Source organism: Eriocheir sinensis, chromosome 51 (assembly GCF_024679095.1).
Source record: "Eriocheir sinensis breed Jianghai 21 chromosome 51, ASM2467909v1, whole genome shotgun sequence".
NCBI classification, from domain to species: domain Eukaryota; kingdom Metazoa; phylum Arthropoda; class Malacostraca; order Decapoda; family Varunidae; genus Eriocheir; species Eriocheir sinensis.
Genome location: NC_066559.1, coordinates 8,844,201 through 9,091,700, shown reverse-complemented (window position 1 = coordinate 9,091,700; position 247,500 = coordinate 8,844,201). Strand labels below are relative to the sequence as shown.

Sequence of the window (247,500 nt, the reverse complement as noted above, 5' to 3'; positions counted from 1 at the left end):
AGAGACTCGAAAGAAAGAAGGAAAGAAAGGAGAGGAGGGAGAGAAAGAAAAAGACGAAGAAGGAAAGGAAGATGGAAAGAGAGAAAAGGAAAGGGAGACTCGGAAGAAAGAAGGAAAGAAAGGAGAGGAGGGAGAGAAAGAAAAAGACGAAGAAGAAAAGGAAGATGGAAAGGAGGGAAAGAATAGATAATCAGTGGTAACAAAATCACTAAAAAACAACGAAGAATAGAGATAATAATAATAATAATAATAATAATAATAATAATAATAATAGGGAGGGAGGTGGTAATATGGACCTCATATCTCAGAAACCAAGTGCTGCTGTTTATTGGTAACTGCGTTCAAACATGACGCTATATAGTTCCCCACAGGACACCAAATTGCTTCGTTAGTCACTCACTTGAGGTGCGTCGCTCTGAGGGGCAATTATTTAATTCTTGCTCAGTGAAACTTTTTTTTTTAGTTAAGATTCCAAACCTGTTTTCCTATATAAATTAATAAATCCTGAAATTGACCTCTCTTTCGGCCACCTCTTTAGTTTTTTTTTTTTTTTTTTTTGTAGGAGCAGCGAGTAGCGGTCTTTTTTTATTATTGTTTCCTTTTTTTGTGTGCCCTTGAGCTGTCTCCTTTGTTGTAAAAAGAAAATATATATATGGACTCTGATAATAGTGTGTTGATTAGTCATAAGACCACTTGTTAAAACGACATAATTAGTTTATTGGAAAAACAAATTAGTTTAGAATTTCTGCTAACTAATTATGAAAACGTCGTGGGTTGGCAATATGGACCAGCATGTTCCATATAACCATCATTCCATACCTCCAGGGCTTACCTCCCACACGTCATGTCTCCTGTTCCTGAGGCTATTAAGGTGTCAATTAGAGGTCGCAAGGCTTTGAAACCATCTCTATTGACGTCCTCTGCATACAAGGAGGCTTTAAAGACCTCATATGAAAAAAAAATCACACTCCAGATAAGAACTACGGGTCAGTGTGTGGCGTGCCGGGGACGGGCTCGGTGTTTTGTGTAGCCTAGAAGCTGTGAAACTGATTTTTCCATTTGTGATTTCTGTTCATAAACTTCCCTTTTCTTTCTTTTTTTTTCTTTTTTTTTTACGGCTAAGGAGACAGTTCAAGGGCGTAAAAAAAAGCCCGCTACTCACTGCTCCTGTAAAAGTTTTATTTATGCATTCACAAAAAGGAATATATTATTTTGTTATATTCTAAACTGTTTCACATTACCACACCACTTTCTACGACCCACTTTTTTGGATCTTCTTGAATAAAAAGTTGTAGCATTTGAATGGTTTAGTTTCTCTCATTAAAACTCTGAATGTGTTAAGAGGATAAAATTTGCCAATACTTATGACGGTTGTTGATGCAATTTTTCCCTTTAAAATCGGTGTTTTTTCCAGAAATAAAAAAGTGGTCCATATTACCACCTCCTCCCATAATAATAATAATAATAATAATAATAATAATAATAATAATAATAATAATAAAGAAAAGGAGGAAGAAAATAGCATGGAGAAAAGAACGAGTGAAGTGATACAAAGAGAGAGAAGAAGAAAAAATAAAATAAAAATATAAGGAAGAAAACAGAAAAGGAAAATAAAAAGAAATCATATTAATAAAAAGAAAGAATAATAATAATCAAATAAAGAAAAGAGAAAACAAACAATACGGTAAAGAGGAAAACAGGAAACATCAACAAAATCCCCCAAAAAGAAAAGAATGAAAAGGAAAACTAAAAAAAATGAAAAAAAGAAAATAAGAAAAATATAACATCCTTAAAATAGCTAAATACCTCCTCCTCCTCCTCCGCCTCCTCCTCCTCCTCTTCCTTCTTCTACTCCTCCTCCTCCACCACTACCATCAACGTCTATAATTTCTCCACCTCGTTATCCTCCACCTCCTCCTCCTCCTCCTCCTCCTCTAGCTCCTCCTCCTTCTCCTCCTTCTCCTCCCTCTACTCCTCCTCCACCACTACCATCAACGTCTATAATTTCTCCACCTCGTTATCCTCCACCTCCTCCTCCTCCTCCTCCTCCTCCTCTGCAAGCTAACCCGAGAACAATAAACAACGGTAAAACAATTCAGGCGAAGCGATGCAGTACAGATATCGGAGCGGCCTTCCTGCAGCTCTAAGTCGTCAGTGTGGAGACAATCAACTCCTTTAAGCATCGCATTGATCGTCCCTTTACTGCGTCGGGAGTGAACTGAATGTATCCACGAGTACATACATGCAGTAGTGCTTTAATTCCTTCCCCTGGTTACTCTTGTGACTGACGGATTGATTGAGTGACTGCAAGCAAGCAACCTCGTAATGACCCGATATAGACTTTCTGCTGCCTGCTCGTCCATGTTTCCTCCACCACCATCACCACCATCATCACCCTTCCCTGTCCTTCACCTCCCTATACCCTCTCTCCTCCCTCCTCCTCTTCATATAAAAACTCATCATCATCATCATCAAATATCTGAATAAAATTAATAACGTCAACCACTACAAGCTTATGCTCATTTTTTATACATTTATTTATTTGTTTATCTCGTTATTTATTATCATTAACCTTTTTTTTTATGTAACCTAACCCAGCAACGAATAAAAAACGGCTCCCCTATACAATCGAGGCGAGTGGAGAGGCGACTCCCTAGACACATATTGACGGATACCCTTTTAGTACTAGTAGGCGATGGGGAAAACTGATACTTCGGTCCGCTCTTCCGTGTTTCCATGCTTCCGTGTTTCCATGCTTCCGTGTTTCCATGCTTCCGTGTTTCCATGCTTCCGTGTTTCCATGCTTCCGTGTTTCCATGCTTCCGTGTTTCCCTGCTTCCGTGTTTCCCTGCTTCCGTGTTTCCCTGCTTCCGTGTTTCCATGCTTCCGTGTTTCCATGCTTCCGTGTTTCCCTGCTTCCGTGTTTCCCTGCTTCCGTGTTTCCCTGCTTCCGTGTTTCCCTGCTTCCGTGTTTCCATGCTTCCGTGTTTCCCTGCTTCCGTGTTTCCATGCTTCCGTGTTTCCATGCTTCCGTGTTTCCATGCTTCCGTGTTTCCATGCTTCCGTGTTTCCATGCTTCCGTGTTTCCATGCTTCCGTGTTTCCCTGCTTCCGTGTTTCCATGCTTCCGTGTTTCCATGCTTCCGTGTTTCCCTGCTTCCGTGTTTCCCTGCTTCCGTGTTTCCATGCTTCCGTGTTTCCATGCTTCCGTGTTTCCATGCTTCCGTGTTTCCATGCTTCCGTGTTTCCATGCTGCCGTGTTTCCATGCTTCCGTGTTTCCATGCTTCCGTGTTTCCATGCTTCCGTGTTTCCATGCTTCCGTGTTTCCATGCTTCCGTGTTTCCCTGCTTCCGTGTTTCCATGCTTCCGTGTTTCCCTGCTTCCGTGTTTCCATGCTTCCGTGTTTCCCTGCTTCCGTGTTTCCATGCTTCCGTGTTTCCATGCTTCGGTGTTTCCAGAGCACTTTAACCTTCTCATCTTTCTGTTTCTTCATCATCTCTCATTTTTTCTTCCCCCTTCTCCTCCTCCTCCTCCTCTTTCTCTTTCTTTCTTTCGCTTCTTCTCCTCCTCCTCCTATCATCCCTTCTTCTCACCTTCATCTTATTCCTCTTTCTCATTCTGCCATTCTTCCTCCTTCTCCTTTTCCTCTTCTTCCTCTATTCTTTCTTTCTCTTCCTCTTTTTTTCGCTACTCCTTCTCTTCTTCCTCTGATTCCTCCTTCTTCTCTTTCTCTTCTTACTTCTTCTCTTTCTCCTCCTTTTTTTCGTTCCTCCTTCTCTTCCTCTCATTTCTCCTCCACCACCTCCTATCCTTTCTCCTTCTCTTTCTCTCATTCATCATCCTTCTCCTCTCATCACTTCTTTTTTTCCTCCTCCTCCTCCTCCTCCTCCCCCTCCCAATCCTCCCACCCCATTCCCCCCTTACCTGTGACCCCCGCCAAGGAGAGGAGGAGCGGGGAGATGATGGTTGCCCCGGGGTTGGAGGCCACCAGGGTGCAGTTGTCGCCCCCTTTGCACACATCCTCGGGGGGTAAGATGGGGGGCGTATCGTTGTCACAGGGGGGGGCGAGCAGGGCTGCGATGTCACTCATGGGGTCTTCGAGGGCTGGGGGGCGACGATGAGGAGGAGAAGGAGGTGGTTGGGGTGGTGTTGAGGAAGAGCATGGGGGTGGTGAGGGGGGGAGAGGGGGAGGGGAGGGAGGGAGAGGTGGTGAAGGGAGGTTTGAGGGTGATGAAAGGAATAGGAGGGGTGGTAGGAGGGAGAGATGGGAGGGGTGGGGAAGGGAGGGAGTTATGGGGTTACTGGCAGGAGAAAGAGGAGGGGGAGATGGGGGTTGTAGTGGGGAGGAAGGGAATGGGTGAGAAAGGGAGGGGAGAATGAGGGGAGGGATTGATGGGGAGGGGAAGGGGAGGGAGTTAGAGGGGAAGAATGGGAAGAGAAAGAGGAGGGGAGAGGTGTGCAAGGAGGATGGGGTGGGTTGCAGTAGGGGTGAATGAATGGGGAGGGGAGGAGGAAGGGGGTCTTAGGGGAAGGGTGGGAAGAGGAGGAGGAGGAGGAGCGGTGTGGGAGGGGGAGGGGGGAGGGGAGATACTTTGCGGGGGTGTAGGATGAAGGGGAGAATGGGTGGGGAGGAAGAAGGGAGGGGAGATAGAATGTGTGTGGGGGAGAGGGTATAGGATGTGCAAAGGTGGGGTGGGGATGGGTGAGGGTGGGGTGGGGGGATGGGGGTGATGGGTGTTGTGGGTGTGGTGGGTGTGGTGGGTGTGGTGGGTGTGGTTCTAACCTTTCGACACCTATTTCATGGAACCTGGAAAGAAAAAGAAAAACAATAATAATAATAATAAGAATAAGAATAAGAATAAGAAGAAGAAGAAGAGGAAGAGGAAGAGCAAGACCAACAGTAATAATAATAAGAAAAATAGAAATAAGAGGAAAAATATTAGTAAGAAGAAAATAAAAAAAAAGAATGTCATGTTTGAAAGGAATAAAAAAAATAAGAACAAAAATAACGAAAACAAAAATAAAATACACAGTAAAATAAAAATAAATAAATAAATGAAAAATAAAACATCTTAATCTAGCATGCACAGAAAATTTATCATTATTATTATTATTATTATTATTATTATTATTATTATTATTATTATTATTATTACACCTTTCCACACACCCTGAACCAATTAATTAGTCTGCAATGAGGTGAGAAGCCCCCCCCCCCTTTCCCTCCCCTCCCCCCCTTCTTCCTCCTCCTCCTCCTCCTCCTCCTTCCTTCCCTCAATCACATTATATACCACCCATCCCCCTCCTTCCCTTCTCCACCTCCTCCCTTTCCCATCTTTTCCTCCCTTCTTTTTTCTTTCTCACTATACCCATCCCCCTCCTTCCATTCCCCCTTATTCCCTCGTTTCATCTCTCCCTCCCTCCTCCCTCTTTCTCCCCTTCCCTCCTTCCTCTTCCTCCTCCCTTCCCTCCCTTCCTTCCCTTCGTCCTTCCATCACCCTGATATTGTGTTGACGGAGGACCTGTAACTCTTCGTCTTCATCACCATTACCACCACCATCACCACCACCACCATCATCACCACCACGACCAACAACAACAACAACAACAATATTAATGAAACCACCACCACAGACAGCTTAATTCTCACAACTACCATCACTACCACCATCACCACCACCATCACCATCACCACCATCACCACCACCATCACCATCACCACCATCACCACCACCATCACCACTCACGTATTCTGTGCTACTGATGTACTCAAGGTGAATGGGTGAAAGAGAGAGAGAGAGATGGGAGAACGGGAGGGAGGAGGAGGAGGGGGAGGAAGGTGGAGGGACGGAGGAAGTAGGAGAAGAACAGAAGAGAGAGAGAGAGAGAGAGAGAGAGAGAGAGAGAGAGAGAGAGAGAGAGAGAGAGAGAGAGAGAGAGAGAGAGAGAGAGAGAGAGAGAGAGAGAGAAGATGGAGGAGAGTAAAGAAGGAAGGAAAAGAGTGAGAAAAGGAGAGAAGAGAGGAAGAAAGAAAAGGGAGAGTTAGGAAGAAGGCTGAAGAAAGAGTTATTGAGGGAGGGACAAGGAAGGGAGAGAAAAGGCAGATGGAGGGAGAATGGAGAAAGAACGGAGAGTTTGTTTTGGGAAGGGAGAGAAATAGTACGCAGTAGAGAGGGAGGGAGAAGGATGGAGAGGAAGGGAGAGAGAGGGAGGGAGAGAAGGGAGGAGGAGAGGGAGAGAGGGAGTCGTTTGTCCTGTTTTTTGCTTCTGAGTGTAAAATTCTCCCTCCCTCCCTCTCTCTCCCTTCCCTCTTACCCCCCTCTTCTCCCTCCTTCCCTCTCCCTCCCCTCCCCTCCCTCTGGTACTGTAAATTTCCCCTCCCTCCTCCTCCTCCTCCTCCTCCTCCTCCTCCTCCTCCTCCTCCTCTCCTGTTACCAAGTCTTCCTGGGTTCATATCTGCCTCCTCCTCTTATTTTTTCTCCTCCTCTTCCTCAAATTTCCTTCCTTCCTTCTTCCCTTCCTTTCTTCTTTCCTTCCTTTCTTTCTTCCTTCTTACTCTTCCTTCTCCTCCTCTTCTCTGTATCCTGCTTCTCTTTCAAATCCTCCTCCTCCTCCTCCTCCTTCTTCATTGAATTCCTTATTCCTCCCACCATCGTTTTCTTCTTCTTCTTCTTCTCCTGTTCCTCCACCTGCATGTTCTCCACCTCTCCCAATATCCTTCCTTCCTTCCTCCTCCACCTCCCCCTCCTCCTCCTCCTCCTCCTCCTCCTCCTCTACCCTCACATTCCAAAGCACACTATCAGTATATCTCTAAAATCCTTCTCTCTCTCTCTCTCTCTCTCTCTCTCTCTCTCTTCCTGGTTATCTCCTTTCCTCCTTTTTTTCCGCCACGAATTTCCTTTTCTTTTTATTCATCTTTGTCTTTTCCTTCCCCTGTATCACTTCCTCCTCCTCCTCCTCCTCTTCCTCCTTTCCTCGTAATTTCCTTGTCTTCTTATTCATCTTTATCTCTCCCTTCCCTTGTATCACTTCCTCCTCCTCCTTTCCTCGTAATACTGTTCTTCGAATTTATTGTTTTGATAATTTTTACTTTTCCTATTTTCTTTTTCTTCCTACTATACTTCTTCTTCCCCTCCTCCTCCTCCTCCTCCTCCTCCTCCTCCTCCTCCTCTTCCTCCTTTCCTTGTCACAAAGCTCCTTCATTCCCCTCCTCCCCCTCTCCACAAATTCTTTCTTTCCCCTCCTCCTCCTCCTCTTTGCCCTCCTCCTCTCCCCTCAGCAGTCTCATATCCTCCCCCTTGTGTTTATCTTCCCTCCTCCTCCTCCTCTTCCTCCTCCTCCTGCTCCTCCTCCTCCTCCTCCTCCTCTCTCATTAGTTTTGTGTCAGCCTCAAACAACTTCCCTTATTACATCACGAGGAGGAAGAGGATGATGATGATGAGGAGGAGGGGGAGGAGGAGGAGGAGGAGGAGGAGGACTCTGGTGGTCTGGCAAGAATTAAAGTTTTTAAAAGACTTTTAAAGGTCCTTATTGTGTGTGTGTGTGTGTGTGTGTGTGTGTGTGTGTGTTGGTGGGTAGGTGGGTGGGTGAATGACTGTGTGGGTGAGAGAGAGAGAGAGAGAGAGAGAGAGAGAGAGAGAGAGAGAGAGAGAGAGAGAGAGAGAGAGAGAGAGAGAGAGAGAGAGAGAGAGAGAGAGAGAGATAATATAACAAACAAATGCTTACGGTTTTTGTGAATGTTGAGAAAAAAACAAACTCGGGGAAAAAAAAAATAATGATGATCGTAAGAAGAGGAAGAAGAGGAAGAAGAACAGGAACAAGAAAAAAAAAGAACAAGAACAGGAAGATTTTTATTATTATCATTATCAGTATTCTGCTTCTTCATTCAAGCAAAAAAAAAAAAAATGGAACGAGTAGAAACAAACAAAAATCTAACTCCCTCCCCCCAAAAAATTGTTATAACATCTAACATCGAGAGAGAGAGAGAGAGAGAGAGAGAGAGAGAGAGAGAGAGAGAGAGAGAGAGAGAGAGAGAGAGAGAGAGAGAGAGAGAGAGAGAGAGAGAGAGAGAGAGAGAGAGAGAGAGAGAGAGAGAGAGAGAGAGAGAGAGAGATAAAAAACAACAACAAATTAATGCTTATAAATTTTGTGATTAATAAGAAACTAAACTAAACTCGGGGGACAGAGAAAACAATAACAGTGAGAAGCAGAAGAAGAAGAAGAAGAGGAGGAGGAGGAGGAGGAGGAGGAGGAGGAAGAAGACCATTTTTATCATTAACATTATCATTCAAGCAAACAAAACAGGGAAGATTAAAAAAAATCTCCCAACATAAGCATCGCCTGTAATAACATTCTAACATCTCTTCGCCGGATAATAATTGCGCGTCACAACATCTGCAGAGGCGTCGGCAATGGGACCTCTGTGTGTGTGTGTGTGTGTGTGTGTGTGTGTGTGTGTGTGTGTGTGTGTGTGAACTGATCTAAGCCTGTGTTCACTGCGCCTGGGTGATGAGCGGAGGAGTGAACAGACAGACAGACAGAGAGGCAGAGACAGACAGACAGACAGACAGACAGATACAGAGAAACAGACAGGCGCAAACGAAGAATACTTTATCGCCCTTATCGCTACACTTAGGCGGGAGATAATCATTGAGTAAAAGGAAATTTGTCGACGTAGTTCTTGTAGTAAAACGAAATCAAGGTTATAAAAAAATGAATGCGGTTACTTTACGATGTTTGTTTTACTCACACACACACACACACACACACACACACACACACACACACACACACACCAGTCTTCTCCCCCTCCCCCTCTACTTGTTGGGTTGCTAAAGAGGCGTGGTGCTGGCTTGAGGCGCGTCTTGCCGGAGATGTGTGTTTATATATCCTTGCAGTTCCTTCCTAAAGCTGTATGTGTGGGTATGCTTGCTTCACTAAATATAACTCTGACTTCGTATACAGGCTATCCTTTCCTGCCCTTTTTTTTTTCTTCTCCCTCTTATCCCTCCTCCCTTCCTGTCCCTTACTCCCTCCCTCATATTCCTCTTCATCTCCCTCCTCCACTGCATCTTCGTCCTCTCTTCTCCCTTTCTTGCCCTTTCTCACCCTTCTCTTACTAGTATAATTTTAGCTTCGGAAATGCGGGTTCAATCCCCAGCTGTTCATCCTCCTGTTTGAGATGGACGATAAATTAGTATACCTGGGGACACCTGGGGAAGGTAAACCGTGGTAACGCGAATGTCACACTACCCCTGTATCGCGTAGTAGAATGTTCTAACGCCTCTACAGTCTTAAGGGCCAGTGAGACGATGAGCACTGAGGTTGGGCGTATGTAAGTGTATGTCCCAAACTCTACCTTTAACTTTACCATCTCAAACCATGAACGTGGCAGTGTGAGCGAACCCGACCCCCAGGAGGACGCAGGGTACGAGTGCTTGCAATGGCGATTCTAAATACCTCGGCAGCTCGGGGTATAAAAAAAAAATAAAATAAAAAAAGGAAAAAAAAAAAAGCATGGGGCTATTTTGACTCCTCTCTCCCAAGACGAAATTAATTGTAGTTATCTTGCGTATACATATTTACTAGCGCACGTTTATTTAAGTATATTTATTCATCTATTTATTCACGTATATTCAATTATTTGTGTATATTCATTTATTTACGTCTATCTGTCCTTGAGATGCTTCCCTCACAACGAAAAAAAATCTGTTTACGCAAATTTACATATCTATTTAATTACGTTATTTTCATTTATTTATTTGCGTATATTTTTATGTGAATCAAGCACTAAATTCTTCGTTTCTGGTTCAGGTGTTAACGAGGGTTTCGTAGGAGTGTTATTACTGCGGACCGTGTTGTGTTCAGTGTTAAGGGGGAGGTTTTAGTAAGGGTTTTAATAAGAGTTTTAGTGCCGGTTTTAACGAGGGTTCCGTAGGTGTGTTATTACTGCGGACCGTGTTGTGTTCAGTGTTAAGGGGAGGTTTTAATAAGGGTTTTAATAAGAGTTTTAGTGCAGGTTTTAATGAGGGTTCCGTAGGTGTGTTCTTACTGCGGACCATGTTGTGTTCAGTGTTAAGGGGGGAGGTTTTAATAAGGGTTTTAATAAGAGTTTTAGTGCAGGTGTTAATGAGGGTTCCGTAGGTGTTCAGTCTTAAGGGTACAGGTTTTAATGAGGGTTCTGATAAGGGTTTTAACGCAGTGAATATTGTACTTTTAGCGAGGGCTCCGCAGCTACGTCGCTGCTATGGTCTGTTGTGTTTAGTCAACCTGGGCCCCTCGCACCTCATACCCGTCCGGTCACTACGCCGCCACCTGCCTGAGCCTGACTAACTACAAAAGAAAATAGTGTTCGCAGCTTCAAATCGTGATGGTGATATGACATTCTGGCCCCCTTTACACATCCCGTCAGTACGCCGCTACCTGCCTAACACTGACGGAGACAATAGAAAAATCGTGTTCGCTGCTACAAACCTCGATACTGATGTGACATTCTGGGTCCCTTTACGCCTGTCACTACGCCGCTACCTACCTGAGCCTGACGGTGACTAAAGAAAAATCGTGTTCCCTGCTACAAACCTCGATACTGATATGACATCCTGGGCCCCTTTACGCCTGTCACTACGCCGCTACCTACCTAAGCCTGACGGTGACTAAAGAAAAACTCGTGTTCCCTGCTACAAACCTTAATATCGCTGTGACATCCTGGTCCCCTGTATGCATCCCGTCACCTACCTGAGCCTACCTGTAACTAGCTTCCCTATAACCTAGTCGTGTTAGCTGTTACAAACCTTAATATCGATATGACATTCTGGTCCCCTGTATGCATCCCGTCACCTACCTGAGCCTACCTGTAACTAGCTTCCCTCTAACCTCGTCATGTTCGCTGCTACAAACCTGAATATCGATATGACATCCTGGTCCCCTGTATGCATCCCGTCACCTACCTGAGCCTACCTGTAACTAGCTTCCCTCTAACCTCGTCGTGTTCGCTGCTACAAACCTGAATATCGATATGACATCCTGGTCCCCTGTATGCATCCCGTCACCTACCTGAGCCTACCTGTAACTAGCTTCCCTATAACCTCGTCGCGTTAGCTGCTACAAACCTGAATATCGATATGACATCCTGGTCCCCTGTATGCATCCCGTCACCTACCTCAGCCTACCTGTAACTAGCTTCCCTCTAACCTCGTCATGTTCGCTGCTACAAACCTGAATATCGATATGACATCCTGGTCCCCTGTATGCATCCCGTCACCTACCTCAGCCTACCTGTAACTAGCTTCCCTATAACCTCGTCGTGTTCGCTGCTACAAACCTTAATATCGCTGTGACATCCTGGTCCCCTGTATGCATCCCGTCACCTACCTGAGCCTACCTGTAACTAGCTTCCCTATAACCTCGTCATGTTCGCTGCTACAAACTTGATATTGAGATGACATTCCGTCCCGTCACTATACGTCACTACCTACCCAAGCCTGACGGTGACTATTTTTTTAAGGCCTCCCTAATCTCGCGTTCCCTGCCACAAGACTTGATATTTTTTTTCCCTCCCCGAGCCGAGCCACGACTTCGCTTTCAGGTTTTGTGGGTTCGTTCACTCGCGCCAAGGAGGACAACATAACTCTGGCATTCGTCCTCCAGCCTCACTCCTATTAGACATCTTGCCCGCGTCCTCACTACGCAAAAACTCATATCCTCTAACAATTCGGGGCACACACCCACATTTGGTAAGGCTTTGGAAGAGGTTGTGGATACTATTTCCTTGGGTAGTTTTATGAGCCTAATAGTTGTTTGATAAGGTTTCTGCACCATGAATGTATATAAAAACTCTGGAAAGTCTCAGAGGGCCAAATTCTCAAACGCTTCGGGGCTTACACACCCACGCTTGATAAGGCTTTGGAAGAGGTTGTGGATACTATTTCCTTGGGTAGTTTTATGAGCCTAATAGTTGTTTGATAAGGTTTCTGCACCATGAAGGTAAATGAAAACACTGGAAAGTCTCAGAGTCACAAATTCTCAAGCGTTTCGGGGCTTACACACAAACGTTTGGTAAGGCTTTGGAAGAGGTTGTGGATACTATTTCCTTGGGTAGTTTTATGAGCCTAATAGTTGTCTGATAAGGTTTCTGCACCATGAAGGTAAATGAAAACACTGGAAAGTCTCAGAGTCACAAATTCTCAAGCGTTTCGGGGCTTACACACAAACGTTTGGTAAGGCTTTGGGAGAGGTTGTGCATACTATTTCCTTGGGTAGTTTTATGAGCCTAGTGATAGTTTGACAAAGATTCTTCGGCAATGTAACGGGCTTTTTTTTCTTCACTCTTTTTGTTGCCCTTGAACCGTCTCCTTTGTTGTAAAAAAAAAAAAAAAAACGTGATTGTGATAAAAACCCTTTCGAGAATCCGACTCATCTCCTTTGCGACCTTTGGAAATACTTGTGAGAGCCGAAACAGTCTTAGGGCCAGTTTCACAGTTCCCCATGATGGGTTAGTAAGCTCCCAAACCAATACCAGAGCCTTCGAAATTTCCTTGTATAGTGTCTGGTGTTTATATATAAGTTCACAAATTTGACGAAACTATGCAGGAAAAGTCTTGTGTATTTAGTGTGGCATCGAAGACTTCACCGTTTTGGATTGTACGGGATTCTATAGTTTGGTTCGGGCTGTTACGAAGACACTGTGTTGGACTGTGAAACCGGCTTTAAGAATGCGAGCCTAAATAAACTTGAAAATCCACTCCACACAAGTCATCCAGAACCCACCCTTCGCCCAGGCCTCTGTGTGCTTAGCCAACTTAGGCCCAAGAAGTATAAAAGGGCATGAATCAGGCGACCTCTTAAGTCAGACACCTTTTAGCTATTTAAATCACGTCTTTGATAAACCATAGTTATTCAGAACCCACCAAAGTGATTTTTATTATGATTTTTTTGTCTGTTTGTGTCTCTTTTTTTTCTCTCTCTCTCTCTTTCTCTTGGACAGCTTCCCCTGCATAAGTCTGTAATCGGCAAAAAAAATAATAGTCACATAGTATATCTGGAAATTCAGCTCCATACAACCAGAAATCGCTTTATGCCACTCTTACGCCCAGGCTTTTGTGTACTTAGCCAACGTAGGCCCAAGAATGATGAGGGCATAAAAGTTATTCAGAACCCACCAAAGTGATTTTTATCATGTATTTTTTGTCTATTTGTGTCTCTTTTTTTCTCTCTCTCTTGGACAACTTCCCCTGCATAAGTCTGTAATCGGCAAAAAAATAATAAACACATAGTGGAAATTCAGCTCCATACAACCAGAAATCGCTTTATGCCACTCTTACACCAAGGCTTTTGTGTACTTCGCCAGCGTAGGCCCAAGAATGATGAGGGCATAAATCTGGAGTTCTCGTTTGGCCCTGACACGTATATTACTTTTGCCTTACTCGTGTGCTCGCTGCGTCAAACCCCAATTAAGATTCTGCTCCACGCGGCCCCAAACTGCACCGAGTCTCGTTCCACCAAAGTCTTCCTCGCCGCCAAAAGCAGCATAAGGTCTCCCGGATGCTGCGTTGTGGCCTTGCTGGGGGCGGTGGTGGTGAAAGACTCTAGAAGGGAAAGACTAATCCTGCCTCTTCCTCTAGACGCATTGGTGTTAGTTGTAGCCTTGGGGACAGCCATGCAGAAATACTAGTAGATGAGTAGGTTCAGCTATCAAAACCTACCAGAAATGTTGCTTAAACTATCATCAGTTCTCCAGTCAGTTTGAGGATTAAAACGGGACATTCACGTCTCCATAATGCGCCTTCAGATAAGTGTTTTGTCGCAACGAAATCGTATAGTTGCTGAAAAAGTTGTCTCCGCCACATCCGATCCGTCACAGAATTGGTTGGTTGATGTGTCGGTTTGAGGAGTAAGACGGAACACTCAAGTCCCTCTCCATAATGCGCCTGCAGATAAGTGTTTTGTCGCAACGAAATCGTATAGTTGCTGAAAAAGTTGTCTCCGCCACATCCGATCCGTCACAGAATTGGTTGGTTGATGTGTCGGTTTGAGGAGTAAGACGGAACACTCAAGTCCCTCTCCATAATGCGCCTGCAGATAAGTGTTTTGTCGCAACGAAATCGTATAGTTTCTGAAAAGGTTGCCTCCGCCACATCCGCTCCGTCACAGAATTGGTTGGTTGATGATGTGTTAGTTTGAGGAGTAAGACGGAACACTCAAGTCCCTCTCCATAATGCGCCTTCAGATAAGTGTTTTGTCGCAACGAAATCGTATAGTTGCTGAAAAGTTGTCATCCGATCCGTCACAGAATTGGTTGGTTGATGTGTCGGTTTGAGGAGTAAGACGGAACACTCAAGTCCCTCTCCATAATGCGCCTGCAGATAAGTGTTTTGTTGTAGCGAAATCGTATAGTTTCTGAAAAGGTTGCCTCCGCCACATCCGCTCCGTCACAGAATTGGTTGGTTGATGTGTCGGTTTGAGGAGTAAGACGGAACACTCAAGTCCGTCTCCATAATGCGCCTGAAGCTAAGTGTTTTGGCGCAACGAAATTGGATAATGACTCCTAAAAGTTGTTTGTCCGCCACAGTTGTTTAGTTAGCTGCGTCAGTTTACGGAGCAGGACGAGTCACTAAAGTCGGCTTCAGTAGTGCGCCTGGAGACAGTGTTTTGTTGCAGCGAAATCGGAAGCTTGATGAGAAAAAGAATTGCTTCCCCTTTCACCAGTAATGTTTTCGTTGCGGTGTCAGCCTGTGCGTGGTAGCCCAGCATGCAAGGTGACACGCTCAACAAAGTCCATTGCTACGAAAGAATAACGTTGCAAGCTGACCATATTAGCTGACTTTCTTTTCGACCATATTAGCTGACTTTCTTTTTGACCATATTAGCAGACTTTCTTTTCAACCATATTAGCTGACTTTCTTTTCGACCATATTAGCAGACTTTCCTTTCCCCACTGTTGCTGTCCCGTCCGTGGGTAGAATTTCGTAGACACCCAAGTTGTAAGTCTCCAAAATGCATCCTCAGGTAGTGTTAGGTTACGACGAAATGGAAAACAATGAAAACTGCAAGATAAGAGACTTCCCACATCCGCTGTCGAATTAGCATGTGCTATAATCGCACGAAGAGACACACGCTAAACTGCACCTCGAGATGATAGTGTTAGATTACAAGGGATTGAAAGAATTGGGAACTTAAATGGAACTACAAGGCTTTTCTCGTCGCTAGTGGTGCTGAGTCCAATAATAATCAGCTGTCAAGTTAGTTTGTCTCAGATGCATATTCTCAAACATTTCAAGGCTAACACACCCACGTTTGATAAGGCTTTCGTAGAGGTTGTATTGTTAATTCCATGGGTAGTTCTATGAATCTAGTGAGAGTCTGACCAGGCTTCTACGCCGTGAAAGTGGGAAAAAAACACCCATGAGAACCCGCGACTCATCTCCTCTGTGGCTTTTGAACGTTTGTTGTGAGAGGCGAAAACGTTTGAGAATATGATCCCCAAACACACACAAGGATTTCGCAGGAGTTTTGGACAGAGGTGGGTTTAGTTAGACGCATCTGCCTCTCACATTAATTATTTGCAAAGGCCGAAAAGGATATCAATCGTGTTCTAATGGGTGTTCTTCTAAGTTCATGGTACAGAAGAATGGTCAGACTACCACCAGAGCCATAAAACTACCCCTGCAAATGTCCTTAGCTCCTACGAATGCCTTGACAAATATGTGTGCATGCTTTGGCGCCGAAATCTTTAATTATAAGACCCAGAGAGCAGCTACAAACACCAGCAACAAAGGGTCTCATCACCAATACCCTCCGCCACCACCATCAGCGCCGCCCAAGTCTTAGAACGTGTTGGTCGAGGCGTATTGGATCCCCCCCCACCTCACTGAGACAACAAGGTAAAGTGTTTGATCCTCCGTGGTATTCTGCCGGTCATTCTTGGCGGGGGAAGGACAATGGATGACGTAGTAGAAAATCGAGAAGAGAAAAGAAAAAGACATGACAGCAACAAGGGAGAGACGAAGAAAAAAGGAAGAGGACTGATATAATAAAAACAACAAGATGAATATAAAGAAGTGGAGAAAGAAGGGGAACAAGAAATATTATAAGAACAAGGAGAGAAGAATGGAGTACAAGGGCAAGACGAAGGAGAACAAGGAAAACAAGACAAGACAAAGAAGAAAAGGAGAACAAGAAGACGAAGAAAAAAATATGAAGGAAAACAAGAACAGAAAATACGAGAACAAGAAGATGATGAAGAACAAGAAAGTGAAGAACAAAAAGAGTAAGAAGAATAAGAAGACGAAGAAGAAGGAGAAAATCAAGAAGAAGAACAAGAAATAAGAGAACAAGAACAAAAAATACGAGAACAAGAAGATGATGAAGAACAAGAAGGAGAAGAACAAAAAGACTAAGAAGAATAAGAAGACGAAGAAGAAGAAGAAGGAGAAAATCAAGAAGATGAACAAGAAATAAGAGAACAAGAACAAAAAATACGAGAACAAAAAGATGACGAAGAACAAGAAGGTGAAGAACAAAAAGAGTAAGAAGAATAAGAAGACGAAGAAGAAGAAGAAGGAGAAAATCAAGAAGAAGAACAAGAAATAAGAGAGAGCAAGAAGACATAAAACAAAAACAAGAAAAACAAGAATAGGAAAAAACAAGAACAAAAAACAAAAAGAAAAATAGATAATCGAATAAGGACTCATCAATATTCACGGTTCGAAGAAGGGGCGTGGAGCGACGGATAAAAACAAATAAAAACACTCACTAATAAAATTTTAGTGATCGTAAACTAACCACACACACTCCTTTAACACACACTCTCTCTCTCTCTCTCTCTCTCTCTCTCTCTCTCTCTCTCTCTCTCTCTCTCTCTTCTCCTTTTTCGCAATATTTCTCGTACCTCCTCCTCCTCCTCCTCCTCCTCCTCCTCCTCCTCCTCCTTCTTCCTTCCCGCCTGCGTTGCCTCACTACTACAAAGAGTCGTTATTTACACACACACACACACACACACACACACACACACACACACACACACACACACACACACACACACACATATACACACACATTTTCTGCATCAAAACCGGATGTAAACAAAGATCAGCTGATTCGAGTCCACGTGTCGCCAAAACGTAAACAAACGATAGCACGTGTGTGAATGTGTGTGTGTGTGTGTGTGTGTGTGTGTGTGTATAAAATGGTAGCTAAAGATGCTGCTTATCTTCTTCCTTCTCTCTCTCTCTCTCTCTCTCTCTCTCTCTCTCTTCATCCTGTCTCTACAATATCCTTATCTCTCTTCTCTCTTTTTTTCTTCTTCATTGCACCCAATACCCTCTCTCTCTCTCTCTCTCTCTCTCTCTCTCTCTCTCTCTCTCTCTGAGTGCGATCTAGAGAGAGAGAGAGAGAGAGAGAGAGAGAGAGAGAGAGAGAGAGAGAGCGAGAGAGACTAATTGCTACTTTCATGACCTTCGACCGCTTACCCTCCTCCTCCTCCTCCTTCACCTCCTCCTCCTCCTCTCCCTCCTCCTCCAAAACTTTCCCTCCATATCTCCCTCCATCTGAAGGGTAAATCTTTATGCCTGCCTTCCTTCTTCCTTTCCTCCCTTCCCTCCTTCCCTCCTCCCTCCACCCTTCTCTCCCTTCATTTTCTCCCTAGGCTTATCCCTCCGTTTCCTCATTTCTTTCCTCCTTATCTCTCCTTCCTCATCTCCCTCTTTTTTTTACCTTCTTCTTCTTCGTGTTAAAAAAGGAAAAAAAATTATGCTTCACATTTTTTTTTTCTTCCTACAGATAAGTGAAGAAATAGGTTTGTGAGTGAATATATAATTTCTCTCTCTCTCTCTCTCTCTCTCTCTCTCTCTCTCTCTCTCTCTCTCTCTCTCTCTCTCTCTCTCTCTCTCTCCACTTGAGTCAAGGTTTAGTGCAGTTAAAAAGAAGTTAGTGTTAGTTATGATAAGAGTATTAGTGTCTCCGTCCTCCTCTCTCTCTCTCTCTCTCTCTCTCTCTCTCTCTCTCTCTCTCTCTCTCTCTCTCTCTCTCTCTCTCTCTCTCTTCACGCACGGAAACACACACACACACACACACACACACACACACACACACACACACACACACACCTTGACACACAGGTGCAAAGGGAACACCTCTTTAAAAGCCCTCTTCCCCCTACTCCCCCCCTTCCCCTCCTCCTCCCCTCCTCCCCTTTACCCATTACAACACAATACCATATCCATAGCCAATCCCATCTCTCTCTCTCTCTCTCTCTCTCTCTCTCTCTCTCTCTCTCTCTCTCTCTCTTTTGCAGACGACACAAAGATTGGTAACTCGGTTCTCACTGACGAAGACAGGCAAAGCCACCAAGAGGATTTGCACAAAATTTCAGCTTGGTCGGATAGATGGGAGATGCCCTTTAACGTAGACAAGTGCCAGGTCCTTCAAGTTGGAACGAGGAATAAGAAGTTCGAATACGAAATGCGCGGCGTTAAACTCAAAAGCGTTCAATGCGTCAAGGACTTGGGGGTCAAAATCGCGTCAAACCTCAAATTGTCACAGCAATGTATCGATGCAGCAAATAAAGCGAACAGAATGTTGGGCTTCATTAAAAGAAACTTTGTATTTAAGAATAAAGATGTAATACTCCCGCTCTACAACAGTTTAGTCAGACCCCACTTGGAATATGCGGTACAGTTTTGGTCTCCCCACCATGCAAAGGATATTGCTAAATTAGAAGGTGTTCAGCGTCGGGCAACGAAAATGATCCCTTCCTTGCGCAACAAATCCTACGAAGAAAGGCTTTCTACCCTTAACATGTTCTCTCTTGAGAAACGTCGCCTCCGAGTAAAACTGATCGAATGTTTTAAAATACTTAATGGTTTCACGAATGTAGACAGATCAACATTGTTTATGATCGATGACACTTTGCGCACGAGGAACAAAGGCGTAAAACTCAGATGTAGACAAGTAAATTCAGACTGCACCAAATTTTTCTTCACCAACGTTGTAGTGCGAGAATGGAATAAGCTTCCACCATCAGTGGTCCAGTGTAACACGATTGACTCCTTCAAAAATAAGCTCGACCGTCACTTCCTTCAACTTAATATCAACTAGAGTAGAAATGCAACGTTTTGGAGTCTTCTGATTAATGTAAAATCACTTAGGTTTAAGGACAGACCACCAAGTCTGGACCATGGGGTCTGTGTGGTCTGATTTTCTATGTAAATCTATGTAAATCTCTCTCTCTCTCTCTCTCTCTCTCTCTCTCTCTCTCTCTCTCTCTCTCTCTCTCTCTCTCTCTCTTGCTCCTCCCCCCTCTCTCTCTCTCTCTTCCTCTACCCCATCCTCCTCCTCCTTTATCCTTCTCCTCCTCCTCCTACAGAAAATCATCGTCGAAAAAAGAAAAATGTATAAGAAATACAAACTGTCACACAGTTCACAGGATTATACTAATTATATCAACATCAAGAGAGAGTGCGAAAGGAAAATCAGAAAACAGAAACGCGAGTATGAGATGAAAATATCACTTGAGGCAAAGGAAAATCTCAGGTTATTTTTCAGTTACATAAGAAACAAAAATAAAACTGTTCAAAATGACATCGGCCCACTTTTAGACAATGGCGACATAGTTAGCGATGATAAAGGCATGGCGTCGGTCCTAAATTCAACCTTTAGTAGCGTATTCACAAAAGAGAACATGACATCGATCCCCGCCCAGAAGTATATTTTCCAAGGCCCTGAAGAACATGAGCTTGCGTTGACCGAAATCAATATCAGTGATGTGCGTGCGTACCTGCAAAAAATAGATCCAAATAAATCTCCGGGTCCCGACAATTTATCTCCTCGGGTGTTAAGAGAATGCAGTCAACAGCCAGACTTACTCATAACGTTGATGTTCAACAAGTCATTAGCACAGGCAAGGATGCCCCTTGGGTGGAAAAAAAGCCAAATAGATTCGAAAACATTGACCCAGAGAGTCTGTTTCAGAGAGACGCCAACTCAATAACACGCAGCAACGGTATGAAGTTAAAGGGAAACCGATGTAACACATTGGGCCGCAGAAGTTATTTCAATAATAGAGTCGTCGATCACTGGAATAGACTCCCATCGTCAGTAGTTAGCGCACATAGTATCAATAGCTTCAAGTCTTCATTGGATAAGTACTTCAGGGATATAGGATTTTATTGACCCTTTTTCAGACACACTGCAGTACGGCTACAACCTGAAGACTTTGTTAATGATTTCCCACAGCTTAGGTCACCAGTAGCGAACGTTAAGGGTAGTACTTTCCTCTTATTTCTCTCTTTACTCTAAAATTTCCATGTCCCTTTCTTCCTTAAAGGTTCATGGTGTTCTCTTCTACTATTTCCTGCCGGCACGTTGCCGGAGGGAGAGGTGGGTGGGGAGGAGCCTTCATCTATTCTGTCCTGTCCTACCACACGTAGATTACTAGTAGTAGCGGTAGTAAACAGACACCCTCGTCATAGACCGACAGGTCTTTTGGTGTCTGTTCTTCCTATGTATTCCTCCTCCTCCTCCTCCTCCTCCTCCTCCTCCTCCTCCTCCTCCTTCTCCTCCTCCTCCTCCTCCTCCTCCTCCCTTCCATCACCACCATCACTTACACACCATTGGCCCAATAGCCACGATCGGCTGATGGCTAAAAATAATGATAATAAAAAAAAAATTACACACCCTCATACACCCTTATCTATATGCCCGTATCTCACCACTCCCTCACCTCCCCCCTCACCCTCTTCCTCCCCGGCGATATTAATTTACCCCCCCCCTTACCTCCCTCCCTTCCCTCACTCCTTCCCTCCTTTTTTTATTTGTTTCCACGATATTTCCATTTTTTTCCTTTGTCTTTTAGTTTGTTTGTTGTCTCCCTTTTGTTTCCCTTCCTCTCTTCACCCTTCCGCTGCCTTCACCTTTCCTTCCCTTCTTCCCCCCCTTGTAATACCTCCTCCCTTCCTCTCCCTTGTTCCTTCCCTCCTTCACATCCCTCTTCTTCTCCCTCCTCAACTGCATCCTCGTTCTTCTCTTCTCCCTTATTCTCTCACATCCTCACCCTTCTCTTCATTCCCCTTATACCTCCTCCCTTCCTCTCCCTTGCTCCCTCCCTCCTTCACATTCCTCTTCTTCTCCCTCCTCCACTGCATCCTCGTTCTTCTCTTCTCCCTTTTTCTTCTACTCCCTTATTCTTTCACACCACCACCCTTCTCCTCCTCCCTTCCTTCCTCCCTCCCTCCTTCACATTCCTCTTACTCTCCCTCCTCCACTGCATCCTCGTTCTTCTCTTCTCCCTTTCTCTCCTCCCTTATTCACCCCCCCACCCTTCTCCTCATTCCCCCTCACCCCTTCTCCCTTTTCTCCCCTTTCACTTATCCTGTCACCCATACTCCAAAACCCCCTACAAGATTGATCCCCCCTTCCTTTTCTTTCCTCCCTTTCCTTCTTCTCTCCCTCCTCCTTCTTTATTCATCTTCCCTATTATTACCCTTTTCTTCTCCTATTTCTCTTTTGCTCGCCTCCTTTTAATTATTCTTCCCCATCCCTTTTTTTTTCCTTGTATCCCCCCCGTTTTTTTTCCTTTTTTTTCTTGTATCCCTCCTTTTTTTCCTTCGTTTTCCCTCTGTTTCCTCCTTATCCTCCTCTTTTCCTTCCTTTCGTCCTTTCTTCACTCCGGCATTTTCTTTTACTTCCTATCTTTTTCTTTCTATTCCATATTTCCCCTTTTCCTTGTTTTTTATCTTCCTATTCTCTTCCTATTTTTTTTCTACCTGTTTCACATTTGTCTTCCTCTCCTGTCTTTTTCCTCCCTTTTCCCTTTTTTTTCTTCCTAATCTCCTTTATTTCCGCCTTCCCATCATCACAATATCCCCCTTCTCCATCATCACCATCACCACCACCACCACCACCACTTTCCCTTCACCACCCCTTCCCCACCACCACCACCACCGAGACCTCCCCTTCATCACCACCCCTTCCCCCATCACCCACCACCACCAAATTCCGTTTTTCTTTATATTTTCGATTTTTATTTCCCCCATTACTGTTAATTTATTTTCAATGGTGTCTCGTTAAGCTTCAATGGACCTTAATTTATCGTTCTTTGGGCCGGTGATGACATTTTATTGATTTTATTGAAGAGTATTTACAGAGGAAGCGAAATACAGGTGGAAGGGAATGGGGGAGAGAGGGAGAGAGAGGAAGAAGGGAGAAGTGAAGATAGGGAAAGAGAACGAGAAGGAGAGAGAGAGAGAGAGAGAGAGAGAGAGAGAGAGAGAGAGAGAGAGAGAGAGAGAGAGAGAGAGAGAGAGAGAGAGAGAGAGAGAGAGAGAGAGAGAGAGAGAGAGAGAGAGAGAGAGAGAGAGAGAGAGAGAGAGAGAGAGAGAGAGAGAGAGAGAGAGAGAGAGAGAGAGAGAGAGAGAGAGAGAGAGAGAGAGAGAGAGAGAGAGAGAGAGAGAGAGAGAGAGAGAGAGCATGAAGGACGGAGGGAAGGGAACTAAAACAAACAAAAATTAGCATATTCCTCTACAGCAGGTGTGTGTGTGTGTGTGTGTGTGTGTGTGTGTGTGTGTGTGTGTGTGTGTGTGTGTGTTTACATAGAAAATAAATACACATGACGTACCAAAAGATAAGAATAACAATGATGACTATGATGATGATGATGATGATGATGATGACCAAATGGAAGGTTTAAAAGGAGGAAAAGGAGAAGTAGGAAAGGAAACGCAGGAGAGCGAGAGATAAGGAGAGGGGGAAAAATTACATGAAGCAACATTAAGATTAAGAAGAGAAAGACGAGAGGAGGGAAAAAAAATAATGGAGAGAGAGGAAAGGAGAGAGATAAAATTAAGAAGGAGGAAAAGAGGAGCAGAAGTGAAAATAAGATAAAAGATAAAAAAAGATAAAAGAGATAATAGGGCAATGAAAAAATGTGAAGTATAATAATGAGAGAAATAAGAAAAAAAGGATAATGAGAAGGAAAAGAAGGAAAAGGAGAAGGAAAGGGAGAAAAAAGAGAATGAAAAGGAGAAGGAAATAAAGACAAAAAGAAGAAAAGGAAAGAAATAGAAAAGAGGGAAAAGAAAACGAAGAAAAGAGAGAAGGAAAGAAAGAAAAGAAAGCGAAGAAAAGGGAAACAAGAAAAAAAATAGCAGGAAAAGAACAAGAAAGGAAGAAAAAGAGAGGAAAGAAATAAAAAGAAGAAAACGATCAAAAGAAAAAGAAAAAAACAAGATAAAAAAAGAACATTGATGAACCATAAACATTCTAGTTCTGAAGTGACTTCTTAAAACTCATGAAGGAAGCCGCACACACCGACCTCAGACAAGACACTTCCTCCATCCCCCCTAAAGATTTGAATCATTTAACAGCGATCACTATTTTCCTCAAGTGACTCATCGCTTCAAGGTTCATAAGCCACTACGTGTTAATCAGGTATTCCTTTCATGCCCTCACTCTCATTAGGGAACCAGAACTGCACTGCATACACAGACAGGGGACGATTTATAGAGTTCGTTGTTGGGAATTGAAACTAAACCGTAAAGTCAAACAGAGGCCGGAGCATTACCACACATATCCTCCCTGTAGACGTGTAGAGTTTGGGAGTTGGGGAACCAGAACTACACTGTATACTCAAGGAGAGGACAAGCTATAGAGAGTTCTTTGGGGAGACCAGAAGTGCACCATGTAATAGAGGTGAGACAGAACGATTACCACACCCACGTCCTCCTTGTATAGTATAGGAATTGAGGACCTACACTGCACTGCTTACTCAAACAGAGGACGAGGTATAGAAGTTCATTCAGAGGACCAGAACTACTCTATCCAATGAGGAGGAAGAAAAAAGGCGATAAAACAAAAGAACAACAACAAGAAGAACGAGAACTCTCACCATACCCATTTCCTTGTATAGTAAGAAAATCGACAAACCAGAACTGCACTGCATACTCCAAGAGATGACAAGCTATAGAGGGTTCTTTGGGGAGACCAGAAATGCCCCGAATATTCCAGGAGAGAGAGAGAGAGAGAGAGAGAGAGAGAGAGAGAGAGAGAGAGAGAGAGAGAGAGAGAGAGAGAGAGAGAGAGAGAGAGAGAGAGAGAGAGAGAGAACGTTTAAGATTTCCGACGATAACATTGCTCCCTGGCGTATTTTTGTGCAAGTTAGTGTTTCGTAATATCCTGCAGACTGTATCGCACTCTTTTCACCAGTTTACACGTCATTTTCCTTATAACTGAGAGACTAAAACTACATACTATCACATCTTCAAGGAAAACGGGATCTCTCTATAATGTTTTGATACACGAGTTTGTTTTTATTTCTTAGAAGAAGAAGAGAATGAAGACGAGAAAGTAAGTGTTAGTCGTGATGGAGATTAGAATGATTAAAAAAGAACAGGAGGAGGAGGAAGAAGATGGAGTTTTGTGGACTAATCTACCCTCACGAAGCTTTTCCATATTCTCTTCTAGTTATAATGGACCCAAACTCTGTCCCGGATATAAAAGATGAGGATATTTGCCAAGATTCAGACCGATATCATGATCTCTGGCGTTTTGCATGAGTACTATAGTTTTGTAGCCTATTATACCCTCAGCACCTCTTTCATAATACTCTTCTAGTTATTATGAACCTAAACTGTGTACCGCATTTATGGATGAGGATAATTATTGAGATTCAAGGCGATGATATGGTCTCTGGCGCCTTGTTGCATGATTAATATAGTTTTGTAGCCTAATATACACTCAAGCACCTCTTTTATGTCCTTTTCTAGTTATTACGAACCTAAACTGTGTACCGCATTTATGGATGAGGATAATTATCAAGATTCAAGGCGATGATATGGTCTCTGGCGCCTTGTTGCATGATTAATATAGTTTTGTAGCCTAATATACCCTCAAGCACCTCTTTCATATCCCTTTCTGGTTATTATGAACCTAAACTGTGTACCGCATTTATGGATGAGGATAATTATCAAGATTCAAGGCGATGATATGGTCTCTGGCGCCTTGTTGCATGATTAATATAGTTTTGTGGTCTATATACACTCTTAGACAGCCCTTATAATCCCTGAAAGACCTGAGCCGGATATGAAAGACGAGGGTAGTTATTGGGTTTCAGAAGAAGAATATATGATCCCAGGTGACTTCTTGCATGAATAGCTATAGTCTTGTGGTTACTATACTCTGAGCAACACTTCCATGCCCGCCCTATATATATCACTGAAGGAACTAAACTGGGCACTGTATATTCAAGGGGAGGGCTAACGGTTGGGGTTGAAGGCGATAACACGATCTCCGGCGTTGTGTTACGAAGAGGTTAATGGCGATAAAACTTGAGCATATCCTATTGGCGTTTCTGCAGTAAGACTTGAGGCGATGTATCGAGTGTTTTAAGGTCGAGGGCGAGGAGGAGGGGGAGGAGGAGGAGGAATAATGGTAATAAGAATGTGATGGATGATCGAAAAAGAGAGAGAGTTAAGAGAAGAAAAAGAGGAAGCAAGAGAGGGAGAAAAGAAAAGGAAGACTATGAAGAACTATAGGAAGAAAAAATAAAATGAAGCCGGGAAATTAAGTGTTAGTCATTATAAAGATTAGAATGAAAAATAAAAAAGAAGAGAAGGAGGAGAAAGAGAAGGAGGAGGAAAAGGAAGGAAGAAAAGGAAGTAGAAGGGAATATGTAGTAATGAAGGAGGAGGAGGAGGAGGAGATTAAGAAGGAGGATTTAAATGACAACAACGAGAATGATTAAGATTAGTGGTTTTCCAGGATGAGGAGGAGGAGGAGGAGGAGGAGGAGGAGGAGGAGGAGGAGGATGTTAAATGTTAAAATAATGACTGTATAACAACAACAAAAACGGAGATAAAGAACGAAGATACGAACAAAGGAGGAGCGATAAGAATATGTTAGGGAGGAGGAGGAGGAGGAGGGGGAGGAGGAGAAAGAGGATGTCAACAAAGACGATACCGAGAAAAAAGAAAAGAAAAAAAAAACAATGACATGAGAGATGAAAATGATAAGATTATAAAGGAAACGGAAGATGGAGATTAGAAAGTCACGTGACGAAGAAGAAGAAGAAGAAGAAGAAGAAGGAGGAGAAGAAGAAGAAGAAGAAGGAGAAGAAGAAGAAGAAGAAGAAGAAGAAGAAGAAGAAGAAGACAGTAAAAATAAAGAAAGAAAGAGACGAAGAAAACAAGAAGAAAACAAAACAAAGAGGAAAACAAGACGAATTAGAAGAAGAAGAGGAAGAAGAAGAAGAAGAAGAAGAAGAGGACGAAGCATGAAGAAGAGGACAAGACGGACGTGAACGAGGTCGAGGAGGAGGAGGAGGAAGAGGAGGAGGAGGAGAGACACTTACAACGATTACAAGCACTGGAACCTCGACTGTCTCCTCCTCCTCCTCCTCCTCCTCCTCCTCCTCTTCCTCCTCCTGATATAATCTCTTAATCTCCTCATCAAACTATTACCCTCGCTATTACTTAACTCATTTACACCTTTATGGTAATACTTAGAAGAGAGAGAGAGAGAGAGAGAGAGAGAGAGAGAGAGAGCGATTGTGTTAATTGTAGTAGTATATCCGTGTTTGCGCGCGCGTGTGTGTGTGTGTGTGTGTGTGTGTGTGTGTGTGTTGCAAATAATGAGAAGCAAACAAGATAGACAATTATACACACACACACACACACACACACACACACACACACACACACACACACACATATGGAGTTCCGGTGACATTTGTGTATGTAAACTAAGCTGTGTGCGTAATGAGGACACACATATACGTACATACATGAGAACGCTTAGATCATACATAATAACTTCCTTGGTGCTAAAAGAGGAGGAGGAGGAGGAGGAAGAGGAGGAGGAGGAGGAGGATAAACTGGAGACTGGTACGTAACTTATGTTTAATTGCACATCACCACCTCCTCCTCCTCCTCCTCCTCCTCCTCTTCTTCTTCCTCTTCCTCTTCCTCCTCCTGTTCCTTTTCACCTTACAGCTACTTGAATACCAAATATGGAAGACAAATGTATGTGTGTGTGTGTGTGTGTGTGTGTGTGTGTGTGTGTGTGTGTGTGTGTGTGTCATGGGATCTGTTTATGTGCGTGTATTTGTTCATAAGTGCAACAACCACGCCCTCAGCCACGCCCTCATAACATACACACACACACACACACACACACACACACACACACACACACACACGACACCATAACACGAATTAACAAAAGTAGTTATTTTTAGCGACTGTGTGCGTGTTCGTGTGTGTGTGTGTGTGTGTGTGTGTGTCATCCGGTGTGTGCGTGGAATGGTTAGCGTCCTGTCACGTCTACTACTACTACTGGTACTACTACTACTACTACTACTACTACTACTACTACTACTACTACTACAACTACTACTACTACTACAATACGAAAGCAAATAAGCAAGAAAACCAAAAAAGAAAAAAGCTCAGAATCTTCTCCTTGAAAGAAAACACACACAAAAAAAATATCAATACACCATCTTCGATAAACCATAAGCTGCGAGGTGGTTCAAATAGGTAATGGGTTAAAGGGGTGTAGTAAGGGTGACGGTAACAATGGATGTGGACTGCAATGAGAGGGTAGAACACGTAGCAATGGTGTGTACCGTAAAGAGAGGTTAGGACACGAAGCAACGGGCGTAACTTGGTATACATTGACTCAAAACCAGAAAACCAGCAACACAAACATTAGCAACAACCTCAACGACAGGAATACAATCACACTAACAACAGCAGCTACAACAACAACTTCAACAATAGCTACAAAAGATCAACAGTAGGAATAGACAGTAAAGGAAAGTAAATGAATAATAGAAAGGGAGAGTGGAGGGTGGAAGCTAAAGGAAGGAGAAGGAAGGGGAGGTCAATGGGTGGGAGCGATCTCAAACGCTTTCGGCTTTCACAACAAGTATATCCAAAGGTCACAGAGGAGATTAGACGGGTTCTGATAAGTGTTTCCTCACGTTTATGATATAGCAGAAGCCTTCTTACACTATCACTAGACTCATACAACTACCCACCATGGAAATACTAACACAACCTCCACGAAAGCAACAACTATTTCCAAAGGTCACAGAGAAGATTAGTCGGGTTATCAAGGGTGTTTCTTCACGTTGATGGTACATAAGCCTTGTTACACTATCACTAGGCTCATACAACTACCCACCATGGAAATACTAACTCAATCTCCACGAAAGCAACAACTATTTCCAAAGGGTTCTGATGAGTGTTTCTTTACGTTCATGGTACAGAAGAAGCAGCCTTGTCAATCTATCACTAGGCTCATGAAACTACCCATGGAACCACTACCGCTGATCCTACGAAAGCCTTATCGAATGTGGATGTGTTAGCCCCGAAGTGTTTGATGATAGGGGGTATGGTTCAAGAGAGAGGTTGAAACTAGTTCAGGATTAGTGATAGTGGATGAGAGGAGCAGATCAAACAGGTATGTGTGTGTAGTTGAGATAAATATGGTTGGAAGGAAGGTTAGGTAGAGAGAGAGAGAGAGAGAGAGAGAGAGAGAGAGAGAGAGAGAGGTTAGTATATAAGTTGACGTAGTAAAAGGAGGAAAATTAATGAATAGATGAGTGTTAGAATCTGGCATATATTAACACATTGGTCTTTTGTATGTTATCCTTGTAAGTTACCCTATGCTACTACTACTACTACTACTACAACTACTACTACTATTGTTTCCACTTTACTACTACTACTACTACTACTACTATTGTTTCCACTTTACTACTACTACTACAACTACTACTACTATTGTTTCCACTTTACTACTACTACTACTACTACTACTATTGTTTCCACTTTACTACTACTACTACTACTACTACTACTATTGTTTCCACTTTACTACTACTACTACTACTACTATTGTTTCCACTTTACTACTACTACTACTACTACTACTACTACTATTACTACTACTACTACTACTATTACTACTGCTGCTGCTACTATTGTTTCCGTTGCTGGTCGTGCCTGTGATATATATTTTTCGATTACGTAGAAAAATTTCATAACTTTCTTTATGGTTGCGATAACTCTCTCTCTCTCTCTCTCTCTCTCTCTCTCTCTCTCTCCGAATCATAATAATCATCCTGAGGAGACATTCCCATGAGAGAGAGAGAGAGAGAGAGAGAGAGAGAGAGAGAGAGAGAGAGAGAGAGAGAGAGGAAGTTACGCACGAGGGCTGAGTCAAGATAGCGCTATAGGAAGCTTGTAGAGGACGGCCATGGTTCGTCTTATGGCCGCCAGGGGGCTAAATAAGGCTTAAGGCAGGAAACTGTGACCTTCAGAGAGAGAGAGAGAGAGAGAGAGAAAGTACGACCTTCAGGGTGTAATGCTCTCTCTCTCTCTCTCTCTCTCTCTCTCTCTCTCTCTCAGTGTGTGTGTGTGTGTGTGTGTGTAGGTATAAGTTTATTACCACCAACCTAGGAAGAGGAGGAGGAAAAGAAGGAGTTGGAGGAGGAGGAGGAGGAGGAGCGGAAGCAGTAAAAGGAGTAAAATGAATGTATGTAGTGGGAGAAAGGGAGGAGAAAGAGCCATAAAGTTGGGGAAGATGACGAATACGAATAGGAGGAGGAGGAGGAGGAGAATAAGTAAGGCGAGGACGAAGAGAAGTGGAAAGATGATAAGAAAGAATAACATAAGCTAAGTGAAGAAGCTCTGTGTGTGAGGAGGAGGAAGGGGAGGAGGAAGGTAAAAGAGAAGAAGAAAAAGAAGATGGAGATGAAAATGAAAATGAAGAAGAAGAAGAAGAAGAAGAAAAAGAAGAAGAAGAAGAAGAAGAAGAAGAAGAAGAAGAAAAAGAAGATGCAGATGAAAATTAAAATGAAGAAGAAGAAGAAGAAGAAGAATATGCAGATGAAAATTAAAATGAAGAAGAAGAAGAAGAAGAAGAAGAATATGCAGATGAAAATGAAAATAAAGAAGAAGAAAAAGAAGATGGAGATGAAAATGAAAATGAAGAAGAAGAAGAAGCAGAAGAGGCCGACGACAAAGGAGAATAAAGAGGAAAAAGGAGAAAAAAAGAAGAACCAGCAGAAGAACAAGAAAATAGGAAACAAGAACAAGAGCAAAAAAGACAAGAAGGAAAACAAAACAAAAAAAAACAATAATAAACATAAAAAGAAACAGAAGGAAAGAAAACAAGAAAATATCAAGTATAAGAGCATTCACAACAACAACAACAACAACAACAACCACCACCACCACCACAACCACCACCACTACACCCCCAAACCTATCAAGACCACAAGACTACAAGTATAGGTCACAGTACTACCACCACCATCACCACCACCACTACCACCACCTCCAACCTAAGTGGGCGATCATTTCACACACGCGTTCCATATCAGGTCTTAATGATTCATCTTACTTCGGCGGCCGAGTCAAGAGGCCCGCCGACGAAGAGGAAAGGGTGCAAACAGGAAGGAGTTGAACCCCTTTCCATATCGCCCATTCTCCACCTCTGACATGATAAGGAGGTGGAGGAGGAGGTGGAGGAAGAGGAGAGGAAAAGGATCGAACTGAAGGGGTTTTTACTGTTCTTTCCGCCTCTGCTTTACGACGAGAAGGAGGAGGTGGGAGAGGAAGAGGAGGAAGAGGAAGAGGAGGAAGAGAAGGAGGACAAGGACGAGGAGGAGGAGGAGGAAGAGGAGAGGAAAAGGATCGAACTGAAGGGATTTTTACTGTTCTTTCCGCCTCTACTTTACGACGAGAAGGAGGAGGTGGGAGAGGATGAGGAGGAAGAGGAAGAGGAAGAGGATGAGGAGGAGGAGGAGGAATCGAACAGGAGAGACTGACTTTTCTTTCCTCCCAACCGCCACCTTTAACACGAGAAGGAGCAAAAACAAGAAGAACAAAAAGAACAAGAACAACAACAACAAAAAGAACAAGACGAACCAAAACAAAAGCAAAAGGAAAAGAAAAAGATAACAACGAAAAAGAAGGAAAGAAAATAAGAATGAATGCAAGAAAACAAGAAGATAAATGGAGGAGGAGGAGGAGGAGGAGGAGGGTATAATTAACCTTGTATTTACAGCAAAATAAATGAAAAATAATTAGCATATATAAATAGAGAAATAATTAGTTTACGAAAATGGACACTTTGAAGACTCTACAGAGAAAGAGAGAAAGTTAATAAAAAATGAATTAATTGAAGAAAAAAAAGATAGATAGATATAGATAAGAAAAGGCGTAAGAAAGTGACAAATAAGTGATAAAGAGAGAAAGAATGAATTGAGGAAAGGGAAGATAGTTGGATAAATATAAATAGATAGAGAATGGACCATACAAAAAAGTTAGATATAGATAGATAAACAGATAGATAGATAGATAGATAGATAGATAGGTAGATAGATACATAGATAAACAGATAGATAGATAGATACATAGATAGATAAATAGATAGATAGATACATAGATACGTAGATAAACAGATAGATAGATAGATAGATAGATACAGACATAGACAAACAAACAGAACATGAAACAAGACTTTACCATAAGGAGTCTGCAAGGGCTCATTCAACCAACACGCGAGGCAGCTCCTGTAAATCTCATACCACTTATAATCCCTTCCTCGTCCTCGGCCTTATCTAACCTCTTCTTGAACGTGTCTCTCTGTCGTGTTGGTCCTCACCCCACGACTAACTGCCAGGCCTGTTCCACTCATCCACCACTCTATCAGTAAGCCATTTCCTGCATATATACATCTTTCTTATCCTATTTTCGGTAGATGTAACCCATTGCTATACGAGTCCTTCCTCACTCCCTGACTACCATAAAAAGTTAAAATGTCAAAATGGAAGAGATATATTTGGAGGGAAACGAAGCATGAAGCGATGGAGGAAGAGGGAAAGAGAACAGGGAGGAGGAAGCAGGGAAGAAAAAAACAGAAAGTGGAGAGGAAAGAAAAGAGTTACACAGAAGAGATATACATGCACAGAACGAATGGTAAAGAAGAAGGGAACAAAGAGAGAAAAGAAGAGAAGAGAGCCTTGAAAATGTTGAAAAGAGTGAAAATTTAAATGTGATCAAAAACGGACTCACTTTATTTGCTTAGAAACGTATCATCATCACCATCACCATCATCATCATCATCTATTCAACGTCAGGATTTTCCCATTATTACTTATGAGGCTAAACGGTCGATGCTAAGAGGCTATCACACTGAGCAAATTTTCCGTGGATCTTCAGTCAAACCATGATTTCCGCTGGCGTGGTTCTCCTATTTCCGTGGTTTTCTGGCGTGTCCACGATCTCCCAAAGCTACGGTAGATTTCACCTAAGGACGACGGTATTACTCACCATCATCATCAGCAGCAATAACAAGAAACAAATGAGAACCACGCTAGCGGAAATCGTGGTTTGACTGAAGATCCACGGAAAATTTGCCTAGTGTAACAGCCCCTTTATGCTTCCAACTAGTCATCTCCATTGCCTCAGCCTCTCCAGTGTCCACTTCTGCCAAATCCTCTTCGATATATAGCCTGTATTCTTGAGCGTATCGGCACCTCAGTTCGCCTATTTGAAACCCCTCTTGTGTAAGTTCCCGGGATTGTAATGGATTGTTTTGAGACTCAAGTGATAGATTTACACGACTTAGGGCCGGTTTCACAGTCATTTTGTTTGTTTTGATTGTTACCCATGGCGGCGATCGCAGCTATAGCATTTCCACGTAAAACTGGCCGATGGGGTAATGGCGGCTGCGGGGTTAGCCTAGCCTCGCACATTACCACACACTCTCAAAACCTCTCGCTTCCTCTGCAACCGCCGCTACCCCATAGGCCAGTTTCACGTGGAAAACTATAGCGTCTATCCCCGCCATTGGTAACGATCAAAACAAAGTTACTGTGAAAGCGGCCCTCATACACCGTGAACTGGAAAGGAACACAAGGAAACTCGGTTAATCTTCTTTGTGGTCATGGGAAAAAGTTGCCATGGGATCCCGATACGTTAAAAAAGATGGATGTTTGTCTTCTTTGGCCTGCCTGGTAACGCGGGACCTGGCATTTCCACCCCAACTGCTCTCCCTAATGCCTCCCCCTCTATCCTCGTGTGCCCGACCCACCTCAATCTCCGAACTCTCAGCCCTGCACTCAGCTCCAATCCACATCTTCTTGTCACGTTATCAGCATCACCCTTGTCTAAAGCCCTTCATCCACTTGTAAGCTTCAGACCAATATTCAACGCATCCTTAAGTTTTTTTTAGTTTTTTTTCAGGGAAGGTAAATCTAAGCGTCTATGCCTCTCCTTGTTGGGATAGTTCTCTAGTCCATGATTCATTTTTGTCATCCTCCTCAGTAGAGATTCTAAAACGTTAAGACCCACTCTATTAGAAAGACCAAGGCCCATAGTCTCATGAAGGAGGAGGAGGAGGAGGAGGAACAGGAAGATACATCGAAGGAAGAAGAGGAGGGAGGATGAAAAGTACATAAAGAATCAAAAGAAGAACCAGAAGAGGAAATGGAAAAAGAAGAAGAAATGGAACATGGAAGGGGGAATGGAAGAAGAAGAACCAGAAAAAGAACATGGAAGGGGGAATGGAAAAAGAAGAAGAAATGGAACATGGAAGGGGGACTGGAAAAAGAAGAACCAGAAAAAGAACATGGAAGGGGGACTGGAAAAAGAAGAACCAGAAAAAGAACATGGAAGGGGGAATGGAAAAAGAAGAAGAAAAAGAGAAGGCGTAGGAGGGAGAGAGGGGGAAGAGAGGAAGAAAACGAAGGCGCATAACTCAACAGGAAATTCTAATCTTTTGTAGTAGGCTATCGATTTCAAGTCTCTCACACCTACATTTGACAAGACTATCGTAGGGGATGTATTAGGACTTCCACGGGTAGTTTTATGAGCCTAGTGATAGTTTGACAAGGCATCTGCACCATGAACGAATAAAATCACTCATTGTATTGCTTATAATCCACCCCACTATATCTCCACACAAGAGAAATTAATCCAGACCAGAAAAGGGCTTCATCGGCGCCGGGGATCGAACTCACAACCAGCGAGATGGGAATGCCACTCCTTAACCAGTCTGCCAAAGAGGTACCCACCATGCGGAGTGAGTTATGGGAGGCGGGTCAGGCGGGTCAGGCACTACATCATGAGAGCTTGATTAACCCCCTTTGTGGAATTTGGAAATAATTCTTGTGAGTCTAAAATGTTTGATTATACGGGTCCAGAACTGCGAAGAAGGAGGAGGAGGAGGAGGAGAAGAAGAAGAAGAAGAAGAAGAGGAAGAAGAAGAAGAAGAAGAAGAAGAACTAGAAGAAAAACTAGAAGAAAAACAAGAAGAAAAAGAAAAAGGAGGAGAAAAAGAAGAAGAAGAAGAAGTAGAAGAAAAAGAAAAAGAAGAAGAAAAAGAAGAAGAAGAAGAAGAACTAGAAGAAAATGAAAGTAAGAACAAAACAAGAACAGGAACAAAAGCAAAACAAACACAAACAGACGTAGGAGAAATACAAGAAGCAGGAAGCAGAATAAGAAGAAGGAGGAGAAGAAAAACAGGAAAACAGGTAGAAGGAAGAAGAGGAGAAGTATAAAAGGAGAAAAAAAGATGAAGAAAACCAAAACAGATTCTAACATACCCACTCTATTTTATTACCTCTATATTTAAACCCACCATAACAGGGAGACGAGAACTCTATAGCACATTCGAGATCCTCCTCTGCATGGATTCTAACACAGATGGTAATTCCGTCTCTATAATAGGAAGACCAGAACTGTTTATCATAATCGAGATGCCGTTGAATCAAAGAGAAAAAACAACCATAGAAGATGCATTCGTATAGGAGGGAAACTTACCATTCGAGTAAGAAGAAAAAATAGAGCATAAGCAAGAGGAGGAGGAGGAGGAGGAGGAGGAGGAAAAGCAGGAAGATAAGTAGAGGAGAGAAGAGGAGGAGAATATGTACAAGGAGACACAGAAAGACAACAAGGAGGAGAAGGAGGAAAAACAGGAAGATAAGAAGAAGAAGAAGAAGGAAGAAGAGGAGGAGGAGGAGGAGGAGAAGTAGTACAAGGAGAAACAGAAGGACAACTAGGAGGAGGAGGAGGAGGAGGAGGATAAACAGGGAAGCAAATAGGAGGAAGAGGAAGAAGAAAAGGAGGAGGAAAAGAAGTAATGCACAGAGAAACAAGACAAGAAAGAGGAGGAGGAGGAGAAAAACAGGAAAACAAGTAGAAGAGGGAAAATGAGGAAGGGGAGAAGGAGAAGTAGAAGGAGAAGAAGTACAAGAAGCAGGAAGCAGGATAAGGATAAGGAGGAGGAGAAATAAAAAAGGAAGACAAATAAAATAAAGAGGAGGGAGGAGGAGGAGGAGGAGGAGGAGGAAATAGATTCGAAGAGGAGAAACAAGACAAAAAGGAGGAGGAGGAGGAGGAAGAAGAAAAACAGGAAGACAAATAGAAGGAGAAGGAAGAGGAGGAGAAGGAGGAGGAAAAGTACAAGAAGCAGAAGAAGAAGCAGAAAAAAAGAACGAGGAAGATGGAGTGGAAAAAAAAAGATAGGCCATAGAAGAAGGAGGAAGAGGGGGAAGATAAAGTACAAGAGTAGGCAGAAAAAAAGCGAGAAAAAGGGAATGGAAAAGAAAAAAAAGAGGAGGAGGAGGTGGAGGAAATTAAAGACACGTAACTCAACCGGAAATTAAACTTATCGGAAATTAGTATTGCGTAGTACGATACTGATGGTCACTTAAGAGAGGAACCATCAGCTGTATAAACTTTAGTTAAGACTCACGAAATTGTAGCTTCCCGATGACGTCACACACACACACACACACACACACACACACATTATACGCTTTACTCTCTCTCTCTCTCTCTCTCAATCATCTTAATTAATTCGTATGCCGCAGATGCCAAGCTGAAGAGGCGCAAATGATCTCTCTCTTTTAAACTCGTAAATGAAACGCGAAAAAAATTGGAAAAGCAAGAAGAAGAACAAGAAGAAAGAGAAGAAGGAAAAAGAAGAAAAAAAAGAAGAGAGGAGAAGAAGAAGAAGAAGAAGAAGAAGAAAAAGAAGGAAAAGAAGAAAAAGAAACAGAAGTAAGAGAAATAAGGAAAAGAAAGAAGGAAAAGAAAGAAAAAAGAAGACAGACGAAGTAAAAGAAAGAAGAAAGAAGAAAAACAAAAAAGAAAATGATGATGAAGATGGAAATGCATAAGAAGATGAAGATGAAGATGAAGAAGAAAAAGAGCAAGAAATATTTCCTATCCGTCATGTTGTTCAAGAGTTTCTGAGAGAGAGAGAGAGAGAGAGAGAGAGAGAGAGAGAGAGAGAGAGAGAGAGAGAGAGAGAGAGAGAGAGAGAGAGAGAGAGAGAGAGAGTACGAGTATGAGTGCTTGAGTGTGTGTGTGTGTGTGTGTGTGTGTATTTGCATTAATTAATTCCAGTCCTTTCCAGATCACTACCCCTATCATCATTACTTCTACTACTACTACTACTACTACTACTACTACTACTTCCATCACTATTACTATCATCATCATCATCATCATCGTCGTCATCATCATTACTTTAATAATACTTTCCCTTTCCTTCGCACCTTTTCCATACAAACACAAACACACTCAGGTGACCAATAATTTAAAGTCTTGGTGTGAAAATTTACGCTGCGTCTCCTCGGGGAATAAATCAGACAAGACATTAACCAAGGAAGGAATTAGAAAACAAGGCGAGGTGATATAACGAGAAACTATATTGCATCTCTATGTATAAGAGGTTGAATATATATAAATAACGAAAAAAAAATATCAAGCAATGTTTATATAATGTGTTTCATATTTTAGCCACAGAAGAATAAATAAATATATGTATGAAAAAGAAAAGTATATAAGAGAAAAAAAATGTTGAACTGAAAAATGAAGTTCGGAAAGAAATAAACAAGAAAGAAGTTAATTAAGAAATGCTCAACTTGTCTCATAATATTTAAAGGACTAAAACAGGAATTATATAAAAGGAAAAAAATATAAAAAAATGTTAGTAAAAAATGTAGAACTCTGAAAAGAAAATCGGAAAAAGACAATGAAAAATAGGTTAAAAAAAAAAGGGAGAGAGGAAAGTTTGAAGAGGAGAAATGGACGAAGAAGAGGAGAAATGGACGATGATAAAAGGGGTAAGAAGTGTATATAAAAAAACAGAGAAAGAAAAACGTAGAAGAAAGATTGAAAATGCGAGAAGAAAAGAAGAGAGGCGATTATAAAAGACTAATGAGGAGTGTAAGAAGAAGAAGAGGAGGAATGGAAGAGGAGACGAAGAAATGGACGATGATAATAGATAAAAAGCGTAAGAGAGAAGGGAAGGAAAAGCGAAGAAAAACGTTTGAAAATGAGGGAAGAAAAAGAGACAGACGCTAAAAAAAGACTAATGAGAAAAATAAGAGATAAGGGAAAGAAAAACGGAGAAGAAAGATTGTAAAGGAGGATAGAAAAGGAGAGATAGACGATGATAAAAGATTAATAGGAAAAATAAGAGAGAAGGGAAAGAAAAACGAGAAGAAAGATTGTAAAGGAGGATAGAAAAGGAGAGATAGACGATGATTAAAGACTAATGAGAAAGAAAAGAGAGAAGGAAAAGAAAAATAAAGAGGAAAGCAAGAGTTGAATATGAAGCAATAAAACGATAAAGAAAGAAAAAAACAATACATACAAAACAACAAAAAAACAGTAGAGAAAAGTAAGAGAGAAAGAAAAAAGAAATTAAACTGCAACGCGGGAAAAAAAGATAAGACCAGGAACAGAAAACAGAAAGAAGAAGAAAGAAGAAAAAAGTACAAAGAAAAAAAGAAATAGAAAAGGAAAAATATGAAAAGGCATAAAAAAAAGACAAATAAAAAAAAATATTGCACTATGAATAAGGCGTCCAGGAAAAAAATATATATTAAAGGTCCTAATGAGCCCACTAATTAAAAGATTAACGAAGAGATACGCCTGCTGGTTATAAAAGTTAATTGCCCATCGAAGAAATTGATTGCATATGCATGAGATAATAGAAAGATATATATTGATGATTGACCAATGGCTTCTGACCCTATTACTGACACCCCCACGCTAGAAATGAGCTCTTCACTCCACGCCCCAAAATTCCCTCTCAGATGTATAAAAAAAAAAAAAAAAATGGGATACTTAAATTGACAATGCAGAAGTTCATCAATGGATATGGATATGATCAATGGATGTTTAACCCCTTGAATACGGATTTCCTACAAGAAGACATCACCAAGCTACAGGAGTGGAACAAAAAGTGGCTGCTACAGTTTAGTGAAGAAAAATGTGAGGTCATGCATCTTGGGAGGGGAAATCCAGCACACCAGTACCACATGGGAAACACTCCACTTCCCACCACAGAGGCACAGAAAGACCTGGGAGCATATGTACTAGGCTACCAGTGAAGGCAAAATCCGTGCCAACCGCAGCGGACGGGTTAATAAAGTGACTATAGAGAGGTTCATCTATGGATAATGCTTCCTCCCAGATAATTGAAAGAAAAAATGGGAAGTTTAAGTTGACTATAGAGAAGGTTTTACGGTAAAGGAAGCAGCTCAAGGGCAAAAATAAATTAGAAAAAGACTTAAAAAATTTCTCTCTCTTCTCAATATTAGCCCACGGTCTTCTTTAGAGAGTAACGAATATAATTAGAGATATTACTGCTATTCCCTAGGGCTCCCTCCCCCCCCCCCCTTGAAATTACTAACGCCCCCCCCTTAGAGGACACGCCCCCCTCGGATAAGAACGACTGTGATAAATGATGATTCTCTCTCTCTCTCTCTCTCTCTCTCTCTCTCTCTCTCCACACACACAATTTTTCCTCCCTTCCCTTCCTTCATTCATTCTATAATCACCTGTAATCCTTCCCTTTCTTCTTCTCTCCTTTCCTCTCTTCTCCCTCTTCTCTCCTTCATCCCTTTTTCTTCTCTCCCCCTACCCCTACACCCCCTTTCCTCCCTTTCTTTACTCTTTTCACTAATTCAACATAATTCCATAACTTATACCCTCTCTCTCTGGTATTTATTTAAGTTATGCCTTCGCCTTATCACGCCTCTTCTAAAGCACTTGAAGACAATGAAACGCGAAGCGAGATTAAGATAGAAACGTCAAAAAAGAAAAAAAGAAAAAAGAAAATGAGAATCTAACCCTTGTAAAAATATATAGACGAAAAAAAGGGGAAAAAATCTAACCATTGTAAAAATTTATGGACGAAATAAAACAGGAATAAAAAAAAATCTATCCCTTGTAAAAATATATAGGAGAAAAAAATTGGAATAAAGAACGAATCTAACCCTTCTTAAAATATATAGACGAAAAAACAGTGGAAAAATCTAGCCCTTGTAAAAATATATAGACAAAAAATAAAACAGCGAATATGAAAAAAATCTAGCCCTTGTAAAAATATAAAGACAGCAAAAAAATAGGACAATAACAAGACAAAAAAAGATAAAAGGAATGTAAAAAGGAAGGGATGTGAATGAAGAAAAATAGGAAGAAAACGAAAAATAAGGAAAATAAGAAACCGACCCTTTAAAAATATAGATAACAAAGAAAAAATAGGAGAAAAAAAGGCAAACTAACCTAGACAAACAATAACAAGGCAACGAATAGTATATGAATGTAAAGGAAAGGAAGTGAATAAGGAAATACCAAGAGGAAGGCAAGCAAAGAGAAAGATAGGAAGAAACACAAAAAATAATAAATGAAGAAGGAGAAGGAGAGAACGATCGTAAGAAGAGAAGATGAACTGTGAGATATAAACAATAAAGAAGAGGAGGAGAGGAGGAGGAGGAGAAAAGGATACGTAATAAATATGAGATGAAGTTTGAATGAGAATAATAAGAAAGATACGTAGAGAGGGTATGATAGTAGAAGTAGTAGTAGTAGTAGTAGTAGTAGTAGTAGTAGTAGTAGTAGTAGTAATATAAGTAGCAAGAAAACTTTCCACTCTCACATTAATTGAATATGTAGTAGGCCTGTTTTTTTTTTTTTTTTTTTTTTTTTGTGTGTGTGTGTGTGTGTGTGTGTGTGTGTGTCAGCATCAAAAGTAAAGCAAACATCACACAGTAACTGCATTTTTTACAGGTAAGGCTACGCTGATTTGGGTTTATCACGAGTATTATGTCGACAAATTTAGCCTAGCAGGGAGGGCGATAAATATTTCCTCGGTTATGTTTGTCTGTTCGTCTGTCTGTCTGTTTGCTGATTAGTCTGTCCGTTAACAAATTATCTCAAACACGAACTGACACACAGCCACCAATTATATACATACGAGAATATCCGTAGGTGAATATCTTAAGCTTATTAACTGTTCTGAACACCCCGATAAAAAAAAAACACTGAATAATGACAAATAAATAAAAAAAAGACTGACTGAATGACTTAAGGTTGACCATATTATCATCATTATTGAGATCCATAAAAGGGCATTAAGGAAAAAAAGTGATGTAGACCCAAACAGAGTCATTTGGTAAATAAAAATATAAAAAAATAAAATAAAAAGCGTGAAAGTAGAATAAAAAGAAAAAAAGGAAAGTGGAGGAGGCAAAAACAATACACAAATGGGCTAACAGATGGATCATGACTATTGTTGTAGAAATGGAAATACCCGCCCTTGATTTGCTTTGAAGGGAGCCCACGAGTGCTTTCAAAGGCCCCCCCCCCCTCCCCCCCGAAGAGGTTCAGAGGAAGAGAGCCAGCCATGACCTACTTAGATAGCCTTGTCCCTGACCACGAAGGCTTCAAGAACAGTATTTCCGTGAGTGACGCATACTGGCTTCAAGGAGGGCGCCTGGGTCATGTTCTTATAATGATTGTGGTATCTTTTTTTTTCATATTGTAGACAGTTCGGAGATATGCACCGAGGCCACGCGCAGCTATGACGTATGCTCACAACTTTACCTTACCTTACCTCCATTCATAGAGTTTTTACTAATCAGATTTCCTTATCCCCGCGGTCATATATTTTAACCCGGTAGTTGCGAGGACCTTGTTTCTTAAAGGTCCCTCTATAAGCAAGAAAAATGAGAAACAATCATCACTCACGCAAACCATTTCATAATATGTATCAACGTATTTGTGATCAGTTTATGCATCATCTATTTTGGGGTGGTCTTTATCATGGCGCAAATTTGGCCCGTCGCTGGTACACGGTAAAGCCACAAATTTGGCCCGTCGCTGGTACACGGTAAAGCCACAAATTTGGCCCGTCGCTGGTACACGGTAAAGCCGCAAATTTGGCCCGTCGCTGGTACACGGTAAAGCCGCAAATTTGGCCCGTCGCTGGTACACGGTAAAGCCACAAATTTGGCCCGTCGCTGGTACACGGTAAAGCCACAAATTTGGCCCGTCGCTGCTAACGGGTTAAGAGCTGTGTATCCGTGACTGCCGCATGGTGACTTAAAGGGATAACTGAAGGGATATTGAGAGGTGTTCCAGGCCAGACCATGAGAGTGTTTCCAGTTTCTTGTTTCCCGGAACCTTTACGATAAAACTCAATAGAGAAAACGAGCCAACACAGCGGGCGATACGTACGTGTTGACTTACACTTCCATTGTATAATTTTTCGCTTTCCTATTGACAATATTAGTCTGGTTTTATCGCAAGCATATAGTAGACACGAATAGTGTTACTTATCGGTTGCATCCGTTCTTTTCTAATTTATAAGTACTGACTTAATAAATTCACTTTTTCCTTCTAAATAATCAGTATACGTTACTTTCTCCTTTTACACACATTTAGGAGTTTCTAAGGAAAATGAACACACGACAAGAGAAGATATTACAAATTTAGGAGTTTCTGAACTAACAGACTCGAATAATTTTCATAATATTAATTTAAAAGCTTTCAACTAATAATACAAATTCAAGAGGTTTATAACTTCAGAATACAAATTTAGGAGCTTCTTAACTATCATAATACGAATTTAGGATATAGAATATGAGTTTAGGATAAAATCTGAAAGCTTTTTAACCAACAGAATACGCATTTAGGAACTTTTTAATTCACGCAACACAAATTTAGAGGCGACTTAAGAAACGGCAATACTAATTTAGGAGCATTTCAACTTCAAGAACACGAATTTAGGAGGTTCTTCACTGACAGAATACGCCTTTAAGAGCATCTTCACTAACAGTATACGCATTGAGGAACTTTTTAAACTCCCTTCACACAAACTGAGAACCTTTTAAACTCACGCCAAACGAAATACTAAGCGTCGGAAAAGTAACACCCTCACTTACCCTTATTAGGTCGCAATCATAGTTAGTCTCGACTCGCCCGACCTTGAGGCGCTCGGAGTTAATTAAAAGAGGATCGTCAGCGAGTGCGTGAGGCATGCAGCGGCGTCAAGCGAGCGTCCAATGTAAACAAGGAGCAGGCAATTGAACTTCCTTGCTAAGAGTGGCGTGTGAGGGGCGTTGCGTTGCTTCATTTTACGAGGGAGAGACAGATACTCGTAGATAGAGAAAGGAATAGAGAGACAGACAGATAGATAGATAGATAGTTAGTTATAGGTGTTGTATATATATATTAAAGTGAGAAATAGCACATAGGAAAGATGATACATATGACAAAGAACGCAAGCAAGAAAGAAAGAGAAAGAAAAAGAAAGAAAAAACAACAAACAAGCGAACAAACGGAGAAAGAAACAAAAAAAAGAGAAAAAAGAGAAAGGAAGAAAGACAAGAAAGAAAAAGAGAAAGATAGATGAAAAGAGAGACAAAGAAAGAAAGAAAGCGACAAAGAAAGAAAGAAACAAAGCAGGATATAAAAAAAAAATAGAGATAACAGAGGGGAAAAAAATACAAATTTCTCAGTAAAAAAGATAAGGGCAATAGAGATACGAATGAGAGAGAGAGAGAGAGAGAGAGAGAGAGAGAGAGAGAGAGAGAGAGAGAGAGAGAGAGAGAGATCATTTCCACCTCCTATGATACCACTATTAGCACTGGTGTCGGTGGAAGGTTAAGAGAAGAGGAGGAGGAGGAGGAGGAGGAGAAGGCGAAGAAGAGGGAGGAAATGGGTGTCTGACAGGAGGTGTTGATCTCTCTCTCTCTCTTATTCGTATCCATTCCCTTAACTTTCTTATTTCTCGTTTTTCTTTTTTTCCCTCTATTATCTCTATTTTTATCTATTTCTTCCTTTCTTTCTTTCTTTCTTTCTTTCTTTGTCTCTCCTCCTTTCCTTCTTTTCTTTCCTTTTTTTCTTTTCTTTCTGTCTTTGTTACTCTCTCTCTCTCTCTCTCTCTCTCTCTCTCTCTCTCTCTCTCTCTCTAAATTACTTCTCCTTTCCGTTAATCGCTCCCTCCATTCCTCCTCCATTTCATTATTTTTTTTCCTCCCTTCCTCCCTCCCTTACCTTGAGAAGAAGAATTATCACCTCCTCCTCCTCCTCCTCCTCCTCCTCTTCACTCCTTCTTACTTTATTTTACGTACTTTATAATCCGAAAATAATGTTCTCCTCCTCCTCCTCCTCCTCCTCCTCTTCCTCCTCCTCCTCCTTCTCATCATCATCCTCTTATCCTCTTCTTTCTTACAGTTTAAACTTTCTTTCTGGAATTTGTATGCCAATATTTTTTTCTTGATCTCTTTATTTGGCATATGAATGAGAAAAAGAGTAAATAGATAGATAGATAGACAGATAGATAGATAGATAGATAGGCAGATAGATAGATATATAGATAGATAGACAGATAGATAGACTAACATATGTGACAGACAGACGACTAAACCAATACGCACGTAAATATAACCTTCATAATCTTGCATACAAATAAAGTACAAAAATAAAATGAGCGAAATTTCACGTGCAAATAAAATTAAAAACTGAAAAAAATAATAATAAAAAGAAAAATAATGGAAGAATTAGTAATATGAGAGAGAGAGAGAGAGAGAGAGAGAGAGAGAGAGAGAGAGAGAGGATAAAAGTAGGATTATATGAACTCGAAATAAACAAACAAAAAAAAATCTTGTTAGTATTCTCTCTCTCTCTCTCTCTCTCTCTCTCTCTCTCTCTCTCTCTCTCTCTCTCTCTCTCTGTGTGTGTGTGTGTGTGTGTGTGTGTGTGTGTGTTTCAGGATCAATCATAATAATTTCGCATTACAAGATTTATTTCCTCAAGCAGGGAGTAAATGGACCAACACAGTAATAGTAGTAGTAGTAGTAATAGTAGTAGTAGTAGTAGTGGTAGTAGTAGGTTTAAAAGTCACCCCTCGTCTAAACTATACTTCTCGTCCTGTCCTTCACACTTATCGTAGTCATTACAATTTGTCACACTTATCACGGCAACAGTCACTCACACTTGCCCAGTTATTTTTGACCCCTCCAGTTAGTTCAAGGAGAAGATTGCATGGTTCTCTTAGTCTACAAGGAGTTTACAAGGAAGGAGTTTACGAGGAGTTTACAAGGAGTTTACGAGGGGTTTACAAGGAGCTAAGATTGAGCTTACAAAGAATTTACGAGGAGTTTACAAGGAGTTTACGAGGAGTTTACAAGGAGTTTACGAGGGGTTTACAAGGAGCTAAGATTGAGCTTACAAAGAGTTGACGAGGAGTTTACAAGGAGTTTACAAGGAGTTTACGAGGAGTTTACAAGGAGTTTACGAGGAGTTTACAAGGAGCTAAGATTGAGCTTACAAAGAGTTGACGAGGAGTTTACAATGAGTTTACAAGGAGTTTATAAGGAGTTTACAATGAGTTTACAAGGAGTTTACGAGGAGTTTGCGAGGAGTTTATAAGGAGTTTACGAGGAGTTTACAAGGAGTTTACGAGGAGTTTACAAGGAGTTTACGAGGAGTTTACAAGGAGTTTACAAGGAGTTTACGAGGAGTTTGCGAGGAGTTTACAAGGAGTTTACGAGGAGTTTACAAGGAGTTTACAAGGAGTTTGCAATGAGTTTACAAAGAGTTTACGACGAGTTTACAAGGAGGAGTTTACGAGGAAATTGCAAGAAATATAAAAATTCAGTGAGATTACAAAGAGACTATCATAAAATTGCCACTTATCTCAGCCGGCTCCTTCACACACACACACACACACACACACACACACACACACACACACACACACACACACACACATAACTTTTCCCCCTTACACTTTCAGTCATAACTATAATTGGTTTCGTTTCCAGCCTGCTTAACGCCCTCCCCCTCCCCCTTCCCTCCCTCCTCGCCTCTGCTATATAGGAATGTGGAAAATGTTACGTCCCAAAGAAAGAGGGGAAGGTTAGGTTGCCTGCTTGACCCGACTCACCCCCCCCACCCCCCACCCCACGACCCCCCCCCCACCCCACGACCCCCCCCACTACCACGAAAAGAAAGAAAAACTAGGAAAAAAAGAAGAAAAATAAGAAGAAAAAAAGAAGTGGGGAGGAGGAATAGAAAAAAAATATGATAAAAAAAGAAAAAAGAAACAAAACATGAACGAATTACAAAAATAAATAACTAATGCACGAGAAGAGCAGTAAATTAACAACAACAACAAGAGCAACAAAAAAAAGAAGGGCAAAAACAAAAACAACAAAAACAAGAATACAGAATGCGAAGTGATATCAAAATGAGCAGAATTTCAACATTTTTTTTTTTCGTGGGGTTAAAGGAGGAAGGGACCTGAAAACTCCCCCTCAACCCCCCTCAACCACCATCCCCCCTACCCCCCCAGACCTTTCCCCCCAGTACGTATAGATTCAACAGCTCACCAGTCAGAGGGGAGAGGGGGGAAAGTAAGGCGGGGGGTGGGGGGGGGGGGGGAGTTCTCAGTAATTTGGAAACCCCTATTACTCAGTGGGTGGGTGGGGACGGATGTGAGTGACCCCCTGTGATAGCGATGACAATGATGATGATGATGATTGTAGTAGTATTTTTCCTTCCTTCAGATTTACATCCCATCCACCTCCCCTTCCCTCCAGCACACACATAAAAGAAGAAGAAGAGGATGGAGATGAAGATGAAGAAGAAGAAAAGAAGAAGAGGAAGGAAGGAAAAATGACAAAAAGAAGAAAAAGAAGGAGGAAAACGAAAAGCATAAGGAAAAAGAAAAAGAAAATGCAACAGAAGAAGGAAAAGATGCTGATGAAGATGATGAAGCAGAAGAAGAAGAAACAGAAAAAGAAGAAGAAGAAGAAGAAGAAGAAGAAGAAGAAGAAGAAGAAGAAGAAGACAGAACATATAACAAGTGCACAGAACAAGAACATGGAACAAAAACAGGAGAAAAGAAAATCAAAAACAAGGAAGAGAAAGAGAAAAAGTAAAAGAAAAAGACAGAAAAGAAAAGAAGAAAAGAAAAAGGAGAAATATGAGGACGAAAACGAAGACGAGGATTAAGAGGAGGAGGAAGATGCGAAAGAGGAAGAAAAGAGGATAAAAACAAAAGAAGGAAGAAGAAGTAGAAGATACTCACATCATTAGCATTATAACAACAACAACAACAACAATAACAACAACAAATACAACAACAAATACAAGGACTACGAATCAAGAAGTAGTAGTAGTAGTAGAAGTAGTAGTAGTAGTAGTAGTAGTAGCATATATACACACACACACACACACACACACACACATACACACACACAGTTTTTTTTCGATTTACTATTAACATACTCTCTCTCTCTCTCTCTCTCTCTAATGTATGTACTTAGATCTATTCAAATACTGTACATAATTACATTCTTCCGCATCTGTACACAGTAAACGTTTTTCACTGGGTTCAATAAATATTTGATACGTTCTCATTTTTTATACACACATCGCCTATGACAGAGAGAGAGAGAGAGAGAGAGAGAGAGAGAGAGAGAGAGAGAGAGAGAGAGAGAGAGAGAGAGAGAGAGAGAGAGAGAGCATCTTATCCCCCGGGAAGTACTAGAAGAAGTAGTCGAAGTAGTATTTGTAGTAGCAGTGGTAGTAGTAGTAGTAATAGTAGTTGTTGTTGTTGTAGTAGTAGTAGTAGTTATAGTAGTAGTAGTAGTAGTTGTAGCAGTAATAGTAGTTCCAGGAAGAATTAAAAGATGATAATGAAGAAAAGAAGAAGAAGAAGAAGAAGAAGACAAATAGGTGATATGCCTACATAAACAAAAATAACATCATGGTAGAAAGCGACACTAGAAAGAACATAAATAGGAAAAAAAAAAGAGGAGAAGGAGCAGAAGTAGGAGGAAAAACATAAAAACTTAATAAATAAAAATAACTATGAAAAATACACATAGGGCAACACGAGAAGAAGAAGAAGAAGAAAAAGAAGAAGAAGAAGAAGAAGAAGAAGAAGAAGAAGAAGAAGAACATGATGATGGTGATGGTGATAAAAAAAAAAAAGGCCAGGAACCAAAAATACAGACGGAATTGATTAGTGCGAAAAAAAAAAACACAATGGAACACTAGCATTAAAAAAAACGTCACACACACAAAAAAAATAACATAGAGTTAGACAAATAAACAAACAAATAACAAAAACAAACAGAAATAATAGATGAGTAGAAAAAAACGGGAAAAGAGGAAAGAGGAAAAACCAGAGATATAAAAAAAGAAACAATTCACAGACGAAAGAAGAAGTAAATAGAAAGATGATGACAGAACTGTGAAGAAGAAGAAGAAGAAGAAGAAGAAGAAGAAGAAGAAGAAGAAGAAGAAAGAAGAAGAAATAAAGACAATGACAAAAAAAAAGGCGAAAGCAGAATAGAACAATGTAGAAGAATAAACAAAGAACAACAACTACAATAAACGCGATAACAGAAATGAGAGGAAAATAAAAACAAAGAACAAAAAACTTAAATAACAGCAATAAAATAAAAATAAATTATGATAAACGAAGGATTGATTGATTGATAGTTTATTGTGGCAAGTAAACAACAAAGGAGAAGGGAGAAGCATGCCATCCCAACCCCAGGCAGTACAGAGTGTGATTATGCAACGAAGATATATACGAAGGAAAAAAGAAAAGAAAATAAAGGTGATAACAGAACGAGGTAAAGATGGAAAACAAAATAAAAACTATGCAAAGAAACACAACTTAATAACCACACGAGAGGAGGAAGATAGAGATGATGATATTAAAAAAAAAAAAAGATCGGAATCCAGAAATACAAGAGGGAAAATGTATTAGTGTAATTTTCTTTTTAAATGACGTTAAAAAAAACTAGTATTCACAAATAAAACAAAAAGGAAAACAACACATTCCCACACACACAAAAATATAACGCAAACAAAAAAAAACGAAACAGTAACTAAATAAATAAATGAAAATAAAAACACCAGAAAAAATGAAAAAAAAGAGATAAGAGAAGAAAGGAGAAAACGGGAAACAAAAGATAAAAGAAAAACTCCGATTCATAAGCAAAAGAATAACAAAAAGAGGCGACAGAACCAAAAAGAAGAAGAAAAATAAACAAAACAAAGGCAATGACAAACTACGTAAAGGCGATAAGAAAACAAAACAATGAAGAGGAAGAACCAAACAAAAAGAAGTAAAATAAAAAAGACAGAACAGAGAACACAATTAACAACAAACAACAACAATAACAATAATAACAACAACCCTCCCTTAAGGAATAGTGTGTGCGTATATTATGTGCGTGCGTGTGTACGTGAATGAGTAAGACGAATAATGATAAAAAAAAACAAAAAAAAAACGTTAACAACAAAAACAATATGAACAGTAACCTTCCATGACAATTAGTACATGTGTGTGTGTGTGTGTGTGTGTGTGTGTGTGTGTGTGTGTGTGTGTGTGTGTACATAGACAAATATAAATGATAAAAAAAAAGAAGAGAATCATGAAAACAACAACCTTCCATAACAATAATTAGTACATAAATGTGTGTGCGTGCGTGTGTACGTGGACAGGTAAGAGGAATAACTCACCAGTAACACCTGTCAGCCCTTTAGTTAGCCGCCTCCCAAGGTCAGCTCCGGGGGGCGGTGGTATGATGGGGAGGGTGTAGCCTCCGAGGGGCGGCGTGTATCCTTCCCCTCCGACTGCTGAACACCTACTGAAGAGAGAGACGAGTGTGAGACCAAGACTGAGGCGGTGTGTGTGTGTGTGTGTGTGTGTGTGTGTGTGTGTGTGTGTGTGTGTGTGTGTGTGTGTGTCTCTCTCTCTCTCTCTCTCTCTCTATATATATATATATATATATATATATATATATATATATATATTCCGGGCACGCGAGCGATTTATCACATTATCAACAGGTCCCAGGAGAGAGAGAGAGAGAGAGAGAGAGAGAGAGAGAGAGAGAGAGAGAATTTTTTATTAAATTTAGAAAAATTGAAATATGGGTGAAGGGAAAATGGAAATATGGTATAAGAGAGAGAGAGAGAGAGAGAGAGAGAGAGAGAGAGAGAGAGAGAGAGAGAGAGAGTCACATTTTTACAACACACGTATCTTCATAAGAATGAAAAAGTTACTCACATGTGCCTCCTCCTCCTCCTCCTCCTCCTCTTTTATATTCTCCTCTGTTTTATTTGAATATTTTTAGTTTTATCACCCATGGATATTCTCTCTTTATTAATGTCTTCCTTATACTTCTCATTTTTAACGATGAGGAGGAGGAGGACAAGGAGAGAGAGAGAGAGAGAGAGAGAGAGAGAGAGAGAGAGAGAGAGAGAGAGAGTGTGTACATTGTATTTTCCATAACTATCGGAAAAAAAACATCAACAACTAACGGTTTTAACATTAATTTAATACTATCGTTATTTCTGCGGGTACGACACTTTTTGATGAGAAACTACAATACTAACTAATACAAAACTAACTACAATATTCTGAGTACGATAATCTGGTAATGGTGCTCTGTGTGTGTGTGGGTGTGTGGGTGGGTGGCTGTGTGTGGATGTGGGTGGGTGTGGGTGTAATGACGTTGAGCAGGTGGTCAGGGCATGTGGAAGGAATGCAAAGTAACGAGTGGGTCAGCTGATGTAGAGAGAGAGAGAGAGAGAGAGAGAGAGAGAGAGAGAGAGAGAGAGAGAGAGAACGCAAGCATTATATGACTCCTTATCTTTGCCTTCGTGACCCTGTTAACAGAAAATTAATGATGAGGGAGTATCAACAGGTCGTCAAATTAATAAATAAAAGGACCCATGGCTATAAAATAATGTAAACAGGCAAATAGGCAAACATTGATTGATTGATTGAACATACAGATGGACAAAATGAACGGAAGTAGCTAGATTTTGATAAATAGAGATAGAAAGAGTTGATAGACAGATGCACACCAAAAAATGGAAATAGAGATGGGCTAATAGATAGATACACAGCAAAGATGGAGATAGACAGATAGGCACATATATAGACAGAGATGGAAACAGACAGATAGGCAGAAATAAATACAGCAAAGATGGAGATAAATAGATAGGTGAATTAATAGATACACAAAGAATGGTTAGCGTGCCGGCCCCGCATCTTGCTGTGTAATAATAATAAGTACAATGAAAACTTTAAGCTTACATTCAAATCCCCTCTAACGAGCATGATGCTACTCGATCCTCTTATAACAGGATTCAATAGTTTATCCTGCATACGTAAATAAGACTTTATAGAAAATAGATTTCTTTAAAGGTACACTTGCCTATATCTACTTAATAACATTCCTTTATAGAAAAAAAATACATAAGAAAATAAGGAATCTGCAAGAGGCCAGTTGACCTACTCGTGGTAATTCCTGTAAAACTATAAACTCTAAAATCTATATCCATCCATAAATATACCGAGTGGCCCGACCCTTCGTATATTTTCCGCATGTGGCCCTCTGTTGATAAAAGTCTGGACACCCTTGACCTAGACAGACCAAAGTGCTTTCTCTAGAGCGTTAAATAGCCTACTTAGAGACTTGCAGCCAGATACTGAACAACTTCAAGGCATTGTGATTTGACAAGAACAAGCAACCCAAACGCTGAGGCATAAACCATAGCTGAGCCCACCAACCGTCCGCCTGATGACATGCGCCAGTTGGTTTAAAATTTGACTCGCTTTCCGGTCGACCCTTTGAACCTGGCGCTGAGTGAGGACGGCCCCGGCGCGTGCTGCCCCCCCGTGGCCAGTCTCGTGCTCAGACAGAACATTTTTACGATTTCAGACTCAAATCTGCCGTATCCACACAAATAACGATAGTCAATTAAAGTTAGTCTTGAAATAGTAAATTATAAATATTTTCTTGCCATAGTTATGGGCCAGAATCCGGAAAATACAATGTGATGAGTACGATATAGACTCAAGTAACGTTGGGTGAGTCAAGAAGATAATAAAAAGAATATCGATAATAGGGATAATACCAATAATAATAATGATGATGATAACATAATAACTAATAATAGCTCCGTATCCCTTCCCTCCTTCTCTTGCCGCCAAAACCCAGCGAGGCGTGGCGTGGCGTCCTTCAGTTTTCAGCCATTTCCTCGTGTCCCAAGCCTCCCACGCGGAGCCAAGACTCTGAAGAAGGAGAAATCTACCCAGAGGTGATGGCGGCGTCGCTGAAGACCCTCGAGCTGGAGGATTTCAAGACGTTTTACGGAAAACATTTGATCGGCCCTTTGCAGCCCTTCACCGCCATCGTAGGGCCTAATGGGGCTGGTGAGTGTGGTTGTTTATTTACTTTATTCTGTCTTTACCTGTCTTTTATTCTGTTAAAGGCATGATATACAGAGTCTGAGCATCAGTCTGGAAGTCTTCCCAAGGGTTTATGGTCATATGGCACCACTGCCTAAATACACTAACCCTTGGTCTGAATGCACCACGTATAAGGTTCCAAATTTCCAATGCACCACGGGCCTGGTCCTAATGCACCACTCCCAGTCTGAATGCACCACCCTTTATGGTTCCAATGCAAAACTTAAGGCCAGTTACTATTTTACATTTTCGCTCCTATAACTACTTGTTGACTGATAGATTAGGAACTGTTTATAAAGAACAGCTCGGTTTTTTTATTTTTATAGTGTGTTTACCAGTAGTTTAGGAGAACTTTCGACAGTATCAACACAATGCCTTCAGTCAGTAACAATTCTGGGAGTACAAAGAAGACATATCCAAGCCTTCAAGACATTTATAGTGAATACCACAAGACTTAAGGACTGGATTCGGAGGGGACTAATGACAGGTGTGTGGAAGGTACAGAGGGTCATGACAGGTGTGTGGAAGGTACAGAGGGTCATGACAGGTGTGTGGAAGGTACAGAGGGTCATGACAGGTGTGTGGAAGGTACAGAGGGTCATGACAGGTGTGTGGAAGGTACAGAAGGTCATGACAGGTGTGTGGAAGGTACAGAGGGTCATGACAGGTGTGTGGAAGGTACAGAGGGTCATGACAGGTGTGTGGAAGGTACAGAGGGTCGTGACGGGTGTGTGGAAGGTACAGAGGGTCATGACAGGTGTGTGGAAGGTACAGAGGGTCATGACAGGTGTGTGGAAGGTACAGAGGGTCGTGACAGGTGTGTGGAAGGTACAGAGGGTCATGACAGGTGTGTGGAAGGTACAGAGGGTCATGACAGGTGTGTGGAAGGTACAGAGGGTCGTGACAGGTGTGGAAGGTACAGAGGGTCATGACAGGTGTGTGGAAGGTACAGAGGGTCGTGACAGGTGTGTGGAAGGTACAGAGGGTCATGACAGGTGTGTGGAAGGTACAGAGGGTCATGACAGGTGTGTGGAAGGTACAGAGGGTCATGACAGGTGTGTGGAAGGTGTTTTACCCCCCTTGACTACCTACTAATAAATATACTTAATGACGAGACAAAGTTGCTCCCTCTACAAGTAAGGCTGATCAAACAAAAAAATATGAAGGATCCAGAATAAGAAAACCAACTGTAAGCAACAAAAGCTTCAGCAACTGTGGACAGATTATGATAACCCTGACATTATTACTTCCAAGTACCTGAGGAAATGCAGCAAATTAGCAGACCATGCAGAAGATTAAGTATCCTACTGTGCTCCAGTAACTTTTGTAATTTTCATTGTTCCTCAAGAACCTCACTTGACTGACAGTATTCAAACTTGGATATGATGGTTGTACTTTTAAACCGAAACAGGGCAGTGCAGTGTTTTAAAATACAGGGCCATAGTAATAAAGAATAATAATATAATAGACTTGCTGTGTAATGTTTCTATTTATTTATTGCTACATTCTGGTAACTTACATTTTATTTGAACTTTTTATCAATGATCTTCCAGACACCATAACAGCTGGTGAACAATAACTGATAGTGTATGACGATCATACTTTTTAATTGTGTAACAGGGCAGTACAACATTTTAAAATTTTAATGAAGAATAATAAAGACTTGCTGTATGATGCTTGTATTAATTTACTGTTACACTCTTGGTAACTAACACTGGTGAACGAGACTTCCATTTATTGCTACATTCGGACTAGAAAGTTTGGTGCATTCAGACTAGGCAGGTGGTGCATTCAGACTAAGCAGTTGGTGCATTCAGACTAGGCTGGGGGTGCATCCGGTCTGGTGCATTCAGGAGATGGTGCATTACATCCAACTACCTTGCCAAGTAGTCCCCATCTTTAAGAAAGGTGTGCGTTCTTCCCCTCTTAATTACAGACCAATATGTCTCACTTCAGTATCCTGCAAGTGTCTCGAGCGTATTATTATGAACAATCTGACGGAGTGGGGAGAGGGAGGAGAGGAAATTTTTGAAGAGTGGAAGTTTCCAGTACAGAGACCGGGCATTCCAAAAGAGCAACAGAGACGTAGGTGGAGGGTTCAGAGTGAAGATGTAGCGAAGAAAGAGATAATTGAGGGAAGCGTTCTGGCAAAGCATTCTGAGATGGAGTGGCCAGCGGAGAGGATGATGGGTGCGAGGCTGGTGAGAAGGGCGGCTTAGGAAGAGTGGTTAGGGTCCAGTGCAGTGGCAGCAACAGTGGGTGGAGGTGTCTGGAGTGGGGCGTGGTGACTGGTGTGTGGTTGTGGAGGCACTGATGTTGAGGGAGGTGCTTGCAGGAGGCCAGGGGTGTTTGGGAGTGGTGTGGGTGGGATGGCGACAGTTTCTGGGAGAGGTGCTTGCAGGAGGCTACCGGTGTGAGGAAGTGGGGCAGGTAGGATGTTGGCGGTTTCTTGGAGAGGGTCAAGTGAGGGAGGTGGATGGAGTGCAGGGTTGTGGTGAATGGGAATTAGGCAGATAGGGTCGCTCCCTGTGAGGAGGTCCTGTTGGGGCCTCTCCTGGGTGGGGTGGGTAGTCCTGTTGGGTGTGTGGAGGTTGGGGCATTCAGAGGCCTTCTGAACTACCTTAGGCCTGGGGTGAGGTGACTGTGGGGAGTTACGGTGTTGAGGTGCGGTGCGGGCTGAGGCCTGGCGTGGTGAAGTATTGTACGGGGTGTGTGCAGTGGTGGAGCATTGGAGGTACGGGGTGCTAGGTGGGTGTTGTGGGGGGGCTGATGCCTGGGAGGAGGAGTGGAGTGCCGTGGAGGTAGCAATAAGGCGGGGTTGTGAGTGGGGCTGTTGACTTTTGAGGTGTTTGTGGAGGGGCCTGCTGTCATCCTCCTAGGGGCATGGTGGGTTGGTGGTTGAGGGGGAGTGTGGAAAGACTGCTGTGTGGGAGGGGGAAAGGAAGACAAAGGAGAAATCAATCAGTTCTCATCAGCATTTTGTGAGTGGATGACCTGACCCCACCTGACCCAGTAACCTCACCCTGATCATACCCGCAGGTAAATCAAACTTCATGGATGCCGTGGCCTTCGTGCTGGGCGAGCGGCTGAAGGACCTGCGGGTGAGCAAGTCCTCGCAGCTCATCAACCGTGATCGCATGCACAGCGGCAGCGAGAGTGAGTCCGACTCCCTGCCGCCCTCCACCTCCGTCACCGCTGTCTTTGCCTTGCCAGACGGGGCAGAGAGAGCCTTCAAGAGGATCATGTGTTCTCGAGGTTCGACGTTCTTGGTGGCAGGAAAGGTGTGTGCGTGTGTGTGTTTACCTAGTTGTAGTATACAGGGCCCAAGCTAAATTCATATGGTCTTGTCGGCTTATCGTTACTTGTCCAGCTTTTCCGTAAATTGCTACACACGTTTTGCCTCCACCACCTTTTCTTCTAACTCGTTCCAAGTATTAATATATTTCTATAGGGAAAACTGCACATTTTTTTGCCATGTTATTCACTCTCATGTCTTCTCTCATTCCCTCCCCCCCTGAGCAGGTGATTTGCACTTTTAATTTCTCATAAACATACAGTTTAACTCTAATATTGAGTGTTAGGCGCCATATGACCGCAGTAGTTGTGGAGCCGTGACTCTCTTTTTCTTCCTCTTATTCTTCTTGTTTAACATCCTCAGTTTCCCTTATTAGGTTGGACAGGCTATGAGTCTTCTACTCTCGACGACCATATACTCTCTCCTCCCTGACATTCACTCTTCTCATGCCATGACTACACACTCCAATAAATCTCCTCTCCCCCTGCCTCTCCCTCCTTCAGACTGTACCATGGGAGAAGTACCAGGAAGAGCTCAGGAAGGTGGGCATCAACGCTGCTTGCCGCAACTTCATGGTGTTCCAGGGTACTGTGGAGTCCATCGCCACACAGGGCGGCCACATGAAGTCTGAGCTGTTTGAGAAGATATCGGGGTGAGTGGGAAGGAGAGGGAGTGTGAGTGAAAGATGGGGTAAGAAAGAGTGTGTGTGTGTGTGCGTGTGTATGAGCGAGTAATGGTGTGTGAGTGAAAGATGGGGTAAGAAAAAGAGAGAGAGTGTGTGTGTGAGTGAAAGAGGATGTACAGTAAGATAGGGAGAGAGAGAGAAAGAGCATAGTATCATGATGTAAAGTATGGGAAACAAGAGTAAGATAAATTATACATATAGAAGCTTACAAACTTGAAGAAACTATACAGGAATTTTTGTTGTTGTATCCGGCGCCCAAAACAATAATATGAGACCTAACAAACACGAATGGTACAGTCTACGTAGTTTAGGCACACTTATAATGAGACTGCGATGGACTAGGCATGTAGTATTATTGTTTTATTTATTTATTTTGTATCAACGGAGCACGTACTATAGCTGCGTGTTGCCCCAGTGCTCATCTTTGTAACATTAACCCTTGAGCTTGTAGTGCGGTAGTCTGGTAACATATACTTCCAGGTCTTTCGCTGCCTCTATGGTGGATAGTGGAGTATTTCCCATGTGGTATTGGTATGCTAGATATCCCCTCCCAAGGTTCATGACTTTACATTTTTCTTCATTGAATTGTAGCAGCCACTTTTTGTTCCACTCCTGTAGCTTGGTGATGTCTTCTTGTAGGAAATCCACATCCAAGGGGTTAATCCTTGCATGCCAACACACACACAGGTCTGGAGCGCTGGCCAAGAAGTACACGCACTGCAAGAATGCAATGGAGAAGGTCGAGGAGAAATTGAGAGCTAACTTGGAGCAGCGGCGGATGGTGGTGGGGAACCTGCATGACTGCCGACTCGACCTTAAGAAGGAGAAGGAGTACAAGACCCTGGAGGAGGCGCGAGTGAGTGGCCTTGTGCTCTGATGACCTCTTTTGGTTACCTAGCGTTTGTGTCCCAGCTTGCGAATGTTGCCTGGGTCCAGCGCTGCGTCCACCTCATCCACCAGGAAGAATGGGGCCGGCTTGTAGCTTTGGGGTGAGGAGAGGGAAGAGGGTTAAGATGGTTGAGGGAGAGTGGCTGTGGGTATGTGGGTAGATGGGCATGAGGCTGGGTATGTAGTTCCTGGGTGTGGGTGTGTGGGGGTAAAATTTGTGAGAGTGTGTGTTTTGGCATGTGTAGATGGGTAAGAAAGCTTCCTGTTATCTGGATGCATGTGGCCCAGATTGTGTATGTGGCTGGGTTAATGACAACTTGAAACATACGAGTGTGTGTGTGTGTGTGTGTGTGTGTGTGTGTGTGTGTGTGTATTTACCTAGTTTACCTAGTTGTGAAATACAGGAAAAGAGCCGTACTAGGCTTATGCTGTCCCGTCTCCATAACGCTTATTATCCAGTTTGGCTTTAAATTCATGAATCGTTTTTGCACACACAGTCTCCTTGTCAAGTCCGTTCCATGTTGTTATGCTTCTGTATGGAAAACTGCATTTCTTGATGTCTCTCCTACAGTCACTCTTCTTCAATTTCTTACCATTGCTTCTTGTCACACCTCTGTCACGTTCCACTAGGTCTTCCCTGTCCAATTTCTCCAATCCCTCTTGTATCCTGTACAATGCTATTAGGTCCCCTCTCTCTCTCTTCTGCTCTCCAGTGTTGTTAGTCCAAATTTCTCCAGTCTTTCTTCATAAGTATGTTCTCAGAGTTTCCGGTAATTTAGTCGCTGCTTTTTGTATTCTTTCCAACTTTCTAATTTCTTTCTTCAATCTAGGTGACCACACTAATGCTGCATACTCCAGTCTTGGATGTATCATTGATGTTATTAGTTTCTTCACCATTTCTTCATCTAAATATGTAAATGCTGCTTTTATGTTTCTAAGAAGATTGTATGTTTCCCCAGTTATCCAGTCTATATGTTTGCCAAAGGATAACTTGTCTGTTATGATCACTCCCAGATCTTTTTCTTCAGTTTTTTTCATGATTCTTTCCTTACTCAGAGAGTAGTTCCCTGATATTCGTCTACTGCTCTTACCAAACTCCATCACGCTATACTTCTCTTTATTGAATGTCATTTCCCATTTGCGTGACCATTCGCTTATTCTATCGAGATCTTGGCTCAGGGCTACACAGTCATCTTCATTAGCCACCCTCCTCATTATTTTAGCATCATCAGCAAACATATTCATATAGCTTGTCACCCCTTCTGTCATGTCATTAATATAAGTTACAAACACAATCGGAGCCAGCACTGATCCTTGGGGGACTCCACTCATCATTTCCTTCCAGCTTGATTTATTATTCCTGATTACTGTTCTCATTTCTCTCTTCGTCAAAAAGTCCACAATCCAATCCAATATTGAACCACCCAGACCTCCAACATGATTAAGTTTCCATATTAATCGCTTGTGTGGTACTTTATCAAACACCTTCTTTAAGTCCAGATACACACAATCTGCCCAACTGCCTCTTTCCTGTATTATATCAATTACTCTTGAATAGAAGCTGATCAGATTAGTTACACAAGACCGTCCTCCTCTGAATCCGAATTGGCTGTTTATTAATATACTGTTTTCTTCTAAATACTCCACCCATCTGTTTTTTATAATTTTCTCACACATCTTTGCTACTACACTTGTTAATGACACTGGCCTATAGTTCAACGGGTCTTCCTTACTTCCTCCTTTATGTATTGGGACGATGTTAGCCCTCTTCCAGTCTCTCGGTACCTTCCCTTGTGCTAGTGAGACATTAATCAAGTTGCTCAACTTTTCAGCTATTTGCTGGTTACACTCTTTTAGCACCCAATTTGATACACCATCCAGTCCTGCTGATTTCCTCGCATCCAATTCTTCCAATAATTTTCTAACTTTATCTGCTTATGTTTGTATTCTCTCCAGACCCATGCACTCTATTCCCCGGCACTGCATCTACACCTTCAAACTCACTCTCCTTTGTGAACACTGTTTGGAAACAGTTATTCATCTCTTCTACTATTTCACTTATACTATCAAAAGTTTTCCATTAACTTTAACTTTTAGAATCTCATCTCTGTTTTTCAACTTTCCATTTATGAACTTTTTTCTTCTCTTCTTACTTTGACATAAGCATTCCTCTTCCTTTTGTACTCATTCCATAGATCCATCCTTCTATTTTTTCTCCATTTGTTCCATGCCTTCTCCTTTTCCTGCTTGGCATCTACACACCTTCTATTGTACCACTCTTCTCTTGATTTCTGGCCTTTCATCCTTGGTACCCACTTTTCCACTCCTTCGTTGTAAATCCGTAGAAAGATAGCCCATTTTTCCTCCACATTTTCAGCCTCAAAAAAGTATCCCATTATGCTTCCTCAAAACGTTTCCCAAGTTGTTCAAAATTTGCCTTATTAAAGTTAAACCATTCTTTCCTGTAGTCTTTATTCCTGATCATTTTACCTCCTTCTCGTAATATGTACTCGATAAGTACATGATCGCTCTTCCCTATAGGGCTCTTATAGTTCATCTCCTCTATGATATCTGGCTCCCTGGTGATTATCAAGTCCAATCTAGATGGCTCGTCTTCTCCTCTGAATCTTGTATTTTCCTCCACCCACTGTGTGAGGACGTTTTCTATAACCAATTCCAAAACTTTGTTCCCCCATGAAGCTTCACTTCCTTCTGTTGAACCAGTTTTCCCATGACACTTCCTTACAATTAAAATCCCCCATTATCAGAATCTTATCCTCCTCCAGCAATTTCCTTAGGCAATCCAATGTGTCTTCCAGCTTCTTGTACAATTCTTCTGTCCATGAATTGTTGTTTGGAGGGACATACACCACTACGATATTTCTGCATCCTCCCCTTTGCAGTCTTATTCCCACACTCAAGACCTCCGCTTCCCCTTCGCCATAGGTGACGCCCTCCACTGTCCATTCTTTTTTCAACAATAGCTTCACTCCTCCTCGTTTATTTTCTCTATTTCTCATCCATACATTATATTTACCATCCCCTATGTTAAATGCATCTATACTACCAGTCAATTTGGTTTTCACAATTCCCATAACATCTGTTTTTTCCTTACTCAGGTAATCTCCTATTTCTAACATTGACGATATTAACCCATTCACATTAATGTATGCCACCTTCAAGCTGTCACCCCTTCCCTTCTGTACCACTTCCTTAGGTCCATGTCTATCACTCTCCAGAAAAACTTCCTTTTATCCTCTTCTGATCTTCCTTCATTCTTTTCATTAGCTTGATTCTTCAATTCTCTTATCGTGTTCCTTTCCTCCACACTTCTGTCCTTTCTTACCCAGACTTTTTTGTAGGTCTCTGTTCTTGCTAACTTCCATGACTTTCCCACCACTTCTGCAGCCACTTGAGACCTAAATCTAATTTTAACTGGTGTGTGTGTGTGTGTGTGTGTGTGTGTGTGTGTGTGTGTGTGTGTGTGTGTGTGGCATTTAACCCTTAGACGGCGGCAGTATTTGAAGAGTAGCTCCCCCCCAAATGAATGGTCACTGCCGAGCTTAGAACTGTAGGATAAATATAGTTATGCTGCATAATAGAGGTTTTAACTATCGTCTATATATAGATTCTACCACAGTCTGAAAAATGTTATATTTCTGCCATATAAAACTGACTGACTGAATTTTGGACCATCTGTATATGTATATAGTTTCACCGCCATCTAAGGGTTAATATCCATCTAGTTTCATTAACACCTGATTCTTCCACACGTAGGACAAGACCAAGCTAAAACTGCAGCTGTTCCGCCTTTACTGCACCAAGAAAGAGAGCAAGAACATGGAGAAGGAGCTGCAGAAGGTGGAGCAGCACCTGGGGGAGGTGGAGGAGAGGATGAGGGAGCAGACTGTGGTGTTACAGAAGAAGGTGGAGAGGCAGGCTGTGGCTGTGAAGGACCTCGTCACCCAGGACGGCAGCTTTCTAGACGTGGTGAGTGGAGGGGGGAGAGAGAGAGAGAGAGAGAGAGAGAGAAATCCAGATAGACAGAGAGAGATGGACAGATAAATGTTGACAGACAGACAGGCAAATGAAGAAACAGATTGACTGGCAGACAGACAAATGCACAGACATAGAGAGACATTTAGACAGAGAAATTGACAGCTAGACATAGAGACAGGTAGACTGACAGACATAGGGAAAAACAGATAGACTGAGAGTCAGACAAACAGATAAGTAGAAACAGAGAGAGAAAGAGACTGCCTTTCAAAATATTTCATTTGTTTATTTATTTATTTTTCATTCCTCCTTCCTTCTCTCCCTCCCTTGCTCTTAATCTTCCATTCTTACTTGCCTAATTCTTCCTTCTCCTCCATCCATCCTTTATATTGAATTCGCCAATCCCAAATCTTGGTATCTTCACTCTTCTTTCTCTTCCTCTCCTCCTCCTTTCACTTCTCCTCTTATTCCTTCCATCCTGATTCATTTATCAATTTGAAATATCCTTTGTATTTATCTCCTCTTTCCATCTGTCCTCATTTACTTAATTTTTCATCTCATCATCATCATCCCTCCCTCCCCTCATAGGAGATCGAGTACAACAGGAAGCGCATGGAGATCATCACTGCCAAGGAGGTACTGGCGGATAGGCAACAGAAGGTGGAGTCGTGCCTCAAGCTGCTCGCCAAGGCCACAGAGGGGCGGGAGGCGCGGCTCAGGGAGTTGAAGAAGTTAGAAGAGGAACTGACGGAAGTGGAGGAGCTGGCAACCAAGTACGAGGAGGAGCTGTCCCAGGAGTCGATGAGGATGGGTGCGATTTATTTATTTATTTATTTATTTTTATGTATTTTTATTTGTTTATTTTCACTAATTTTACTTCTTATTTTTTTCTACTTTTCTTGGTTTTATTTGATTGTGATTTTATTTTGTTTTATTTATTTATTGATTTTTTCTTTTCATCTGTTTATTATGTTTTTCCTCATGTATTAATTGATTGGTTTCTTTTATCATTAGCTTTTTTCTTATACATGTACTTACTACTATCTAATTATTTATTGATTTTCTCTAATATTACTTATTTATATATATTAGTTTTCAGTTTTGTTTCGTCGTGTCTTGTTCATGTACTAGCTTTTTTCATCTAGATAAGACTAAAATCTGTTCATTTCTAACTTTACTCCAATATTTTTTTCATTTTGACGAACCCTTGCCGTCCACCCACCCAGGCACAGATATACAGCTAAAGGAGGAGCAACTGAAGGAGTACCACCGTCTGAAGCAGGAGGCCGCCCAGCGCTCTGTCACCTACCAGCAGAAGCTCGACAAGCTCTCCCGCCAGCACAAGACCCAGCTCGACAGCCTGGCCAATGAGGAGCGCAAGATGGAGGAGGGAAGGGCAGCGCTGCGGAGGAAGGATGACGAGGTGAAGGAGGCCATGTGTAGAGCAGAGGCCCTGAAGGAGAAGTTGAAAGTCTTTATCAAGGTAGCTGCAGATAAAAGTCTGACGCTGAAGGTTAGTCTGTTTGATTATTTGTTTAGTTTATTGTTTTATGGCAATGGAAGCGGATTTCTGTTCATTTTATTTTATTTATTTTTTATTTTTTTATTTATTTATTTATTTATTATTATTATTTTTTTTTTTTACAGTGAGGTTTAGAGTGCAAGCTAAGAAGTGCACAAAGAGGGACGGAGAGGAAAATGCTGAGTATAACACGGAACTATAAGAGGCAGCATCATGGGTTAGAGACTGATAATGATAATGCCGTTCTTCCACCCTTAGGAGTACAAGGAGAGAGTCACCACACAGAAGAAGGAGATTGAGTCCATGAATAACCAGCTGGAGGAGGTGACGAAGCAGCTGAGTGAGGCCGAGTGTGATGTGGACCAGGCCGAGCAGCAGCAGACTAAGGAGAAGCTGTTGCGAATCCTGAATATGCTCTTCAAGGGAGTGTACGATAGGCTGGGCAACCTCTGTGAGCCTATACATGAGAGGTAGGTGTGACTTCATGTTTTCCATTTATTTATAATTTTTTTTAACTTAATATTAACTCGGGATTTTCTGTCAGCTTATACATGAAAGGTAGGTATTGCTGTCCTTGTTTTCTAACTTAGTTTTTTTTACCTCATTGCATTCTACCTTACTGCATTACATGACTGCCAAGACTACCACCTACAAGCACAGCTCACCCCTACAAGACTAGCCCCACCTAACCTCACCAGCCACTTTTCTTGACTGTATCTATCATATTGGCACTCAACAAAGCTGCCTCCTCCTCCTACTTCTCCTTCTCTTTCTCCTCCTCCTCCTCCTCCTCCTTAGTGCCAAACCTATCATCTCCTGGCACAGCTCACCCCTACACCTGGCACCACTTAACTACCCATCACAACACCCCACCCCTACACCCCCTTCACCCCTTCACTCAGGTACAAGATTGCCATCACTCGAGTCCTCGGCAAACACCTGGACTCCATCGTGGTGGACACCGAACAGACAGCGCGCCGTTGTATCAAGTACCTGGCAGACAAACAAATCGGCCGTGAGACTTTCCTGCCTCTCGACTCCCTCAACCCGTCACCCATCAGGGAGAGCCTCCGAGACATCCAGAACCCACGGCATGTCAGGCTCGCCTTCGACCTGGTGAAGTTTGAGCACCCCTACATCAAGGTGAGGGAAAGTTGTTTTTTCACAGCAGTTTGTTTTGTGTGTGTTATTTGTCAAGTTTTTGCTCTAATATGTTTGTTTTTTTATGATTAGTTTTAGTTTTTTGTGTGGGTTTGTTTTTGTCAAGGTTTTTTTTCCAAGTTCCTGTGCTTTATTTTCCATTTCTTTATTTTTGTGTTTTTTGTCAAGTTTTTGTTATGCCTTTTCTTCCATTGTTTTTTTGTATTTTTTGTCATTTCTGTACTTTTTTTTTCAGTTCCTTTTTGTTTTCACCAACTTGTTATTTGTTCAATGTTTTTTTCTTGTCGGTTAATTTTAGTAGTTTTTGCAAAGTTTCTCGGCAATATACAGTAAACCCTCAGTTATCCGGGTGCACCATATCAGACCCCGCCTGTATCCGGTAGTATTCAGGTATGTGAATTGGGAGGCGCAGAGTTAATCTCCACAATTATCGTTTCGTATCTTATTTAAAGTATGATGTTGAGAGCAATAATAGAAATTGTGGTTCAGAGTAAGAGAGAGTGTGAGTGTATGACGTCGCTCGCTCGCTGACAATGTGGAAGGCAGCGCTGCCAGGATGGCTCACTTGTCCAGCTTGGTAACACTATAGCAGAAAATGTATAACTGGCAACTTTGACCGCCGAGTAGAAACTGTGCCCGAATTCCGTAGGAGTGCCCACTCCTGCCCATCAATATCTTGTTTAAGGTCAGAAAATGCTTATTTATGTGTTTATAATAGATTAATTTATGAACAAACAGAAAAGGACGGTCTGTATCTCCACTCTTACAGCACTCTTGGAGCACTCGCAGTTACTGCAGCAAGAATTTCTTTTTCACTATGATAGATGCAGCGAACACTGCTCTCATTCACGTGGTATGCTCTCCCTACCACAAAGTAACTCATCCCGAAATGTAACTTCTCTTAAATCTGAATTCTTCTGCAAGGTGCACACTTTCTTTGGGATGCTTTCAGCAGATGTTTTGGTAGAAAAGTGTTGCCACTCACACTATGGCTACTTGGTGCGACAAGCGGGAAATTTAAAAATCATAAAAAAATTCATCCATGATAATCCGTATAAAACCGAAACCGTACTATTGGAAACCGTACTATTTGAGGGACGACTCTGTATATATATATATATATATATATATATATATATATATATATATATATATATATATATATATATATATATATATATATATATATATATATATATAGGTCAGCAGGGTTTACAAGCATTAATTACCCCGATAGGAGCGAATCTTAACAGAACACCCGCGTCCTTGGGGCTATGGCGGGTGCTGACCAGCCCTGCAACGCCCCGACAATTTTTCTTAGGTACAGGAAATCCCCTATATACGAAAGGGTTAGGGACTGAAAAAACCTTTCGTTTATCGATTTTTCGTATATCTGTTAATAAATATAAATAATTAAAACAATTACCATTTCCTGTTCCTTTACTGTTATAGAAATGCATTATATATATTAGGACAATCCCTCTAACTTTCACTACAACTCATCCGCTGGCTGGGATGTGTTTGATTTTCGTCGGGCAAAGGGGTTTCAAAACTATGCAGCTAGTGAGTGATGGTGAAGTGTGGAGGACTGGATTGGACACACTGCCTAATCTATAGACATCGGATGCAGAAAACAGTGGGCAAAACTGTATTACTTTTAGTATAGTCTGAAGCATGTCTTTCGTGAACCGAATCTATATATATTTTTCACTTCGTATTATCGAATTTTTTCGATGCTTTCCTGTATAGTCACTACTTATCGTTTGCAAGAGACGTCACAACGCCCATGCTTGCATGCACTGGCATTAGCGTAGATAATATAATATTGCAGAAAACAAGGTAGAGCATTCTCGGGGCGGCGGAGCAAGGCGGGCAGTTGGATGTAACCCGTAACATTTTTTTGGTTTTAAGGCTATAATGCATCTTTCCTGCACTCGTTTCATATATAGACGTGTGCACAGGTTTAAAGGGGTGACGTGGGCATAAGGACATGAGCTTAAGTTGCTCCGTTTGTGAGATAATTAGGATATATATTCTCAGGGCGAGTGGGGCGGGGTGGCAGCGGCGCCGCGGCTGAAACGTAGCTTAACCCATAACATATTTTTCATTTTTACGGCTATAACATATCGTTCCTGCAGTCGTTTCATACACATATGTATGCGCTGGCATGGAAGGCTGTCGTGGGCTTACGGGCGTGATCTTAAGTAGCTTCGTTTGTGCCGATGATATATTTAATGCGGTAGGCGAAAGCTGGGTTATCGGGTCCGTAGACTTAACCTACACCATATCCGTGTTTTTCCCATATCCGGGTGCCCGCGTGGCTCTATTAACCCGGATACCAGAGGGATTACTGTATGTCGTTTGTTGTCTCTTTATTATTATTATTATTGTCTAGTAGTTGCTCTGTAAACGTATTTTTTGTCAGCCGTCTTTATTTGGTTCTGTCAAGTTTGTGTTCATGTCCTGTAACCCTCGTCATCTTTGTCAAAGGGAGGCAGCAGGGCAGGAGGTCAGGGTGCGGCAGTAAAACATCTTCTATTGACCTGTAACGCTTTGTATTGCTTCTTAGGTCCTCCTCCTCTCGGTCCTCTCTTCTGTTTATTCACACACTTGGCCCATCAATGGTACTGTATTACTTAACTTTCCTCACTGTAGACACCTCTCCTCCCGAAATTGACCTCTCTTTCGGCCACCTCTTTAGATTCTTTTTGTGAGCAGCGAGTAGCGGGCTTTTTTTATTTATTTTTATTTTTTTATTATTGTTTACTTTTTTGTGCCCTTGAGCTGCCTCCTCGTAAAAAATAAAAAAATACACTAGTGCGCTATAATTTTCAGTTTGTTACTTGAATCACTTATTTTCATTGCTTTTCCTTGCACTTATTCAGTCATTTGTGCCCTCTTCTCCCAGCACTGCATGAGGAACACTTCTGCTAGCTTTACAGTTTACGTTCATACTCTCCGTGTAGTTCTGTGTTCTGTCTCTTTGGTGTGCTGTGTGTAGGGGGAAGGTGGACCAACATGTGAGCCACCCCGTATTATTCTCCCATGCGGCCTGGTGATGTTTGAGCCACAGAGGCGTCTTTCAAGGTGAGGAAGGAAGGTACTTTTTTTTTTTATATAATTTATTGTGATTATTTATTTGATTTGATTTATTTATTTATAGGGATGTACTGATACCAAAATTTTGACTGATACCGATACTTGTGCATTAATTTTTTTATACAACAATTCCAGCAGCTAAAAGACAATATAAAATGTTAAGAAAAAAAAACGCTACTCGTTTTTCCACCATAGAAGGGAAGAAAAAAAAAGTAACCAGTGGTGGCTTGAAAAAAGGTGTCCATAGATCCGTAGCCAGACGTGCTGACCACCACCACGGAAACGCATATTAACCCTATACGGCACGGCGAGGCAGCAGTGCATGGTTAACCCAAGTGTTAACACCCACCCCCATGAGTTTCGACAAGGGGCGAGGGAGGAGGCGCCTCATGAGGTCTAGTTGACTCAGCAAGGTTAGCTTTACCTTAATTTACGTACATTCAGGCAGCCCTGGCAGAGTACCCCGTTGTGGGGTGACCGTCTGACTGACTGAGGCAGGCAAATGAGGCGAGTGAAGGGGTTCCGCCAATCCCACTTTTTTTCCTTGAGCAGCTTCCTTTCCTGTAAAGAAAAATAATAACTACTCACATCAAGCTTGACAGACTAAAATGCCCCCCAAAAAATGGAGGAAGACTAAATTAGCTCCATCTCGCCACTTCCCTCTTAGGTCTAAACTATAGTCTGTTTCATTTCATCTGTCCAGCAACAAAGCGGGAATTTTGATGGATGTGGCACCTGCGTATTTCTAGTTCGTGAATGTGTGAAAACAAACTGTTGTGATAGTCATTCAAGCTTACTTTTCAATAATATATTTGCATGTTTATCATTTATGTATACAAAAAACAACTCAGTCGTTTGCATCAATAATCTACCATACAAACACACCAAAAGACAAACTTGTATCAAATAACATATAGTAGTCACATCATGCTCGAACGATTTATTGTTTTTCAAATTCATTGATTGATAGCTCATTTCATGTATATTGAAAGACATCTGGCTCTGCAAGTGCAAATAAAGGGTATCTTTATAATTTATTGCATGTAAATAATGATTAATAATTGAAATAACATGAAACGGTAAATAATAAGTGTTGAATGTGATGCTAGGCTATTTAGAATATTAGGCTACCCATGTTATTTACATGCAACACATCAAAATTCCTTATGTATTGACTTGCAGAGTCGGATGTCACTTTATGTATCGGATTGAGATGAAATATGGGTATCTTAGAGGCTATGAATCATTCGAGTATGATCAGACTATACTGTTTGATATACAAGTTCTTTGGTGTGCTCCTTTGGTAGATTATCGATGCAAATTGGCATGTTTGTGGTTCATATAAGTTTTTTTTTTTTTTATATATATATATATATATATATATATATATATATATATATATATATATATATATATATATATATATATATATATATTTATATATATATATATCACTGAAAGTATAAAGTTGATCTTCATGCAATCACGAACTATCAATGTGCAGGTGCCACATCTCCGTTCGCGAGTGGACAGACAGAATGAAACAGACTATAATAACTCACCCTCTCAACACCAGGTGGCAGTGCTGTACGTCACAAAGGGCACACTAGTTTGCGAGACCCCAGAGGACGCCATGACCGTCGCGAACAATCTCCTGGACGAGCACGGCAACAAGAAGCAGCTGAGCGCGGTGGCCCTGGATGGCACCTTCTTCTGCAAGTCTGGTCTGGTGTCGGGGGGAAAGATAGAGCTGGAGAAGAAGGCGCGGCGCTGGGGGACAATGAACGTGTTGGCGATGAGGAAGGAGAGGAACAGTCTGCTGGACAAACTGAGGAAGGCACAGACGATCGGGAAAGAGGAGTCCGAAATGAGGATTTTGGAGTCGCAGGTATTTTGGGGTGGGGAGGGTTTTGTGTGTGTGTTTGAGGAGGGGAAAGTTGTGTGTGTGTGTGTGTGTGTGTGTGTGTATGTGTGAGAGAGAGAGAGCTGAGGAAGGCACAGAGGATTGGTAGAGGAGAATCCGAGTTGACATTTTTTGTATCGCAGTTATTTTGGGAAACGTGTGTTTGTGTGTGTGTGTGTATGTGTGAGAGAGAGAGAGCTGAGGAAGGCACAGAGGATTGGTAGAGGAGAATCCGAGTTGACATTTTTTGTATCGCAGTTATTTTGGGAAACGTGTGTTTGTGTGTGTGTGTGTGTGTGTGTTCATATCCCCAAGATTTCTGTATGCCTTTTCCTTACAGTTGCATTCCTTACCAACTATTTTCAGGAGCAGCACCAATGGTATTTTTTGTTTAATCTTTATTTTGCCCTTGAGCTTCTTCCTTTACTGACAAAAAAGCAGTTATATTCAGTTCCTCCTCTTGAAAGTTTCTGAGTGTATGGGCCATATTACTAAACATTTTGTCGCTTAAGTTCACCTATTTGACAAGGCTTTCCTAGGACGATTGGGCATTTCCAGGAGTAGTTTTTTTGACCTGATGGTAGTTTGTCCCTTCTTCAGTACCATGAACCTAAAGAAACACTCATTAAAACTCAATTGCCTCCCTCTTTGACCTTTAGAAATAGTTGATGTTAGAAGCGAAATGGTCTTATAATACCAACCTATATTTCCACTGGGATGAGTCAAACATGCTGCGTCCCATCCTTTGTATGAATCCATTTGGTTGCGTTTGTGGGCCTAAGATTTCTTTACTCTCCGACACGGCTCTTCTGTGTATTTCTCTATTATGTCACAGAAAACTGATTCTCACTTAACTCTGACTCTATTCTATCACTGAAAACTAACATACATGAGGATATAAGGAGACCACAAGAGGGCAGTGAGTCACCCCACATATGATGCCCCCTTAGAATCAGTCACTTACCTTGTGCCCTCCCTATCCATGGCCCATATTTTGAAATGTTTTAAGGCTTATACACTCACATATACTAAGGTTTTCATTGAGCTTTTGGCTATTTTTATATGGGGTAATTACGCTCCTAATGATAGATTGACAAGGGTTCTGCACCATATATGTGAAAAACACTCATGAGAACTAGACTAATCCCCTTTGTGGCCTTTGGAAATAGTCGCCGTGAGGGCCGAAACTGTCTGGCAATGTGGACCCATGACTCTTCCTCACCTCCATTTCAAGCTTTCTATTGTACTCGCATCATCTCCTTAATTTGTGCCACATTTCTAACACAGGTCATGGGCTTGAAAAACCAAGTAAAGTACACTGCTGTTGAGGAAGACAAGATCCTTAAGCATATATCCCAAGTAACCGTGGAAATGGAGAAGATGGGAAAGGAATTGGAGCTATGCAACGTAACATACAAAGTAACGAAAGTCAAAGTAGCGGATCAAGAGGCAAAAATAAGCCAAGTGGAAACCGAGATGGAGAAAGTGGAGAATGAGGTCTTTGCCAGCTTCTGCAAGGAGATCCGCATCCCCAGCATCCGTTTCTATGAAAAACAGGGCCTCCAGGTCATGACGGAGAGGGCCAACAAGCGACTGCAGTTCGAGAAGCAGAAGAGTCGCCTTCAGAACCAGATAAAGTACGAGAGAAGCCGAGACAAGGACGGTGACGTGGAGAGGTGGAGGAGGGTGGTGGAGGTTCAGAGGGCACTAGTGGAGAAGGCCGAGGAGGAGAAGAGGAAGAAGGTGAGTCACTTGCTGGAGGAGGAGGAGGAAGAAGAGCACCAAAATTTATGAGCAGTGTTTAGTGGGCTTTTTGTGTGTGTGTGTGTGTGTGTGTGTGTGTGTGATTTTTTTTCCACTTGAGCTGCCTCCCTTGCTGTAAAAATAAACAATTAAAAAAATGATATGCTGTTAACCCGTCTACTGCGATTGGCACGGATTTTACCTTCACTGGTAGCCTGTTAACATATACTCCCATATCTTTCTCTGCCTCTGTGGTGGATAGTGGAATGTTTCCCATGTGGTATTGGTATACTGGATTTACCCTCCCAAGATGCATGACTACAGTTTTCTTCATTGAATTGTAGCAGACTCTTTTCCTTCCATTCCTGTAGTTTGGTGAGGTCTTCTTGTAGGAAATCCACAGTCAAGGGGTTAATATAGATATCACATGATTAATTTTATGTTTCTTGACATTGAATGAAACTTTGCTTAGAAGTGAGGAAAAAAAAATAAGGGTTATGTGGGTATTTTTTTCTCATTTATCTTCATGTTAAACCGTCATTCCTCTATGTAGCCAAAGGTCAGGTCAGTGTTATGTACCTTCTTGATGACATAAAACCATCATCATCACTACCACCACTATTGCCTTATAAGTAAGTCATCATATAAGGTATAACAACAAAGCCAAAATAATCAGCCAACATTTGAAGTAACCCACCACTCATCCCTTCTCATTCTCTCTTCTCCCTCCTTCTCTCATCACCGCCATCTTGCACTATATAAATTACCATATAAAGAAAAATAACAAGGCCAAATGAACCTCCATCCCTTCTCCTCTCTTCTCGCAGGCTAAGGAGGCAGAGGAGCTGATGAAGGCCTTTGCCAGGGAGAAGGCCAAGAGGGTGGACAAGGCAAAGGTGGTGCAGGAGACGGATGAGGAGGTGGAGCTGGCCCAGGAGAAGGCAAGGAAGATCGGGAGGGAGAGGGCAAAGGTGGAGCAGAAAGTATTGGCCTGTAAGCAGAAGATGAAATCCTTGGAGGTGGAGAGGTAAGTGGTGGAGGGGAAGAGAGAGATTTAAGATGATTTACATAGAAAATCAGACCACACAGACCCCATGGTCCAGACTAGGTGGTCTGTCCTTAAACCTTAGTGATTTTACATTAATCAGAAGGCTCCAAAATGTTGCATTTCAACTCTAGTTGATATTAAGTTGAAGGAAGTGAGATGAAGAGCCAAGAGAAAGACCGTCATACAGATAAATATTGAGGCAGATAAAAGTTAGGTTAAAAATGTATGCAGTTAAGAAGTTGGTGAATGTTAAGTTGAAAAATAAAAGTAGATGTGATAATAGGGGTATAATGGGATGCTGTAGGAATGTCAGGCGATGAAGATGAAAGACAGACAGTCAGAGTTGAGGGATGTTAGGGAAAAAATGTATGCAGTCAATAAGGAAGTGGTTGTTGCGTTAGTAGTGAAGGGAAATGTCAGATGACAAAGATGCAAGAGTAAATCTAGAGGAGGTTTAGGCGATGAAAATTGGATGGATACGGACATGGTAGCAAGACCACAGCACAACCACGACTCACACCCCGTAAACCACCCCATACAGGCTCAACATTCTGAAGTATTGCCACATCAAGGACATTGATCTCCCCCTCAAGCGTGGCAGCCTCAAGCACGTAGCACTGCGGGAGGGGGCACCTCTGAGCTCCTCCAGCACGCAGTTCTCCTCCTCCTCCCTTGAAACGCCCTCCTCACTGTTGAATATGCAGGTGGGTGGTGGAAGAATTCTGAGCATGTCAATTTGTATTCCATTTTGTATTCATGCATGTCAGAGAAACAGCCAGTCAAGAAAGATCAATTGAGGTCTTGAAAATTGGAAAACACAAGAATATTCACCAGGCGATGGATGTCAGGGAAGAAGATGATTGAGTAAGCTCAGTTAGGGTCTAGAAAATGAAATACATGAGAAGATATAGTGCAAAATAAAGCTGATTTGGATTTGAATTATAAACTTTCCCTGCTATACAATTTATGTTTATTTATTCATTTATTTTGTACATTTATTTACTTTATATACATCAGCTTAATCAATTTTCTTGTTTAGCTTTTTTGCCAACGAGAAATAATTAACAGGTAGCTCCCAAGAACCAGCTGTTTACCTCCTGCCCTCCACAGCCATAAATCTAACCTCTCTTCTGTCATTTCAGTCATATATGCATTAATTACATATCTTCTTCATTTGTTTTATTCACCCACCACCCCTATATTTTAATTTTCTTGCCTAATAACAGCTTAATGATTTGTTGTTTGTTCTGCATATGACTTAAACTCTTTCAGGAGGAGAGTATCAAGACCCCTCAATCTCCACCCGAAATTGACCTCTCCTTTGCCCTCTTGTTCTTTTTTCTTTTGTTGGAGCAGTGTTTAGCAGGCTTTATTGTTGCTGTTTTTGTTTAACCCGTCTGCTGTGATTGGCACGGATTTCGCCTTCACTGGTAGCCTGGTAACACATGCTCCCAGGTCTTTCTCTGCCTCTGTGGTGGATAGTGGAGTGTTGCCCATGCAGTATTGGTATGCTGGATATCCCCTCCCAAGGTGCAGGACTTTACATTTCTCTCCATTGAATTGTAGCAGCCACGTTTTGCTCCACTCCTGTAGTTTGGTGATGTCTTTTTGTAGGAAATCCGCAGTCAAGGAGTTAATGCCGTTGATCTAAAAAAAAAAGGTCTGCTTCATTAGTTCAGTTCATCCATTATCCTATTTTTAAACTTCCTTTCATAATAACAGCTGTGTGATAACTTATTGTTTTTCTTTGCATTCATTTCATATCCGCCTAATGTCAGCCATAAAACTAATTAACCTCCATATGATCCTCTTTGTCATATATTCATTCATCACATATATGCCTTTTTTTTTTTTCATTTCAAGCAATGCCCTTCTTTTAAACTTTTCCATAATAACAGCCAGATTTATTTATTTATTTATTTATTATTATTATTTTTTTTTTTCCATAACATTTCCACTTCTTCCTTCCCCTCCCTCTCTCTCTTCTTTCTTTAACTCATGTCTTCGTTTTTGTTTACACTCAACAATCAATTCCTCAGTCTCCCTTTCCGGTCTACTCCCACTCACTAGTATTCTCCATTATGCCCTCTAAGTATACATCGTCTAGTCCACCCACTAACCTCCGCCACTCCCTTTCAGGCCTGTGCATTCTTCTTTACAACCACTCTCTGTGTCCGCTCTTCCGATTCTGTCTCTACCTCTCTCTCCATCTGGAAATCCTCTCCACCACCTCACTTTTCCACATTGTCATTCACTACCATATTTTTATCTTCCTTCTGTAACAGCAAAGATAATTCATTGTTTTCCCCTACACACACACACACACGTGCGCAGGGAGGTGAGGCGGAGATCGAGGTGGACTTTTCCTCCCTGTCCAACGCGCTGAAGAAGGTGGAGAACGAGGAACACCAGAAGGCATCGGAGAGTCTCATTCAGCTCAAAATTAGGTCGTTGGAGAAGATCCTCTCATCCATGCATGTAAGTAATGTAACAGGTTGGTGCTAACAGGTGAATGGTGACACAGGACAGATGAGAAGAAAGTGAGGAGATGGTTGTAGATCTCATTTGTAGCAGAGTTATGCCAGCCATTTAACCCATTCACAGGTAGCCTGGTAACATATACTCCCAGGTCTTTCTCTGCCTCTGTGGTGGATAATAGAGTGTTTCCCATGTGGTATTGGTATGCTGGATATACCCTCCCAAGGTGCAGGACTTTACAGTTTTCTTCATTGAATTGTAGCAGCCACTTTTTGTTCTATTCCTGTAGCTTGGTGATGTCTTCTTGTAGGAAATCCGCAGTCAAGGGGCTAAGAGGTCATTTGAAGGGTTGCTGTGGCCATGTCAGAAGAGAATTTTTCCTTTTCACATCTTTGTTGATTAATTACATGCATGCTTCTATTTGGGTTCTCACATCGGGGGGGGGGGGTCGAGCAGAGGTATCATAGTGAAATAGGGTCAGAGTTAAGATTGAGGTCCATTGCTTTAACAGTATTTATTTATTTATTTATTTTTCCCCTTCCCCTGTCCACTAAATATTTCAGCACTCATTTTCTCCTCCCCTGATATGGTCACTTCACAGTTGGAATGGTGCATGTAAATTAGTGAGTATGCCCTATTTACATAATGAAATACCACCTCACACACACACACACACACACACACACATTTGATAAAGTTTCACATAAGAGATTGCTTTGAATATCAGAAAATAGAGGAGGATTGGAGAGAAAAATGACAGAATGGATGAAATAACCTAACCCATTCCCACACACACACCTAACATCCTTTCCCCGCCCACCCCCTCAGCCGCCCAGCAAGAACACAAGTGAGCGGATGGAGCAGGCCACGGATCACATGCGGGATATGAAGTTACAACTGAAGGAGATTCAGCGGCAGGCCAGCGACGCCAAGAATGCCTTCGAGGAGGTGAAGCAGCGCCGTTACGACCTCTTCATGGACTGCTTCAACACCGTGGCTGCCAAGATCGATGAGGTGTATAAGGTGGGTCAATGTTTTTAACCCGTCCGCTGCGATTGGCATGGGTTTGGCTTTCACAGGTAGCCTGGTAACATATACTCCCAGGTCTTTCTCTGCCTCTGTGGTGGATAGTGGAATGTTTCCCATGTGGTATTGGTATGCTGGATTTCCCCTCCCAAGGTGCATGACTTTACATTTTTCTTCATTGAATTGTAGCAGCCACTTTTTGCTCCACTCCTGTAGTTCGATGATGTCTTCTTGTAGGAAATCTGCAGTCAAGGGGTTAACTATCTTTTATAAATATAGATAACTAAGAGTAAATACCATACATGACCTATTCTTGGTGCAGGGGCTGTGTCAGAGCAACCAGGCTCAGGCCCTTTTGGAGACAAGTAACCCCGAGGAGCCTTACCTTGGCTCCGTCATCTACCACTGCATCCCGCCAGGCAAGCGCTGCCAGGGCATGTGCAGCCTGTCGGGCGGGGAGAAGTCTGTGGCCGCCCTCGCTTTCCTCTTCGCCCTTCACAGGTAAGAGAGTGGCATTAGTCAGATAATCACCATGTTCTCAAACTTATCAGCATCCGAGCACAGACATTTGACAAGGCTTTACTTATGGGCATTTCCTTGGGCAGTTTTCTCACACGTGTTCCCAGCTTTCACTAACCAAGTCACATGCATTCATTTTCTCCTCCCCTGATACAGTCACGTCTCAGTTGGAATGACACATGTAATTAGCGAGTATGCCCTGTTTACATAATGAACTATCACCTCACACACACACACACACACACACACACAGCAAGCACACACACAAAGCAGCATTTACATATTTAGATGAAGAAATGGTGAAGAAACTAATAACATCGATGATACGTCCAAGACTGGAATATGCAGCATTAGTGTGGTCACCTAGATTGAAGAAAAATTAGGAAGTTGGAAAGAATAAAAAGAGCAGCGACTATAATACCGGAAACTCTGAGAGAACATACTTATGAAGAAAGACTGGAGAAATTGGGACTAACAACACTGGAGAGCAGAAGAGAGAGAGGGGACCTAATAGCATTGCACAGGATACAAGAGAGATTGGAGAAATTGGACAGGGAAGACCTAGTGGAACATGACAGAAGTGTGACAAGAGGCAATGGTAAGAAATTGAAGAGTGACTAGGAGAGACATCAAGAAATACAGTTTTCCAAACAGAAGCATAACAACATGGAACGGACTTGACAAGGAGACTGTGTGTGCAAAAACGATTCATGAATTTAAAGCCAAACTGGATAATAAGCGTTATGGAGACGGGACAGCATGAGCCTAGTACGGCTCTTTTCCTGTATTTCACAACTAGGTAAACTAGGTAAATACACACACACACACACACACACACACACACACACACTCACTCACGCTCGTATGTTTCAAGCTGTCATTAACCCAGCCACATACACAATCTGGGCCACGTGCATCCAGATAACAGGAAACTTTCTTACCCATCTACACATGCCAAAACACACACTCACAAATTTTACCCCCACACACCCACACCCAGGAACTACATACCCAGCCTCATGCCCATCTACCCACATACCCATAGCCACTCTCCCTCAACCATCTTAACCCTCTTCCCTCTCACCCAAAAGCTACAAGCCGGCCCCATTCTTCCTGCTGGATGAGGTGGACGCAGCGCTGGACCCAGGCAACATTCGCAAGCTGTCCAAGAACATTATTCAGCTGAGGCAGAACGTGGCAGTCGTGGTCATCTCGCACCGCCTCGACCTCTACCACAAGGCTGATGCTCTCTTCGGGATCACCTACGATGTAAGATGCCACTGTTGTTTGTCCTTTTCTTTCTAGGTGATCTGTTGTGTATGTAACGTTTCTTCATGGTGTCAATTTTTGGGGTGATTTGGTCTGTTCTATTTTATTTCAATGTAAGATGTTGCTGCTCTTTCTCTTGTTTGTCATTTTCTTTCCATCTTGGTGATCCTTTCTTCTTTATTTATTGTTTCACCTCTTCATATCCTCGTGTGTTCGAACAGATGGTGAATGACTACGCCCGCAGCAAAGTGTTCTCCCTGGACCTCACGCAGTACAGGAAAGACAGAAGTTGGAGGCCCAGTGATGGGGAAGATGGTGGTGAGACGCCCACCAATGGGAGACAGCGACAGACAGCGCAGTGATAGGAGAGACAGGGGTGATCAAGGTGCCCACCGACAGGAGACACAGCAACAGCCAGCGCAGCGATAGGAGAAGGCGGAGGGATGAGAGACGCAAGGATGGGCGAGTCAGTGATGAAATACACAGCGCAGGGACACACAGCGACAACCAGCGCAGGGATAGGAGGAGGTATAGGGATGGGAGGGACAGTGATGAAATACACAGCGCAGGGACACACAGCGACAACCAGCGCAGCGATTGGAGGTATAGGGATGGGAGGGACAGTGATGAGATACACAGCACTGGGACACACCAAAATACTTTAACGGAATCTGATTTCAGGTTTGCTAAGTATCATTGCTTTTTCAGTGCCCTGCTTATGTTTCAGAGATGCAAGATAAGTAGCAATAAAGAGAAGTTAGCAGAGATTTTCTTTACATCATCTGTTCATCACTTTTTCTTTCTTTATTTCACATATTTCTTTAGTTTTTTTTCTGTTCTTTTTGGATTGCACAGGGTGGCAGGTGACCCGTGTGTTGGCTCCCTCCCTGGCCCACTGCTGCCCACTCGTTGAAGTTGTGGACAGCGTTTAAACTTTTTACAAACTGTTTCTGTTAATGGATTAGATTGTGGCGCAGGTTATGCTATTGGCAGTATCTCTATAGACGGATTATAGAGTGTAGCAGAGGTTATGTTGACAATTTCTTTATAGATGGATTATAGATTGTAGCAGAGGTTATGCTGTTGACAATTTCTTCACAGGCGAATTATATAGATTGTGGCAGAGGTTATGCCTTTCACAAACTGCGGATGGTTATTTTTGCTCTAATTTTCGTTGGTGTGAATGTCTAAAATTTGCAGAAGGATTCACTATGTTTGTTATTTGTTTACTTATAGATTGTACACTTTATTTATTTGCTCTCATTGGAAGTTCGACTGATATATTTTTGTAAGGAAAGGTATATTTTTATAGTGGTCCGGACGTCAGTGATGGTCGTGGTGTTAGGCGATCCTCCAGTCTAGACCATACTTTTTTTTTCTCTACCTCTGTGTGATTCTTTAGTCTCTTGCCTTCCTCTTTTTTTCTTTCTCTGCCTTTCTCTTTTCTCTGCATTTTTCTTTTTTCTCTCCCTTTCTCTTTCCTTGCCTTTCTCTTTCTCTACCTTTCACTTCTTTCTCTACCTTTCTTTCTTTACTCTGCCTTTCTTTACTCTTTCTATTTTTTCTCTGCCTTTCTCTTCTTTATCTTCCTTTCTTTTTTCTCTTCCTTTCTTTTTCTTCTTCCTTTCTTTTTCCTCTCCCTTTCTTTTTCCTCTGCCTTTCTCTTCTTTAGCTTCCTTTCTTTTCTTTATCTTCCTTTCTTTTTTCTCTTCCTTTCTTTTTTCTCTGCCTTTCTTTTTTCTCTGCTCTTCTCTTTATCCTCCTTTCTTTTTTCTCTTCCTTTCTTTTCTTTATCTTCCTTTCTTTTTTCTCTGCCCTTCTCTTTCCTCTGCCTTTTTCCTCTGCCTCTCTTTTTCCTCTGCCTTTCTCTTTTCTCTGCCTTTCTCTTTTCTTTGCCTTTCTCTTCTTTCTCTTCCTTTCTTTTCCTATGCCTTTCTCTTTTCTGTCTTTCTGATTCTTTAGTCTGTCTTATTTTTCTCTGCCCTTCCATTGTTTCTCTCCCTTTCTGTAATCCTCTAGTTTCTGCCTTCCTGAGATCCTTTAGTCTGTGCCTTTCTTCTCTTTTCTCCCTTTCTTTAATTTTATAGTCTTCCTTTTTTCTCTGCATTTCTCTCTTTCTCTTCTCTGCCTCTCTGCAATCCCGTAGTCAATATTTCTCTTTTTCTTTTCTGTCTTTCTGCGGCTCTTTAGTTTCCGCCTCCCATTTTTTTCTATTGGTATTCTCTTTTTCTACCCCCCCCCCTCTTCTTTTTCCTCTACTCTCTCAGCTCTATACATCATCCATACATGCCATAGTAAGTCACAGGCTCAGGAGAAGCAGCAATTGTTCATATGAATTACCGATTTATTTATTTATTTATTTATTTATTTATTTTTTATTTTTTTATTTATTTATTTATTTATTTATTTATTTATTTTTTTTTTTTTTTTGCACTTACTGTGAGCAATTTCTTTACCATCACCTTTAATATGTACTTTTTTTTTAGGAGATTGTTATCCAGATGTAATTTCACCTTCAAATAATTTTTTTTTTCCTTGTAATTAAAAGGAGTGTCTACCATAAAATGAATGCATTGATGATTGATTTTAATGCTACCTTTTATTGCTGTTGTTGCTAGTGTTATTATTACTTTATTATTATCCCTATTATTATTACACATATGCAGTTTATCATATTCTTTATTAACACCTTCAGAACCCAGGTGGCACTAGTGATTTATTATTTTACTGAATGGAAGGAAAGTTGGGAAAAGCGGAGTGAAGTTGAGAAATAATAGACTGATCAGGAAAGTCTAGGGAAGTGCCGTGCCTGAAACTGGAGACATTACCATTGCTCTTGGATAAAGATGATAATAGAAAATACAGAATCAAAGGACAAACGAGAGCACTATGGACACAAAAGGGACATACTGATAGAAAACATTATAGGGAAGTGAGTAAGGAGAAAAAGATAAATGAGGACTGGTCGTGAAAGTCTAGGAAAGGAAAGTCCAAAGATTGAAGCAAAGATGACCGTTGATGTTAAACAGAAAAATAAAACAAATGTACACACCAATGAGAGCAAGACACAAACAAAAGGGGAATACTACTAGGAAACATTGTAGGGAAAAATCAGTAAAACGACGGAGAGGGGGAATAAGACTGGTCGGAAAAGTCTAGGGGAGTTCGGTGCCTAGGTTGAAATTTCGGAGTGGACCGTTTCTGTTATAAAAATTAATACAAGAATACGAAATCAAGATCAACGAAGCCAATAAAGCAACAAAAGAGAAATAATGATAGAAAACATTATAGGGAAAAGCAAGTCACGGCGGAAAGGAAGATGAAAGAAAGTAAAATAAGGAATGGCTATGAAAGTCTAGGGAAGTTGTGTGCCGATATTGAAATTTCGAAGTGGACTTCCTGTTAATTAAAAATGGATAAGAAGATACAAAATGAAGACCAACGAAGCAAATAAAGCAAAAAGGAGAAATGTTAATAGAAAACAGTATAGGGAGCTGTTGTAAAGGCTCATCCAAGACCACTGTTGGGTCTGGCACCACTCAATCCAAGGCCAGTCCAGCAGCAGCTAGGTGTCAGTAAACACACCCGCCGGGCTCGTTAGCGGCCTCTTACACCTTCACCAGACCTAACCCCGTGCTGCCTGTGCCGCCTATAATTTCTAGTCTGTTGATGAAAACGGAGAATGAAGGGGATACGCTGTTGTTTCCTTGTGCTCCTGCCTCTTCTAACGACAAGTGAGTGTGACTGTGTGACTATAATTATTATCAACATTAGAAGCATTGATATAGTATTATTATTTTTTTTTTTTTTTTTTTGAGGGGGCTTAGTTGTTTAGGGATAACTGAACTTTTGATAAATCGAAATGGAGATGTGTAACACTATAGGCAAGGTGTGTAACTACTAATTATATAGTACTATACTGCTGCTGTTACTATATCTGTATAGGCTACTAATATGACGACTTTATACTAGTAGTCTACTATCACTCACTTAACACCATACCACTATCACCTGACACTTTAATCACCATCACGACAACTTCTGTCTATTTCTAAAACTACAACCACTACTACTGTTATACCACTATTTAGTAATAACACTAGTGCTGTTACCCCCTCCCCCCAGCCTCTGCCTTCTTTTGCTACTCCCGCGGGATTGGGAGTGATTTCACGGGCGTCATCTTCTGTCCCAAAGGCACCTGCTACTCCATGGGTGGCTCCGTCCGTACGTAGTAACGACAACAATGATTATATATCACGATGGCATTTGATAAAAGTAATGATAAGGACAATGCCTTCATCCCTCGGTTTTCGTGATTCGTTGCTTCGTTGCAGAACCATAACGAGCTCGGCGGAAAGGTGGAGTTCAGTCACTTGTATTTCCTATTACGCAATTTTTCGAGGCATTTCGATGAGGTCCGGCTTGCATACAGCAGTCGACTGTTAGTTCGTGTGTCCCTCTTTGTGCGGCCGGGATGGAAAGAATATATTAAGGTGTCCCTCGCTCAGATTACTCCGGCAGGGGAAATAACTGATGAATTCTTTTTACCTTAGTCATTATCAAAGGAATTGTTTCTTATCCTTGGGTATTATTCATTCCGTCCGCACGCGAGGGAGACGCCGCGGGCCTTCGCTGGAGGCTATACGCCGCATCATAAGCGCGTCCCTCTTCCACACGCGTGCTATTTTGGCGGCTCGGTGTGCATTAGGAATAAATACTGTCATATTTTGTGCCTTGTGTTACACCCTGTGTCAAACATTCGACTCCTTGATGTGGCTAAAAACATAGTTGACAATTAGTACCAGGGGAGTATCAAGACGCCTCTCCATCCGGATTTGACCTCTTGGCTACCCTATAATTAACTATTTGCAGGAGCAGTGCCAGTAAGTTTTCTTTATCAATCCTTATTTTATCTTTGCTTCCTCTACTGTAAAAAAAGTAGGTTATAGGCTATCATAAATATTGAAGTCCTTATTAGGAGCTGGACGGCATTCTTTCATGGATAGGTTATACTGTGACTGGAATCTAAGGAACCTACCTTCACGAAAACCGAGGGATGGAAGTATCGCGACACTATTATAATAAACGTAAATTGACCAAGAAGACTGTATGATCCTTGATACTAATAGTCCCGTTCTCCCTTTCCGCCAGTGTCCAGCAAGGACTCCATGAAGGGTTGTGCCGAGGAGAGGAAGGCCAACGGCTGCCTGGACGCCACCCTACCCGGCCTGGTCTCGGGGCACTACTGCTTCTGTAACTCCTTCCTCTGTAATGCCTCCTCGCCCCTTCCTAAGCCATCTTCTCTCCTGCTATTCCTTCTGATTCCTGCCTTCCTCCTTCGACATCCCTTGTATTGAGTTTTTGTCTTCTTGCTTCGTTTTTGCTATTTTTTGTGTGATTCTGTAGCTCGATCTTCTCTCCTTCCTGGTTGTCTTCCATCCCTAGCTCCTTCCTATAATGTCCTTATTTCTCTCTCTCTCTCTCTCGTACCGCCCCCTCCCTTGTTGTGCTTTCCTTCCTACCATTGTATCTTTAATTTCATGGTGCCACCTACACATGTATTAATAGTTGTATAATCACACTCTGTCCTGCCTGGGGGTTGGGATGGCATGTTCCTCCCTTCTCCCTTGTTGTTTACCTGCAACAATAAACTATCAATCAATCAATCTCTCTCTCTCTCTCTCTCTCTCTCTCTCTCTCTCTCTCTCTCTCTCTCTCTCTCTCTCTCTCTCTCTCTCTCTCTCTCTCTCTCTCTATCTATCTATCTATCTATCTATCTATTTATCTATTTATCTTTCTGTTTCTCAGGTTAGCGATGTATTGAAGCCACACTGTGTGATTGAAGCACACAACCACTCATTTTGTATATGTCGTAATAGAAACAATATCGGTAGTGTAATGAATAGTAATAATAATAATGATAATATAATGATAACAGTGATAATAATAATAATAATAATAATAATAATAATAATAGTAATAGTAGTATAAAAAAAAAGTATAGTATTGAAAGTCGCCATATTTGTATTTCTGGGTATATTTTTTTATTAAAATCGGCCAGTTTTAAGTGACTACTAAACATTTACTGTCAAAAATGATCTTCCAAATGTATATCGCTCAAATAAACGCTGGAGAGGTGCACGCACACACAATTTTTTAGATTAACTTACCTACTTCTGTGAGTAACGACTGTTAACTTTACCTTAATAGTACTATGAATGCCGCCAGGTATAGGCTATACGTATACCTAGCTCCTACCTTGAGACCTCAGATAACAGGGTTTTGGGGTTGTTGGACATGCTATGGCATTTGGCTTGATGATGATGATGATGTACGTAGTGAGGGCAAGGGCCACTATATGATATATTAGCCGATCGATCGAGTTAACTTGTGTATGTGCAAATGACAGCACATTAATTTTGAGTGCTTCCGTGTGGCGTTCATAATATTGTATAAGATATATCAAAGTGAGCAAGGATTCTAGAGTAGTATATAATTATCTTCTCTAGACTCCTTGCGGTGGAGGGTGGAGGGACGAAGCCCTCGTAGTAGACTGGATTGGGTTGGATTCATGCAAGTAAGTCTTATCTAACTCAACTTCCCGTGGAGAGGGGATTACCTCCTATCCAGTATGGGGGCTTCTCGATCCCCTTTTCAAGCACAACTTGAATTATTAACTATCCAAACAACAGTATATCAGCATTGGCTGGAGTGGCTGGGATGTAGCTTCCAGCCTTGGCCAAGACCTACGAGAGGGCCTGGCCTTGGCCCCGGGCTGCAGGAAGTATCGGTGTAATATACTCCCTAGCTCCCCCCGCCCCGCCGTGCCCCGGGCGTTGAGCATCCACGTGTGGTGCCGCCCGCGGTGGATCGTGAAGCGGATAAACTAATGGTGTCCACCTGTGGCTGAAGAATGGCTCGGGCCTGGCCTAAACCTGAGCCCTCCGCTGTGTCGACTCCATAAAACACTCCAAAAGAAGAAGACTCACTGGTAAGTCTGCTTTTTCTACACCTGAACAAACGAAAAGCACCGAAAAGAAGAAGAAAAAAGAAAACTACATCACACCCTCCATACTCCCAGGCCTCATCTCACCCCATATCTTTTTAACCCCCCTCAAAGAACAGCCTCATTCTCTCACCCACACGTTCTTCTATTCCCCCAGCAGGTCCTCTCTAAGACCCTGTCACACACTCAGTTATTCTCCTGCTTTCAATCGCCTCATTACGTATTCTATTCTGAGCCTGCTGGGAGGGGGCGGCCAGCATGAAGTAGTAAGGCAGCAGGCGGCCGTGGTCAGGGCACTCAGCAGGCTCCGCTCGTTGTCCTGCTGCCTCGGGCCCTGCTGGGGGACACATAGGAGACCACTGACACATACAGCCTCATCGGGGACACATGTGCAGCAGGGCGCCAGCAGAGCAAAGCGGGAGCAGAGGTCAGGGCGCGGCCATGACCTGAGGGCTGGGTGGGTGTGCCTGGCCGTCTGTTTGTCTGTCTGTATTTGTCTGTTAATCTGTCAGTGTTGGGACGTTCCTGCTAGTGGTGGTTGTTTATGTCTGTCAGTTTGTCCGTCTGTCTGTGTTTCAGTGTCTCCCCATATTTTTGTCTGTCAGTGCCTGGCCATATGTCTGTGTGTCTGTCTGCCCATTTGTCTCTGTTAGTGTCTGTCTGTCTGTCTCAGTGTCTGGCCATAAGTTTGTTTACAATTAACTGTCTGGCCGTCTGTCTGTCTGTCTGTATCTGTAATTTTTCTCAGTGTCTTGTCATATGTTTGTTTATGCTTAGCTGTCTGTATGTCTCCCTGTCTGTCTGTCTGTCATCACCGGGCCGTCTGTCTGTGTCAATATCTGGCTGTCTATCTCTGTCTTCTCTCAGTGTCTGGCCATATGTTTGTTTATGCTTAGCTGTCTGTATGTCTCCCTGTCTGTCTGTCTGTCATCACCGGGCCGTCTGTCTGTGTCAATATCTGGCTGTCTATCTCTGTCTTCTCTCAGTGTCTGGCCATATGTTTGTTTATGTTTAGCTGCTTGGCTATGTCCGGCCATCTGTCTTGATATCTGACCATCTATTTGTCAGTGTATAGTTGTCTGTTAGTGTCTGTCCACCTGTCTGTCAGTATGGGAGCTCTGACTTCAATGCTTTTTGGCAGATCAATTTAGGGTAGTTCTTTCTAACATGCCCGTGTCACTTACATTAACGAAACGCACATATCACGTAGGAAACTCAGTGGCCTTGTCGTAAATGTAAAAGTCTTTGGGGGACCGTGTCTAGTATGGCACACTTTTCAAAGACCTGATTGCCATTTATGTTGGAAATCACCCTTTCTTACCTACCTCAGACACTAAGGCTGATGAGATATGAACACCAAGGCCATGTGCAGCTATAGTGTATGACCCAAACTTTACCTTTTCCTTCACTCTCCTCTCACCATCACCTGAACTAACAAAACATGCGTGTGTGATGAAACCTAACAAGAAATAGGGTAATTGTGGATATTGACGCCGCGCCTCCAAAATACAATATTACGCCTCCATACTATAGTTAAGGGACGATATACATGTCCCTCAACCATAGTATGAAGGCATAAGTACTTAAAAGTAAAGAAAAAGGCCTAATCCCCTTCCCCTAATGATCTTGGGGGACCTGTGGGAAATCTTGGATTTTGGGTGGAGGAGCATATTTAAACTACTCAAACCGAACTTTACGTAACCTAACCTCTAACGGGGGACTTCGCCCCCCTCGACCCCCCTCCTAACCAAGGGGGGCACAGCCACCCCTGGACCCCTCCCCCCTCATGTATGATGTGCCAGTAAAACTAGAGAAGTACAACAGTATGTGAGACCTTGGAAAGGTTATTATTCTTGTGGGGGCAATATTTAAGGCGCGTAGTGAATCTCCATATTTACCGAAATAGTAACCTCTTGTTGCTAAATTAATAAACTATTACCTGTAAATTATTAACTTAACAATGCCAATTATGTGACCTGTGCTTCTAATTTTGTAACCTATATCCACTGCATAAGTAACCTGTTAATGCTAAGTGTGTGACCTGCTGCTGCTAAATTACCAACCTATGTCCCCTATATCAGTAATTTAGCCGTGCCCTTGTATATAATACAGTTAAAAGGATAAGATTACTTTGGTGAGAGGGTGAATGTCCTCATTTAGAAAGGTTGAGATGTTGTTAAATAGATTGACTTAGTACTTTTATTTATTTCTGTTCAGCCGAGGTAATGAAAGAGCAAAAGCATATAATACAGTTAAAAGGATAAGATTACTTTGGTGAGAGGGTGAATGTCCTCATTTAGAAAGGTTGAGATGTTGTTAAATAGATTGACTTAGTACTTAAAAGTGAAGAAAAAGGCCTAATCCCCTTCCCCTAACGATCTTGGGGGACCCATGTGGGGGAGCATATTTAAACTACTCCAACCGAACTTTACATAACCTAACTTCTAATGGTCACTCATTTTCATCTAGAGTCCGATGTGGTGTGTCGAGCCACTGGGAAGTAGTAGCAGGAGGTGGCGGCGGTGGCGGTGGTCACAGTAGGACAGGACACCCACAGCTTGGCATTTGGTCTCTACAAGGCTGCTCATTCATCACACAAAATGGATTTCTCAAGTGAGTGATGCTGCGGTTGATTTTGAAACTTACATGTTTATAAGTCTATGTGTTCTGTATTCTTTCCTCTTGTCCTGTAATCTCTCTTCTTACCCTGTACTCTTTTTCTCTCATTCTGTGTCCTGTATTCCTTCCTTTCATTATTTTCACACTCGACCAATTTTCTTCCCAACAACAGTGTCATCGGACATTATATTGGAGCTCCTGGAGGTGGCCATTAACCTCATCCTGTACACGAGAGAGATCTACCCACAAGCAGTCTTTCAGCGGAGGAAAAAGTACAGCATCCCAGTGCAGGTAAGAGTTAGTTAGCACCTCTGCATTGATACATTTGTTGCTTCCTGATTAGTCTCCACCTCATCATTACAACCTGTCCCAGCATCTCTGAATTTGTTTTTTATTTGGTGTTTTTTTCTTTTTTTGTGTTTTTTGTGTTGTGTCTCATTCTGTCTTTATCTATCCAGTGTCTCTCTCATCAATAATCCTTACGAAACCTCAAGAGCCTTAGGTCCGTAATCTCAAACATTTTGGGCCTTACACACCTATGTTTGGGAAGGGTCTCGTAGAAGTTGTTGTGGGTATTTCCATGGGTAGTTTTATGAGCCTAGTGATAGTTTGACATGTCTTCTGCACCATGAATGTGAAAAAAACATTTATGAGAACCTGACTAATCTCCTTTGTGGTCTTTGGAAATAGTTGTTGTGAGAGCTGAAAGCATTTGAGAATACGGCTTTAATGTTCCTTGATCTCTGACTTCATTCCATTTTTATTACTGAATTGCTGTATTTAATCCTCTACTCTAATGTATGTTTTATTATTACATTATTCTATTATTATTTTTTGCTAATGACCCCTCACCAAACTTTTGTGTGCAATCCTATATTCTTATGTACATTCCAATATTACAGTCTCCATTTTTATTATATTATTGTTAATGATTCCTCCCCAACCTCACAGATGTGCATTCACCCTGGCCTTCAGTCGTACATTAGCGAGTGTGTTGCCTCGCTGCGGTCGGTACTGGAGAAGGGCGAGGTGCAGAAGGTGGTGCTGGTGGTGCTGTCCGCCCAGGGAGTGCCGGTGGAGAAGTTCATCTTTGAGATTGTCCAGCACCCAACCCGTCCCCACGACATTAAGTGAGGCTCCTGAGGCTCCTCCTATTTTCCCCTACCTTAGCATTTCCCTTTTAATTAGCTTAACTTGGCATTTATCTCCCCTCAAAAGTTCTTTCACACTACTAGAATTGCTTTTCTGAAACAGTGATATCATCTGTTATTTTGTATATGTATATGCTCTTCTTACTAACATCATACCTTCATTACAGTCCTCATTCCCATAGGCTGGAATTAAACTTGAGAGCATTCTGCCTTAAATCGAGCTTCAATAACTTCTTCCTACAGCCTTGTTTCTCTTTTTGACATTGATAAGTTTGAAGCAAAAGTTAACACCTACTTAACTCATTAGGCACTTTTTTTGTCCCCCCCTCCTTTTCTTTCTTCATAGGTATTCTCTCCCTTTCTTTACTGTCACTGTCTCTTATTTTTCACATCCATATTTGCTCATTGAGGAGACTTTTATTTGGGTCTATATTATTTATTTTCCCTTGATACCCATTTATGGGTCTCAATAATAATGATAATAGTAATAATAGTCCCTCATCCAACATCCTTCTGTCATCTCCTTATTAACATCCTCATCCTCTCCCTCTCACAGGAAGGATCTACACTTGAAAAGGATGGAGGAGGCCCTGCGAGCATTCTGCCTTAAGTTAAGCATCAGCGACTCCCTCCTGCAGCCCCTCCCACCTGAGTGTTCCTTCGTGATGCAGATACAAGTGCCAGACCACGTCCCAGATGCCCTCAGCTCGGCCCCACAGCACCAAGTGAGTGGGGGACGAGGCAGGATGGGGCAGAGAAGGGGAGAGGAGGATAGGGGAAGAAAGGATGTCTGTAATATGAGGGGGACCTGTATTATGATAAGTGTTTGGGATTTTGTTAGGTTAGGTTAGGTTAAAGTTCCCAAAAATTCCCATGGAAAGTGTACCAGTTCAAAATTCCCGAGAAGTTTACAACCCTAGTTAGTAGCACTGAGTAGTCTTTTACTTCCACATGAATCGATCCAGTTATAATAAGAGGAAGAAAAGAACAAATTGCCTAGTGATGGAGGGGAACATTAAGAAACCTGGGATTTTTGTTTCCTCTTTAATTTTTATTGTTTTCTCTTGAGCTTCCTCCTCTTCTGTAAAAAAAGAAAAAAAATCATATTTTATCCCATTTCTGGTGTCTATTCTCTGAATTTTCGTGGACACATCGTACATTATTTCCCAAACCATGAAAAAAAACTCCACTTCCATCACCAATCTGAATTTCGTGTTTTGCTATCAGGACTTCCCTTGGGTGGAGGCGGAGAAGGAGCAGGTGGAGGTGGTCAACCCTCACCTGGTGCCCCTCAAGACCCTGCGGACGGAGGTGTGCAAGATGCAGCTCTACGTGGAAGAAAGTGCCTCCAAGAATGCCTCAACCTCCGCAGCCACCCACTGATCCCTGCTTGCATCACCCTATGTGTCTTAGAGCTCATCCTCATGATCATTATTTTCTATTTATATACTACCACTGTTCATTGACTTGGAGTTCATGCTTACCTACTCCCACTTTCATATAATTTTCCATCTACTTCAAATTTTTCACTGCTTTCCTCATCACTTGTCTTAGATTTTCCACCTTGTTGTTCTCATTATTTTCTGTTTACGTCCGACTGTTCATTGTCTCGGAATTCATGCAAATCCCCTTTTCCTCCTCCCCCTCATTATTTTCCACTTACCTTCCACTGCTTCCCTCTCATTCCTTAGAATTCATGCATACTTCCTTCTCCTCCCAATCACTAGTATTCATTTCCCTTTCTCTGACCTCTGCTTGAGTCACCCTTTATGTCTTAGAGCGCCTCTTCCAACTCATTAGTTGCTATTTATCTTGCGCTGTTAACTTCATCACTTAATTCTTTGACCTCATGAATACCACCTCTTTTTCCGGTCTCTCCTCTCATTGATTAGTAGTTTCAGTTTACCCCCCTTCTTGTCTGACTACTCATTTACTTCAACATTCTTTATCTCCAAATTTCTGTTCATTTGTTCTTTTAGTTTTCTTGTATATCGATCAGTTTACAATCAGCATCATTCCCATTATCTTGTTTCTCCTTTGTTTCCTCCTGAATCATAGCTCTATTGTTGTCCAAGCTTGTGACGTGCCATTTTCCTTGCTTTATTTATCTACTTTTCATGAAAGTAGTTTATCATCTCATTCACCATAATATTTATTTCTCTTGGAGATTGAACACATTGTGTATTACTATAGACACTTTTTTTTTTTTTTAGTGTGGATAATGTACTGTATGCAAACACTTAATGTATATATATTTTGTTATGTTTGTGAACTTTTTTTAATTTTATAGGACAAGTTGTGTAAAGGCCTGTCCACACAATCAAGCACAGGCGAGTGGTCTGCCTGCTGACAGGCTTACTACTTGTGCCTGCTGAAAAACTCGCCTGTGCCCACTAGCTAGTAGTAGTTTTTCAGCGGGCACAAGTGGTAAGCCCGTCAACGGGCAGACTGCTCGCCTGTTCTCGAGGGCACTGCTCGATTGTGTGGACGGGCCTTAATAGGAGTGTTGGTTGTACTTGTATTATAAGCAATGTGACAATAACTTGGTTGCATCAGGAGTAAGTTTTACTATGCAAGCAGCAGTTTAGTTTCATGCAACTTGCTGTAAGTTTTTTTTGTGAGAAAGTTCATTTTAAATTAACATGTTAAGGCTTGTCTACTTAAGCTGCAGTGCCTGCAGAGAGTATTTATTTCCCAGTTAGCATTATCAAGCAGGTCCTGTTTGTGTGTTGTACAGTGACACCAGGTCCTGTTTGTGTGTTGTACAGTGACACCAGTCTCCAGCCCACCTGGGTCAAAGAAATACATACAATAAGGATCAGTGTTGTAATTTGTTGACCCAGACTGGCTGGATACAACAGTGGACAAACCCAGACTGCCTGGGAGATCTGCAAAGCCTGGTCTGCTACACATTATGGACTGGCATTTTGGCCTTATTTCCCCCATAGCCACTACCAAAGCTTTAATAGTTGCCAGTTTTGGGGGCTGGCCTAGGTTTGATCACTTTACCTGTTGTCAAAACCCCTTTCTGGCCTCTGAAGGGCAGCGTTGCCTGGAGTTAGTATTTTTAGGTTTGTACTGGTCCCATTTCATACCCCTTAATCCAAATTAAGGGAAATTCACAGTAAATCCGAATGCATGAAACTTTTTTTTTTTTTCCCCCCCCCCCCCCTTGTATTTCATCATACCTCAATAAGTCTCCGGATAAGTTGTCAGGGACTCCACAGGGAAAATAATTATAAAAAAAAAAACTCATACAAGTAACAAAAACAAGTGGGAGAGTCTCCAGTACTCTTACAACACACACCACTTGAGATCCACAACAGCAGATCAGCAAGTCTGACAAGTAGATGCAGGCAAGAAGCATATCAAAGGGGACAGCAACTTTGTGGTAGATGCACACACAGCTCTGCCTCCATGTCTCTTCAAGGACCACAGCATGCAGGGAGATGCAGTCCCGTTCCTCCAGTTCCAAGTTAGTCGCATGTCCCTAGAAAGGAGGCAATGCTGGTAACAATCACTTGGGCGCGTGATGGGTAAGGTGACAGTACAGTTGACATTGGATTTAGCTCCAGTAATGGGACAATAACTCATTTTTACACACTTACATATATACTAAAGTCTATTCTTAATTAGGTTACTTTGTAGTTTTGCAAAGACTAAGTAGTCAAGAATAACTATAAATCCTATCATATTACTTCTCTCTGTATGGAAAGGCGGAACATCATATGTCTACGGAAAGGCAGGAGAAACTTTTCCAGATAAAGCATAGAATCAAACCTATCCCCCCCACCCACCCCATACACAATTTACATATCCAAGTAGCACAAACTAAATCTTTAACCCCTTCACCTCCCCTTCAAAGACATAAGAAAAATATTAAGGGCAAGAACAAGAAAAAAATTAGGGCAAGAAAGCAAGATAAATTTTCAGGTCACAATAATAAAAATAAAAAAAGTGGATGTAAATTTGTAAGCGTCTATAGCACTCCACATTACCTGACAAGGACGAAGGGTGTGACGTGTAAGGTCGTGGTAGGGTCCCAGCAGGTTTTTTTTTTTTTTTTTAACAAAGGGGGCTCAAGAACAAGGCAAAAAAAAAAAAAAAAAAAAAACTCGCTTATGCAGTCAGCGTGGAAAATCGGATGAAGATAGAGAGAGGAGGCAACATTGGCGGTAATTTAAGAGAAGACTATCAGTATGAGGAGGAGAGGAGGAGATTGAGCCTTAGCCTTAGCCTCCCTCTCCAGAAGTCCATACGAGGGCGGGACAAGGCCCCTGATATGGACAGCAACTGTGCAGGGGGAAAGAACGACAGTACAGAACGCCCACCCAGCCTCAGGAAGAAGTTGATTAAGAAGAGATATGATATGAAGTTGAGAGTGAGGATTTTGGATAGAGATAGAGAGGGATGTGTTTAGTGTGAGGAGCTGTGGTAGCTGGGTGTTGTCAAAAGGGGATAGTTGTCGAGTGGATGGGGTGGGATACACTGTGTTTTGAGGCGTTGAAAGGACACAGGTTCTTCTTGCCCTCAGTCATAATAATAGTAAGGTCTGAGCTAAAGCGTTCTGCAGCCTCCAGCCTTGAAGTTAAGGTGTAAGCACAGGTGCGTTAGCAAGGCCACACCCGACAGCTGTGAAATAATCTGCATTAGTAACCGTAATCCACTGCCTATTCAGAGTCTACCACGCATGCATGCAGTAACAGTTCTAATTATGAAAGTATAGATAAATGAGAATCTATAAAAACCAGCAGTAAACCTAAAATTACAGCAGTTTGATCTCAAGTAAAAGAAAACCTACCAGAAGAGATAAACAAGCAAAAACACCCATTGAAATATATTGATTCAAATTCAGTAAACAAAATAAAAAAAAATCACAAGTAGGTGATCCTTGGTATTTAAGCAAGGGGAGGACACAGCTTAATGAGACATGATTGATTGATTGTTTAAAGTAAATCAACAAAGTATTCCTGCAAACAAACTATAGGTATACCTACTTAAAAAACTTTAAAAATGCGTTTGCTATAACCGCAATCACTAGCAATTGCTGATTAACATAATGGTCCTATGGATGATTAAACCCGATTCACACGCACATTCTCTATAGCGTGGTACTTGAAAAAAATAAACAGTTTGCTATAACCGCATTCATAAGTAAGAGTATTATAATGGTCCTATGAATAATCTTACCCAATTCACACGCACATACCTATTATAGAAAATCTGGTACAAGCATAAACACCTTAGTTGTATAATCACACACTGTACTGCCTGGGGGTTGGGATGGCATGCTCCTCCCTTTTTTGTTTACTTGCAACAATAAACTATCAATCAATCCTTTAAGTACCGACGAATCACACCACGCCTCAATTATTTGGGCCACAATACAAATCACTTAATATACTAACAATCACTAGTCCACCAGTCTCCAGCCTCTCTACTCCTATAACCACTACTCTCTCCCCCCAACAAGTCACACCAATAAACTATCAATCAATCCTTTAAGTACCGACGAATCACACCACGCCTTAATTATTTGCGCGACAATACAAATCACTTAATATACTCACAATCACTAGTCCACCAGTCTCTAGGCTTTCTACTCCTATAACCACTTCGCTCTCCCCCAACAAGTCACACATCACACAAACACTCACCCCACCTGTCTCCCATTTAGGTCCATATTTTTTAATCGTTTCGTGATCAAACTGAGACTATTTCCCAAGGCCACAGAGAAGATTAACCGGGTTTTCATGGTTAGTTTTCCAGTTCATGATCCAGAAGTCGGGTAAAATTATCACCAGGATCACAAAAGAACCCATGAAAACCAACTTCTTCTTCTTCTCAAACAGGCGAACTAATTAAGGCGCCAATAGGTTTATAATACGGACTTTAAACTCATGAACATCACCACCGCTTCCTCCCCCCTCCCCAAAATATACTTCAACGGTTCAACCGAATATACTTGCCGGGGAACACAGATGTTTCTCCCATGAGGGCCGGTGGAGCAGTAGTCGTCAGCAGCTCCACACCCCCGCCAGACGCCACCTCGCTGATTCGACCCTTGGATTCGGTGCTTCGTTCAAGGTGTTTCGAGGCCTCAGTGAAGCTTCTGACTCATTTGTTAACGGGATAATACGGGTGAAACTTCGTATGTGAATAACAAGGGGGAAAGAGGATGAATTTGTATGATGAAATAAAATCTACCTACCAGTGAATTTAATCAAGTTCCAGTGTGTTAAAGTTCAAAGAAATGAGGTAGTTATTAATAGCGCTCTATCAGTTAATTAGGCAGTGAATTAGACGGTTAACTAGCTATTTCATTCATTGAAGTATCATCAACCACTATCTACTTTGTATGCTAAATAATTTCAGTGGTGTGCATAGTATTTTGCTTTAAGGTCTCTCTCTCTCTCTCTCTCTCTCTCTCTCTCTCTCTCTCTCAACAGGTAATAGATATAATCAGCTAATTTCATCACTTTTTCAACTTCCACTGAATCAAAACAATATAACTCTTGATGTAATAATATATAAATAACAAAGAAATGGTTGAGTCTGAACATCTTCCCTCTATTTTTTCTAAGTTACTTTCAAGTTTTCTCAGTCTCTAACACTTGTCACATCATTAAGGCCACATTTCTGACACACTAACCTATGCACTGTACTTATTTGTAGGCTGAGAAACACACACACACACACACACAGAGGTTGCCCATCAAATGCTCATTAACAACACTCGTTACTTAATTACTTGAACCACTTGCTGATCTTCACATGTTGGCTCTCAGGACTACAAGATAATGATACTTAATGACAAAACCCCATAAACTGAAGGAAAAGGAGACTTGAGATTCATATAAGATAATAACAATACTCTGACCTTGCCTCCTTCTGCGCCATCAGTTTCTACAAGCACAGTAATTCCTTAAAACAATATACAAATAATTATACTCTCAGCTTCCTCTACCATTTTCTACAATCACATCCATGAGTTAAAACAATATACTCTGATCTCTTCTACATCATCAGTTTCGACAAGCACAGTCATTAGTACTTATAAACTTGTCCTGATTGGCTGTCTAACACTCTGATGCTACTAAGATACCCATGATTTACTTTAACTCAATTTATTTCATTAAAGCATAACAAAAAAATTCATGGTATTCTGTACAAAACACTTTTCCTACATAAGTGATGAAAAAATCTTGTTGTAATCACTACATTACGTTTTGTTGGCTTAAGTATAAAGTGAATTGTAAGGAAAAGTAAATACTGTGGAAAAATGTGGAAAAATATTTCTTTTTAATGATTTATCAAGTACACTTTTCAGGATTTCTGGATAATCTAATGGATGGACTCTATCCCCACAGCCCTGGGATATAAGAATTATAAATGAACCCCATAAAATAAACACCAATGGATAAATAAATGCTTAACCCGGTAACAGTGGGGATCATGTTTCTTAATGGTCCCTCTAAGCGAGAAAAATGAGAAAAATCATCACTCACACAAACCATTTCATAATATATATCAAAGCATTTGTGATCAGTTTATGCATCATCTATTTTGGGGGGTTTATATCATGGCACAAATTTGGCCCGTCGCTGCTACACGGTAAAGCCACAAATTGGCCCGTCGCTGCTACCGAGTTAATGAATACATGAATGGAGAGATTGAATGTAAAATAAATAATACATGAGTAGATACATGAGGCATACAGTGAATCAAGCTTTTGTTCCCTCACCCTTGAAAGCAATGGCACCTTCAGTACTGTTCGTTTTCAGGGGCTCTATACCTTTACCTGTCTTTCAACTTCTCTGGTACACATTCACATTGTTGTCTTTACTTTCATGTCTATAATGTTCTAATCTTCCCCTTCTTCTTCCTTCCTCTATATTTACCACCTATTCTCCCATTTCTTCATCCTCTGGTATACTTCTCTGGTACTTGTCCGGTACACTTTTACATGTTATCTTTACTTCAGTGTCTATATTGTTTTATCTTACCTTTCTGCCTTCCCCTATCTTTACCGCCTCTTCATCCCTTCCATCCTTCCTTCCTTCGTCCTATCTCTCTCCCACGCTGCTGACCCATTTTTCATTCCTACATCACAACAGTCCTTTGATATCCAGCTTCAACAGATGATAAAACTGCCAATTCATATACAATAGTCCAATTTTTGCTTATGTGAGGAGAAAGACTGTTTTTGAAAATTCAACTGTGGCATAAAAATTAAACATTGTTGAAGTAGAAAAAAAAGTTCATTAATCTTTATATTTTCATAAGTTATCTTCATACCTCATTTTAGTTTTCCACAGTAACTTTTTTACTGATACAAGTACTATAATTGGTAAAGTGTGTATAAACTTATGAACATGCTCTGTATCAACGTTTCTTAACCTTTTCTAAACTCAGCACTACTTATTCAGGCAGTCAAGCACATCTTTACATCTGATTTCAAGAACACAAACCCTCCACAGTTACCAAACATATCAGACTGCACAGGACAGAAGTCTTTGCCTTGAACTCCCTACAATTGATTTTCAGCACCCCTTGAGATCGCTTCCACCCTGGGTTAAGAAATTCTACTCAACACACAATACGTCATCTCTCCGAAGCCTCCATCTCTTCCTTGACCAGCCTGTAGGCCTCCGGGAAGGTGAGGGGTGGCTTTTTCCTCCTCATGTACTGAAAAACAACCAAGAGATATCAGATGCTGAATGAAAGAAGAGCTGAATGCCTGGCTGTTCCATAGTTTACCAGCACAAGTGATGAAAAAACGAAGATGCTGGTTAACTACTGCATTAGGGAGTTGGACAGTATAAGGATGAGATAGAATAGAAAGTTGTGAGCAGCAGGGCTGGGGGAGGAGGGGAGGCATGCAGTTAGCAAGGTCAGAAGAGCAGCCAGCATGAAAATATCATTAGAAGAGAAAGATGCAACAGTGTAGCAGAATTTAAGGGGTAGTAGGCTGTCAGAAAGAGGAAGGGAGCTGATGAGATGAAAAACATTTGATTCTATTATACCCAAGAGGGCTGTGTGTGTGGAGCCCCCACACACATGAGATGGATTAAAGAAGTCTGTGAGTAAATTTAACTTTCCAGACAGAGCAAGAAATCAGTGGAATATATTACTGAAAGATGTTGTGTGCTAAAAACAACTTACACAGTTTTAAAGAAAAATAGGACAAAACAGTTTCAAAAGATGGGCAACTACAAGAAATACAACTAAGGTAAGAACATACACACTCACAAACACTCACCTTCTCTGTGCGTCTTAGGGAGGTGTAGCGGTGGGAGGAGATGAGGGTGGAGGTGTAGGCCTGGTGCATCAACTGCTGGCTGTCCAGGAACTGCCTGACGAGGGCCACCTGCTGCTGCATGACATCCTCCAGGCCCAGCACCCCGCCAGACAATGCTGAGCCGACGCCTGCAACAAACACAAACACATATGAATGAAGTGAATCATAGTGCAATGAAGACACAAGAAACCATTTGAAGCCACAGCTATGTATTCTTGAACAATATCCTGAAGACGTGAAGATAAAAAGGAAGGAGAAAAAGGAAAGAGGGAAGAAAGGAAGGAGGGAACTGAAAAAGGAAGGAAAAATAAAAAAGGAGGGAAGGAAAGACGTAGTGACTGACCTGTCTGATGGGTAAAGCCTCTCACATTCAGCAGGTGGGATACCTCTTTGGCTGACTGGTTAAAGAGTGGCTTTCCCATCTAGCCAGTCAAGGGTTTGATCCCCAGCGCCGGTAAAACCTTTCTGGGTCTGGATTAATTTCTCATGTGTTCAGAAGAATGTGATGCAGAGGTCATGTGGAAGTATGGTAAGGTGAAATTCAGTAGTGTTACACATGGACACGTGGAAAGCCAGGCAACATAATCCTGGATGCTGGACAACAGAGTAAAAAGTCCAGGGAGCTATCTAACTAGGTACATACTCCTAAGGGCATCTCTTCTCTCTGCCTTTCTATCTCAAAGTAGTTATAATAATTAACGGTGATAACACAGGGGCTATGGCTAAACTGTTTGATAGGCTATTCCACTTATCATTGACTGCAAGTTAATTTTGTATGTGGCTGCTTAGTTGTTTATTTTGTAGTGTTTTGTTTATGCTGTTACAATTCATCCATGGTCATTCTCTATGTGATGCTTTAGGAAATGGCACAGTAGTAATATTTTTCATCTTTTTATTTCTTACAGTAAAGGATGGAGCTCAAGGACAAAATAAAGATTAAACCAAAGAGTTGGCTGGTGTTGCTCCTGCAAATTGTTGATAGAGTAGCTGAAAGGGTCAAAATCAGATGGAGAGGTGTTTTGATTCTCCACTCTTGAAAGCATTTTAAGTTGTATCGAGGAGGAGGAAGAACTACAGGCAGAAAAAGCCTGTTCTATAGTTTACCATCCAAAAGGGATGAAAGAATGAAGACGCTGGTCAACTCTCGCATAAGAGATTTGGATAGAATAGGGATGAGCTGGAGTAGAACAGACAAGACAAACAAAAGTAAAAAGCCTGTTCCAGAGTTTACCAGCGAAAGGCTTGTATACATCCTTCGCATTGAAGGCTGTCCTACTGACCTGTGAATGCCGGCAGTGTGTGGGCAGTGAAAGCAGCAGGGGGGCCAGCATGGAGACGGCAGCATGGGCAGAAACTGGGCCACGCCGAGGGAGGCTCACCCTGACGAGGCAAAGGGAATGGTGGTTAAGGTGTTGTCTAGACTTTCAATGACGGGATACACAAACAGCACCTGACTGGGCCCTGAGGGACAACGAGAGACAAAGTGGTGCAGACATTTCAGAATTGACGTTGCCTATAGCCCAAAACTGACACTGCCCAGAGGAATGGAGACACTAAATTAAGATATGACTCAGCAGCAAAAATATCATAAAGTCATCAATTACTAACTAAGGACATGTTCACCTATCCATCCACAGCACTCATAATTTATCAGGAGGAAAACTACTTGGGTAAATTCTGCTTAAGTATAAATGAACTATTGCCAAAAGAATAGTAAGGTAAAAAAAATATATACAGAATCAATCTTTACTTTGGCATTATTCTCTATACCTGTTAGTTTTTTTTTATTATAATGATTTTTTTCTTATTAAGAGTACAATCTGAAATGGTATATATGGAATAACTACTGTAAAAAAAATTATAAAATGAAAAAAAAGTCTAATCTTTACCATGACATGTTCACTTTATACCTCAGAGTTAGTTTTTCTTAATACAAGTAGAAATTTCAATGGTACAAATGGATTAATCAAAAGGAACATACCAGACCCCTTCCCCTAAGACCCAATATAGTCCTGCCCCTTCCTTCCTTCTTTCCATCCTCCCATTTTTACATACAGAAGAGTACACATTTAAATTTTATCAACCTTACTGCTCATGATGTCCGTTTGGTTCAGGAACAAATAGCAACTTTTTTTTTATCTCATAACATGCAAAGTGACAATTGGACACACCATCGACAAGCATACAATGAGGTACTAATAAATAAATGTGCAGAATTATATTATTTCACACAAGAGTATCGGTGCACAGGCCAAATATTTGTGATAATATTTCAAATCATCAGAACAGAAGATAAGCACAACGGTATAGTACTCAGCATGGTGTGGTAAGCAATACATGGGTGCACAAGGCATATCAAACCTTACAATATCACACCATGCCTCAAGTAGTGCACAGGCCTAAACTTAAAAGGCATATATAGTACACAAATTACTTTTATCTACTGGAAATTACCGTTTAATCATAACAGCTCAAGTAAAATATGGGCAATTAGAGGAAACATTAATATCTCACACAGTTAAATCCATGTTGTGTCTTATACAATCACAAGTTTTTACAGTGAAGGAAACAGCTCAAAGGAGGAAAAAAAAATAATAATAAATAAATAAAAAATCCATATATAATTTTCCATTTAATATATTAAAGTCTGACTCACTATTTTACCATTCACCATTCATATAACCATTGGCGTTCATACAAGATCCTATTCACACACACAAAAAAATAAATGAATAAATAAATAAACAAGTTAGAAATAGAAAAAAAAATTAAATACAGAAAATAGAAAATAAAACAGAAAAGTAAAAAAAGGAAAGCAGGTGGGAAGTGCGACTGCAAAATAAAAATAAAAAGGTCGGCAGTGACTTTCTTACCCAATGACTGCGTGGTGCTCTTCTGGACTTTCTGTGAGAGCGAGACTTGTGGCGGACTGACTTGGAAGCTCGGTAAGATGATGATGACGATGATGATGATGACGAGGAGGAGGAAGAGGACGATGATGTGGAGGGCGATCTACGTTTCTTTTTACCCTTCCTCTTCTTACTTTTATCTCTCCGCCTTTCCTGTGTTGGCGTGCGTTCTCTCCTCTCCTCCTTCTCATCTCTCTTGTTACTTTCATGCCCGGAATCCTGATCTTTACCGGACATAGCAACCTCTTCTCTGTGACCTTTTGTGGATGGAGGAGACTTTCTGCTGTCTTTCTTATCAGCCTTTTTCCTCACGGACACATCCGAGTCACGTCTAATTTGAGAAGTAACAGATGGAGGGTTATGAGGTGCCTTCTTGCCTTCACTTCTCACACTATCAGCTGAGGAGGTGATATGTGAGTCTTCATTCTCTACAAGTTCGGACGCTATCGAGGGTTCTTCCATCTCCTCAGAAGCGACACTTGAGGCCATGTTCTCCCTACTCTGACCACTGCTTGGGACCTGTTCAGATATGTGACTCTGGGATGCTGTGGCGATGCTGTCCTCCTGGTATGACTTGCGCCTTCCCTTCGTCCCTTTTGGTGGCTTGGAGGATTGAGGTTTTATCATATTTTCGCTTATCTTAAACTCGATGGAGGATTTTCTGCGCGTGGAATGGAAAACGTCTCCCCCAGTTTGGGCTAAGAGTAATCTGATTGGTGGATGGTGCTCTTCGTCTTCCTCCTCCTCCTCCTCCTCCTCCTCTTCCTCCTTTTTCAGTCTGCTTGAGTGAAATATGTTTGACTTTGAGGCCAAGAGAAGATTTGCTGATGTTACTGGTTCTCTTTGCTCTTCTTTTGGTTTAAGTGGACTTCTCTTTGAATCCGAGGTAAATTGGTCATCTGGTTGGGGATAATTTTTCGTTTGACTGAGTTTGCTTTCAGGATAATGCTGAGGTGGAGCCAAATTTTCGGAGTCGCCGCTGTAAGACTCCTCGCCTAAGACATCCTCGACGTTGATCACATTCCTCAGGTTCAGCACTTCGCCCAAGCTATCGGAGTACTCACTGTTATCACCTTTGTCACTCTCTTTGTTGCTGTCATTCTTTTCACTCTCCAGCGTCACCTCGTTCAGATACGCAGCCAAGTTTCCATCACTGTCACTATCCTCGGAGGAATCTTGATAGTGCGTTTTCTTTTCCTTAGAGGCAAAGCGGACATCTCCCTTAGTGTTTTTAGCGTCTGCAGGTGGTGCGTCTTTTCCTGTTTGTGATAGAGCGGAGTTTCTTCTTTGCTTTTCTTGCTTCGAAACATCAAGGGTTTTAGGGGCAGCATTAACACTCGGCTTTTTTAAATATTTCTCCTCCAGCTTACTAAACCTATCTTTACCGTCAGACTTTTTACCTTTGTTGCTGAAGCCGTATTTGTCACTGAGCGCTGTGATGTCCGAGATGGCTCCCGCTCCTGTTGTTACTGATGCTCCTGTCCTCTTCTTTGTCTTGGCATCCCTGTACTCCCCCCTGAAGGACGGGTCACTGGACACACTCAGGTCGTCAGGGGGAGGCCTGCCTGTGTCCGAGGGGGAGGAGAGTGATTCCTCCCATGGCCGGCTGTCCTGCTTGAGGCGATAGGTCTTCTTGCTCAGCTGATTCAAGTAGGCCTGAAAAGGAGTTGAGAAATTGATGGAGTGGGAGAAGCTGATAGAGTTGAGAAGTTGGAGGAGTTGAAGAAGTTGAAAGAGTTGGAGAAGTTGAGGAGGTAAAGAAGTTGAAGAAGTTGGAGTTGAGGAGGTGAAGGAGTTGAAGAAATAGAAAAGTTGAAGGAGTTGAGGAGTTGAAGAAGTTGAAAGAGTTGAAGAAGTTGGAGAAGTTGAAGGAGTTGGAGAAGGTGAAGGAGTTGAGGAGTTGAAGAAGTTGGAGTTGAAGTTGGAGTGAGGAGTTGAAGAAGTTGAAGTCTGAAGGTGTAATAATGATACTTGTCTATTGAATGTGTGAAAGTTTGATACAGAAAGAAATACTGAAGGAAAAACAGAAATACATCAAGAAAACAAATAAAAGGGGGAGATAAAATAAATGTGCATTGTATGTATGCCTGCAAAAGAGATGAAGAGAGGTGTGCTGATCCTCTTCTTTATAGTTTTCAATGATACTATGATCCTACTTTTTGGACAATGGAAGTAGATCAAATAATGAGCAGAATAGAAAAATGTAAGGAATAAAAAAAAAGCAATTCGCTCAAAGTGTAATGGTACTTCGTGAAAATTTAATGCATAAGGAAATACAGAAAGACAAACAGAAATACATAAAGAAAATAAATAAAAGAGGGGGTTAAAATAAATGTATGTCGGATGTGTAGTAGAAAAGGGCAGTTTGGAAATATAAAAAAAAGACATGTAAAAATGAGAAAGATTACTCAAAGCCTGCCCTATGTGCTTTATGAGGAAGCTGAATCAAATCGGGCACTAAAACATACTAATGAGAAATGTGCTCCATCATTTACTGTGGTGTCCTTTACACTGCACCTACAACACCATTATTTTGTTCAACGTAAATTAAGATGCATTTTGTCACTCAGTTTGAACCTATCCTTACCTCAACGTCACTGTCGGAAGCCATCTGTGTCTGAAATCAAAGGAAAGAGTGTTGTTAGTAAACTTTTACTTTGCTATTAGCTTAACTTAATCAATGTTTTACCGGGCAACAAACTAATCTAATGTTTCGACTTATTACGTGGGGATACCTTCAGAATCCCGCAGCAGTGTGTCCCATTTTCATGAACTTAGCTCTGCTTATTTGGGAGTCTGATGGAGCAGTGGTGGTGTTGGATGACTCTCTAGCAGATCTTCGGGTCATGGACCGTATATACTTTTATGCTGTACAGAGCATTTCAGCTGGAACTCATGTACATCTATACAATCCAAGAGTTGTCCATAAAGGTGGTGGGAAGGCAAGACGGTAATATGCCTCGGGAGCAGGATAAGGTGAGTGGCTGCTGTTCAAAGTAAGAGTGCACGCCAGACCCCAGACCTGCACGATGTCACTTAACAATAAGGCGATGATAAAAATAAAATAATGGGTATATGAAATACTTCATCACATGCCAAATAGTTGGAAATAAAAAAAAGTACAATAACTCTAGAAGCAAACTATCTCTGTAGCCTACCCCTTTTTCTGTATTTTTCTTCTTTTATAAATATTTCAGCAAACTAAAACTACAACTATCATTATCAATACCAAATGAGTGATGCTAAAAGTGAAATAATAACCAGAAACACATAAACCACATTGCATATATACTATCTTAGGGTGGAATCTATCTTATCTCTTACTTTATTCCCTGTCCTTAATTCTCTGTACTTAAGGGGGTAGTTATATCTTAATTAGCCTCTACATTTTTTTCCTCTATCTTTAACTTTCTCTCTATCTTAAGGGGGCATGTATCTTAATTATCTTTCCCTTATTCCCACTTTCCTTAATTCTCAGTATCTTATGAGGGGCAATTTACATTTTAATTATTCTCAACTTTCTTCCCTCTATCCCTAACTCTCTCTGTATCTTAGGGGGTCATTTATCGTATCTTTACTTTATTCTCTATCCTTAATTCTCTGTATCTTAGGGGGCCATTTATATCTTAATGATCTTCTTTATTCCCTCTATCCTTAACTCTCTCTGTATCTTATGGGGGCCACTTACCTTAATATTTTCTACTTTATCCCGCTATCTACTTAATAATCATCTACTTTATTCCCTCTCTCCTTAATTCTCTGTATCTTTGGTGAGTTAGTTAATGATTTTCTGGATAATTGTATTCCGGCTGTACCTACTGCATGATTTAACATCAATAATAACAATAAGAAGAAGAAAAATTAGAAGAAAAAGAAGAAGAGGAAGAATGAACGAATGAACAAGTACCAAGGACACACATTATTGCTATTAACAGTGACGTGACACTAATCAAAGCTCATTAGGATTGCTTCCTTTCAAAACCATTAAATAAGTCTCCTTTTCACTGCCCAATACCGCCTTTTCAAATCAGACATACAGTAATAATTAATCCGAGAACACGCAAACTACAAAATGACCTCGGAATTACACTACACAGACGCTGGAAATGTAAGATACGGCAATAATAAGGAGTTTTTAACATGATTCTCGCCTCCTACAAATAATAAGAAAATAAATAAATGACCATTGGAACCTTGCAACATGTGGAGGCCAAACTTAAATGAGCTAAAATATAATGATAAAGTTGGAAAAGGAAGGAAAAAACAATAAATAAAAGGAGAAAAGTAAGATAATAGAGGAAAGAAGAGAAAGAACTGGAAAAAGGAGGAAAAAAGCAATGAATTAAAGGAGAAACTAATAGAGGAAAGAAATAAAGTAACGGGAGGAAAGAAAACACATAAAAAAAGAAAGATAACAGGAAAAAAATAAATGAAGGGAAAAATAAGGGAATGAAGAAATAGATACAGAAAATGAAAAACACAGAAATAGAAATAAAGGAGAAATAAAAGGGGGAACTAAGATAACAGAGGAAAAAAAAAAAGATAAAAGGAAAAATAAATAAATGAATAAAAATAAAAATACAGAAATAGAAATAAAGGAGCAAAAGGGAAAAAAAACTAAGATAATGCACGATAAAAAAAACTCAAATCAGCAAATAATGACAAGTAGAATAAACCAAAAGTGACCAAAAACATAATATAGACCAAAACCAAAGTATAAACATCGTATAAACCAAAAAGAATAAGCTGGAGAATGGAGGAAAAGATAACAATAACTAAGAGGAAAAACAAGGTTAATAGAGAAAATAAATTAATAAAGACAAGGGATGAAGAAAATGCGATAAATAAAAGGAGAAAGTAAGATAATGAAAGAATAAAGATAGGCAGTAAATATAGGTAACAGAGGAAGAAAAGAAGTGACTGAATAGAGAGGAAATATAACTGGAAAAAGGAGGGAAAGAACAAAAAAATAAAGGGGAAAGTAAGGCCATAGAGGAAAGAAAAGAAAGAACTGAAATAAGGAGGAAAAAAACAATAGATTAAAGGAGAAACTAAGAGGAAAGAAAATAAATAAAAAAAGAAAGATAAAAGGAAGAAATGAAAGCAATAAAGAAAGCAATAAATTAAAGGAGGAAGATAACAGAGGAGAACAGAAATAGAAATAAAATCAAGGAGGAAAAAAGTTATAAGTAAAAGGAGAAACTAAGATAACAAAGGTAAAATAAAGTCTGGAAATTATAAAAAGTAGAGTAAACCTGATTAATATTCCTCCATTAAATTAAAACTGAATATAACTTTAAATAACCCAAATATAGATAAGCCCTTTGGTTATTTCCCCCCCATTAAAGGACAACCTCATAGTCCACGCCATAAAACTAACACTAAGGCAGCAGATAAATAAATATTCCTCCATAAATAAACCGAATATTACTTGTCTTTACTTAAATAACGATTATAGATAAGCCCTTCAGTTACTTCCCGGCCATTGAAGGACAACCTCTCATATTCCACGTCATATAACTAACACTAAGGCAGCAGATAAATATATATTCCTCCATTAAAATAAACCGAATATTACTTGTCTTAGCTTAAATAACAAAAATATACATATGCTCTTCGGTTATTTCCCCGCCATTAAGGGACAAAAACAAGGCGTCACCCACTAATTACACCTCATATAGATAAAACCAAGACCGCAGATTAATATTCCTCCATTAAAACACCAATAACAACCTTAATGACACAACAGTAAGCAATATTACCCAAAGAATTTCCCGGCGAGGCGAGGAATAATGATGGTCAAGCCTCTTCCGATGACGTCACACCAAAACAAACGCCTCGGCCAATCAGAGAGCTCCATGACATAGCGGCGGCCAATCAGCGGCGTCCATGTGCGGGAGCTCGGCCAATCACGTGTCTCCAAGTTCGTCTCTGTTGACGGTATAGACGCCGAAATGCCTTGACACTAGATTATTGAGGAGGGTTGGATTAAGGGGAATATCATTAATAATATATAGTTTTACAGGCAATATATTATGAGAAACACTAAACACTTTTTCCATATAAGCTACATTCTATAATAGCGAAATACTGCACGGGCTATTACTTTTTTTGGGAGATGTACGCACGGCCTATCTTCGTTATAAAAGCCCTCAAATATGGACTTACTCAAGAGACAAACGCTACAGGATGGATTTTTATTAATATTAGAGGTAAAAATGTGAATAAAAACTGTGTAGAGGAGCTGAAAATTAAGCTCTTGCTCTGCTGTCTATCCTTACGCTGTCAGAGAGGTCTGTATTCATATGTAAAGCCCTCGATATTTGGTCTTACTCAAAATTAAATACCACAAGACAGCTTTCTATACATTTAGCAATACAACCAGGGACATACATTTCGTGGGAGCTGAAAATTAAGCTTTACGATCGTCATTTGTTACTTCTTCTAATGCTACGGCTAGAAAATCTTACTCCGTCTATAGGCGAGCGTCCGGGCGGCCAATGGGAGACGTCCACTTGTAGGAGCGGCGAGGCAGGTCTGGCAGCAGTCGTCGCCTAGAAGAGAGGGGGAAAGGACGCGCCGGCCCGTCAGACCCAGCCTTCAGTTGCAGCCATGAAGACCTACCTTTTCCTGGCCCTGTTCGGGGTGTGCCTGGTGGAGGGCAAGGTGTTCTTCCAGGAGACCTTCAGCGACGATGGTGAGGCAAAGGCTTGGGGTTTATATTAATGAGACTTGGTTTATTTTATTTTATTTATTTTACAGATGTCTTGAGAGGGCTTGTCCGCACCCGGCTTGGCGAGAGGGTGTTTTTTTGGTTGATTTACGGTGATTTTGTAGTTTTTGGAGTTTTAAAGCTTTATTAATGTACGGTTAAGGGTTTGGGATTTGTTTGTTGGGACCGGGATATTATTGAGGCTTGTCACGCCTCTTTCTTGTATTTTTTTTATTAAGGTTTCAGTATTTCTCATTCTCGTATGCATTCCTTATTTGGTTTTCTTGATTTTCTAATTTATCCACATTTTACATTCTTGGGCTATTCCATCGTAATGTCACTATTGTATTTCCTTATTTTTATTTTATAAGTTTCGGTATTTCTCCTTCTCGGGTTCATTCCTTTAGTTTCCTTGTTAATCTTGGGTTTCTATTTTATCCACATCATACATTCTTTGGTTATTCGATCGTAATCCACATCATACATTCTTTGGTTATTCGATCGTAATGTCACTATTTTATTATTTTTATTTTAGAAGTTTCAGTATTTCTCTTATTCTCGTATTCATATCTTATTTGGTTTCCTTTATTAGTTTTTTATCCATTTTATTCTTGGGTTATTCGCATTGGTCATTATCGGAATATTCTTATAGTTGCGATTTCTTAATACTCGCTGCTATTCTCATATTTTTTGTCAGATACATTATATTCCAGACTTTGACAGATCTCGCATTCTCTACTCCTTGTTTATTTTATTTCTTACAATTATTTTAGGTGACCGCTGTGTGACGATCTTTCCACGCCTATTTTCGTGTATTTCTCTCACGCTTTATTTATTCATATTCGCTTGTTTTCCAGTGTCATGATTCACAAGTTGCCATTTTCTTAACCCTCTCGCACACTACTAACGTCATCTAGGTGTTGTTACTGATGCTACACCGTAAAATTAAATGAGACCCTATAGATGTGTCACGATCAGTGGTGTAATGAACTTACCAGCTTTTCTTTCATCAGATTTAACTTTGTGTAGTATCCCACCCACTTTCTCTCTCTCTCTCTCTCTGGTTACGCATTCTAGTTACGCATTTCAATCTGTAGAAACCGGTCTGTTTGTACCCTAATCATTCAGCTTTCTAAATCCTCATCCATCTCCCTCAATCTATCCAGTCACCATTATCTCTCCCTCCCCCTCCTCCCCTCTTTCCCCCCCCCCCCCCCAAATTCACCGGCGCGGCCATGAGGAGGAAGAATGATTGGTAAACGTGGCAGCAGGAGGTGTAGTGAAGGCTGACATCTGTGCATAATTAACCAGCGGGAATAATTATACGTCTTTAAGTCACGGGAAGGGAAAGGGAGAGTTGGTTAAAAGGGAGGAAAGAAGGAAGGGGAAAGTGCGCTTGTTAAGCTATACCTATAGGTAATCTTATTTTATTTAGAACTTTTATATACTAGGAGTTTTTGCTATTGTTGACGAGGGTAGAGTTAGCTAAAAGGCGGGAGGGAGGGGCAGGGACTGGATGTTAAGCTATCTTATTGTATTAGGACTTAGATTATAAATACCATGCTTGAAATTGTTTTGCTGCTGTCAATTAGAACCTTTGCTCAAGAGGAAAAAATAATGGGGTTGAGGGCATTGCTATGATTTCCTAAGGTAGGTTCATGAGTAGGTATTAGGGAAGGCAATGCATACAAATAAATGGTTTTGCTTTAACTTATAGATGGGTTGATTAATAAGCTTGTTGATAGAGGGGATAATGGAGATTTAGGGATGTTGACATGACAGTTTTAAGTGGGTGACAAGGGAAGCCAATGGGGACAAATGGTCATGCTTATGTAATAGAGGGTTTACTGAATAGGCTACTTGATAGATGGGATTTGGAGGGAGATTTATGTTAGGAAGGTTGACAAGGCATGGTTTTAAATGGGTGTTAAGCTAATGGGTATAATTGGTCTTGTTTTAATGATGGTCAAGTTAATAGATGGGTTATTTAAAGGTTAGTTAACAGATGTACGAAAGTGTTGTATGTTGGGGTATAGGGTAATTGTCTTGCTCAGCTAATTGAGGTTAATAGGGCAGTTAATTGATGGGTTTAGGAGGGGGACCTTTTTACATTTGTTACGGATTATAGGAAGCCAGTGCAGAATATCTTGATTGAGGGGTTAATTAACAGGATGTATGAGTAGGAGGGGAGCTGTGTTAAGTGCAGGGTAATTATGGATGTTAGGTAATGAAAAACTACACTTAATTTTTATTGGCACTGCATTGCTTGGTTGTGTAAGTTTATTTGGGTCTTGTTTTCTATCTTCAGCATTCATTTTTCTTCGTAAGAGGGAATTAAATTGATTCAGATTTTCTTCCCAGGGTTTAGGTTTTAATTCCATTGGTATTTTATTTCCATGGTGTGAGAAACTTGTTTAATGCCGATGCGTATTGGTCAAAGATGCAAGTTTTATTATTAGATATAATTTCCTCTAATTATTGCTGCGACCTTGATGTTTCAGCTGTAATTTATCAGGTGTGAATTACTTGCTGAAAGGTGCCTTAACTGAATGGTATCTTTACTTTTGCTTATTAAGAGTGACTATAATTTATTGCATAGCCTACTGATTAGAACTATAAAGATAACCTGAGACTACATTCGTATATAGTGATAGTTTTAAGACTAGCATAGTTGCACAGGATATGGATTTTCAATAGTTGTTAGTTTTAATGGAAGCTTAGTACATTAGAAAGTTTGTAGTTACATGAAAGGAAAGTATTTACATAAGATTGCTGTTTTGTAATGGTGTTTGTGATTTTAAGGAGAGTTTAGTTACAAGATTCCAGGAGACTATAAAAATGTTTTCTCCTCCCTGCAGGCTGGACGTCTCGGTGGGTTCAGTCGGAACACAAAGGGAAGGAGTTCGGAAAGTTTAAGTTGACACCCGGCAAGTTCTACGGGGACTCTGAGAAGGACAAGGGAATCCAGACCTCTCAGGTGGGTTCAGATTCTTCTATTTGGTGGGGTGGGGTGGGGGGGTTGAGGTCGAAGGGTATATACAAAAGAAAATTCTTGGCAAAAATTCCGCTTAACAATCTCTTGTGCCTGAGGAACAGTTGAAATAATTGGTCATATGAATGTGATTTTCCCAGTTCAATGAGCATTCCACTAATCTTTGGAAATTCAAACTTTAGTTCTTTTTAATATTTTCACCCTATTGTTTACACAGCCCATTTATTCACCAGTACTTGTTAACGACTGGAAGTTGTCGTTTGCTAACGATTTGCCATGTTGATGGTACTGATCTTTTTGACCCATCCAGAGTCCAGTAATTTGTGCACAACCATGCAATCACCTCAGTGTGGTCTTATTGACCCACTTCCTGCCCAGTGTAGAACTAAAGCTATTGAAAACTGAACAAAATATAGGACTAGATCTCTATCCCAAGGTGTTAATGTTAATAAAATTTAATGTTCCACAGGATGCACGCTTCTATGGCCTTTCCGCCAAGTTTGATCCCTTCAGCAACAAGGGGAAGCCCCTGGTGGTGCAGTTCACCGTGAAGCACGAACAGAACATCGACTGTGGCGGCGGCTACCTCAAGGTGTTCGACTGTTCCCTGGACCAGAAGGACATGCACGGCGACTCTCCCTATCTCCTCATGTTCGGTAAGTTTCTTGCCAGACAGCTGATTTTCTGATTGTTCATTACGTTTATGGTACTGATTTTTTCGGTATGTGAGATCGATAGTTTGATTAAAGTAGGCCCATTGTCACCTTTAGAATTGAAAAATTGTCTAATCGGTAAGATTCTTTTGGCAAGTTAAGGTAATTTCTAAATTCATCTAAAGAGATTTTATTTTTACACATCCTATAGATAAATGGTATTATAATGTCCCCCTTTCTCCTTGTATTATCAGTTTAAAGTCTGTTTTTCCCACTTAAGTTAGATTGTTGATACAATTCCAAATATTTTTGTCCATTGCCTCAGCCTCTCCAATGCACAATGCTGTCAATTCCTCTTCAACACAACTTTCCTCAACCCCTCTTCAACACCCCTTTCTCCATGCAGGGCCTGACATCTGCGGTCCAGGTACCAAGAAGGTCCACGTGATCTTCAACTACAAGGGACAGAACCACCTCATCAAGAAGGAGATCCGGTGCAAGGACGATGTCTTCTCCCACCTCTACACCCTCATCATTAACCCCGACAACACGTACGAGGTACTCATCGACAATGAGAAGGCACAGTCTGGCGAGCTCGAGGAGGACTGGGACATGCTGCCACCCAAGAAGATCAAGGACCCTGATGCGAGCAAGCCCGATGACTGGGATGACCGCTCCACCATCCCCGACCCTGATGACACCAAGCCCGAGGACTGGGATCAACCCGAGCACATCCCTGACCCCGACGCCACCAAGCCCGAGGACTGGGACGATGAGATGGACGGCGAGTGGGAGCCACCCATGATCGACAACCCCGACTACAAGGGTGAGTGGAAGCCCAAGCAGATCGACAACCCAGACTACAAGGGCCCATGGAACCACCCCGAGATCGACAACCCCGAGTACACCCCTGACACAGAAATCTACAAGTATGACGAGATCTGCGCTGTCGGTTTGGACTTGTGGCAGGTGAAGAGCGGCACCATCTTCGACAACTTCCTCATTGCCGACGATATTGAGGAGGCGAAGCAGATCGGCGAGGAGACCTGGGGAGCCACCAAGGAAGAAGCCAAGAAGATGAAGGATGCGCAGGACGAAGAGGAGAGGAAGAAGGCCGAAGAGGAGGCCAAGGCAGCCGAGGAGAGCAAGGACGATGAGGAGGAGGAGGACGAGGACATCGATGACGACGAGGATGACGATGATCTGGACAATGAGTTGGGTCACGATGAACTCTAAGCATTAATCTTTCCTCAGTCAATCCCCTTTTTTTTCCTTCCCCTCCCCACCCACCCCCCACCCCTTTTCAACACCTTCAGCATAGATTGAAGCCTCTGGTCAAGCGTTAATGTTAGGATGAGAAGCTTCAGTCATCCAGTCTGTTTGGGGTCTTGACGTACGTGGCAGCTCTCGTAAACTAAAGGAGGCCTCGCCACCTTCGGCAGGCCCCAGACTACTCCTATCCCCCCCCCTCCTTGGGACTACGCCCTCTCTGTGGGTGGGTTATGCATCACCTCATGATCATTTGTAATCATCCTCATCTCCATAGTGTATGCAGCACAACCCTGTATGTTTGTACGAGCCATAGGTGTGAAAGAACCACAATCCCAAGTGTCCGTTTGCATTGGCCGAGGTGTATGATTGAGTGATTTCCAATAAACAGAATGTGGAGGTTATGTTTTCATGCCATTTTAATTTTTCTGGACTGGGACTACTCTGAACAGTTTATGTAAGAATGGTCTGGTATTACATAGCGGAGAAGTCTTGGTATTAAAGTAATTTGTTGCGTTTTTGTAGGTAAATTCAGTATTGTGGGAAGTTATGGGTTTGGGTGATTGGTCTTTGAAACCTGTAGTGCCATTATCTTGTTACTTTTCATATGGAACAACTTTTAAGGCTTAGAGTATTTGCTGTAAACTATTTTGAGGTATTTTTTGTAGTTCGGTATGTAGAAGTCTGGGTTGGGGTAATTTGTCGCAATCAAACCCGTAATGCCATTAACTTTTTACTTTTTTTTTCACATGGAACACAAACTTTTATATAGCCTAGAGGATTGTTCCAACAGTTTGTTATAGAAGCTCAATGCTGGAAGTAAAGACAATACCAGGATACACTTTAGTTTTCTTGGGAGGGATATCAAGCCCTAGGATAGTGAAACATTCTCCATTAAGCTGTATAGTATATATTTGGTGCAGCAGAGCATTTATAATCAGGACAAGGAGTTACCCTGGTTGACGAACGTTGCCTGAACAGACTTGGAATGAAGTTTGGCCACCCAGTAAAGAAACCCCGAACACTGAAAGCATTTAGTGTGAGGACTGAGGATACGAAGTCACGACGAACTGCAACACAAGCAACACAAATGGAAGCCCAGGTATCACCACTCTGGCTGGGTTGGTGTTAAGTGTGTGAAATAAGTTTGGGGTTGAATGCAAGGAGTATGTGGGGAAAAGTTAGGCATCAAATTTATATAAGAACGCCATATTCTGTCTTTACCAACATTTGATACATCTTTAAAATCAATTAAGTGAATGTATAGGGCAAGTAAATTTTTACAAGGAACATTTCATTGTCGGATACGAAGCTTTGACACATCTTAAAATCTGACTAGATGTAGGTAGAGAATATGACATGAGATCTCCATGAAAATTTTGATCTATGCATTGTTTACACCTTAATTGATTTCTTTTATGCACCTTTGATATCAAACATTTAATTCTCTCCTTACATCCTCCTCATTCTTTTCAACACGGTAGGTACATAAACACTCCCTCAGTCATTGCCTTCCGTTTACCTTCGTTTTAGACATGGCACATACTGAAACATCCATCATTACACACAGGTTACAAAAATGCATTCTTCGAACATTACATACACGGTGTCTACAACTTTGACGCAGCCTATACAACATGGTTTGGTATACACTGGTTTCCCTGCCTTTACTGCCTCAATACCTTCACTCAAGACAACCTACGCAACATAGACTGGTACATAAATATTTCCCTTCAGTCATTACAGTGTCTTCATATGATACATCCAACATGGCAAAGGTATATGAATGCTTCTCTTATTATACTGTGTCTGTACCTCATCTAATGCATCCTCCACAACACAGATAGGTACACTTTAACATTGCTCTCGAACTCTAAAGAATATGATAATGAAGTAGTAATTGTAACATGAGTGGTGATTGTCTAAAACATGACTTTGGCCCTCACTCATCCACTGATAGTCTCATGGGCGTGCATGGCATCAGTAGCTGTGATGATGCCAGTGTAAATATAATAATAGTGTATATCAAACTACCTCAAGCTTCTGCATGCGCCATACCCTGTTGACAAGGCAATGTACAGGTTAGAGTATGCTGAAAATAACAGGGTCGTATTTTAAAACATTTCGTCTCCCAAGTACACATATTTGACAAGGCATTCTTAGGAGTTTTGGGCACTTCCAGTAGTAGTAGTATGACCCTTCCTCTGTACCGTGAACCTTAAAAAAAGACTCATTAGGACCCGATTGATCCTCTCTTTGACCTTTAGCAATAGTTGTGAGAAGCGAAAGTGTCATAATACCACCCTAGCTAAGTCTGTTCACTTGGCAATGTAGGGTTCTGTCTCCAATCTGTGCAAGCCAGTCCGATCAGTACCAGGGGAGAAAAGTGTACATTGTAAAACTGAGCTGACGTATGAAAAGAGCTATGGGGAACTGGGAGGTATTGGAGAAAGTCACAGACCCCCCCGAGAAAAATTTGCCCCATCCCCTACGTACATGAAATTCTGAGATAAAAGAAAATGCAAGATACCTAAACCAGGACCCCTGACATGCCACTGCACAGATTGAATGGGGTCAGAAACCTAAATTATCAAATAGAAATATGAAGAAAATGAATAGAAGGTTAACTGACTTTAATATTAGTTGAGAAATGATCGCCATAATAAAGTTAAGCAATCAAACTTTATTCTAACTAATGCTATCCTGAGTAAGCTTTTTATATTCATCCGAGTAGTGATTGGAGAGGTGAGCGCAGACTGGCAACGATGACACCCTATATTATACATGTTACAGTATGCTGAAAACAACAACAGAGTACCTACTGTCTTGGATATTGTGGGTTTTCCTATACAATCAAACAGAACTTGAAACATCACTATTAATCATATACAGTATCATTATTCATGGATATTCCTATTTTGTTTTTTTCCTATGGTAATTACAACAGAACTCGGGAGCTTTACTAGTAATTATTCATTCATTTTGATACACTGTATAGTAGTCTTCTATACAGCTGAATAAAACTTAGGTATCACTAGTATATCTCTCTTTCATCCACCATTGCCTGCCTAAGAGGGTCGTATTAAAAGACATTCCGTCGCCCAAGAACACATATTTGACAAGACTTTCGTAAGAGTTGTGGGCATTTCCAGGAGTACATCTATGACCCTGGTGGTAGTTTGACCCTTCTTCTGTACCATGAACCTGAAGAAACACTCGTTAGAATCCGACTGACCCCCTCTTTGACCTTTAGAAATAGTTGATGTGAGAAGCGAAAGTGTCTTATAATACCGACCAGAGAGTGAAGTAAGGAGCCTAAAACACAGCAAACATGCATACCTCTCTTAGTGTATGAATAGCGTATACAAGGTTATAAGGGGTCATGGCAAGAATAAACTGCTGGCTCCGAAACTGTATGGCGTATATAGCTCCATCTTCGTGGCAGATTAATATAATCTTAGGTAGCGTGAGTGCAAGAGAAAATAGAGTGTTTGAATGTTGGCATTGGTACAGGCGTCGTGTACCAATATTAGGCGTGGCGGCAGGTGTCACACTTATCAGCTGCTATCGGCACAGTAAAAGTTCATTAATTGGGATCGAAATATAGTCAGAAAACATACTATAGTCACTTCAAGGAGTCCGTTGAGGCGTTGGATTCTGCGAGCCCTTTCCTCCCCTCTGCTCTGCCACAGTCCCAGTATCTATTTTTTCCTCTCATATGTTACCTATAGCTAACCTATGAGAGGAATAGATAGGTGTTGGGACTATGTGGCAGAGCAGAGGGGAGGAAAGGACCCGCAGAAGTCAACACCTCAGCGGACTCTTCGAAATGGTTTGACTAAAATCGTGACTCATGCAGGTGTGGATTTGTTTAGCCTTTCCCACCATGCAAAGGGCAAAAGAGTATGCTAATGAAAAAAAAAAAAAGTAAGAAGATAACATAATACTAATAAAAGAAATGAAAAAGTGTCCGAAGGCAAGAGAGTAGGTAATCTATAAAAAGCCATCCCAGAAGTAACAGTCAAAATGGGTGCCTTCTGATGCTCCTTCCATGCAAAGAACTCATTTTCAGTATTTCTGTTTTAGAGCAAGAACCTAAACTCCAGACAGGCAGACTGATTAATACAGTTTTTCCCTCTACAAAGAAGCATCTTGGAGAGTCTTTCATTCTTGAGGGCAGGGGTGGAAAAAAAATTACAAAAACTGGGTCTGTAATCACAAAGCCTTCTTTCCACTTTTAGCAAGGCTTGTAAGTCACTAAGAAAGAGAGCCTTCTATGCCACCACGAGTCATTAAGAGCAGCAAAGAGCCTTCATGAACACAGGCCCAGGAAATGAAAACATATGAATTAATGAACTTTTACTGTTTGTTAATATGTACTGCTCTTAGGCGTGTTGCAGTGTCTACCTGAGGCGATCACTGGTCTGGGCGGGCAAGCCTCAATGTACTACTAAGCTGATAACTGCGGCTGCACGTTGGGTTTGACCACAGGCCAAATACACGTGACATGATCAAGGGAATATATATATCGCTGTGCAGCCTCTGCAGCCCACAGCAGCTCTGCTTCTAGACTGTAAGAAAAGTAAATTCAGTTTGATATATATCTATTGTATATCATCATAAAAATAGCAATTTGAATATTGTGTACATGAGCTGAGCTTAGGGTAATATTTATATTAATAATAATAACAATAGCTAATAATAATAATGATGGTAATAACTGTGTTGCCATTATTTGTATATCGCAGCAGCAGCCTAAAGGAATATCCACCACTGATAATAAAAACAACAATAATAACAATACAACAGTACTGTTGCCATTATATAATTAACTCATGGCAGAATCCTTGAACTGCTGCCACCAAGTATAATTATTATAATACTTTGAAGAAACTAACAACAAAATAAACAAGATTACCTTTACTGTATTTATCTTAATAAAGAAAAAGGCTGAAGTTCTCTTGGAAAATGCATGGCATAATGTAACAATAACATTGTTTTCTTTTTTTTCTGTATCATTTAACAAGTTGAAACAGCGAAGTATGTGTGTACAATGTTTTACGACTGAAAAACCGCGACAGCAAACTTCATTCTCTCTCATTTGGTATTTCTTTGTCATTACCAGTTAGTATTTGTGTAGATGACATTACTGAAACAAAGTCATCATTAGTCTTTCAAGTCGATGATGTTATAAATTGTTACTCATTTACACCTCGACATTATCTGACTTTTCCTCTTTGCTAAGTTACATTATTCACACAGATTCCTCAGTATCCATAAAAAAATAATAGCATATCCTTTTCATTAGCATTTTCATCTTTTATTCTTTCTTATATTATCTCAGTTCTACCCCTTTAATTACTTACATTACATTATTTTCAACTCGATTGATACATGAAAAAGTAATATTGTATACCCTCTTCATCAAAATATTTTCATCTTAACACATGACACTGAGCTCTTATGTATGTATGTATATGTATGTATGAATGTGTCAGTGTGTGTAATTCGCCACGGCCTAATCACGTGTTGGACTTGTGTATATGTGAGTATGTATATGTATGTGTCGGTGTGTAATTCACCAAAACCTAATCACATGCTGTACTCGTGTGTGTGTGTGTGTGTGTGTGTGTAATTCACCAAGACCTAATTACGTGCTGGACTCGTGTATGTGTGAGTATGTAGATAAGAATGTATGTATCAGTGTGTGTGTGTGTGTTGGGGGTGGGGGAGGAGGGAAGCAGTTACAACACACAATGGCACACAGGCAGCATAATTAACACCTCTTTACAGCCCCGCCAGCACTGTCTCCAGCTTGTCGAGGAAGATGTGGGCATGGAGAGGCTGGAAGATGAGGGCGGGTCGCAGGCGTACGGTCTGTTCACCACACCCACCGCCCTGCACGCCTGGAAGGGAAGGTCAGTTCAGGTCAGGTCAGGTCATAATTATGGAGGGAGAAAGTGAATGTGTAAAGTAAGGTAGGGGGTTGAGTAGTGAGCGTAAGGTGAGGAAGGGAGAGAAGAGAGGAATGGGGAAGAGGAGGAAGATGATGTTGATGAGGAGAGGGGAAATAGAGGAGGAGGAGGAAGAGGAGGCTGTGTTAAGAGTAAGGAAGGTATGAGGTCAGGTCAGGTCATAATTAAGGAGGGTGTAAGCTAGCTAAGGTATGGGGTTAAGTAGTGAGGGTAAGGTAAGGTAAGGTGAGGTGAGGTAAGGTAAGGTAAGATTAATTAAGGAAGGTATGGGGTGAGGTCTTAAATTAGTGAGGTAAGGTGAGGTGAGGTAAGGTAAGGTAAGATTAATTAAGGAAGGTATGGGGTGAGGTCTTAAATTAGTGAGGTAAGGTAAGGTAAGATTAATTAAGGAAGGTATGGGGTGAGGTCTTAAATTAGTGAGTAAGTGATTTTCATGGAACTGCATAATGTCCAAACCACACAGACCTTATTATCCAAACTAGATGGTCGGTCAATAAATAAAAAAATAAAAAATCAATCAATTAATAAATGGGCATCATGACCGAATTTGTCTTTTGGCGAATAATAACAAATGGAGATAATAATTGGCTGATTGATCGATTCAGTCAGTGTCAGTCAAGTTAAGGTAAAAGGGAAGGGAAAGTAAGGTAAGGCTTATAATTGAGTGAGTGTAACGTACGGTAAGACTTAATTAGTGAGTCAATAAGTGAGTTAAAGGACATCGGGTATAAACTACTATAGCCGTATAAGGGAGTAGGAAAAGGAGAAGGAGAGGAAAGGGAAACAGAGGAAGCATTAGCAAGACTTAATATAGTGAGTCAATAAGTGAGTTAATTAAAGGACATCGGGGTATAAACTACTATACCCGTAAAAGGGAGTAGGAAAAGGGGAAGGAGAGGAAGGGGAAACAGAGGAGGCATCATCATCTCACCCTGCATCTTGAGTCTGGCCACGATGGCGTCCCTCTTGGCGGGGGTGAGGCCGTCGAAGGCGATGAAGGTGCCCCGGTCGCGTCCCCGGAGCCTGTGGATGTGCTGAGGGTACTGCTGCTGCAAGGTCTCGATACCCTGGGGAGGAGAACCATGTATGAGGAGGAGGAGGAATTAAGATGCTGTGAAAGGAAAGGGATGGAAGGAGGAGGAATTAAGATGCTGTGAAAGGAAAGGGATGGAAGGAGGAGGAATTAAGATGCTGTGAAAGGAAAGGGATGGAAGGAGGAGGAATTAAGATGCTGTGAAAGGAAAGGGATGGAAGGAGGAGGAATTAAGATGCTGTGAAAGGAAAGGGATGGAAGGAGGAGGATAATGATAGGGAAGGAAAGAAGGTTGTAAAAGGATAAGAAGAGGAGGAGGTGGATAGGGATAGGTGAGGATAGGGGAAGTAGGCTAGAGAAGGAGGAGGAATTAAGATGCTGTGATAGGAAAGGGATGGAAGGAGGAGGATAATGATAGGGAAGGAAAGAAGGTTGTAAAAGGATAAGAAGAGGAGGAGGAGGATAGGGATAGGCGAGGATAGGGGAAGTAGGCTAGAGAAGGAGGAATTAAGATGCTGTGATAGGAAAGGGATGGAAGGAGGAGGATAATGATAGGGAAGGAAAGAAGGTTGTAAAAGGATAAGAAGAGGAGGAGGAGGATAGGGATAGGTGAGGATAGGGGAAGTAGGCTAGAGAAGGAGGAGGAATTAAGATGCTGTGAAAGGAAAGGGATGGAAGGAGGAGGATAATGATAGGGAAGGAAAGAAGGTTGTAAAAGGATAAGAAGAGGAGGAGGAGGATAGGGATAGGTGAGGATAGGGGAAGTAGGCTAGAGAAGGAGGAGGAATTAAGATGCTGTGAAAGGAAAGGGATGGAAGGAGGAGGATAATGATAGGGAAGGAAAGAAGGTTGTAAAAGGATAAGAAGAGGAGGAGGAGGATAGTAATGAGGATAGGGATAGCTGAGGATAGGGGAAGTAGGCTAGAGAAGGAGGAAGATGCTGTGATAGGAACGGAGTAGAAGGAGGAGGATAATGATAGGGAAGGAAAGAAGGTTGTAAAAGGATAAGAATAGGAGGAGGAGGATAGTAACGAGGATAAGGGAGGTAGGATAGAGAACGAGGAGGAAGATGCTGTGATAGGAAAGGGATGGAAGGAGTAGGAGGAGAATGATAATGATAATGATAGGGAAGGAAAGAAGGGAGAGAAGAAGAGGAGGAAGAGGACAATAGCGATGATAAGGAAAGTAGAGGAGGATAGGGATTAGGGGAGAGGAGGCTGGGATAGAGTAGATGTAGAGAAGGAAAGGGAGAGAGGGAGGAGGAAGAGGAGGCTGTGATAAGCGAGGTGAAGAGAAAGGAAAGGGCAGGAGGAACAGAAAGAAGATGATATATATAAGACGAGGGGAAATGGAGACGGAGAAGGATGAGGCTATGATAGACAAATGTGAAGTTCGTTTGAGTGGGACCCGATCCTCTTCACAGCGTTGCCATATCACCCCCAAAACATCACTCTCTTGAATCTCTTCCTCCTCTTGATTTCACCTTAGTATCTAAAATAGTGTTTCAAATATTCTGTTCACATTAAAATAAGATCTGGCAGCGCTATGGCCAAGGGGGGAGGGGAGATATGAGTAATAATAACTAATAATAATAATAACTTTAGAATAAGAAGACAGACAACACATGCTATCCAAACAAATACACACACACACACATTCCACCTGCACACCACTCCTCACATATGTTCGTTCTTGTTATAGCATGACCTTACACACACACATTCACACACATGATCCTGGGAATATTACGCTCTTCCACTTTCACACACACACACACACACACACACACACACACACACACGTCCTTTCATCCTTACATCACACGTACAACTAATTTCAAAGTCAAAATCCTGTGCTTTCAATATGGAATAGTAGGCTATGGAAACACTTAAATGGCTATGGAAATAATCTAAAACACATACTACGCTATTTAAGGTTTACCAGCCGAATTAATTATCTTAGTCATAGGCTATATGGAGATTTTCTTAACATAAACGCATAGACATTTTTTTTGTTCGTTTTAACATCTTCTATTAGTATTCCAGACCCGTATAAGCAACCATTAACATAGCAGCAGTAGCATTTTCTTATTTTCTTAATCTATTGTACCTAGAAAATAATTTATAAGAGTGCCTATCTATAAGCTACGTAACGATCCTGACACAGACGTGGTAATGTACTACTTTTCTATATAATGGTTTACTAACGGAAGCAGCTCGATTAAAAAAAAAAAATGATAGCCTAAGCGGTGCTCCTGTCAATGAAAATAGATTTGAGTTATCTTCACTTATCTCCTGTGGTTCATCAATACTCTTAAAATAACTACTGCTTTTTATGTATACAGTATATACTTTGTGCTCATGTATTTCTGTGCTAACTTAAATTTTATCACGTTTCCCTAAGTTGTACCGGTAAGTCTAACCTGATAACTACCGTACCTAACCATATTCAGATTATCTATTTATTACTTATTTTCAGATTATCTATTTATCATTTATTTTATTATATTATTTACCACCATACCAGCACCACCTGTGAACTACTCATATAACTACTTCCGCCAAGTATATCAGACCAAACATTATCAGATTATTCGTTATTTATTTTCAGGTTATTTACTCGTTAACTTTGTATCACCTCCCTTTATACAGCAGCGCCATCAATAACGTACAAGTTCAACTACAAGCTCGCGCCAACCCGAGACCTCTACCGTAAGTTCCCTGCTGCTCTGTGTTTTTGCTCTTTTTTTCCTATTTAAACGTATTATTTAGCACCCACGACCAGCATGTGCTATTATTAACATGTCGTGCGTCACCCTTTTAACATTAGAACCTCTGAAAGAACTCCTAGACATGTTAATTTAGTGATAACAAGAGGATTTATATTTTGTTTACAGGGGAGAGAGAGAGAGAGAGAGAGAGAGAGAGAGAGAGAGAGAGAGAGAGAGAGAGTTAGTTTAGTTATTTATTCAGTAGTTTCTTTAGTATTAATTTTAATTTCATTCACTTTCATTAGTATATTTATTCATTGTTTATTAATAGTATTTATTTGAGAATTAATCAATGGGTAATTATCGTCTTTTTCCCGGGTTTTACGATTCTGTAAGGTTATGACGAAGGTCATAAGATACAAATAAAGGTATATATTTCCTTTATTGACGCTTAATCAATCCATATTTTTGGTGTTTTTTTCAAATTAACTATAAAAAAAAATAAGTCAGTGAAAGAGAAAAAATAACCCAGAAAATAGGAAGCGGGAATAAAGGAAATAAATACCCAGATGAAGACTTTTTCTCTTGGGTGTTTTTGCAGTGTCTAGAGCTCTTAAAGGGGGGGGGTAGGGGGGGGGGGTAGGATCGGGGAGGAAAGGGTTGCTTCAGGGATTCGATTGGTTCAGTTGTGTTCGAGTCGTGTTTCGAAACTGCTCCTACCTGTCTACTTATTCGTTTGGTTGCTTGTTTATATTAATGTTTGTTAAATGATTTGTTTCTGCATGTGGATTCGCTAGGAGCGCATCGTCTGTTTTTCTTATCTAGTGCATCTATTTTTTTTTTAATATCTATTATGGTTATTATTGTTAATTTCCTCATTCGTATTCTATCTAGTGTTAGGTAGTTATGAGGTGGATGGTATTTAGCAGTTAACTTATATTTATGAAGTGGCGCTTCAAATACAGTAGCCTACCGCGACCCAGTAGAATTGTTTACTTTATCTATTTGAGGTAGTGGTCCAAATAATAATAGGGTGCCGCGACAAGGCAGAATTTCCTTGTGTGTTTATGAAAAAGAGATGACTCAAATATCGTAGGCTACCGCGACAAGGTAGCATATCCCAATCTAATAATGGAGACTTAAATATATTAGGCAATCGCGAATGAGCAGAATTTAGCGATATATTAATTGAAATAGTGGATACTCAAATAGATTACGGCTGAGACAATACAAGAGGTAAGGAGCAAATAAACAGATGAATAAGCAAATACACAAATAAATGAATGAGAAAGGAAAACAAATAAACAAAATTAAATTGATAAATGTATAATGAAAAAGACGACAAACTAAATAACTAATTGGGCAGCAGGAGCAACACAAGCACTAGACTAGACCTGTAGGACGGAAACTATAATAATGTAATGAAACAGAAAAGCAAAGTGCGTGAATAACCAGAAGAGAGGATTGAGAGGGGGACATACGAAACGATACACAGCGATACAGGTCACAAGAAGAAGAAAAAGGAGGAGGAAGAGGGGAGCATCGACGCACCTTGTAGAGCACGCCGCCGACCTCGCGCACGTTGTCGAGTAGGCGATCCCGCTGTATGACCTTGATGACCTCGCTCAGCATGACTACCTTGGACGGGTCACCCATCCACGTGTTGTAGATGCGGTAACCTTGCTTGGGCCTGCCGGGGAGAGAGAGGGAGCGGTCAGGTGGAGGGAAGAAAGTGCTGGTCAGGTGGAGGGAAGAAACTTCGGGCAGTGGGGTTTGAGGGAGAGAAATGTGTCGATTAGTGGGGTTTGAGGCAGGGGCGTCCGCATGACTTTTTGAAGGGGTGACTTAGCAAATATGTTTTAGGTGTTATACATTTATACATCACATTTAATATTTTCATTAATTAACCGCTAGGCAATGGAATACACAGTAACCAATAACTGCAGCACCTGGTGTCCTGAGGTTCTGAAAATATTAATTCTGTTAAAATTTGCAAACGAGTGTGAACAAGAATATAACAGATTTCCAAGGAAGGGCAACTGACCCTCCTCACCCCTCTTCCGAAAGTCCATGGCTTGAGGGGGAGAAACGTTGTTCAGGGGGGTTTGAGGTAAAGTGTGTGTATTTACTAACGGTTCTAATTTGCAATAGACCTAGCAAACCCAAGGGCCCTCAAGCAGCGTTGCCAAATTATCGTACTCATCGCATTTCATTTTCGTAGTTGCTGACCGATAACTATAACAGCAAAGAACGAAAAACATCAATATTCAACAGTTTTAACACTAACTTTGATTTTCTCACGTTACTTGTGAAGGTACGAGAGTTTGAAGCATAAAAAATGATAAATGCGATATGTGGTTAATACGATAATTTGCCAACGCTGCCCGCAAGCCTCCCCTGAACCAGCGTGTACTTATTATAATAGCGGCTTTTATCTGTATTTGTTAATGAGCCTATAGCAAACCCACTGGCCCTAAAGCCTTCCCTGACCCCTTCGAGGCTCACCTGAACTCCTCCTTGAAGTAGTAGCCCCCGGTGAGCATCTTCTTGCTGAAGGTGACCACGTCCGGCGCCTCGGGCAGGTCGAAGTGTTCGTGGCACCACATCTTCCCCGTCGGGCCGCCGCCGGTCTGGACCTCGTCAATTAGCAGCCCCGCGCCCGTCTGTGGGTGTCGTTGGCATACTGGTTAGACTTGTTAGTGGCGGAACCTTTGTCTCAGGGGATGAAATTTGTGTTTTGACCTCCCTCTTTCCCATCTACAGTCCCCTTCCCACAATCACCCATCCACCCTCCTGCTGTTCTACCTCTTGCCCCTACCACCACCCACCCTCTTCCAGATCTACTCCCCCCTCCCCTCCCCCTTCCCACAATCACCCATCCACCCTTCTGCTGTTCTACCTCTTGCCCCTACCATACTCACCACCCACCCTCTTCCAAATCTACTCCCCCCTCCCCTCCCCCTTCCCCCCGTCACTCACCCTCTTCCAAATCTACTCCCCCCTCCCCTCCCCCTTCCCCCCGTCACTCACCCTCTTCCAAATCTACTCCCCCCTCCCCTCCCCCTTCCCCCCGTCACCCACCCTCTTGCCGATCTGCTGCAGCTCTTGGAAGAACTCGTTGGAGGCGTGGTTGTCGCCGCCCTCGGACTGGATGGGCTCCACCACGATGCCCGCCACTGGCTTGCCGCTCTTGTTGAACTTGTGGATCAGATCCTCCACCTGAAGATACGTGTGCAGGTGTTGAGTATTAGTGAGCATTAGCAAGATTGTCGTTATTTAGTATTATTAAAGGGGTGATTATGTATCATTATGGCGAGTATTATGGATTGGCACATGTGTTGCGTAGGTTAAAACGTATAAAAATCAGATACCTAACTGTTGATGTGAAAAATACAGACTGACAGAAATACAGATACAGACACAGACAGACAGGCAGACACACAGACAGACATAAAGAAACACATACAGGGAAAATATATAGAATGAAAATATGAATAACAAGACACACACACACACACACACACACACACACACACACGATCCCCCCTACACACTGATCCCCACCCCCACCACCCTCCCCTCCGACATACACGAACCATACCCAAAGCTCCATCACTTGAACTCTAAAAACAAATTCATTCAAGGAGGAAGGACACTATATAGCTAACAATGACCAGCCACGCGTCACGAGACCAGCGTGTGATCAGACCAGGGTGAATGAAGGACCTGACTTAACTTCCCTCAATCTTCTCTCCCCTCACCCACCCTTCAGTCTTCACCCGTTCCCTTGCCTCCATTTCCTTCCCTCCCCTTTCCCTCTCTCTCCCATTCCCAAACCCAACCTTTTCTCCCCTCACTCGTTCTCTTCTCCCCTCACCCATCCTTCAGTCTTCACCCGTTCCCTTGCCTCCAATTCCTTTCCTCCCCTTTCCCTCTCTCTCCCATCCCCAAACCCAACCTTTTCTCCCCTTACTCGTCCTCTTGCCTCCCTTCTCTCCCCTTTCCTTCTCTCTCCCATCCCCAAACCCAACCCTTTCTCCCCTCATTCATACCATCAGCCTCCCTTCCCTCCCCTTTCCCTCTCCCTCCCATCCCAAACTTAACCTTTCCTCCCCATACCTTTTCTCTCTTCCTACCTCCATGTTCCTCCCCAGCCACTCCCCGACCCCCCCCCCTAGAGCCTCACCTCCTCCAGGCAGCGGCGGTCCTCCTCCTGGTTCTCCCTTACGTGCTCCTCCAGCGGGTACTTGTAAATGGGGAAGTGGGCGATGGGCCAATCCAGTGAGGGGATGTCGAGCTTGTGGATAGGCTTGGAGTGGGTGGTGGCCAGGCACGCCATCGTCCGCCCATGGAAGGCGCCTGAGGAGAGGGAAAGAGGAGAGGGAAGGGTCATAAGGAGGAGGGGAAGGGTCTTAAGGGGAAAGGAAGGGTCGTAAGGGGAAAGGAAGGGTCATATTCTTAAACATTTCAGGACTTTCACACACCATGACTTCCCTTGACCCGACCTCCCTCTTCTCCCCTCCCCTTATCATCATACCATTCCCTCTCCTCCCCTCATCACACCCTTCCCTCCCCTCTTCTGACCTAACCGCCCTCTTCTCCCCTCCCCTCATCACACCCTTCCCTCCCCTCTTCTAACCTAACCTCCCTCTTCTCCCCTCCCCTCATCACACCCTTCCCTCCCCTCTTCTAACCTAACCTCCCTCTTCTCCCCTCCCCTCATCACACCCTTCCCTCCCCTCTTTTGACCTAACCGCCCTCTTCTCCCCTCCCCTCATCACACCATTCCCTCCCTTCCCTCCCCCCCTATGACCTAACCTCCCTCTTCTCCCCTCCCGTTATCATCACACCATTCCCATCCCTTCCCTCCTCATCTCTCACGTAACCGCCCTCTCCTCCTCTCCCCCACACCATTCCCTTCTTTAACTTCCCCAGACCTAGTCCTCCTCTTTTTCCTCTCCACACCCTACCCTTTCCTTCCCCTGACCTAATCGTCCTTCCCTTCCCCTCCATCCCTTTCCCTTCCCGGCCACACCCAATCTTCTCTCTTTGCATCCCACAGCCTCCCCTCCCTTTCCTACTATCCGTATACCCATTCCCTGCCTTCCATCCTTTTCACTTCCCTCGGCCACATCACCCTCAACCACCCCTCGCCACCCTTCCCCCCAGGCCTCACCTCTGAAGGACAGCAGGGAGAGGGGGGGACAGCCCGGGTCCTGGTTCACCATGCACGAGTCCATCTCCTCCGGCGTGAAGTCTGTCGAGCCGCCGCGCTGGTTGGTGCGGTACCGGATGTAGAGGGCCTTGAAGGCGTTCTCGTTGCTGCAGGACCCGCAGGACATCGTGCACAGGTGGCTCAGTCCCTTCGGCGCGATCTGGGACACGTTAGGTTAAGTTAGGCGAGAGTGAGGAAGCAAAAGGACGTCATCTCAACTCCTCTTCTCGCAACACTTCAGTTTAGACGTGTGGTTGGATCCCTTAATTCACCGCCCCTTGGAGCATGTTAGATTAGGCATGTAAGGTTGAGGAGGTAAGGAACGTCATCTCAACTCCTCTCCTCGCATCACTTCAGTTTAGACGTGTGGTTGGATCCCTTAATTCACCGCCCCTTGGAGCATGTTAGATTAGGCATGTAAGGTTGAGGAGGTAAGGAACGTCATCTGCACATCTTTACGAGACGATTCATTTTACAGAGGTCGAAGAAACATCGTATTTCTTTATCTGGCATTTCAGTTTAGACTCGTCGCTAGAGCTCTTGGTGGGCGTTTGAAACATTTTATCGTGGATGAGATAGTAAGATTCAGGAAGCAAAGAAACGTTATCTCAACTCCTTTATGAAACGTTTCAGTTTAGGAACGTGGTCTGAGTAGCTACTTTATCCGCCCTTTGAAGTTTGTTAAATTAGAATAGGAAAAGAATGTGAGGTCTAGGGGAAGAAACTTAAGGTCGAGGAAGCAAAGAAACGTTATCTAAACTCCTTTATGAGACGTTTCAGTTTAGGTACGTGGTCTGAGTAGCTATTTTATGCGCCCTTTGAAGTTTGTTAAATTAGAATAGGAAAAGAATGTGAAGTCTAGGGGAAGGAACTTAAGGTCGAGGAAGCAAAGAAACGTTATCTAAACTCCTTTATGAGACGTTTCAGTTTAGGAACGTGGTCTGAGTAGCTACTTTATGCGCCCTTTGAAGTTTGTTGAATTGGAATAGGAAAAGAATGTGAGGCCTAGGGGAAGAAACTTAAGGTCGAGGAAGCAAAGAAACGTTATCTAAACTCCTTTATGAGACGTTTCAGTTTAAGTACGTGGTCTTGAGTAGCTATTTTATGCGCCCTTTGAAGTTTGTTAAATTAGAATAGGAAAAGAATGTGAGGTCTAGGGGAAGAAACTTAAGGTCGAGGAAGCAAAGAAACAGGCTGTCGATATCTTTACGTGTCACTCCATTTCAGACACGCGGTTAGAGCTGCTCGGCGTCTCCTGAAACACGTTATTTGGGATCAGAATGCGAGGTCCAGAGGGCATTGAAACGTGCTCTCAGCTCCTCCACGCGGTTTTTCACTTTCGTTGCATAGGTAGTGTGTGAGAGAATGGCTTAGGAGAGGAAGACGAAAACCAGAAATAATGCAAAGAAATAACAGTCATAGCAGAAGTTAATGTGATGGGAGGAGGAGGTGGAGGAAGAGAGAAAATAAACCGCCCTCAAAATAAATCGTGAATCAAGAGAAAGAAGAATGGAGAAGGAGGGGGGGGGGGGGAGAGAGCCATGCGCTGTACACCTGTTGTTTTCTGCACACCTGCCTAATTTCCTTATTTGCACACCTGTACCATCCCCCTTCCCCCTCCACACACACACATCTATAAACACTATACATATCTGATCACCTTTTCCTAGCGGTTTGTTTTGATATACTTTTCCTGCTTTCTGTTCCCTCTATAGGAATGTAGGTTACGGATGTCGGGTCTATGAGGTATACTGCAGGAACGTCACCTCAACTCCTGTGCGTGACGATTGAGTTCAGACAAGTGGTTGAGTATATTCGGTGTGACCTCGGTAATGTTAGGTTAGGTTAGGTTAGGTTTAGTTAGGGTATGCGAGGTCGAAGAGGTATAAAGACCGTCATCTCAACTCCGGTACGTGACGATTCAGTTTAGACAAGTGGTTGAGTCTCTTCTGCTCGACTTGAAACATGTTAGGTTTGGTTAAGTTAGGTTAGGTTGGGTTGGGTTAGGTTGGGTTAGGTTAAAGATGTCGGATTCATTGGGTAAAGGAACGCCATCTCAACTCCTGAGCGTGACGATTCAGTTTAGACAAGTGGTTGAGTTTCTTCTGCTCGACCTGAAACATGTTAGGTTAGGTTAGGTTAGGTTAGGTTTGGTTAGGTTAGGTTAGGTTACAGATGTCGGGTTCACTGGGTAAAGGAACGCCATCCCAACTCCTGTGCGTGACGATTGAGTTCAGACAAGTGGTTGAATATATTCGGCGCGACCTGGATAATGTTAGGTTAGGTTACAGATATCAGGTCCATTGGGTACAGGAACGCCATCCCAACTCCTGTGCGTGACGATTGAGTTCAGACAAGTGGTTGAGTATCTTCGGCGCGACCTGGAACATGTTAGGTTGGGTTACAGATGTCAAGTCCATTGGGTACAGGAACGCTATCCCAACTCCTGTGCGTAACGATTGAGTTCAGAGAGGTGGTTGAATATCTTCGGCGGACCTTGATAATGTCAGGTCCATTAGGTATAGGCACGTCATCCCAACTCCTGTGTGTGACGATTGAGTTCAGACAAGTGGTTGAGTATCTTTGGCGGACCTTGATAATGTCAGGTCCATTAGGTATAGGCACATCATCCCAACTCCTGTGTGTGACGATTGAGTTCAGACAAGTGGTTGAGGATAATGTCAGGTCCCAACTCCTGTGCGTGACTGAGTTCAGACAAGTGGTTGAATATCTTCGGCGGACCTTGATAATGTCAGGTCCATAAGGTATAGGCACGTCATCCCAACTCCTGTGCGTGACTGAGTTCAGACAAGTGGTTGAATATCTTCGGCGGACCTTGATAATGTCAGGTCCATTAGGTATAGGCACATCATCCCAACTCCTGTGCGTAACGATTGAGTTCAGACAAGTGGTTGAGTATCTTTGGCGCGACCTGGAACATGTTAGGTTAGGTTAGGGGAAGAAACGTCCCGCGCATGCCTTGTTTCAGTTTGTAGACACGTGGTTGTAGGGAGCTCTTCGGCGTTCCCAAAAACATGTGAACTTCGAATCAGTGAAACAATGTAAGGTCCAGTTGAAGGAATGAGAAGTTTAGGAGGCAAATCAACGTTATGTGCACTATGTTTTAAGGAACGTTTTAGTTGAGACAATTACTTAGATCTCTTCGGCGACGTCTAAAACATTGTAAGGTTCAGTTGAAGGAATGAGAAGTTTAGGAGGCAAAGAAACGTTATATCCACTAAGTTTTAAGCAACGTTTCAGTTTAGAGAATTAGTTAGTTAGATCCCTTCGGCACCGTCCAAAACATTGTGAGGTTCAGTTAACGGAATTAGAAGTTTAAGAAGCAAAGAAACATTATTATTATTATTATTATTTTACATCTCCGCCTGTAGCCCCGGTAGGCTTTCTTCAAGGGCATGGTGGTCGGCGCAAGTCCGTCATGGCGCAGGCAATTTATTTATAGTGGCGCCAGTTATGCTTGGCTCATGCTGCCCCCCGGAACTCATTCTTGATTCACTGGACGGTTTCTTCTAGAGTCCGGGTTGATGGGTGGTCTTCTGGACAGCATGTGGGTAGTCTTAGGCCACTCGGCGGTGACTGAAAAATCCCAGGTGGTAGCGTGGGGATTTGAACCGACGTTGTCCATGGCGTGGAGAATGTGAGCCCAGCACGCTCACCACTCAGCCACCGCCTACCCACTAAATTTTAAGCAACGTTTCAGTTTAGACAATTAGATCTCTTCGGTGCCGTCTGAAACATGCTTCTCTGAGTTAGGATAAGAATGCAAAAGCTCCAGGAGGCATTGAAACGAGCTCTTGACTCCGCGCGACGTTTCAGTTTCAATGCAATGGTAGCGTATGAAGGAGCTATTACACTTGGCAAATTTTCAGTCAAACCACGATTTCCCCTGGCGTGGTGCTCATATTTCCGTGGTTTTCTGACGTGTCCACAATCTTCCAAAGCTACGGTAGATTTCACCGAAGGACGGCGGTATTACTCACCATCATCAGCAGCAGCAATAACAAGAAACAAATAGGAACCACGCTAGCGGAAATCGTGGTTTGGCTAAAGATCCACGGAAAATTTGCCCAGTGTAATAGCCCCTTAAGAGAGAACGACTTGATACAGAAAGGCGCGAGAACCAGAAATAATAAGAAAGAAGAAAAAAATCGCAGAACAGGAGTTAATATGGTAGGAGGAAGAGGAGAAAAATAAATCGTCCGCAAAATAAATCACGAATCAGGTTAAAGAAGGAAGGAAGGAGAGAGGGGAGGAGAGGCATGTGCTGTACACCTGCTGTTTATCCTGCACACCTACCTGATCTACACCTGCCTAAATCTGCACATCTGTATCCCCCCTTCCCTCCTCCCCCAACACACACACACTTACGCCATATATTATTTAGATTTTTAGTTTAGTTTAGTTTTGTATTATTTTTCATCATTAAATTTTCATATCTCCTTTTTTTTCTTCGCTTCCTCCTCTTCCCTCCTTTCCTTTCCTTCCGTCTTTTCTTCTTAATTCCTTCTTTTTTTTTCGCTTTTTCCTCCATTTTTTTCCTATCAGTTTGTTTTGATGTTTTTCTTTTATGTTGTTTTCTTTCTTTCTGTTCTCTTTATCGGAATGTGGCGTGTTGGGTCTTTTTTTTGTGTGTGCGTGCGTGTGTGTGTTCAGTCTTGGGTCTTTTTCCTTTAACTAAAAACACAACAAAAAATTATCATTCATTTCTGGTAGTTTCCTTGGTTTGACTTTTTTTTACACTCGTTTCTTTATGAGAGTAGCGTGCAGGGACGTGTGTGTGTGTGTGTGTGTGTGTGTGTGTGTGTGTGTGTGTGTGTGTGTGTGTGTGTGTGTGTGTGTGTGTGTGTGTGTACTAATTCCGCATAAAAACCTTACATATTTCTGAGAGAGAGATCTTTCGTAACTGTGCTTGGCGTGTGAGGAGCATCGATCAACCGCGACATTGTAATCTCAGAGGAGCCAAAACAACACCTGCTCGGCCCGCTCTTGTCGTTGTTATTATTATCATAGTAGTTGTAGTAGTAGTAGTAGTAGTAGGAGTAGTAGTAGTAGAGGGTCAGATAACGTTAGATAAGGGATAGCTATGTATATATGTTTGTGAATGGGGGGACTTTGGGTACTCGAAAATGAGTGTAAATACAACGTAAGGAAGAAGTGAATGAAAATAATAACACTAGAGGAGACATGGGAGGGAGAAAAAAAGACGAAGAAGAATATACCTGAAGAAGGGGACGAAGGAAAGAGCAAAGGGAAGGGGGAAGGGCAATCTTATCTGGGGAAGGAAAGAAAGGACAGAGGGCAGGGAAAGCTTGTCTGAACGAGGGATGAATAGAAGGGAAGGTCAACTGCAGGAAAGAGATATGAAGGGAAGGGGAAGGTCACCAGGAGGAAATAGAAATGAAGGGAAGGGGAAGGTCACATGGAGTAAAGAGGGATGAAGGGAAGGGGAAGGTCAACTGGAGGAGGGGGGGAAGGAAGGGATGGAGAGACGAGAGGATATATGCACTTGGAGGAAGAGAGGGGAGGAGGGAAGGAGAGGCTTATGTATATGAAGGGAAGGAAGGAAAGATATTGCCTGGAGGAGGGGATGAAGGAAGAGATGGAGGGACACGCTTGAAGAAAGGGAGGGAAGAAGAGGGGATAAAGGAAGAGATGAAGGAGGAGATAGAAAGACTGAAAAGCTAACGCAGAAGAAATGGATGACAGAAAAGTGAAAAAAAAATCTTATCTGTAGGAGGGGGTGAAGGAGGCCGTGAAGATACCTGAGGGAGGGGGGGAGGGAAGGGGGAGCTTACCTTCATGAGGGAGGATTGGAGCTGCTCAGGCCAGGCGGGGGAAGGGAAGGAGCCGAGGGCGGGACGGTTGATAAACACTTTCTGAAAATATAAATAAAAAAAGCACTTAAAACACGGAAAGATTGTGTGGGGAAAGGAATCTACACACACACACACACACACACACACACACACACACACACACACACACACACACACACACACACTTATTTTTCTCTATCTATCCATTTATCTATCTCAACCTCATTCTCTCTTTCCTCCTTTCTTCCTTCCTTTTTTTCTCATTCTCTCCCTTTCTCTCTTCCTCACTCTACCCTGTTATTTCTCTCTTCCTTTCATCATTTCATCTCTCATATTTTTCTTCGTTCTTTGCTCCCTCCCTCCTTTCCCTTCCTCCCTTCTTTCCTTCCTTCCTTCATCCTTAATTCCTTTTCTTTATCACTCCTTCCTTCTCCCTCCTTTCCTTTCTTCTTAGTTCCCCCTTTTTTTTTTGCTTCTTCCTCTCTTCTTTCCCTTTCTTGCTTCCTTCATTCTGAATTTCTCTTTTTTTTTACTCCTTCCTGTCTTAATTAATTCCTCTTTTCCGCTCCTTCCGTCCTCCTCCTGTTCCTTCTTTTTCTTCCTAATTTCTTGTTTGTTCCCTTCTAACACCACCACCATCACCACCACCACAACTATAACTACATAACTATACAACTACTACTAACTTCTACTACTACAGCCAGGTCAGGTTAGATTAGGTTAGGTTTGGTAAGGTTCCGTTAGATTAAGTTAGGTTCCGTTAGGTTAGGTTTGGTTAGGTTAGGTCAGGTCAGGTTAGGTTAGGTTTGGTCAGGTTACGTTAGGTTAAGTTAGGTTCCGTTAGGTTAGGTTAGGTCAGGTCAGGTTAGGTTAGGTTTGGTCAGGTTAAGTTAGGTTCCGTTAGGTTAGGTTTGGTTAGGTTAGGTCAGATTAGGTTAGGTTTGGTCAGGTTACGTTAGATTAAGTTAGGTTCCGTTAGGTTAGGTTAGGTTAGGTTTGGTCAGGTTACGTTAAGTTAGGTTACGTTAGGTTAGGTTTGGTTAGGTTAGGTCAGGTTTGGTCAGGTTACGCTAGGTTAAGTTAGGTTACGTTAGGTTAGGTTAGGTCAGATTAGGTTAGGATAGGTTTGGTCAGGTTACGTTAGATTAAGTTAGGTTCCGTTAGGTTAGGTTTGGTTAGATTTGGTCAGGTTATGTTAGGTTAGGTTTGGTTAGGTTAGGTCAGATTAGGTTAGGATAGATTTGGTCAGGTTATGTTAGGTTAAGTTAGGTTCCGTTAGGCTAGGTTTGGTTAGGTCAGGTTAGGTTAGGTATGATTAGATTAGATTAAGTTAGGTTACAACTACAACCATCACTAAAACCACTACCTTCACTCCCACCACCACCACTACGTCACTCACCACATTGCTCGGATCGTTGAGTAAGCGGATGAGGTCGGGGTGGTTGTAGCCTAGCGGGAGGGAGGAGATCTGCGTGAACACATCGAGGAGGGTGTTGCCGTCGGCGTCTACGAGGTAGTTGCCCAGCGAGCGCTCATAGTCGACGAAGAGCTGGACGGCGCCTGTCTCCTGCGGGGTCGAGAGAGAAGGGGTTGGTTAGGTTAGGTTAGGTTAGGTTAGGTTAGGTTTGGTTAGATTAGGTTAGGAAAGTGTGTGAGGGAGGATAGGTAGGAGAAAAGGAGGGAGAGGGTGAGAGATATGATGGGAAGGTTAGGAGAGAGAAGGGGTTGGTTAGGTTAGGTTAGGTTTGGTTAGATTTGATTAGGTTATGTTAGGAAAGTGTGTGAGGGAGGATAGGAAGGAGAAAAGGAGGGAGATAGTGAGACATGATGGAGAGAAGGAAGTACAGATGAAAAAAGAAAAAAAAGTAACAAAAAACGAAAAAAAAAATTAGACAGGATAAAAACGAAAGACAAACGAAACAACAACAACAAAAGCAACACCTAACCCCACACCTGCCCTCACCGATATCGCCGTGAGCTCCTTCAGGTGTTGGGCAGAGGCGGGCCCCGGGATGTCGGAGGTGAGGACCTTGGGCGCGGTGGGCTCGTTGGGGATCAGGGGCGCTGAGGACTCACGGGGTGCTGTCTGCTGGCCCCTCACACCGCCTGGGGGAAGGGAGAGGTGTGTGGTGAGAGGGGGGCGGGGGAGAAAGTTGGAAGGGGTGAAGTAGATGGAGGATGGAGGGAGAGGAGAGTGAGGATGAGGAGTTAAGAAGGAGGGAAAGGTGGGTAAGTGGAAAAAGGGGGGAAGGAGATGGATGGAAATGAGGTAGAAAAAGTGGAAGGAAGGAGATGAGGGTGTGGGGGGAAGGGGGAAGAAGGGAGAGGATAGGTGTGAGGTGAAGAAATGGGGGTGAAAGGGAGAAAGAAGAGGGGCTGAGGTGGAGATGGAGAGAAGAGGGATATGGGGTGAAATGGAGAAGGGGGAAGAGAGGGGAGGAAAGGGGAAGAAGAAAGGGGAGGGAGGGATTGAGGGGGTTAGGTTTAAATAGTGTATATGGAAGTAGAAAGGAAGGTTAGTAGGTAGGTGGGTAGATAAATAAGTAAGTAGATAAAGAGGAAGAGCACTAGTGAGGTAGGTAGGTAGGAAGAGGAGGGAGGAGAATATAAGTAGGTAGATTAGCTAGGTAAGTAGATAGGCGTGTAAGTAGCTTAACAGGTGAGTAGGTAGGGATGAAAAAAGTAAGGGAGGTAGAGAGAGAGAGGTAGGTCAAAAAAGATAAGGGAGGGAGAGAGAGGGGTAGGTAAAAAAAGATAAGGGAGGGAGAGAGAGAAGTGGGTCAAAAAAGATAAGGGAGGGAGAGAGAGAAAGATAGGTCAAAAAAGATAAGAGAGGGAGAGAGAGAAAGATAGGTAAAAAAAGATAAGGGAGAGAGAGACAGATAGGTCAAAAAAGATGAGGAAGAGAGAGAGAGAGAGAGGGATAGAGGTAGGTCGAAAAAGATGGAAGCAAATAAGTAGAAAAATAGATAGGGAGGAATTCTCCTATTAATATTACTAAAGTTTCAGACGCATGACCTTAATCTTCTAACACATAAACTATTTCTTTTTTACTGCCTTCGAGTCCCACTTAAAATTCCGACCTTCAGAGTGACAAGGTAATTAGTTGCCTGAGACTCGTTAGAAAAAATATAAAACTTCGTGCTGCACATTTTTTTTTCTTTCACCTCGTTATTAAAGAATCCATGATGCTTATGATGGAGAGATATAACATGTGTGTGGGGAGGGGGGTGGGGTTGTACAGTGTGTGTGTGTGTGTGTGTGTGTGTGTGTGTGTGTGTGTGTGTGTGTGTGTGTGTGTGTGTGTGTGTTGAAGAAAAAAATATAAAAAGCTATCTCATCAGTCTTCCACGTCTTAATTTTTCTTCATCTTTCTTCCTTTTCCATTTTCTTTTTTTCTATCCTTCCTTCCTTTTTCTTTCCTTCCTTCCTTTTTCTTTTTCTTTTCTTCCTTTCTTTCCTTTTCTCTTTTTCTTTTTTTACGTTTTCTTTCTTTTTCTTACTACCTTCCTTCCATCTTTCTTGTTCTTTCATTCCTCCTTTCTTTTTTCTTCTTTCATTCTTCCTTTCTACTTTTCGTTTTCCATCTAAAATCCGTGTCAGGGGGAAGATGAACAATAATAAAGATAATGATGATGATGATGATAATGCCTAGTAAGAAGAAGATGAGGATGGATGCATTTTTCCAACCCCACAATTTGCTTAATAATATAAAAGAGAATAAAAAGAATGGTGAAGAAGAAGAATGCTGATGTGCGTATGATGAGCCTTGGAATGAAACCGTATAATTTCTCGCAATGAAACCTTATATTTTCCCAAGCCCAGGATTTCCTTCTTTTGCCTTTAGAGATGATTGATGTGGGAGGAGGAAACGTCTAAGAACATCGACCATAGTATCGTAAGAGGAGGAGATAAAGGAGGAGTTTTGTTTAAAGAAGAGGAAGAGTGGGCAGAGAAGAGGAGGAGGAGGAGGAACGAGGGGTGAGGTTCATACGGAGAAGAGGAGGAGGAGAAGGGGAGGAGTTAATACGAGAAAGAGAAGAACAATACGAATAACAATAACCTAAAGAAGAACAAGAAGGAAAGTAGGATGAGGAGTAAAGGTATCGTAAGGCTATAGTATCGTTAAGGTATCGTAAGGTATAGTATCGTTAAGGTATCGTAAGGCTATAGTATCGTTAAGGTATCGTAAGGCTATATTATCGTTAAGGTATCGTAAGGCTATAGTATCGTTAAGGTATCGTAAGGCTATAGTATCGTTAAGGTATCGTAAGGCTATTGTATCGTTAAGGTATCGTAAGGCTATAGTATCGTTAAGGTATCGTAAGGCTATAGTATCGTTAAGGTATCGTAAGTGCCATCTTTAAAGGGGTGTTGGGATGCTGTTCTTTATTTTTATTTTTTTACTTTTCTTAATCTTTTTTTTTTCTTTTCTTTTTTTCAGGTTCACAGTTTCATTTACAAAGTGCCACACGAAGGACTATTTTTATGGACTGTTTGGGGGTCCGGTCCAATCAGCAGGGTCATGGGTGAGTGTTAAATATCTCTCTCTCTCTCTCTCTCTCTCTCTCTCTCTCTCTCTCTCTCTCTCTCTCTCTCTCTCTCTCTCTCTCTCTCTCTCTCTCTCTCTGCTATCTTGTACACTGATTTTTATTTTGCATTTTTATGTCGATTTTGTTTTCTTTTTATGTATATATTTTCAGATTTTTTTAAAGGAGACCAAAAAAAAATGCTTATAGTGTGTGTGTGTGTGTGTGTGTGTGTGTGTGTGTGTGTGTGTGTGTGTGTGTGTGTGTGTGTGTGTGTGTGTGTGTGTGTGTGTGTGTGTGTTAATTAATATGCTTTCCTACGCGAGTTTCTTTCTGCTTCGTGTAAAAAAAAAAGATTGGGTTAAAATATTGTATTCTGGAGTTTGATCTACGTAAGGTTATATTATTTTAAGGTTATATATAGTAACGTAAGTTCAAATTAAGGTATCGTAAAGTTATGATATCGGTTTTATCACTTTCTATCAGCTGTATCTACCTATTTATCTATTTTTCTATATGTTTCCATCTATCTATCTGTCTGTGTGTGTATGTATATTTACCGAGCATTCTCTCTCTTTCCTTTCTCAATTTTCGTACCAGTCACGTTATAGCATCGCGTTCTCACATCTGTTCTACGTAAGGTTATAATATCTGTATTGTTATCACATCTTACGGTAACAGGGTCATACAATATTAAACTTATCTCCCCCAAGCGCATACATTTAACAAGACCGTCGTAAGATTTGTGGGAGGCATTTCCATGATGGGTAGTTTTATGCCCCTGGTGGTAGTCTGACGAAGTTTCTGGGAGAGAGGAAACTAGGGAAAAGTATGAAGAGAATAAATGTAGAGAAAAGTAAGAGAAGGGAGAGAAAGGTAAGGGAGAAATAGGAGGAAACTGAAGAAATGAAAGAGAAAAGGAAGAGGAGAGAAGAAAGGGAGAGAAAAAAGAGGAGGAAAAGATAAAGAAGGGAGAGGAGGAGGAAGAGGAAGGGAGATATGAAGGGAGAAGAGAATGGGGACTCGTTTATCCTCTTCTTTTGCCTCTAGAAATGATTGATGCGAGAGAAGGTTTCGTAAGGTTACAGTATGGGAAAGGTTATCGTAAGGTTAGGTTAGAACTGGAAGGAAAAGAAGGAAAGTAGGATAAAGAGTAAAGGTATTGTAAGGGTAAGGTATCGTAAGGTTTAGGAATCGCAAGGTTAAGGTATCGTAAGGTCATAGTATCGTAAGGTTATAGTATGGGAAAGGTTATCGTAAGGTTAGGTTAGAACTGGAAGGAAAAGAAGGAAAGTAGGATGAAGAGTAAAGGTATCGTAAGGGTAAGGTATCGTAAGGTTTAGGAATCGCAAGGTTAAGGTATCGTAAGGTCATAGTATCGTAAGGTTACAGTATGGGAAAGGTTATCGTAGGGTTAGGTTAGAAATAGAAGGAAAAGAAGGAAAGTAGGATGAAGAGTAAAGGTATCGTAAAGTTAAGGTATCGTAAGGTTAAGGTATCGTAAGGTTACAGTATGGGAAAGGTTATCGTAGGGTTAGGTTAGAACTAGAAGGAAAAGAAGGAAAGTAGGATAAAGAGTAAAGGTATCGTAAGGTTAAGGTATCGTAAGGTCATAGTATCGTAAGGTTACAGTATGGGAAAGGTTATCGTAGGGTTAGGTTAGAACTAGAAGGAAAAGAAGGAAAATAGGATGAGAATTGAAGGTATCGTAATGTTAAGGTATCGTAAGGCTAAGGTATCGTAAGGTTGTAGCATGGGTAAGGTTATGGTAAGGTTAGGTTGTGGTAAGGTTAGGTTAAAACTAGAAGGAAAAGAAGGAAAGTAGGATGAGAATTAAAGGTATCGTAATGTTAAGGTATCGTAAGGGTAAGGTATCGTAAGGGTAAGGCATCGTAAGGTTATAGTATAGGTAAGGTTAGGTTAAAACTAGAAGGACAAGAAGGAAAGTAGGATGAGAATTAAAGGTATCGTAATGTTAAGGTATCGTAAGGGTAAGGTATCGTAAGGGTAAGGCATCGTAAGGTTATAGTACAGGTAAGGTTGGGTTGTAGTATCCTGTTCTGGTGTCTGTTCTACGCATGGTTATGGATTACTGTTCACCCCTCGTTCGGGTTTGCATGTCATTTGCATATTTATAGCACAGCCATTCTCCTCCTCCTCCTCCTCCTCCTCTTCCTCCTCGTCCTCCTCCTCCTCCTCCTCTTCCTCTTCCTTCTCCTCCTCCATTTTCCCTTTCCTTTCATCCTGTATCATCACCATCATTACCCTGCTATCCCTCTATTTTCCTTTTTCTTGTTATTTTTGTTCATGATCTTTCTGTTCTTGTTCTCTTTCTCCTCCTTCTCCTCCTCCTCCTCTTCTTTTTCCTCATCCCCCTGCTCTTTCCTTTTCCTATTTCATCATCACCATCATCACCCTACTTTCCTTCCTTTTCTTATTCTTGTTCTTTTTGTTCATTTCTTCCTGTTCTTGTTCTCCTCCTCCTCCTCTTCTTCTCTGTATTAACCTTTCCTCCATTCCTCTTCATTGTATAAATCTCTCCTCTTCCTCTTCCTCCTCCTCCTCGAATAAAACTCTCCTTCTTCATCTTCTCTTCCTCGTATGAATCTCTCTTCTTCTTTCTCAGTATAAATTTCTCTTCTCATGCTCTAACTCTTCCTCTTCTTTTTAGTTTAACTCTCTCGTCATACTTATCCTCATCGACCTCAAATATAACTCTCCTCCTTTTATCTTCTCCCCTACACTGTTTAAATCTCTCCTCTTCCTCTTCCTATTTCCCTTCTCCATATATGCACCGCCTCCTCCCCCTCCTCCTCTTCCTCCCCCTCTAAAGCCGCGTGCCCGATCGTTGCTGAGTTCCGGGCGTTTATGCTTGCCTGTTCAGCGCGTGACTCGGCGGCGGGGCAGGTGGTGCGACTACCTACCTACCTACCTGTCTTGTTACCTGACTGACTTGGCGAGGCGGGATATGACAGGTGTGTGTGTGTGTGTGCGTGTGTGTGTGTGCGTGTGTGTGTGTGTGTGTGTGTGAGATAGAGGTCATAATGTCGTGTTTTGGTGCCTGTTGTACGTGAGGTTGGTTATTTATCTCTCTTTTCACTATTCCTCCTTCTCCTCCTCCTCCTCCTCCTCCTCCTTTTCCTTCTCTTTCCCTTTTCTCCTTTATCATTATCCTGCCGCCGCTCCTGTCATTCTGCCGCCACAGTGGGACGGAGCCTACCACTGATCTGACGAGACATTGCTGCACTCCAAGAGCATAAATTAATCACAGTAAACAAACTACAACACATAGAATAAGGAAATGGTAGCAGAATGAAATAGTGCATGAACATTTTCTCACCATTTTTGTTCCAACTCCCTGCTAGTCCTGTAATTTTGCTTGCTTTGAATTTTCGTTTACGGTCTCGGAACCAGCACATTCCTCCGGTTCTGTTGGTGGATGACACGCACCAAATATAACCAGTTGCTTCCCACTTTTACGATATATTTCTTTTTTTCAGGTTTAATATCGCCTCCGTTTTGAACTCTCCACGATTCGCTCTTTCTGTATACTCTTCCCACAACCTATCTTTTCTTCAGTTCCCCATACCGTCACGTCCCCTTCTCTAACCACCACTCTCTTGCTTCCTGCTTTTACTATATATCTTTCTTTTTCAGGTTTAATATCGTCTCCGTTTTGAACTCTCCACAATTCGCTCTTTCTGTATACTATTCCCACAACCTATATTTTCTTCAGTTCCCCATACCGTCACGTCCCCTTCTCTCTATAACCACCCTCTCTTGCTTCCTGCTTTTACTATATACCTTTCTTTTTCAGGTTCAGTATCGTCTCCGTTTTGAACTCTCCACAATTCGCTTTCTGTATACTATTCCCACAACCTATATTTTCTTCAGTTCCCCATACCGTCACGTCCCCATCTCTCTATAACCACCCCTCTCTTGCTTCCTTCTTTTACTATATCTTTCTTTTACATAACCAGGTGGAGCAGATTTCCCTCGTCTTTTTTTTTTTTTTTTACAACAAAGGAGGCAGCTCAAGAAAGATCAATTTCGGAAGGAGAGATGTCCTGATACCCTCCTCTTGAAAGAGTTCAAGTCGTAGGCAGGAGGAAATACAGATGAAGGAAGATTGTTCCAGAGTTTACCAGCGTGAGGGATGAAAGAGTGAAGATGCTGGTTAACTTTTGCATAAGGGGTTTGGAGGTCTGTACATCCTCCTGCCTACGACTTGAACTCTTTCACGAGGAGAGTACCAATTGACCTCTCTTTTGGCCACTCGTTGTTGTTGTTTTCTTTTGCCGGAGCAGCGTTTATCGGCTTTTTTGTTGCTGTTATTGTTTTTTGCCCTTGAGCTGATGGAAAGAGTTCAAGTCTTAGGCAGGAGGTAATACAGACAAAGGAAGGCTGTTGCAGAGTTTATCAGCGGGAGGGATGAAAGAATGAAGATGCTGGTTAACTTTTGCATGAGGGATATGGATAGAATAGGGATGACCAAGAGTAGAAAGCCGTGTGGAGCGGGACCGCGGGAGGGGGGAGGGGGGGGGAGCATGCAGTTAGCAAGTTCAGAAGAGCAGTCAGCATGAAAGTATCAATAGAAGATAGAAGAGAGATGCAGTATGGGTTCCTTGCGGAGCCCATACTGGCGATCAGATAAGTCAGCAGTTGATAGATGCTTTTGAATTTTCTGGTTAAAGTAAAGGTTGATTCAAAAACCTTAGGATGACAAGAAAGTAAAGCTATAGGACGATAGTTTGAGTGATTGGAAAAACTGGAATTGTACCATTGAGCATTGTAAAAAAAAAAAAAAAAAAAAAAGGAAGGAAAGGTAGATGTTGAAAGGCAGAGACGAAAGAGTTTGTCTAGAAGTGGAGGAAAGGTGGACCTGGGGTGGAAGGACAGTGGATAGGTGAATGGAGATGATGTGGAGGAGAGGTGGATGGAGGGGTGGAAGGACAGTGGAAAGTGGAGATAATTGGAGGTGAGTGGAATTGCTATGAAGGTGGTAGTGGTGGTGGTGGTGATGTGGAGACGTACTGGTGGAATGGTTAAAAAAAAAAAAAAAAAAAAAAAAAGCGAGGAAGGGGGAAAGGGATTAAAGAAGGGAGAGGGGAAGGGGGTGATAAGGTGAAGGGAAGGGGGAATAGGAGAGGGAGGGAGAGGGGTGGAAGATGGCAAGGGGAGAGGAGAGGGGTCATGGGGAGGGGAGAGGGGAGTGGGGAAGGGGGAGGGGGGGGGTGCAGGTGTGATTTTGGGCGTGGCCACAAGGGGAAGCACAGTACTGTACCTGGCTCGCGTAATCAATATGGCCGACACAGGTACACACACACACACACACACACACACACACACACACACACACACACACACACACACAAGTTGATTGACTGATGGGGAGCTTTTTTGATACGATTATTGTCAGGAGAAGAGGAGGAGGAGGAAGAGGAGGAGGGGGAGGAGGAGGAGGAGGAGGTCACATGAAATATTTAGTGAGAAGGAAGATCTGATTAAGGAAGGCCATGCAAAAGTCAGAGGAGGAGGAGGAGGAGGAGGATTAAGAGAAAAAAAGAGGAAAGGGAGGAGGAGGAAGTGGAGGAGTAGGAGGAAGAAGAAGAAGAGGAGGAAGAAGAGGAAGAAGATTAAACAAATCAAGCAGAAAATGTTGGCCATCGACTTGTCTTCTTTCCTCCTCTTCTTCCTTATCCTTCCTTCTCATCCCCTCCTCTTCTTCCTCATCCTTCCTTCTCATCCCCTCCTCTTCTTCCTTAACCTTTCTTCTCATCCCCTCCTCTTCTTCCTCATCCTTCCTTCTCATCCCCTCCTCTTCTTCCTTATCCTTCCTTCTCATCCCCTCCTCTTCTTCCTCATCCTTCCTTCTCATCCCCTCCTCTTCTTCCTTAACCTTTCTTCTCATCCCCTCCTCTTCTTCCTTAACCTTTTTTCTCATCCCCTCCTCTTCTTCCTCATCCTTCCATCTCATCCCCTCCTCTTCTTCTCTCTTTCCCTCTCCGTATTGCTTTTCTCTCCTTCCTCACTCTTTCCTCCCGGCTTCACTTCTCCAATCTCTTTAATTTCTCTCCCCTTTCTTTCTCCTATTCAATTTCCATTCCTTATCTTCCTTTCCCCTCCCCTCTATTCCATTTCCATTCCTCACCTTCCTTCCTCGTTCTTTCCTTCCCCTCCCTTCACCTCCCCATTCCTTCGCCTCACCTGTCCTTCCCTTCTTTCCCTATCCTTCTCTTCGCTTCTCTGCCATTTCATTCCTTTCCATTGGCCCCCCCTACCCTAAGACAATGAAGAAGAAGAAAAAAAAGCAAAACAATAATAATAATAAGAAGAAGGAGAGGAGGAAGAGGAAGGAGGAGGAGGAGGAGGACTAAATTCGGGGTCGTAGACGGTAACAGATTCTCTTTTGTTCGCTTGGGTTTCGATCGCCTCGCCTCGTCTTGGTTTGTGTTGCTTTGTGTGTCGCGAAAACGTAGGAGGAGTCTCGATCGATGAAGTTTGCAGAGTCTTGCCTTGAGGAGAGAGACAAGGGAGAGGAAGAAGAGAGAGAGAATGGAAAGAGTAGGGAGGGAGAAATTATGAAGGCAGATGAGAGGGAGAGGAAGGAAGGGAAGGGAAAAGAAAGAAAAGGGAAAGAAAGGGGAAAGAAAGAGAGAAGGGAAAGAAGGATGAAAGCTTAGGGGAAAAAAAGGCGAAGGAAGGGAGGGAAAAAAGCGATGGGGAAGAAACAAGGAATAGAGAAGGCAGAAGAAGCATAGAGAATAGGTTAAGAGAAAGGAGAGAGAGAGAAGGTAACGAAGGGGGGAAGAATAGGGAATACAATGACGGGGAGAAGGAAGGGAGGGAAAAAAAAGAGAAAGAAATGAAGGCAGAAAGAATAGGGGAGGGAGTGGAGAGGTGACAAGGAAAAGGGGAAGAAAGAGAGGGAATGGAGAGAGTTCGAAGAGATGAGTGAGAGTGAGAGAGAGAAGGAGAGAGAACGAATAGGGTACGAAGAGAGATTTGGAACGGAGAGGAAAGGGAGGGAGAGGGAAGGGAAAGGAAAGAGGGAGTGAATGAGAGAAAAGGAGAAGGAAAGGAAACGAAGAGAGTAGGAGAGAAATGGAATAGAGAAAGTGAGAGATAAAGAAAAAGAGAAACTAAAGGAAAGAAGAGAAGAATAAATGAAATAAGAGGAAAAGAGGGAGGATAATAAATGTGGAATAGAAAGAGATAAAAAGATAAACTGAAGGAGGCGAAAAAATGAAAGTAAACAGAGAGAGAGAGATCAGCCCGCCCTTCGCCTCCCCTTCCCCTCTCTTCTCCTTCCCTTTCCTACCCCATCCTCACTTTCCCTTCCCTTCCTCCCTTCCCATGCCCTCACCTTACCTAACCAGCCCTCACCTTACCTAACCTTACCTGCCCCCCCCCCTCCCCCCTCCCCCCGTGTCTAGGCAGGAACAAGCATCAGGTGAGACAGACAGACAGACAGACAGACAGACAGACAGATAGTAAAGAGAGGAAAAAGGATGTTAAATTGGCATCGTTACCTTCACTGGTCTTCCTTCCCTTCCACTCCACTCCACTCCACTCTATCTTCCTTCCCTTCCACTTCACTCCACTCCACTCTATCTTCCTTCCCTTCCACTTCACTCCACTCCACTCTATCTTCCTTCCCTTCCACTCCACTCCACTCCACTCTATGTAAACGCTCTCCAATCCACTCTACGTCACTCCACTCCACCCTATTCCACTCAGTTCCTCTCCACTTTACTCGGTACCACTCCACACCATCCCACTCCACTTCGCTTCACTCCTTTCCATACAAATGCACTCCACTCCACTCCACCAAGACTAACTCCACCTACTTCCACCCCGCTCCTCTTCATTCCACACCACTTCACTTCACTCCACTCCATTAAGACTCACTCCATTTAACTCCATCTTACTCCACCCCACTTTGCCTAACCCCACCCCACTACCATCCACTCCACTCCTTAACACTCCATTAAGCCTCAGTTCACTCCAGCCCATTCCACAACACTCCACCTAACTCATCTTCACTCCATTCTATCCCTGTCCCGCCCATGCCAAGGTATTCCACCCCATTCCACCTCACCTCTCCACCCAAACTCCACCTCGCACTCCACCCCTCCCTCCCTGCCTAGGTCCGCCCTGTCCTCCGGCTGCATTTAAAGACGTGTTGCCGAACCGCCCAGACAGACACAGACAGACACACACACAGGAAGGCAAACAGAGATAGGAGGACACATTGTACATACATAAAGACATACATACACACAGATACACAGACAGAGAGGAGGTAAACACATACATACATACATATATACATACACAGACATACATACATGCAGCAGAGAAAGGTAGACACATACATGAAGACAGCCAGACAGAGGTGGTTACATACATATACATACATAATTACACATGCATAAACAGACATATAAAAAGACATAGAATAAAGGGGAGACAGACAGACAGACGTGAACACTCATCGATTTTATTTATTTATTTATATATTTACGTTATTTTTTTTTTTTAGAGAGAGAACGAGTGACTGCCCTGTGTGTGTGTGTGTGTGTGTGTGTGTGTGTGTGTGTGTGTGTGTGTGTGTGTGTGTGTGTGTGTGTGTGTGTGTGTGTGTGTGTGTGTGTGTATATTGTTCTAAGAGAGGAAGAAAAAAATATAAAAAGACGAGATGCTTTTGTTTACTCTCTCTCTCTCTCTCTCTCTCTCTCTCTCTCTCTCTCTCTCTCTCTCTCTCTCTCTCTCTCTCTCTCTCTCTCTCTCTCTCTCTCTCTCTCTCTCTCTTCTTTCCTTTTTCCTTCTTTCCTTCATTTTTTCATTATTTTCTTTTTTTTCTTTTCTTCTTTTTTCTTCTCCGTTTCTCCTTCCTTCCATTTTTCCTTTTTTTTCTTTTTTTCCTTTCCTTCCATTTTCTCTATTTTATTTTTTTCCTTTCTTTCCTTCGACTCCTCTCCTTTCCTTTCTTTCGTCTCCTTCCTTCTCTCCTTTTCTCCTTCCCTCCCTCTTTCTCTCCCTTCTTCCCTCCCTCTCTTCCCAAACTTTCCTCCCCATCAATCGAATTATTTCCCTCGCGTGCTTCCATCTCTCTCTCTCTCTCTCTCTCTCTCTCTCTCTCTCTCTCTCTCTCTCTCTCTCTCTCTCTCTCTCTCTCTCTCTCTCTCTCTCTCTCTCTCTCTCTCTCTCTCTCTCTCTCTCTCTCTCTCTCTCTCTCTCTCTCTCGTTCCTCTGTTTTTTCCCTCCATTTCTTCCTTCCTCCTTCCCTCCCTTCCTTGTTCTTTCTCTCCCTCACTCTCTACCTATATCCTCCCTTATTTCTCCTCCTCCTCCCTCCTCCTTTCTCGGCGTTCCCTTCTTCCTCCTCTTTATCCCCAGTTTCCTCTTCTTCCTTCGTTCATCCTTAATTCTTCTTCCTATGCAATTTTTCTTCCTTTACTTTTCTCTCGTTTTCTCTCCCTCCCTTTCCTCCCTCAGTATCTCCCTTCTTTCTCCTTAACTTATTTTTTTCCTCTCCCTCCTCTCATTTTCACTTCCTTCCTCTCCTCTCTCTATATCTCCCTTCTTCCTTCCTTCCCTTTCCTTTTCTTCCTTCTCTCTTTCTTCCTCCTCCATTCATTCTCCATATTTTCTCTCATTCCCTCCTCTAACTCCCTCTCTCCTCTCCCTTTCTCTTTGTTTCTTTCCATTCCCCTTCTTCCTCCATTCCTTCTCCGTCTTTTCCCTCTTTTTCCTCTCTTCTTACTCAATAATATCTCTCTTCCTCCTCCTTCTCCTTCATTTTCCCTCCTTCCTCCTCATTCCCTCTTTCCTTTCTTTCTCCTTCTTCCTCTTTTTCTTTTCCCTTTTCTCATTTCCCTCACTATCTCACTCTATCACCCTTCTTTCCCAGTCTCCTCCTCCTCCTCCTCCTCCTCCTCCTCCTCCTCCTCCTCCTATTCTGCAGTTGGCAAGCCCTTTAAACGTCTCTATGTGAAATTCTTGGCTGTGATTTCTCTTTAGATTTACCCACTTCATTTTTTTGAGCGTAAGGAGAGGAAAAAAAATAATATAAAGTAAATGTCGCAGTTACGTTGAGAGAGAGAGAGAGAGAGAGAGAGAGAGAGAGAGAGAGAGAGAGAGAGAGAGAGTAAGCTCATCCTCCTCTTCTTCCCTCTTCTTATCTCTCCTTCTCTCCATCCCTCCCTCATTCATCTCTCTCCTTTTCCCTCCTCGCTCTCTCTCTCTCTCTCTCTCTCTCTCTCTCTCTCTCTCTTGTTACTCCTTTTTTCCTTCCCCCATAAGTCCTTCCCTCTCTACCTTCTTCCCTCCCTCTCTTCCTCCTCTTCTTTCTTCTCTTCCTCCCTGCTTCCTTTCTCTCCCTTCCTTTTCTCTCACTCTCTCCGTTTCACATAATCTTTTCCTTCCCTCGTTACGTCTTTCCCTCCCTACCTCCCTCCCTCCCTTTGCTCCTTCTCCCTGCTTCCCTTCCCTCCCTTCCCTCTTTCTCACTCTCTCACTTATAATGATTTCCTTCCCTTCCTACCTCCCTTCCTCTGCTCCTCTTCCTCCTCCTCCCAGTTTCCCTTCCCTCTCTTCCTCTCTCTTCCTCCCTTCCATGGTCCCTTCCCTCTCTCCCTCCCTCCCTTCCCTCTTTTCCTCTCCCTCCCTCTGCTGTCATTTGGCAAGCACTTTGATCGTTCTAACATTAGTCTTGGGTTCGTTTTCTGTCCTACGCATTTAGTATTTTCTGATTGGACAGAATTAAGATAAAAAATTACTCGAACTATAACCCGCCAACCCCATGTCACGAGATTAGGGATAACCGCTCTCTTCCTCCCTCCCTCCTTCTCCCCCTCCTCCCTTCCCCTCCCTTCCCCAGCATCTCTCTCTCCCATTCTCCCCCCCCCTCTCTCCCTTTCTACCTCCCACCTCCCCTCCCTTGCTTGCATCCCTCACCTCCCTTCCTTCCTCCTCCCTCACATCCCTTCCTAACCTCTCCCCATCCCCTCCCCACATTTATCCACCTCGCTCATCGTCTGTCTCCCCCCCCCCTCTCTCTCTCTCTCTCTCTCTCTCCCTCTCACTCACACACGCATGCACACTCTCCCTTCCCACACCCTTCCCTTGCATCCCTCTCATACTCCCTTCCCCCTTCCCCGCACCCCCTTCCTTTACCCTCCCTTTCTCTCCGTCTCTCCACACCCATACATTCTCCCCTGCAGATTTCTCTCTCCCTCTCTCCCTATCCCACCATCAACCCTTCCTCTCCTCCCCCCTTGCACTTCTCCTCCTCCTCCTCCTCCTCCTCCACCTCCCCTTCCTCCTCGCCGCCGCGTACGTGTCAACTAATATAGCGAAGTCATGAAACGTAGAATCCGATCGCGTTTAATTAATGTTGATGGACACGAACGTAGAAAAAAATATAAACCGCAGTATTTGCTTTTGTTTGCATGCGAGAATGTTAAATGTACTGCGTGTGTCTGTTTGTTTGATTCTCTCTCTCTCTCTCTCTCTCTCTCTCTCTCTCTCTCTCTCTCTCTCTCTCTCTCTCTCTCTCTGCGGTAAAGCTATTCCTTCTTCCCCTTCCCCTTTCCTTTTCCTCCTACTCTTTTCCCTTCTGCTCCTTCTCCATCTATAATTAATTTTTCCTTCCTTATTTTCTTCCTTTCTTCCTTCCTTGCGGCCCTATGATTGAATACCCCAATGAATCAATCCCTTCTTCATTTCTTTCTTTCCTTCCTTCTTTCCTAACTTCCTTCATTCCATTCCTATTCCCCTCCTCCACCTCCTCCACCTCCCTCTTCCTAAACCTCCTTCACCAGTCCTTCCTTCCTTCCTTCCTTCCCTTTCACTCAACCACCACCTCCCTCTTCCCCTGTACCTCCTCCTCCATCAACTCCTCCACCTCTTCCTCCTCCCATCCCTTACACAAACCATCCATCACCATCACTACACGCACAAATGATCTAACTAACTACACCCCCATACAGAAAGGTTCCCAGCCACCCAACATAAGCGCTTGGATCCCTCTGAGTGAGCCGCTGTACCATTCCGCGGCTTCCCACACTCCCGGCCAAGTAGCGAGACAGATTATCAAGAGCATCCCCTGGAAAGCCTTTGACCGCGGGAAAAATGGACCCGTTGGCAACCCTCAGTATGTGTGAGATGGAGGGAAAAGAGAAGAAAAGTAGATGAAGTTGAGTAGGCGAAGGAGAGAGGAAAGGAGAGGGAGGAAAGTGTGGTGAGGAGAATGAGGAAAGAAACGAATATCTAATGGAAGGAAGGAAGGAAAACAGGATGGATGGATTGGATGTAATGAACGGAGGGAGGGTAGCAAGGAGGATAGAAAGGAAGGAAAGGAAACATAGGAGGGGGTGAAGGAAGGAAGAAAGCGGAAAGGAAATGGTGGGGTAGGAAGAAGGAAGGGAAATACGGAGGGAAGGAAGCATATATATTGAAAGAAGATAAGAAAGGGGAGAGGAGGAAAGGGAGGGAGGAAAGGAAGGGAAGGGAAATACGGAGGGAAGGAAGGATATATGTTGAAAGAAGATAAGAAAGAGGGGAGAGGAGGAAAGGGAGGGAGGAAAGGAAGGGAAGGGAAGAATGAAATAAATCCTCCTCTCTTCCTATTCTTTCTTGCATCTTACCAACACAAATCCAAAGCATCTAAGACCAGGTTTATGCTCTCAAGAAGTCAGACTCATTCTTCTCATTCCCTCCCTCCGCTTACCAGTACATCCAAAGCATCTCAGACATGGTTTATGATGCTCTTAAAAAGTCCCCTTCCTTCCTACTCTTTCCCTTCCCTTACCAGTCCACCCCACTCCACTTAATGCCTCTCCGCTCCACACCACTCCATGCAAACGCACTCCACATGTCTCCACTCCACTCCTACTCCACATATTCAAAGCTTGTCGAGGCGGAGTGATCAACGCATGCACTTTCCTGGCCACGAATCCGACAGCTTTTGCGCGAATCCGGTGGAGAATCGAACGGTTTGGGTTGGTCGATAAAGGGATGAGGGAAGGAAGGAAGGAAGGAAGGAAGGATTGAGCATGGAGGGAAATGATGAGGAATGAAATGGAGGGGTGAGAAGACTAAGAGGAAACGAAGGAAGGCCAGAATAAATGGAAAAAAATAAGGGATAAAAGATAAATTAAATGGAGAGAATAGAAGGAGGAGAGAGGGATGGAGGAGAGGAGAAGGGAACAAGAGACGAAAAGAATGACTGAATGGAGGGAAATGACGAGGGATATAAGAATGATAGAAATGGAAGAAAGAGAGAAAAGAGAGAATGAAAATAAAGAGAAGAAGGGAGGAGAGGAAAGATGGAGGAGATAGAGGAGGGAAGGAAGGAACGATTTAAGAGAAGGACCTTGACGGATGAATAGGAGGAGAATAAGGAAGAAGAAGAAGAGGAGGAGGAGGAGGAGGAGGACCATCCGTAAGCGAACCTCTGCAGTAGGCAAGAGGACCTGAGGGGAAGGAGGAGGAGGAGGCGGAGGAGGAGGCGGGGTAAGGAGGTAAGGGGGGAGTCCTTTCCTAAGTTGCAGGGCGTGGTAAGGGGGGGTAGAGGAGGGGGGGGGATATGGCAGGTCGGGGGTGTGGCTTCTGTGCCGCAGTGAAGCTGGTCATGAGAGAGAGAGAGAGAGAGAGGGTGGGGGGGGAGGAGGAGGAGGAGGAGGAGAATAATCACGCTTTTGATCATGAAACCCAGAGAGAGAGAGAGAGAGAGAGAGTTGGCTTCACACGCAACACGCACACCACCGCATTAATGTTTCTGTGCGTGTACGTGTGTGTGCATGTGTGTGTGTGTGCGTGTGTGTGTGCGTGTGTATGTGTGTGTGTGTTCTGGAAAGGTGCCAGTTTTAGTAGTAGATCAACCCCCTTCCCCCCACCCCGGTTCCATTCTCTCTCTCTCTCTCTCTCTCTCTCTCTCTCTCTCTCTCTCTCTCTCTCTCTCTCTCTCTCTCTCTCTCTCTCTCTCTCTCTCTCTCTCTCTCTCTTCTCTTCCTCTCTCTCTCTCTCTTTCTCTTCTATAAATTGCTTCCCTTCCTCTCCCTCTTCCCCTTCTTCTTTTTCTTTCTCCCTTCCCCTCTTCCCTTTCTCCCTACCTGGTCATCCTCTACCTCCTCCCCTCCTCTTTCTTTCGTTATGTCACCCTCTCTTCCCTCCCTCCCTCCTTCTCTCCCTTCACTCCCTCTCTCCCTCCCCATTTTTCTCTTTACCTCCACAATTTCCTCGTCCTCCTCCTCCCTTCCTCCAATCATTTAAGTCTCCCTTTTCTTATTATCGTTGGTCCTCCTCCTCCTCCTCTTCCTCCTCCTCCTTCTCCTCCTCCCCCTCCTCCTCCTCCGCTATGGTCCAGCTACCTATTATCATCTACAAAATAATTAACCTTTTTCGTCCTTATTATTATTCAGAGTATTTCTTTTATCTTTTTTTTCCTTCTTCCTGGATCCCTTAGTTGCTATCGTTGTTGTTGTTGTTGCTGTTGTTGTTATTGTTGTTGTTTTCAAGTGTTTTCTCTGGTCCCTAATTTTACCACCAAAACTTTTCTCATTCCTTCACTTTTCCTTTTTTTTCTTCTTTCCTTCCTTTTATTCTCTTTCTTTTTCCTTTTAGTGTTTTGTTTTGTTTTCTTGCCTTCCCATTTTCTTTTTCACTCCTTATATTCATCCTTCCTCTTTAACTTCCTTCCTTCCTTCCTTCCTCTCTTTCTTTCTTTCCTTTCATCCTTTCTGTCTACTTTGACTTTTTTATCTTTTCTCGCCTCTCCCATTGTCCTTTTTTTATTCCTTCCATTCATTGTTTACTTTTTTACTTCCTTCCTTCCTTCCTTTTCATTCATACTTCATTCATACTTTCTTCTTTTAGTTTTCTTTTTTGCCTTTTCTATTTTTTTATACCTTCTAACATTCACTCTTTCCTTTTCTACTTCCTTCCTTCCTTTTTTTCTTCCTTCCTTCCTTCCTTCCTTCCTTCCTTCGTCCACACGCATGATTGATGAGAGGACACTGGGTTGACAGGTTGCGTGAGGAATGAGGGAAGAGGGGAGGAAGGAGGGGAGAAAGGAAGGAAGGAAGGAAGGGAGAAAGAATAAGGAAGGAAGGAAGAAAGGAGGGAAGGATGCAAGAAGAGAAAGATGCAAGGAAGGAAGGAAGAAAGTAAGGAAGGGAAGAGGAAAGGAAGGGAACGAACGAAGGAAGGAAGGATAAAATTAAGGAAGGGAGGAAGGAAGGAAAGGAACGAAGGAAGGAAGGAAGGGAACGAAGGAAGGAAAAGTAAAAAAAAAGAAAGGCAGGAAATGGAAGGAACGAAGTAAGGAAGGAAGGAAGGAAAGAAATGAAGGAAGGAAGAATTGAATAAAAAATAAACAAATGAAGAAGGAAAAACAAAAGAGGAAGCAATAACTGAAAGAGGGATTAGAAGAAACGTGGAGTAGATGAAAAAGGAAGATAATATAAAAAAAAACAGACAAGAAAGAAAACAAGAACAAACAGCGAATAACCAAAAACAACAACAACAACAACAAGAGTACCGACAATTATTACGTACAAATAAAAAAAAAATAAAAAAAATAAAAAAAAGGAGTGATGAGGCATTTAAATCTTTCTCTCATAGTCCATCCCTCCTCCTCCTCCTCCTCCTCTTCTTCCTCTTCCTCTTCTTCCTTCACTTTTCAGGGTGAGGAGAACTAGGTCAATGCTTGCTGTCTGCCGGAGGTTCAGCAAGACGTGTGTGTGTGTGTGTGTGTGTGTGTGTGTGTGTGTGTAAGAGGAACGTTCAGGGAGTGGGAAAGACTGGGAAAGAGAAGTATCGGTGGAGAAGAAGAAGAAGAAGAAGAAGAAGAAGAAGAAGAAGAATGAATGAATGAATGAATGAATGAATTGATAAAGAAATGTAAAGTATTAAAAAAAAGGATAAGAGATATAAAAAAAAAAGAAAAATATAGAAAGTAAAGAAAGAAAGAAAGAAAGAAAAAGCTGAAGAGGAGAAAGTAAGATAAGGTGAAGGAGGAAGAGGCAGCGGTAGAAGATGAAGAAGAGGAGGAGGAGCAAGAGGAGCACAGGAAGAGGAGGAGGAGGAGGAGGAGGAGGAGGAAACATGGAAACATGGACTAGCAGGCAGCAGAAAGCCTGTTGGCTCATTACTAGGCTGCCTGCGTTCAGTGATTTAATCAATCCGTTTGCCACAGGAGTGGCTTGCAGGGAAGGATTAAAGCACTTGTGTACCTACTCTTGGGAACGTTCAGTTCACTCCTGTTGCAGCAAAGTGGCGATCAATGCGTTTCTTGAAGGAGTTGATGGTCTCTGCGCTAACCACTTCTGCAGGAAGGCTGTTCCAGTGGCGAACAACTCTATTCGAGAAATAACTCCTGCCGATGTCGGTATTGCATCGCTTTGCTTGAATTGTTTTTCCGTTGTTTCTTGTTCTCAGGTTAGTTTGTAGCGTGAAGAGTTTGGAGTGTTCAACGTTGCTGAGCTTGTTCAGGTACTTAAAGACTTGTATCATGTCTCCCCGCAGTCGTCTCTTTTCCAACGTGAAGAGGTTGAGTCGCTCGAGTCGTTCTTCATAGGGTTTCGTCCTCAGTGATGGTATCATCTTCGTGGCGCGGCGCTGTACTCTCTCAAGTAATTCAATGTCTTTCCTGTAATTAGGAGACCAGAATTGCACGGCGTATTCCAGGTGGGGCCTTACCAGCGAATTATACAAGGATAACATAACTCCCGGCGTCTTGTATTCGAAGTTCCTCGATATGAACCCAAGCATTGTATTGGCTTTCTTACAGGCGGACTTGCAGTGTTTTGTTTGTTTCAAGTCACTGCTGATGGTGACCGGTCTCTTTCCTCGTGCACAACATGTAGTGGTTCGCCACCCATGTGGTATATGTGGTTGCTGTTTCTGGATCCGATATGCATTACTTTACATTTGGTAGTGTTGAAGGACATCTGCCATTTTCTGACCACCAGTGATCTGGTCCAGGTCTCTCTGGATAATTTCGCAGTCTGCCGTTGTGAGGCCTTCCACCCACCTTTGTGTCGTCGGCAAATTTTGAAAGATTGGATTTTAATCCTAGTTCTAGGTCGTTGATATATATGATGAAAAGTATGGGTCCCAGCACTGACCCCTGTGGCACTCCACTTGTGACCGGGAGCCACTCGGAGGCCTGTCCGTTGAGTACAACTCGTTGTTTTCTTTCAGTGAGCCAGTCTTTGATCCACGCTGTCAGATCGTCGCCTAATCCCGCCGATTTAAGTTTCTTGAGGAGTCTTTCATGTGGCACTTTGTCAAAGGCTTTCTGAAAGTCTAGATATATAACATCACTGGGGATATGATTATCCCAGTTTTCATAGATACCTTGGAAGAAGTCCAATAAATTGGTTAAGCATGAGCGCTTGTTCCTGAAACCGTGCTGAGCATCGGAAATGATGTTGTTGTCTTCAAGGAACCTAACGAGTTTGTCTCTGATGATCTTCTCGAGGATTTTTCCCGCCACTGAGGTCAAGCTGATTGGTCTGTAGTTTAGGGCCACACTTTTGTCTCCCTTTTTGTAGACGTAAAGGAATAAAAGAGGCATAACGAGAGCGGGACTTACCAAGAGGAAGAGGAGGAGGAGGAGCAAGAGGAGGAGGAGGAGGAGGAGGAGGAAGAAGAGGAAGAGAAGTTTCAAGAGGAACTTCGGCAGAATCTTGAAAGGCACAAATTTTCAAGAGGATATGATGGAGTGTGGCATCGGAGAGGAAGAAGAAGAAGAAGAAGAAGAAAAAGAAGAAGAAGAAGACGAAGAAGAAGAAAATAAATAAAAAAAAGAGGAAGGAAAGGGGAAGGAGAAAATAAGTAAAAGAAGAAAAGAAAAAAGAAGAAATAGGAAGAGGATGGAAAATAAATAGACTAAGAACAATAAGGAAAAGAAGATAGAAAAGAGAAACAAAAAGAACAAGAACTAGAAGAAGAAAGGAAACAGAGAGAAAGGAGGAGAAAAGCAGAATAAAAGGTAAAACAAGAACATTAAAACAGAAAAAAAGGAGAAACAAAAAATATTAAAAGAAGAAAAAGGAAGAAAACAAAATAGTATTACCACCACCACAAACAACAGCAACAACAACAACAACAACAACAACAACAGGAAGATAAGAAAAGGAAACAAGCAAAAAAAAAAATAACGAAAAAAAATAGCAAAAAAAAAAAAAAAAGACGAAAAACAAACAAATATACGCGACAAGAAATATTTCACACACACACACACACACACACACACACACACACACACGCACACACAGACAGACATTGACCTTTCTGGCGTTATTGGCGTAAATGTCCATAAATAAGGTTGAGAGAGAGAGAGAGAGAGAGAGAGAGAGAGAGAGAGTCAAAACCAACTTGTTCCTTTCGTGACCTAATATATTTGTGATTTTTGATGAATTTAAAACATTCGTGACTTGAAATATATATAAAAAAAATATAAAAAATTATTCGTGACCCAGAAATTTAAAACATATCTTAAACATCAATACGTTTTTTTTTTCTTCATTCCAAGTCACTCTGGAAAAAAAAGAAACATTTCTAAAACATCCACATTTTTTTTCATTCTAAGTCAACGTGTTAAAGAAAAAGAAAAGAAAAGACAAACATTTCTAAAAACATCCACATTTTTTTTCATTCTAAGTCAACGTGTTAAAGAAAAAAGAAAAGAAAAGACAAACATTTCTAAAAACATCCACAACTTTTTTTTCATTCTAAGTCAACGTGGAAAAGAAAAAGAAAAGAAAAGACAAACATTTCTAAAAACATCCACATTTTTTTTCATTCTAAGTCAACGTGTTAAAGAAAAAAGAAAAGAAAAGACAAACATTTCTAAAAACATCCACATTTTTGTTCATTCTAAGTCAACGTGTTAAAGAAAAAAGAAAAGAAAAGACAAACATTTCTAAAAACATCCACAACTTTTTTTTCATTCTAAGTCAACGTGGAAAAGAAAAAAGAAAAGAAAAGACAAACATTTCTAAAAACATCCACATTTTTTTTCATTCTAAGTCAACGTGTAAAAGAAAAAGAAAAGAAAAGACAAACATTTCTAAAAACATCCACATCTTTTTTTTCATTCTAAGTCAACGTGTTAAAGAAAAAAGAAAAAAAAAGAAAAGAGTGATGAGGATGCAAGTTTATATACAGAGAGAGAGAGAGAGAGAGAGAGAGAGAGTCATGCATTATTGATTAGTAACTTTGTCCTTCATCTCTTATCTTGTTTTGACCATATTCGTGACTTATCTCTTCACACACACACACACACACACACACACACACACACACACACACACACACATACACACACACACCTTTCACGCTCTCCATATCCTTGCTCTAACTTTTCAAACCAATTCTTGTGGCAACTTTATTTTACGTAATCTTCCTGTCTTCCTCCTCCTCCTCCTCCTGTTTTTACTCCCTTATTCCCTTCTCCTTCTTTTCCTTATTCTCTCCTCCTCCTCTCTCCTGTTTCACACACACACACACACACACACACACACACACACACACACACACACACACACACACACACACACACACACTCCGTGGCGCAACTGGTAGAGCGCTGCGCTGCCAGGCTTCACGGTCTGACAGGGTGGCGGTTCGATCCCGCTCAGGCCGGATTCTTTCAGGTGACTAGGAGGAGTTACTGTCCCCCGTTGAGCAAGGGGGATGGGGGGGGGGGGTGTGAGGTCCTGCCAGTACCCAGAGATCGACGATAAAGACCACTTGCTCATGTCAGGAGGGTACCTGCTGGTGATTACGAGTCCAACACGTGATCAGGCCGTGGTGATTTACACACACACACACACACACACACACACACACACACACACACACACACACACACACACACACACACACCTGTCTGTCACCAAATCAATGCAGCGGTCAAGGATTCATTAACAACAACAACAACAATAACAACACCTACAATGTCCCTGCCTCGCTCTCTCCCTCCCTTTCCTCCCTCCCTCCCATGTTGATTCGTACTCTCTCTCTCTCTCTCTCTCTCTCTCTCTCTCTCTCTCTCTCTCTCTCTCTCTCTCTCTCTCTCTCTCTCTCTCTCTCTCTCTCTCTCGTTAAGGTCCTGAACAAGGGATTTCCTGCCTCATTTTGGTCCTGCCTCATTGCGTCTCCCTTTGCTCCTCCTCCTCCTCCTCCTCCTCCTCCTCCTCCTCCTCCTTGCATTCTCTAGAAAGGCGAAGGGTGCGTGGAGACATGATCGAGGTTTATAAATGGATGAAGGGCTTTAATAAGGGAGATATTCATAAGGTTTTGTTGGTAAGAGAACCGGGTAGGACACGAAGTAATGGGTTTAAACTGGATAAATTCAGATTCAACAGGGACATAGGCAAAAATTGGTTTACTAACAGGGTTGTGGATGAGTGGAATAGGCTTAGCAGTCATGTGGTGAGTGCCAATACAATTGTCACATTCAAAAATAGATTAGATAAATTCATGGACAGCGATATTAGGTGGGGTTAGATACACGGGAGCTTAGGGTCAAAGGAGCTGCCTTGTATACGCCTACCGGCTTCTTGCAGACTCCAATGTTCTTATGTTCTTATGTTCCTCCGTTTCGCTCCAGTCTTCCTCCTCTTCCTCTTCCCTCACCTCGTCCGTTTCTCCCCTCGTCTTCCTCATTTATTTCCTCTTCCTACTTTCTTTTTTTTCTGTTCCCCCTAATCCTCCTCATCTTCGTTCTCTTCCTCCTCTTCCTCTTCCTTTACCTCGTCCGTTTCTCTCCTCGTCTTCCTCAATTATTTCCTCTTCCTACTTTCTTTTTTTTCTATTCCCCCTAATCCTCCTCATCTTCGTTCTCTTCCTCCTCTTCCTCTTCCTTTACCTCGTCCGTTTCTCCCCTCGTCTTCCTCATTTATTTCCTCTTCCTACTTTCTTTTTTTTCTGTTCCCCCTAATCCTCCTCATCTTCGTTCTCTTCCTCCTCTTCCTCTTCCCTCACCTCGTCCGTTTCTCTCCTCGTCTTCCTCAATTATTTCCTCTTCCTACTTTCTTTTTTTTCTATTCCCCCTAATCCTCCTCATCTTCATTCTCTTCCTCCTCTTCCTCTTCCCTCACCTCGTCCGTTTCTCCCCTCGTCTTCCTCAATTATTTCCTCTTCCTACTTTCTTTTTTTTCTATTCCCCCTAATCCTCCTCATCTTCGTTCTCTTCCTCCTCTTCCTCTTCCCTCACCTCGTCCGTTTCTCTCCTCGTCTTCCTCATTTACCTCCTCTTCCTACTTTCTTTTTCTATTCCCCCTAATCCTCCTCATCTTCGTTCTCTTCCTCCTCTTCCTCTTCCCTCACCTCGTCCGTTTCTCTCCTCGTCGTCCTCGTTTACCTCCTCTTCCTACTTTTTTTTCTATTCCCCCTAATCCTCCTCATCTTCGTTCTCTTCCTCCTCTTCCTCTTCCCTCACCTCGTCCGTTTCTCTCCTCGTCTTCCTCATTTACCTCCTCTTCCTACTTTCTTTTTCTATTCCCCCTAATCCTCCTCATCTTCGTTCTCTTCTTCCTCTTCCCTCACCTCCTCCGTTTCTCTCCTCGTCTTCCTCATTTACCTCCTCTTCCTACTTTCTTTTTTTTCTATTCCCCCTAATCCTCCTCATCTACGTTCTCTTCCTCCTCTTCCTCCCCACACCTCGTCCGTTTCTCTCCTCGTCTTCCTCAATTATTTCCTCTTCCTACTTTCTTTTTTTTCTATTCCCCCTAATCCTCCTCATCTTCGTTCTCTTCCTCCTCTTCCTCTTCCCTCACCTCGTCCGTTTCTCCCCTCGTCTTCCTCAATTATTTCCTCTTCCTACTTTTTTTCTATTCCTCCTCTTCCTCTTCCCTCACCTCGTCCGTTTCTCCCCTCGTCTTCCTCATTTATCTCCTCATCCTACTTTTTTTTTCTATTCCCCCTAATCCTCCTCATCTTCGTTCTCTTCCTCTTCCTCCCCACACCTCGTCCGCCTCTCTCCTTCTCTTCCTCATTTCCCTTAATTTCGTACTCGTTATCATTTTCAGTCTCTTTCCTCTCCTCCTCCTCCATTTCGTTCTCTTTCTCCTCCTTCTCTGCACCTCGTTCTTACTTCCATTATAGGTCTTCAGTTTCCTTCTTTTCTTCCCCTTCATTATTCTTTTCCTTCTATTATATCATCCTCTTCTTCTCTCCTCCATTTCTCAATCTTTCCCTTTATTTCTCTTTCCTACCTCTTCCGCCTCTTTTCTCTCCCCGCTCTTTCTCTTTCCTCATCATTTCTCGTTCTCCTCTTTCTCTCTCCTCACTCTTCTTCAATCCTCATCCTTTCCCTTATTATCTCATTCTCCTTTTACCTTTCCTTCCTCCTATCTTCTCCTCCACCGCTATGCTCCGTCCCACCCCTCACTACTACTACTTCTCTCTCTCTCTCTCTCTCTCTCTCTCTCTCTCTCTCTCTCTCTCTCTCTCTCTCTCTCTCTCTCTCTCTCTCTCTCTCTCTCTCTCTCTCTCTCTCTCTCTCTCTCTCTCTCTCTCTCTCTCTCTCTCTCTCTCTCTCTCTTGCGTGTCTCTTTGATGACGTTAATGCGGTCTTTACGCAGAACCGGCGGCTCAGTGCGTATAGAAGTGATGTTAAGAGATTAGGTCTGAAGGCGAGTTTACATTTAAAAATTGCTACGGTTGCTCTCTTATATTTTAACTAATTCATGTTATTTTCTTCTTTATGACTAGTTCAAAGTGTACGGAAGGGATGTTAAGAGAGTAGTTATGAAGGCGTGTTATATCTGAGACTAGCTACGGATGCTCGTTTTTATTCATTCATTCATTCATTCATAAAGAGAATTAGCGGTCAGAAGAAGAAGAAGAAGAAAGAGGAGAAGAACTAGAGAGAAAACAAAAGAAAAGAAGATAAAGATAATGATGATGAAACAAGAAAAAGAAGAGAAATAGCTATTGAAAGAACACAATAAGAAAGAAGATAAAGATGACGATGAAGATGATAAAGAAGAAGAAGAACGAGAAGAGGAAGAACTAGAGAGAAAACAAAAGAAAAGAAGATAAAGATTATGATGATGAAACAAGAAAAAGAAGAGAAATAGCTAAAGAAAGAACACAATGAGAAAGAAAATAAAGATAACGATGATTGAAAGAAAATAAGAAAATAAGGAAAACAACAAGAACTCCACCACCAACAACAACAACAAAAAACACGAAAAAATAATTAGAAGAAACAAAAAAGAAAAGAAAAAAAAGAAGAAAGCAAACACGCATATCATTCCTAATTTCTCTTTTGCGTGAATCGCCGCTGTTAATATCAAAGGTCTTGCGTGATGATGCAAAACAAAGGAGAAGGAAGGGTGAAAGGAAAAGGAAAAAAAGAAAAATAGGAATAAGAAAGAAAGGGTGAAAGGAAAAGAAAAAAAGAAAAATAGGAACAAGAAAAAAAGAGTGAAAGGAAAAGAAAAAAAGAAAAATAGGAATAACAAAGAAAGGATAAAGGGAGGAATAAACAATGAAATGGAAGGCAAACACTGGAATAAGGAGAAAAAAATAAAGAAGCAGGGAAAATAAATAAAAATAGAAGCCAAAGGAATGGAAATGGAAAGGAAAAAGAGAAGGATGGAGTAAATAAGAGCGAGAGAGAGAGAGAGAGAGAGAGAGAGAGAGAGAGAGAGAGAACAACAACAACAAAAAATCCTCCCCTAATCCCTTTGCGTGATTCTAAAACTCAAGACTTGGCGTGATTAATGAAAAAAAAAAGATGAAAATAAAGAGAATGTTAATCACAGGAAAAGACTACACAACAAAATAACCAAAGAAAAGCCTCAATTTGCCTGTCCGTCTACCCTTTTTTTCTATGCCTTCACTCCTTTCATCTTCCTTTCTAATTATTTTCTTCCAATCATCGTTATCTTTATCTTCTTTCTCATTGTTTTCTTTCTCTAGTTTTCTTATTCTTGTTTCAGCATCATAATCTTTTTCTTCTTTTCTTTTGTTTTCTCTCTAGTTCTTCTCGTTCTTCTTTTTTTTCTTCTTCTTCTGACCGCTAATTCTCTTTACGATATCATGCTCTGCCCTTCTTCATCTTTTCCCTCTTTTCATCTTTCTCCTACTTATTTTTTCTCTTATTCATTCCTCTTCTTGCTTCTCATTTATCTGTTCTTCCTTTCCATCCTCTCGTCTTCCTTCTATTTCTTCATTTATTCTTTTCCCTCTTGTTTCACCGTCTCCTTTTCCCCTTCATCTTCCTTCTGTTTCTACTTTAATATTTTTGTCCCTCTTGTATCCTCCTCCTCTTCTTCTTTTTCCATCTTTTCAGTCTTTCTATTTCTCTCTTCCTCTTTTTCCCTTCCTAATCCTCATTCTCTTTATTTTACTCCTATTTATCCACGTTTATTCCTTCTCTTGTTCCTTCATTCTCATCCTTTTCTTCCATCTTTTCCACTTTCCATCTTTCTTACCTTCCTCTTTCTTCATATTTTGCTTCTCCCTCTTATTCCCCTTCTCCTCTTTCTCTTCATCTTTTTCCTATCTCTTCTTCTTCCTGCGTCACCACATTCCTTCTCTCACAATAATCTTCTCTTTTTCTCCATCCTATTCCTCCTTTATCACATTCTTCGCTTCCATTCAAATTCTTTCCATACTTCGAAAAGAACCGCCGAATGAGTCTTGAAAGGAGAGAACGTAGAGCAAAAACCACTGCGTAAAAGGAGGAGGAGGAGGAGGAGGAGATGCCTATGCTAGATTGAGTCACCATTAAATTTGAGGAGGGGGGATGGAAGAGGATGGGGAGTGAGGAGGAGAGGGACCTACGCATCAGATATGAGGAGGATTAGCAGGAGGAGGAGGAAGATACAGCAGGAGGAGGCAAATGTAGCAATAGTAGCAGTAGTAGTAGTAGTAGTAGTAGTAGTAGTAGTAGTAGTAGTAGAAGGAGGAGGAACGAGAAGAGAGAAGAGGAGAAGAATTGGGAGATGAGTAAGGTGAGGAGGAGATGGAGCTGGGAGAAGAGTAAAAGGAGGAAGAGGAGGAAGAGGAGGAAGAGGAGAACATACTAAGCAGGTTCAATTGACTCCGAAGGGCATTCTGGTATTGTCACAAGGGGGGGAAGGGGGAGAGAGAGGGAAGAGGGGGGAGAGGAAAGGGAGGGGAAGGGAAGGTGACAAGGACGAGGATGAGGACAAATCGTTAGGAGGGAGAAGAGGGGGGGGGGGGGGGGGAGAGGTAGGTACTGAGGGTTGAGGAGGGAGAGAAGGGGATGGAATAAGAAGAGAAGGAGGAGGAGGAAAAAGGGGACAAGGGAGAGAAATAAGGGGAAGAGAGGTAGGTACTAGAGGTTGAGGAGGGAGGGGAGGGGATGGAATAGGAAGAAGAAAAGGAGGAAGAGGAGGAAAAAGAGGACAAGGGAGAGAAGTAGGGAGAGTGGATGGTGACGAAGAGGAAGAGAAGGAGGAGGAGGAGGAAAAAGAGGACGAGGGAGGGATATAGGGAGAGTGGATGGTGACGGAGAGGAGGAGGAGGAGGAGGAGGAGGAGAGAAAAAAATGAAAAATGAGATGAAAATAACGATGGTGTGAAAAGGAGAAGTGAAGATGAAAGAAAGAACAGGAAGAAGAGGAAGCATAAAGGCAGAAAAGGAAGGATAAAAATGAGAACAGGAATAAGAAAAGAACAAAAAAGGCAAGATAGAAACCAGAAAACGAACAGTAATAAGACAAAAAAGAAAAAAAAGAAAACAAAGAAAAAGCAAATCACATACAAATACAACCGAATAAGGGAATAAAGAAAGAGGAAAAAAGTAGTAAGGAAAACAACAATGAAAAAAGAGAAAGGAAAACAACAACTAGTAACCAATCAATTTATTTCGTTAAGCAGTGAAGGGGAGGGGAGGGGAAGGAGGGGAGGGAGGGGAGGGAGGCAGGGGAGAAGGGAAAGGGGGAGAATAATGAGGATGAGGCCGAGATTGGGGAGTATACATAACTGGAGGAGGAGGAGGAGGAAGAGGAGGAGGAGGAAGAGGAGGAGGAGGAGGAGGACGAACAAAAGGAGGTAAAAGAATGGTTATGAATAAAGCTAATAATGCTAATAGATAATGAGAGAGAGAGAGAGAGAGGTTGCGCAAACAGACAAACAATAAAGCATTCAGTCAGTCAAAATTGAAACGGACTGGACAATGACACACACACACACACACACACACACACACACACACACACACACACACACACACACGCGAAGAAGAAGAAGAAGAAGAGGGAAAAGTAGAAGAAATTTTACAGCAGATTGAGATTGATATGAACCTTGTCTCCTCCTCCTCCTCCTCCTCCTCCTCCTCCTCTTCCTCTTCTTTACCACTATTCTTTTATGAACTGAAATAACTTCTTTCCTTGCTCCTCTAACCCCTACTACTACTACTACTACTACTACTACTACTACTGCTACTGCTACTACTACCCCGACATATCATTAATTATTTCACCTGCAATGTACACCCCCTCACCTGCTCAGCCCCTGCCAATTAACTGGTAACTTCACCTTGCTCTCTGACCCCTGTTCCTTCACCGCCGCTATCTATCTACCAGTGTCCTGATGTCTTGAAGTCATCCTCAAGTCATCCTCAAGCTATACTCAGCATTAGTTAGACCTCATCTCGATTATGCGGTACAGTTCTGGTCACCTTACTAAAGAATGGATATCAAAATGTTCGAATCGGTGCAGAGGAGGATGACTAAGATGATTCACGGGTTATGAAACTTGCCATACGAGGAAAGACTCAAACAATTAAACTTGATTTCTCTAGAAAGGCGAAGGGTGCGTGGAGACCTGAGCGAAGTTTATAAATGGATGAAGGGCTTTAATAAGGGTGATGTTAATAATGTTCTAGGCCTAAATATTTCACGCGCTGCTAAAATTCATGATATAGCTTTAGTGCGCAGTCGACCATAAAAGTTTGAGAACCACAGTCTGATGGTAAGAGAACCGGGTAAGACAGGTAGTAATGGGTTTAAATTGGATATATTCAGATTCACCAAGGACATAGGCAAGAATTGGTTTAGCAACAGAGTGGTGGATAGAGAAGGAGGAGGAGGAGGAAGAGAGGAGATGCCTATGCTAGATTGCGTCACTATCAAATTTGAGGAGTGGGAGAAGAGGGAGGGGGAAGGGAAGAGGAGGGGGAGGAAAGAGGAGGGGGAGTGTCAATACAATAGACACACACAAAAAAAGATTAGATAGATAAGTTCATGGATGGTAATGTTAGGTGGGGTTAAGTTCACAGAAGCTACCTTGTATAGTCCTACCAGCCTCTTGCAGACTCCTTATGTTCTTACGCCCTCCTACCCCTGTCTCCTACCCCTGTCCCCTACCCCTGTCTTTCTACCCCTGTCCCCTGCCCTTGTCTTCCTACCCCTGTCTCCTACCCTGTCTTCCTACCCCTGTCTTTCTACCCCTGTCCCCTGCCCTTGTCTTCCTACCCCTGTCCCCTACCCCTGTCTTCCTACCCCTGTCCCCTACCCCTGTCTTCCTACCCCTGTCCCCTTACCCCTGTCCCCTACTCCTGTCTCCTACCCCTGCCCTCCTACCCCTGTCCCCTACCCCTGTCTCCTACCCTGTCTTCCTACCCCTGTCTTTCTACCCCTGTCCCCTTCCCCTGTCTTTCTACCCTTGTCCCCTACCCCTGTCTCTTACCCTGTCCCCTTACCCCTGTCCCCTACCCCTGTCCCCTATCCCTGCCCTCCTACCCCTGTCCCCCCACCACTGCCTCCCCTGCCCTCGGTTGAAGAGTTGCATCACAATACCTGGTCGGGAAGTGATCAATACGACGGTCTCTCTCTCTCTCTCTCTCTCTCTCTCTCTCTCTCTCTCTCTCTCTCTCTCTCTCTCTCTCTCGTGTCCGGTGCCTCCATCCCTCACCGTGAACACCCCACAACGAGAGAGAGAGAGAGAGAAAAAACCCTATCTTTACATAACCAGGAAGCCCTAGTGAGGACCCCAATGGGCTCCTCTCTCTCTCTCTCTCTCTCTCTCTCTCTCTCTCTCTCTCTCTCTCTCTCTGCCCGTAACAATCTCATCATTACCTCCTTCGATTTTTTTTCCCTTTCAATATAAAGAAGATAAGGTTATATTTTCCTCCTCCTCCTCCTCCTTCTCCTCCTCCTCCTCTTCCTCTTCCTCCTCCTTATTATTCCCTTCAGTGGGCTTCCTATTATCTTCTTGTCATACATTTTTATCAATGAATGCATATAGTTAATGTGTATGTAGTGTTGTTGTTATTGTTGTTGTTGTTGGTAGTAGTAGTAGTAGTAGTAGTAGTAGTAGTAGTAGTAGTAGTAGTAGTAGTAGTCTCTCTCTCTGACCCTGATTCACAAGTGCCTTAAATCTATAATTCTCTCTCTCTCTCTCTCTCTCTCTCTCTCTCTCTCTCTCTCTCTCTCTCTCTCTCTCTCTCTCCACGGGTAGTCTTTCCATCGTAAAAATAAAGAAAATAGAGAAAAACGGAGAAAAAAACAAAACTAGAGGCAAAAAGAAAGAGAAGAAAAAGATGAAAGTGGGAAAAAAATCTCGTCGTCTTCCCTTTTTCTTCTCCCTTCTCTCCCTCCCTCCTCTTCCTCTCTCTTTCTTCTCCCTTCTCTCCCTCCCTCCTCTTCCTCTCTCTTTCTTCTCCCTTCTCTTCCTCCCTCCCCTTCCCCTTCTTCTCTTCATTCTCTCTTTCCTCCCCTCCCCCTTCCCCCCCTCCCCTTCACTCAGAGCAAACAGGAGCGAGTCAACAACGACAGCAACAACGAGAGAGAGAGAGTGTGTGAGTGTGTATATATGAAGACATTCGCTACAAGAATATCCACGCTGTCTCCTTCTTCTTCTCCTCCTCCTCCTCCTCCTCCTCCTCCTTTACTTCTTCCTCTGCACTTTATCTTTTATTTAGGTTTTCTCTTCCTTCTTCGTGATTACCTATTTACCTCCTCCTCCTCTTCCTTCTTCTTCACCTCCTCCTCCTCCTCCTCCTCCTCCTCCTTTACTTCTTTCTCTGTACTTTTTTTCTCAGTCTCCTTCTCTTTCTTCTTCGTGATTGCGTGTTTACCCTCCTCCTCCTCCTCCTCTTCTTCCTCCTCCTCCTCCTCCTCCCTATAATATGCCAATTGACTTCCCTTGATGTGTCCCTCCTCCATTACCTTCCTCCCTCTTCCTTCCCTTCCTCCCTCTTCCTTCCCTTCCTCCCCTCAATCTCCCAATTCCTCTTCTCTCCACTTCCTTGCTCTTTTTTTTCTCTCCTTCCTCCTTTTCGTACTTTTTCATAACTCCTTTTTTTTTCCTTTATTCCTTCCTATTTTACGCCTCCCTTTCTTATTCCCTTCTCTCTGTTTTCCCTTCTTTCTCATTTTTCTTTTTCTTCTTCCATTTTCCTCTTTTGGTATTTTTCCTTCCCATTCTTTCTTCCTCCCATTTTACTTCTCACTCTTGTTCTCTTTAATCTCTTTACTTCCTCTTTATTTCTTTTCCATCACCTACTCTCATTCTTTTCTTGCTTTTTCCTTTCTCATTTTCTTCTTCCTTGTTCTCTCATCCGCCCTCCCTTTTTTTCCTCTTTCTCCTCTTCCTTTCCCCTTTTCTTTCGCCCATCCGTTCCCTCCCTCATTCCTCTCTCTTTATTTCCTTTTTCATCTATTCCTAGCTTCCTTTTAACCTATCTCTCCTTCACTGTTATTCCTTTAATTATTCTGTATTTCTTTTACTCTCCCTTCATTCTTTCCTCTTTCTTTTTTCTACATTTTCTTCATTCTTCCTACGTTCTTTCTTTCATTCCTCCTCTTATTATTTCCTTCCTTCCTTCCTTCCTTTCCTTTCTCCGTATCCTTCCTTGCATCCTTTCCATTCTCTCTCCTTCCCTTCCCCATCCATCTTTATCTCCCTTTCTCCTCCTCCTACCGACTTGCCTCCCTCCTCACCCTTCCTCCCTTATCTCTAAAGACCTTGAGAGAGAAAGGAAATGGGTTGAAGGGAGAAGAATGGGAGGGGAGGGAGGAGGAGGAGGAGAAAGGGAAAGCGGCGGGAGATGAAGAGGGGAGGGGAGGGGAAGAGAAAGAGGAGGGGCGGGGAGGGGAAGAGAGAGGGAGAAGAGAACAGGGTACGAATTAATATTGAGAAAGGTCAGAGGGAGAAGGGGAGGGTAAAGGGAGGGAAGGGGAAGGGAGAGAGTGGAGGGTGAAGGGAAGGGAAGGGGAGGGGAAAGAGAGTGGGGAAAGGAGGGGAAGGGGAGGGAAACTAGGGAAGATAAGAAGGGAAGGGAAGGGAAGGAGAAGGGAGAGAGTGGTAAGGGGAGTTGATATGGAAGAGAGAGAGAGAGAGAGAGAGAGAGAGAGAGAGAGAGAGAATAATAAAGATAAGTGATAGGGAAGGGTGAGAGACGAATGGGGGAGGAAGAAGAGGATGGGAAGGGGAGAAGGAAGAAAAATGGGAAGGGGAAAATAAGAGAAAGGGAAAGATGGGAGTTGGAAGAAGAGGAAAGGGAAGGAAAGGGAGTAATAACGAGGGAGTAAATAAGAAATAAAAGAGAGGAATGGGGAGAGTGGGGAGAGAAGGGAAGGAGGAGGAGGGGGAAGGTCAAGATGGGAAGAGTAGAAAGCGGGGAGAGGGGGGAGGGTGGGAGATAACAAGACCTCCCTTCACCCCTCCTCCCCTCCTGTTATAAGCGGTTGAATCTGGTGGAAATCAACCCATTCAACTCTTCGTCAGCGGCATCTCAAACATAGGGTTCATTGCTATCGTACTAACCTCTCCTCCCCTCCCCTCCTCTCCCCTCCTTCAATCACCTCGCTTAGCATTCTCTCTCTCTCTCTCTCTCTCTCTCTCTCTCTCTCTCTCTCTCTCTCTCTCTCTCTCTCTCTCTCTCTCTCTCTCTTCTTTCGTCACCCGGTTACTCCCTCCCCCTTCCCCAACTCCTCTCCTCCTCCTCCTCCCTCCTCCTGCCTCTCCTCCTGTTATAGAACCATCATGTAATAGAGACGTTTGTGCTTCACCTCTCTCTCTCTCTCTCTCTCTCTCTCTCTCTGGGGATCATGTATACGGTTAAATTATTACACGTTCAGCTGCGATTTATTTTATTTTATTTATTTATTTATTTGTGTATCAATGGCTTTAATACATGTAGGCTTGGCAATGAAGAAACTTATTTATTTTCCTTTCCATCAGTGTACCTCTATTAACAAACTCCCTAAGTCATTTTACGGCGATTTCCAGATTTTTTACTGATTTTTTCATTAAGTAGCGAACCTTTTAGTATGATATTGCCTCTGTCATTATAGGCTGTGAGTGTTTTAAATTCCCCTTAATTAATACCTTTTCCTTTTCGTATAATATTGCCTCTGTCATTTCCCTCTTCATCCTCCTTCTCCTCCTTCTTATCATCCGTTGCTCTTCTACCAGTATCGAAAACAAAAACCTCTTGCACTCTTTTCCATCCTCCTCCCCCTCCTCCTATCATCCTTCCTTTCCTTCCCCTCCTCATCCTCCTTATCATCAGTTCTTCGAAGACATCTTCACTCTTGTCTCCAGCCTGTCTATCCTTCCCCTCCTCCTCCACCATCTCCTCACCTTATAATGTGTTGGCCTTGTCCCAGCTTCAAAACATTTTACCTCTTGTCTCCAGCCTGTCTATTCTTCCTCTCCTTCCCTCCTCCTCCTGGTTATCATCTATTCCTCTTACCCATAAGTCGAAAACAACAACACCTCTTGTCTCTACCCTGCCCATAATTCCACGCCTTCCCCTCCTCTTCCACCTCCTTCTTCTCTTAATCACTGGTTGCTATTGTCCTATTGTTGATCAAGAAGTGGCATTGGTCAGGACACGTGTACAGGAGAGAGGAGAACAGACGGGCAGAAGAGTGACAGACTGAGAAATAAATGATACAAGAAGACCAAACGGAAAGTGTAAGAAGTTTAGGGAGAAAGGAGAACAGATGGACAGAAAAGTGCGATAGACTGGGAAATACCTTACATTAGAAGACCCAAAGGAAAGTTTAGGGAGTTTGCGAAAAGTTACATTGAGTTTTGACGTAATAAAGGCAATGAGTATCAAGGAATGGCAATGGTCAGGAAACTTTTATAGGTGAGAGGACAACTGTTGGACAAAAGTGATAGGCTGGGAAACAGCTTTTATATGAAGACCCGGAGAAAAATTTAGGAAGTTTACGAAAAGTTACATTGAGTTTTGACGTAATAAAGGCAATGAGTATCAAGGAATGGCAATGGTCAGGAAACTTTTATAGGTGAGAGGGCAACTGTTGGACAAAAGTGATAGGCTGGGAAATAGCTTTTATATGAAGACCCGGAGAAAAATTTAGGAAGTTTACGAAAAGTTACATTGAGTTTTGACGTAATAAAGACAATGAGTATCACCAAGGAATGGCAATGGTCAGGAAACTTTTATAGGTGAGAGGACAACTGTTGGACAAAAGTGATAGGCTGGGAAATAGCTTTTATATGAAGACCCGGAGAAAAATTTAGGAAGTTTACGAAAAGTTGCATTGAGTTTTGACGTAATGAGGGCAATTAAAAACAAGGAACGGTCATGGCCAGGACATCTATGTAGGAGAGAGAACATAAGATGGACAGAAAGTGATTGAATGGGAAATAACCACACCATCTACAAAGAACAAAGGACAGCAGATGGACATAAAAAAAAAAAAAAGGTGAGAGGTAAAGGTCAAGGCATTATTATTGTTGTTGTTCTTGTTAGTGGTTTTATTTTTTTCCATCTTTATTTTTTTACTTTTTACTTCCATGGCAGAATTTTGGATGTCAAGGTATTATTATCTTTGTTGTTGTTGTTCTTGTTGTTGGTGGTTTTATTTTTTCCATCTTTATTTTTTAACTTTTTACTTCCATGTCAGAATTTTGGATGTCAAGGTATTATTATTATTATTATTATTTTTTTTTTGTTGTTGTTGTTACTGGTTTTATTTTTTCCATCTTTATTTTTTAACTTTTTACTTCCATGTCAGAATTTTGGATGTCAAGGTATTATTATTTTTGTTGTTGTTGTTCTTGTTGTTGGTGGTTTTATTTTTTCCATCTTTATTTTTTAACTTTTTACTTCCATGTCAGAATTTTGGATGTCAAGGCATTATCACTTTTGTTGTTGTTGTTGTTCTTGTTAGTGGTTTTATTTTTTCCATCTTTATTTTTTTACTTTTTACTTGTCAGAATTTTGGATGTATTTAAGGACGGGAAGGAAATTTGTGGAGCAGCCCATCTTCAGGAGCTGCCGTGTGAAGCCGCCTGTTTGGTTTCCTCAAGTTTCAGTGATAGCTAAATGTTGTGTTTTCATTGCGTATCTTCTCCTCCTCCTCCACTTGCCCTCCCCCTCCTCTCCTACTCCTCCTTATCATCTCTCTCTCCTGTCCAAGCAATGATGATAAAATGTCTGGTTGTCTCAATTTATCATCTTCCTTTCCTCCCCCACCTCTTTCTCTTTTTTTTCCCCTCATACTCTTTTTCTCCTCCTTCCTTTCCTTCCTCTTCCTCCTCGTCCTCCTCTCGCTTCCTACATCATTGAAAACCAAATGCCGTGTGGTCACTATCTATTCTCCTCCTCCTCCTCCTCCTTCCCTCCTTCTTCCTCTTTATGCTCCCCACATCGATAAAACCAAACGCAGTCTTTTATCATCCATTTTCCTCTTTAATATTTCTTTTACCTCCACCTCCTCCTCCTCCTCCTTGTCACTCTTACCCTATAATTAACGTCCTGTGTCCATTAGCTCTCCTCCTCCTCCTCCACCTCCTCCTCCACCTCCTCCTCCACCTCCTCCTCCCCCCCCTCCTCCTCCTCCTCCGCCGCATCATCTTCACTTTGATTCAGGTACCGGGTTATTAACACACACACACACACACACACACACACACACACACATTTACCCTTTAGCAGTGACATTATGACTCATTAGGCTGTTAAGGACTTGATGAGGACGATGACTGAATTATTTATAGATTGGTGTGTGTCTGTGTGTGTGTGTGTGTGTGTGTGTGTGTGTTTTATCGTGGAGTTGGTTTATAGTTTTTGTTTTATTCTTTTGCTTTTGTAACCACTTAGTATATTTTTATTTTCAATTGTACATCTTTTTATTTTTATTTTACATGTCTGAACTTTGTCAATATATATGAAAGAAATAGCAACAAAAAATAATCGTAGCTTGAATGAACTCAGTTACACACACACACACACACACACACACACACACACACACACACACACACACACACACACACTAGTTTCATGTACCCTCAATTTTTTTTTTTAAGTATACACAGTTATCCTCTTCTTATCAGGTATCCTCTCTCTCTCTCTCTCTCTCTCTCTCTCTCTCTCTCTCTCTCTCTCTCTCTCTCTCTCTCTCTCTCTCTCTCTCTCTCTCTCTCGTTGATCTGTTCTTATTTGACATTCCACTATTATTTTTTTTCCTTTCTTTTTTTCTTTTCTTATTCACACTCCACTTTTTTTTCGGGCATCACCTTTTTCCTCGTGTTTTTTTCTGACGTAATTCACTCACTCAGCTTTCCACTAGTTTCCCCTTTACTCTCTGTCTCACATTTTTTTTTTCTTTTCTTTCATTTGAACAAGTCTGGGTTTTCTTCATATCTATCTTCACCTTATCGAGTGTCCGTTTTCTTTTCTATTTTTTTCATTATTCATGTTTTTCATTTTCGTTTTACTATTCCCTTCTTCATCTACCTAAGGCTTTATTTTTCCTGGTCCTTCATCCATCATTATACAAAATCATATTCTCATTTTTTTTCTTTTCTTAATTTCCAGTCTATTATTTTCATCTTTATCACTTTTCATTGATTGATCTTCACGTTCCTGTCCTTCATTTTCGTTTTACTATGCCTTTCTTCATCTACCTAAGGCTTTATTTTTCATGGTCATTCATTCATCATTATACAAAATCATATTCTCTCTCTTTTTTTCTTAATTTCCAGTCTATCATTTTAATCTTTATCACTCTTTTCATTGACTGACCTTCACGTTCCTGTCGTACAATTTCACTGTATTTTTAGATCCCCTCTTTTATCGTATTCTGTATTTTTTCCCGTTTTCTCGTCATTCAATTTGTCAGGCTTGTTTTTCCATGTCGTTCCTCTATATTTATTTTCACTATCTGTCTTTTTCATTCACCTCTCATTCCTCTTTTTCCGAGATGCACACACAATCCACCATCCGCTCTTTTCTCATTCTTTCATCTCGTCTTTTTTATACTTTACTCGCTCACTAATTGCCTTTCTTTTATTTTCCTTTCATTCATTGGCAGATCTATCCTTTCTTCACCCGTTATCCAAGGCGTAGTTAGTTACTTGTTTTCGTTGACCGTTTTATACATCATCTTTTACGACTGAGCTTGAAATACGTAATCTTAACTCCACGAAAATCAAACACTTCTAAACTAACGCCGTCCCAAAGATAGAAGTAAAAAAAAAAGCTAAACGAACCACATAACAAACACTAATACAACCTTTTTAAAATCTGGCGCCTTTTAAACTAACTCTGTCCTAAGAAATTAAGTCTGACGCAGTGTACCGTTAAAGCGACTCCATCTACCCGTGGCGTGTGATTGGCCTCGCCGCGTCACGCCTTCAAAAACAGCCAATCAAGAACGAGGTGGCTGGGGGTGTGTTGCCTTGCCTAACCGTCCCCAACCACACACACACTATAATAATACATCCTTGTCCTCTCTCTCTCTCTCTCTCTCTCATTCTGGGTAGACGTTGGATTTTTACTTGTCTTGTATCTCTGTTTTATACGAAGAATGCGAGTTTGGTTTAAGTGGAAATGCGTTATTTTAGTAGTATTGTTTTAAGTTCTCCAGTGGGTTTAGATTACAGAATGAAGTGGGTAATATTAGTAAGACAAGAGATGCTGTTTTAAGAAGTGTATTGAAGTGGGGCGAGGGAGAAAATGCTGAAAGAAAGGGATACTAGGGAACTGAAGCGATGTTAAGTGTTGAGTGTGTGTTACATGGACGTGAGATGAAGTGTATAGGTTTGTGTGTTATTGATGAAGTGAACAATACATATCAGAAGCCTAGTGAAGTGGGGCGAGGGAGGAAATGCTGAAAAAAAGGGATACTAGGGAACTGAAGCGAAGTTAAGTGTTGAGTGTGTGTTACATGGACGTGAGATGAAGTGTAGAGGTTTGTGTGTTATTGATGAAGTGAACAATACATACCAGAAGCCTAGTGAAGTGGGGCTGGGAACGAAATATTGAAAAAGGGGTTATATATAAATTATCAGTGAAGCGAATTGAAGGGAAAACCTGTTGCAGTGTGACATGAATCTGAGCTGAAGTGTGGAGGAGTGTGTGTGTGGCCGATGAAGTGAGCAATATAATAGAATATATAGCAACAGAAGTGGCGTTAGTGAAGTGGTAACGAGGACGGAAGTGTTGAAGAAAGTTTTGCCAGGAAAGCGAAGGGAAGGGAAAAAGCTCTTGTGAGTGTTACGAGGAGCCGAGGTGAAGCGTTAACGAGGCAGTGAACGATACACAAAACAATAGAAGCGAAGTGGAAGCGAGGAAGGAAGTGTTGAAGAAAGTTTTGCCAGGAAAGCGAAGGGAAGGGAAAAGGCTCTTGGAGTGTTACGAGGAGCCGAAGTGAAGCGTTAACGAGGCAGTGAACGATACACAAAACAATAGAAGCGAAGTGGAGCGAGGAAGGAAGGGTTGAACGAAGCTTGGTCAGGAAGGGAAACGAAAGAAAATGTGTAGTGAGAACGCTTCGTGGATGTGAAGTGTCGATGTTAGTAGTCACCAAATACATATTGCAACAGAAGTGAAGTGGTACGATTGAGGAAAGAAGTGTTGCATAAAGTTTTGTCAGGAAGTGAGGAAAAAGTTTTGTCAGGAAGTGAGGAAAAAAGTTTTGTCAGGAAGTGAGGAAAAAAGTTTTGTCAGGAAGTGAGGAAAAAAGTTTTGTCAGGAAGTGAGGAAAAAAAAGTTTTGACAGGAAGTGAGGAAAAAAGTTTTGTCAGGAAGTGAGGAAAAAAGTTTTGTCAGGAAGTGAGGAAAAAAGTTTTGTCAGGAAGTGAGGAAAAAAGTTTTGTCAGGAAGTGAGGAAAAAAGTTTTGTCAGGAAGTGAGGAAAAAAAAAGTTTTGACAGGAAGTGAGGAAAAAAGTTTTGTCAGGAAGTGAGGAAAAAAAGTTTTGACAGGAAGTGAAGAAAAAAAGTTTTGTCAGGAAGTGAGGAAAAAAGTTTTGTCAGGAAGTGAAGAAAAAAGCTTTGTCAGGAAGTGAGGAAAAAAAGTTTTGTCAGGAAGTGAGGAAAAAAAAGTGTTGCAGTGAGTAGGTTTTGTGGATGTGAAGTGAGTAAGTGTCGATAGCCAGCAATACAATATAGCAACACAACAGAAGTGAAATGGACGATGAAAGAAGGGATACAGTCAGCGACACATGACAACAAAAATTAAGTGAGGCGAGGAAGTATTGAGAAAAAGTATTACTAGGGAAGTGAAGTGACGAGATGATGTTCCAGTGTGTTACGTGGATGTGAAGTGAAATGGAGAAGTGTCGATGTAGTCAGCAATACATATAACAACAGGCGGGGAAGTGTTGGAAAAAAAAAATAGGGAAGTGAAAAAATGGTTTGTGTCAACTTCGTGAATCTGAGGTGAAGTGTATTGTGACGATAAGGTGAGATACAAAACTTGAAGTGCGGGAAAGTAAAATGAAGTGACGGGAAGCAAGATGAAGATGAAAAAAAATTAGGGAAGTGACGAAAAAAATGCTGGTGTGTGTTACGTGAATCTGAGGTGAAGTGCATTGTGACGATAAAGTGAGATACAAAACTTGAAGTGCGGGAAAGTAAAATGAAGTGACGGGAAGAAGCAAGAAGATATAGTGAAAGATGAAAAGATAAAGACGAAAAAAAAAAATCATTGCCAGCGTGTGTTGTATGAAAACTTAACGATGTCATAAACACTGCACTAGCAAGGTTAGAGGCAATGTTGCAAGCAGGCAGGCGGGGTTGGTAACAAGGTATGACGCTTCCTCCCTTCCTCTTGGTATTATGAGAGAGGGAAGAGGGGGGAGGAGGAGGAGGAGGAGGGGGCTGTTTCAAGGCGGGTGGTGGTGGTAGTGGAGGTGGTGGTGGGGTTACTGATGGGCTATCGTTCTCGCCTTGTCGCCTCTGTGCTCGGTCTCTCAGTGCAAGAGTAGTTACGAAAACAGTATGAGGGGTGAGAGGCAACAGCTGTGTATTTCGTTATCTCCTGCCAGGGTTGATAATTAATAAGTGCTGTCTGAACAAGTGGTAATGGTCAGCTAAACAAGTAGGAAGAGAAGTGAAGTGAGGTGAGAAGTGTGTTGAAGTTGTATAGATATGGAAAACGTTGCCAGTGCTTGTTATAGGAGTAGTAGAAGGGGTGGTGGTTGCAGTTGAAGTAGTAAAATGGTGAAGGTCGCGAGGGGATAAGATAGTACTGGACCCACGGCAACACACACACACACACACACACACACACACAGTCAAGGCCAGGGGGATGCTGGTCCACCCCTTGAGGCCTTAAAGCCGCGCGCATGCACACACACACACACACACACACACACAGGTCTCGCTCGCGCCAGCCCCCCCCGGCGACTCACGTGGGCGCATCAGCAACAGCAACAGCAAGAACAACAGCAACAGCATCCCCAAAAACAACGACGCGGTAACAGTCAGTCCTTCGAGGGTTCATCCACCACCGCCGCCCCCCCCCCCCCCCCCACACAGGTGAGCGTCCTTCGCAGGGGTGTGTTACCTGCAGCCCGCCCTCACTTCACCTCACGCCCCTCCGCCCAGACGTCTCACCTTCGACTTTTAGAAATGGCTCTCGTCCACTTAGCTTTTCTGTCTGCTCGTTAAAGTTGAGTTGTGATTACAGGGATGAAACGTTCGTCTGTCTGCCCTGTATCTGTTTAGTGTATGTATATTTGTGTGTATGTGTGTGTGTGTGTGTGTGTGTGTGTGTGTGTGTGTGTGTGTGTGTGTGTACGGAGTCTACGGACCACCAAAGGACACGAGCACAGTACGTCGCAGCGGCTCCCTCCCCCCTCCACACACACACACACACACACCTGTCGGCTTCTCCACGTTCCTCGGGTGTGCGGCGAGGGCGGGGAAGCGCGGCGGCCCCCATGGCTTACCTGTCACGGCGGCGCCCCTGGCTGCGTGGCTCCGGGCGAGGTGCACGAGGCTGCGGGAGAGGAGTCGCATCTTGCTGTGTGTCGGGAGCGTGGCGGCAACGTCCTCGCCGCTGCAGTACTCACAGATGACTGGCTGGTGGCAGTGGTCGCACACAGTTTTGTTAGGCGAGGGGGCGAGACTGCCACACGGGGTTTTGCCGATGATTTTCTTTTCTCGACAAGGTATCGTGTGTTTCCCGGGCGTGTCTGGCGGGCCGTGTGTAACGCTTCCCTCCGTCCCCTCACCCCCGGCTGCCTCGGTGCGTGACGTGCGTGTGGGGCAGGAAAAAGGGGATTACTTAACTGAAACCCGGCAGCGCCTGCGTGGGGAGGTGGAGGAGCGGTGCCACAGCCTCGCCCGGGACGTTGGCACACCTCCACACCCTCACCACCCGCCCCGCCAAGCCGCACCACTCGCCGCCGCCCAAGCACCCACTCCACCCAGCACCAAGCCCTTCCCAGCCTCAGCCTCGCCTCGAGCGGTGTGAGGGCGTGGCGCAACGTCCCTCAGAGCAGCCCTTCCCGCTCCCACCAGCACCTCCGTCCCCCGTCACCGCCTGCACAGGACTCATGGTGATAGAAGCATCCCCGCGGCATGACAGGGAGCTTGAGGTGCGGAGGAAAGGGAGGGAAATGTGTGGACGTTTGTGAAGGACCAAGCTGCGTGTTCTCTTGACGGTCTAGGAGTGAGTGGAGGCAGTCAAAGGTCTGGAGAGAGTAATACAGAAAACCAAAGGAAGTACAAAGAGGAGGAGGTCAATGTGTGTGGGAGACAGAGACACAGATAGATAGATAGGTCGGTAGGTAAAGGGCAGGACGAAATTACGGAGGAAACAAAAGAAGAAGGAAGAGGAAGAGGTCATGCTGGGGTCAGGGTATGTGTAACGTGTTTGTAACAGGAGACAGACAAAAAGATTAATGGATATATAGGCAAAGGGCAGGACGAAATAATGAAGAATACAAAGAAATATGAAGAGAAAGAGGTCAGTATGTGTGTGTGAGTGAACGTGTTTGAAATGGGAGACAGCTTGATGGATGGATGGATGAATAGATAGACAGATAGATAGATAGATAGACAGAGCAAGAGAGAAAGAAACAAAAGAAAATACATCTCGAGCAGGGCCAGTGTCGCAACTCCCCCCCCCGGCGGCCGAGAGGAGATGCAGGTTAATGATTCAGCAGGTATCCCGATATCAAAGATCTGTCCTTTGCCTTTAGCTCAGTGCAGCGGCGGTGGGGGAGGGGGGCCAGGTAGGGGGGGGTGTACGGGGTGATAAGAGGGGTGTAATGGGGTGAAAGGGGGGGATACGGGGGTGTAGGGGGGAGATACGTAGGATGTAAGAGGGCGTAATGGGGTGTAGGGGGTATAGGGGGAAATGTGTGGGGTAGGAGGGGTGTGGGAGGGGGTGCGACCAGGTAGAGGTGGGTGGCGTGTTGTCTTCCCACCTCTCCCCTTCCCTTGGCTTCCACCCCGCCCCCCCCCCTTACCCCTCCCTTCCCTACCCGTGCAATGGGGAGAATGACCCCCCCCCCCCACTCGCTGATAAACCCTGGCAGTCACTCCCCCCCCCTCCCTCTCTCTCTCTCTCTCCATATTATATTTATTTTATTTTTTTGCAATAGATTTTTTTTAATCATACTCTATTTTTCTTTTTTATTTATTATCTTTTTTTCCATTTTCTTTCCTTCGTTCTCGAGTTCTCTTTCTTCCGTTCTTTCCTTCCTTCTTTCTTTCATTTACATTCCATATTTCTCTCCTTGACCTATATATCGAACCCATATACGAACTGTCCTTTCATTTACTAACTTATGTAAACTCACTAACATTACGTCATCCCTTGTTAGTGATTTCTTCTTTATTCATTTACCTGTACTAATCAGAGCACCAGTCATCCCTTGCCTACCTGTCTATCTGTCCACATTCGTCTGTCTGTCTTTCTGTGTCTGTCATCCTCATTGCTTTCTGCTGGCTTAAGTGGTGCGCGGTGGAGTGATGAGGAAGGGCTAGGGAAGAGGGAGAGGAGGGAGGGATACTGGGGGTGACGGGACTGGATCGGGTAGGGGAGATGGGGTGGGAGAGCTGCTTGGGGAGGAGGTTAGGGAGGGAGGAGGAGGGGAATGGTGGAGTGCGGGGAATGATATAATATGAGGAAATGCTGTCTGTATGAGAGAGAGAGAGAGAGAGAGAGAGAGAATGTGTGTGTTTGAGTACATAACATACAATTCTATACAATGACCGTCACAACACTATAAAAATGATGTCTCTTTAGGGTTAGAAAGGCATTGATTGACTTACACAATCATTTAGACTACACGTACTTATAGTGTTTTACGTGTATGTTGATATTTGTTCTCGGCTTGTGAATGAATGACTAAAAACTCTCAAACCCATTCAAGTCGTATAAGAAAAACAATCACTAATCTCTCTCTCTCTCTCTCTCTCTCTCTCTCTCTCTCTCTCTCTCTCTCTCTCTCTCTCTCTCTCTCTCATGGCGTAGGCAACAGTAAATTTGACCAAACAGCCTCGTTTCGACTCGTATCAATTCTGTCCAACTTCCTTATGCAAGAGTTAACCAGTCTATACATTCTTTCATTTCTTTCGCTGGTATACTTAAAATATTCTTCCTTCCTTCCTTCCTTCCTCACTACTCAGGGATAACACACTAGAGCAACGTGACTACATACGTGTCTCTGTTTAATAAGGACGCATACTGCAATACCATCATCTCTAATACCATCATCAGCAAGCAACATGGATTCGTCTACCTCTGCACTCTAGACAACACGTGTGGAAAACAAGAATGAACCTTCCATGGCAAATCCTTCCACAGAATACCTTCACAACCTCACCAAAGTGCAACTGCAGAAACACTGCCGCAATATAGGACTAACAAATGTGTGGGCCAACAAAGATCAGCTCGTGGAAATGATAATGGCAAACCACAGCGACGGAGCTCCTTCACCGTGCAGCACATCGACAACCAACAAACGCTGTAGTGTTAACAATCATTCTTGTGAACGCAGAATTCCAGCATCTCTCAACAGCGAAAGTGAACGTGCTGTGTACCCCCGTAGTGAACCCATCTGTGCAGCATCTCAGAGCAGTGATCGTGACAAAAGTCCTGCATCTCTCAACAGCGAAAGTGAAAGTGAACGTGCTGGGTACCCCCGTAGCGAACCCGTCTGTGCAGCATCTCAGGGCAGTGATCATGACAAAAGTCCTGCATCTCTCAACAACGAAAGTGAAAGTGTAGCATCTCAGGGCAGTGACCATGACAATGTTCTCTCACACGGCAGTAACTCAAACTCAAGTAATGACCCTCAAGAACCTACAGTGAATCACAAGAAACTGGAGTGTGAAATACATAAACTGTACGGAATGCTGCAAAGTATGAACAACGAAATCGAACACTCATACGAGGAAATAAAGAAAATGAACACCTGTTTCCATCATTTGGATGAACGCCTAACTAAACTTGAAAGGATCATAAGTAGAGGAGGTCATAGTGACGTTAATACTGAGGTCAGAAATACGGTGAGCCTAACTAGCCTAAACCACCGTATCAGTGATCTGGAGGAAAAAGCGAGTGAAAACACACAGGCAAGTGGTAATACAAGTGATGTGCACCAGACAACACAGCCTAATCATGACCCTCCAGTGAAAAAACATCTAATTCTTGGTGACGTCAATCTCAGCAACATCCAGGTATCCGATTTATCAGACAGCTGGAGTGTGAGAACATTAGGGGAGGCAAACTATGATCTCATGAGCTGCTGGGTGAAAGAAAAACTCTCCTGGTCTCCGGCCACTTGCATAATCTACGCTGGGCTTTTTGACATTCTGGAAAGATCCGAGTACACAGTGGCCCTGGATAACCTCGGAGCCTTGATCAGTGAACTAAAAACGAAAAACGAAAACATGGACATCTATGTTAGTCAGCTGGTGCCAAGCCTGCAGAGTGATACATTGCAGGCCAAAATAAATGACTTCAATGAACACCTACAAAAATGGGGTAATGAAAATGAAATACCCATCATAAACCCTGACCCGCTATTCAGGCTGGGGGATGGTAACATTGATGAGGATTGCTACTACGCTTATGGCCAGCACCAAGGATCCATGCTTATCAGACTAGGGGCCACAAGACTACTTCGTGCCATGGCTGGCCAGTGTACGCCTCTCCACCAGGGACACATTAACAAGGAAAATCTCAAAAAACATCTCCAGTCACACTACCTCCACAAACATCCTAACAAGCAAACACAGAGGACACCTGGCCACCCCCCCACCCCCACCTCACCAGCACGCCAGGTGGACAGCGACGGATGGAGAAGGGCGGGGCGGCGCACCTACTCTAATCCTTCTCGCCACCCCCATCCTCACCCTGCTGGGAACCACGGAAGGCGGAACAATGACCTTAATCCTCCGCGCCACCCCCACCCCTATCCTCATGGGGGCCACGGAAGGCGGGACAGTAACCTGACAACACCTGGTCCCACACCTGACGATAGGAGGGGCACTAACCCTCACTACCCGACCTCCCACCTTCGATATGAAAACTCTCAACAGCATCTCTCCCATGGATGGACTAGAAGCCACCCCCACCCCCACACCCCGAGCTCCACACCAACACCACCCCCCCCCCCAAGGCCACGCCCAAGAGGAGCGTGCTACAACTGTGGGGAAACAAACCACACGCAAAACACATGCAGGTTTGACCATAAAATACGGTGCACAACATGTTACCAATTAGGCCACAAAAATAGACTATGTAACTTCTACAGAGGATAGGTCATTGGCGAAGAAGACGTTGCCGTTGAACATTATAGTAAAGCTAAGGACGGTCTCTCCATAGAACACATCAATGCCCAGTCTCTTCTATCTAGCTTCGAGGAAATAAAATTACTATTATATGACCGTGATATTGACATTCTCTGTGTTAGTGAGACTTGGCTTCATCAACAAACACCTGACTCACTAATAATAATACCAGGTTACAATTTATTTCGACACGATAAGGGCCGCGGAGGTGGAGTGTGTCTTTATGTTAAGGATAATCTAAGCTCCAAGATCATTACACCAGATGTTGAACCCTGTACTGGAATCGAAAACACATGGATCACAGTTCAAAGCAGAAAACTACCATCAATCATTGTAGGATGCTTATACAGACATCCCAAAGCCCCCGCTACCTCATATGATTATCTAATGGAAGTCTTCAAGCACGTTAACCTAAGAAAGAAACCCATGTATGTGTTCGGCGATCTTAACGATAACCTTCTAGTTAACAACAGCAACCTGCAGAAAATAATTGAAGCTTGCGGTTTATTCCAAGTAATAAGTAAACCAACACGTGTCACCCCCCAGTCTGCCACACTACTTGATGTCCTAATCACAAACAAAAAAGAAAGTATTGTTATCTCTGATTGATTATCTCAAAAATCGACATCAGCAAACCCAAACGGACAAAAATAAAGAAAACTTTCAGAAGCCTGGCTACATACAATAAAGATAACTTTTGTGAAGCATTGCTAACCAGCTCAGACTGCTTAAATAGTATCACGTTAACTGATGACATTGACGAACAGGTGAATATACTTAACACAATATTCAATTCTTGCCTAGATCAAGTTGCCCCAATGACGACTAAATATATAAATAGACCACCTGCTCCTTGGATTGACAAAGAAGTAAGAGATAACATGAAGTACAGGGATAGCTTACAAGGCCAGCTAAAATTAGATCGACACAACACACAACTTTACAACAAATATAAAGAAGAAAAGAAACGCGTTAAGGATAAGCTCCACAAGGCAAAAACGACATACTATCATAATAAATTCCGCCAAAGTAAAGGCAACTCGTCACAAATGTGGAGTAATATTAGAGGTATAGTGCCTAACAATAAACCTAATAACAACATCATCACTAACGAAGATATTAATGACAAGGCGGAGGATTTTAACAACTACTTTGCTAACGTAGGAAGAGAAACTTTTGAGAGGTGCAAAAATGACTCTACTAACAATAATACTAACTCAGACAACGTACGAGTAACTCATGACACTATTGATAACTTAGACACAAATAACTTCTTCAGACCTAAGCCAGTTGATGTTGAGACTGTAATTCTAACGATATCCAAACTAAAGGAGACCAAAGCTGTAGGTAGCGATGGCATTTCTTTAAATTTCACAAAAGACAGCCTTTTTGTTACAGCCTTCTACCTAACATGCATATTCAACACCTCAATAGCTACAGGTAAATTTCCCACCCCATGGAAACATGCCATTGTTGTCCCGATTTTTAAAGGAGGGGATAGCAATATCAACTCCAATTACAGACCTATATCTCTCCTCCCTGTAATATCAAAGGTCTTAGAAAAAATTGTAGCTAAGCAACTTTCTGACCACCTAGAAGGGAATGCTTTACTTTCTAACTCTCAACACGGATTCAGGCCGGAGCTATCTACTGAAACTGCTCTCACAGTAATATCCAATAATGTATATAGTAACCTAGATAACAAGATAATTACTCTGATAACTTTATGTGACTTATCGAAGGCATTCGACAGTGTTAACCACGACATTTTACTGCAGCGATGCCTTAAACTACGTATAGACCCTTTCTGGATCCAAGACTACCTAGCAAACAGAACTCAATCAGTCCGGCTAAACAATCACATATCACCCAAATCCTTAATAACACATGGAGTCCCACAAGGCTCTATCCTTGGCCCTATTCTTTTTACTATTTTTGTTAATGATATCTCAGATCACATCAGCGACTGTATACTGGTTCAGTACGCAGATGACACACAGTTTATCCACAGTGACAACATTAATAACATAGACCAGCTGGGGTAGGCGGTGGCCGAAGTGATAGCGTACTGGACCCACATTCGCCGCGTGATGGACGACGCGGGTTCGAATCCTCACGCTACCACTCGGATTTTTCAGTCACCGCCGAGTGGCTTAAAACTACCCACATGCTGTCCTGAAGACCACCCATCAACCCGGACTCTAGAGGAAGCCGTCCAAGCCAATCAAGAACGAGTTCCGGGGGGCAGCATGAGCCAATGCAAGATGGCGCCACTATAAACACTCGCCTGCGCCAGAACGGGCTGGGCCGACCATCAGGCCCCACCTGGAAGAAGCCTTGGGCCGACCATCAGGCCCCACCGGGAAGATGCCTACCGGCGCAATAGGCAACGTAAAAAAAAAAAGAAAAAAAAAAAAGAGCTAAAGTAACACTGTCGAATGCCAAGACTTACTTCCTAAAAAGTGGCCTTATGTTGAATTCTAACAAATCCAATTTATATTTATCGGCACACGGCAACTGTTATCGAGCTTACCAGATGATATGACCATCAACTTTGACGGAAGTGATATACCAATAAGCAAACATGTTAAAATATTGGGTGTTTACTTTGACAAGTACATGACGTTCGACACACACATACATCAACTCAACAAAAAAGTAATAGGGGTTATAATGTTCATAAACAGAATTAAGGACATATTTGATAAGGACACCAGAGTGATTGTTATCAAGACACTAGTGTTAAGTCTAATCAATTACGGACTAAAAATATGGGGCAACACCAATGAGACCCTCATGCAGCGAGTGCAAAAACTGCAAAACTTCGCTGCCAAAGTTGCTGCTGGGGGCTACGAAAGACGCGACCGTGCTACTCCTGTGTTACAAGAACTAAAGTGGATAAAGATGAAAGAAAAAGTGAAATTCGATCAGTGCATAATGGTGTATAAAGTGACCCATAAATATTATCCTGAGTGGCTACTAAACTTACCATATGTAACACAAATTAACGAACTTGTAACGAGACAAAACGGAGACCTATTTATCCCAAGAGTGAGAACAGACAATGGTGCGCGGCCACTATTAGTAAGTGGACCAAGAGCATGGAACAAGCTCCCCCCTAATATAAAAGAACTCCCGTCACTCACGAGCTTCAAGAAAGCCCTAACTATTCACGCTCTTCAAGGAGGCTTTTGCTAAAGAACGCGTGAAGGACATAATATACACTTATCTCGTACATATGTATTATATCTAGCAAGTTCCTATATATGATATCCCATGTAAATATTTAGTAATTAAGATAAAAGATTAGTTAAAGAAAGTCTTATATATGATATCTGTACTACATGTAAAGTATTTAGTAATTAAGAGAAAAGCCATTGTACATTGTACTTTAATGGAATAAAGCATTCTGATTCTGATTCCTCCGCCTCCTCCTCTTATCCCTTCTCTCCCTCTCTTCATCACGTTCCTTTTCCCATTTTCCTCTCCCTTCTCCTCTACTTCATTTTCACTCTGCTACTCTCCATTTTCTCTTCATCTCTTCCCATCTTCTATTCCTCACGCTCTATCTCCGTAACCTCCTCTCCTCCTCTACTGTTACTCTTCCCTCTCTCCCAGTGCCTCATCATCTACCTCCTCCTGTCGTCTCGCTGCACAGATGTCCGTTACCTTCAAGGCTTATTCGGTTTTCCAGCACGGCTCTCCCGTCTCGATGCACCGCTGGCACAGGTCCTCGGGATGGGAACTTTCGTCGTCCTCGGAGCCGTCGTATCTTGATTGTTTGCGCTGCGGACGAGACGTGCATAGTCACTTTATTGTGGAGCCTCGGGTGTGGGATAAAAGGAAAAGTAGTTTCACAGTTTCGTTAAAGACTAAACCTGCCGTGACTATTGGGACCTTTTTAACTGGCAAACCACAAGGATTCAACATTGCAAGAGGCCTGCACAATAAAAAAAAAAAAATTGCACATGGCTGCGCCTCAGACGCTAAGAATTTCACGTTTAGCGGCATCTCAAAGCTTGGTTACCTGCTTGTAGGGGTAGACGACCGTGTGGCAAGTAATGCACATCTGGTAGGTGTTGGCCCACGAGTTTTTGGAGGTCCATTCCTCTTCGCATTCCGGACAATAAAAGTATCCGAACGACTTGTGTTTGCCCTGGTACGGCGTGAGCTTCTTGGACTTACACATCTGACGAGGGGAGGGCATATATTTTACACACATAATTTTCTTTGAGAGGGAGTATATATATATATATATATATATATATATATATATATATATATATATATATATATATATATATATATATATGTGTGTGTGTGTGTGTGTGTGTATATATATATATATATATATATATATATATATATATATATATATATATATATATATATATATATATATATACACACACACACACACACACACACACTGGGCCGCGGGCGTGTCTCAGTGCTCTGGGGCGACACGCTGGGAGGTAGGCATCAACAACCGTCCCAGGAGGACACGTCATGGCATCATATCCACAATTTTACGCGTCGTACAAGTGTAGAGATGCGAAAACTGACCACGTGGAGAAGATGGAGATTAGCTTAGAGAAAAGACAACACATGCGAGATGGCTGCGTTTATTTCCATATTCACTCATTGCAGTGACTAAGTTTCAAGAAAAGTAAAGAAACGTCAAAAGGTTGAGCGCAACTAAGCACATGCGAGATGGCTGCGTTTATCCCCATATTAACTTACTTGTTCCGGGTGTCGGGCTCGGAAATGGTGGTGGGCAGTTTCGGGCAGTGGGCACAACGTCTACTCGGAACTGTTATTTGTCGAACTCTACGTCTGCACGACTGCGAGTCTGCGACGATTAGTGTTGCCACATGCCATTGACGAAAATTAATATATCCAAGATGGTCTTGCTAAACGTTCTAAGATTGTCTTTAAAACCCAATGTTCCAAAAACATGTATCTCCCAATAGCCTTATATGAAAAAAGTGGGGAAATGGGCGATAAAGTGTGTCACCTCAATGAAGAAAGACTCGCAGAGGCCCGATGTCCTCGTAATCACTGGCACCCTCGGCCACAAACACAGTTGCCCGATGCGTCTTTTTATTTTTTCCCCGGAACGCCTCCGAAACGTATTCTTTCTTTACTTCGCTGATCCATGGCTCTGGTGGCTCCCGACCTGGCTTGTTCTGGCTTGTTTTGCCGGGAGCATGTTTGCTGCGGTGCTAGTCGTGAATCTGTTTGCTTGCTTTGTTGAGTAATGGAAAGAAGCAAGGCGAGCAGCCTGGCCCGTCCGACGAAAAGTTTACGTGAACATGACGTGTCCTTGTCCGGTTGTTGATACGAAGATTCCCTTGCTTTATTCCTCACAAAGAACATCTAGATATATGTTTATATGCCCTTCTCAATTTATATTGTTCGATTGATATAGCAAGCATGATTTTTATTGTGTGCCTGTAAATATCCCATAAATTTACTGGATTCGACTGAAAAAACAAGACCTAGATCTAGGAAAAAGAAATCTTGTATATATAAATAACAAGCTGTGAGAACCCGAAGGCTGTCTGTGCTTCCCTCGCCCTCTCCCGACAGCCTCCACCCCCTCACCCCGGGCAGGCGTCAACTGTAGTACCGTGCTGCGGCGCTCTGAGTAATGGCCATTAACAGACAACGCCGCGTAAGCATCAACCTTGACCCGCGGCGGCCACTCGGCTCCAAAAAAATGTCTGAATGACCGCCGATAAAGACAACCTTTCGTCAGCACCCGAACCATTAACCTTTGTAACCTCATCCCCTCAGATAAGCTAAGGCTCCTCTCTCTCTCTCTCTCTCTCTCTCTCTCTCTCTCTCTCTCTCTCGAGGCGGTGGGTCGATAACACAAATCAAGCAACAGGAAACATGGTCTGCATCGCCCATCCTGACACACAACTTGCGATAAATGTGAACAAGATAAAAAAAAAGTGCGTGTTGCCAATCCGTACGCACTCCTCCAATGAGTACTCACATCAGGGGGGAGGGGAGTGGGAAAAGGGAGAACTCCGGACTATTGGGCTGACCTGAACGCGTGTCAGAATGAAGTTACCATTAATCTTATGTTCGTTCTCTTCATCAGATGAGTCCCCCTTGGAAGGCTGAGTGCGGCGTGGCGAGCGTGTCTATGGATTACCGTATATTTTAGTGATACATAGAAAACAAAATACTGCAATCACTTATATTTACAAGTGCAGTGCTGCTCACCGCATTCCTCTATCATTACGTAACATATTAAAATGAGTGCGCACTGATTATGTACCTATACGATCATACAACGGTGACTTGGATATACAAACAGTAATAATGATGATGATGATGATGATGATGATAATAATAATAATAATAATAATAATAATAATAATAATAATAATAATAATAATAATAATAATAATAATAATAATAATAATAATAATAACTAATGGTAACGGTAATAAGGATGATAATAATGGAAGTAATAACACTGATAGTTTTATTTTGCTCCGAGACGCATACACACTCTAAGACAGAAAAGCGTAAAAATATATTGTTTCATGATATTCATTGATGTTGATGCTGAATGTTATGTATTAGTCCCAGTCTTAACTGTAATATGGATGTGCACAGTATATACAAGCAGAAGACCCAACAACACGCACACACTCACACACACACGCATTTTATTTTTCTTTCCTCCGTTTTTTTACCATTCTCTCTCTCTCTCTCTCTCTCTCTCTCTCTCTCTCTCTCTCTCTCTCTCTCGCCACCGCCGCTTTCACAGGTTCTTAAAATGAGCCTTCCGTTTCCCCGGAGCCGTTGTATCTTGATAGCTTGTGCTGCGGGCGAGACACGTGCATAGTTATTGTTTACTGTGGAGCCTTGGGTGGGGGATGAAAATAAATTAGTGGAAAACTAGCTACACAGTTTGGTTAAAGGATGTGCAGTCCTTTCAACCTTATCGAGTCATTATATTCTCCTCAACACATCATAATCATCAGCCATATTTGTTCGCCGATGGATAAAGGTCTTTCCCAGCATTATGTTGTCAACGAACTCAAGTCTGCCACTGTAAAGTCCGAATTTACTTTATCACACTTAAATTTATTAAGTAAACTTCTAGACAAAAGTAAAGTTAATCTCTTTGGATGAATTGTGTCGCCTTGTCTAACTTTACTTTTGGCGAAATTTCCTAACTAATATTGTTGAGTTCAATAATTCACAAGGTGTCGAAATATGTACTTTCCAACGTCTTTATCCGCTGTTCATCAACGCCCTGCCTCCTGAGAGCCTGCATGTTCGTTACGGAGCAGTCAGTGCTTGGGTTACCTGCTTGTAGGGGTAGACGGCCATGTCGCAAGTCTCGCACTTCTGGTACATGTTGGCGTAGGAGTGGTCGGAGGTCCATTCCACCTTGCAATACGGACAAAGAAAGAATCCGAACGACCTCCTCTCGCCCTGGTATGGCGTGAGCCTGGTTGTCTCACCCAGCTGCCGAGAGAGAGAGAGAGAGAGAGAGAGAGAGAGAGAGAGAGAGAGAGAGAGAGAGAGAAGTTAGTGTGTGAAGTTAGTGAGTGAAGTTAGTGAGTGAAGTTAGTGAAGTGAGTGAAGTGAGTGAGTGAAGTTAGTGAAGTGATTGAGTGAAGTGAGTGAGAGAGCGTTGAAACAGTATGTTACCAGATGAACACAACATAAAGGACATCTTATGTAATCATTTTACCATAAGTTTTGTTTGTTACAAAAACCGGAGGTAATAAGAACATAAGAACGTAAGGAGTCTGCAAGAGGCCGGTTGGCCTATACAGGGCAGCTCCTGTTATCCTTACCTCACTATCCATGAATTTATCCCTTTTCTTGAATGTATCTATGGTATTGGCACCCACAACATGACTGTCAAGCCTGTTCCATTCATCCACCACTCTATTTGTGAACCAATTCTTGCCTATGTCTTTACTCAATCTGAATTTGTCTTACTTGAGACCACTGCTACGAGCCGTACTCTTTTACTATTGACATCCCATTTGTTAAAGCCCTTTATCCATGGCTCATTTACTACTCTTTTACTATTGACATCCCCTTTATTAAAACCCTTTATCCATTTATAGACCTCGATGAGGTCTCCTCGCAACCTTCGCCTTTCTAGGGAGTGTAGATTTAAATGCTTAAGTCTATCCTCATTGGGCAAGTTTCTCACACCCTGAATCATCTTTGTCATCCTTCTCTGCACAGATTCTAACATCTTGATATCCATTCTATAGTAGGGGGACCAGAACTGAACCGCGTAATCTAGGTGAGGTCTATCTAGAGCTAAGTAAAGTTTGAGGATGATCTCAGCGCTCCTATTGCTTACGCTCCTTGAGATTAAACAAAGTACCCTGTTTGCACGATTCTTAGCCTGAATGCATTGGGCCCTTGGACGAAGGTCAGTGCTCACTAAGACTACGAAGTCCCTCTCACACCCAGACCTGTTTAGAGGAGTGCCATTTAAGGAGTAATTATGTGAGGGGTTATTCCTACCTACACTCAGAATACTACACTTCCCGACATTGAATTCCTTCTGCCATTTCCCCGCCCAATCATAAAGTCTGTCATGCTCATCAGGCCTGTACCGCCGTCAGCCTTTCATGGCGGGACCTGTTGGTTGGCCCAGCTCATTAGTGGTACGTGAACAAGTTTTTTATATATTTTTTTGTAATGGCGCCATCATTGCCTGGCTCATGCTGCACCCCGGAGCTCCACTTGAATTTCAGAGAGGTTCGTCTAAATCTGGGCTGGTAGGTGATCACTGAGACAACATGTGGGTTGTCTTCAGTCACTCGGCGATGATTGAAAATTGTCAGATTGTCACGAGCTGTCCCACTATCATGAGGTGCCCGCCCTGAGATGCACATGCGTAAGCTTTATTTACAAACACACAAGATTCCCTGCACGCATTGAGCCTTTTAATAGCTTTCCTCAGAGCTCAGGCTGAAATGGGCTGTATATGGCAGCTAGTAATAGGCGAGTATCCATTGAACCTGACGGAGAATCAAAAGAGAACTCTGAGGACAAGGAAGGAAAATCATAAGCTAAAATAGATAAGCTTATTATAACCTATCAAATGGCTTAATGTTGTGAACAAAAAGTGTTTGTAAACAAACCCCGGACAGCTCGCGCATGTGCAGATCAGGGTGGGACAGCGCATGGTAGAGGGACAGCTCATTACATGACACCACATCGGGTTGTCCCACCAGGACGCCACACTCGCACACTGACCACTCAGCCGCCGGCTCCCCACTGACTGCACTAACACTACCTGTCTGCTCCGACCTATCCACTACCCTCGCGGACTACCTTTAATATAGTAGTAAAATGTAACAGTAACAGGTGAAGGATACAAGTAAAGCATTTCACCCATAGACCAGCAGGAAGGCTGCTTAAGGGAGGAAAACTTTGTGAGCGTAAACGGGAAGCTGGAGTCTCCCCTCGCCAAACTAGGGAGGCGGTGGCTGAGGGGTTAGTCCTTAGTCGCTAGCGTGCCGGCGCCACGTCTAGGAGGACGTGTGTTCGAGTCCTGCCCGCCCCCACAGCTAGGATTTTTCAGTCACCGCCGAGTGGCGTGAGACCTCCCACAAGCTGTCCTGAAGACCACCTGTCAACCCGGACTCTAGATTCTCTCTCTAAAGAAAGGCTCAAAGATGAGCTCCGAGGAGCAGCATGAACCAAGCAAGATGCCGCCACAATAAATACTTGCCTGCACCATAACGGGCAGGGGCCGACCATCAGGCCCCATCGAGAAAGCCTACCAGCGTCAGAGGCCGAGACGTAAATAGAAAAAAGAAAAAAACTCACCTGGCCCACGGAGTTTTCCAGAACGCCCATGGCGCCTCGGTGCATCACTGGCACGAGCTCCGAGAAGCGTGTCATCCCCCCGTGGCCGGTGCACCTCGACTGCCTGAACTGGGAACAAGTCAACAAGAGTTACGAGACGCGTGCAGAGTCACTGTTTGTTGCGGAGCCTCGCGTTAAGAAGGAAAACTAATTCCCCAGTTTTGTTCGAGGCTAAACCTGTCTGACTTTGTGATGTCTCAAAAAGGCACAACACAAGGCTACATAAGGATACACTCAGACTGCAGGAGGCCATTCGCCCTACACATGGCAGGGCCTCATCATATCCGAGCTTCACGTTTAGCGTCAGCAGACAGACCTACCAAGTCACCGAGATGTCAAGTCATGTGAACCACATCGAGACACTCATTTTTAGTGCGCTGCTGGATGAAGACCTTACCCAGCATTGTGATATCACTGCTCCGGCAAAGACTCAAATTCCATCCACCACCAGGTTTTTGATGTGCTGTGCCACTATGCTTGACTTTATTTGAGTGTAATTTTCGAACTTCTCTTGTGGAGTTGATTGGCGTGCCGGCTCTATATAAAAAAATGTGAATGGACCGGGCATAGCAGTTGTGAGTGAGTTAATGTGAGTACCAAGAAATAAAAGACACCTTCAAGGAAAGGTTACTTAAGTCCATGAATAGTGAGGTTAGGTGGGATTAAATTTGCCGGAGCTGTCTTGTATAGTCCTACCGGCCTCTTGTAGACTATTCTTAGGTTCTTGTCTTACATCTGTTTGGAGAGCCTTTATGTTAGTTACAGAACAGTCAGTGCTTGGGTTACCTGCTTGTGAGGGTAGACGGCCATGTCGCAAGTCTCGCACTCCTGATACATGTTGGCGTAGGAGTTGTCGGAGGTCCATTCCACCTTGCAGTACGGACAAAGAAAGAGTCCGAAAGACCTCCGCTGGCCCTGGTATGGCGTGAGCCTCTCTGTTTCACTCAGCTGCCGAAGAGAGCAGTCCAGCTCAGCTATCTTGCCGTAAGTTTTCTCTATGAGTAAAGACTACGGTGGCAAGAAACACTTCTGCCACACTCTGGTCCACCAGCACTACCTGTCTGCTCAATCCTGTCCACCACCCAATAGCTTTTATACAGAGAATGTGACACAGACATTATTATAGAACAGAGTAAAGGCAGGCTAAATAGAAAGGGGGAATTTTGTGAGCCTTCACTTGTGACTTAGAAGACAAAATCCGGCCCTCCTTACTTCGTCTGTAGACTCTGAGTTCATGTCTGTCTCTGAATCGCCGAAGGATGTTGCAGGGCTCCTCACAGGGACGGAGGAGGCGTTGCTGTCTGCTTCTTCCGCCCACGAGTTCTGTTGTTGTTCCTTATTGGTTTCTACTTGGTTTCACCGTGGAGCAACCCACTACACTACCTTTATACTGAAAAACAAGCGTAAATCTAAAAGGCTCAGTTGCCAGTGTGCCTTCCCGTGTTATCTGGTGAGTTTAGTGACGTGTTGAGCAGCGGGGCGCGACGTGCAGCGCTCGGCACGGCGGCGCGCAAGTCTCTTTATCAAGGGATTGTAAACTCTTGCGTGGCTGAGACCAAGTCTCTTTATCAAGGGATTGTAAACTCTTGCGTGGCTGAGACGCGCGGATTGTATCGCCTTTTGGAAGGGATCATATTGGAGTTATTAATGCAGTTACATCATAAACGACTACTGAAAGAATAACAACAACAACAACAACAACTTTTACCACCACCACAACTATTACTACTACTACTACTACTACTACTACTACTACTACTACTACTACTACTACTACTACTACTACTACTACTACTACTACTACTACTACTACCACCACTACTACTACTACTACTGTTGCTGCTACTACTACTACTACTACTTCTACTACTACTACTACTACTACTACCATACCTTTTCTGTGATGAGCTGCGTGCACGGTTTCCTCGGAGTCGCTCAGGGTGTTACAGAGGGCCGAGAACCACCTGCCGTGGAAGGGTGCACGGGGCCTCGGTGTGTCAGGTCGGGCTGGTTTCCGCCGGTCAAGTGGTCAGCGGAATACTCCGCTTGCCAGAACTGGTCCAGCAGAGGCAGAACCTTCCAGGGAGGATTTTTTAAATGTACATAATATAAATATAATCTATAAAACTGAGTGTCTGGAGTGGTGTTAAGTATTATGCTAGGTTTTTTTTTATTTTTATACTGCTTGAGCGCCGAGAATCAAGTCCGGGCCTTCAGAATAGAAGTCATGGAAGCAAATCACCTGAGCCACTAATGAGCTAAAAGGTGCGAGGAGCCATGGACTTCTGCGGCTCTTATAAAAGGAAGGGAAGGTGACTCCCCTCACAACATACATATTTCTGAGGCTCAAGTTCCTCCCGTGACCTCCTGCACCAGGGAATGTGTCCCGGCACAGCTTTGGCCTACACGCCTTCACTGGGCCGAGCCGCTGCCAGGAAGCCCCGCCCTCATCATTTACTCAGAAAAATGATAAATAGGCAAAACAGGATAAGATAAAATCCAGCGATAATATAATGTGGAGCAATAAGAATTTACAGCTATATTCTATAAATTCTGTGGTCTTATTCTGATTTAGGAAGATTGATGAATATCTGGAATGATAACTTGTGACTATTTCAGCCGGAATAGTAGGTTTGTGGCAGTTCTTTTTTGCTTCTTTTTTTCTTTTTCTTTTTCTTCTTTTTTTTCTTTTTCTTCTTATTTATTATTATTATTATTATTATTATTATTATTATTATTATTATTATTATTATTATTATTATTATTATTATTATTATTATTATTATTATTATTATTATTATTATTATTACTGTTATTATATCATCATCATTACCAAAAATATGTTTAATGGAATACTGTTGTAATATCAGCCAGTCGTTCTCTAGCCAGCACCTTCCTGCACCGCCAAACAGAAGTAGAAGTCCATCAAACAGAAAAGCTGTTGCCTAAAACCTGCAAACAAATCACAAAACTCACCTCACGAGAATCCTAATAAAAATAAGACATGTGGAAATTGTTTCAGTTATCATAAATTTAGCGTAAATTATACGTGTAAATATGGCGGTGGCTTACTTAAGGTTTGGGAATTAATGGTACATATTTACCATTAGGATATTTGTATGCACCGTCGGCAGCGCACCAAGTCCTAGTCCAAGTCCTAGAACCCCCACCTGGTCAGACCTTGGGTCAAACCAGTCTGAGCCAAGTCCCTGCAGCCGAGCCTCAGCCGCTCAGCCGCGCACAGGCAGCAGGAACGCGGTGGGTCACACACTGAGGCCAGAAATTCCGAGTCCGTAGAAATGCTTCCTCTGTTGTAACTCGAAAGCGATGTCTATCCAGTGAACCTGATTCAATATGAAAAAAAGTATATTTGCAGTCACAGAACTCCTAAATTCTGGAGGAGTGTCACATTTATAAAAAAAAATCACGAAAAGTGATGCAAATATTATTTATAGGAGGGGGGGTAGATACTCCGAAATACTGAGCTTAGCAGCTAAAATTAAAGTGTCAGAATAAACTGTTACCATTAAACTTTTGTTCGTTCTTTTCATCTGACGAGTTCTTATTGAAATGCTGCGTGAGGTGAGGCGAGCATGCCTTCCACGATTATATCAGTCCATCAGTCAATCAAAGGGGCATACGCCGGTGGGTGTGTCACCTCGCCCAACCTACGACGCCAGACCCGGAGGTTCCTCCGGACGTCTTCATGCAGTCCTCCTTCCGATCCAAAGTACCTCTTGGCAGGATCTGTCAACTTGCTTCCGATGAAGTCTGTGGGGGTCCCCTTGAATCCCTTCACTTAGGAGTGTCTCTTACAAAACAACCTGGTGAGCAGGGTCGGCTTCTGGGCAGCGTGCCACATGCCCGTATATCCGAGGTTGGCGTTCATGAACTATGCAGGTAATAGGCCCGGATCAGTCTCATGGAGCGGCTTGACACAGTCATCCCAGCAATACCCCATGATATCGCGTAGGCACTTACTAACCAAAACATTAATCTGCCTCCTCAGGCACTATTCAGTGTCCATGTCTCAGCCATAGGGTAACACAGGGAGCAAAACGCCAAATATTCGTTTTGAACGAGTCAATAGCAGCGTGCACATGGGCCAAGCCGATCCGCAGTAAAACTTCTTGATGAGACTTTCTGTTCTTTTGTACTATGTGAAATTTTACACTTCTACTACTACTACTACTACTACTACTACCACCACTACTACTACTACTACTACTACTACTACTACTACCTTTACCACTACTACTACCACTACCACTACTATTACTACTACTACTACCACTACTACTTCTACTACTACTGCTACTATAATAGTACTACATAGTACATATACTAAAGACAAGAACTTTATTTGCAGCTTACAGCAATAATAGCGGTAGATAAATGGAAATAATAATAATAATAATAATAATAATAATAATAATAATAATAATAATAATAATAATAATAATAATAATAATAATAATAATAATAATAATAATAATAATAATAATAATAATAATAATGATTACAAAAGAATAATAACATTAACATCAATAATAATAATAATAATAATGATAATAATAATGATAATGATAATGATAATGATAATAAAAATGATTATAATAGTTATTATGGTAGTGATAATAACGAACATAATAATATTAACAGTTTTATTTCTCTTTGGGGAACAAACAATAAAACAAGTGTAAAAGAAATAATAGTTCATGATGTGAAACGAATCTGTCGCATGAATCACAACCTGAACTATAACGTGGGCGTGCAGGACACCGGCGTGCACGGCCCAGGCGAGGCAGCGGAGGAGCCCGCCACGCGCCACGCACGCCGCGCTGCGCCCCACACTGGCGGCGCTCCGTCTGCTGGAGGCGATGATGGAGTTCTCCGGTCGCTCCAGCCTATTCACCCCACTGTACTGACTTACAACACAACAGAACGTGTCCTCTCCAGGCTCTGGCGCGGAGGCAGGTTCCTGAAACAAACACTCAGCTCGACGATACACACGCGGGGTTGTTGCCTGGCCGCCTTAACCTTCGTGCCGGGTCTTGTCTCTGCTCCAGAGAAGTCGAACGTCTTGTCTTGCCGCGCTCACAGCCATTTTGTCTGAGCTTCCCTTGGCTACGGCTGTTTACAACATACCCAACCGTAATCGTCCGGGTCACGGAGGTCCCCACCATGCAATGACATCATTAAAATTAACATCGTTAAAACACGGTACACTGAAAGTCGTGCCTGTTATAAACTTAAAGTAACGCATACTAAAGTTCGCTGATGATTACAACACAGGTATGCAAAACTATAGCGCACGAAAGGGAAGCAAAATCAGCGTTCTCTGGCAATCTCGCAGCCGAGCTGACTCACGCCAGGGGACAGCGTCTTCTCTCTCCACATTACCATGCATATGTCTATTTCTATCCCCGTATTCTTCAGGTTGCTAGCATTACATGGGAGCCTGACTGCGCTTGCATCTACTACTGATCCTCCTCCTCCTCCTCCTCCTACTACTACTACTACTACTACTACTACTTCTACTACTACTACTACTACTACTACTACTACTACTAGATCTACTGCACTTTTCTGTGATGACCTGAGCACACTGTTTCCTCGGAGGCGGCACTGACGTGTTCGTGCTAATAACAAGTCAAGTTTCTGCATGAGGCTCAAGTTACTCTTGTGATCATCCTGTAACAAAGAGTAGCCTTCACTCCTTCACTAGGCCGAGTCAGTGGTTGTGAGCCCCGTGCAAATCATTTCCCCTAAGAAAACAAAACAAAGACAAAACAAAAAGCTTTCCTTTCTCCCTTCCTTTCAATCTCTTCACGCTTCAGCATTTGCCTCCGTTTGTTGTCTTGCTGTACTTTTCAGTTTAGTAGCACGGCCATCCTGTCTCGATGCACCGCTGGCACAGGTTCCGAGCGTGAGGCTTTCGTTCCTTGGATCCAGCACCTTTCTCTAGCTTGAGCTGCGGATGAGACACATGCACAGCCACTGTTTACTGTAAAACCTTATAGGATGAAAACGAAAAGCAATTCCAAAGTTTTGTTCAAGACTAAACCTGTCCTTGACTTTGTGATGTCTCAAACAAACAGAACACAAAGATACAAGGAGACTGCAAGAGGCCAGTTGTCTGTATCAGCAGCCAGGAGTTGTACGTGTAAGAGCATCCTGAAGCTCAATTGCAGTAAATTGTAAATCGTCAACCATTCCTTAGTCCCAAAATTTGTGTGTTTCGGTTACCTGTCTGTAGGGGTAAACGGCCGTGTAGCAAGTCTTGCACTTCTGGTATGTGTTGGCCCACGAACTGGCGGAGGCCCATTCCACGCTGCGTCCTGCTTGATCTCGGCATTTTGGACAACGAAAGAATCCGAACGACCTCCGTTTGCCTTGGTACGGCGTGAGCTTCTCTGGTGTAGACATCTGTTGAGGGGAATCGTATACTTCTCTCACTTTTTTTTTCTTCCCAGGTTCCCACTGTTCCGTTTTCACGGTTCCGTCGGCCGTCAGTGACGTCATCAACGGCGACAGCAGTGGGAACCCAGGCCCCGCGCGGAGCCCGTCCAGAGATGAACTCGTTAACTTTTTGGTTCGGGCTCAAAGATGAGCCTCGGGGGGCAGAATGAGCCAAAACAAGATGGCGCCACTATAAACACTCGCCTGCGCCACAACGGGCTGGGCTGACCATCAGGCCCAACCAGTGAAAAAGCCTAACGACGCAAGAGGCCGCGACGTAAAAAAAAATGGCGTCCCACACATTTCCCTCACAATATTCCCTCAGCAGCTCTTATAAGAGACCCTTTAATGGAAATAGCAGTCATAGTTGAAGGAAACATTCGTAGAAGGTTAGATGCATAAGAGGTGACAATGGCCAGGCTCATTGTTTGCTTTGTCTACAAACTGATCCGCCCCCACAAGCCTCCAAACAACGACTCAGCAGAGCGTTTGGCTAACGCCGCCATCTTGGCAAAACTTTATAGCTCCTTTGTGTAACACTGGGCAAGGCTGCGTGGCTATGAGGCCAACTGAACGCAGGTAGCACAGGTGCCCGCCCTTCCGCGCAAAACCCCACGCAAAGACTTCTCGTGCCGGCTTGACGCAATTTGCCCCTCATTCCTCCCAGACAATGGTAATATTTTTCGCTATTTCGGCGGCTTTGAAAGTTAATTATGAACCTTTGGACTGTTTCTATCCTATCGCTAGACTTAAAATCGCTAGTTAGGGAAACACTGGTTGCGGGGCCCCACTGTAATTTATATTCTCCCAAAGATCCTTCATCACCGCTGAGCCAACCAGAAATAAGGATATTTAGCAAGATCTCCAGATCGAAAGGCGTGTTTGAAAGTGTGTCTATTGCAACAGGTGACTTGGTGATCGGAACAGCTGGGCCTGGTACACGGATTTGGGACAGAGTTGTTGACTAGGCCTTGGTTTAGTTCAAATTCTCACGAATGAGGACAACAATGGTAAAAGTATAGTTTGGAGGGAATCGCAGAGGCAGCGTTGACTCTATACCTCTCTGTGATGACCTGCCAAGATGGCGGTTCTGACCCCTCTATGTGGCTCAGTCTACCGCCACGTCACTCAGAGAGACCGCGGGTATAAATTATAAGTAGTAAATATTTATCATTCATTCCCATTTATTTAATTATTCACCATACTTTCAATAAATAATCCACACTAATTTACAGTCTATTGGAATATTGTCCAAAGACACATTAACAGGTAAGAGACCTAAGTAAAGGGTCTCACTACAAAGGCCAGCAGGAAGGCTTACCTGGAAAAGAAAAACTGTGAGCTTTCACTAATGATTATTTAGAAGAAAAAATCAGGACAGCCCCACCTTGTCTGAGGACTCAGAGTCTGTTCCTTCCTCAGACTCAACGGATGAGGCAGAGGAGGCGTTGCAGCTCTCCTCCTTTTCAGCCCGCGAGTTCTGTTCGTGTTCCATACTGGTTTTGGCTTACTCTCACCGGCCAGCAGCCCTTTATACCTCCTCTCTACTGAAAAACAAGACTAAATCTAAAAGGCTTAGTTACCAGTGTGCCTTTCCGCGTTATATGGTGAGGTGATCTGGCTAAGTGACGTATTGGACAACTTAGCGCGCGGCCCCGCGGCGCGCCCGTCTCTTATCAGGGGATTGCAAACTCTTATGTCGCTGAGACGCGCGGATTGTGTCGTCATTTCTAAGGGATCATATTGGAATTATTTATTCAGCTACGTCATCTATGACTACTGAAACAACAACGACTACATCAACAACAATAAAAACTTTTACTGCCGCAATTACTGCTACTACTACTACTACTACTGCTGCTGCTGCTGCTGCCGTACCTTTTCTGTGATGAGCTGCGTACACTGTTCGTTGGCGGCGCCAGTAACGTGTTCGTGGTAATAACGGGTCGTGTTTCAGAGCCTCAAGTTACTCTCGCGATCCTCCAGCACCAAGGGATATCCCGGCACAGCCTTGGCCTTCACCATTTCACTAAGCCGAGTCAGTGGTCGGAACCCCAACGTAAATCATTTCCCCGGAAGAGATAAAAAAATACAATGTTATCGTGTAATATCCAATGGTAATGTGATATGATAAGAAATGACTGCTATATTGAATAGTGTGTGTGTGTGTGTGTGTATATATATATATATATATATATATATATATATATATATATATATATATATATATATATATATATATATATATATATATATATATATATATATATATAATGCATATCACTCAGTTAAAACTTCGGCAGTCGTGGAGGAACCGCGTACATGAAATTGTTAAGAGCGTTTTCAGTAGTGTCCCCGACAAGTCAAACGGAAGCATAGATAGATAGATAGACAGATATTGACCACAAAAAAATGTACATAAAACCAAAACATCATACATAAATCAGAAGTTATTTAAGAATGCTAATTTCGTTAATAAAACAACATTTCCAATTTGTAGTCCACATTCAACACTTAAGTGAAATCTTTATATAGTCACTAAAATATACAGAACTCTGGTGTCGTTACTGGCTTAAAAATAGTAAAAAAAATATTAACACTTTACAAATTTAGATAATTATACGAAACTACTTACATCAAGAAATTTTAAGAATACACTGTGATAAAAGAAAACCTATAAAGAAAAACCTTAAACAGAGAAACCCTGAAAGATGAATTCTCTAAAATAAATATACTAAAATGTTAATAGCCTGGACCTCTTAAGAAGACACTCTAAGATAAGAAAATCTAAAAAGAAAAACCTAAAGCAGAGGAACATTGAGACAGAACAAATAAAAGCCTAACTAAAAACATGACATTTGGCACACAAACATAACTGTGCGATAGAACAATGATATAAGATTTACCTCACTAAAAAGACAAAATTATAGAACTTAGGCAATAGACGAAACATTAGGAAAGCCCCTTGTCTTCTAATGGAGTGCCAATGGCTGATGATAATGATGTTTAATGATCAGACTGAAAGCACGAGATTTTCATGAACTTACTTTTAACCCGTCCGCTGCGATTGGCACGGATTCGGCTTTCACTGGTAGCCTGGTAACATATAGTCCCAGGTCCTTCTCCGCCTCTGTGGTGGATAGTGGAGTGTTTCCCATGTGGTATTGGTATGCTGGATATCCTCTCCCAAGGTGCAGGACTTTACATTTTTTTCTCATTGAATTGTAGCAGCCACTTTTTGTTCCATTCCTGTAGCTTGGTGAGGTCTTCATGTAGGAAATCCGCGGTCAAGGGGTTAATATGAGGTGGGGAAAGGAGATAGGAGTTAAGGGGGCGGTTGGAGTTGGGGGGGGGGGGGGAGAGGAGAGGGAAGGGAAGCAACACGCCGGGGGTATATAAATAAGGTGCCCGATAAACAATAACACCAGAACAACTAACGAACCTACACCATACAACTGTACACTCCTACTGTCTCTCCTTCTCCCCCACCTGTACCTTCACCACTAACCCGTTCCCTCTTCCTACTATACCCTTGATAAAAGAAAGGGGGATAGAGATTAAGGAAGGGAGGGAGAACTTACACCATGCAACTGTACACTCCTGCTGTCTCTCCTTCTCCCCCACCTGTACCTTCACCACTAACCCGTTCCCTCTTCCTACAGTCCTACTATACCCTTGATAAAAGAAAGGGGGATAGAGATTAAGGAAGGGAGGGAGAACTTACACCATACAACTGTACACTCCTGCTGTCTCTCCTTCTCCCCCACCTGTACCTTCACCACTAAACCGTTCCCTCTTCCTACTATACCCTTGATAAAAATGGGGAGGGGAAGGAGAGGGAGACAGACCGATTGTTTGATATTCTTTATTTAGCCCATAGTCGCCATTTACGATCAGGTGTAGTACATTCCAAAATCTAATTATCTAGTTATGATTATACTTTGGTACATTCTTTATAGCAAGAGCGCCGAGCCTTGGGGGAATTTCTTTGGCCTCACATACACCTCATCATGCAAAGACCAAGTGTACATATCAGAGACTCGACTTCCACGATTTAAAACACTCAAAAGCTGATGTGTCTGAAGCAGAGGATAAATTATAGCTCGACACAGATATGAAGTCATTTTGGGTAAAGTCCGAACCTCTTCTCTGCCGCATCACCCCCACACGTTATTCTCTCTCTCTCTCTCTCTCTCTCTCTCTCTCTCTCTCTCAACAAACAAAGATAATCATCCAATTTCATCACTGTTTTAACTTCCACTGAATCAAGTCTAACTCTTTACAAAATAATATAAAGAAAACAGAAATTATTGAGTGTGGACATCTTTCCTCTTTTTATTTATTTTCTTAGTGTATATATATCACAGGTAATTACTATTTGAAATTATGTATCAAATATTCTGTATACAATCAATGAGGTTTTGCAGCTCTATGGCGCCAGGGGGACTCCCGAGCAGCCCTCCCCAGACCGGCTTCATAACTGAGTCTGGCTATAGTACAACAAAATTCAATTCTTTCTTTACATAACTATACCCAAATGACGATAGGCTATTACGTGATATTATCTAAAACTATTTGCGGGGTCCATACAGTGTGTGTGTGTGTGTGTGTGTGTGTGTGTGTGTGTAAGCAAAGTTTACTGCGACATCCTAGTATTTATCCTGCCAGCAGGGCCGCCCCCTCCTCATGCACCGCTGGCAAAGGTTCTCGGGATGCGCCTTTCGCTCCTTATTCTCGCCGCTGGGCACGAGCTTCTCCTGGGGAAGAAAGAAACACGTGCATAGCTACTGTTTCAGGAAATCGACGGGACCTTAGTACTGCTTGAATCTTAGCGGGGGTGCGTGGACTCGGTCACAGCCTGGGAGGTGGCGCGTGGCCTGAAAAGTTTGGGAACCGCTGCCCTAGAGCCTCCCTGGTCAGACCTGGAGGAGGGCTTATTTATAATACACTTAGAATAACTCCTACTTGCAATCAATGTAAATTCCGTCCTCTACATAGGGTGATTATACAGGCCCCTGGCACTACAGTAGATTATTATGTGTTCATCTTCATCTTCAAACCTGCAGTCAGACACTGCAAGGGTAGTGCGACTTTAAAATGGAATAAAAAAAAATAAAAAAATGAGATAACTGGATTCGATGTCCGGTTCGAGTCTAGCAACAACAGATCAGTTATTAGGTCCTAAAAGAGGACATCGGTTACCTGTTTGTAGGGGTAGACCTCCGAGTTGCAGGTCTTGCACTTCTGGAACGTGTTGGCCCACGAGTTGGCGGAGTTCCATTCCACGTTGCATTTGGGACAACGATAGTGGCCGAAGACCCTCCGCTTGCCCTGGTACGGCGTGAGCTTCGTGGCCTCGGACATCTGCCGGGAGGGAACTTGTTGACTCACACACTCTTTTCTTTGAGAGAGAGAATGTAGGAAAACTCGTACTACACGTTCTGTACGCGTCTGACTCGGGCATTAGGTGTGAGTAGCGGTGATAGCCAAGCCAGTCACAAAGGTGTTGCCGCCTGATGGACATCGTTATCGACTCGCTGACATGGACGGGGCTGCCTTCAGTCTAGCCGAGGACACGCTGATGATGCCTCTGGACGTGTGAGAAGCGTGGGAGAGGAATGCCTACCTCGCTTATTGTTTCTTTAAAGTGATAGGAGAGAGAGAGAGAGAGAGAGAGAGAGAGAGAGAGAGAGAGAGAGAGAGAAGAGACCTGTACATAATCTACTCAACAGACAGAAAACACAAGATATTTATATAATTCACTCCCTCTCAAGGCTGCCACACGTCCGTAATTTGTGTCAAAATCTGCGTCATGGGCGATATATTAAGACTCCTCAACTGTCCGGAATTTCAGCTTTAATCCCAAATTTCTCAAAAAATTACACAACACAACATTCCCTAGCCTGAAGTGACGGCAGGGAGATGAGGGGAGGGATGACACCGGGTGGCAGCTGCTTTGGTCTAGACTCGTCACGTTTGTTACATGTATTAGTCCTGTATTGCGTACGTACATTGTTGCTCCCAGCCGCCCCGTCACGCCCCGCCTGCCGTCGCTGCACCGCCCTCACGTCGCGCCTGTCCTGGGACTTGACCTAGCCAGTTTTGATTACCTACTCTTTGCCTCTTTGTAGCTTTGTGATCTTGTCACAGCTATTTATAGCTACTTTCCCCTGACAGAATGCCCAAACGAGGTCAAATTAAATGCAAAGGTGTAGAAGAAAGTCCTGTACGTGCTTCGAGGCAGTGATCAATGGGATATTTATTACGCAGTATAGTAATATTATATAATTTTTAACAAGTCTTTTTCTGATGTTTTATGTGCTAAGGGTGATTCTGACCTTGATTCGTACCCGTCCATGAATATCGTTTTTCCTTAGTCCCCATCCGAAGGGGCGCGGGGCAGGTGCCACGAAACATGGAGTACATTCTTTTCCAATTGAAAAGAATGTCACTGTTACAAAGCCTCAAAATCCTTCGAAAAAATATGTTCTACATGAAACGTGTGTGTGTGTGTGTGTGTGTGTGTTTATATATATATATATATATATATATATATATATATATATATATATATATATATATATATATATATATATATATATATATATATATATGAGAGAGAGAGGCCCAAACTGTGTTGGACGGGGCCATGGAGGCCATGAGCGAGTGATAACAAAGGGCAACCCTACTCACTCTCACTCTCTCATAACAGAGCAATCTTGAGGTAGTAGATACACATTTTTGGTGTTTTATCTGACATGTGAAACTTTAAATTCCGGATATTTCAATAATTCTCGCTTTCTTTTTTCCCCAGCCACAACAATCAGTCGTGAGGCGTCCTAATTAAACAACAGGTAATCGTGAGCCCGCACCAGGCTGTCCTTACCTCGCGTGTGATTTCTTGGCCCCACGGACGAAGAACAGCTGACAGGCAGGAAGGCTGACCAAGCAATGCTCTCTCGCCCTCCCTCGGCTCAGGCGGCGCGTCCTGTTTGTGTCTCGTACTGGTATTATTTCCTGTTCGTTGCCAGGCCGCCTCAGCCAACCAGCGGCCTCACCGCGTATAGTCAATCATGAGCCACCTGATGATGTCATTGCTTCCCCCCTGAGCGGGTTTTCGGTTATAGAGTTTAGTATCATCACCACTAACTTTAACTATTAAATACACCATTTTTTGTGAAGGCAGGAACGATCGACTTGAGTGATGCAACTTTCCTCTGCTTAATTTAAACCCCACGAAATAGCATAGCACGTTGGAAAGCACTAGGCATAATCTTGACGTCACTTCTGACTCACCCTGCAGACTCGCCAGCGCTGTACGTGTCTGTGACTGATGGACATGTTGCGCTCAGGTATCAGCATTTATCGAACTTGAACCCAATGCCCCGGCCATGCACAGTCCAGCAAATTCAGTGAACAGACTTGCCAGAATATGTATAATACTTGACTGGCTCCAATCTAGCTAGCAGCCTTACACACATGTCTAGGCTTTTTTTAACGGTTTCATCTTCGTAGTAATCTGTAAATTTGGGTTACTACTACTACTACTACTACTACTACTTATATTACTTACTACTACTACTACTACTGCTTCTACTATTATTAGGTACTCATTACTACTATTACTACTACTGCTACTCTACCACTACTACTACTACAGATAATAATAAAAGTGCTAGAAATGATAATACTTGAGTGCCCCCCAAAAGCTGGTGCCATATCTCTCTCTCTCTCTCTCTCTCTCTCTCTCTCTCTCTCTCTCTCTTGTCACGTCCTATCACCGTCATACTTAAACTTGCCCTTTATGGCGCCGTGGCCCAGGAAAGGAAAGGACTCGACCTTGCCACCCACCCAACACTCACTCATCCAGGGTATTATAGTCTTCAGGTTCTCTGCGTTGGAAGGGTTCTTTACCTTACTCTTGTGGACATTTAAAACACGTACATTTAACAAACTATATATTTGCTTATCAGTTGTTACATTCCAAAGATGTGAGTGGTATAGATAAGATGTGGGAAGTCTATAACACACACACACACACACACACACACACACACACACACACACACACACACACACACACACACACAGATCGAATATACTTTACTAGGATAAGCAGTGAAGTAATACGAACAGAGATTTACACCTTTAAATATGGACGGAGTTGGTTGCTGATGTCACACACACACACACACACACACACACACACACACACACACACACTTTAGGAAAATTCTGTTAAACGTATATCTTAAACATGACTAGATGAATGTGTTAGTCTTTGTGCTGGCTTATGACACACACACACACACACACACACGCTGATGAGAAACAAATAAACAAAACAGCAATGACAAACTCTCTCTCTCTCTCTCTCTCTCTCTCTCTCTCTCTCTCTCTCTCTCTCATCCTATCAAGTGATTGAATGGACAAGTTCCCATCTCTATACAATGTTAGCCCTTCACTCTCCCACTCTCCCAAGGATTCCAACACACAGGCACATGGATAGGATGGATATGTTACTCTGGGTGCGCTGGGGTATAACACACTCACTCTGGGTGGGATGTGTCAGAGATGTGCCGTATCATTGCTGAGGGGAATGCGTCTCACCCCATCTGCTCCTACTCCCCACCTTGGCTAACATTCCTCACACCTACCAACACCTTTTTCTGGCACTCAAGTCACCAAGCAGTAAAGAAAAGAAAAAGAAGAAACTGTGAAAGAGAAGAGAAAACAGGGAGAGAGAGAAGAGAGGTGAAAAAGAGAAAACAAAGAAAGGAAAACAGGGAGAGAGAGAAGAGGTGAAAAAGAGAAAACAAAGAAAGGAAAACAGGGAGAGAGAGAAGAGGTGAAAAAGAGAAAACAAAGAAAGGAAAACAGGGAGGAAGAGAAAAAAGAAAGAACTGTGAAAAAGAGGTGAAAACGAGAAAACGAGAAAACAAAGAAAGGAAAACAGGGAGGAAGAGAAAAAAGAAAGAACTGTGAAAAAGAGGTGAAAACGAGAAAACAGAGAGAGGAAAACAGGGAAAAGAAAAAGAAGGAACTGTAACACTCAAGTCATCTAGCAGTAAACAAACCCCATAGCTATCCACCTGTTCTCTAGTGGCCAATATTCTCAGGTGCTTTAGACTCACAACAACTATTTCCCAAGGCCACAAAGGAGAGGAGTCGGGTTCTCACGGGTGTTTTTCACGTTCATGGTATGGAAGTCTTGTCAAACTATCACTAGGCCCATAAAAGTACATGTGGAAATACTAACTCAACAAGCTCTACGAAAGCCTTATCTGATGTGCGTGTGTGAGCCCTGAATTATTGGAGGATAAGGGCTTTAGTGTCGCTTTTATATTACACAATCACAGTAGTATAATAGCATGCAGTATTTGCTTCACAATCAGCATAAATATAACCACATAGTTTCTTTCGGTAAACACTTTTGATAACAACCTCCAATACCCTCCCTGGAGTTGCCACGTCACTCCTCTTGTGTTAGTCATTGAGAAATAAATAATAGTAATAGTAATAATAGTAGTAGTAGTAGTAGTAGTAGTAGTAGTAGTAGTAGTAGTAGAAGGAGGAGGAGGAGGAGGAGGAGGAGGAGCAGCAGCAGTAACTCTATAGAAAAGTGGCATCTATGTAAAACTTGACCCCTAACCTTGACCTTCAAATGAAGCATAAAGAAAAAAAAATGTATTGACTTTTTCACAAATATCAGTTGAGAACCCACAACCATAATGTGCAGTGTGGTGGTGCCATGGGCGTTACACTGGGATGGAGTTGTCTTTGATGTGTCCAGAGGTGTGGCAGTGCTGTGGGCATTACACTGGGATGTGGTTGTCCTTGGCCCACTTCTTGATGACCCGGATGATGCCCTCCACCTGGGGGTTGGCCGTGTTCCTCAGCAGCTGCAGAATGTCCCCCAGGGAGTCCCTATGGGGGAAAGGGAGGAAGGACACATTAGCCACATTTCTCAGTGCAGTAGTTATAGAACAAAACAAAAAAGAAGAAGAAATAAAGAAGCAGATGAGAAAAGAGGAGAAGAGAGAAGTGGAGAGGAGAGGGGAAGACAGGAGAAGACAGGAAAGAAGTGAGAAGAAAAAGAAGGAAAAAAGAAAAAAGGAAAAGGAAGAACAAAAAGAAAACAAACAAAATAAAAGAAAGGAAAAAAGAGGGAAAAAAGATTAGAAAAGAAGAGGGAAAGAAAAGAGAAGAGAGAGAAACAATAATCACACTATTCATCCTAAACCATGTATGGGAAAGAGGGAGAGTGAGAGAGGAAGAGAGAGAAACTTACTTTGGTTCCTTCCCGGCAATAATCATCTGGAACATGCCCACACAGGCCCCGCGCTTGCCCTCCCAGTACTCGGGGTTGGGGTCCAGCCGCTCCAGGACATCAAAGGCCCGCGCGGCATAATAGAACTGCCCCATCTTGTAGCAGTCATTGGCGATGAGCTGCAGCAAGCTGAACGCCTCGGCCGATGTCTCCATCTTGAGGTACAACTCCCACGCCAGTCTGGGCTTGCTGTTCATGATGTCTGGAAGAGTGTTTGGAGATATAGTAGAGTAGAAAACCATTAATCTGAAGAGTAGTATTAGCAGTAGAGTAGCAGTAGTAGTAGTAGAGATAGCAGTAGCAGCACTTGTTCAGATTAACACATATACTGTAGTGCTTGTGTTTGAAATGAGATTTTTTCCCATTTTTTTTAAAGGACAAATTTTGGGGGTTGACTATTATTATTCTATCACCCGTACTTTAGTTTGGCATGATAGTAGTAACAAGGAGAAAGCTGAAACTGAAATGATAAGGAACTGTTGCTGATTGATTCCTGCATGAAATAACAAAAACTGTCATGCCATATTAACTTTTCTTGATCTGTCTTCTTTCCACAATATAAGAGGGGAATATTTTTTATACCTGACACATGTGATAAAAAGCATTCACCGTCCAGTTTCAGGAGGCCAAGGAGAGCATGTATCAAGGCCAGCTAATGCACAATAAGGTCTCATAATTACTCACAGCATCGTGCCAGCCAGGACAGAAACACGTAGTCGTTCTTGATTTTCTCGTTCTGGATCAGGAGAAACACTTCCTCCGCCTCCTTGTAGTCCCCCACAGCTGCCTTGGCCTGGGAAGGAACACTTCTTTTAGAGCAGCAGCAAGACTCAGGTGTTGCTTCATTACCTGTGACCCTGAGTACTGATAATTGATGACCCTTAAAGGTCTTTTGTGTAATGATACATCTGCTAAAAATTATTGAAATGAAATCCCACGTGAATGAACAGAAAACGTAAATATGACCACTTAAACATTTTCTATACACCATATGTCCCTCATACACCGCATTAAGTGTCTCCAAGTTACCTGGGCATAGTTGAAATTGAAGGTGTCATCATTGTAGAAGTAAGACTTGATGGAGTTGAGGTAGAGGAGGACGTCATCAAACTGCTTGAGCAGGAAGAAGCAGGAGGCCATGCACTGGCGGCCGGGGATGGTGTCACACTCGGAGGCACTGCCGCCCACCAGCTGGAAGTACTGCTGGGCGATCTTCAGGTTCTCCCTCTGAAACACCAAACCAAGAATGTCACTGTCACCCTCATCCTCACTCTCCACGTGGTGCATGGGGTGGAAAGACACAGATGTGGTGCATAGGGATGAGATGACCTTACTTGCACCACTTCATAGTGCTACAACCTTGGTAGTCAAAAACACGGCCAGTTTTCCTCAAAGAATACAAGTGACAGCCAGCGTCAGTAAGGGCACACAGTCCAGCCAGAACCCTTGACAGTGCTGGCAGTGACTTGGGCTCATTTTGCTGGCACCAAATGTATGGCCAGTCCAGAGGGTTTGAGCAGGGCACTCTGTTTTTTAACACTACTATCTGCTTGTAAGTTAAGAGCCTAAAACTCAAAAACAATGAATTTTGGGGCTTTGCTGCAAGTAAGATAGATAAAACCATCTCACGATTCCAAGCTGTACTAAGCCCTTGAAGTCTCACTGTAGGTGACATGACAGCATGTCCTGGGGTCTGTGGACAGCCTGTAGTTACAGTTTCCATGTTGTAGTGGCATACCCTTGCTGACTGCTGACAGAGGTTGGTCAGCCAATGCCAAAATTGCTGTCATCACTTGGTTGTAAGATGGGCACAAGATTTAAATGCAATAGTATATATGAAGTGTATCTAAATGTACCCAATTAATTCATAATTTTCATAATAAAAGAAAATTTCAAAATTTAAAACAAATTATCATTCATGCAAGCACTACAGTGACTCACAGATCCAGTTTCTTGTCCGATGGCAGAGTTGACGACACCTTTTAGTATGTATTCCTGGGGCACCGTGGGCTCCAGATCCTTCAGGAGGGTGTAGGCCTCCTGCACCTCGTCCTGCAGGAAAGTGTGGCTGGTGATAATGCTTCCCTGGCCTGTTTTATATATTTTGATATCCACTAATTTTGAAAAAATGTCTAGCATCTCTCAGATTGTTCAATAGTTCACATTAATCAGTTGTAAACACACCTGCTTGAGGTAGTAAATGACCAGGTTGAGTCGTGCCTCAGGAATGACGTCCACCAGCGGCGGCAGCACCTGCAGGGCACTCTCCCCCCCTCTGAACACCACCAGGTTGTGGCGCACCAAGTCTTGGGCGAAGGTCAGTGGTGATGAGGTCACGTCCTGCAAGGCACTCCATTATGTACAAATTGCACAGGTTGTACAGTTCATTTTTTTCAAATATTTAGCCTCACTGTGGCATATAGAAAAGCCTGCATTGAAAGTATTAAACAACAAAGTCTGAGGGAATCTCCTGCTGCACTTTGCACCACCAGACTCATCAGCAGAGTGTTGCAGCAAGATTTCCATCATAATGCCATTAATTTCCATTGCCTCCACCCTACAGGATAAAGAGTGTAAAACAGACGAAGTGTCACCGAGGTAGCGACGCGTAAAACTCTACGGCCACGGAAAGCCACGTTTACATTACATGATGGACAATGTAAATCCCCCAAGGAATCAACACATGCCATAACACATGCTCATGGAGTTGTTAATTAGTCTTCTGAGTCTTTCCCTCAACGAGTAAAAATAACTAATGCATCCTTAATGTGACATGATGAAAGTGCACATTTATATCTGGTTCTTTCCTTTCCTGCACTTGTTAAAGATTTATTGTACGTCACTATATTACTCTGTAGTAAGTCCAAATAAACGAAAATACTGCTGAGAGTTGGGAATGGAGTAAAGGAACCATGTAGCAATACCTGCAGTGCCCTGAGCTCCTGTTCCGCCGCCTTGCCATTGTAGAGCCTGAAGTGGTTGCAGGCCTTGAGGTTGATGGCGATGGGGGAGTCCGGGTAGTGCTGGAGGTAGACGGCCAGCACCTCCTGCGACACATCATAGTAGTCCAGCTTGTAGTAACACAGCGCCACGTACACGTTGAGGGCGAGGTACTCCCTGGAGGCGTGGTGGAAGTCCTCATGTTAGGGACTATTGAGTGGATTATGTAGTGGTTTAAAAGAGGGTCTGAATGTATGAATGTGTGTGCAATAGGACTAGATTCTCTTGTGCAAAGGTGGTAGGTGTTGTAGATGCTCCATTAGAGTTGTACATAGTTGCAAAGCATTTCAGTGATAGTAAACTGCACAGGAGTATTGAGTCATCGATAAAGACAGACAAATAGGCAGGGAAACGAGGGGGAAATACACATACAAGACCCTGACCTATTCCCTGAAAGCAAGACACTCCTTAAAAATGTTAGGACACTGCCTCATAGACCCTGACCAAATACATTTATTTGAAAATTCATTTCTATCCTATTCTTTCTCTCAACTTTGTCACAGAGATATGGAAGAAATGTTATGAAACTACTATCTATCTCTCTATGATGGGAGCTCTATTAGGCACCTGTATTAAGGATCTAGGTAAAGAAAACATCGATGGAAATATTCAGGGCCACACTCTCCACACCTGCTGTCCAGAAGGATCCGCTTGTATATGTCGATGGCCTCCTGGTAGTGTGAACGCAGGTAGTGTATGGAGGCGAGGCTCAGCTGGTCCTCAATCACGTCCTCCAGCTGCTGGTGGTGCATCATGAGCCGCTTCTCATCGTTGAACTTGTGGGCCAGGTGGAAGAAGAGGCGTGTGCGGAGGGCTGTCTTGGGGGCCTTTTCTGCTGCCTGGGGAGAGTTGAATAATGGATGGTTCAAAGCAGCAGGAAGACAAGAGCAAAAGATGGTATAAAAAGGACAGTGAGGCAGACTACTAAAGAATGAAAGGAGTCATATGGAGAAAGGGAGGTAATGAGAAAAGCAATCCTGGTACCTATCATGTTCAAAAGTGCACACTAAGTAAAGCTCCACACACATGAGAAATGTATGTAGGTGGAGGGATAAACTGGCAGAAAATAAACAAAATACCTTGAAAATAATGAATACCAGGAAGAGAAAAAGTTATGTATTAAAAGAAGTGTGAGTGAGCACTGAGGTAAAGAAGAGTATATGAAAATAATTAACCTCCCAACATATTCATCAGAGACATGGATGTGGAATGTAACATACCAGTCATGAATACTTGTGGTGGCAAATTACATAGGTGTACAAAAGGTCTAGGAGGAGCAAAGTTGACCTGCTGTATGTTCAAGGTATAACAAATTACTTATTAACTCATATCTTTTCTGTGTCTCTTCGTGCACAGATCATGCAAGGAGCAGCTCACCTCCTCTGCCTCTGGGTACATGCCAAGGTAGAAGTAGCAGCAGGCCAGGCTGATCCAGTTCTCGGGCGCCGGGTTTTTGTGGTTTGTTGTCAGCTTCTGGAACTCCTGCAGCGCACGTTTGTAGTCCCCGAGGTGGAAGGCACAGTAGCCGATCCATTGGTCAGTCAGCTCATTGGCATTCCCGCTGTTACGCTGAAACTGGAAGGAACAAACAACATTCAGTCAACAACAAGTCTTGATATTTGTGAGTAAAAGCTAAAATACTTGTGGCCTGGCATTCCCTTATGGTGCAGCTTCTATACTAATCTTTTAAACTTTACTATTTTTGTTACAGTGTTGATAATATCAAATAACAGTAGAAATGTTATTTGGTATAACAGAAAAATTAATAAGATATGGAGATGTAGTTGTGGAGTGGATCTGGAGATGTGTAATCTGGAATAGAAGCAAGGAGAGGTGTCAGAAGACTGAGGAAAAGTCTGGTGCCAGAGAGAATTATGAAAGATTTATGAAAGTAATGAGACAGATTTGTTTATGAAATTAATAGCACAGCTTTACCTCCAACAGTGTTATTGCTCCAGTAAAGTCTCTTTTACTTAAAAAATCTTCTAATTTTGGCAAAGCTTTCTTGTTGGTTGCAGCGGTGACTTGAGCATTTGCGCTTGAGCCCAAGGCGGGCTTAGCGCGAGACAGAATCTGAAAAGTATACACATTAGTTAAGTCATCCAATACGAAAGATGTAATAAATACTTCATACTTTCATGCTCATGACTCAAAGCTTACTTAATCATCCTTATTAGTTAGAAAAGAAAATGCCTACATGTACAAAAGAGAGAATTACACGTACAGCAGAGAGGAGGACGCTAGACATCTTAATCTAAACTGAGAAGAGCAGCAATATAAGAGATAGAGGGAATCAAGTAAACACTAAGGGAAGTATAGTTTAACTCCCAATTAATTTCCACAAAAGAGGAAAAAGAACAAAAAGGACAAAACTGAACAGGGTACAAATATGAATCACCATATTTTTGGTTGAGAGAAGATTTCTGCTGGGTCACACTTCCTTGATGAAGGGGTGCTGGGTGGCTTGTAATGCAACACTCAGCTTGTGACCAGAAGGTGAAGACTTTGCTCCCGGGAAACAACACAGGCTTGGTGAGAGGCAGTGCTTTTATCTCCCTTGCCAGATCACATGATACTGGCTGTTTAGCTTGGAATTACCTTCTCACTGCCAACACAACACACTGTTTTATGATCATTGAAGACCCTGAAAAGTATGTACAGTATGATAAAGTTCACCATGAGAATATAATTATCATTATTATTCTTATTATTATTAATGAGTCAAGAACAAGACAAGTTGACTGTTACCCAACACCGGAATAGAACCAATGTGTTGGCACCCTTGGTTTGATTCCGGTTATTATTAGTATAATTATTTTTATTATTATTATTACTACTGTTACTATTATTATTATTATTATTATTATTATTATTATTATTATTATTATTATTATTATTATTATTATTATTATTATTATCATTATTATTATCATTATTATTATTTTCAAACTTCTGATCTTTACATTCCTTCCCATGGTTTTATGAGAGGTTTGAAGGTTAGTAGAAAACAATATATGACAACAAAAGAGTACTTTGAGAGCTATGAAGAAAGATATGGAAGCATCAATAAAACTATTCTTAACCATTATTATTATTATTATTATTATTATTATTATTATTATTATTATTATTATTATCATTATTATTATATAGGCAAATTCATTCATCATCTCACCATCCACAAATTCACTCACTTTGCCTCCAACTCACCTTCAGCTTCTCCCAGGTAACATGTTTTGCCGTGAGCACCTGTCCCTGGCCCCGACCTGAGCCACACACCTTCCCAAGACACTGGCACCAAAAAATTCCAGACTGGCACCAAGGATTCCAGACTGGCACCAAAAAATTCCAGACTGGCACCAAGGATTCCAGACGCACTAATGATTCTAAACTCCCCTTGACTTCCTCCTCTTCTCCTTCTTTTGACTTGTATCGCTTCGTAAGTCGTCCTCCTCTTGATCCTCTCTCCTGCCCCCTTTTACTTATTCCCACACTTTGCTTTTGAATGGCGCTACACTATTTATCTGTTTATCCTTCCTTCCTCCTTCCCTCCCACCCTTGGAATGTTATTGTTTGGGCTCCGTCGCCATGGCAACCAGATTCAAAGGTGGACAAAATTACACGTCTATAACCTCAGACGGATGAGAATTATTGTTTTGGTGTATATAAGTTTTTTTACGTATTTTTTCTTGATTTTTGGTGTGTCTTACGTGTTGGTTTGTGGTGTTGTAAGGCCGGAATGGCTTAAATATGTGTCTCGTCTCGTGTGTGAATGCCGTTTGTTTACATTCCTGGCGGCGGACGGGAGGCAGGGCGGCGGGGGAAGGAGGCCTGCTTGTACGCCTTCAGAGCTCCGGAGGCCTTTCTTCCATGGCACCAGTGGCCTAGAACACTGAAGAAGAAGTAGGAGGAGGCTCATCTCCACGTGCCTTCACCTTCCCTTCCCGGTCGCTGCTCCAAGGCGGGAGGTGAGGGGCAAGTCAGCTAGAAGTAGTAGTGGTAATAGGTTTCGTTAATGTAAATGGGTTAACATGCAGAAGGAGGTGTGCTTTTTCAAGAACACGGGCTGTCTGTTATGTATTGTTTGAGTGTTGAGGCGAATCTGTTCAGCGTCGCAAATGTTGCAAATATCGGTGGGGCAGGGCGCACCACAGTGAATATTTCCTCTGACATAATTACCCGACAAAGTATGTTATTACTGGCCTGCACATATAAGAACCCTCCACACACAAAAAAACATATTTTCCTCATGAAAAAACAGTTTGTGTCTTGAAAATGATACATCTACTTCTGTTGTGTTCCCATCTGCATGATTACTCTTTCTCACATGAGAGAATGGCTTGAATTTTTGCTTGTCAATAAACCATAGCATCATTTCAGCTGGTTATGTATGCTCATGTTAGAAATGTGATTGTCCTGTTAAGAAGCAGCTTTTTCTCTCAAGCATCACTCGTGATGTTTCATAACTTTAAATCAGTCTTTTAAAAAAGGACAATCAGCAATTATTATTTATTTTCTAATAGAATATGATTCAAATGGAATGAATATCATCATTATTTTCACCACCATTGTCTCCCCCTCTACCCCTTTTGGAATGAAGTGATACCTCACTCTAAAAATTAGAAGAAAAAAACAAATATTTTAACATTAGTGTAATGAGAGGGTGACTTCCTTGTGGGCAAACAGAAGTTGATGGGGCTCAGAGTTGCCCAATGTAGTGCCAATGAATAGTGCAAAGAACACCTGATGGTAATGCTGCATTAATTTTCAGGCTCGTCACGATGCGGTTCAAGACGTCCATGCTGAACAAACCCAAACACACAGACCTGGTGTCTTGTTTGGGTTGGGTGTCACCGGATGAAGTGTACTCCTGCGGGTGAGTTCCTGTTGGCTGGAGATATCGTTCTGAATGCCAAGGAGCATGGCTGTGAGACATCCTTTGTGATGGTGTTATAGTCTATCGACACTAACTTGAGCCCTGTGGCTTGGCCCGGGGAAACCCCCATTGTTTACTCATCTAGCGATGATCTGCGCATGGCGATCTGTCTCACTGTTAGTCTGTACGTTATCTATTTAAAGAATATATATATATATATATATATATATATATATATATATATATATATATATATATATATATATATATATATATATATATATAGATATATATATATATATATATATATATATATATATATATATATATATATATATATATATATTCATAATACGCCTGCATGGTGTTATGAATGGCTTGGGATTTGAGGGAAAGACAACAGCTCTGTAAACCTTCCATTTCACTTGGCAACGTGGCTCATGTGACGTTGCCGCCTGAGGGACCATGGTAACAGGTGCCAGGCAGCACCATTCTCCCTTTCGCAACCATGGAAGACTCACGTAGGTCTCACTCTCGCGTCCTGCACAGCCAAGCAAAAGAGATTATATATAACGTAAATAAGAGAGAGAGCAAGCCCCTCTGAGGAGAGTGATGGAGTGATGTGGCGGCAGCGTGGTCTCCCCAGGCCAAGCCACAGGGCTCAAGTTAGAGTCGACAGACTCTAGTATTCTGTGTAGTAATTAGATGATTTGTCATGAGTGTCTTCTCCTCCACCTTCTCCTTATCATCTACTCTTCCAACTAGTTTTTAATTGTGCAAGAAATGGTAAGACTCAATTTCATGCTCTGCTTTGGGACCTAAATCTGTTATAGTCCTCTTCTTTTTCTTCTCTTCTTTTTCTTTTTCTTCTTATTCTTCATTTTTTTTGTGTGTGTATTTGTGTTGATGTGATAAGTATTGCAAAATGATACGTAGAGTTTGTATTTTTTGTAATGACTCATATAGTAATTTAATATACATGATAATTCTGTGTATCACCATACCATACTAATGCATGGTATATATAGGATTAACTCCTTCATAGTTGGATAGTATTATGTACTTAACTCTGCTGTAAGGTAACTAATATCAACTGACATATCACATTTAATTATATAATGTATGGCTGAGCTTAAGAAAATGATAAAGTAAAGCATAATGTGTGCTAATAACATTTGGTCATGTTGCAGTGATGACCAACAGCTCCTCCAGTGGAACTTAGTGTCCAACGAGACCACGAAGGTAGTCCAATTCCCCTCCAGCATGTACCCCATCGACCTGCAGTGGCTCCCCAAGACAGCCATCCAGAAGACTAAAGTTGGGGCGGAGGTGTTCTTACTAACTGCTTGTGATGGTAGGTGTGAGGGAGACACTGTGATGGATTTGCATAAAGGAAATGATAAATAACAATGAAAATGTCTGGTCATGTTATAATATTGAGCTCCAAGAGAACTTTGCAAGGGAGGAAAGTGGCAGGATTCTTGAGAGGAAGGACAAAAGGAAGGGTAGTTTGTTAGGAATTAATGAAGACAGCACATGATAGCATAGTAATCACAACACTGACACCTGCAAGGGAGACATGTACGTGGAATAGAGTAAAGACTCCAAAGGCCTTAAACTGCTGGGTACCCTTTGGCTCACCTTTGTGGAGTCCATCTTCCATTTAAGGGGCCCTGGTAGATCAATTTTTCCTGTGGTTTGAGAAGTAGAAATACCTCCACAACAAACTACTCCTCTCCACCCGAAACTGACACCTCTTTTGTCCACTCTTCTAACTCTTTTATAGGGGCAGTGATTAGTGAGCTTTATTTTTCTTCCATTATGGTTTCTTTTTTTTTTTCCTTTGATGTTAAAAAAAAAAAAAAAATCTGGCTCATTTTTCAGGGAAGTACTACATTGTGGGTCGAAGTGGCCGCATCGAGAAGACTGTGGAGGCTCACCGCGGGGCTGTGTTGACGGGACAGTGGAGTCATGATGGGGCAGGACTCGTCACTGGTGAGTATGGTGACAGGACTAGGATAGGGCCAGGATTTTTTTTTTTTTTTTTTTTTTTTCGGTATAATTGTCGGTATTTATGTGATGTCATTTTAGGCTCCCCTCATATGTGTGTGTTTGTGCATGTGTGTGTGTGTGTGTGTGTGTGTGTGTGTGTGTGTGTGTGTGTGTGTGTGTGTGTGTGTGTGTGTGTGTGCCCTGCCTTGAACAAATTTACCTTCCTCACATGTAAACATCCTTAAATTGTAGTTTCAAATATATACTTACTAAATTAATGACACCCAGTAGTTCAAATATGTACATTTTCTTGCTCATCTTCAGTTACACATTACATCACACACACACACAAAAATACATTCATGCTATTGCAGCATCAATGTGGGGTCTTTTGTTTCCACTCTTTTATGTATATGTATATTTTTTAGGGGGGGCACCCTTGAACTGCCTCCTTGTCTGTAATGAAACAAGTCACACATTCAAGAATACTCTCATGCCTGTCTCACCATTGCAGCTGGTGAGGACGGCTTGGTGAAGATTTGGTCCCGCAGTGGCATGCTACGCTCCACCCTGGCGCAGGTCTCGGTTCCGGTGTACGGGGCGGCGTGGGCACCAGACTCTGATGGGGTGCTGTACACGATGGGCACCAGCCTCATCATCAAGCCCCTCGCACCGAACTCCAAGCCCATACAGGTAAACTATTTGGAAAGTGATGTTGATGAAATAGGTTTTATTGTTGAAGAGTAACAATATTTTTTGCCATAATCTTTTCCTTCCATAACATAAGCTCTTGGGGTATATGTTGAAGGTTATAAGAACCCCACCATTTGTCAAGAAGGGAAATGGGGCCTTGTCAGTGTATGAATGTATGATAACCACTGCCAGAAATAGGGTTTAGTAAGTGATTATTTATCTGTTTCTTGTTTTGAAATGGTCCGTTTATCCTTTCAGTGCCACCCTTGCTTTTCTAATGGAGTCAAGCTGTTACAATGAAGCAAAATAAGTTTTTTGCATCAAAGTAGTAGGCCTACATTTGATGACAAATCACTTTTAACCCCTTGACTGTGGATTTCCTACAATAAGACATAACCATCCTACAGGAGTGGAACAAAAAGTGGCTGCTACAATTCAGTGAAGAAGAATGTAAAGTCATGCACATTGGGAGGGGAAATCCAGCACACCAATACCACATGGGAAACACTCCACTATCCACCACAGAAGCAGAGAAAGACCTGGGAATATATGTTACCAGGCTACCAGTGAAGGTGAAATCCATGCCAATTGCAGCGGATGGGTTAACACGAACACCTGAAACTAAATCGATAACACTTTTCAACATCCTCTCCGTACCCTCTTTGTAGGACTTGGAGTTGCAGGATTATTTTTTTTAAGCTTATTTTTTCCCTGGGTTTGCCTTTTTACCATAATAAGACATATCAGGAAATATATATATATATATATATATATATATATATATATATATATATATATATATATATATATATATATATATATATATATATATCATCTTTACAGTTCTAGCAGATGGGAATAGGCATTGCTGTGCTGTAATAGCTGCCCAAAGAGCTTTGCTTACTCAAGGGCAAGTCACTTTAACCCGAAGGAACCTGTCTATTGCTATTGTTTTCCACAGTGGAAGGCTCACGACGGGGTGATCCTGAAGGTGGCCTGGAACCCCAACACTGGCCTTATCCTGTCTGGGGGCGAGGACACCAGATACCGCGTGTGGGACAACTTTGGCCGCCAGCTGTACACCTCTGCCCCCCACCACCACCCCATCACCTCCCTGGCCTGGTCCCCTGATGGCCAACTGTTTGCTGTGGGTTCCTTCAACACCCTCAGGCTGTGTGACAAGGCTGGCTGGTGCCACGCCCTGGAGAAGCCCAACACCGGGAGCATCTTTAACATCGCCTGGTCCAGTGATGGCACACAGTTCGCCGGGGCCTGCGGGAATGGCCACGTCATCTTCTCCCACATCATCGAGAAGCACCTGGAGTGGAAGAGCTACGAGGCCACCGTCACCAGCCGCAAGAGCATCGCGCTGAGGGACGTGACCAACGAGGCGTGGGAAAAGCTGGAGATGAGGGATCGCATCATCAATGTGTCCCTGTCTTACGGCTACATGGTGATCATCACCTCCTCCCAGGGCTACATCTACTCCACACGCAACTGGAACACGCCCTTCATCTTTGACCTCAAGGAGTCCAACGTCAGCCTCATCGTGCAGGCAGAGCGGCACTTCCTGTTGGTGGATGGTGCCAACTTGTACGTCTACTCCTACGACGGCCGGGTGCTGTGTGCGCCACGCTGGCCTGGCATGCGTACAGACGTGCTGAACAGTCGCACAGTCTCCCTCTCCAATGACACCCTGGCCATCCGCGACAAGAGTGACGAGAAGGTGGTGCACTTGTTCGACGCCACCACCGGCAAGGGGCTGAACGATGGCAAGCCATGGTCGCACAAGCTGGAGATTGTGGAGATAGCCCTGGACAAGGTTGGGTTGGCCCACGAGCGTCGCATGGCCATCGTGGACCGCAACCGTGACCTGCTGCTTGTGACCCTGCAGCGCGTGGGCAGCATGAGCCGTGCAGTGAAGCTGGGTGGCATGGTGCAATCGCTGTGCTGGAACGATGGTGCCAACATGCTGGCCGCCCTACAGGACTCCAGGTTCACGGTGTGGTTCTACCCAGCGGTGGTGTTTGTGGACCGGGACATGCTGCCAGCGACTGCCCTTGAGCGCGATGCCTCAGAGTACGGTAAGAACGCAGCGGTGGACAGCTTCCTGGACTCAGTGGTGACGGTGCGGCGGGCAGACGGCAGCCTCGTGACCACCAGTGTGACGCCCTACCCCGCGCTGCTTCACAGCTATGTCACCACCAAGCACTGGGACGATGCTGTGCGCCTGGCCAGGTTTGTTAAGGATGACATCGTGTGGGCGTGTCTGGCAGCCATGGCCACCGCCAACAAGGAACTCAACACGGCAGAGGTGGCATATGCGGCGATAAATGAGGCTGATAAGGTCCAGTACATCCACTACATCAAGGAAATCCCCATCAAGGAGGTGCGTTCAGCTGAGATGGCCCTGCTGGGAGGCCACATAGGGGATGCTGAGGCCACCCTTGTCCAGGCTGGCCTCCACTTCAGGGCCATCATGCTGAACCTGATGACGTACAACTTTGAGCGTGCGCTGCAGCTGGCCATCAGGCAGAAGACACACGTCGACACAGTGGTGGCCTACAGGAAGAGGTACCTGGCACGCTTCAACAAGACGGAGACGAGCAAGATATTCGAGCAGTATGGGAAGCAGGTACATGTCTATTTGGTGAATTTCCAGCATCTTAAACAATAGAAAACTCACATACAGACTATTGATAGTACAGGGTTAGTGATCATGCATGAGTTTTAATATTATCTCTTCAGTAATGTACAAAGGAATGAATGACAAATTTCCTTACTCTGTACTTTTACCTTACCTCATACCTTTATTCCTTCCTATAGTAGTTAAACAAACAGGTGTGTGTGTATTTGTGGTGTGGTGTAGATGTGTGGCAGATTGATTGTCTTGTTAGTTATAGCAAGGAGAACAGTTCACCTTCATGAGATACATCACATCATCTGAACCAGAATACTTCATTTAAAGCATGGTAGGAGTTTTTTGAGTCCTTCCTTGAGTGTAGGACTACCATTAATTTTGATGAAGAGAAAAAGGAGCAGTAAATGAAGAAGTAGGGAAGATTGAGAGAGGTGGATTATTATCATACTACACTAGTCTCAATCTTCCTTGACTGTATATATTTTCCTCCACAGGTGACCATTGACTGGAAGACCATTAATGAGAAGATTGAGATGGAGTACCAGAAGGAGAGAGAGAAGCCATCTGGGTCTACATAAGTCCACCCTCACTGGGACCTGAACCCCGGCAGCACGCCTCTCTCAGAGCTCAGTGCTTGTGTTGCTGTCATATATATTGCTGTATACTTCTATATACACACCTAGATGTTAAAGTAGGCAATTATGAGCTTCTAATTTCTTTGCTGGCAAAGTAATGGACTATTTTTCTACATCAAGAACATTCCAAAATTGAGGGGAAGCAATAAATAATATATATATATATTTAATTTTACCCAAATTAAATCAAAGTTGGAAAATTGCCAAGTACTTTTTATAGAGAAGCATATTTTGTTTTCACATAGATCTTTACTGTTTGCGTCCAGTATTCTGTGATAATATGACAAGATTGGTGTATATGTGTGTTTGTGTGTGTGTGTGTGTGTGTGTGTGTGTGTGTGTAATTCACCATGGCCTGATCACGAGTTGGACTCGCTTTTGCTAGCAGGTACCCTCACAACGTCAGCAAGTGCTCATTATTGTCGATCTCTGAGTACTGTACTGTGTGTGTGTGTGTGTGTGTGTGTATTTTACAACTCACTATGGTCTGGCCATGTGATAGACTCATGACTGCCAGCCAGTACCCTCCTCAACTGAGATTAGAGTTCAGCAGTGACAGATCTCTGGGTACGGATGAAACCTCACCCACGCACACCCAGGAGGCAGGACACAACCTCCACCTGATACGCGGCACCCATTCACTGCTGGGTGGACAAGGGACACAGATTAAAAGACTTTCCATCCATTGCCACTCTGCCTGGGAATCAAACCCATTACCTTTCAGTTGTGAGGTGAGTGCATTAACCACTGCATTGTGTGTGTGTGTGTGTGTGTGTGTGTGTGTGTGTGTGTGTGTGTGTGTGTGTGTGTGTGTGTGTGTTTTCTCTCTAACTATACATGATATATTTTGTGCACTACATAGACATAAGCCTTTGTCCGTAACTTGTGGTAAAAAACCGCAGGTCTCATCCAACGAATACAAATATATCTAGTCATAAGCACAGTACCAGGAGTGTTATTCATAAACTAGTCCTGAAGAAAGTAGTCAATAGGTTCTTAAATTCTGTATAGTTTAAGTATTATTATGCACTGCCATTGGCCTATATACAAATTGACTTCATTCCTCACTGTAAGGAAGCCAAACAAGTGAATGAATAAAATTGTTAAATGAATTGTATGTCATTAACTTTTGTGTGCTCGTAGATAATGCTTGAAGTCTGCAGTGTGGTGTTAGGTGACACAGCCTTGGAAGTACATCCTGTACATACCTGTTCAGTGATAGGGTAAGAGTGAAGGAGGAAAAAGGCTTCGGTGTGCCTCTTGTGTGAGGATGGAAGTTGTGGGATCATTCCATTTGCATATGTTGTATTATTTATTGTTATTGTGAACTGACATCATTATTACCTCCTTAATCTGCTTATGTACACCCCTTACTTAACCCGAGAACGTCGGCAGACCCTTTTTAGGTCTTTCACGAGTCGTGGCTGTGGTACGGTGGACCCAAAAAAGGGCTCACCATAAAACGCCTAATTCGAGCTAATTGTAGGCGGTGGTGGCATAGCGCAACCCACCATTAATGCCCTAGGTCAGTGTGGTGGATGAGTGATCTTGAGGTGGGTTTTTTTGTCATAGGTGGTGCTGTAAGGTCATGGCAGACTGAATTAGTTATCCATACAGTAATCACTTGTCAAATTCTCTATAGTATACAACAAGTGACTCTTGGCTAGATGCCATGTGTCACAAGACTGTTTATTTTGTAACAAACACCACCCAAAAAGAATGGAGTTTGAGTAAGAGTAAATATTTTCAACGGCTTTATGGTTATGAGAGGAGTACTCTGATGTACGTTCCATGCTCTTTTCTTGGTCTCAAAATGCAGATTAATTTTGTCGTTTCTCGGCCACCTCTCGGCTTTCCACCTTGTACCAAATCAATGCTTGGTAGTTACTACGCATAATGGGAGAGAGAGAGTCTTGTTGGTTAGTTGCTTTTTCAGTTTCGTTTGTTCGATGACATTTCCACCCGAGGTCATTGACAGAAGTTTGCTTGGATGCCAGTTGTATGTAAATTTTGATGACATTTCTATATCACGCATTTGTACAGTGTGTGTCGCTTCTACCCTTTTTTCAGTAGTTCTGGGTACTTCGTAAGTTTTCAAGTAGGCGCTTCCTGAGAGATGAAAATTGACTTGTGTGAGTGTCTGCCAATCTGAGGTAAGCCAAGAAATTGTTTCTCTCAAGTTGTTTCCAAAGTTCGCCAAAGTAGTATGCACTGGAACATTCTCCTTTAGATCTTCAGCAGCACCAGCACACCCACAGCCCACTGTCTCGTGATGAGAGAAGAGGGAGCAGGAGAGTCTCTGGAACTCTCTGGAACACACTATGACTCTGTGGGGAACTGTTGCTTTTTCGCATCTGCACAGTGGAGTATTATTTTTGTGCGTCGAGTCTCAAGTGTCGAGTCTAAGTGGTTAACCGCTCGACAGAGGAAAGAGACAGGCAGAGACACCACCACTTCGCACACCACTTCCAGGGTCAGCGCTTTTGAGGGCTTTGCTTGTAGGAGGGATCAATCAGAGATGTTTTTTTTTTTTTCCAGATGCGTTTTGTTTTTGCCAAACAAAAAAGAACAAACACGCACGTCCCGTCAATGATCGATTCGCCTAATTCTCCGTTTTGCAGACCTTCTTGCCTGGTGTCAGTCTTGATGGATTTGTTGAATGACAATCAAAAAACAATGTCAGTCTCTGACTACCGAAATATCATGTCATCGTCTAAAAATTAGGGGGGTGTTACATATTTTGCATGCTAGTGCACATTGTATTGTTTTGAGATACACTTGTTTGTATTTATTTTTAAGCGCATAACTGGGGATGATTTTTTGGTGTGTTCCAGGTATACGAATTGTTGCGCAAACGAACTCCCTAAATATGCCACTTTTTTCCAAGTGGGTCCTGCACTAATAGCCGAAGCCCACGGGTTGATACTGGTCGGCCTTTTTTTGATTGACAATGGTGGTCAGTCCAGTCATATTTATAGTGGGTGCCATGAGCTGAGATTGAACTCGCAAGGAGGGATAAGAAAGATCGAGAAAGAGACAGGAGGAGAGGTATGACAAAGAAGAGGAGAGAGAGAGGAAGAACAAGAACATTAACAAGTACTTTCTCTTCATCCATTCATAGATTTCATCATTTATTTGCTTCCTTCCATGCTGACTAACTTATTTATTTCCTCCTTCATCCTCTTTCTCTGCCCTCCCATTCTATCCTCCCCCCTCTTTTCTTTCTCCTCCCTCCTTTTCTCCTCACTCTTGTTCTTCCTCTTTCCTTCCTCGTTTTTCTCGTACTTCTCCTCACGGGCCAAGCTACGTATGTTCTCGCTTTTTGTTACTACACTTCCCACGTCTATTTATTTGTTAGTGTACTTATTTGTTCAACGTCCTTTATCTATCTATCAATCAGTTAAATGGTCTATATGTCTTCGTATCTGTATTTTTATCTGACTTATTGATGCCACAGTTTACATTTCTATCAATTTATCAACGAATTTATTTATTTATCTATTTGCTGGTATTTGTCATCTAATATCTAGCAATCAGTTAATCTGTCTATATATGTCTTTGCCTATCTATCTATCTGTCTGTTTCTATCTGTCCATCTGTCTGGCTATATATCTCTTATTATCTTCATCTTCCTGCCTGTCTGATTTCCTGCCTGCTTTACTCATCTGCCAGTCTGTCTCTGTCTGTCTGTCTTTCTGCCAATCACTTCGGGGTCAAGGTCGCCAGAGGGCAGGAACGATATGAATGAGTTTATAACAAGACCCACTCGTGATTCAAGACGCGTTTTACTTGACTCATTATGAAGTGATTGATGAAGATAACTCAATTTGGAATGCAGATGAGGATGAGGGATGGAAATGAGGAACGAGAAGGAAGAGGATGAGCAGTAGGAGGAAAGGAGGAGGAGGTGAGGTGAGGTGTTGGATGAAGGTAAAGAAGGAAAAAATGAACAAGAATGAGCATGGTAGGTGAGGAAGGAAAGAGAAACTAGAGTGAAAAGATGAGAAATGAGGGAAAGAGATAAGGAGAAAGGAGGAAGATATAGAAGAGATGAATGAGGAACAAGAATAAGCATGAAAGGTGAGGAAGGAAAGAGGAACGAGTGAGAAGATGAGTTACAGAGATGAGGGTGAAGGGTGAGATATGAGGGAAAGAGATAAGGAGAAAGGAGGAAGATATAGAAGAGATGAATGAGGAACAAGAATAAGCATGAAAGGTGAGGAAGGAAAGAGGAACTAGAGTGAGAAGATGAGTTACAGAGATGAGCGTGAAGGGTGAGAAATGAGGGAGAGAGATAAGGAGAAAGGAGGAAGATATAGAAGAGATGAATGAGGAACAAAAATAAGCATGAAAGGTGAGGAAGGAAAGAGGAACTAGAGTGAGAAGATGAGTTACAGAGATGAGGGTGAAGGAAAGAGATAAGGAGGAAGATATAGAAGAGATGAATGAGGAACAAGAATAAGCATGAAAGGTAAGGTATGAAAGAGGAGCTAGAGTGAGAAGATGAGTTACAGAGATGAGCGCAAAGGGTGAGAGGTGAAGATGAGAGATGAGGTGAAGGTAGGAAGGAAGATGAAGTACAAGAATGATGAGTGTGAGGTGAGGGGAAGATAATGAGGGTGATTAGAATGAGTGTGAGGATGAGGGACACACACACACACACGCACACACATCTTTCCCTTCTTCATCCCTCTCCCCCTCCCTTCCTCTCTCTCTCTTACTCTCTTCTTTCACAGCATGATTTCTCCTCCCCTCCTCCCACCCCACCCCCCACACACACATGCACATTCCTCCACCTCCGTTATTTCCTTTCCTCCATATTCTTCCTTTCTCTCCACCTCTATTATTCTCTTTTCTTCTCTCCGTTTCCCCACCTTCACCACTCCCCTTCTTTCTCTTTCTTTCCTTTCTTCATCTCCACCATACTATCTTTCCTTCCTTCCCGTTCTCTGCCGTTCTTTCTTTTCTTCCTTCTCTTCCCCCACCTCCATTTGTACCATTCTCCTTTCTTTCTTCCCTTTCTCCCTGTCCACCATTCTGTCTTTTCTTCCTTCCCTTCCTTTACCTCCACCATTCTTTCATTTCTTCCTTCCCTTCCTCCATCTCCATCATTCTTTCTTTTCCCCCATTCCCTTTCACCACCTCCTCCTCCATCACCATCACCGCCACTGCCACACCATACCTTCATACCTGCTTACGTTACAACAATCAAGTCAAGGTGCTCAAAATGTCCAGGTAAATATCACACCTGTATAAAACTGGAATCACTTATTTGGGTGTAAAAAATATATATACGGTAGGCTAAATATCCCTTCCATTCGTTGATTTTGTTCGATATTTGTAATTCGTAACGCTGGAATACAAAGAAAAGGAGTATTTGTGTATATATGAATGTCTCGTAAAGTTAAGCGAGTCAATATCGTTCCCTGACATTTAGAATTTACACCCCCGCTCTTCCTCTCATGTTGAAACCTCTAATAGTTGAATCTTGCTTAATCTTGCTTCATATTTCAAGGTATGCACTCGTGTTTACCGTTAAAATGCATGAAAAAAGTGTTTGTGTATTTCTGCGAATCTCATAAACCTCGGTAAGTATATTTTTCTCCTTGCATCATGTTGCCAGACCCGCTTTCGTCTCTGTGTTGTTGACGCGGCAATGAAAGAAAGGAAAGGAAAAGAGAGAGAGAGAGAGAGAGAGAGAGAGAGAGAGAGAGAGAGAGAGAGAGAGAGAGAAGGAAAACATAAACTGAATAAGATATGAGAAAAAATAGAATATGAGAACTATCGTGAAAGAATTAAAGAAAGAGAAAGAAGAAGGAAGAAAGAAAGACAAAGAGAGAAAGAAAGAAAGAAAATATAAACTGAATAAAAATAAACAAGAGAACAAGAATATGAGAACTAACGTGAAAGAATTAAATAAAGACAGAAAGAAGAAAGAAAGACAAAGAAAGAAAAAAAGAAAAATAAATAAAGAAAATATAAACTGAATAAAAATAAATGAGAGAACAAGAATATGAGAACTAACGGTATTTCTTTTGTCCAGGAAGAGCTTGGAAGGTTATTTTTATTTGCGTTTACGTTGGCATGACTCGCATATCTCAGTCTGTTGCATATGCGTGGATTTAAACGTAAGATAAACCGAAATGTCTGATGTTTACTTATTCTGGATGCTTTTTTATACTTTCTTTCCTTCTTCCTTTGTTTCATTACCTCGTACAGTAATAATAACAATGATCTACTTCTTTCTACGGCTGGAAACGTATAAGGTGTCGGAATATCTTTATCTTGTGTAGTCTAGTATCTTATCATTACGTTATTTCAGTCTTTCTTTTTGTATCACTTCTTGCAACTAAAAATAAAAAGAGTATCGTACGTTTCAGTGGCTCTCCTATCTTTTTCATCTACGAGTCTGTAATTATAAAGGGAATGTCTTTTATCTCTAGTAACCCTGGATGCTTATTTTCACTCATTTCTACTTTCTTTCCATGTATATATCTTCATACTCAAATAAATTGTCCCAGTTATCTACGGCGGTGATGTTTACCTGTATATTTTGTGCCTACCTTTACCTGTAGTGATTGTGGTAACGCAGGCAGGTATGAAGGTAACATGTGACAGCGGTGTGTGCATTCCTACTTCGTGCAGTAATGGATGAACACGGTATAGTATGTTTCCATCTCTCTCCTGTCCTGTGATTTACTGCTTACGGCTTAAAACGTACAAAAATGGAATGTCTTTTTGATCCGGATAATCCAGGATGCTTATTTCTACTTTATTTCCGTCTCCCTTGTTGTCTCACTTCATTCAGCTATAAATAAACACAGTACAGTACGTTTCCATGGGTCTCCTCTCTTTGTTATCCACTGCTTACGACTTAAAACGTAAAGAATGGGAATATCTTTTTTATCTCGAATAATCCTGGATGCTTATTTTCACTTTATTTCCGTCTCCCTTGTTGTCTCGCTTCATTCAGCTATAAATAAACACAGTACAGTACGTTTCCATGGCTCCCCTCTCCTTGTTATGTTCTGCTTACGGCTTAAAACGTAAAGAAAAGGAATGTCTTTTTGATCTCGAATAATCCTGGATGCTTATTTTCACTTTATTTCCGTCTCCCTTGTTCTCTCACTTCATTCAGCTATAAATAAACACAGTACAGTACGTTTCCATGGGTCTCCTCTCTTTTTTATCTACTGCTAACGGCTTAAAATTCGAGTCTTTTTGATCTCGAATAATCCAGGATGCTTATTTTCACTTTATTTCCGTCTCCCTTGTTGTATCACCTCGTACAGCTATATATAAACACAAAAGAGTTTATTTCCATGGCTCTCCTCTCTTTGTTATCCACTGCTTGCGGCTTAAAATTCGAGTCTTTTTGATCTCGAATAATCCAGGATGCTTGTTTCTGCTTTATTTCCGTCTCCCTTGTTGTCTCACCTCGTACAGCTATATATAAACACAAAAGAGTTTATTTCCATGGCTCCCCTCTCTTTGTTATCTACTGCTAACGGCTTATAATGTAAAGAAAGGGAATGTCTTTTTGATCTCGAATAATCCTGGATGCTTATTTCTACTTTATTTCTGTCTCCCTTGTTGTCTCACTTCGTACAGCTATAAATAAACACAATACAACACATTTCCATGGCTCTCCTGTCCTGTACTCTACTGCTTATGGCTAGAAAACGGGGATGTCTTTTATTTCGAGTAATTCTGGATGCTTGTTTTTCTTTTCTTTCAGTCCCCCTTGTTGTCTCCCTCCCTCCAGCTATGAATAAACACAGTAAAGAACGTTTCCATGCCTCTCTTGTTTGTTATCTACTCCTTACGGCTATTTAAACCTTAGAAACTGGAATGTCTTTTATCTCGAGTAATTCTGGATGCTTATTTTTCCTTTCTCTCAGTCTTCTTTGTTGTCTCGCTTCCCACAGTAATAAATTAACATAATATACTACGTTTCCATGCCTCCCGTCTTTTGTGATCTACTGCTGACGGCTATTTCGAAGTAAAAAAATGCTGGAGTGTCTTTTATCGAGTTATTTTTGCTTCCTCTGTTTCCCTTTCTTTCTCCCCTCACATAGCTACAAATACGCATTAAACAGTGCATATCCATGGCTCTCTTCTCTTGTGATCTACTCCCAACGGCTACTTAAATGTAAAAATAACTGGAATGGCTTAAATCTCAAGTTAGTCTGGAATCTGGATGCTTATCTCTCTCTCTCTCTCTCTCTCTCTCTCTCTCTCCTTCGATCAGGTATTGATAAACACAGTGCAGTGGGTTTCCATGGCTCTCCTGTCCTGTCTTGTGTGTGATCTACTCCTCACGGCTATTTAAACGTACTCTTAATAAAAAAAAAATAGGGTCCAGGAGGAAGTGCGGTACGAGCTTTTTCCCTCCTGGTCAAACTCACCTGCTCAACCTCACCACCTCCTACTAACGAGATCTATCACTAACTACAGGTATCAATAAACGCAATACACTACGTTTCCATGGCTTACCTGTCCAGTATTTACGTCTAAGAGTATTTAGTTAAACGTAGACTTGTGTAAATAAAGAAAAAAAATGTCATAAAAGAAGTACGGTATGAGATTTACCTCCTGCCTAATGAGAGCTAATTACAGGTATGGATAAAGAGAACACACTACGTTTCCATGGCTTACCTGTACTCTGATCTACGTCTAAGGGTATTTCACTTAGCGTAGAGTCTTATATATGAATAAAAGATGAAAGAGGAAGTGCGGTACGAGATTTTCCTCGCTTGGTCAAACTCGCCTCAGCAGCTTCACCGCCACTCCGCCAGTTCGAGATCAGTGTCACTTCATCGCTCGGAAGGGAGAGGAGTGCGTTACCTTAGCGGCGGAGAATTAATGAAAGTATGCAAGTGTGTCTTTCGGTGTGCGTTGCGGTAGCGTGAGTCAGCCCTCGAGGGTGTGCGCGGGTCCGGCTGTGCCCTGAGCGGCGTGTGGCGGTGGTGATGATGTGAAGTGTGAGTGGGTGACCCGCGAGTGAACACGTGGTGAACATGTCAACAGATCCGGTCAAGGAGTTTATGAGCAGCGCCCTCGTCACCTGGGTAAGTAGATGAGGTGTTATTGATCCGGTATAGTACACGTATTTATCCTCCATTGAATAAGTACGGTATAATATAAATAGTCGTACCGGTAATATATAGTGACCAACCCAGTGTGATTCCCTATTCCTTTTTATTCCCTATTCTATTTCCTTTATTATTTCTGGTATAGTACACGTATTTATCCTCCATTGAATAAGTACATAAATAGGCGTACCGGTAATATATATTGACCAACCCAGTGTGATTCCCTATTTCCTTTTTGTTCCCTATTTTTCGTTTATTATTTCTGGTATAGTACACGTATTTATCTTACATTGACTAAGTATAATAGACGTAGTATTTTAGTGACCAACCTAGTGTGATCCCCTATTCCCTATTTCCTTTTTATTCCCTATTCTGTTTCGTTTATTATTTTTGGTATAGTACACATATTAATCCTATTTACCGAGGATGATCTATAGTAACTTCTACGTGTATTTCCCTATTCCCTTTTATTTCCTATTTTTCATTTGTTCTTCGTCTACTGATCTGGTATAGTACACATATTTCTCCTCTCTCGAACGAGTATAACACATGAACGTATATCTATTGGAACGTTTATTGACTTCTTCCCAATGTGACCCCTCTACTTTAGGTCTTATTGGATCTATTAATGGAGCATGGCACGTATTTTCCCTTCATTTTCCACAATAACACATGAACGTATATCTAGTGTGACTTTACCTAATGTATTCCACTATTACCCTATTCCCTATTCCCCCTATCCCATGTTCGTTGTTTCAGTTCCCATTTCATCTATTCTTTGGGTATAATAAACGTTTTGTCCTCCATTGCACGAGTATAACACATGAACGTATTTATAGTGACTTCTACCCAATTTTATTCCCTATTCCCCTATTCTCTAGTCTCCCTATTCCCCATACATTTTATTTCTTATTTCATCCTCTCATTCGGTAAAGTATATATACGGTGACTTGTATACCCAATGTGACCCCCTTAATCTTGGCTGGGTAAGCATTTCACATCTCATTTCATCAATTAATTCGGTAGAGTACACGTATTCATTCTCCAGTTGTCAAAGCTAACACATGCAGGTATATCTAGTGACTTCTACCTAATGTAACGCCCTATTCTTGGCCCTAAAGTCTTTAAAATAAGCTCTGGGGAAAATTTATTGTGGTTCAGGAATATGATGTTACCGTGGGGAGTCTCCAGGGGGTTATAAGAGGTACTGGGGGAGGCTGGGGTGACAACTAGCTCTTTAAAAGTCCCTTAATGGAGTATAACGATGTTTAGGGAAGAATATAAACACTTAAGGGAGTCATTTTCATCGGGGAATTTACAACTACGGCTGGGGTGAGTACTGGGGAGCCTCTGGGGGTGATTTGAGGTGCTGGGGAAGAGCTAGGAGTGGACCACGAGCTCTTAAATGTTCCCTAATGAAGCCTTGAAAGCTTAGGAATGAATATCAAAGCTCAAGGGCAACATTTTCATCTGCTAGGATAAGTATTGGTGAGCCTCGGGTTGAGATTGGGGGGGGGCGGAAATGGGGTGATAACTAGCCCCTAAAAGTCACGTAATGAAATCAGGAAAGCTCAGGAAGTAATTTAAAGCTCACGGAGTCTAGGGAAACATATGTGAAGGGTACTCACTGCTAATAGGGGTGATAAGGCAACTGGGGACAACTTGCATTATGACGTCAGAGGGAGCAAGGGAGAAAGTCTTTATTCGGGGGACGTTTTATCTACATGGCATGCCTCAGGTCCCCGAATAACGTTGTTTCATTATGACATCGATTAGATAAGAAACATACTGAAAAAAAAGGTAAAGATTATGATAGTTTAAAGGTACGACCATACACGGTGCCGTACAAAAGGCTGCAAAGGGTGCCCACTGTTCAGCGCGTCGTTTGCTTTGGTTTTGAACTGAGTGGCGGCCGCGGCCCTTAACAATAAGTCCCTCTCAAGATTTTTTGCTCTCCACACATTAACTCCCTATCCTATTCCTGTTATTGTAAGAGCCAAGTGTGCATCCCTCTCGCCAATGCCACTCACTAACACCAGGTAGAGAATGTTCTTTCGTTATATACCTATAATAATCCCTCTTAAACATTGATATAGCACAATCTTTTTTTTGAAGTCCATAACACGAACATTTAAAGAGTGTGGGGTCTTTATTTAGCAGCTAGGTCATGGGGTATTTGGGTAACCTCTGGGGTATTTTTTGGGGTCACTTGGGGATTGTTTACCTGTTCTGGGGTACGTGAAGGGGGTGGGTGGGGGTGAGAGGGGGGGCTATGCACTTATATTCCCAGAGTCATGGTTTTATTGGGGTGGGGTGCGTTGGGGAGGGAAGAAGGGGAATGGGGGTATGGGTAGGTGATGGGGAGGAGGGAGCTATGGGTAATACATGTGGTGGTTGTGGGGTCAGGTCTGTGGTGGTATGTGGTGTATAGTTTTCTCTCTCTCTCTCTCTCTCTCTCTCTCTCTCTCTCTCTCTCTCTCTCTCAATATCACCAGCACGTCACACTGGTCACATTCCATCATTTTCACCACCAACTCCACCATTATCATCACCACCATCACCATCACCTTCCTCCATTGTCACCACCATTTCATTCACCTCCACAAGGACCACAACCTTTACCACCACCACCACCACCACCTCCACCCACACCACCCCCACTAACAGTAACTAATCGATCAGAGGCCTGCTGCTGCCCCTTCCCTTTCCTCCTTCCCCCTCCCCCTCTTCCTCTTCCCTTCCGTCGTCATAGGAAGTGGAGGGATGGAGGAAAGGGAAGGGGAGGGGTGGATGGGTGGCTGCCTGTGGTTTGGCGTGGTGGTAGATTTCATTCTTCTTCCCCCTCTCGCTCTATCAAATGTTACCTTTTTTTCGCCCTCTCCCTCTCTCTCCGTCTCTCTCTTTTTTCCTCTTCCTTCGTCGATAGATTAACTGGTGGAATAAAGCAAAAGAAGGTTTATTTTACTTATGTTTTTTTATTTGATGTTATTGAGGTAGATAGACCTCTTCTTACTGGTGGCTGGTTGATATAGAGACAGACATATGCTGAAAACCGTAAAAAAAATAGGTTCTAGGTGGTGTGTTGTTGAGTGTGGAGGAAGAGGAATTTCGAACACTCGCCGAGCCAATATACAGTCCTTCCTGTAGGTCACTGTCACTGCTGCATACAAAGACATAGGCAGCCGTCTTTACCACATAGCCAGGACCACAGAAGCACAGTTCAAAGCACCAACGCAAAACTAGCCACGGGTCAGCCACGGTGCAGCTGATGACTTTGGGCGTCGTCTGCTGCAAACCCCCTCTGGTGTCTTATGATGCAGATCATGAATAATCTGAAACGGATTCCAGCTCTCAAAGGTAAATAGAACACGGGCCTTGCGACCAGATCAGTGGTCTGAAACGGATCATTATAAATAGAAGAGGCTTGAGAGAGAGAGAGAGAGAGAGAGAGAGAGAGAGAGAGAGAGACCCTTTTGGTGGAAACTATTTGTTGTTTTTCCCAGTCCCGCCACGAACGTTGAAAAAAGTTAATTGTTGCTAGAAATAAGAACCCAATTGAGGTCATTTCCCATGCGAGGGTTGCAAGCACTTGAAAAATGGCTCCACTTAATACCCAAACAGAGAACAGAGAACGTGAAAGCTAATAGAGAACAGAGAACGCCCAGCTATCGACATTTCCAGGAACGGTTTCATCCCATCGCCCCGGTTCGTTCAGTACGCGGGCACGGTCTCACGGAATCCAAGTTAATTTCCGATACAAATAACGCCAATATGTGTGTGTGTACTTACCTAACGAACTTTTAAGGATTGGATCAGTTTTCGTAAATGTCAACAGCTCGCTTTCTCTTCCACTTGTTATTAAAATTTGCTTCTGGGTCTTTTTTTTTCATTCTACTTAATGTGATTCATATGTTTGACGGTATTTGATTTTTGTTGTTACTCTTAAAAATAATGTTAGCAAAAATATATCAAGTAAACACGATCCTTCCCCCCTCCTCTCTCTCTCTCTCTCTCTCTCTCTCTCTCTCTCTCTCTCTCTCTCTCTCGTGTAGCAATAAAAAAACGGCCAATATCGCGAACTTGAATAGAGAATAATAGTAATAGTTTATACCGTTTTGCATTCATAGAGATAATATATATGAAGTACCACCCGTTTATTAACAGCTATGAGTGGAATATAATCTATCATGCTTGAAAACGATCTCAATACTGGCAGCTATATAAGACGAATAAAATAAACTATCATGCGTTATTATTATTATGATTATTCATGGAGATAAATATGGTAAAAAGGTCATTCTCTCGTTCGTCTTTTCTTTGTATTAACCTTCTACTACTACTACTACTACTACTACTACTACTACTACTACTACTACTACTACTACGTACTTCATCATGGACAGTGAATGAGTTGAGTGGAGAATGAACAGAGGAAGAGTCAAAACAATCTTCTATATTACTACTACTACTACTACTACAGCAACATGGACAGTGAATAGTGAGCTGGGTGGTGCGGGGACGACCAGAGAGAGAGAGAGAGAGAGAGAGAGAGAGGGGGGGGGGGGACAAAAAGAGCTGTGTGCGCGTGAGAGAGAGAGAGAGAGAGAGAGAGAGGTAGTGGTGGTGGTGGTTGGTGGAATTGCTGGCGGACGTACGATCCTGGTGTTACGGTGCTCTCTCTCTCTCTCTCTCTCTCTCTCTCTCTCTCTCTCTTGATGTTCTTTCTCTCTTCCCGTTCATGTGTGTGTGTGTGAGAGAGAGAGAGAGAGAGAGAGAGAGAGAGAGAGAGAGAGAGAGAGATTTAATGTTAGTTTTGTTAATGTGTTGCTTTATATTTTTGCATGACAACGTGATGAATGAATGGATAGAAAAGAGAGAGAGAGAGAGAGACGAGGAAACCGTTAAAATACATCTCTTATGATACTAACATTAGCCTAATTCCCTTTTGATTTTGTTCAGCCAGTTTTTGTTATTATTATATTTATTTTTCACGTTCAAGGAAGGAAGGGGAGTGAGAGAATAAGAGGGAGAAAGGAGGATAAAGGAGAATCAACAGCGTAATAAATGATAGATATATAGGTAGCTAAATAGATAGATTGATAGATAGATAGACATACAGAGAGCTATTTTTTTTATAATAAATTTAAACGGGAAAACTGGCCTATCCACTCACAGTAGTAGTAGTAGTAGTAGTAGTAATGATATGAACAACTCACTAAAATTAAATTGGAAGTGGATTATATTAGCAACGCATCGAAAGCCGTGTCCGTGTATCCATATATATGCAAATAGCTACGGTTCAGTCACATGTATATACGGTACGGTAGCATAGGGGGGATTATAAAGACCGGTCAGAGTAGGTACTTTTATTATATATGTGTGCTCACTCTTACTACTTTTAATTAGTGTGTCTGTAGGTTAGTGTTATGGGTTTGTGTAGTAGGGAGCTTATATTGTTGGGAGCTGATGGTTTGGTTATATATTAATTTTATGTTCTGTTTTTATTGTTTTTGTATGTATTTCTATTTGTACTTGTATAGGCCTATCTGTTTTTTTTGTTTGGTTTGTGCTTGGATGTTGCGTATGTGGTGTTGTCCTGCCTTCATTTATTCTTTCTTCCTTCTTTCGATGTTATTTTTCTCCATTTTCTTTCCTCGTTTCTTTGTTTCCTGCGTTCGTTTTTATCTCTCATTCTACTTTTCTTTGTTCTTCCTTTCGTTCGTTTTATCCTTTATCATACTTTCGTTACTTCCTGCCTTCATTCATTTATTCTTTCTTCCTTCTTTCTTTCCATTTTCTTTCCTCGTTTCTTTGTTTCCTGCGTTCGTTTTTATCTTTCATTCTACTTTTCTTTGTTCTTCCTTTCGTTCGTTTTATCCTTTATCATACTTTCCTCTCTTCTATACGTACTTGGGCTCGTTATCTCATCCCTCTTTTCTTTCTTAATTCCTTTCTTTCGTTCGTTTTCGTTTTTCATCCTAATTTCTTTTCTTCCTTTCTTTCGTTCGTTTTCATCATCCATCCCACATCCCTTTCTCTTTTTTTGTATACCATTCCTTCTTTCTTTCGTCAGTAAGTCAAGTGATGAGCCAGTAAGGTAGTTAAATAGCCAGTCAATTGCTCAGTTACGTGTTCTTTTACCTCCTTGCCTCCTCATTTGGTTCTCTCATCGCTACACATTTTATAATAATAGCAATGATATACTACTACTACTACTACTACTACTACTACTACTACTACTACTACTACTACTAGCATCGATGGTAAAGAAATATGATCTGGTGTAATATGATGTAGAGAACCAAAGTTGACGACCTTCGAGTTTCAAGCTACTAAGAGAGAGAGAGAGAGAGAGAGAGAGAGAGAGAGAGAGAGAGAGAGAGAGAGAGAGAGAGAGACCATAACCGCTCACTCACTTTCGTGCTGTGGTCACCTGTGTTCTCGTCCTTGCGAGAGAGAGAGAGAGAGAGAGAGAGAGAGAGAGACTTTACCCTTGCAAAATTATCTCATACTTGTTTAATTATACTGTGGACAAAACAAATTCTCCTCGTTAGTAAAACCAGCGTGTGCCAGAGAGAGAGAGAGAGAGAGAGAGAGAGAGAGAGAGAGAGAGAGAATATTGCTCCTGAGGCTGTGGTGTGTGGGGGGGCGGGGGAGGAAGGGAACTCATCATATCCTCCTCCTCCTCTTCATCCTCCTCCTCCTCCTCCTCCTCCTGTTATATTGTTCTTCATTTGCAAATCTGAAATTAAATCGGTATTACGTATTTTTTTTTTTGTCTGAATATCTAGGTTGCCTCTCCGTCACCATTTTTTTTCCTTTCTTTCTGTCTGTGTGTCTGTCTGTGTATCTGTCTGTTTGTCTGTCTGTAAGTGTCTATTGTCTGTTCCATACCACGCTCTTCCGTCTTTCATTCATTTTTCATTTTCATTTCAATTTTTATCTTATTTTTTGTTTCCTTTGCGCTCTCTCTCTCTCTCTCTCTCTCTCTCTCTCTCTCTCTCTCTCTCTCTCTCTCTCTCTCTCTCTCTCTCTCTCTCTCCTACGGTTACTACTTGCACATATTGTCTTCATTGGTATTCATTTTTTTCTTTTCCTTTTTGTTACTTTTTTTTTGCTCGTTTTGCGGAGAATGTTAACTGTAATGGTGTGCGTAGCGGTCTCTCTCTCTCTCTCTCTCTCTCTCTCTCTCTCTCTCTCTCTCTCTCTCTCTCTCTCTCTCTCTCTCTGCGCCATAAATTAATTTGTCTTATCGATCTTTCTCTGTTGCCTGCCTGCCTGCCTACTGTGTGCGTGTGTGTGTGTGTGTGTGTGTGTGTGTGTGTGTCTTTATTTTTTGTTTGTTTGTGTCTGTGTGTCTGTCTTTCAATTTTCAAGTCTGTCTGTCTTTTTTTGTCTGTGTTTGTCATTCTGCTCTTCACGCCTCGTCTGTCTGTCTAAATGTCTGTCGCTGGGGCCAAATTTTATGGTCTGGCTGTTTTCTTTCTGTTTTCCTGTCTTTTTTTCTTCTTCCATGACGATCTGTGTGTGTGTGTGTGTGTGTGTGTGTGTGTGTGTGTGTGTGTGATTTTCTAGAGCACTGTAGTGTGGTGGGTTGGGTCCATTGTTTACTATTGTTACCACGTGGAGGAGGAGGAAGAAGGAAGAGGAGGAGGAGGTGGAAGAGGAGGAGGAGGAGGAGGAGGAGGACACATGATTAGCAGAGTGCAACGTCAATTCAGTCAGGTTATATACGGTAACAAAGCTCTATGCATTCTCGTATGTCCCAATCTCTTCTTTTTATAATCTCTTCCAGGTATTAAGAAAGGATGCACGTCTATTCTGGTCAGGAGTTATCTTATGTGATTATCTCCTTTTTTCCTTTACGTTCGTTTATCCAGGAGTTATTTTATGGTTTATTGTAGGTATATCTCCTTTCTCTTCTGTTTTTATGATCTTAAGGTAATTCAGTTGAGCGTTAAGGAAGATGTAGTCGAGGAGGAAGTTGTTTTGTCTTACTCTATGTTATTGTCTTCTTAATCTACGTTTATTTACCTTTTATCTTTCCTTGTTCCGGTTGTTTAATCGTGTAAGGAAAATCATGTAGTTGAGAATGAATTTTATGGCTTAGTGCTGAGAGTCGACGTAAAAAAAGAACAAAAACAAAAACAAATCACGCCAACTCGCTCCTGTCGTTTATATAGTTTTATTTTATCGTTTTATTTTATTGAGTCGTTTTTAGTTTATTGCTTTTCTCTGCACTATATACTCTGTCGTCTATAGAATCCATCGATCTGGAAGGCTGCTGTTGGCTGTTAAATCATCTCCGTTTTACAAATACAAACTCACGGCTTAGGTTTGTCATTTTACATCAATACTTCGATTTATAAGAAAAGCCTCGGTTGACGTTGGATTAAAGGTTACCGTATCTATCTGTCACTCCTTGGATTAAGTTTATATATATCAATACTTCGATCTAAGGAAAGGTTCTGTCGGTTAGATTAGAAGCGTGAGTCCGTTAAAACCGTTTCCGGCACTCAACTACATCCGGAAGTGTATTACGTGGTTGAAGTGTTCTGTCAATAATTCGATCTTGGGGAAAGCTTTTGTTGGTGTGTGAGGTTAAGGAAATGGTGATCTGCATGGCTGTTGTTGTTAGTAATAGTAGTAGTAGTAGTAGTAGTAGTAGTGGTGGTGGTGGTAATAGTAGTAGTAGAATTGGGTCTAATCGTTTGGTCAATAGATCGATTTTGTGACATGCTTCTGTGAGTATAACGTGTATGTTGTATTCCATTGTTACATACCTTTTTTTTTTTTCTTATTGTATTGTGAAAGTTTGTGTTATGTTCCTTTATTATCTTCTACTATTGTATTTCTTGTATTAACTTTTGTATAGTATATCTGTTTGTTAAAGTTTGTTGTGTATACTATTTCTTTAATCTTGTTTCTATAATTGTATACCATAAATTATTTCTTCTGTTGTTCTACTGGTAACGTTCATGAAGATAGCGAAGATGATGGTGGTTTTAGTAGTTGTAGTAGTAGTAGTAGTAGTAATAGTTATGGATAGTGGTAATGGTGTCTGGAGTAGTGGTGGTGATGGTTGTGAAGGTAACGGTGGTGGTGATGGTGATGATGGTAGTGGTGGTGGTGGTGGTGACCTTCTCCCTGTCGTTTCGCTGCATGTTTTTCTGTGTTTTACTTCTTGCGTCGCGTTACTCGCCGTTTTTACTCACCTCTCTTATTCTCGCCAGGCTGGGAGTGGTTATCTCTCTCTCTCTCTCTCTCTCTCTCTCTCTCTCTCTCTCTCTCTCTCTCTCTCTCTCTCTCTCTGTGTGTGTGTGTGTGTGTGTGTGTGTGTGGGCGGGCAGGTATAGCACGGGTGTTTACCTTGAAGTGTGGGTGTGTAGACTAGGGTACACACACACACACACACACACACACACACACACACACACACACACACACACTTTCCTTGTCTATTTATTTATTTATCTTATTCATTCCCATTCATCTGTCGATTTCTCTTCTCATGTGTCCTCTGTTTCCTTCATTTATTTTCTCTCTTCATCCATATTCTTCCACCCCTCATTTATTGTCCCTTTCTTATTTCCTATTCGTCTTTATCTGTTGTTCACGGGCTAATGTAACGGGGATGAGCAATGAGGCAACGCGCAACTTTACCTTTCCATGTTATTATCCCTTCATCATATACACTCCCTTCTCTTCTATTGTCTATCCAATCTCTTATTCTCCCTTCTCTCACTCCATCGTCTATCTCCTCCCACTAACTTCTCCAATCAACACTCTTCTCTTTCCTTTCTCTCCCTCTCTCTCTCTCTCAACATCTTTTCAACACTCCCTTCCTCGTGCCTACCTTTCCTCCTCTCACCTTCACACAATATTCTACAGCAGCGGTCGAGGCTTCAAGAGGGGGGAAGGTCGAGAGGGAAGAGTGAAAACTGAATGTGGGAAGGTCACTAGTAGCTGGGGGGAGGAGGAGGAGGAGGAGGAGGAGTGTGTGGGAAAGGGAAGGGAAGGCAAGGCAAGTTATGTGTGCCAGAGGGAATGAAGGGAGGAGGGAGGGGTGAAAGGGAGGAATAGGAGGAAGAAACTTGTCCGCTCTATAGGAAGGGGAGGGGAAGGAAAAAGGAGAATGGGGGGAGTAGGTTTTATGTAACTGTCTGTCTGTTTGTCTGTGTTCCTGTTTTTATTTTCTGTGTGTGTGTGTGTGTGTGTGTGTGTGTGTGTGTGTGTGTGTGTGTGTGTTTGATTACTTATGTATGTGCTTCTCGCTCTCTCTTCCTCCATCACACACACACACACACACACACACACACAGACACACACGCAAAGGTTTCACTCCATCGTCATCTCTCCCTCGCGGCCCGAAGGTGAACGGACGTCGTGGTGGTGATGATGATGGTGATGATGGTGGTGATGATGGAGTAGCTTGTCTAATCGGTGCTTGAGGAGAGCCTGATGATGATGACGATGATGCAATGGGCGTAGATGGACTTGGGGGGGGGGGTGGGAGCTGTGCTAGTCTCATTCTTTTGTTCCTTCCTATGTATCTATCTACCTATCTATCTACCTACCTACCTATCAACCTATCTACTTACTTTCCTATCTATCTACCTACCTACCTATCAATCTATCTACTTACTTTTCTATCTATATCTACCTATCTATCAATCTATCTACCTTTCTATCTTCCTATTTACCTCAGGAATGTCCTCTAAAGTTCAATAAACCTGGTTATATTAAAGTGTAGTAATTATGCCTAGCTGTACCTGTTCAGAAAAAAAATAATTATGAAAAATTTATCTCCTTGACTCACCTGTGCATAATAGCAGTATCAGGTGTGTGTTATTCTCATTAAGGTAGTATTGTCTATTTTATGCCAAGAGAACAGATCAAGGGTTATATATACAAGGAAAAAGGGGAAGAGAATGCCGTTTAGGGTTCAGGGAGATGTAAATACGGCATACGAAACGGCCTTTTTTTTATTTATTTTGCCCTTGAGCTGCTTCCGTTACCATGAAAAAAAAAAGATCCATAGTTTACCAGTGAAACGGCGCCATATGACCACTGTAGCTACGGCACCAAGACTGTCTGCCGCAATCAATCAGTCAGTCCATCAGTCAATCAATAAACTACCAGTGAAAGAAATGGAAGGGTTGATGATACTGGTTAACTCTGCCAAGTAAATTAAAAAAAACAAAACAAGTGTAAGTCAATCAGCTACCAGTGAAGGAAATGGAAGGGTTGAGGATACTGGTTAACTTTGCAAAATAAATAAATAAATAGATAAATAAATACATATAAAAGAAAATAACCAAGTGTAAGGTTCCTTCTTTCCTTCCTCTCGTCACTGTGAAATTCGATGTAGATGCTGACTGGCGTTCCATTACCGTACAACATTCAGAGTCATTGTTTTCTCTTACCCTTGAGCTTTTACCCTTGAGCCGCCTCCTGTACTGAAGAAAAAGTGTTTGATGTACGGGCCGTATTATTGAACGTTTCAGAACCCAACCTCACATAACTGACAAGGCTTTTTTAGGAGTTTTAGGCATTTCCAGGGATAGTTCAATAACCCTGGTGGTAGTTTGACCCTTCTTCTGTAACATGAACCTACAGAAACACTCATTAGAACTCGACTGCCCTCCTCTTCGGCCTTTGGATATAGTAGATGTAAGAAGGGAAAGTGTCTTAGAATATATGCCAACCTAGGAGCTGAAGGGGTAAATAGACATTGCATCCGATTTGCCTCCTCGCCGCCTAAGATACACGGTGAAGATGACTGGTCGGGTCGTGTCTCTGGCTGTGTGTGCAGGTGAGGTGAGGTGAGGGAGAGGTGATGTGATGCTGAAAGTCAATTAACCTGTTCAATTAACCTGGTGTGAACGGTTGCTTTGCCTTCCTCTCCTCTCCTCTCCTCTCCCTTTCTAGTCTTCTCTCCCCCCCTCTTACCCTTCCTTTCCTCTCCCAACCTCTTCCTCCCTTTCCTCCCTCCTTCCTGTCCTCTCTTCTCTTTCTATTTCCCTCCTCCCTATCTCCTGCTTCTTCTAACTCCAGTCTCTCTCTCTCTCTCTCTCTCTCTCTCTCTCTCTCTCTCTCTCTCTCTCTCTCTCTCTCTCTCTCTCTCTGTGACGAATAAGAACGAGAGAGAGAGAGAGAGAGGGGGGGGGGGAGAAGAAAGATGAAAGTTATATAATGTGTGTGTGTGTGTGTGTGTGTGTGTTACGTGCGTGCGTGCGTGCTTGTAACAAGGGTGGAGGAGGTCGATGGCGTGAAGGTCTTGGGTAAACAGAACAAGAAAAAATAAGAGAAAAGGGAAGGAAAGTCAGTCCGCATATCAGTCAAGGGAAGGAAACGCATACCACCGCTACCACCATCACCACCACCACCACCACCACCATCACTACCACCAGCACCACCACCACCACCACCATCACTACCACCAGCACCACCACCGCTATCACCACCATCACCATCACTACCACCAACACTAATACTACCACTAACACACTAATACTGTCACCACCACCATCACCTCCACCACCACCTCCACATAGAAACACCTTTGAAAGTCCTCCCCCTTTCCCCCCTCTCGCCCTGATTGTGTTGGGAATAATTTGGGATATAATGGACTTCCTGTGTGTGTGTGTGTGTGTGTGTGTGTGTGTGTGTGTGTGTTTGGTTCTGTTATTTTGATAGTAGGAGTAGAAATAATGGTAGGTAATAGTGGTGGTGATGGTGGTGATGGTTTTAGAATTGTAGTGGGATAAGTATATAGCCTAGTGGTAGTGATGATGGTGGTGATGGTGTTGAGAATATGGTGATGTGATGGTGGCTGGTGATGATGATGCTAATAGGTAATGCTGTACTGTTGTTGTTGTTGTTGTTGTTGTTGTTGTTGATTTACCATCTTGTCACGTCCATAAACAAAGAAATATCCAGTCAGTTCAGTCAATCCAATCAGTCAGCCAGTCAGTCAGTTAGTCAGCCAGTCAGTAAGTCAGCCTATCAGTCAGTCATCTTCCCATACATTCCCTTCCTTAAGTAGATTTCCAAGCCCAGTCAGTCATTCAGGCAGTCAGTCAGTCAATCATCTTCCCATACATTCCCTTTCATAGCTAGACTTGTAAGATCACTCAGTCAGTCAGTTCATCCTCCGAGTCAGTCAGTCATCTCCAATCAGCCAGCCATCCAGTCAGTCAACCAGTTACTCAGTCAGTCAGTTAAGGCTTCCAAGACCAATGACTGGCCCAGGGAACTAATGAAAAAAGGAGAGCAAAAACAAACAAAAAACATTAGGCTTAAGTCGAACATTCCAACGGATCAGACGTGGGAGCATCTTCATCCCTTCATCTTCCTCCTCCTCGTCCTTTTCTTCTTGTTCTGCTTCTTGTTCTTCATGTTAGAGAATCTTCATACCTTCATCTTCCTCCTCCTCACTTCCTCTATCTGTTCTTTTTTTCTTTTTCTTCTTGTTCTGCTTCTTGTTCTTCATGTTCGTGTTTTTCTTCTTCATCTTGTTCTTGTTTTTGTTCTTTTTGTTCCTCCTCCTCCTCTTTAGGTTTTATAATTATTTTTTATCAATCTTGTCACTTGTTTTTCTTTTTCTTTTTTCTTCTTTTTCTTGTTCTTCCTCTTCCTGATCGATGTTGTTGTTGTTCTTCTTCTTCTTCTTCTGCCTCCCCCTCCTCCTCCTCCTCCTCCTCTGTTAATTGTGCCAGGGAAGACTTATTAATTTCACGCTTTGCTACTCGGAGGCTTAGAACTGTTATCGTCCTCTTATTATTACTATTATTTGTCTTATTCTTATTTCATTTATTTATATATTATTCTATTTATCTTTATTTTGTGTGTAAATCAATACATACACAAATTAAAGAAATCAGTCAGTAAATAAGTATAAGTAACTGAAATCTATAGATGAATGGATAAATAAGTGAATATCTATGTATCTTTGGAAAGGGGGGTTGGAGGTGAGAAGGGCAGGGGGGGTAAGAGGGGAGAGAGAGGGGGTAGGTAGCTAGGGGGAAGGAGGAGGGAGGGGGGACGGGGGGGTTAGCTGAAACAAACTGACATGCTGTAGCCTCCTCCTCCTCCTCCTCCTCCTACTCCTCAAGGTCATGGTCACACTAGTCCTCCTCCTCCTCCCCTCCTCCTCCTCCTCCTCCTCACACACGATAACCAGCGCTGCGTGACGTCAAGGAGGAAAGAATCATCGCCTCACGCAGTCATCGTAATCGTCGTCGTCGTGTTCGTGTTCATCGGAGAGGTTCGGCGTCCGTTAACGTCAGGACTTGTTTGCGATGACTTTAACTGATGACTTTTTTTTACTGATGACCTTTTCTACTGATGACTTTACTGATGACCTTTTCTACTGATGAATTTTTCTACTGATGACTTTTTACTGATGACCTTTTCTACTGATGAATTTTTCTACTGATGACTTTTTACTGATGACCTTTTCTACTGATGATGACTTTTTACTGATGACCTTTTCTACTGATGACTTTCCTGATGGCTTTTTTTGTTGACTTCTCTGGCGTTTTTTATTTAATGTTTCCTTAGTTATGATTTTTATTTGTTTTATTTCATTTTCTCATTGTCATAAAAGTTTCGTATCGGTAGTTTTTATATATTTTTTCTTTTTATAATGTTCTTTTTTTATAGTTTTTCTTTATTCAGTTTTTTTATTACTCCAAACGGCCATGAATCACTTTTCTGTTCATTCATTCATTCATTTTTCTTCTTCGTTTTTAGCTTTAGTGTTCCTCCTCCTCCTTTTCTTTCTTCCTCTATTTTCGTTGATGTCTTCTTTTTCTCCCTCCTTCTCCTCCTCCTCTTCCGTGTTGAGGGTCGTTTTTTTTTCTTAAATTAAACGTTAGCGGCTGCCTTTGTCTTTTCCTTACCTACCATTTTTCCTTTTATCCTTTCTTCCTTTTTCATTCCATTCTTCAATCCACTGGTCGATTTTGTCTTCATCATCATTTTCTTCTTCTTCTTCTTCCTCCACCAGCTCCTCCTCCTCCTCCTCTTCTGTCTACAGTCTACCTTCTCTTTTTTTTCTGTTCGCGGCTCAGTGGACAACCAGAACCCCACCAACCTCAATGCTTCGTCATCCTTCTTTCCTTTCCTTCCCAGCCTCAATCCCTCCTTTGTGTGTGTGTGTGTGTGTGTGTGTGTGTTAAGGTCACTCATCCAGTCCTCCTCCTCCTCCTCCTCTTCCTCCTCCTCCTCGCCCTGTATCATGCTCTCCCGTGCCCTTCTACGACCCCTAGTAAGCGAGTGAGTTGCTGATGTATGTATGCAGTGAGCGGCGGGAAATGGACTCGACTGGGCGGGATAGGAATGGGCTGAGCAACTAGTCTGCCTCTTTGTCTGTCTGATCTTTCTATCTCTCTGTCTGTCTGTCTGTCTATCTATCTGTATCTACTTATCCTCCACCTCCTAGCTCCTTTTTATATGAGTTTTTTCTTCCTTCTCCTCTTCGTTCTTATTCTGTTACTCTTCTTCGTGTCTTCGTTCTCTCTTCCTTCTCCATCTGCTCTTCCTCATCTTCCTCTTCATCTTCTTCCTTTCAAGTGTCATTTGCTTTTATTCCTCTTTCGTCCATTCCTCCTTTGCTACCATTTCTCTTCCTCCTCTTCTTCCTTTTATTCCTCCTTTGCTTCCATCCCTCCCTTACCTCTTCCTCTCAATCCTTCTTTTCCTTCCAATTCCCCTTTGCTTCCAATTCCTCCTCCTCCATACTCTCGTTTCCTTCTAATCCTTCTTTTTATCCTCCCTCCTCCTCCTCCTCCTCCTCCTTCTTCCAACCCTCCCGTGACTGCTTCCCACGTCTTCTTTCTCACCTCCTCTTTGTGACTGTCTCCTCCTCCTCCTCCTCCTCAATCCCTCTCCCCTCCTCGTTACACTTCCGCCCCTCCTTCTCCTCCTCCTCAATCCCCTTCGTCTCTCCCTCTCCCCTCCTCGTTACACTTCCGTCCCTCCTCCTCCTCCTCCTCAATCCCTCTTCCCTCCTCGTTACACTTCCGCCCCTCCTCCTCCTCCTCCTCAATCCCCTTCCTCTCTCCCTCTTCCCTCCTCGTTACACTTCCGCCCGTCCTCCTCCTCCTCCTCAATCCCTCTTCCCTCCTCGTAACACTTCCGCCCTCCTCCTCCTCCTCAATCCCCTTCCTCTCTCCCTCTTCTCTCCTCGTTACACTTCCGTCCCTCCTTCTCCTCCTCCTCAATCCCCTTCCTCTCTCCCTCTTCTCTCCTCGTTACACTTCCGCCCCTCCTCCTCCTCCTCCTCAATCCCTCTCCCCTCCTCGTTACACTTCCGCCCCTCCTTCTCCTCCTCCTCAGTCCCCTTCCTCTCTCCCTCTTCTCTCCTCGTTACACTTCCGCCCCTCCTCCTCCTCCTCAATCCCCTTCCTCTCTCCCTCCATCCTCCTTGTTACACTTCCGTCCCTCCTCTTCCTCCACCTCCTACTGTCCTCTAACTCCTCTTCCCCTGTGGCGTGCAGCGCGGGGGAAGGCGTTGACCCTGACTATACCAGCAAAGAGGAGTCACGGGTTGAGTCTTGTCTTGTCTCGCCTCGTGTGAAGGGAGGGAGGGAGGGAACGTGCGTCGGACAATATATAGCCTACTCTTCTTTTTTTTTTTTCTTTTTCTTTCTTTTATTCTTAGTTTTATTTTTGGTCATTAGGTGTTTGTGGGTGTTAGGTCAGTTGCATGGCTCTTTGATTTGTTTTCCTTCATACTTTTCTTTTTGTTTGTTTGTTTATTTTGTTATAGTTTTTTTATTCTAATTTTGGGTCCGAGAACGTTGGTATACATAGATACATAATTTATTTAGGCAGGCATACATATAGACTTACAATGTACACGGTGTTATAGTATATAATTTGGACACACACACACACACACACACACACACATTGCATGCAGCCCGCCCATGCACGTTCCTTCCCCCACCCCCACCCCCTCCCACAGTTTTCCGTCTCTCTCTCTCTCTCTCTCTCTCTCTCTCTCTCTCTCTCTCTCTCTCTCTCTCTCTCTCTCTCCTTATTGTTTTTTTATATTATGTTGCTGTTGTTGTTTTCTTGTTATGTTTGTTTTTTGTTTGTCATGTTTTATTCTGTTCACTTCCGGTTCCTTTCCTGTCACGTTCTTATTCTGTTCTTTCTCGTGTCGGTTTCGTTTTCTCGTTCTTTTACTGTTCCTGGCATGTTCTATTCCCTCCCTTTTTCGTTCTTTTTTTCATTCCTGTCACGTTCTTCCCCGTTCCTGTTACGTTCTGTTCCGTTTCCTCTCGTTTCCGTCCTGTTCCTGATTTCTCTGTCATTCTCTCTTCTTCGTTCTTGTCAACCTGTTCATTCTTGTCCCTTATCAATCTTCTCCATTCCCATTTCCTCCCGTCATTCATTCCTGTTCCCGTTCCTAATCCCGTTCATCTCTTCCATCAGTCGTCTCGTTCATCATTCTCCATTCCGATTCCTGTCTCGTTCGTGTTCTGGCTCACTGACTGAACGTGCTAACCAACCCACTGAACGCCCTCACCCCTCACCTTTCCCCCCCTCCTTCCTCTTCCGCCTTCCCCTTCCCACCCCCTTCTTCCCCTTCCCCTTCCCTTCCCATTTATTTCCCCTCCTTCCCCTTCCTTCCCAACCCTCCTTCCCCTTCCCACCCCTTTCCCCCTTTTTCTCCCCTACTTTCCCCTTCATTTCCCCTTCTTCCCTCCTTACCTCT

At 42.5% G+C, this 247,500-nt stretch overlaps 12 protein-coding genes and 2 long non-coding RNA genes across 19 annotated transcripts in view; 5 read left to right on the top strand and 9 right to left on the bottom strand.

Annotated features, from left to right (window-relative positions):
* The window catches only part of LOC126982648 (prostaglandin E2 receptor EP4 subtype-like), a 64,902-nt gene extending 15,920 nt beyond the window's left edge, over positions 1 to 48,982 (bottom strand). Inside the window, exons 1-3 of the mRNA XM_050834859.1 lie at positions 48,858 to 48,982; positions 4,784 to 4,807; positions 3,925 to 4,104 (exon numbers count right to left, since the gene is read on the bottom strand). Of these exons, the coding sequence (XP_050690816.1) occupies positions 3,925 to 4,090 (166 nt within the window). The 5' untranslated portion in view covers positions 4,091 to 4,104; positions 4,784 to 4,807; positions 48,858 to 48,982. The remainder of the gene's footprint in view (positions 1 to 3,924; positions 4,105 to 4,783; positions 4,808 to 48,857) is intronic.
* Positions 48,983 to 51,327: 2,345 nt separating this feature from the next.
* Positions 51,328 to 77,535, top strand: LOC126982645 (structural maintenance of chromosomes protein 1A-like). Its single transcript, XM_050834854.1, has 18 exons — positions 51,328 to 51,564; positions 54,640 to 54,881; positions 55,399 to 55,547; positions 56,268 to 56,436; positions 60,246 to 60,458; positions 61,053 to 61,275; positions 61,691 to 61,977; positions 62,245 to 62,456; positions 62,889 to 63,129; positions 67,823 to 68,134; positions 69,437 to 69,892; positions 70,720 to 70,919; positions 71,482 to 71,644; positions 73,275 to 73,418; positions 74,247 to 74,441; positions 74,767 to 74,945; positions 76,055 to 76,232; positions 76,454 to 77,535. The coding sequence occupies exons 1-18, from the start codon at positions 51,453 to 51,455 to the stop codon at positions 76,592 to 76,594; spliced, it is 3,816 nt and encodes a 1,271-aa protein (XP_050690811.1). The 5' UTR covers positions 51,328 to 51,452; the 3' UTR covers positions 76,595 to 77,535.
* Positions 77,536 to 82,894: 5,359 nt separating this feature from the next.
* LOC126982647 (mitotic spindle assembly checkpoint protein MAD2B-like) lies at positions 82,895 to 90,152 on the top strand. 4 transcript variants are annotated; one of them, XR_007735281.1, is made up of 7 exons: positions 82,895 to 83,223; positions 85,708 to 85,851; positions 86,030 to 86,148; positions 86,809 to 86,987; positions 87,565 to 87,733; positions 88,236 to 89,754; positions 89,786 to 90,152. XR_007735281.1 is itself a non-coding variant. In XM_050834855.1 (6 exons), the coding sequence occupies exons 2-6, from the start codon at positions 85,839 to 85,841 to the stop codon at positions 88,389 to 88,391; spliced, it is 636 nt and encodes a 211-aa protein (XP_050690812.1). In that variant the 5' UTR covers positions 82,895 to 83,223; positions 85,708 to 85,838; the 3' UTR covers positions 88,392 to 90,152. The 4 variants fall into 4 exon arrangements, 3 of the variants coding, with proteins under 3 accessions (XP_050690812.1, XP_050690814.1, XP_050690813.1); XM_050834855.1 differs by having other exon boundaries at positions 88,236 to 90,152; XM_050834857.1 differs by lacking the exon at positions 82,895 to 83,223 and adding an exon at positions 83,342 to 83,665 and having other exon boundaries at positions 88,236 to 90,152.
* Positions 90,153 to 94,287: 4,135 nt separating this feature from the next.
* LOC126982644 (uncharacterized protein DDB_G0271670-like) lies at positions 94,288 to 105,095 on the bottom strand. The gene is made up of 6 exons (XM_050834853.1): positions 104,981 to 105,095; positions 101,806 to 101,835; positions 99,183 to 100,874; positions 97,590 to 97,689; positions 96,271 to 96,437; positions 94,288 to 95,696 (listed from the first exon to the last, which is right to left on the bottom strand). The coding sequence occupies exons 2-6, from the start codon at positions 101,827 to 101,829 to the stop codon at positions 95,613 to 95,615; spliced, it is 2,067 nt and encodes a 688-aa protein (XP_050690810.1). The 5' UTR covers positions 101,830 to 101,835; positions 104,981 to 105,095; the 3' UTR covers positions 94,288 to 95,612.
* Positions 105,096 to 105,747: 652 nt separating this feature from the next.
* LOC126982637 (calreticulin-like) lies at positions 105,748 to 111,243 on the top strand. Its single transcript, XM_050834847.1, has 4 exons — positions 105,748 to 105,915; positions 108,789 to 108,907; positions 109,392 to 109,578; positions 109,982 to 111,243. Exons 1-4 carry the CDS (start codon positions 105,831 to 105,833, stop codon positions 110,809 to 110,811), a joined length of 1,221 nt encoding a protein of 406 aa, XP_050690804.1. The 5' UTR covers positions 105,748 to 105,830; the 3' UTR covers positions 110,812 to 111,243.
* Positions 111,244 to 111,539: 296 nt separating this feature from the next.
* Positions 111,540 to 175,734, bottom strand: LOC126982636 (4-aminobutyrate aminotransferase, mitochondrial-like). Of its 2 annotated transcripts, XM_050834846.1 has the most exons (12): positions 175,309 to 175,734; positions 133,578 to 133,720; positions 133,014 to 133,181; positions 131,594 to 131,674; positions 125,739 to 125,937; positions 124,749 to 124,921; positions 123,644 to 123,781; positions 123,068 to 123,225; positions 122,114 to 122,252; positions 117,751 to 117,886; positions 116,628 to 116,750; positions 111,540 to 115,415 (listed from the first exon to the last, which is right to left on the bottom strand). In XM_050834846.1, exons 1-11 carry the CDS (start codon positions 175,376 to 175,378, stop codon positions 116,632 to 116,634), a joined length of 1,524 nt encoding a protein of 507 aa, XP_050690803.1. In that variant the 5' UTR covers positions 175,379 to 175,734; the 3' UTR covers positions 111,540 to 115,415; positions 116,628 to 116,631. The 2 variants fall into 2 exon arrangements, with proteins under 2 accessions (XP_050690803.1, XP_050690802.1); XM_050834845.1 differs by having other exon boundaries at positions 111,540 to 116,750; positions 175,309 to 175,728.
* LOC126982643 (uncharacterized) lies at positions 170,476 to 173,269 on the bottom strand. Its single transcript, XR_007735280.1, has 2 exons — positions 171,039 to 173,269; positions 170,476 to 170,868 (listed from the first exon to the last, which is right to left on the bottom strand). It is a non-coding gene; the product is annotated as an uncharacterized LOC126982643 (long non-coding RNA).
* A 7,296-nt stretch (positions 175,735 to 183,030) lies between the features above and the next one.
* LOC126982642 (uncharacterized) lies at positions 183,031 to 184,989 on the bottom strand. The gene is made up of 3 exons (XR_007735279.1): positions 184,913 to 184,989; positions 184,197 to 184,358; positions 183,031 to 183,955 (listed from the first exon to the last, which is right to left on the bottom strand). It is a non-coding gene; the product is annotated as an uncharacterized LOC126982642 (long non-coding RNA).
* Positions 184,990 to 186,657: 1,668 nt separating this feature from the next.
* LOC126982639 (uncharacterized) lies at positions 186,658 to 191,494 on the bottom strand. Its single transcript, XM_050834848.1, has 5 exons — positions 191,258 to 191,494; positions 190,832 to 190,993; positions 190,007 to 190,114; positions 187,505 to 187,666; positions 186,658 to 187,014 (listed from the first exon to the last, which is right to left on the bottom strand). Exons 1-5 carry the CDS (start codon positions 191,279 to 191,281, stop codon positions 186,964 to 186,966), a joined length of 507 nt encoding a protein of 168 aa, XP_050690805.1. The 5' UTR covers positions 191,282 to 191,494; the 3' UTR covers positions 186,658 to 186,963.
* A 3,201-nt stretch (positions 191,495 to 194,695) lies between these two features.
* On the bottom strand, positions 194,696 to 198,063 carry LOC126982640 (zinc finger CCHC domain-containing protein 24-like). The gene is made up of 3 exons (XM_050834849.1): positions 197,895 to 198,063; positions 196,295 to 196,474; positions 194,696 to 196,019 (listed from the first exon to the last, which is right to left on the bottom strand). The coding sequence occupies exons 1-3, from the start codon at positions 198,000 to 198,002 to the stop codon at positions 195,924 to 195,926; spliced, it is 384 nt and encodes a 127-aa protein (XP_050690806.1). The 5' UTR covers positions 198,003 to 198,063; the 3' UTR covers positions 194,696 to 195,923.
* Positions 198,064 to 200,841: 2,778 nt separating this feature from the next.
* Positions 200,842 to 203,560, bottom strand: LOC126982641 (zinc finger CCHC domain-containing protein 24-like). 2 transcript variants are annotated; one of them, XM_050834850.1, is made up of 3 exons: positions 203,394 to 203,560; positions 201,710 to 201,871; positions 200,842 to 201,264 (listed from the first exon to the last, which is right to left on the bottom strand). In XM_050834850.1, the coding sequence occupies exons 2-3, from the start codon at positions 201,869 to 201,871 to the stop codon at positions 201,157 to 201,159; spliced, it is 270 nt and encodes an 89-aa protein (XP_050690807.1). In that variant the 5' UTR covers positions 203,394 to 203,560; the 3' UTR covers positions 200,842 to 201,156. The 2 variants fall into 2 exon arrangements, with proteins under 2 accessions (XP_050690807.1, XP_050690808.1); XM_050834851.1 differs by having other exon boundaries at positions 201,710 to 201,908; positions 203,394 to 203,513.
* Positions 203,561 to 206,063: 2,503 nt separating this feature from the next.
* LOC126982635 (intraflagellar transport protein 56-like) lies at positions 206,064 to 213,432 on the bottom strand. Its single transcript, XM_050834844.1, has 12 exons — positions 213,048 to 213,432; positions 212,236 to 212,481; positions 211,773 to 211,910; positions 211,215 to 211,412; positions 210,468 to 210,676; positions 209,762 to 209,954; positions 209,022 to 209,177; positions 208,779 to 208,889; positions 207,867 to 208,064; positions 207,522 to 207,630; positions 206,799 to 207,039; positions 206,064 to 206,434 (listed from the first exon to the last, which is right to left on the bottom strand). The coding sequence occupies exons 2-12, from the start codon at positions 212,236 to 212,238 to the stop codon at positions 206,323 to 206,325; spliced, it is 1,668 nt and encodes a 555-aa protein (XP_050690801.1). The 5' UTR covers positions 212,239 to 212,481; positions 213,048 to 213,432; the 3' UTR covers positions 206,064 to 206,322.
* Positions 213,433 to 213,634: 202 nt separating this feature from the next.
* Positions 213,635 to 221,786, top strand: LOC126982634 (intraflagellar transport protein 80 homolog). The gene is made up of 7 exons (XM_050834843.1): positions 213,635 to 213,805; positions 214,609 to 214,713; positions 215,904 to 216,067; positions 216,598 to 216,708; positions 217,220 to 217,398; positions 218,360 to 220,033; positions 220,534 to 221,786. Exons 2-7 carry the CDS (start codon positions 214,619 to 214,621, stop codon positions 220,615 to 220,617), a joined length of 2,307 nt encoding a protein of 768 aa, XP_050690800.1. The 5' UTR covers positions 213,635 to 213,805; positions 214,609 to 214,618; the 3' UTR covers positions 220,618 to 221,786.
* Positions 221,787 to 229,482: 7,696 nt separating this feature from the next.
* Positions 229,483 to 247,500, top strand: part of LOC126982427 (girdin-like) — a 75,184-nt gene continuing 57,166 nt past the window's right edge. The window contains exon 1 of the mRNA XM_050834474.1: positions 229,483 to 229,745. Within this exon, the coding sequence (XP_050690431.1) occupies positions 229,695 to 229,745 (51 nt within the window). The 5' untranslated portion in view covers positions 229,483 to 229,694. The remainder of the gene's footprint in view (positions 229,746 to 247,500) is intronic.

Coding starts and splice junctions, on each gene's coding strand:
- LOC126982647 (XM_050834855.1), top strand. Junction 86,988..87,564: donor ACCCGTCCCCACGACATTAA/GTGAGGCTCCTG, acceptor TCCCTCTCACAG/GAAGGATCTACACTTGAAAA. Junction 87,734..88,235: donor GCTCGGCCCCACAGCACCAA/GTGAGTGGGGGA, acceptor TTTTGCTATCAG/GACTTCCCTTGGGTGGAGGC.
- LOC126982635 (XM_050834844.1), bottom strand. Junction 210,677..211,214: donor TGTACCCAGAGGCAGAGGAG/GTGAGCTGCTCC, acceptor AACTCTCCCCAG/GCAGCAGAAAAGGCCCCCAA. Junction 209,178..209,761: donor AGGAGCTCAGGGCACTGCAG/GTATTGCTACAT, acceptor AGTGCCTTGCAG/GACGTGACCTCATCACCACT.
- LOC126982637 (XM_050834847.1), top strand. CDS start 105,831: ATGAAGACCTACCTTTTCCTGGCCCTGTTCGGGGTGTGCCTGGTGGAG. Junction 105,916..108,788: donor GGAGACCTTCAGCGACGATG/GTGAGGCAAAGG, acceptor TCCTCCCTGCAG/GCTGGACGTCTCGGTGGGTT. Junction 109,579..109,981: donor TCCCTATCTCCTCATGTTCG/GTAAGTTTCTTG, acceptor TTCTCCATGCAG/GGCCTGACATCTGCGGTCCA.
- LOC126982634 (XM_050834843.1), top strand. CDS start 214,619: ATGCGGTTCAAGACGTCCATGCTGAACAAACCCAAACACACAGACCTG. Junction 216,068..216,597: donor CTTACTAACTGCTTGTGATG/GTAGGTGTGAGG, acceptor CTCATTTTTCAG/GGAAGTACTACATTGTGGGT. Junction 220,034..220,533: donor TCGAGCAGTATGGGAAGCAG/GTACATGTCTAT, acceptor TTTCCTCCACAG/GTGACCATTGACTGGAAGAC.
- LOC126982636 (XM_050834846.1), bottom strand. CDS start 175,378: ATGCGACTCCTCTCCCGCAGCCTCGTGCACCTCGCCCGGAGCCACGCA. Junction 131,675..133,013: donor TCAACGATCCGAGCAATGTG/GTGAGTGACGTA, acceptor TTATATTTTCAG/AAAGTGTTTATCAACCGTCC. Junction 125,938..131,593: donor TCCAATCCTCCCTCATGAAG/GTAAGCTCCCCC, acceptor AACGTGTCCCAG/ATCGCGCCGAAGGGACTGAG.
- LOC126982645 (XM_050834854.1), top strand. CDS start 51,453: ATGGCGGCGTCGCTGAAGACCCTCGAGCTGGAGGATTTCAAGACGTTT. Junction 62,457..62,888: donor TGTGAGCCTATACATGAGAG/GTAGGTGTGACT, acceptor CCCTTCACTCAG/GTACAAGATTGCCATCACTC. Junction 69,893..70,719: donor AGGAGGAGAAGAGGAAGAAG/GTGAGTCACTTG, acceptor CTCTTCTCGCAG/GCTAAGGAGGCAGAGGAGCT.
- LOC126982641 (XM_050834850.1), bottom strand. CDS start 201,871: ATGTCCGAGGCCACGAAGCTCACGCCGTACCAGGGCAAGCGGAGGGTC. Junction 201,265..201,709: donor AGGTCTACCCCTACAAACAG/GTAACCGATGTC, acceptor TTTCTTCCCCAG/GAGAAGCTCGTGCCCAGCGG.
- LOC126982644 (XM_050834853.1), bottom strand. CDS start 101,829: ATGGCTTCCGACAGTGACGTTGAG. Junction 100,875..101,805: donor CTTCCGACAGTGACGTTGAG/GTAAGGATAGGT, acceptor ACTCCTTTTCAG/GCCTACTTGAATCAGCTGAG. Junction 97,690..99,182: donor GAGCACCACGCAGTCATTGG/GTAAGAAAGTCA, acceptor TTGCCTCGTCAG/GGTGAGCCTCCCTCGGCGTG.
- LOC126982639 (XM_050834848.1), bottom strand. CDS start 191,281: ATGAACTCAGAGTCTACAGACGAA. Junction 190,994..191,257: donor ACTCAGAGTCTACAGACGAA/GTAAGGAGGGCC, acceptor TCTCTTCGGCAG/CTGAGTGAAACAGAGAGGCT. Junction 190,115..190,831: donor CCGTCTACCCTCACAAGCAG/GTAACCCAAGCA, acceptor ACTTGTTCCCAG/TTCAGGCAGTCGAGGTGCAC.
- LOC126982640 (XM_050834849.1), bottom strand. CDS start 198,002: ATGGAACACGAACAGAACTCGCGGGCTGAAAAGGAGGAGAGCTGCAAC. Junction 196,475..197,894: donor ACTCTGAGTCCTCAGACAAG/GTGGGGCTGTCC, acceptor TCCCCTCAACAG/ATGTCTACACCAGAGAAGCT. Junction 196,020..196,294: donor CCGTTTACCCCTACAGACAG/GTAACCGAAACA, acceptor TCTCATCCGCAG/CTCAAGCTAGAGAAAGGTGC.